General features: G+C 43.7%; 3 protein-coding genes across 13 annotated transcripts; 1 reads left to right on the top strand and 2 right to left on the bottom strand.

The window, feature by feature from the left end:
* Nucleotides 1–49334: 49334 nt before the first annotated feature.
* Nucleotides 49335–65037, bottom strand: LOC149859883 (lipase member M-like). Its single transcript, XM_090056682.1, has 10 exons — nt 64972–65037; nt 61920–62035; nt 61552–61669; nt 59709–59907; nt 58891–59000; nt 57754–57890; nt 54881–55027; nt 54663–54734; nt 51426–51494; nt 49335–49932 (listed from the first exon to the last, which is right to left on the bottom strand). Exons 1-10 carry the CDS (start codon nt 64979–64981, stop codon nt 49696–49698), a joined length of 1215 nt encoding a protein of 404 aa, XP_089912808.1. The 5' UTR covers nt 64982–65037; the 3' UTR covers nt 49335–49695.
* Nucleotides 65038–80613: 15576 nt separating this feature from the next.
* On the bottom strand, nt 80614–95940 carry LOC149859882 (lysosomal acid lipase/cholesteryl ester hydrolase-like). Its single transcript, XM_090056938.1, has 10 exons — nt 95859–95940; nt 93628–93743; nt 93261–93378; nt 88545–88743; nt 87581–87690; nt 86412–86548; nt 85766–85912; nt 85563–85634; nt 84375–84443; nt 80614–81718 (listed from the first exon to the last, which is right to left on the bottom strand). The coding sequence occupies exons 2-10, from the start codon at nt 93730–93732 to the stop codon at nt 81485–81487; spliced, it is 1191 nt and encodes a 396-aa protein (XP_089913064.1). The 5' UTR covers nt 93733–93743; nt 95859–95940; the 3' UTR covers nt 80614–81484.
* Nucleotides 95941–105694: 9754 nt separating this feature from the next.
* On the top strand, nt 105695–262874 carry RNLS (renalase, FAD dependent amine oxidase). Of its 11 annotated transcripts, XM_090057432.1 has the most exons (10): nt 105695–105852; nt 105946–106051; nt 107722–107864; nt 108777–108935; nt 216820–216993; nt 222713–222840; nt 222932–223001; nt 223260–223418; nt 243982–244157; nt 262594–262874. In XM_090057432.1, the coding sequence occupies exons 1-10, from the start codon at nt 105726–105728 to the stop codon at nt 262744–262746; spliced, it is 1395 nt and encodes a 464-aa protein (XP_089913558.1). In that variant the 5' UTR covers nt 105695–105725; the 3' UTR covers nt 262747–262874. The 11 variants fall into 11 exon arrangements, with proteins under 11 accessions (XP_089913558.1, XP_089913557.1, XP_089913559.1 ...); XM_090057431.1 differs by having other exon boundaries at nt 222932–223418; XM_090057433.1 differs by lacking the exons at nt 243982–244157; nt 262594–262874 and adding an exon at nt 225349–225475 and having other exon boundaries at nt 222932–223418.
* The last annotated feature ends 10789 nt before the right edge of the window (nt 262875–273663 follow it).

Raw genomic sequence — 273663 nt, 5'->3', positions numbered from 1 at the left:
CATTCATCCATCCTGGACTGCGAAAGCAAGCCAGAAGTCTTACAGTCACATATTTAGATATTCCAAGCTTAATAAAAATATAATTATTCATCAGAGCAACAAAACATAGAAGTATTTAAAAGCCTTTGTGGAAGAGGAGAGTGGTGTGGGAATTGTATCAATATGTTCTTTCATATGTAGATAGGAGCCAAGATAGCCAAGATTCTGATTAATTTGGCAACTATAGCCTAGATGAAATTGCTATAAAAGCTGAGAAAGCATAGATGATGATTATTTGGAGGGGGGGAAGGGGAAACATATACAAAGATATACACCCCTCCAAAAACATGTTATGAACCTGTGGATTATATGAAGCAGTGCTTTGTTAAGATAACTTAGTTAATAAATGTAACGTCACTAAATTAAATTTAACTTCTCTTGGTTAAATCAGTGCTCAGTCAAATGTCTGTGAAAGAAGCCATTAAGTCTTCTACAAAGTGCCAAAAAATCACCAGAGCCCTTCCAAGCAGCTTCCCTGCTGTTCAGTCTTGGAGGTCTTTGCTGACAGAGTATACTGAGCTGTTCCAGCTTGTGCAACACTTTCTTGGTACTGTTGAGAGACACCACTGACTAGAAACAGAATCAAACCCAGGTCTTTCAGAGAGAAGATTGTTATAGGATAACATATTTAACCTCACTCAGCTGATTTTTCTAGCCTCTCTCAATACTGTTCCAAACACTAATGTCACCAACCAAACATTCAAGTGCCAATAGAAGTAATTTCTGAAAAGTTTTCATGCGTGACTGACCTGGAAACACCAAAGAGATTATTGCTGCAGTGTGAGACATGCATACAGCCCTTGTAGCACCCCCTGGAAGGAGCACTCCAAAGTTACTGTGGCTTCATCCAGGTACTTGCTCTTTAGCCAGAGGGTGCTACAGTAGGTTGCAGAGACAAAGAGGTATGGTGACTGCAGGATGAAGACATGCAATCCAGGAGAAGGGCTCTGGAAACTGGGTGGCAGCAGGGACAAAAGTGCAGGAAAAAGGAAGCAAGGTAGGAGCCCGCGGCCTGGAGGACTGAGGTAAGCATCCTTCCCACCTCCCATTCTAGGCTTCTTTCCTGCCCACTGATCCCTGGGGCTCCCTCCTTTGCTCCCTTCCCCTGCCTTCCCCACCCCTGGAGAATTACTTTAGCCGCCCGAGCAGTCTGTCCTGGAGGAGCAGGCAGGGCCAAAAGACTCAGTAGCAGATTTGTATGGCACTGTAAATTGAATGTGTGGCATACCCCATCATCCTGATTTTGATAATTAAGTCTTGAACCTGGCTGGGGCTGCCCTGGCAGGGTGCAGACTCACCATTAGTCAGGTGATAATTCAGCCCCCACCACCAGCCCCAGGTCTGGAACTAGCCAAGGCAGGGCCAATCACCTGAGAGTTGACACCAGCCTTGGGTCAAGAACTGGATAACAATGGTTATCACCATTGGCACCGGACAACTCTGGGTTCTATGGCAACTCCATGCCTGATCCCAACACTCAGCTGAGCGGGACAGAACCACCTCGTTTCCAATCCATAGGAGCAGACAGGGGACAGCTTCACAGTGGTACAGTTTGGATCAAAGGAATTTTATGTCCCATTCCAAAAAATCACATATCCAGTCATGCATATCTGTCATGGCAGGATGTACAGTGTCTGAGACAGGGCACAACATTCCTCTGATCCCATTCACAACATTATTTGCCAGGGGCCTCATTGTTAGAAATACATGTTTATGTCAAACTGTAGCAAGTGCTCATCCCAGGGGTGGTTGCAATGCCCACTGAGCCCTTGCCAACTTGCAACTCTCCTTGGGCAATCTCCTCTTCACTTACCTGCCATGCCTTGGCATTATTATTTTTGAAGAAAAGGGAAGCTGCCCCAGGACTTCAAAAGCATGGTCCCACTCCTAACCACAGGTGTTCATAGTCATTGCCTTAAGGGCTAATTGTATGGGCTCCATCTTCCTCAATACAGACTCCCACGCTTCACAGATGCTATACCAACACATGCACTTCCTGGGCTACAGGCTCCCAACCTTAGTCCTCACCCCTCCTGGGCTATGGACCCCTTGAACCCCCGGTGACTGGCTTTGTCCCCTTATCTTCAATGCCTCTCCTGACCTTTAGGAAAGGAACCACAATGAGAGACAAATGAGAGAAATAGAAGATAGAAAAGCAACAGGAGAAACAGCTAAATCAAGGAGCCAACTTGTTAGGCCAACCTAAAAAAATTTATGATCTGAAATTAAGTGTTAGTACAGTGTGACCACCGGACTGGAGGGGGAGGAGGGGATCCTCCCCATGGGTAGTCGCCTGTGGAAGAAGGACCATCACTGGTGCTACTGGTTGGGAGTAGATGTTATGATGTTCATTCCCCGCCCTAGATCTCGCCCGCCACGACTTTGATGTTTATGTACAGTTAGGGCGGTTCCTGGTCACCCTGCAGCCCGGGGTCCTCTCGGCGGTCACATTGCGGGGCTCCACCACCCCTTGCACCCTGGCCTTATGCCTCCTCTGATGCTCCCTCCTAATGTGTGACCTGGCTTCCTATGGACAGGCTGATCGCCTCATTGGTCTGACTGACCCTGATCCTAGAGTTCCTTGTACCCTGGGTGACCCGGGGCTGGGTCACGGTCAAAGCGGGGGTTTCACTACGGGGTCCTTAGCCCAAGCTCCCTGGCTATACCCCTCAGCTGGGGTATCCCTTTTAACCAGAAAACAAACCTGAAAACTGAAACTAGGTCCTCACAGCCCTACTGGCCGGGCCCCTAACCCGGACCTTCCCGGGCCCCTTTTTGGGCAATTCCTATCCTAGCCTGTGGTCGGAGCTGGCTGGTGTCACCCTCCGCCTGATAGCGCCTCCTTAGCGCTCTTCCGGGTCCCGGCCCTGCCTGGTGATGTCGCGTTCCCGCACTTGCGCCCCAACCCAGGACCTGCAAGTCCTGCTTGTCTCAGGTTCACAGTCCCAAAATTCCCCATCGCTTGATTCCCCGTCCTCGACGCTCGTCGGCCACTCCTTGCTTGTCGTCCTGCGGCTGGCCGTGGCTGGTATCCTTCCCTCTGCCTGGGTATGCTGCTGCTCCCTGCTAGGGTTCCTGGTCCTTCCTTCTGGGGACCTTGCCGCTTGTTCCTCCCTGGAGTCCTTGACTCCTCATGGTGAGGGGTTGGCATCCCATCCAGCCCGGGAGCTTCCTATCCCCCCTGCCAGGGGGTCCGTGGCTCGTTCCCCTTTCGGGTCTTCTGCCTCGGCTGATGCGAGGCTCCCGGCTTGTTCTTCCCTCCATCCCAGCTCAGTGGCCGCTTTTATCGCTGGCATCCATTTGCCGGCACCGGCACTGGCTTCCGGTCGCATCGGCGTAAACAAGTGGCGGATGTCCCGGTCGGGCTCCGCCTCTGCCATGGGTAAGTCCCGTTCTGGTTCCCCGGGACATACAGTAATCAGAACTGACCCTAAGGGTGTGCATATCAGCCTGTGCGTTGAGTGGTGGCACCCTCAGTTCATGCCAATGGTGCTCTCTATGGGGCCTGTCTGACACTGTCGCCCCAATTCACTCCCCACCCCCCCAATCAAGGGACAGCTCTGACAGTAAACTCAGTACCATAGATCAAAGAAACCTGTTTTTACAAAGTTAAGGAATGCTATGCAAAGCAGGTGTAAGTTTTGAGAGGGTTACCGAGCCAAGAGAAAGTGGCCAGATTTCTTCCAATGTAAGCTGAAGCTGAGTGAAAAGTCTATTTATTAGGCATTGAATGTAGCATACAAGTGTGTACTCACTAGCCTAGCTTTTTATTTTTTCCTCTTGCATTAGTAAAACCATTCAAAATTAACCATAGAAGTTAATAATTAAAGGAAAAGAGGTTTCGCTGTCAGTTTAACAATTCCATCTGAGACTCATTTGCCAAGGTAAATAACACTTGTTTAAAAAGGATGAATGCTTGAGCAACAGAATGGGGGTTGTTGGTTGCAGCCATGTTGGTCTGAGGACATAAGCAGTCAAGGTTCTTTGGGTAGATGTGATATCTTTTATTAGACCAACTAATAAAAGGGGAAAACCAGAAACAACAGTCAAACTCCTAGAAGAAAGTTTCAGACAGGATATAAGGAAAAACTTCTTCACAGTTTGTATGACCAGGCTCTGGAATACACTCCCCAAGTCAGGATGGTGCAGACAACTACCTTGGAGATCTTTAAAAGGAGACTGGATTCACACCTTGCTGGCATTATTTGATCCCGGCAGGCACCCAGAAAGGTGTCTATCTAGTCTCCTTTTAAAGACCTCCAAAGTAGAAGCAAACACCACTTTCCTTGGAATTTGGTTCCAGATCCTAGCCACCCTGTCTGTGAAGTAGTATCTCCTGATATCTAGCATGAATCTATTCTCCATCAACTTATGGCTGTTATTCCTTGTTACTCCCAGTAGTGCTCGGGGGAATAGGGACTCTCCCATTGCCTGCTGGTCTCCCTTGGCCAGTTTATAGATTGCCACCAGATCCCCCCATAACCTTCTCCTGTGGAGGCTGAACAGGTTCAAGTCTTGTAGCCTCTCCTTGTAGGGCCAGCCTTGCTGCCCTTTGATCATGCAAGTGGCCCTCCTCTGGACCCTCTTGATGTTGCCCACATCCCTTCTGAAGTGCAGCGCCCAGAACTGGATGTAATGTCATATAGAGGGAGAGGATCACCTCCTTGGACCTGCTCGTGATGCATCTCTGGATGCATGACAAGGTAAGGGTTAGCCTTCCTGACTGCATCCCCACATTGGCAGCCCATGTTCATCTTGGAGTCTATAATGACTCCAAGATCCTTTTCTTCCTCTGTGCTGATGAGAGGGGAGTTCCCCAGCCTGTAGGTATGCTGCTGGTTCTTTCTCCCTAGGTGCAGTACCTTGCACTTGTCAGTATTGAATCCCATCTTCTTCTCATCCGCCCACCCCTGTAACCTGTCCAGATCCAATTGCAGCCTGTCCCTCCCTTCTAGCATGTCCACTTCTCCCCACATCTTAGTGTCATCTATGAATTTGAACAAGGTGCTTTTCACCCCCTTATCCAAGTCACTGATGAAGATGTTGAACAGTGTGGGCCCAAGGACCAAGCCCTGGGGGACCCCACTGCCCACATACCTCCAGGTCGAAAATGACCCATCCACCACCACTCTCTGGGTGCAGCCCTCCAGTCATTGGCCACCTATCTGACTGTGTAGGCATCAACACCACAATCTCCTAATTTTTTAATGAGAATGGGGTGAAAGACAGTGTTGAAGGCCTTCCTAAAGTCCAGAAAGACTACATCCACCGCAACACCTGCATCCAAGGACCTTGTGACCTCATCATAGAAAGCCACCAGGTTGGTCTGACAGGACCTGCCTCTAATGAACCCAAGTTGGTTGCCCCTAAGCATACACTCCCCTGCTTGCCCCTTGCAGAAGTGCACCTGGATAATTTTCTCAAAGAGTTTCCCCAGGATTGAGGTAAAACTAACAGGCCTATAATTTCCTGGGTCCTCCTTCCTCCCTTTTTTGAAAATGGGGACCACATTACTCCTTTTCCAGTCCTCTGGCACCTCGCCAGAGCACCACGAGTGCTCACAAAGCTTTGCCAGGGGTCCTGCAATGACCTCTGCTAATTCCCGCAGCACTCTGGGATAGAGATTGTCAGGACCTGATGATATGAACACATCCAATCCCACCAGAAGTTCCCTGACTAGGTCCTCTCTGACCCTGGACCTAGTTGTGCCTCCCCTGTCTATATTTAGTCCATGATTTTTTGTATCCAGTAGATTTATGAAGTGAATTGTGTAGGCTCTTCTATAAAAGGTATTTTGTAAGTTCCCTTTGAGAAGTAGAACCGAGAGATTGGAGAGAGGGTAGTTGTCTTATGAGAAGTGTGCACCCCCAGCTAATTGAGTATTTTTTGTCTTTGATGGATTCTCAGTGTGCATTCATTATGGTGCGCAGTTGTTTCTTGGTTTCTCCTACATATTTTCCGCATCAGAGCATTTAGTGCACTGGATTGGATGCGTTACATTTCTGGAGGTGCAAGTGTGAGATCCAGGAATGGTGATGGTTATGTTGTGGAGTGTAGTTATTGTGGGGTGGTGGAGATGTGCTGGCAGGTTTTACATTTCTTGTCCCAACATGGTCTGGATCCATTCCGTGTGCTTTGAGTCATAGGAAGCTTGTTCTGGTGATGTGTCTGGCAAGGTTCGGTGCTTGTTTAAAGGCTAGGATGGGTGGTTCTGGAAAGATCTTTAAGAATTGGGTCTTTTTCAAGTACAGGTTGCAATTGTTTGAGAATTTTCCGTATAAGTTCCAAGACAGTTGGTATGTCATAACCAATGGTGTGAGATTCATAGGGATTTTCTTTTTGTACTGCAACAATTCTTCACATGGTATCCAGGTGGCTCTTTCAAAAGTAAAATCTCTCTCTCAAGGGAGGATGTCCTTGCTGGGTGAAAGACCTTTGAGATTTGAAAGGGAAAGATCATGGGTATTCTCCTCAGTGCAAATTCACTGGTACTGATGGGCTTGGCTGTATATTACAGCTTTCTTGATTTGTTTAGGATGATTGCTGGTTCTGTGTAGATATGTATGATGGTCCGTGGGTTTCTTGTATATGAAAGCTTGTATTTTACCATTCTGCATATTGATCATAGTATCTAAAAAGGAAATGTTGGTGCTGGAGTATTCAAGAGAATCTGATAGGGGATTTATAGTAATTCAATTTGTGATGAAAATCAATCAAACAATCAATCAGACTGCTGGTTTTCTGTCCAAATGATGATGTCATCTATGTATCTTAGGTATAACATGGGTTTGATGATGCAGTTCATGATAAATTCTTCTCCCAGGTGGGCCATAAAAAGGGTGGCATATTGTGGGGCCATTTTGGTGCCCATAACTGTGCCCATAGTCTGGAGGAAGTGTTGTTTATTGAAACCGAAGTTGTCGTGTGTGAGGATGAAATGTAGAAGTTCAGTAATTTCTTTCAGTCTGTACTCTGAGTTCTAATCTTGCTCTTGTAGATATGGCATCCTCATGTGGGCTTTTGGTATAATAAGCTGGTAACATCCATGGTGGCTAGGAAGGCATTTCTGGGAAGGTGATCTATGTTTTTGAAGTTTTTGTAGCAACAGTGTGAGGGAGCGGGGCCTAGGGGCGGCCGTGAACTCCCTAGCGCCCCCTACCATCACGTTAGGGTAAACGTAGCACCCTCAGAATCTCGCCCGCCATGACTTTGATGAATAATAAATAGTATGGGAGGCTGCCTGTTTCCCTAGTGGACGGTACTGGTGTTCCTGTCCCTATTCCAGAATGGGGTATCTATATGCGTCACGCCTTAAGGGCTATGCGTGCCTCCAAACCTCCCCTTCAGCACGCCCCAAGCCTCGCAGCTGTTCTGGGGGACGTTTGTATGGTCCCTCACCCCTCGGGTGCCCTCGTTCTCTCTCTCGGGCCCCTGGGCTCCTCGCCCACCTGGCACCCCCTTGGGCCGGGCTCCTGTCTCCAGCCCTCTCCCTGCGCCCTGGGCCTGTCTTACTGGCATCCAGCTAATCGCTGGCACCCCCTGGGTCTAGAGCGTTATCGCTGCCCTAGTCTCGGCGCCCTGGGGCCGGCTCGCGCTCGCCGCCCTAGTCTCGGCGCCCTGGGGCCGGCTCGCGCTCGCCGCCCTCTCTACTGGCGCCCTGGGGCCGGCTCACTCTAGCCGCCCTAATGCCGGCACTATCGCCGCCCTAGTCTCGGCTCCATTGGGCCGGCGCTATCGCCGCCCTAGTCTCGGCGCCATTGGGTGGCTCGCTACCACGAATTATTCTGCCCCGCTCTGGGTCCTCGCCCCCTTTGGGGCCTGTACCGCGCTCTCTGCGCTTCATCCCCTCTGGGGCCTCGCCCCTTTGGGGCCGACACGCCGCGTGCCTCGCGCTCTGTCTTTGCCCCGGCCTGGGGCCTTGCCTTCTCTAGGGCTGACACCGCGCGCCTCGCGCACCGTCCCTGCCCCGCTCATGGGCCTTGCCCTCTCTAGGGCTGACACCTAGTGCCTCACGCTTTGTCTCTGCCCCGCTCTGGGGCCTTGCCCTTTCTAGGGCTGACACCGCGTGCCTCGCGCTCTGTCTCTGCCCCGCTCTGGGGCCTTGCCCTCTCTAGGGCCGACCCCGCGCGCCTTGCGCTAGGGGCACAGGCACTCGCCGCTGTGCCTATCTCCTTGACCCTTCTCTGGGTCTAGTTGCCCCACTGGGCAACACCGCCCTTATGGGCTGGGGTCTGCAACCCTGCACACTGCACCTCCCTGGCGCAATACGGTGCCTCTTCGGCATCGACAGTAGTGCCCTGCTGGCAACTGTGCCCCTACTGGGCACTGGGAACCCCCAAGCTGTTGGGGAGCCCCCATGAGGCCTCCTCGCTCCCCTACAGCCTCACCCGGTCCTCCGGTGCAAACTGTAACTTAAACTCAAGCCATCTGGCTGCAACATAAACACAGAGGCGCCGTACGCCTAACCATAACTCCAAGCCCTGCCAGGGCTCTCAGTCCTACCTCCCGTCAGGGTGATCTTGTTCCCCGCATCATCGCAGCCGGTTAGTGTGGTAAGGCTGCGACCACTCACTCAGGCCACTCAGCTCAGCCACAGAGCTCCTGCCCCTGCGGCAGCCAGAAGGGAACTGCAAGTCAGGCTCCGGCCTAAGCTGTTTATAAAGGCCTGGCCCTGCCCCCTTCTGGCCATGTGACCACCTGGTTGCCCTGGTAACCAGCACCTGAGCTGCCCAGGTGATTGGCAGCTCTGCCAATCACCCTCACAGTCACGGGGCACTTCCGTGACTCCGTGACAAACAGACTATTATTTTCTGCGTCTTGACATTATTTTATCACTAAAATAAGCTTCAAAGCAACTTTTGAAGGCCATGTTAAAGACCTAATACGACCAACCCAGATGCTATAATCCAACTATTTTTTCAGAAGGTTTATCCTTCTGCTGTGATTGATAAGTTGCCTCATCCTCTCCCCACCTCCTTGGTTTTTAACATTCACCTGACTCCCTCCCGTTCAACACAACTGAAAAAATTTAAATAGGGGAGGAAAAACAAGTCATGGAATGAACCTGACTATGAAGTGCTTGCTCAACTTCCTTTATAGCCTTTGCTTCTAGCTTTCATCTGTCTCATCTGTTCTGACTGTAATTTTTTTAAGGTACATTCAGTTTGTTAATCTAGGTGTGTACAGCAATAGCACAAAAAGGGGACTCGCCTTGCCTTTCAATTGTTTGCTCAGACTGAGGTCAAAATAATGGCAAGTATCAATGTGTCCCCATCTCAATATGCACCAGAACAGAAATCAATAGGTAAACTTGGGTTCTAGCACAAACATCACTAAATAGACCATAATTTCAGTAGCATCAAGCTTTGCAGCATTGTAAGCATGGGCTAAAACAGCCTTATGAAGTCCACTCTTGGCATTAATTGTTCCAAAGTACTCAGAGAGTATGCTTCACGCTTTCAGAATGAGGATCACATTCTGAGTGACAGCCAGAAACAAGAAGCCGTCCTGGCCCTGACAGGCACTGTTTGCCCCATAGATCTGGCCAGCAAGGAACCTGGGGATTTAACACCTGTAATTAAGTAAATTCAACCCACACCTGAACCTCAGGTGTCTGTTGTTTCACTCTTTGATACATTTCAAATCAAAGAACCCTACCATATGGTTCATGGAAGGAACCAAGTCTAGAAGTCTGGACATCCAAGTGTATGAATAAAATCTTCCAATCAAAGTTTAGATAATGAAAAAAACTAGCCTTTTTATTTCTTCTACTGTAAGCAAACGAAATTGCTCCCTTCTTATCACTTTATTCATATCTCTCGGTGACAAGCATATTCTTATTTCATCTTTCCCCAGCCCACAATGGCTACACAATTTACCCAATCTGCAGGCTATTGCGCATTTGGTAAGCTTAACCTTTCCAGGTGGTGTTTTTCCCCTAAACTTTATCCCTGAACAGCACAGGAATTTTACCAGGTACATGTAATTACAGGATTCACTTGCAAATTGATCTTTGACCTTGCAAGCACTTGGAGGCAGGGTCAAGCATACCTAGACTATCCCAAGCACACAGTCCCCCAGTAAAGAAAAATTCACAACTTGCTTAGAGAGCTTGTTGTAGTGTGTCCTACCCTTATAGCAGGAAAATTTGCCCTCATAGGTAATCTACATTTTGCTGCAAACTAAGCACGCATTTTATTTTTTCCCTATCTGACAATGGAAACAATTTGGCACCATTCTTTCTAGAAATGCTTTTCCACATCGAAAATGATGAGGTTCCTTCTTCCCATTTTTCTGTGAGCTAAAAATCACTTATTTTAGTCTGTTTTCATTAGTGTAAAAAGAACAACAAAAAAAAAATAAGTGCCCCCACTGAGGTTGGAATGAAGCAGAACACACTTAACCCCTTGTCAGGGTGATGGGGTGGGACTCAGAACTAATCAGTCAAGTTGATAAATACAGAAAAAAATGGGAAAGGAAAAGAGAAAGATACTTGTGACAATTCCTCTCTACAGAAGCAAACCGAGGTAACTTAATACCATGATCCTACTGTTAGTATGATAAGTGAACACCAACCTATTTCCCAGAAAGCATCAGAAATATTATGATAGCCTATTTAGCTTCTTCCTAATGAAACAAGTATTATATTGTTCCAATGTCAAATGTATGTGTAGGAATAGAGGGCTCCTTGCCTCCGCACCCAAGTTTTCATAGTTTCATAGTTTCTAGGGTCAGAAGGGACCTGAGCAGATCATCTAGTCCGACCCCCTGCCATGGGCAGGAAAGAATACTGGGGTCAAACAACCCCAGCAAGGGGTCTAACCTCCTCTTAAAGACCCCCAGCGTAGGAGCCAGCACCACTTCTCTTGGAAGTTGGTTCCAGATCCTAGCCGCCCTGACTGTGAAGTAGCGCCTCCTGATATCTAACCTAAACCTACCCTCTGCCAGCTTGTGACCGTTATTCATGGTCACTCCTGGTGGTGCTCGAGGGAACAGTGACTCCCCCAATGCCTGCTGATCCCCCCTGACTAGTTTGTAACAGGCCACAAGATCCCCCCTCAGCCTTCTCTTTTATGTTTGTCCTCTCTTGGGTATTTTTGTTTCACAATTAGTGGAAAAAAATACAGTTCCAAAAAAATCCTATACTCTTTCATTGTAGACTGGCTTTAAAAGATAAACAAGATTTGTAGGATTCAGAGTTCAAAATGTTGATGACTTAAGGAGTTATGATACAGCAACTGCTTTAGCATAAAATCCTGCTTTACAATACAGGCAGTCCTCAAATTACATTTCATACTTACAACATTTATAAATTGACTCCAGTTTCAACTTTCTGACATCAGTTTCAACTTTACAATGTTTGATCCAATGCCACACCATGTCACACTGTGAACAAGTTCGTGGCTTTGCCCATCTCCCTGGAAAACATCTGCTCAACTTCCTTGAACATGGTTTTTAAGAAAGCAGACGCGACTCCAGAAAAAACCTGCAGCCAAGACTCCTGAGAAGACTGCAGCTAGGAACTCCTCAAAAAGTCAAATGAAGAGCCCCTCAAAAAGTCCAGCAAAGTTACCTCAAATGTCCCTCCAAATCAATATGATTGCTATTTACAATATAAATACATTAATTTAGCTATATTACTCATCTATAAATTGACTAAGTATAAAATCCTGAGTTATTTTTGGTGAAAATAGGGTATCAGGCCTTGGTTCAAGAATCAATCCCCCATTTATAACATTGTTTCCTATGGGAAAAATGGGTTCCGAGTTACAACATTTTTACTTAAGATGCAGTTTTGAGGAACCAACTGTGTGCCATAAGTCCAAGGAGGGCAGAAAGATATTCTCTCAAGTGCTTGCTAACTACTATTTTCCTTAGACAGCTAAATAAAAGACGACAAACACCAATGAAAGGAAAAACCATTAAGGTTGCTAAGTGAAACAGCACTTAAAAGATAAGAATACTAGCATTAGGGCCTTGTTACATGTTACCCTGTGAAATGCACAAATGTTGATAGGTGTTAGTGGTAGCTTGAATTTGGAGCAGTCACCCTTTGGGCCAGCAGGGCTTTGGAGACCTTAAAGTTAAGAATACCTCCCCTCACCTCACCCCAAATTCTCAACTTCCCCCTTGCTCCGTATCCCCAGGGCTTCCCCTGTTCTCCCCCTCCTCCCTTCTCCTGGCCCCTTAGACTTCCCCCCTACATCCTCCAACTTGTAGCTTCCAAGCTGTCTGTCTATGGGAGTAGGAAGTGAAAGGTTAATCTGCCTGCCTAGTTCACTACCGGGCTGCTGCTACATGTCAGCAAGGGAGTGGGACAGGTGAGGTATTTACACTTGGGTGTCTCCTAGAATGGTTACACCTTATTGCAATACAAGTTGGGTAACATCCTCTGGAAGGACTTAGGCTGGAGAAGAGCCTGGAAGAGTCTTCAGGCAGCTCACAGTTTTCTCCTTTTTTCCTCTCTCAAGTGTTTCTCCAGTGTCCCTTCCTCCATTCTTAGTTTCTAAAGTGCTTCCCCAGTCTCTCTTCCTTCCTTCTTGTTCTGAAGTGCTTCTATAGTGCCTGTGGGTTTCCTCCAACCCCTCTTTTCACCCCTTGCTCCCCTTCCTTCTGTAGCCTTCTCTCATCCCACACTTCCTTCTGTAGCCTTTCATTCTTATCCCTTCCTTAATGGTGCTCCTCCAGTCACTGTTCTTTCCTTCATCTTCCAACTCTACCTTGGCTTCCCAGGTGCCCCTGCAGCTTCTGGATCCAACTAAACATTGGGGGGAGAGGCAGGATGAGGGACACGAAACCTCTCAGCTCTGCCTTAGGCTCTCAGATGTGGCTCTGCCCTTTTTTAGCACCTCCTTGGGTGGTCACCTACCCCTCTGTCTCCACCTTGCTTTCTCAGCTGCACTTCCTCCAACCTCTCCTGGTGCCACCTATAGCTCTCAGGTGCACCTGTGGCTTTTCTTGGCTCCATCTTGGGCTCTTGGGTCCTTCTCCAGTCTCCAACTTCTTCCTGTTATGTGTCAGGGTTTTTTGCAGTCTCTCTTCTGTTCTCCTCATGGCATCAGGTGCTTTCCAGCCTTTCTGTCCTTCCCATTACTCTTAAGGTGCTTCTCCAGCAACACTTCACTCCCCTTGGTTTTTTCAGATGTTTTTCCAACATGTTCTCTGTCTCAGCTTTGTCAGGCACTCCTCTAGCCTCTCTTCTCTCCTATTTCTTACCTGAGGGGCTGGCCCACCCTTCTTCTCCCCAACATTTCTGCTCTGTTTACACTGTTTGCAACCTCTAAGGAAGTGATGCTTCATTATTTATTTTCAGAAGGTCCAGCCACGAAACTTGCATCCTCTTGCAGGCCTTCTATGTTTCCAAGAAACCAAGTACCTCAGAACCAAAGTTGTAAACACTGAAACCTCCCCATAGCACATGCCCCAAGCCAACCCCAGGAAGGAGACACCTCTAACATGAACCAAAACCTTCTTGGAAACACCCCAAAACATACCTGCACATCTAACGAGGGTCTAAGGCAGTCCAATCCCAGGCATCTCCCCCAAGCCCAAAGCCTTCTAGACTTTGAAGGGACATAAGCATCCACCTGGCCATTGAATGACCAGGGCCCACCCAACCCCAAAATCCATCCATGATGAAAAAGGTACACAAGCATCCACCAGGCCTCAGAGCTATCAGGACCACATAGCCCTTCAGTGTGGTGGACAGACCTTGTCTGTCCCTAAGAAACCAAGTCCCTCACAGCCAAAGTTGTAAATACTGAAACCTTCCCATGACACACATCTCAAAGCAGCTCCAGGCAGGAGACAATGCCAACCCAAACCAAAACCCTTCTTTGAAGCACCCCTAAAATGTATCTGCACAGCTAGCCAGGGAATAACAAGCCTAACTATAAGCACCCCCAGAACCCAAAGCCTTCAAGACCTTGAAGGGACATAAGCATCCACCTGGCCATGGAAACACCATCCCACCCCACAACCCCAAACCCATCCACCATAAAGAAGTGGCATGAGCAGCCCTCATGAAGCTTCAGCTCTCACGCCTTGATCTACTCAGGGCTGCCACAGCCCCGATAACAGAACTGCCCCCAAACAAGCTTGGTTCCTCCATGAGGTTCCAAATTTCATCCCCTGAAGTCACCCCCCCCCCCCCCAGCCTATTGACTAACTCTTCCACTGGAATATGAAACTATTCACCCAACCTGATCAGCTTCCTCCCCATGTCCCAAACTTACCCCTGCTAGGTTGTGGCCTTTCCAGGCAAATGCCACCTAACCCTCAAGTCTTCAGCCAGCCCAACAAAGACCCCTCTCCCCAACCATGGCACTAGAGGCCACAGGCTTACTCCCATCCAAGGCTACATCCAATCAGGGAACCAAGCCAAATGCTCACTTGTTTAGTCTGTGGTCACTGTGTGCCATCACATCCTCCCTACTCCTTCCTCACATAGCCAGGCAATCTACCTCCTCCCCATGCCTGTGCCATCCAATAAGCTTCTAGAGCCTCATCTTCCCCACACATCAACACAGCCAAATAATTTCCCCATTCTTCAATAACAACACATACACTAGGCTCAGCCAACTCCAGCAGCCTCAGGCACAGTCAAAGGCTGGCAACCTCTAGCAGCCCACCCACATTTGTCTGTTTGACAGACCCAAACTAGAAGACAGGGAGGATGCAAGCACCACCCAGGACATAAAGACATGCAGAAGAAGTGACAAAAAAAAACCAAAAACAAAAAACCAGAACAGACTAGGCAGGAAGGCACAGCAGAAGGAAGGAACAGGAAGGAAGGGAAAGGAAGGGAAGGGCACAAATTTGTCAAAATCACCAGAGGAGGAAAAAGACAGGACCTGAGAGCAAGCAGCAAAAGAGGAAGGCAAAAAAGAAGCAAGTGATAGACCAAGCAGGAGATTAAGTTGTTTTCTAGTTAATAAGCCTGCCATGTACTAAGGTATTGAAGGTAGAGAGAAGTGAAGCAGGAACAGAAACAAATGGACACAGAAGGAAAGTGATATAACAGGGCAGAACAGAGATACCATAGCCAAGGAGAGCTATGAGGAAGGATCAGGTAGGATGGACTTGAGGGGACCAGGTAGAAAAAGGGGGCAAAAGGGAAGGAGGAGACCCACCCAAAAGGGAAGGGAATAGGCAGAGAACAAACAGGCAGATTCCAAACCAAGGCACTACAGAGAAAATGTGTAACTGGACTAAGTCCAGCAGGTGACAGAACCATCAAAAAGAGGCTGAAGAAAAGCTTGACAGACCAAAGGAACAAGATACCAGAGAAAGTCAGAAGGCAGGGCCAGGGGTAGAAAAAAAAAGAAAGAAATGGGTACAACTGACCAATGGGGGAGAATGTGAAGGAAGGCAAAAGGGGACAACAGACCCCAAAGTAGGCTGTACTTGTATCAGGTATTGACACTGTTGTCCTCAAGAGCCTGCCTAGCTGTGTAGCACTTAGCTCCTGAACCCCTGCCCTCACCAGCCATCAGCTCAGCCCAGAACTTTCCCCACTCTCCATTGCTAACATCACAGCTAGCACAGGATGATCCAGTAGCCTTAGGCACAGCCAACAAGGCTCCTATCAGGTGATGAGAGACCAAGGCAGGGAGAAAGGCATGACACAGGAACAGCCAAGTTAGAAAAGAGATGTAGAGATAGTGACACCAAGCAATATGACTGACCAGGAGGGGAAGTGCAAAAGGAGAAGGGGATGAGAGGGGGTTGGGATATGAGGCACAGCATTACAAAAGAGGCTGGAAAAAGGTAAGACAGGCTAAGGGGGAAGACGTCAGGAAGGGAAGCAAGGCAGGAATGGGGAGGAAGATAAGGGAGATCAGTGAAGGGGACAACACAGCAAGGAAGGTATAACAGAACATGGAGGAATAACAGGTAGTATCCTCTACCTGTTCCAAGCCCACCCAAACCCAAACCCAAATTAATCTGGATCACTTATCCCTCCTGAACATCTGTCCAACCCTGAACCAGAGCGATCACTCTCTCAGCTAAGAGAAGGGTCCTCCCTCCCATCCAAATTCCCAGGAAACAGCCACAAATACCTTCTCAAGTCACCAGACTCCAAGCAGGTATAGAACAGCACAAACCACCCACCACACTGTACCCCACCCCTGGATGCACCCAACCTATCAAAGGCACCCAATAAAGCAAAGGTTATAGCCATTAAAGACCATCCCCCAAACCGCAGGCATGCTGCCAAACAGCCCCAACAGAACATCCCAGCACTAGAGATCCCTACAGCATTTAATGAAGAAGCTGAGCTTGCAAAACCTTATGAATCTCCAATGCAGCCTATTATGTGCAAGTGTCCCCTGCCTTCTTCCTGACTTCAAGCTACCACAGCTACCTGCCCCACTATCAGAGATTCCAGACACCCCTTAATTTGAGCTACACCCTCCATCAAGAATTTATAGTTTCATAGTTTCTAAGGTCGGATGGGACCTGAGTAGGTCATCTAGTCTGACCCCCCGCCATGGCAGGAAATAATACTGGGGTCAAATGACCCCAGCAAGATGTTCATCCAACCTCCTCTTAAAGACCCCCAGGGTAGGAGCCAGCACCACTTCTCTTGGAAGTTGGTTCCAGATACTAGCCACCCTGACCGTGAAGTAGCGCTTCCTGATATCTAGCCTAAACCTACCCTCTGCCAGCTTGTGACCGTTATTCCTGGTCACTCCTGGCAGTGCACGGGGGAATAGTGACTCCCCCAATGCCTGCTTATCCCCCCTGACTAGTTTATAACAGGCCACTAGATCCCCCCCTCACCCTTCTCTTTTGGAGACTGAACAGGTTCAGGTCCCGTAGCCTCTCCTCGTAGGACCTGCCCTGCTGTCCCCGATCATGCGAGTGGCCCTCCTCTGGACCCTCTCCATGCTGTCCACATCCCTCTTGAAGTGCGGCACCCAGAACTGGACGCAGTATTCCAGCTGCAGCCTGACCAGTGCGGCATAGAGCCGGAGGATCATCTCCTTGGACCTGTTTGAGATGCATCTGTGGATGCATGACAAGGTACGGTTGGCCTGCCTCCCCACACTGCCGGCCCATGTTCATCTTGGAGTCAATTATGACTCTAAGATCCTTTTCCGCCTCCATGCTGACAAGAGGGGAGTTCCCCAACCTGTAGGTATGGTACCGGTTGTTCCTCCTGAGGTGCATCACCTTGCACTTGTCTGTGTTGAAACCCAGCCTATTCACATCTGCCCACCCTTGTAGACTGTCTAGGTCTGATTGTAGCCTGATGCTTCCTTCCAGTGTGCCCACATCCCCCCACATCTTAGTGTCATCAGCAAATTTGAACAGGGTGCTTTTTACCCCCTCATCTAAATCACTGATGAAGATGTTGAACAGTGCGGGCCTGAGGACGGAGCCCTTCAGAACCCCACTGCCCACGTCCTTCCAGGTTGAGAAGGACCCATCCACTACCTCTGGGTGCAGCCCTCCAGCCACTTGGCAACCCAATTGACTGTGTGGGCATCGACACCACAGTCCCCCAGTTTCTTAATGAGAACAGGGTGAGAGACAGTGTCAAAAGCCTTCCGAAAGTCCAGGAAGACTATGTCCACTGCTACCCCTGCATCTAATGATCTGGTAATCTGACCGTAGAAGGCCACCAGGTTGGTCTGACAGGACCTGCCACTGATGAACCCATGTTGGTTGCCCCAAAGCATGCAGTCCCCTGCTGGCCTCTCATGGATGTGTGCCAGCATAATTTTCTCAAAAAGCTTGCCCAGGATCAAGGTAAGACTAACTGGCCTATAGTTTCCTGGGTCCTCCTTCCTCCCCTTTTTGAAGATGGGAACCACGTTGGCCCTCTTCCAGTCCTCTGGGACCACACCAGAGCACCACAAATGCTCATAAAGCCATGCCAGGGTCCTGCAATGACCTCAGCCAATTCCTTTAGGACTCTAGGGTGGAGATCATCCGGGCCGGCTGACTTGAATATGTCCAGCCCCTCCAGAATCTCCCTAACTGGCTCCTCGCTAACCTTTGGCCCAGGTGTACCTCCGCTGTTCTGGTCCCTACTTAGGAAGACAGAGGCAAAGAAATCATTAAACATGTTAGCTTTGTCGTCTGGTGTGACGACCAAATTTCCCAACGTGTCCTGCAAGGGCCCCACATTACCCGGGACCTTCTTTTTGCCCCCTATGTATTTAAAAAAGGACTTCTTATTGTCCTTAATCTGAGAAGCTAGTCCTAATTCCATCTTTGCCTTGGCCTTCCTAACTGCCCCTCTACATCCCCGAGCGACTGCAGAATAGTCAACCGTGGTGATTCATTCATGGACCCTTCAGCCTGAACCCATGAAACACATCAATGTCATGTCCCACCTTCAACCACTCATGTTGCACTGAGCGCATTAGAAATTTACCCCTCTTCTAAGCTAACAGCTGAAGCCAACCCATCCTTCCTCTCCCACTTGCACCCATCCAAGAAGGACCCCACAAGAAGCAGCCAAACAAGTTAGGCTTGAACCATGCTCATTCTAACCCAACACGCCAGACTCACCTACCTTCCTGAGCATCATCCAAAATAATACTTAGGGTATTGCTGATGCTCCCATTACATAGCCCAACAAACCAGATGTACAACCCCACACTTGATACCCCAAACTACATCCCACACAAACCAAACCTCTATCCTGCCACCATCACCCAATCAAACCAGGCCTTACCTCTCACTGCTCTCACAGAACCTAGCTCAAATTAGAGATGTCCCCGCCCCTGCCCATTCCAAATACTGAAACCAACCAAGGTAGGTCTCCACACCATATTTTCCCCCAACCCATTGAGGCATTGCATCAATTGGTTCAACCCATCCACAACCTAGCCCCAGGGCCCCTTTCCCATTTGAACATCTTGCAGGACCAAAGAAAAAGTAGGTTCCTCCTTGAAAATCAAGTTTGACCTGAACCAACTGACAGCCCCCGCTGCAACCCAAACCCCAGACCAGAGCCAAATTAACTGGCCTCCCACTCCCACCCCCCTTTTCAAAATGGGGAAAGGAAATTAAATGAAATGAAGAAAAATAGGTCTCATTCCCCAACTCTGGACAAAATTTAAGGCATTACCCAACTGATGAAGCCTCCTCCACAGCTTGAATTCCCCAAATCCAACCAACTAAGCCAGAAGGCTCCAAGGTTCCTGTTACAGTTGTGCCTCTTCGGGGCTGTCTATTAGTGGCCCCGCAACACAGATCAAGGGCCAACCACCTGCCTTCTCTCCTGCCACGCCTCGTTGTTCTTTGTTTGATTGGAAGATCTTAATCAAACGGGAGGCTGCCTATTCTCTTTCTCGGTGCCTGCGGCACTATTTGTGGTTCCTTTCCTCCCCTTGCACTGCAGCCCAAGCCTCGCAGATGTATCTGGTGTTGTTCAGGTCTGTCCTACTCTCTGTGCCATGCAGATGCTCCCGGGCTTGTCCCTCAGCCTGTATCCTCACCGGCACCCTCTAGCTCGTCTCCCACTGCCCGTCCTGGGGCTTCTCGACCATGTCAGCTCTGGGGCTCCTCGCTGCCCCCTAACTCCCGGCTTCGCACTGCCCCCTAACTCTGGGGCTTTGCACTGGCCCTTAACTCCGGGGCTGGGGCCAACGCACACCAAATAATGCTGCTCCTTCTCCGGTGTCAGGGACCCCCCCCATGCTATTGTGAAGTCCCTATGAGGCCTCCTCCAACCCCTGATAGCCTCACCCGGTCCTCTGGTGAAACGGTAAACACCAAAACACAAAAACATAAAGCCCCTGGGCTATAACATAAAAAGCTAGACCTTCCAGCCAACAATCTAAGAATCCATCCCTACCAGAGACAGTGAGCACACCAAAACCCCCGCAGGAATCAGGGGATGTTCCCACCATCAGAGTTCTCCCCTTGTGCTGGCCAAGTTCCTCCTTCCTCGACCGTCGGAGGGGAACTGCCCTCCTGGCCTCCTGCCTGGGCTTAAGAAGGGCTAAGCTCTGCCCCTTCCTGTCTCTAAGTTTCCCTGGTTGCCCTAGCAACCAGCACCTGCACAGTCCTGGTGACTGGCAGCTGAGCTTCCCCCTTCCTGCCACTAGGGGTCTCTCCCAAGCCATTTCTGCTCTCAGTTGCAGGGCACCTGAGAGCTCTGCAACAGTTCCCCAAGAGGCCCCACCCCCACAAACAAAAATAGCTAGGCCTCTTCTCTCAAGCTTCAAAGCTCATGCTGCTATATACACTGAAATAAAGCCTCAGCACAATCCTTTCTGCATGAGTAACCAAGACACCCCCACATCTAGTCCAACATCTCCCCCCTGCCTACCTCCCTCCCAACTACATCCAAAGCAAAACACAATGCCCCACAATACTATGGAGGCTCCAGCCATTCCAACTAGTCACCATTCAAACTTCAAAGCTGGTACCAGCCCAACCAAATTGGCCAACTGTGGTCTTGGCTACATCACAGTCCAGTGGCTGGAGAATTGGCTCTGAAGCTGGATGCAGGTAGTAGTGGTTGATGGAAGTGAATCATCATGGTGCTCCATGACCAGTGGTGTCCTCCAAGGCTCCATCCTTGAACCTGTTCTCATCAACTTCTTTATCAACGACGTGGATACAGGTATCAGAAGTGGACTGGCCAAATTTACTTATGACACCAAACTTTGGGGTACAGTGTCCTCTCCAAAGGATAGGTTGTTGATCCAGGCTGACTTGGATAGGCTGAAAAAGCGGGCAGATACAAACCTGATGATTTTCAATACTGAAATGTAAGTTACTGCACCTTGGAGAACAAAAATCACAGCATGCTTATAAGCTTGGCAGTGCTATGCTCACTAGCACCAAGGCCAAAAGGGATTTAGGGGTCATGACTGACCACAAGGTGAACCTGAGCCAACAATGCGATGTCAAAGATGGTAAAGCAAACCAAACTCTGGCTTGCATCCATAGATGCTTCTCAAGTAAATCTGAGGATGTCAACCTCCCACTGTACTCAGCCTTGGTGAGGCCGCAGCTGGAGTATCGCACCCAATTCTGGGCTCCACAATTCAGGAAGGATGTGGAAAAGCTTGAGAGAGTCCAGAGGAGAGCAAAGTGCATGATCAGAGGGCAAGAGAATAGGCCTTATGAAGAGAGGTTTTTTCAGCCTGGAAAAGTGCAGGTTCAGGGCAGCATATGGTGGCAGCATATAAGTACATCGGGGTGTGCATCAGGATCTGGGGAAACGTCTGTTCACCAGAGCACCCCAAGGGATGACAAAAACCAATAGTCACAAACTCCTCCAAGACTATTTTAGGCTGAACATAAGGAAAAATGTCTATATTGTCCGAGCCCCCAAGGTCTGGAATAGACTCCCTCCAGAGGTGGTGCAGGCACCTACTCTGGACTTCTTCAAGAAATGCTTGGATGCTTATCTTGCTGGAGTCCTTCGACCCTAGCTGACTTCCTGCCCCTGGGGCAGAGGGCTGGACTCGATGATCTTCAAGGTCCCTTCCAGCCCTAACGTCTATGAAATCTATCAAATGTTCATTAGTTATTTTCCCTATGAAATGTGTGGTGAAGCTGAGTATGCAGAATTTCAACTATTAGTGCAATGGAATTTACACAGTTTAAAAGACCATGTACTGCAGGGACCTGTGCTCAGCCCATGGCAACTGCATGGGGAAAAACAAGTTGACAAGGAAATATAATGGTTACTGACTATAACCATTTAGGAGGCTGTAACACAGCAGAGGCTCCTGTACCTTTAAGGGGATGTTATAGCCAGCTAAGTCTGCTGGGCAGGACCTGCAGGGCTATAAATGACCTATAAACTAACCTGGGTCTCTTAGACGTCCTGAACACCAGGCCAAGCCGTAGTTAGAGCACACTTAGGATCTGGACTACGCATACAAGTCTGAGCCTCCTCCACTCATCCCAAGCCCCTAGATTTCTGCCAACAGAAATAGCTCCCACCCCAATTCCACTCCCTAAATCCCCAGGCTGAAAGCAACTCACCTCACACCCAAACTAGGCTACCGCACCTGAGGTCCCAAGGGGCTCCCAACTAAGCCATGACTGCCCACAGGTCCCCTGCCTGCTGCACACCTAGACTAGTCCCCTCTACCTACCAAAAGCCCGAACTCAAGATGGTACTCAACTAAGTCAGGACTCCTCTCCAAAGCCCTACAGTTAGCCAAACCAACTAGTCAAGCTATCTTTACCTAAACAACAAAGATGCACCCAGATCTTGCTCCACCACATACCTCTATCATTCCAACCACACCAGGCCTCCTGCCCCATCCCTCTAGCTCTAATCTCTTGGGTTACAACAAACCAAGACTACATCTCTCCACACTCCAAGCCTCCAGGCTACATTAGAAAAGCTATTGCCACTGAAACTTCCCATCCTATAGGCAATGCAACAACATTTTCCCAAGATTTTACAATATTAAGCTTCTGCCAATTAGCATACTACACACAAGGGACAAAAAGAAAGAAAGGAAAAGAAGAGACTAACACTAGCATCAACACAGGACTAGCATACAACACACCAACGCAGGAAAATAGAGCAGGATTACAGTATGACAGTCAAGGACTAACTGAGGTCAGATGAGGGAACCACAGCCACCAGGAAACAGAGTAAGAAGAAATATGGGGCAGGACTAGGTTGCAACAGACCTGGAAGAGAGCATGACTACAAATGTAAGGGGTCAACAATTATCAGATTAGATGACTATATGATGACTGCTAGACTAGATGACTACAGAGGTAAGGGACAACAATTATCAAAATAACATAAAGAATGCCTGGAAGCTCAGAGACAACGTAGGAAATAAGGGAGAAGGAAGGGAAAAGAGACCAGGAGCCTCCAAGGTTAGGGTTAACACAAAGGGCAGCAGGAAGCAAGATCGGTCAACGGAAAACAGTACTGACAGAGCAGCAGATGTGCCCAAATACTCTGTAACAGAGACATTACAGACTATGTGGTCAGTTGGGCCTGGGAAGTCTCCCCAAACAATTAGGCAACAGGTAGGTCAACCATCCAAGAGCAGGGTTAGGCCAATTGGATACTTAGGTCCCACAGCTACAGAGAAGGTGCCAGGGCTGTATGCACTGTTCTCAAGAGCCCTGCCCACCTTTGCCCTCAACTGATATCAGGTAACCAAAGCCAGGTTCCCCCATGAAAAAGTTTAAAATTATACCCTAACACACACCCTGCACCAGATTTCAACCACCCCCAACAAGATGGAACCCTTTACCTAAATCAAACACCACAAAAGGGAGGAAGAGGGAGAAGGGGAGGCCAGGACTAGAAGCGAGACAGGACCAGTGGCTGACACAAAGACAGGATATGAAGCAAGACTAGAGGCAAGAAAGCAAAGTGAGGGGACCAGGAAACAGGGAAAGAGGTCTCATTAAGCAGCAATGGAAGATAATGCACCAAGATTAGACAGAAACAGGGCTAGGGGACAGCTAACTTGAGGCAGAGACTGGGAAACAGCAGAGTGGAACAGGGTGGAAGAGGAGTGACATGACAAGTGTAGCAGGCTCACCTTTCAGTGCTTGTGTTCAGTCCCAGGCTTGAGATCCTGCTGTTTTGATTGGTGGAGCCCATCCACCAATCAGGAGGCAGCAGAAGAAATAAAGTCATGCCCCTTTCCTGAGGGGAGGGGGAGAAAATCTCCCTAGGACCTAACTGAAGACTGTAAACTGTCAGGTCCAGAAGGCTTCAGAGGCAGAGCCCTGGAGCATATAAAAGGAGCTGCGTGCCCAGCACAAGGGGAAGATGTAGTGAGGGACTGAAGAAGAGTGGAGCCAAGAAAAACTGGGGAGCTCTCTCCCAGCGGGCAATAGGCCCAAGACTCCTGAAGCTGCCACTGGAGGAGCAGCCTTGGCAGTGGTGAGAGACCACTTGGGCTGTTGATGGTACGTGGTGACCTGGCCCTGAGAGCGGTGTGAGACTGCTCAGGCCCATCATGGTGCACAGTTCAGTGTACAGAGCCCAGGCTTTGGGAGCTGCAAGCAGCAACTTGAGACTGCAACCCCAGCAGGGCCTTGGGTGCCACAGTGAGGTGGCTCAGGTCCCATCTCCCAGCAAGTGGCCAGGTCCCACGGTTCACAGGGTGCTACACAGGCCCAAGCCTTGCGAGCCAGGGAGTAGCAGGGACTGCTTGGGTTAGCCACCCAGCGTGAGGACAGCTGGCCAGAGCCTGAAGGGCCTGGCCTGCACTAAGAGAGCCCTCAGTGCTGAGCCAGGGCATGGGGAAATGGTAGTGCTGCAGCATGAGGCCCAGCACCCAAGAGCCAGCAGCAGTGGTGCAGCAGCTGAGAGGAGCTGAGCCCTCAGTGCCCAGAGTGGTGCACAGATTGGAGAGGAGCCCTGCAGTGCAGGAGAGGCCTGGAAAGGCGCTGCATTAGAGGAGACCTCATTGAGCTGCACCCTCACTGATCTCCGCCACCTGAGGAAGCGTGTCATTGGGCCCTTGGGTCCCATAGGGGAAAGGTGTTTGGGGCGGGCAAACCCAGAGAAGGGGCTGGGTGAGCATCCCCCCCGCCTAGCCAGGGCCCTAAGGGGAGGGGCCCCTGGTACTTCCTGGAGACCCCTCAAGGGTCCCCATTTGAAGGAGGACTATCTCTTGCCATGGGTCAGGGACTATATTAAGGAATAGATGTTATTAAGATTGTTCATGTTTGCACCTTATCTTTTGTAATTGAAATGTTGTATTGTGATGTTGTAAATAGTGTTATTTAAGGTTTGACCTTGATTATTGGTTAGTGTTCTCTGTGTGTGTATATGTATATGTATGTGTGTATATGTATGCGTGTGTGTGTATATGTGCGTGTGTGTGTGTGCATGTGTGTATGTGTGTGTATATATATATATGAGATATTTAGTTTTATGTTTATATATATTATAACTTAATAAATTGTATATAGTTAAGACCTTTGGGCTTGGGCTAAGTCTATAGAGGAAAGAGGGATCTGCTTGAATTTCTGGCATCCCTCTCACAGCACCCCCTCCTGCCTACCCATCCTATTCAACTAAGAATAGGGCACACACTTGGGTGTACCCAGGTTACACAAAGGTCAGGGTAAGTTGCCAGAGAACAACCAGGCCAAAAGGGAAACAGGGAGAAAAGGAAACAGCAGTGATGACAGAGGGAAAGGAAATGGGGACACAAATACCAAGGTGATAGTGAGAAATGAGGCCCCCTTAAGGCTTTTTTCCCTGGATCCTGCCTGGCAGAGCTGCATGGGGGCCCGGTGCTTCTCTCTGTGGCAGTGATGCCCCCCAGGACCACCCGAACGAGGTGCCTGTGGGCAGATGCTACCTTTGCAGGGGACTGCCGTTGCCACAGAGGGAAGCACCAGCCTCCCCACCACCCCAATCCAGGGACCACTTCGTCCACTGGCAGCTCATCCTCCGCTCCTTCCTGCCAGAAGGGCAGGTAAGTTCAGGTGTGTGCATGACACAGGGTTTTAAAGGGTCCTAAATTGGTGTGGTGTTTTTAAAAACCCGCTGCTTCAATTTAGGGCCCCCGTTTCATCTATAGATGCCCTAGGTCAACTGGTATGTTTTGGCATAGTGTCTTCTGCTGTAATTTCCCTGATGGTGGGCCAGAGGAGCAGGATGACTGTTCTTTTGAAAGACAGTATGCTTGTGCATGTATTATCACTTCACTTTAGTTTTCTTTTATATCCAGACAATAGTTGCTGGTTATACCCATGCTTCCAAAGCCATGTGCCTCATAGTGAGTATGTCACATTTTGCTAAGAAGTAATCGGTTTCTAACTGGACATAGAAGACTTTCTTGTATGCATTGGGTACCTAGCCTTTCCTTCACTGAAGGCCATAAACATCTACCTTGGGGTTCAAAATATTTATGAAATATATACCTTAAATGTAATGAGGTGCCTGAGACGCTCTGCAGTTAGAGCAGTAAACATATTAAGTTTTGTCTCCTTCAGTTTTGGTCTGCTTCTTTGTCAAATCATTCCTTTGTTGGGGATAAGCCTGCCTACATAACATGGTTCAAAACCTGTCACTGCCCTAGAAAATAAACTATTAGCATGCTATTGTATGATTTCTTACTCTTGTTGGCCTTATATGGCATAACTGATTTTTGGCATGTGTTTGTATTTCAACAATTTATATACAGCATCCATAGGTGCTTCACAAACAGATCCAAGGAGGTGATTCTCCCTCTCTACACGACACAGGTCAGGCCGCAGCTGGAGAACTGTGTCCAGTTCAGGACTCTGCAGTTCAAGCAGGATGTGGACAACCTGGAGAGGGTCCAAAGAAGAGCCACTTGTCTGATTAGAGGCCTGAAGGGAAGGCCCTACAAGGAAAGGCTAAGGGACCTGAATATTTTCAGCCTCTCCAAGAGAAGGTTGAAAGGGGACCTTGTGGCGGCATACAAATTCATAAGGGGAGAGCAACATGAAGTGGGCAATGATCAGTTTACCAGGGCACCCCCTGGAACAACAAGGAACAATGGCCATAAGCTACTGGAGGGTAGGCTTAAGCTGTTCTTCATGGTCAGGGTTGCCAGGATCTGGAATGGACTTCCAAGGGAGGTGGTGCTCACCCCATTCTTGGGGGTCCTCAAAAGACACTGGACGGGCACCTGGCTGAGATCACATGATCCAAGGTTGGGTGACCTTTTTCTTGCCTGCCAGGTGCAGGGGGTTGGACTAGATGGCCCACTGAGGTCCCTCCCGACTCTAGAATCTATAAATCCATGACAGGCTGTGGTAAGGTGCTATCTATCCATGTAACTTCTGCTTTTTAACTTGTCTCAGCTGTTTTCTCCCTTTCCTTCATTTGTCTTTGAAGAGGCTGAGTTTAGCATTGATAGGATTCTTGAGTATCAGTCACTTGGTAGCAAGCGCCTGCAAAAAGCCTTTTTTTTTGCCTGTAGGCCTCCTAAAAGGTAAATCAGTAACCATATAAGTTCTTTGTAAACTTCTTTCCTCCGAATGTAACAGCCATGAGCTTAGCACAAGTCCTCGTAGGACTTAATCTCTCTTTTAACCGTATAATTGACATTGCACTCTTAGTTGAAATTCTGCATACTCAGCTGCATGCATCTTCTAGAGAAAATGCCTAATCAGCATTTATTATGCTGTTACCTGTTACTGTTTTGACCCCAGGTGGCAGCTTTGGTCCTTTTTTAATTTGGTGCAATCACGCAGGCTGTGGTGGTGAGCAGCTGGCTTGGTGTGGGCAAGGCCAGAACTGTTGGAATATGGCCAGAGTGTTAAAAGGGGTAGAGATCTGGCATGCCTTGGTGCAGTTTTGGTCACTTTGCTTGCTGGTGATCATTCTAATTCTTGTTTCCATTAAACTTAGTAAGAATCCAAACTATTCTTTCTACAGAGGCTTATCATATCAGTAGGTGTCTCATTGCTGCTTATGGATAGTCTTTCAGAGATAGCAGTGTTCAACTGAATTACATGTTTTGCTTGAGCTTTTCCCATCCTTGAGGTCTCCCTTCAATCCAAATTCCAAAATGCTGATGGAGTTGTGTTTAGGAGCTTTAAAGTGGCATCTCATTCTGGATTTATAATCAAGCAAACAAATGAAAACTTTCCTCTTTTTATAATAATAAATGAATAGTTCTTCCTCTCTACTTTCTGGTCATCTAATTTTTTTCTCTTCTTTGCTTTACCTCTTCCCCAGGGCCTTGAAACATGTCTCTGAAATCATCTAAATGCATGAGGGCACTGCCAGACCACAGCTTTGGTCTTGTCAGTGTCCCCAGCCATTCTCAGATGTATTTGGCTAGAGGTACAAATTTCCTACTAGCTTTTGTCCAAGCAATAGGGTTTTCAAACAATAAATGCACTTCTGAAAGTGCCTTCAGTTGTATAATCAGGATCTTTTCTTCCTTTTCTATGAACAAACTCTATATTGTGAATCAGGATGAAGGCTGAGCTGAACCAAACAACGTTTGAAGGAAGTCTGATGACAAATCTGGCTTTATGTTCCTCCTCTCCAGGTTTCATTCCACTGTCATCAATGCCACAACTACCTCAAAAAATCAAAATTTTTTTTACTTTGGGTCCTATGTACACACTTCAAAACACCAGAAGTCCTCTGCTAAAGTTGGTATTTCTTCCAAAAGCATTGCTGAAGGTAATGATTAATCAAGATTTCATTTTGCAAGTGGTTATACTCATGTTATAATTATGGGTATAATTATATGTGTTCTCTTACTTTCTGCTATTTATTTTAAAGAGTAGTGGGAATAACAAGATTCAGTGAGGCTCATTCACCCATTTATCGGTTTATAGATTACAGTGTCCTTTAGGCAGAATTTTTACAAATATTAGTTTTAAAACATTTAAAGTTCTAATTCTTTTTCTAATATGGGCACCTGCATTTGTGATGTATAGCTATATCAAAACTCTAAAGAAAAACCAGTGTTTCCTAAGAACCCCAAAGCTGGCTGACCATGTCTGGCCCCACATTTATTAGTTTTACATAATCTATATTCAAGAGCTGGTCATTGCGAATATGTTTACCCCTGAAGGCCTTTGCTATCTTCTGCTTTTTAACTTGTCTCAGCTGTTTTATCCCTTTCCTTTATTTGTCTTTGAAGAGGCTGAGTTTAGCATTGATAGGATTCTTGAGTATCATTCACTTGATAGCTAGCGCCTGCAAAAAGCCTTTTTTTTTTTGCCTGTAGGCCTCCTAAAAGGTAAATCAGTAACCATATAAGTTCTTTGTAAACTTCTTTCCTCCGAATGTAACAGCCATGAGCTTAGCACAAGTCCTCGTAGGACTTAATCTCTCTTTTAACCGTATAATTGACATTGCACTCTTAGTTGAAATTCTGCATACTCAGCTGCATGCATCTTCTAGAGAAAATGCCTAATCAGCATTGATTATGCTGTTACCTATTACTGTTTTGACCCCAGGTGGCAGCTTTGGTCCTTTTTTAATTTGGTGCAATCACGCAGGCTGTGGTGGTGAGCAGCTGGCTTGGTGTGGGCAAGGCCAGAACTGTTGGAATATGGCCAGAGTGTTAAAAGGGGTAGAGATCTGGCATGCCTTGGTGCAGTTTTGGTCATGGGCAGGTCTTGGGGTTACCCCATTTCAGGTCTGGTTTTCTGTTGGGGCAAGGCTTGTTTGGTTGCATCCTGGAAGTTTTGCACAGGAGGGTTTTGTTGGTGCAGCCTGGGGTCTGAGTGTACAGGTGGTGGACCCCTGGCTTCGCTGAATGCTCTTTGGGAGTTTGGGAAGTGCTTTAAACCTTGGTTTGATTGGGGGCTCAGGTAGAGGGCCTGCCTTGGCAGAGTTGGTCGTAATTGAAAAATGGTGGTGTGGTTTGGGGAGCATAAATGCAGCCCTGGCTTGGTTGCCTGTAGGCTGTGGCTTGAAACTGGGTGTTTGGTTGAATTGATGGTGGGTGATGGGTTGGATTGCCACCAAAGAAAAGGCTGGAAAAGCACTTTGCAGACTATGGGGGATGAATGAGAGCCCACAGAAGACCTTGACAGCATGATGGAGAGTCAAGAGAGCCAGGAGAAGCTGCTCAGAGACTGAGGTGGGGATGAGAAAGCAAGGGAGAAGCCTTTGCGACACACAGGTGGTGTGACAAGACAAGAAGGTCAGGAGGGAAAACGGCTTCGGCCTCGTATTCCTCGTATCACAGGGTGTGTGTAGACTAACTCAGGATTTCCCACCGCTTTAAAGTCCACTTAGCAGTGTAGGCTGACACTGCTCAGAGATGTTGTAGTCTACATAGCTGTCATGCTATAATACTGGATGTGTCAATTTTATTTGTGCAAAAAGGCAGAGACTCCAAAGACTTGTACTTAATCCACTTCACTACAAGGGGCCAATATGTTCTGGCTTTTAGCCAGTAGATGGCACTGTGCATTCTTTTTTTTTTACCCTCTTTCACTCCTCACCCTTTTACAGAGTAAAGTAACCCCTTTCTTTGTTCCTTTTAAAAACCTCTTTCCCCCTCTATCTATTCATCATGGCTGGCTGAAGTTTTCTGGTCAATTTGCTTGCTGGTGATCATTCTAATTCTTGTTTCCATTAAACTTAGTAGGAATCCAAGCCTTTAGCAGGTAGATGGCACTGTGCATTCTTTTTTTTTTACCCTCTTTCACTCCTCACCCTTCCCTCCTCCCTCACTCCTTCGTCCTCCGCAGTCTGGTCGTGTTTGGACATGTGTGCTTTCTTGCTTATTTGCCTATCCTTAACCTTTAACACTTTTATTACTCTCAATCAAAAGTAAAAGGATGGGGCAGGGAAATTTCGTTTTCTACCCCCTCTTAATTGTTCCCGCACCTGTTGTCTACATCTTACCACCACCACCACTCATGTACCCTCCTGTCCTCCAGCCTCGCCTCTCTTGGTACCCTCCACCTTCTGTGACCCCTTCGCACCCCATTGACTGCCAGTTTAGTGGCAATGGCTCCCAACGGCTACGACAGTGCCAGGGGAACGGTAATTTTTCTGCAACTATATATTTTGAAACTTTCTTGGAGGGAGGGAGTGGTCACATGACTTCCTTCAATACTGCAACCTGAACTTGCATCACACTGCAGTCCATAGCTGCAAGTCCAAGATGCTGCCTGCCAGACTCAGCAGCTGCAGTATGCAGCATCCCATATTATATTTAAGTAATATGTCCAACCAACCCTGTGTGTGTGAGAGTATGGTTTGTTTGGTTGTTTTTTTGGGTTTTTTGGGGGGGAGGAGGAGTGGGAGGGGTTGGCAAAGTCTGTATTTTCAACTGTGCACCAAGCTCCCCTCCTCTTCCTCTTCTTTTTTCCTTTCTCCTCCAGAAAAAGCAAGACAGGCTGGTGGGGGATGACAGAGGAGGCAACCTTTGTCTGTGCAGGCCAGGCAGCAGCCCCCATGTTTACCTCTGCAAGCCTTGGGTTTGGCCTATCAAGCTGAAACTCCTGGGTTTGTTGGGAAAGGCAGCATTCCCAAGCCCCTTATAGGTGATAGCTGGACAGAAGAAGCACCTGGAAGGAATAATGGGGAGAAGACAAAGTCTGAAAAATGCATCTAACAGACCCAGGCATACACCGGGAAGCTGGAAAAGTACCCAAGAGTCCAAGGAGAAGAGGTGAAAAGAGCATCCAACAGCAGGTTGTGGGGGGAAAGGGAAGAAGAGTTGGGAGCTACTCCAAATGTATAAAGGGGCAGGGGAAGATGAAGGAGGAGAAAACAGTGGCAGCAGGAGTCCCTGAGACAGGACACAGGACAACACAGGGGCTGCAGAAGCCCCTGAAACAGCAAGCAGGAGAGAAGCATCTGAGACGATGGGGGAGAAGAGTGAGGCTATAGTGGCAGGAGATAGACCAAGAGCAAAAAAGAGGGCCCAGAAAGTTACGTCATTATAAAACACCAGCAGAAAGCAGCTGGGGAAGCCTTTGAAATGGCAAGCAAGGAAAAAAGGCTGGAGAAGCAGCTGAGAGACCTGGGCTGGGCGAGGGAGCTACATGAAGCAGCACCCACTTGGGTGCAAGAAGTGCTGCATGCTAAATGGAAGCAAGAAGCCCGTGCGGAATATAGACTAGTGGTTCTCAACCTATTTGCCACAGGAAAGCCACACTTGCAGCTTCCCATATAGATTCACAGATTCTAGGGTCGGAAGGGACCTCAGTGGGCCATCTAGTCCGACCCCCTGCCCCTGGCAGGCAAGAAAAGGGTCTCCAAACCTGGGATCATGTGATCCCAGCCAGGTGCCTGTCCAGTCTCCTCTTGAAGACCCCCAAGGATGGGGTGAGCACCACCTCCCTTGGGAGCCCATTCCAGATCCTGGCAACCCTGACTGTGAAGAACTTTTTTCTAATGTCCAGTCTAAATCTTCTCTCCAGTAGCTTATGGCCATGGTTCCTTGTTGTTCCAGGGGGTGCCCTGGTAAACAGAACATCGCCCACTTCATGCTGCTCTCCCCTTATGAATTTGTACGCCGCCACAAGGTCCCCTCTCAGCCTTCTCTTGGAGAGGCTGAAGAGGTTAAGGTCCCTTAGCCTTTCCTCACAGGGCCTTCCCTGCTGGCCTCCAGTCAAATGAGTGGCTCTTCTTTAGGCCCTCTCCAGGTTGTCTGCATCCCGCTTGAACTGTGGCGTCCAGAACTGGACACAGTACTCCAGCTGTCACCTGACCAGTGCTCTATAGAGAGGGAGAATCACTTCCCTGGACCTGTTTGTGAAGCACCTATGGATGCACGACAAGGTGCGATTGGCTCTGCTGACTGCTTCATCACATTGACGACTCGTGTTCGTCCTGGAGTCAACAGTGACTCCAAGATCTCTTTCTGCCTCAGTGGAGCTGAGAAGGTGGCCCCCCAGCCTACAGGTATGATGGCACACAGCCACCAGTGCTGGTACTGCTCCACCCTGCTAGGCGTCTTGACCTTCCAGAAGCCCCTGCCTCATGTTGCGCTTCCTGGTCTCTTATTGAAGGTGCTGGAAGCAGAGCTGGGAACCTCGCAGGTCACTGCTCAGATCCTTGCTGGAGCTGGGGAGCCTCTCCTGCAGGCTGCATGCCGCGCTGCTGAGGGTCCAACTGCTGTCTGCAGGTCCCATTCCTTCAGGTTCTTCTGGGACAACTGCTCCTGCCCTGCTGGCCCAGCTCTTTGCCAGCTCTTTGAATCTCCTTCCTTGTAGTCCCTCATTGGTCGCCCCTGAGTCAGCTGCGCTGCCCCTTTTATCCCCCTACAGGTGACCCAAGGGGCCAATCAGGGGACATGGAGGGTGATTCCCTGAGGCCTGATTGGTGAGGAAAGGGAATCCCAAGTCCTCCAATTATCTTTTACCCTTACGAAACCCCTGGGCCAAATCATTACCAGCTAGCACATCACAGATGTAAGGAAAAACTTCTTCACAAGTCAAGTGTTGAGGGTTTGCAACAGGCTCCCCCCAGAAGTAGTAGTCCCGCACCCTGGCGATCTTCAAAAAGGGTCTTGACACCCATCTTGCTGGGGTCATCTGATCCCAGCAGTCTTTCCTGCCCAAGTGCAGGGGGACTGGACCCAGTGATCTGTAAGTTCCCTTACAGCTCCTAACTACTATGAAACTATGAAATTAGAATATTACCTTTGGTTCTAGTCTAAGTAGAGGCATTACAATGAGCACATGCTAATTATGGAATGCTATATGATTTTAAAATTAGAACATGCCGTTAGAAACTGCATATTAAGGATCAGTACTCTGATATGCACAGATCTAGGCCCCAGCCCTGTGTCATGCAGCCCAGGGGGCTGTTCAGGGGTCCATGGGGTATTCTGTGGGCTGTGGCAAGGTGGCATGAAGCCCAGTCTAGACACATGGGACTGGATAGAGGAAGCAAGGGTCCTGGCATGTGGGGGCAGCATGTGGCCCCAAGACTTGATCATGGCACACAGGGCCTAAGCAAGATGACACAAGGCCATGGATCACAGCATGTGGGGACAGGTAGGGACAGCGTGGATTCCCATCCTGGTGCCTGATAGGCATGGTGGTATTGGGCCCCAGGGAACAATCTTGGCATGCAGGTCCAGGCAAGGGTGGTGAAGGGCTTGATCCAGGCATGCAGGCACAATCCTGGTGTATGGGGCCCAATCCAGCCACTGAACCAGCTCTGAGCCACTCATTTGAACCACAGGGCCAAAAGGTTGACCATTTCTAGGGATCTGGTAAGCAGGAGCATGTGTAGCGGTGGCGGATGGGTCGTTCTCGGCCTGGATGGAGGTGGGCAGTTGAATTCCGCAGGGTTCGGCCCTTGGACTGGTGTTTTTTAATATCTTCCTCAGCAACTTGGATGAGGGTGTGGAGAGTACCCTCTCCAAGTTCGCAGATGATACCATGTTATGGGAAAAAGTTAACACACCAGAGGGCAGGGAGCAGATACAGGCCTTTTTTATGTCATGACATTGCTGTCCACACAGTGGAGAAAGGAGTAGAACCTGTTCCCAAACTTGTCAGATGTTAAAGGTGCACGACAGTCCAGAGCTATTTAGAGAGAGGCTATTTCTATGTATATACAGACTGATCCTTGAAGATCAAGGACAAATAATCTGGATCACTCTTCTTCGACTGTAAAGGTATTACAACCAAACTATTGTTGCAACATATCAAACTAGACACTCTCTCACACTACAAAGTGTTTAAAAAATTGTAGCATTCTGGAGAATGTTTTTGAATGCTTTAAAATTATTTGTAAAAGGATCCTTTATGTATGATAGAATCCACTTATTGAAATGAGAAATCATATACAGTGTCACCATGTGGCAGTTAGGAGGGAGTTGACCAATCTGCGGTTAGGCTGGAGTTAGAACTGTAAGAGGAAGTGCACGGTCCCAGGCAGGATGACTATGAGGAACCACTGAGGCCAACAAGGGACTAAATTAGTTAAGACATGTGGAGAAAAACTTGCTCTGAGTACATTAAAAGTCTTCTAATATTTCTTTTTACAAATGTTTGTGGGGGAAAAAAGTTTGGTGCAGTTTTATTTCATTGTGAATATGCAGTCTCTTACTGATGTTCTTTAAGCTGAAAAAAAACTGTTTTATTCTCTTGGTAGAAAAACTTACCCACACAGCTTGTTAAGACATTTACTCTCCCATAAGAAACTGTCCCGTGAGTAATTTAACTCATTTTTCCCAGGGTGGGTGTTTCCTAGAGTGGCCATTATTACTCGGGGCAAAAAAGCTTGAACGTCTTGAACACTCATGCTTTCTCCAGGGAGACCAAAGACACTGTCCCAGGAGAAACTAAAGTTCTGTACAAGGCCTTAGGATGCTATGGCAGAAACTGGGGTCAATGCATTGTTGTATAACATCTTTTATTACTTATGGACGAAAGGTAAATACTGTAGAGTTACTGTATTCAAATTACCCTCCTAAATCAGTGTTTAGTCACATAAACCTTGGTCTGCAACTCTGACAATCCAACCACAGTTTTTGAGACCTGTAACAGTTTTAGTTAGATAAATCAAGATTTAAGCATCTCTCATATTTGCCCACCTAGGCTATTGTCTCTGTTGCTATTTTTTAAAACTGCAAAATAGAAATATTATTTTTCTAACTACTTCTTCATTTCTGTTGCAACTAGAAATTTGGGGGTCTTTTATGAAAAATGTATGTCCTTTTTCAGGATTAGATTTAGCAAACGAAGTATTGTTACCAAGTAGAAATATAAATATTTTCAGGTTCTGGGGCACTTAGTCTTTTTTGTTTTTTACTTGGCCTTTTCTCCTGCTAGTAATGAAGACCTGTGCAATTGACTTAGAACTCAAGAGAGGTGATACATGACAATTATCCTGGAATTGACTGATCCTGGTTCTGATGCTCCTAGTGTTGAAATTAATGCATAATATGCTCGTTTGCAAATCTAAAAAAGACAAGCATATTTATTATTTTCCCCAACATTCATGTAACAAGAGGAGTTAGATAATATTAGAAAATATTCAGCACAACAGATTCAGAGGCAGAGATTAATAGGCAGTGTCAATTTCAGAAACAGTGAATTATGTTTTTTACAGAAGTGTAATTGGGGAAGTATGATAAGTACACATCTACTTGACTCTGTAAAAAAACAGAAAAACAGCTTTAGACATGTCTTTCATTTAAGAAATTAAAATAACAGAAAACACTGTACCCAAACAAACTTTCATCAGCTCAATAAACAGGAAAAATAACCATGAAAAATATGAACTGCTTTCATTTATATGAAATAAAACCCTCAAGTGTTTTCTGCAGTATTATTTGACTATTTGTGTTCCTTTCAATCTTTGCCCCCATCATCTCTTCTTTATTTAGATAAAAGCTATTTTTTAAATGGATACACAGGAAATAAGTTGTATGGGTGCAGCCCACAACATCTTCATCGGTAATCTAGATGAGTGGGTGGAAAGCACCTTGTCCAAATTTGCGGATGACACAAAAATATGGGGTGAAGCTAACACTCTGGAGAGGAGGAACCAGATCCAGGCCGACCAAGGCACGTTGGAGAAGTGGGCAGAGAGCAACAGGATGCAATTCAGTAAGGGCACGTGCAAGGTGCTGCATCTAGGGAGAAAGAACTGCCATTGTACCTGTAGGCTGAGGGGCCACCTTCTCAGCTCCACTGAGGCAGAAAGAGATCTTGGAGTCACTGTTGACTCCAGGACGAACACGAGTCGTCAATGTGATGAAGCAGTCAGCAGAGCCAATCGCACCTTGTCGTGCATCCATAGGTGCTTCACAAACAGGTCCAGGGAAGTGATTCTCCCTCTCTATAGAGCACTGGTCAGGTGACAGCTGGAGTACTGTGTCCAGTTCTGGACGCCACAGTTCAAGCGGGATGCAGACAACCTGGAGAGGGCCTAAAGAAGAGCCACTCATTTGACTGGAGGCCAGCAGGGAAGGCCCTGTGAGGAAAGGCTAAGGGACCTTAACCTCTTCAGCCTCTCCAAGAGAAGGCTGAGAGGGGACCTTGTGGCGGCGTACAAATTCATAAGGGGAGAGCAGCATGAAGTGGGCGATGTTCTGTTTACCAGGGCACCCCCTGGAACAACAAGGAACCATGGCCATAAGCTACTGGAGAGAAGATTTAGACTGGACATTAGAAAAAAGTTCTTCACAGTCAGGGTTGCCAGGATCTGGAATGGGCTCCCAAGGGAGGTGGTGCTCACCCCATCCTTGGGGGTCTTCAAGAGGAGACTGGACAGGCACCTGGCTGGGATCACATGATCCCAGGTTTGGAGACCCTTTTCTTGCCTGCCAGGGGCAGGGGGTCGGACTAGATGGCCCACTGAGGTCCCTTCCGACCCTAGAATCTGTGAATCTATATGGGAAGCTGCAAGTGTGGCTTTCCTGTGGCAAATAGGTTGAGAACCACTAGTCTATATTCCGCACGGGCTTCTTGCTTCCATTTAGCATGCAGCACTTCTTGCACCCAAGTGGGTGCTGCTTCATGTAGCTCCCTCGCCCAGCCCAGGTCTCTCAGCTGCTTCTCCAGCCTTTTTTCCTTGCTTGCCATTTCAAAGGCTTCCCCAGCTGCTTTCTGCTGGTGTTTTATAATGACGTAACTTTCTGGGCCCTCTTTTTTGCTCTTGGTCTATCTCCTGCCACTATAGCCTCACTCTTCTCCCCCATCGTCTCAGATGCTTCTCTCCTGCTTGCTGTTTCAGGGGCTTCTGCAGCCCCTGTGTTGTCCTGTGTCCTGTCTCAGGGACTCCTGCTGCCACTGTTTTCTCCTCCTTCATCTTCCCCTGCCCCTTTATACATTTGGAGTAGCTCCCAACTCTTCTTCCCTTTCCCCCCACAACCTGCTGTTGGATGCTCTTTTCACCTCTTCTCCTTGGACTCTTGGGTACTTTTCCAGCTTCCCGGTGTATGCCTGGGTCTGTTAGATGCATTTTTCAGACTTTGTCTTCTCCCCATTATTCCTTCCAGGTGCTTCTTCTGTCCAGCTATCACCTATAAGGGGCTTGGGAATGCTGCCTTTCCCAACAAACCCAGGAGTTTCAGCTTGATAGGCCAAACCCAAGGCTTGCAGAGGTAAACATGGGGGCTGCTGCCTGGCCTGCACAGACAAAGGTTGCCTCCTCTGTCATCCCCCACCAGCCTGTCTTGCTTTTTCTGGAGGAGAAAGGAAAAAAGAAGAGGAAGAGGAGGGGAGCTTGGTGCACAGTTGAAAATACAGACTTTGCCAACCCCTCCCACTCCTCCTCCCCCCCAAAAAACCCAAAAAAACAACCAAACAAACCATACTCTCACACACACAGGGTTGGTTGGACATATTACTTAAATATAATATGGGATGCTGCATACTGCAGCTGCTGAGTCTGGCAGGCAGCATCTTGGACTTGCAGCTATGGACTGCAGTGTGATGCAAGTTCAGGTTGCAGTATTGAAGGAAGTCATGTGACCACTCCCTCCCTCCAAGAAAGTTTCAAAATATATAGTTGCAGAAAAATTACCGTTCCCCTGGCACTGTCGTAGCCGTTGGGAGCCATTGCCACTAAACTGGCAGTCAATGGGGTGCGAAGGGGTCACAGAAGGTGGAGGGTACCAAGAGAGGCGAGGCTGGAGGACAGGAGGGTACATGAGTGGTGGTGGTGGTAAGATGTAGACAACAGGTGCGGGAACAATTAAGAGGGGGTAGAAAACGAAATTTCCCTGCCCCATCCTTTTACTTTTGATTGAGAGTAATAAAAGTGTTAAAGGTTAAGGATAGGCAAATAAGCAAGAAAGCACACATGTCCAAACACGACCAGACTGCGGAGGACGAAGGAGTGAGGGAGGAGGGAAGGGTGAGGAGTGAAAGAGGGTAAAAAAAAAAGAATGCACAGTGCCATCTACCTGCTAAAGGCTTGGATTCCTACTAAGTTTAATGGAAACAAGAATTAGAATGATCACCAGCAAGCAAAGTGACCAGAAAATTTCAGCCAGCCATGATGAATAGATAGAGGGGGAAAGAGGTTTTTAAAAGGAACAAAGAAAGGGGTTACTTTACTCTGTTAATTCATGCAACCACAAAAAAGTGCACAGTAGTAAACGTAATGTGTTTTTAACTGTTTCCTGATGTTTTTACTTCTCCCTTAGGTATTAATTTTCCTGGCAAAAGGAAACGCATTCACCTTTGCAAAGTTTGAGAAACAGTAAGAAAATATAATTTATATCAATTTGAATAGGGCCAGTGAAAGTATGCAAATAGACTTACTAGATATCCAGAGAAGTCACTGAAGAAGTAAGTTTCTGCCTTGAAAATTAAAAAAGGATTTTTCTCTGTCTGCTATTCATTACATCCCAAACAAGCAAGTCTTCTCTTATGGACTAGTAAGATATTGGCTATGCTCTCCTGAGACCTCTTTCACTATTTTCCCTGCAAGCAGTTATATTTGCTCTTGTAATATTTGCAAATCAATTTTCCTCCTCTATGCTAAATTCTATATATTGCATTTCTCTATATATGTTGAGTGCTCATTCAGCGCAATACAATGTAAACTGCAGTGAACACTAGTACATCAAAAGTCATGGAAGTGGTGACATCCACTAGATAACAATTCGGAACTGTCTGAATTTAGTTTACTTATCTTAGCAGAAAGGATGTATACAACTGATTGAAAGCCACAGGAAAGAGTGGCACATGGACACTCAGGCCATGACCTGGTTATTTTACATCATGTTTAAAATGTCTGCACACAGCTGGTGTCACATGATTAATGGCACATGCATTAACCATAGACAAACTGCATAGACTAATTAATGCAGTTATTTCAGCCTTAGCCAAAAAAACTAAGGAGAATGGACCCAAGTAAACCACAGTCACTTTGGAGACATCCATAATGAATACATTCAAAGCAAATCACTGTGCAATAGAAATTAGGGCTATGCGAAGCTTCAGGTGCTGATATGATTTGGAGAAGATTCGGCCCAATTCGCTGGCCAGATCTCTGAATCCAAATCAAATCAGGGGACCAATTAAAAGGCACAAATCAATTCAAAGCTCTCTGAATCAATTCAGAAAAGATTTGGAGAGCTTCGGTGATTCGGGCAGTCTCTGCCCACTGCAGCAGGGAGCTGGACCTGGACTCAGAGCTGGAGTTGGAGATAGGGGAGGTGGGGCTGGAAGAGGGGGGAGGGGACCATACAGGGACCCCTGCCAGGCCCCAACCCCTGCCCACTCCCCCAGCCCCACCCATGGCTGCCCCACGCAGCCCCAGGTCCCAGTGCTTTAAAAACAGCCCCTACTCACTGGCTGCTGCCCAGCAAGGGTATGATTTCTGCTGCCTCCCACTGTCCCATGCTGCATGGGGGGCTCTGCCATGAGCCCCTGACCCCCCACCCCACTGTCCCAGCCCCCTCCCACCCATGGCTTTCCCACCTGCCCCAGCTCTGGCCCTTTAAGAAAAGAAAAAAAAAGATCCTAAACTCTCCAGATCCTGCTCCTCCCCTTCCCCAGCCCCTGCCGCATTGAGCTGGGCCTGCTGCTCCCCCCACCGCCACCACCACAGCAGGTTGGCATCTCCCCCCGGCTTGGGCTTGGGCCTTCCCTACTCAGGCCCACTCCTCCCATTCCCCAACCACCGTGGGGTCACCCTGGACCTGCTGCTTGCCCTGCTGTGGTGGGCCAGCTTCTCCCCACCCCTGCATCAGTCCTCCCCTGCATCAGGCCTGGGTCCATTCCTCCCCTCCTCATGCTTCTGTGGCAGGGAGGGGGGAGCAGGGCCAGACCCCAAGCAGCAGGAGGTAAAGGGGGAGCAGGCGCAGATGCAGGGGGGCACTGGGCTCCATCCCCATCCACTGTCATTCCTGATGGGCAATTGGCTAGTTATTTTATACAATCTTAGTCTCAAGAAAATTACAGTCCAATGACACAACATAGTTTCTCTCCCTGAATGTTTTTTGGTTCTCAGCGCTGATTTAACAGATTTCATAGATATTAGGGCTGGAAGAGATGTCAGAAGATCATCGATTCCAACCCCCTGAGCCAGGGGTAAGAAATCAGCTAGGGTCAAAGGATCCCAGTAAGATAGGCCTCCAAATGTTTCTTAAAAGAGTCCAGAGTAGGTGCTTGCACCACCTCTGGAGGCAGTCTATTCCAGGCCTCAGGGGCTCGGATAGTAAAGAAGTTTTTCCTTATGTCCAGCCTGAAACGGTCTTGGAGGAGTTTGTGATGTTTTAAACTTGTCTTCCCTTGGGGCACTCTGGTGAACAGGTGTTCCCCCAGATCCTGATAGTCACACCTTATATACTTATAAGCAGCCACCAGGTCCCCCCTGAGCCTGTACTTTTCCAAACTGAAGAGTCCCATGGCTCTCAGCCTTTCATCATAGGTCCTGTTCTCCTGCCCTCTGATCATGTGCATGGCACTCCTCTGGACTCTCTCAAGCTTTTCCACATCCTTTTTGAATTGTGGAGCCCAAAACTGGATGCACTACTCCAGCTGCAGCCTCACCAAGGCCAAGTACAACAGGAGAATGATGTCCTGGGATTTGCTTGAGAAGTATCTATGGATGCAAGCTAGCGTTCTGCTCACTTTACTAGCTGCAGCATCGCATTGCAGGCTCACGTTCATCTTGTGGTAAATGATGACCCCTAAGTCTGTTTCTTCCATAGTGCTAGCCAGTGTAGCACTGCCAAGCCTATAAGGATGCTGCAGGTTTTTCCTCCCAAGGTGGAGAACCTTGCATTTTTCGGTGTTAAACACCATCAAGTTCTTGTCCACCCACTTCCTGAGCCTGTCAAGGTCAGCCTGGATCATCTTCCTGTCCTCGGGTGTGGATGCTTTACCTCAAAGTTTCTGACTCCAATGTCCACATCATTAATGAAGACATTAAATAGCATAGCCCCAAGGACAGAGTCTTGGGGGATCCCACTGGTCACAGGGCACCATGACGATTGACTTCCATCAACCACCACCCTCTGGGTCCAACCACAGAGCCAATTCCCCAGCTAGCAGATCGTGGTGGACCCGAGGCCGCAGTTGGCCAGTTTTGCCATGAGGTGATGATGGGATACCAGACCGAAGGCTTTTTTGAAGGCAAGATGTACAACATCAATCTCCTCTCCCTTGTCCAGGTGATAGGTCACCTGGTCATAAAAGGAAATAAGATTGGTCAAGCAAGACCTGGGACAGGTCTTATGCAATGGTTTGGGACAGACATTGCATAAACCAGTTTGACCCAAATCAGTTAAAGCTGATACTACATTCAACCAGATTGATCTCAAACTGGTTTCAGCCATTTTCAAACTGATTTATGTGCACTGAACATTTGTTCTGTTACAGCTTTAAACCAGTTTCTGATCACTTAAACTGGTTTATGTGTAATGTCTGTCTATAGCCTAGCTGAATAGGAGATGTTTCAGCCTTTGCAAGGAACATTATATGTAGTAAGAAATTACTTTAGCAGTCCTCTATTCCCCACCCCCACCCCCACCCCCCCCCCAAAAAAAAAGATTAGGCAAGAGTTTTACTGCTCATCTAATTTTGTTTCATGTTAAGTGAAAGCCATATCTGTGTCTCCTGGATTTTCTCTGCCACAAGGAATTCTGTTCAGTGCAAGGTAATAACCATCATGCATTAAGACTTCATGATCCTCACAAGTGTATCCTTTGTACCAGACCATCTCACACTGCCAAATGAAGACCAAAGGCTTTGAACTAGCATTGCTTGTACATATCTCTGTACTTTCTTATCTAGTACAAGCAAGGGAGATAGGCCAAGAAAATGGATTTGTTTAATTATCATGTGCCCCTGCACTTCCAAGTTCCAAATAAGTCAATGGAAATATGTTTGATCAGTGTAGGTACCAGCCTATCCTCATATAGTATCTATTTTTGTCTGTTTTTAGAGGATGGGAGTTTTCCTCATGAATTTTCTATTTTAATTTGTCCCAAACTAGGAACCTGAAAGCCCAGAAACCTACCAGAAGTGAGTTTGGTAAACTTTCCCTTCTCTTCTATCACTAAACCAAATGAAGGATGCTGCTGAGAAAATGTCTGAGGTAGAGATGGCTGAAAAGAAGGCAATTATTTATTGTCATTAATTTATTTTTCCTATTTTGGAAATGTGAAAAGCTTCAGCAGCTACACAGGATTTAAGTGAATTATGATTCAAGAGGATTGTCACAAAGAAGATAGTTGTCATTTTAGGAGGAAAACAATTCTCTGTGATCAATCCATGAAATAGGACGAACCTAAAACAGGCACAAACTGAGGGAAAGGGGAAGGCTGCTATTTGACTGCAAAATGTTTGATGCCAGCACAATAAATGTAGACACAACTCTAACATCTCCTGTCCCACTGTAGATAGTCTGAACAGCCCAAAAATAACACAGTAATAAGTGGCAGAAACTCCTTCATTTGCAAATTGTATGGAAGCCTTGCTCTGACGTGCAAACAGCAGGAAAAGATGATAAAAGTCTTTGTTTTGTATCTGAATATAACTTAGGACAGGATGAAATTACTAATAACAAATTCAATGATTTGTATGTGTGATTGTGTGGAAGTCAAACAGGCTGGTGACTATCTAGATTGCCTTCCTGAGGATCCCTCAAGAAATGTAAAGAGTGCAAATAGTAACATAACTAGGGATAAGCGAGGGCACCAGCCTTGGATGTCAACTTAGGATGACCACTGGAATTGTCCTCCACCCCCTGCAGAGTGCATACCCTAGTAGCTCTTGCAGCAGCAGCTGGGTGCATGGCCTTTGCACTGATGCTGTAAGAGCAGCAGCTTGGGCAGGCAGACCATGCTAGGGACACTTGTTTCTGGCATAGGTGAGACTGCTGCACTCCTCCTCCTTCCTGCTCTTGCAACCCAGGCCCCTCCAGTGCCCTCCCTGCCTGCACCCCATTCTCTGGGAAGCCGTGTCCCTCCAGCGTTCTGTCCTTTTCCTTCCCCTTCCCCCACACTCACTTGCAAAGTTCACCCAAGGTGCAGCCCTGCTTGTTACTCTTCAGAGGTTCTCTAATGGATTCTGTGGTCATCTTGCTTCCCTGCCTTGCACTTACTAGCCAATTATCTTGGGATATTTATTAGGTTAATTCCATGTGAAAACAAAGCAAGGATTATTGTGCTATATGGAAAAAACTTACAATATTCATGAACTGCTCAGGATTAAGATCAACATCTCTCCTTCCTCTGGCTTCTTTCAAGTTAATGGTTCTTTGCATAATGTACACCACTGTAATGAACAGCCACATCTTGGATCTCTGTAAGGCATCCTAGGGACAGACAATCCATCTTGCTTTTGTTAAGATACATTAACCCTTTGGTTTTGTCCAAAATGTATAATACATTCTGCAACAAAAAAAGTTATGGCCAACATTTTGCTGCCTGCCCTTGCCCTTGTAACCTCTACATGTTTTGAGTCGAAGAAAACCTATTTATAATATTGACCGAAAAATTAATGTCCATGTTTTTCTTAGATGTAAACTGCCAGGTATAACCTGTGAAACTTCTAACATATTTCAGTATGTAGCCATGCTGCAAAGTGATGCCTTATCACCACAGTCTGATTCCCAGTTGTCATGAGGAATAATCAACCATATGCTGTTATTTCAAAAGAAGGAAATAGCATAGGAGGATGTATGAGCAGGTGTATTCATGGGAAGTCGAAAATCGTGGGAAGTGATTTTTTCCAGTCTGTTCTGCACTAAAAAGGTGCAAGACAAGAAGTAACGGTCTCTAAAATTGGAACAAGGAGAATTTAGGTTGAAGATGAAGAAGGTTTTTATAATTATAGTCAGGATTAAACCCTGAAATAAATTACTCCCCACTTGTATCTTTTTTCCTATTTGTTGTATTGTGTCTGTTTTTATTAACTGTGGGGAAGAGAAGAGAAGTTGGAATGGGAGGGTTATCTCACCTATTTATTAGCACATTTGAGTGTTCAAGGGCAAACATGTATTTGCACCTGTAAGTTTTAAAAGGTTTGGCTTTTTTAATTCTTTTAATTCTGTTCTAAAGCTCACTTGTGTACATGCACTCTCTCTCTCTCTCTCTCTCTCTCTCTCTCTCTCTCTCTCTCTCTCTCTCTCTCTCTCTCTGTGTGTGTTGGTGAAAGTATCCACAAAAGCCACAACTTCCCAACTGGTAATTTGCTTACTACAACTTGCTAAGTACTGCATACCAGAAGAAAAAAAGTGTCATGTTGGGTAAAGGGAAAAGAAGAAATAGTACCCAAAAATGAAAGTTAAGAAGCGTTAATTGATGCTGAGATTTTGGTAAAGACATAAGACTGGGTCAGTGGAATACAGACTTGAGCTACTTTTTTTATAACAGCTTAGTGGTTAGGGCATTCCCCCAGAAAGCAGCATGCTTTGGTTTAATGTTCTCCTTATAATGGTAGGGTTCATACTCAAAGTTTTCACTTCTTAACAATGAAGTTATAGAACAGTGTAGACATAAGCTTCCTGTTAAAGTTGTGCCACTGTTTTGCCAAGAATAGAAGATTAATGGAACCGGGAGAAGAGAAGAGGTACTATAACTGTGACTACCTTATTTCAAATTGTGGATTTAGGCACCTAACTTCAAACAAGGGTTCTGGATCAAACTTTAGAGTGGGGATGGTGCCCAAATGCTTACTGGGTATAGTCTTACCAACCATAGTCTGGTCCCAGTGCTAACATGTTCATCTGGTTGTAAGAGTGATTCCACTGCAGTGAGTAAAAGTTTTCAAATTGTACTATGCACTGTAGCAAAAGGCTACCTCATTCAAACCTTATCAGCTCAAAAAGAAGAAACTATATAGCAATATTAAGTTGTTTTTCTGACTAATATGATTATTTAGTGCCAGTATTTTCACTAACTTATTTGTCTGATCTTACTTTGACCACAATGAAATGATAGTCTTGCTTAACTTTTGTTAAAGACTACTTTGTAGTAATATAGTTTCAAAATATTTTCTAGTTTTTTCTTAATTTTTTTTCAGTAAACTGTATAAAAACTACTCTGCAAAAAGTCTCTTTTTCCCCTCAGTTGGTGAATTTCAATTGAACTACAATGATTCTTTGAACTGCAAAGAATCATTGTACTATATTCTTTGAACTATATTTTAGTTGACCTCTGCTACTTAGACTTCTAATAATATACCTTTACATTAATCCTTGGTTTCTATTCTATCTTACATAAACATGTATGTAGTATACAGCATTTGCTTTGACATCACTGGTTGGACATAGCCCAGCCCAAAGGGGTCCTTGGCCTTTACTAAAGTTCCTAAGTATTCTTAAGAAATGCTGAAGTTTACTTAAAGCTGGTTTCACACAACTGTGCATAGTGACAAAACACTTAAAGCTGTGGATCCCAAAAGCATTTCCATTCTCTTCTGGTATTTTTAATATATTTTTCAATTGTATATTGCTGTGACATGTAAACAGTACCTTGAAGCTATATTCTACAATAGAACTTAACAAATATTGTACGGATTAAAAGCCAAATCTTTATTACTTCATTTCCAAATTGTACCATGCTAGGTCCACGCCTTCAGCTAGTTCTTCCCTTTCCCAGTTGCAGAAAGCAGCAGGAAAAAAGACCTCAGCCAGAGGAGCCTTACAGTATAGAGAAATGTCTGAGGGCTTTAGGCCAGTCTCAATGACTCATAGGATTCATTTCTAGCACTTTGCATAAATAAACAGGCAGGGGAAGGAAGTGGGGAGAAGACAGGGTTACGGTGATCCTGAGATAAGCAGATTTCCAGCCTGGGGACAGCCTCTTCACGCTGTGCACAGCAAGTGTCAGTACTGGGGGAAGGGTAAAAACTAATTAGACAAGGCCTGGACAGAAGCCAGGTATTCTGATTTGCAAAAACATTCATTTATTTACCCCATGTCTATTATGTTCCCACATACTCTTGAAAACTAAAGGAATGTGAAGGGAGACAGGGGAGAGCCACTGCCCTGGTAGTTTCATAGCTGGTAGGGTTGGAAGGGACCTGAGCAGATCAGACCCCCTGCCATGGGTAGGAAAGAATGCTGGGATCAAATGACCCCGGCTATGTGATTATCTAGCCTCCTTTTGAAGACCTCCAAGGTAAAAGCGAGCACAACTTCCCTTGGAAGTTGGTTCCAGATCCTAGCCACCCTGACTGTCGAGTAGTGCCTACTGATGTCTAGCCTGAACCTGCTCTCAATCAACTTGTGGGCATTATTCCTAGTTACTCCGGGTAGTGCTTGGGGGAACAGGGCCTCTCCCATTCCCCGGTGGTCCCCCCGGTAAGCTTACAGACTGCCACTAGATCCCCCCTCAGCCTTCTCTTGTGGAGGCAGATAGGTCCCGTAGCCTATCCTCATAGGGCCTGCCCTGCTGCCCCCTGATCATGTGAGTGGCCCTCCTCTGGACCCTCCCCATGCTGTCCACATCCCTCCTGAAGTGCGGCGCCCAGAACTAGACGCAGTACTCCAACTGTGGCCTGACCAATGTCATATAGAGGGGGAGGATCACCTCTTTGGACCTGCTCGTGATGCATCTGTGGATGCATGATAAGGTGCGGTTCAGCCTTAATGACCGCATCCTCACAGTGATGGCCCATGGTCATCTTGGAATCAATAACGACTGCAAGATCTCTTTCTGCCTCTGTGCTGATGAGCAGGGAGGTCCCCAGCCTATAGGTATGCCGCTGGTTCTTCCTCCCCAGGTGCAGTACCCTGCACTTGTCAGTACTGAATCCCATCCTATTCTCATCTGCCCACCCCTGTAACCTGTCCAGATCTAGTTGTAGCCTGTCCCTCCCTTCTAGCATGCCCACCTCTTCCCTCATCTTCGTGTGGTCCGCAAATTTAAACAAGATGCTTTTCACCCCCTCTTCCAAGTTGCTGATGAAGATGTTGAACAGTGCAGGCCTGAGGACAGAGCCCTGGGGAACCCCACCGCCCACATCCCTCCAGGTCGAAAATGACCCGTCCACCACCACTCTCTGGGTGTGGCCCTCTAGCCAATTTGCAACCCATCTGACTTAGATAGGATATGGGATGTTCATGTTAAAAAACAAAACAAAACAAAAACAATAAGATCACTTAGCAGGACCCCAAACTCCCACTAACAATCTGTCTTGAAACAGATTCATTTAGCCAATCACTAGAGGCCCATTTGTGCAATCTAGAAGGAGGCTCACATAGGTGGCAAGCAGTCGCTGAGTCCTAGCTGTGACTAAAGCTTCTGTCACACAGTAGTTCATCTTTCTATAGTCCTCTCCTTTTGTTCCTCTGTTCTATGCTAGAAACCACCTGCTATGGAGTGGGGTTAAGTGGGTCTTCAGGCCCTTGTTAACTTCTTCTCTATGATTTTATGATAATAGAAGATGCTTTGTAAGCCACGTTTATTACAGGAAAATCTAACATAATAGTTTCTGAATGCCATGGTTCCTTGCCTCTATTACGCTATGTACATAAATGAAACAGAGGCAAGGAAAGCAGCGGACAGGCACCCTGCCTAACACTCCTTGCTTCCCCACACCCCCAAGTGCCCTCAGGCTACTTTTGTGACAGGGCATCTGCTCCATTGCCCTGTTTGGGAGATGAGCCTAATGACTTAATATGACCAAAAGCAAATAGTCCCTGGTATTCAAGATCTAAAAGATGCTGTAGCCTTTGCTGTTCATTTGCAGGCTTGCTTATGATTTGCAATGGCACAGAGGTAGAGACACTTGGGCAGAAAAAAAAATGTCAGACTAGGGACCTTAAATTGTGATTTCACAGTTTTCAAAGAAACCACAAAGAAGGCTGTTTCCATGATTGCTACAAAAAATGGCATTTCCTTTAATTTTGCCTGGTATTCCCCCCCCCCCCGAAAAAATAAAAGGTTACTAGAAAACAAAGAAAGCACAGTAATCCATGTAGCCATAGAGCACATGGTTTGAGAGGAGGCTACTGCAATAGTATGAGCTTTACTAAGAGCAAGAGTCTTGCATGCAAATTCTATAGCAGGTTGGTGAAGCGGCACATAGCCTTTTGCTTTGTGAGCGTGACTGAGCCATGAACCTAGATAGTAGAATATTGTAAGACAGTGGAATGTGGTAAACACCAGGTGCGTTAGATCATGACTCATCCCCAAATTCCTAGCTTGAAATAACCAAATCCTTAGCCTGAAATAATGTTGTTTACTTCAGACTATATAAGCTGTACATTCTTAAGTTACAAGAGACTCCTCAGCTCTAGCAAGAGTTCCAACCTGCAAGGAGCCCCAGCGCAGGCTATCGCATCCCCAGGATCAGAACACCCCGGGGCCAGGGGAATCATGCGGGGTAGTGGCTGCTGCCTAAAGCCGATGTGAAGTGACCGTCCTCTCTGATCCATTCTATTGCCTACCTCTGTGAGTATGCTTAAATTCAAACTTTGCAAAAGTGAAAACAATCATGAGTACATCCTTTGTTCAAGCGCAGAGAATCTTCTGAACCCAGTAGTTCATTCTAAGACAGCTACTAAGAGGCTGAGCTAGTGACATTGACTCAGTGAAGGCGCCAGTTAGGAAAGCAAAGGGGTTTTGGTGCCATCTTTTAAGAAGCCAGATTCAATGCTGCAGTCTGAAAATGAGTAATTGGCCTCTTGGCCAATCAGCAGTGAGGGGCAGGGCCACTGGGGTCCATTAACCAATCAGCTGAAAGGCTCGCTACAGAAAGACAGTGAAATTGGCTCCACACACTATGAGCAACCAGTGAAAATCCCTTCATCTTGCTGCAATTTGGGTAGGTCCCTACCTGTGACACAAGACAGACATATAAAGACGGGTTTCGCTCATCTTCAGAAATTTTATTAGATTTTTTAAAAAAAAAATTAAGAATGAAAGCAGATTAAATGTTGAAATCCTCAATATTCAGAAAGGGCTTGCCAGATGCCAATTGCATGGAATGATCTTGGAAATACATGATAAATTTGAGCTGTAAAGTATAGCACATGCTTCTGAAACCAAAGGATTTCCTTTTTTGAATACTGCATATGTTGTTTATATTTAGGATGAGAGATTTTTCATAGCCATAATGGTCAAAGAAATGTATGAGAGGTGAGGAAGACCTGAGAAAGGCCCCAAAGCTCATCTTGTCTCCCTCTCAATCATTCAGTTCATCCAATAAAAGATATCACAAAACATCCTGTCTTCAAGACACATTTGTGCTGCTGTTTCAATATCACATTTTGTTAAAGGTAATTATAATTCAGCAGAACCAAAGAACGTAAACAGTTGCACCTAAAACATTTTGTAATTCATTTTTAAAAAATTGACAGAAATTAATCAAATGCTTGATACCACATTAATATTGTCATAATGGATTCTTCTTCATCAAGTTGATAATCTCCTTATACACGAGCTCAGGAGCATCAAGACCCCAGAGAAAATCCAGATGGTTCCAGTTAGGAATAAACTTGTCATAAATTAGATTCTTGATTTCTGGGCGTAAACGGGCAACTTCTATAGGAGTGGAAAGCCAGTCATTTCCACCGCTCCATATTGCAGTTGGTACTTTCATATCTGCTACTTTGTAGATGAATGGAGTTGTCTTTCAAAAAGATTGCATAAAAAGAAAACAAATTTGAAAGGGAGAACAATATATATGTTGAAACGCCAAAAATATATTTTAAGTGCAGAACATCCTTTCAATTTTCTGTATTTGTTGTATTTGCTGGTTGCATATACTCATTCAAATGAAATGTGTGTGTGTCCTTATATACAACATATTAATTGTTTTATAGAGAGGGTTTACAATGAATCCTATGAATGTGTGAAGCAAACATCAATTATACATTTGGTTCAGTGCATTACTGTATTTTAATGAAAAATGAGCTCTCTCACCTATTCATTCAACAGGTAAAAAGCAGACAAGAAATACTCAAGCTCTCTTTTGTTTCTGTTTCAATTGTATCTAGAGTTTTCCCTTTAATCTCTGAACCACATCCATCTTCCCTGAGCACCTACCCTTTCTCTCTGGTTAACTGCAAATAGTTTGAAAAGAAGGATGAGCTATTAACAATAACTATATTTAAAATATGTGGAGGGCTGCTTTATCTCAGTATTGCAATATTTTTACATCAGCTTGCTCTATAGTGCTCAGTTTCCAGGAAAGATCTGAACTGTCATTTCTTCAGTTAAAAAGGTCAAGGAAAGAAGGATTCAAAATGATACGTTAAGCACCTCAATGGGACTTAAGCAGAGTTGAAGTGTCTAAGCACCACAAAACAATTTAAACCAGCTCTGTGGCAGCCGCTACAAAGCTGACTAGATACCTCCATTAGACTCCACTGTAGACGTTAGGGCTTCTGTACATGCTCAGAAAAGACTCAGGTGGAGTATTAGGGTGCCTTGAGGAACTTAACTTCCTCCTAAGCCCTACTACAAGTCTAATTGCTGCTGAGAGGTACCTGAGCTCTGCTTAAGCCCTCAGGTCCCCACAAGTTCCACCATTAAGTTCAGTTCCAAGATTGGGGTGATGTTCATCTTTTACCCAGTGACTTAGGGATTGGAGTACTCATGCAGGAAGTGGGAACCATGGATTCCAAGCTCTCCTTGTCTCAAAAGATTTTTAATCCACATCTTCCACTTCCAAAGAAAACACCCTAACCACCAGGCTAGGAGAATATACTCCTCACTTCTTCTGCTGAATGTTATCCAGCAAGAAGCCAAGAGTAGAAGATTGATGTGGCCAAAAAAAGAACAAGTAAGAGGGAGCCTAGTAGCCGTGGACTCCAAGCTGAAGAGAAGTCCTTATTTCATTTCAGCCACCACAGTTAATTCTCTTTCTTTCACCAATGATAAAAGGCAGAAATAGTGCTGGTAGCAAGTAAAAGCGAGCCTGCCCCTTGACCTTGTGTTACTAGGGGTTGGCAGATGTGGCTTTCAATTGCTGCTACCAGGACTACATTTGTTTCGTGACTATCTAATGTTGAATGCATTGAGAGCTGTGGGTTCAAGTCTCTTAAAAACTTATATGATTTTAAAGAGAGATAGAAATGTTTTTCAGGTAGAATTAGTTCACCACCATTAGAAGTAGCTCACCTGCTTATAGTGCACCAAGTTATACAGTTTTCCCCCATCATAAGCTCTCAGTACCCCACTTTGAATACTCTGCAGAAAACATTAAAAAAATCAAATGCATGATGTTGTGTTGAACAAATAGAATCCCAGAGAGCAAAGCTAGCTCATGAATAAACTCTAGAACATTAACATATTTTCTCCCTGATTCAGAGGCAAATCATACTTCCTGCCTTAAATGAATGAGGAACAAAATAAAGACATCAGAGGAAAAGAATGTTATCATATGCACTTTGAAATAAAATAGATGTGGTAGTAGCTTTGTGGTCTCTATAATTGGATAGGCTGGATCCAAGGCAGAGCATATAAACAAAAGGATTATATCCTACTTATTCTATACCACTTTGTTACAGCAATATGATAGAGACAAGATTTCTGTTGTTTTCACACAATTGCACAAGGTCTTCTGTTGTAAAGACCCCTTATCCCTGCTATTTGAGAAACAGGAAAAGTAGAAATAGGAAACCAGTATTTTATCACTGGGCTGGAGACAGTTGCAGAGCAAAATGCAGCAAGGAAAATGCATGAGCGGTTATTAGAGCAGTATGTGATGAGGCAGTGGCTGCATCTCAGGTCTGAACTGCAGAACCTGAGAGCAGGCTCAGGGCTCAGCTGTGTGACCTGGAAGGACGGAGCCCTAGAGTACTAAAACCATCATTTTTGAGCCAGAGAAGTCATTCTGGTTCTGACTTCTCTTGTAGACAGAACTCTTGCTAGCCTGGATGGGAACAGAGAGAAGCCCAGACAGCACTGATATGTGGGAAAGCTGCAAGAGGTAACAGCTACAGCACAGGACTGGTTGCAATCCTAGTAAGCCCTGAAGGGGAATTAACAGGGTGCCATAGTTACACAGAGTAACACCAGAGGATGGCATATGGCAAAAAGGTGTGGATAGGAGGCCATGGGTTGCCAGAGTGGCATCTGTTTAAAGGCTGGGGATAGAAACCCTTACAAAGTCAGGGACTGGCAGAGCTAAGCACAGCTAGACGGCCAGGGGCTGACATACTGAGAGGGACATATTGAGAGGGAAGCCTTGCTCTTAGTCATTGACACCACGGTGGTGTTGGGCTACACTAAAAACTGCCTTGCCCTGGGTCAAGGACACCCTTGGAGCTGGGCTGAACTGAAGGTGGCCTCACTTGGGCCAGGCACACCATTGCGATGGAGAGGGACAGTGAGCGCCCTTGCTTGGGCCAGGGGGTTGGGAGGGACTGAGACCAGACTTGTGTATGCCAGGGGGATAGGAGGAACTGTGAGCAGTATTGCCTGTGCTGCAGGGCTGGAAGGGACCATAAGTCATCTTGCCTGCTCTGGGGGGCTGGAAGAACTGAGGCAGGGCCAAGGGGCATAAAGACACAGAGAAGACTGAGGCCTCTAGAGGAAGACTGAAACAGCAGACAGAATAACATCCATGATGCACAGGCATGGTTGTAGTGGAGGATGGAGGCCACAAATTTAGGACTTAAGCTGGTTAGGGCCAGCAAGATCAGAGTCCCAGTGCTGCAAGAATGTGAAGAGCAGGGTCAGAAACTGAATTAGATGGGCCAAGGTGACCCTGAGAAAAGAAACAAGTATAGATAGAAAGCACCCCAATCTCCCCAGCCTCTGAGGGCAGCCTCCATTCATTTTCTTTAAAATCAAGTTATGGTAGGCAAGGTAGGAGGTTGAGACCCTGAGGGGCTGCAGCATGAGCAGGACAGGACTAGGGCGGCCATCCTAGGGGGGTGTCCTGTTACACTTTGCCACAAGCAAACTATGAAATATGGTCTAGTAAAATTATTATAACTTGGGTGAACATGTGGTTGAATAACCACCTTCAAAGAATAGATAGCAATGGTCCATTGTCAAAGTGGCAGGATGGATCAAATGGAGTCCCATAGGAATCTCTCTTGGACCTGCAAAGTAATATACAGCATTCCATACTTTCATTAATGGATTAGGTAAATGAATAGAGATCACATTTATAAAATGTGTGGACAAGGTGTGGACCTAGCTAGGGCAGAGTTAGAATTCAAGCTTTTCTTGATAAATCAATAAGATGATTCAATAAAGCAAATACAACCCTCTGCACGTGGAAGTAAAATCAAACACACAAAAACATAATAGGGAATAACTGGGTAGGCAAGTGTCCTATAGGAAAAGACCTGCAGTTTACAGTGGCTGGCAAATTAAATGAACCAACAATGTAATCCTGCAAAAACAGGCAAATGTCATTATGTGGTGTACTAAGAACTGTGTTGCATATAGTTACTGCACACTATTTAACTGCAGGACTATGTTCTATTTGCAGAACCATGGTTTAGTATAGGCTCCAGTTGAAGAGAGTAGGGAGGTAGGAGGTAAATAATCAGTGCAAGATTATGCTAGTGTTTAGGTCTTGTCCTATTGTTTGCTTGTTCTATCTAAAAACTCTAAAGGAAAGGAGTTCTCAAGTTCCCTTTGTGCCTTTAGAGAAGTCTACAGAACATCCAGGATGATAAATGTTTATGGAACATCCTGTATGCTGCAGTGAAAAAGAAAATGGAATCATTTATCCTGGAAGAGAGAAGATTGAAGGGGACAAGTTAACAGACTTCCAGTATGTTTAATGATATTATAAAAACAGACAGTAATCAAATTTTCTCCATTCCTTTTAAGGTTTGGGCAGAATGTAATTGGAATAATTACACATTAGAAGAAGCTTTTTCATTATAAAGAGTAGAGAAACACAGGCTGGTTGTGGTATTGCTAGAATTGTAGGTTTTAAAGAACAGGTTATATATCTGTCAGGGCTAATCTATGTACACTTAAACTTGACCCAAAGCAGGGGTATGATCTTTTGAGGTCTTTTCCAGCCATTTGTTATTTCTACATTACACTATATCCTGAAAATGGGTTGCAGTTGGATACCAACTTGCAAGACGATTAGCAAAAAATGGTAAACATAATGTCCTTTGATATTGTTGGATGCTTCAAATAGATACTAAGGCACCTGCTTTGCAAAAGATGCTAAATAAGCTGTGTTAAAGGATGTGGAAATGTAGCTTGGGAAATGCTATCAGGATTGCTCTAAACTGCTCTAAGCATTAACATTTGCTTTAATCTGCTCTAAACATTAACATTTATTCCTGACTAATGCTCAGAGCTGACCAAAATTAGTTTTTAATCCTGTGTACAAATGTTATGTTATAAATGCAAGGCAACTTGTGTCAGAAGAATTACCTGTTTCCAGTGGATCATATTTTGCACTGACGTTCCAGCTGGGGCATGTGATGTATATACATTCACTCGACTCTGAGAAAAAATATTTACATTTCAAACTAAGTAATATATGAGGAAGTGATTCCATCTGCTTACTTTATAGACAATTTTATGCAGACAATTTCATAAATATTACATATAATAAGATACTCAAGGATCCTTTGTAGTTTTATACTTACCAAATTTAAATTGTCTGGATTAAACCCAGCCAGTACAAACATGAGATTGCTGCACAACCTGAGAAAACAGGGCTGGCTGCAAAATGTAACAGAAATCACTTTTCCAAAAAAAGTGCTTGGTAAGAATTCCCTCATGCCAAAAAGCTTCTGTACAAGTAAACAAAATAATATCATTAGAGATAAAAAAATGTTTTTTTTCTTTCTATCTACCACTACAAAACTTCTTACTAAAATGTATTTCACTTTTGTGCTTAATGCATATTTAGATACATTAACTGAAGGAAATTCTACCTCTTGGGAAAAATATTCTCTATGTTGATGCTCCTAACTATTAAGAACTAAAATTCTCAGTTCATTCTTTCTGGTTTCATCCATTATATAGACTAAATAATTTTTCTTCTTCTTGGCTTTGACACTCTTCAGATATAATTGAAAAATTATCCTTTGCCTCGCCTATCATTTGGCCAAGTTTTAGGAAACTACATATTGACATACCAGATCATACCAGTGGTCTAGCCTGCTTAGTGTCCTGTCTATGTTGTACTATATGCTGCTCAGGTAAGTACAAAATGTCCAGTAATGAAGAAGTGTGGAAAAAAATTCCAATTAGGGTATGGAATGGAGGTTAGCTTCTAGCCTAGGCATTCAAGGGATATGTCTGCACATGCACATAATTTGAAATAGGTCTACTGCACAGTAAAAATACAGTGCACTAAACCTACTGGGAAGCACGTCTCTGGGAGCTCTTGGGAGCCCAGAGTGGGCTACTCCCACCCTGCTTTGCCCATCTGAAGCAGCCAGGGGGAGTTCTAAGCTCCTTGTGGGTGCTAGCCCAAGAGTTGGCAAGGAGCACAGGGCCAGAAGACAGCTGTCTCCTGATCCCATACACTTTGGGAGGGGTCCTGATGTGCACAAGGCAGGAGAGCTGCTGCTACAGAGTTCTCCCACCCCATGCACATGGGAACAAGCTCTATGCCTAGTGGAGCTTCCCTCTGACTCACTGAGACCTATCCCCATCTCAGGTAAGTCCCAGCCAGCTCTGAGCTCCACCCCTCCTCCAGCTGTTTCCCAGCCCCTTGTCCCAGTCACTCAATCAAGTCACGGGGCTGGGAAAGAGCTGCAGGGGAGGGGACTCTTCCCAGCTCCTTGTCCCAAGCTGCCAGTGGGACAACTAGCAGGGATTATCTGCCAAGCCAGGGACTGTCAGGGAAGCCAGCTGGGGGTTTACTGTTAGCTATTAGGGTTGTGCAAAATTTCTCCGGTGGTTTCATTTTGACACTATTTTGAGGTCAAAACAGCAAAATTGAAACAAAACAAAAGCTCTCAAAATAACCTTGAAATAAAACAAGGCTGGCTGAAACGTTTTGAAAATCAAAACATTTCAACCATATGCTGAGGATGGCAAGTCAGTCCAGTGGGATGACTTCCCATCCCCAGCTCAAGATCTGGTAGGGGGCAGTGCGGCAACCCAGCTGGGCTGCTTTCCTAACCCCTGCTCTAGATTGTTCCAGGGGCAGGAGGAAACCCAGCTGGGCTGCATCTGCAACCCCCCGTGCTAGATAGCTCAAGACAAGAAATGAAATTTGAGATGAAACACTGTTCTATCGAACCAGCAAAACTCAAGGCGAATTGGAATGGTGCCATTTTGCACAGCCCTATTAGCTATCCCCACAAATGGGACAGCTCCTGGCTGCCAGGCTTGGCAGAGATTCCCCATCCAGATGGGAACTTGCTGCTAACTGTACGACTCTTAGTACCCTCGTCCTGCCATTGCTGAGCTCCCTGCTCCAGTGGGGAGCCAGGAGCCCTACAGCAACAGGATGGGGGTGGGAAGGCAGAGATGGATCCACTCCCCATGCTGATCAGCTCCCTGCTCCGACTCTGGAGCTGGGGCCAAGAGCTGACTGCTGCCAGGGCAGGGGGACATTCTTCTGGCCAGGCTCTGCACTCAAAGCCCACCTTGGCAGCAGGCATCTCCCAGGGGCAGGGAGCAATCTACCAGCCCCCACTCTGATTGTAGAGCCAGGAGCAGGACCTGCCTGCTGCCAGGGGAGGAAGACATAGTCCCAGCCTGGACTCTGACCTTGGTGCCCACCCTAGCACCAGACAGCTCCTGGGGGATGGAATTGTTCTCCCACCACGTGCTGCCTGAGCTGACCACAAGCAAGTTTGCTCCTAGTCAGCTGTCTACATGTGGGCTATGGCACAGTTATTGTTATAGTCAATGCAGTTGACTAATGGACTGTGAAGTGTCAACACATGTAGACAGTAATGATTTACTGCACACTCAGTCAACTGCACCATAAAGAGTCTTGTGTAGATATGCCCAAAGTGTATTTATGTCCCAAAGTACTAAGGTGTATAGTCTTTCTTTTGTATGCATTCTAGTGTAATGGGATTTGTTCTTTATCCATGTCACTGTCTAATTCTTTTTCTGAATCCCACTAAGTTTACCTCATTTTTAGTTCTTTCAGTTTAACTGAATATTCCATTTTTTGTTTTATGAGACAATATAAACAGAAACTCTTTATTTACTTTTCCTTAACTATTGATTATCTGATGTACATGTGATGCTTCTTTATGCATATTCTTTCTGAATAGTGCCATAACATGAAAGTTTGTCCATGCCTCTATAATGTTTGTTTTCCTGCTTTGGCTAAAATATTTTAAAGGATAAATTGCAGAACATTATGCAAAGGTTAGAGACTCATCTAATTCCTTTTAACAGTATTACAAATAACACACAAAATCTTCAGGCATTCCAAAAAATAGCTTTGTGACCTAGTTTCAGCAGTTCTAAACTAACTGTTTTTAGAGTCCATATCATAAGAATTTGTTAGTCAGTGCTTAATTCGTCTGAAGGACTGACATACCTTGATAGCTGTATCAGAGAGTAATGCAAGCTTTACTAGTGGAGTTTTAATATATTTGACTCTGGCTACTGGAGCTAAGGCAAAGAACACTTTGATTCTTCTGGCCAGCTGTGGCATAGTTGAAAAGGCTATAAAAGCTAAAGAAAGAAGAGACAATGCACTATTTCAAAAATATAAGGCACAACATTTAGTTTTTATAAGAACTATTTTTAAAATCTTAAGGAAAAGAGAAATGAACAAAATTACTGGTCATCTGGGGGAATTATAGTAAACTGAGGGGAAAAATGAAAAAACCAGAAAACAGGGCATTCACAATTTAAACATTGCCTAGTTGCATTAGCAGTTTCCCACTGGAATGCCTGGTTTTGTGACAGGTAGAAGTGCCAAGACTGAGATGACACTGTCAGTCTGAAGCTTTCTTGAAGTGGAACTTATCTGGAACAAAGTTTAGGGCTTCTGCTTTACATACTGAATGATGGTTTGAGACTTTTTGTTGTTAGTTTGAAAGTAGCACTCTTTATCTGTTCATTGGTCACAGGTACTAAACTGAGACTTTCCCATTTAGATGTTCTTCTTTCTTATTTCCAAAATTTCTTATTTGGGCACTAACAATGAATTATTGCTTCTTCTAATACCATTGCAAAATCCATGCAACATTACAGGGATGAGTATGCCATCCTGCATGAACTGATTAATTCACTCAGTTTCTAGGGAACTCTCCCTGATAAGGGAAATACAAGCCTTTCTAAAACCATGGACTCTAGAATGTAACTCTAATCCCTAAAGTAGATGGCAATAATTTGTATGACCTACATGTTACTTGGCCAAGATGAACCTAGCATATTCAGATATAATTTGCCTACCCTAACCTAGAGTTTTAAAGTATAAGTGAGTTTGCTCCGCTTACGGTTTAAAGATACGATCTTTTTCTACTGTAACTGGGCCCAGTAACAGAATCTAAATGCCATGGTGTGCTTTAAGTATGTATGGGCTGGTTTTCAAATGGCACAGTCACTAGGACATGACACTGCTGTGAATATTTCTCCTATGGTCATACATAATTCCTGAAAAAAGGGGTCTGGAGGTCAGAGGAAGAATCTAACTTAACATTGATACATTCTTTTCCCTTCAACTTGCCTATAGTGGTGCCTTGGGAATGGCCAACATAATGCAGTTTCTCTTGTCCAGTTTTCTGCACAATGAAATTTATCACTGCTGGAAGGTCATACTTAGCCATTTCATCATAGCTACAAAAGAAAAAAAAAAGTCTTCATATTACAAAACAAATAGCCTGTGTCATATCACTCCAAGGCTCTTTATTTTTTCCCCTCAAATTGGCACAAAATGTGGCTCTGAGCCCCATTCACATTGGGCTGCAAACTGAGATAAGACATCTTGTTTAAGCTATACTTTAGCTATCTTAGTCAATAAGAATGATAGCCTGAATTAAAAAAAAAAAAAAATTCCTTGTTTTAGATCATATCTCAGTAAGCTGAATCTAGGTATAACCAGTCATAGTCTTTATGATAATGCTAATGTTCATGAATAGGTGCTGGATATTTTGGCATGGCTATATTTAAACCTTTATGTCCATTGATAGGTGCACCTCAATCTGTTAATAATTATTTTGAGCTCAAGATAAAACTTTTGAAATCTACAGAGCAAGAAGTATGATACCTGTATAAATAAAGAAGGTCTCTGTAAATTGCTGGGACCCAATTTACCACAGTGAGGATCTAATTTCCTGAGTTGCTAGCACATTGATGTCAGTAAAGCATGGAGATAGTCTGCTGAAAACCTAGTTAAACAACTGTACACTCAAAATGAATGGAGATATTTTAGTATTTTTGATTTAATTCATATTTATTTCTTTATAATGTTACAAACTTACGGTTAAAAATGGTGCTGTGAAAACACTAGACAAGTTCACTGTTTTTTCAAATGTTACAATTCACCTGAAAGCCCAGAATTTCTTGTGCTTCACGGAAAGAGTTTTATGTTGTCTAGACCAGGTATTTCCTCTGCTATTTCCCATCCAAACATCATAGCCAGCATCTGCTAGAAGGAAGCCTAGGCTATTGTCAGGCATATTAGTAATCCAGTTACTGGCATCTGTAAGCAAACCATGTTGCAGAAACACAACAGGCTTTGGACCTGAAAGAGAGATACATTGACTATTCCACCAAACCAGTGACCTAAATAACTGACAGTCAACATTTCTGCCGAAAGTCGTGCACTTTAGAGCAGCAGTTTCCAACACTTTTCATAATGCAGCCCTCCTCCCAAAGTGATGTGCATGGATGTTGAAAATGAAGTAATCCAGCCAGAACCAGAAGTAGCATGCAGCAGCCATTTCTGAATTGTAGAATGTGAAGTTGGAAGGGATCTCAAGGGCTATCTGGTCTAAATCCCCAGTAGAAATGCAGGAAAGCTACTCTCAGTCCCTCCTGACCAATGCTTACCACCTTCTTCCTGAAAACTTCCAGTGAAGAAGGTTCCACAACTTTCCTGGGGCGACTGTTTGACTACTGCATTGTTCAAAGAGTAAGGAAGTTTTTCTTAAAATAAAATATATATCTACATTACTGAAATTAGAAGCCATAGGATCATCCCTATCCAGACTGTTGCAGACAGGTATTTGTTAGGCCTGTGTGAATAGGGAGGTATTCAATTTGTATATGGTTGATTCGGAGGACAGTGATTTGATTCAGATCTAATATTATAAAAGCCTAAATCTGTCCGGCTGTCTGTCTGGCTTTCTATAACACCTTATTCCCGCTCTGTTTGGCTGACAAACCAATCAGAGTGCAACCAAGCGTTTGAACAGGAGCTGGCAGCACTGTGGAGCACCACCATGACGGTGGGGACACAGGGCACAGAGGGGAGGGGCAAGGCCAGCACCCCCCCACCCTGCTCCCTGGAGGTGGGGGCAACAGAGTGGATGGAACAGAGGGGGGGCGAGGTCAGCAGTGCTGACTTCGCCCCCCCATCCCTGCTCCCTGCAGGTGGCAATGATGGAGCAGAAGCAGGGGCGGAGCCACCGGAGCTGGCTTCGTTCCCCCCCACCCTTACTCCTTGTAGATGACGGCAGTGGTGGCATGCGGGGGAGTGGGGTTGAGACACCACAGCGGGGCAAGGCCACAGCTCTGTCCTCACCCTGTCCCTCCCACTGTGGTGGCCCAGCTTTTCCCCATCCTCAGGCCCTGTCCTCCCCCACATGGGGCAAGGGCTGCTCCTCCCCTACCCCCACCACTGTGGCAGAGAGGGAGGGAGTCTGCCATAACCCCAAACAGCAGGAGGTAAAGGGTGAGCAGGCCCAGACAAGGTGGGGGGAGGGGGCACAGGGCTCTATTCCTGCATGCTCTACCCCCATCATTCCTGACAGGAAATTGGCTAGTATTTTCAGATTAGTGACACTATACAATGTTGATTAGAATTAATGTCAATTGGAATACTACATCAAAATCTATAGAAGGCCTGAATACAGTCAGTCTCATCTAGTTTCCCGACACCGGTCCAGATCGACCTATAGACTTTCTTCTCCCTCCTCCCCACAGTCCCGAGAAGAGATGCAGGCTGCCCAAAATGTAACACCTATTCATGGCCTTAGGCAGCTGTGGAAAGAAAACCTAACACCGTGAATCCCCATCAACTGGGAACCACCTCCGTGAAACCAGTCATGGATTTCCTAGGTCCTTTATAAGGCTCTTTCCCATATTTATGTAATCTAAGTGTAAATGATTTTTGGAAATAATTCAGGGATATACATCTCTTGTTTAATAAAGACACATGATTTACCTATATCGTTAGCATTTTTTCTCCCACGTGGAATTCTTTGAATGGTAAGGATATAGCCATCTTCTGTCTCAACATTATATTCCTCAGCTGGGTATCCTCTGTAGGAGACAATTTCAGTCTGGCAGAAGAAAAATGAAAGGATTTGCTCTCTAGCTGTCAAAACTTTCAGTTTTGAAGGCTTTTCTAGGCTACTTGGGGACATATGGTTTAAACTGTAAATAATATCTAGTAAAGTCATATTTTCAAGCTTTAACAATCTGTTATGTTCACACAGCTTATATCCATTTAATGAAATAATTATATAACAACTAGCAAGAACATGTAATTGTTTTCCAAAGATTTCCCCTTCTCTTTAACACCATACTTACAATATTCATGTCTACTTCAGGATTAATATAATGATTCTCTTTACATGTTTCTTGCACTGATTGAGTTGCATGGATCAAAAATGTCACTGCTACTGCCAGCCATATCTTGGGTCTCCCTGAAACAACATGTGTAACATGGCATAGTATATTTCAAAGACAAATCTGGTTTTATAAATCTGGACTTAATATAAGTTACTACCATTAATATTATTACTAATAGATAATATTTTATATTCAATATAACACTGCAAAATGAGTTCCCTCCTTCTACTTTATTATTGTACCAGTTTATAATTGCCAAGTCACTTGTCTCATAAACAAGTAGCAATACCATTCACATGATCTGAGATTCAGTTGCTGCAGAAGGAAAGCATAAAGAACAATGTTTCAATATATGGCACTACTAATTTTTTATAACATCTATATAATACCATTTTATAGCACGTGGAAAAAAATGGAAATTTATTCAGGTTGGTCCCATTCAATTACCCAGGTTTTGGCTCGCTTTATTCCTTATAGCAGTAACAATTATATAGATTTGTATATATTCCAGCAGCAAGTAAAGGCATATATTTTATACAACTAAAGTATTGGTGAAATATATTTCCTTTGTACCTATCAAATGACAATATGTTCTCTCTTCACAGAGGATTCAGGTGTTTTTTTCCATTAAGTAACAGAATTATACCCTTACTTGCCTCTCCCTCTTGCAACAACACTAATAAGACAGCACTAATGGCAAAGAGGAGATGGTCTGGATCTTTGCCTATTAAAGAAGAAACTTTTTAATTTAATATATTGAGTACACCAACATTTCTATTATGCATCTACACAAGGCTTTACAGCAGTTAGAAATGAACGGATGATAATTTGATTCAGAGTAATTCAAGATACAGTGTAAGAATTTATATACAAGAATTGCTGCCAGAATAAATATCTCACCAAATTTTTATAGTCCCCCTGATTGGGGGCATATAAAAGGGATTTTAAAAAATTATACATAGTTCCTAAGAAATTAGATATAAATACAGATATTAATCATATCCTAAGTCACCTGATTAAGAAAGGCAAACTTGTCAAAATTAATTTTAATTAAGATAATAAATATAAAGCATACTGCCATACCACTTTTTTGTGAACACTTGAATTCTGCATCTACTGCTTACCAGCCTAATGGAGATCAATATACTTACCAGCCAATACAGAGCTTTAGGGGGATTCAGCCAGAGGAATGACAGCATCCGAGATGGACACAATGCTAAAGTAGTATCAGATATTGTACTTGAACCTTGCTAGGCATGCAGTTTCACTACAGGATGTTAAACATACTGGTCATCAGCAGATCAGGTCAAGTTTTAAAAAGTCTTGTTACAACCAGGATTATCAATGGCAACAATTTTACTACATTTGATTTTATCCAGCAACAAATATGGTACTTAATTTCATACCAAACACGCCTTTCTCATAAAAATTAGCCTTCCAGAACTGGGTTACACATGGTAAGGAGGAAAACTGATTTTTCTGCCTAAAATAGCAGCAGTGGCATTTCTACTGAGGCAGAGAGTCAATTGACTTCATGGCTCATTAGAATCTACTTGAATCCTGCTAATAGCTTTTAACTCACCAGGTGTAATCTAATTTCCCTCCTTCTCAATTGTCTTGATGTTCCACTAATCAAGCTGTCCTTTCTTTAGCAGTTTTGCTGCAGACATTCAAATATAGCTACTCCTGGTCTTTCTACTCCTACTTCAGAGACTTGCAGACTATTTTAGCTCTTTTGAAAATTCTGTATCTGCCCACAGAGGTCAGTCTTCAATGGCAACTGCAGTTTCAGCTTTTGCAAAGTAATCAAGAGCCACTGGCAGTTCATCAGTGAAACTGTACCTTTTGCTTGAACAGGAAAGGGAAAGTAAGTAATCTGAAGATTAAGCTCTGTTCTAGCTGTAATAACTCTAAAGAACTATTTCTAATCTTCTACCTTTCCAAAAACAAAGTGCTTGCCTTATTTGGAAGAGTGTGGTGTACATGAAAATACAGTGTTTATACATGTATAATGAGATTTTCCTTAATAAATCATTTAATTTTTAAAGGACCCTGAATTGAGAAAGTGATTACAATTAGCTTATTTGTCAATCACCATAAACCCATCCTTTTTCCTGAAAGCTTCATTTGTTACTATAGTGCTAAAAAATTCACTGGACATAAAATTGGGATCAAGGGGTGAAGAAAAGAAAAGAATTCTGGAGAAAGAATGGGAATCCTTAATAGAATGCAAAAAGCTGCAATAGACTACTCTAGAAAACATCTAAATACAACCCTTTCTTTCTACAGTTTAGGGACCAGGAAACAGGAGACTCGGGTCCCAGACCACAGTTCCCACTTCCAGCAAAATACACTAAGACTTCAGCTTGGCAAGGCTGACAGTACCTTCCCACCAAATCTGCTGAAGCTGGGACACTGGGCAACTGGGAGCAAAAGAATCATGAGAAGTTATGTTATTCTGTGTTCCAATGAGGAAGTGAGGGAGAGAGTTTTGGTTCTCCCCCTAGCCCCAGCCTGTGGTCTCAGTGCTGTTTTTACATTTTGCATTGAATAGTCATTGAATAAAAGCATAAACAACACTGCAACCAGGAATAAAGAGGGCATGAGTTATTATAGACAGGTAAACCTGACCTCAGTATGCTGTTTTAAGCATTCCTAATGAAACCATGTAGAGGAAACAAGCCATATAGTTTCTATATGTGTATTATCAGAACATCTACAAACACAATTCCTTATACATGTTTTCTAACTTTTTTTTCAAAACATTCAAAACCTCTTTAGGTAGCATGTTCCAGGCTTTCTTACCTTTAAAGGTAGAAAGATTTTACATATAACTAATGAAATTTTCTTAGCTACAAATTAAGCTGATTTTACCCAGGCAGCAATGAGAACAACTCACTGCCATACTTTTTATAACAATGTTACATTATGTAAAACATATACCTCCCTCAGTCTTTTGGAAAGAAACCCAGCTACTTCTTTCGTTTCTCATAAATCAGGCTTTCCATACCTCTTAGCATTCTTGTTTCTCTCCCAATTTGGCTCTCTGCATCTCAGCTTGACACTTGAACTATTTATACCAAACCCTGAAAACTACACAGGAGCCAAACGGAGAGTTTTCACATTTATATGGGTGGTTAAACCAACGGCATAAGGAAATTGGGAAAACCATGGATGAGCAAGCATTAAGCTACATATGCTTAAAATATACATAACAGACAGTAACTATGACTCAGTAGTAAAATCCTTCAGGGACAGATAGCAAGATAACAAATAGGGAACGTTAACATGATGAAATACACTGAAGAAATCTTAAGCCTTTCCTTCACTGCAATGAGGCACTCAAACCAGTCTTCAGTGTCATGGTAGACACAATACTGTGGTTACTTGTTCATGGGGAGGCAGATCTCCCATCCAAACAGCACCATTTATGATGTCTACCCCATAGAAGACTGCACACTGCTCTGGTAGGCTATCATAACATAACACAGTACTTCATCCCATGTTGTCTGAAGGTCCTTGACTACAAGCCCACAATACTGGAGGTTCCTCTCTATGTTGTAGCTTACTCCCATACCCAGCTATGGACAACACCTGAGCCCCTGAATAAGAGAAATTGGCATGAAACCTCTCTTAGCCTCCCTTCCAGGTAGTACCCTAACACTACAGCACCAACAGTTACCACTTTGTCCTGAGGGCCTCCAGAATTACCAGCAGTGGATGGTCCTCTCTCCACTGGCTTGGATGACATCTTCTCTCCAGGCATTTCCTATGGAAGTGACCATGACTGCCCCAGTACCAGCATTCAGAATCAGTGGCCTGATGTGGACATGGTTTGACGTGGCACAGTGGGGCCTCCACTGGCATGTCTATGTTGAAACCGGTGTTCCATGTGCTGTTTGGGTTGGTTCCTATTACCTTCCACTTTTCCGCCTTGTCTCCATTGTCATTTGCAGGACCAACAGGTTTGTCTTTGCAACACATACTGCCGATGCCTCTTCCATGACATGTATACGCATCCTTGCCTCAGTGTCCTGGGTACTTAATGTCCACAGCTGGTTACTAATTCTATCTCCAAGGCTTGTTTTATGGCCTCATGCAGAGTCTGGGGCTTTCCCAGCCAAAGTTGAACTTATTCTGTTGAGAAAATGATCATAGGCCAGCATGTCCTGTACCTCAGGGCTGCCTTGAAGGAAGGCTTTTATGGATCATTGTCTTACAGCCAGGTGAAATTGTTGTTCTGACTCAGCTGATGTTGTCCTATGACGAATAAGAGCAGCACTGGCCCAGCCAGGACCTGCCTCTGGTTCCAAAGTCTCCCAGAGGGCCACAAATCAGGCATTTATAATTAGTGGTGCACTGATACATTGGTCCATATTGTATCAGCGCCAATAAAAGGAACATTGACATCACTGGCAATTGGCTTTCTTTGGCTGATGTGGCCGATAACATCACCAATAAATACCATGTGCCTGCAGACAGCCAACCCGGCAGCTTGGAGAGGAGCATCAGACTGGTAAGTCTGTTCAGGGTAAGGAAGGGGCATGGGGGGGGCAGATTGAGGCCCCTGTGGTGAGGGAGGGAGTGGGGCTGGGGCAGGGGTAGGAGCAGGGGCAGGCACAGCCACAATGGGGTGGGGTGCCATGGGAGGGGGTGGCTCCCACCACTGTGTACACCCCCGGCAGGGGCACAGAGGGTACATGCCACCAGGATCTGTGTGCAAGGCAAGGACAGGCTGCTGCTCTGGGCTGGGGTTGTGCTCCTCCACCCCCCAATGCCCTAAGATGAACTGCTTGCAGCTCTGTCCCGCACCCTGGCATGGCCGGGCCAGTGCCTGCCCCCACCCCAGAACCATCCCCACTCCCTCCCTCACTGTGAGGGCTTTGATCTGCCTCCCCCACACCCCTTCATTTCCCCCAACAGACTTAACAGCCCAACACTGCTCTCCAAGTTGCCACACTGCATATCAGCAATAGGATCGGTATCGGCTGATATGGCTCATTAATAATTGTCCATCAGTTTGTAATCCTGCTTAACTTTGCTGCCAAGCCCATGGTAGGCTGCCTTGCCTTTCCTGTGAGTAAGAGGCACAGAAATATTAGTTCAGTGACCTCATCCTGTCCATTTAACTCAGCCACCATTCCAACTTGGTCATGCTTGTCATCCCAGTCTTGGCATTCCCCACTAAATGGTGCTGGGGTAGATATCAGTCTTGAGGCATTAGAAGGCATGTTTTCTTGCTCTGGGATGCTCATCTTCCCTACACCAATATCTGTACAATAAAATGCCTTCCAACTCTACAGCAGTTTGTTCCATGCCTATTCCTACCAATTCAGTGGTAAAACCATTCAGGGACAGATAGCAAAATAACAAACAGAAAATATTAACAATGTGTTGAAATACACTGAAGAAACCGTAAGCCCTCGCTTAACTTGAGAGAGATCTCAAACTAGTCTTCAGTTTCACAGAATGCTCAATTACTGTGGTTACTTGTTAATAGGGAGGCGGACCGCCCATCCAAACAGCACCATATATGGTGTCTACACCATAGAGGATGACACACTGTTCCAGCAGGCCATCACAAAACAAGGCAGTACTTTATCCCATGGTATAGGGTTGTTCTTGATTAGAGTGAACCATAGTCAATCATAGTGTGGTTGAGAGGGGCTTGAGGGAACTTGATGTTTGCTTTTGAACCAGTCTTTGTTTTCCCAGATCCCTCAATTACTGTTTACCTGGGATCCCTGCCTGAGCTCTGCTTTGGCTTGCAGTCAGTCCCACTACAGCTCCTGGGCTTCAGCATGCATCTCATTGACTGCTGTGCTCTCTCTCCCTAACAAGCTGTTTCTTCACATGCAAGCCTGACTCCCTCCCTGCGTCCTTTCTTTTTTTCCCCTGCAGCCTTCTGGGAAAGGTAGTTCCTGCCATGATGTTACAGTCCATTGTATCCTTTCTCCCCTTCTAACAGGATGCACCCCTACATCTAACTGTATTCACACCACATAGTCATTAGGCCAACTGGGAGGTTTCCACTCCCTCTGTGGCCTACCTGTGGACTCAAGATTGGGAACCTCTCTCATGTCACATAGGTGTTGAGTACCCTCAGGTATACTCCTCTCGGGTCTTAGAATCATAGAATCATAAAAAGTTAGGGTTGGAAGGGACCTTAAGAGGTCATCTAGTCCAACTCCCAGCTGAGAGCAGGACCATCCCAACCAGAGCTTTGTCTAATCAGGTTTTAAAACCTCCAAGGATGGAGTTTCCACCACCTCTCTGAGCAACCTGTTCCAGTGTTTTACTACCATCCTAATGAGAAAATTATTCATAATATCTAACATAAACTTCTCTCACTGCAACTTGAGACTGTTGCTCCTTGTTTTGTTTTCTGCCACCACTAAGAACAGTCTAGCTCCACCCTCTTTCAAACCCCACTTCAGGTAGTTGAAGGCTGTTATTAAATCCCCGCTCAGTCTTCTCTTCTCTAGACTAAATGAGCCCAGTTCCCTCAGTCTTTCCTCATAAGTCATGTCCCCCAGCCACCTCACAATTTTTGTTGCCCTCCACTGGCTTCTGTCTAATTTGTCCACATCCTTTCTATAGTGGGGGGCCGAAAACTGAACAAAGTATTCCATATGTGGCCTCACCAGTGCTGAATAGAGGGGAATAATCACTTCCCTTGATCTGCTAGCAATACACCTGTCAATGCAGCCCAGTATGCCGTTAGCTTTCTTGGCAACAAGGGCACACTGCTGGTTCATATTCAGCTTATTGTCCACTGTAATCCCCAGGCTTCTGCCCAGTCACTCACCCCCCAGCCTGTACTGGTGCATAGGTTTGTTCCATCCTAAGTACAGGACTTTTCACTTGTCCTTGTTGAAACCCACAAGATTTCTTTCACTTCAATCCTCCAACTTGTCTAAGTCACTCCTAGCCCTCCCCTCTGGTGTATCTACTACTCCCCACAACTTGGTGTCATCTACAAAATTGATTAGAGTGCACTCTATGCCATCTTCCTAGTCATTGATGAAGACATTGAGCAAAACCGGCTAAAAATTAAAGTACACCACATCCACCAGTCTCCCCTCATCCACAGAGCCAGTCACCTCATCATAGAAGGCAGTCAAGTTGGTCAGGCATGACTTACCCCTGGGGAACCCATGCTGACTGTTTCTAATCACCTTTTTCTCCTCTAAGTGCCCAAGTGCTCCAAGTGAAGCTTGAGAGAGTCCAGAGGAGATCCACACTCATGATCAAAGGGCAGAAAATCAGGCCTTACAACAAGAGGCTGAGAGCTATGGGACTCTTCAGCCTAGAAAAGTGCAGGCTCGGGGGGACCTGATGGCTACCTGTAAGTAAGGGGTGTACATTAGGATCTGGGGGAACACCTGTTCACCAGAGTGCCCCAAGGGATGACAAGGTCAAATGGTCACAAACTCCTCTCAGACCATTTCAGGCTGGACATAAGGTAGAACTTCTTTACTGTCTGAGCCCCCAAGGCCTGGTACAGACTGCCACCAGAGGTGGTGCAAGCACCTACTCTGGACTCCTTTAAGAAGGATTTAGACATTTATCTTGCTGGGATCCTTTGAACCCGGCTGACTTCCTGCCCCTCAGGCAGGGGGCTGGACTCGATCTTCCAAGGTCCCTTCCAGCCCTAATGTCTATGAAATTTATTCAATCTATGAAACTGCTTAAACATGGATTCCTTAAGGATCTTATCCATGATTTCTTCAGAGACTGAGGTGAAGCTGTCTGGTCTGTAGTTCCCTGGACCCTCCTTCTGAACGTTCTTAAATATAGGCACCATGTTTGCCAATTTCCAGTCATCCGGGACCTCTCCTGATTACCATGAGTTTTCAAAGATAATGGCAAATGGCTCTGCAATCACATCAGCCAACTCCTTCAGCACCCTCGGGTACATCCCATCTAGCCCCATGGACTTCTACATGTCCAGTTTTTCTCCCCAACCTATTCTTTCACCACTGAGGGCTCCTTCCATCTCCCCAAACTTTGCTGCCTGGTGCAGTAGTTCTCACATCCCTTGCTAGCCACAACTTCATCCCTGCATGCCCAAACAATGCTCTTATATTCTTATATTCTTCTCTAGTTATTTGTCCAAGTTTCCACTTCTTCCATTACAGTGGATAAAGATTAAGGAGTACAATAAAGACTTCAGAAATGCAAGCACTTTAGACATATAGAACCCACTGCAGAATCCTTCTTCTATTTAAATATTTTAATTGCCATTTCCCAGCCCACCATATATTCAGCAGCAGCAGCTAGGGACTGGTTTTGAGCTCCTGGCATAGATAAGACTGCTGCACTTTTCCTTCTCTCTGTTCTTGCAACCCAGGCCCCTTCAGTGCCTTCCCTGCCTGCACCCCATTCTCTGCATCTGCACCATGTCCCGCCAGCATTCTGTCCCTGTCCCTGTCCTCCCCTTTTCCCCCCAATTCACTTCCAGAGTTCACCCAAGGTACCAGCCCTGCTTGTTATTCATAGATTTCATAGACATTAGGGCCCTCGGAAGGGACCTCAGAAGGGGACCTCGGAAGATCATCAAGTCCAGCCCCCTGCCCCAGGGCAGGAAGTCAGCTGGGGTCATAGGATCCCAGCAAGAAAAGCATCCAAATTTCTCTTGAAGGCATTCAATATTAGTGCTTGAACCACCTCTGGTGGCAGGCTATTCCAGAACTTGTGGGCTTGAACAGTGAAGAAATTCTTCCTTGTGTCCAGCCTGAAACGGTCTTGCAGGAGTTTATAACTGTTCGATCTTGTCATTCCTTAAGGGGCTCTGGTGAACAAACATTTCACCAGATCCTGGTGGTCACCCCGATAAACATATAGGTGGCCATCAGATCTCTCCTGAGCCTGTGCTTTTCCAGGCTGAAAAGTCCGATAGCTCTCAGCCTGTCATCATAAGGTCTTTTTTCCTGACCTCTGATCATGTGTGTGGCTCTTCTCTGGACTCTCTCAAGGTTCTCCACATCCTTTTTGAATTGAGGAACCCAAAACTGGAAGCAGTACTCCATCTGTGTCCTCACCAAGACCAAGTACAATGGCAGAACGACGTCCTGGGATTTGCCTGAGAAGCACCTATGGATGCAAGCCAGCGTTTGCTTGCTTTACTAGCCACAGCATCACATTGAAGGCTCATATTCATCTTGTGGTCAATCATGACCCTCAAGTCCCTCTCATCTGTAGTGCTAACCAGCATAGCACTGCCGACCCTATAAGGATGCTCCAAGGTGGAGAGCCTTGCATTTTTCAGTATTAAACACCATCAGGTTCTCATCCACCCATTTGCTGAGCCTGTCAAGGTCAGCCTGGATCATCCTCCAGTCCTCAGGTATGGATACTTTACCCCAGAGTTTGGTATCATCGGCGAACTCGGCCAGTCTGCTTCTGACTTCAATGTCCACATCATTAATGAAGAAGTCAAATAAGGCCCAAGGACAGAGCCTTGGGGGATCCAACTGGTCACAGGGCACCATGATGATTGACTTCCATCAATTACTACCCTCTGGGTCCGACCATGGAGCCAGTTCCCCAGCCAGCAGATCGTGGTGGACCCAAGGCTGCAGTTGGCCAGTTTTGCCAAGAGGTGGTCATGGGATACAGATCAAAGGCTTTTTTGAAGTTAAGAAATATGATGTCAATCTCCTCTCCCTTGTCCAGGTGATAAGTTACCTGGTCATAAAAGGAAATAAGACTGGTCAAACCCATGCTGGCTATCCCTCAGGATGTTGCCGTCGGCCAATCTGTTAAGAATGGCCTCTTTAATAATCTTTTCCAAGACCTTCCCCAAGATAGAGGTCAGGCTGATGGGCCTGTAGTTTGCTGGATCCACTTTCCTCCCTTTCTTGAAGATAGGAACCACACTGGCCTTCTTCTAATATTCAGGCACTTCGCCAGAGCAACAGGAGTTCTTAAAGATTCAAGCCAGGGGCTGAGCTATAATGCTAGCCAGCTCCTTGAGTACCCTGGGGTGTAGATTGTCAGGGCCAGCTGACTTGAAAGTGTCCAGCCTCTTAGGGCATTCCTTCATGAGGTCAGCACTGATGGAGGGCAGGGAATCTCCCTCACCCAGGCCTCCCTGTGCTGTAGTAGACATGGGCATCCCATGGGACTGATGGAAGTACAGGGTATAGCCGTTTATACCCATGGTCTTGTCATGGGTGGAGTCCCACCTGGTCTCCGTTATCCATATGACATTGTAATTATTTGCATTAAGCAGGAGAACAAGTTCCTCCTGTTTATTCCCCAAGCTCCTGCCATTTGTGTACAGGCAGGCCAGTGCCCCCTTGGGGGCTGTTGCCTTGCCTACCAGCTGTTCCGGGGCTAGGGCAGGGGTGGGCTCCCTTAAGCACCTTGGCCTGCTGGCTTTGCAAGGGTTGCTCAGCAGGTCAGCAGTGGCAGTAGTCCCCCCGTCCTCCAGCAGGCTTAGTTTAAAGCCCAGTGGAGCAGGTCAGTGGAGGGTCTGACCCTCTGCAGAAGGAAAGACCCTCTCATTGGAAACATCTGGCATTTGGCACAACAGGAGCATTGGCAGACTGCAGTTGAAGGCCCCAGTTGAAAGTAGTAGCCAACACCCAGTGCCTCTGGAAAAGCTTAAAAACACCCTGACATATGACACGCCATGAATCAAGAATGCTGCTGTTCCAAATACACTGAAGTTTTATGATTCTGGGCAAAGTTTTATGATGATGACATATTATCTATATCAGGAGTCAGCAACATTTTGAATTAAACGTTAAAGAATCTTAGGTCTGAGCATGGACTGTTTCAACTAGAGCTGTGCTACTGCTGGAGAAGCAACTGGAGCCATGCAGCCACTTCTTCTTCCTTCTGCCCAGGCAATACAAAGCTGCCACATAAATGCTACAGAAGCCTCTGGTTTCATGGTCCAGATCCAACCCACAGGCCATAGCCTGCTGATTTCTGATCTATTGTATGAATGTATCTGTTATTTCTTACGCACAGCAGAACCACTAGTCTGGAAGGCCTTTTGAGTCAACTCTACCAGACTTACAGGTGACTGGTATGTGCAATAACATCAAACCACTCTCTACCTCAAGTCAGTTGCCTCAGTCATTGCGGTAGCAACTTACTACACAGCTCTGCTGTTGGCTATTTGTGGAAGCCAAGGACTTGTGCAGCATTTTTCCCTGTCTCCCCATGAAGATGGTGGGTTCTAATTGTCAGAACAGGAGAAACGGAGAGATCTGGGGAGAACTATGTTAAACTGAAAAAAAAGGGACTATTCTTCATTACAACTGGGCATTAGACTGTGGTGATCAGGCATCACTCTGCAACATAGCCACTTACTTAAACACGTTAGAGGTTTTACGGATTATACCTGGCAGTTTACATCTAGGAAAAATAGGAACATTAATTTTTCAGTCAATATTGTAAATTGTTTTTCTTCTACTTGAAACATCAAGAGGTTACAAGGGCAAAGTCAGGCAGCAAAATGCTGGCCATAACTTTTTTTTGTTGCAGAATATATTATACATTTTGGACAAAGCCTAGGGGTTAATGTATCTTAACAAAACCAAGATGGACTGTTTGCTCCTAGGTTGCTATAAATCCATTCAGTGCCTGACAGAGCCCCGAGATGTGGCTGTACATTACGGTGGTGTATATTATACAAAGAACCGTAAACTTGGAAGAAGCCAGAGGAAAGAGAGATGTTCATCTTAATCTTAAGCAATTCATGAATATTGTAAGTTTTCTCCATGTAGCACAATAATCCTTGCTTTGTTTTCACATGGAATGAACCTAGTAAACACCCCAACATAATTGGCTAGGAAATGTGAGTCAGGGAACCAAGAGGATTACACAACCACTGGGCTAGGGACAGACATTATACATAAACTGGTTTAAGTGATCATAAACTGGTTTAAACCTTTAACAGAACAGATGTTCAGTGCACATAAACCAGTTTGAAAATAGCTGAAACTGGTTTGAGATAAACCTGGTTGAATGTAGTATCAGAATTAACTGATTTGGCTCAAACTGGTTTATGCAATGTCTGTCCCAGACCCCTTGCTGGTTTAAGAGTCTCCCAGAATCCCACTATGCTCTCTGGGTAGGGCTGTCTGTTCCACAGCAGAGTTGGCCCCTCCCCTCTGCTCCCTGGCTGCAGCTCCAGCAGAGACTGGCTTCTGCTCCCCCCATCCACCCCCACCCCTTTAAGCAGGGATTCTGCCATCCCCTGTGCTTCACACAGACACACAGGATTAGCTAGCAGACCATATGCTGGCTACAGTCTGTGCTGTGGTAGACAAGACAAAGGCAGAATCAACAGGTAGCTGGTAATGTCCCTCTGCTGTTTTCTTAATGGGGTGACAAATACTGAGTTAGGGGTGATAAACACTGTGTCATCAGTTTCCTGCTGGGCTGCTCAGGAGTGAGGGAACAGCTCCCTAATCAGAGCATTCTGGTGGGGCCTGGCCATGCTCCACTCAGCTCAGCACTAAGAAAAGGAAGGGAGGGCTTCTCTAGTGACCTATGGCTTCTAGCCTGAGCCACTGTAGGCATGCGAATAGGTCTATATGGTTATAAACTGTCCAGGTTAGACTAACCTGCAAAAATTGAATCAATTCAGGCTCAGTCTTTTCAAATGTCTCTCCCTAGCCCTGCAGGAGCCATCTCCATGTGGGCACCAATGACACAGCTCGGAGCACTCCCAGCCGGGTCATGAGGTGCTACAGGGATTGGGAGTGGGGCTAAAGAGTCTGGGGACACAGGTGGTGTTCTCTTTGATCCTCCCAGTCTTGGGCTTTGGGCTGAGGAGGGAGAGGAGGATCCAGGTAGTGAACCAAAGACTGCAGCGCTGGTGTCATCAGGGAGGCTTTGGCTTCCATGACCACAGTCCACTCTTTGGTGAGAGAGGCAGCGAGCTGCTGGAAAGGGATGGCCTCCACCTCTCTCCATGTTTGGAATCAGGAAGGAATTTTACCCCCATGGTTAGATTCAAACTAACTGTAGTGGTTTTTGCCTTCTTCTATAGCAGGGGCTGTGGCTCTATACTTGTGATCTCTTGAGCCTATATTGACAACATTTCAGCTTTCATAGACATTAGGGGCTGACAGGGACCTCATGAGATCATCATGTCCAGCCGCCCTGCCATAGGCAGGAAGTCAGCTGGGATCAAGTGACCCCAGCAAGAAATATATTCACCTGATGGATGCGCGAGAGAAGGCAGAACTCTTCAACAAGTTCTTTGCCTCCGTGTTCCTGTCTGCTGACAATAGGGTGCTCTCGGGTGACAGCATAGAGAGGCCCAGGAAGGATGCGAGTCCCCCAGCTGTTAGTTCCAATGTAGTTAAGGGTTACCTGGAAGGCTTAGATGTGTCCAAGTCAGCGGGCCTGGGTGACCTTCATTAACGGGTGCTGAGGGAATTGGCTGGTGTCACTGCGGAGCCATTGGCACAGCTGTTCGAGGACTCCTGGTGCTTGGGCCAAGTCCCTGAGGACTGGAAAAGGGCCAATGTGGTCCCTATTTTCAAGAAGGGGAGGAAGGAAGAGCCTGGCAACTACTGGCCAGTCAGCCTCACTTCTATCCTGGGGAAGGTCTTTGAAAAAATTATCAATTATTTCTGAGAGCCCTGCAGGGGAAGTGATGTTGAGGGGTAACCAGCATGGGTTCATACAAGGCCAATCCTGCCTGACTAACCTGGTCTCTTTCTATGACCAGGTAACAAAGAGCTTAGATGGGAAGGAGGAAGTCGATGTCATCTTCTTGGACTTCCAGAAAGCCTTCGACACAGTGTCTCATCCAATTCTGGTGGGCAAGCTGAGGGACCACGGCATTGACGAATGCACAGTCACATGGGTAGCAAACTGGCTTCAGGGGCGCACCCAGAGTGTGGTGGTGGATGGGTTGATGTCAACCTGGGAGGGTGCGGGCAGCGGAGTCTCCCAGGGCTCGGTCCTTGGACTGGTGTTGTTCAACATCTTCATTAGCGACCTGGACAAGGGTGTGGAGAGCTCCCTGTTCAAGTTCGCTTATGACAGAAAGCTGTGGGGTAAAGTGAATACACTGGCAGGCAGGGACTCTTCAAGAGGAGACTGGATAGGCACCTGCCTGGGCTCTTATGACCTCTGCCACCCCCAGTGCTCCTTCCTGCCCATGGCAGGGGGTCAGACTAGGTGATCTGTCTAGGTCCCTTCTGACTCAGTGATTCTATCATTCTTTGATTCCCTTTCATTTTGAAGGAGTCCAGAGTAGGTGCTTGAACCACCTCCGGGGGGAGTTTGTTTCAGACCCTGGACACTTGCATTGTAAAGAACTTTTTTCTTATGTCAAGTTCTTTCTTATGTCAAGTTCTTATATCAAGTTTAATTGTTCTTTAGTGCTTAGGTACTTCAACTCTGCTTAAGTCCCTTTGAGGTGCCTAAGGAATCAGTTTGAATCCCTCTTTCTTTGACCTTTTTAACTGAAAGAATTACAGTGGATTTCCTTTCCTGGAAATCAAGAGATTGAGCACTATAGAGCTAGCTGATGTAAAAATATTGCATCACTGATTTAAAGCAGACTTCCAGATATTTAAATATAGCTATTATTAATAGCTCCTTTTTATTTTCAAACTGTTTACAGTTAACCAAAGACAAAAAATAGGCAGGTGTTCAGAGACAACGTAAGTGGTTCAGAGATCAGGGGAAAACTCTAGATACAATTAGAAATAAAAACAAAAGAACTTGAGTTTTTCTTTTCTGCTTTTTCCCTGTTAAATGTACATTTCCAAGATGTATTAAAATTCATAGATTTCATAGACATTAGGGGCTGGAAGAGACCTCATGAGATCATGGAGTCCACCCCCCGCCATAGGCAGGGAGTCTGCAGGGATCAAATAATCAGTGCCTTTTGAATGATTCCAGGGTAGGTGCTTGCACCACCTCCACATGGGAGTCTGTTCCAGACCCTGGGCACTCGGACTTCGAACAAGATTTCCTTATGTTTATTCTAAATCGGCCTCCTAGGAGTTTGTGGTTGTTGGACATTGCTATTCCTTGGGGAGCGCCAGTGAACAACTGTTCTCCCAAATCCTGATGTACCCATTATGTACTTGTGGGCTGCCACCAAGTTCCCCCTGGGCCTTCTCTTCTCCAGACTGAAGAGTCCCAAGTCCCTCAGCCTCTCCTTGTATGGCCTTACCTCAAGGCCTTGGATCATATTGTAGCAAAACCCCCAGTTTTTCTTTTGTACATTTATTTTAAAGTGTATTCCCTCCCCTTCCCCAACCATTTCTGACTTTTTCTCTCTCTCTCTATTCCCTATAGATAAATGTAAGTGAGCTCAGACTGAGGATAAGCTTTAACATTTTTATTTTGGTAGCAAGTTTTTGGTTTTGGATACCCACTGTTTTATATTGTATTATTATTAGGTTTGTACTGATTTTTACTGTTGTATATTGTATTATTATCATTTTCATACTGATTGTCATTGTTTCATATGGATATTGTATGGTGTAGGCCTGTGTTTGTAAATGAACCAAAGTCATGTCAAGTTTCCATTTTGTATGTCAAGTCTCCATCTTGTGTCCTCTGCCCAGGCATTCCCTGGGTTGCAACTGTATGAGTCACGTACCCCTCCCATGTAAATTGGTTCCCGGATGAATAAGAGTGATTGGGAATGATTGAAATACAATGGTAGCAGGCCTCTACTGAATGGCCTGTAATAACTGAGCCATCACCTCGCATTGATTCATCCAGGAACCACTGACCTCACCCAGGAACAGAGACAAGAACCCAGCATTTGAAAGACAAAAGACCCTGCAGAACCAGCAACTCTACCATTGTACCCCACCATTACAGACACCCAAAACTGCACATGTTTGCATGGAGCACACACGCTCAGTATGCCAGGGGCTGATCCTTGCCTGGGCATGCCTCCTGTTACTAGGGTCACACAAGATCTGCCCCTATTAAAAAAGGGGCAGTCAAGACAGACCCAGTGGGACGCCCTCTCCATCTGGACCAGCACCATGACACACAACCTATCCACCCAGAGGCCCTGTCGGTGACCCCCCTCTGGACAACCACTACTGGACAAGGACCCCTTTCCAGCCTGGATAGGTAGCTATCATGCCCCCACCCTATCTTCAACCAAGGACTTGAACTCTGCTTCTCTTCCCTACCTGGAGTCCAGCCCTTCCACTTAGTCTCTTTCTCCTGCTGCCATTGTGAGTGTGTGTGAGAGCGAGAGAGAGAGAGAGAGAGAGTGTGTGTGTGTGTGTGTGTGTGTGTGTGTGTGTGAACCAATAACTTCATGGGACTGTGTAGTGTGTTGTCTGTGTAATAAAACCGTTATTTGGAACCCTAAGTTGGGTTTTGCTTTACTGTGGCTTGGCCCTGCTCCAATCTCTGCTCTTTACCCCTCTAACTTCTGTCTCATTTCTCCCTCTCCTGCTTCTGGCTCAGTGCCACCTCCAACACCTGTTCTGAGCTCCTCTCTGTCTCCAACCCCCATTTCTTTGCCACTGTCTTATCCCCTCTGCCTTTCCCCTGAGCAACCAGGTTTCTGCCCCAGTTTCTTTCCTGGCTGTCGCCTCCTTGCCACCACTTATCTGCCCCCCTCCCCAAATATGTCAGCTGTCTACCTCAGTTTCCAGCTCCAGTTTACCTTAAGTACACCCAAGCCTGAGTTCTTCAGCCCAGGCCCCTCTAGTCTACTGGTTCTAATCCCGGTCCCAGTAACTTTCACTCCCTACACTTCTACTTTCCCCAAGTATCTCAAGCACATACATACATACGCATCACAACACCCAAATTAGGAACTATCCTGTGGTATGTGTGTGAATTAGCAAATACACATGTATATACATATATAGATATCATTGTGTGTGCGTGATATATGAATTAGTAATCCATGTATATGTATTGGATGTGCAGGTGTTGATAACTGATTCTGTCTAAATTTGGTGTGTATAGCGTGTATGGGCTTAAACTGGTGATAAGTGTGCATGAACCTAGACTAGTTATTTTGAACATGTGGGTATCTGAGTTGTTAGTGTGAGTGTGTATGCCTAGTGGGGATGTATGCACCTAGTGAGTGTATGTGTGCTTAACTGATTTTTTTTATGCGTGTATGTGCAATTGTACACCACGCCCTCCTGTCTAACAGTGCAATATTGAGATCCTGAGCATTGGCCTGACCCCTTAGGGCAACAATATGAGTGTCTCTCCTCTGGACTCTCTCAAGCTTCTCCACATCCTTCCTGAAGGGGGAGGGGGGAGGGCAATACTGGATGCAGTACTCCAGCTGCAGTCTCACCAGGGCCGAGTAAAGCGGGAGGGATTCATAGAAACAGGACATTGACTGCAGTGGTTACCCTGCTTTACCTGTAGCAAATTAGTGTTAGGTCTGTGTTGTTTCAGGGTTGATGGTAGTCTTATGTGGAGTTTAGAGTATAATTTGTATGGGATGGTTTGGATTCGGATGCTTCTGGAGAGCCATGCTAGCCCTACACTTCAATGCTTTTATGTTAAAAGAAAATGCTTTTTAAGCCACGTTTATTACAGGAAAATCCTATGTAAGAAGCAATAGTTTCTGAATGCCACTTTTCCTTGCCTCTATTAGGGCATGTGCATAAATTAAGCTTACTTAAGTAAATAATGCTTTACAATGCTGAAATACTACATACAGCTCTTATATGGGAATAAGCAAAATATCATCTTCCTATGAGAAAATGCACGTTAATTGCAGTCAAACACACCTTTTGAGACTGGGTGATATTTTTATAAAATTCAAGATATAAGGTTCTGTTTCCCTTCTATCCACCCTTCCCATCAATTTACACTTCAAATGAATCTGTTCTCAGCAGATTAATATACTCATCTAGGAAGTATGTACACAAGAGACTACCAGCAAAAGAAAGCGCTTAGTGTTATAGATTGTAGGATATTAACAAGACAAAGTACAGAGTAGTAAGTAGTCATCTCAGGCAAGGAAATTCAAAACCTTACATCTTCAGCTGGTCAAACAAACAAAAATAATCTGTAATACTGGGGAAAATAAGTTAAAAAAATGTAGTCATTCAAAACTTCTCATTTCCTCCTCACCATATTTCTGCACCTTTTGTCAAAGAATTTCCTCCACATTCATTCTTTATGTTTCAAAGTCTATTTTCATACCCCCACAGACACCCACAACAATGTGACATCACATGGTGCTAGGGAAAATCATAAAACCCAACCCACCAACTCCCTTAACATGGTTCAAAGCCAAAAATAATCCTGCAGCCACTTTTAGGGCAAGCCTAATGACCCTCTTAGGTTTGCTTTAATGGTAGTTGTATGGCATTTTTGGCCTACAGCATTCAAGGAAGTATGCAGAGTAAATTTGTATCAGAGCCGCTATACCTATGCTTTTTTTCTCCAAGAGGTTTGCAGCTGACAGATTTTGTAGCCCAGTTGAGAAGAGATAGAATATACTACAGACTTGTGTTAGAATCCATATTTGTCCCAAGTAAAAAATGTGCTCAAGAATTTGACAAAAAGACAAAAGTCATCACAATAGTGCTCATTAGCATGCTACTTCAAATTAATTTTACTAGATTATCTATTTTTATTTTGTATTCAAAATATCTCTTATTGAAAAACAAACCTAAGCAACTATTTCTGAAACTATTTAACAAAGGTGAAGGTGGTAAGGTGTCAATTAGTTAAGTTTCCAGTAATCAACTGAGAGCTCTCTTAAGCAGCATACGCATATACCTGATGAGATGGTTTTTAAGTACATAATGACATACACATTGTTTGTATAATTAATACTTATTCTATTTTATTCTCTCATTGTTTAATGTATGATTATGTGTCATATTCACTGAACAAAGCTCTTTTGAAGGCAGAAGGCACCCATTACTATTAAATAAGTGTTACTAATTAATCCACTCATTCTTCTTCTCAGTACCTCTAAGGCTCCAGGAAGACATTTAAAGATGGATTTTACTCATCTTCAAAAATTTTATTAAATTTCAAAACAAAACAAAAAAAGTCCCAGTTTAAAAGCAGATCAAATGTTGAAATCTTCAGTTTTCAGAAAAGGTTCCCCAGAGGCCAATGCTATAATTTTGTCTTGGAAATAAATGATGGACATTAGATATAAAGCCTAGCAGGTGCTTCAGAAACCATGGGACTTACATGTTTTGTGTACCACATGCATTGTATATCTTTAAGATGAGAGTCATAATGGTCCAAGAAATGCATGAGAAGTGAGGAAGACCTGAGAAAGGCCCCAGTGCTTGTCTAACCTCTCCCCCAACAACACAATTTGTCCAATAAAAGAATCACAAAAAACTCTCTGCTCTAGTATATAGCTACTCATTTTCTCTCTCAAAACACATTTGCACTGCTGGTTTATTACCACATTTTTAAAGATGATTATAATTAAGCAGAACCAAAGAGCATAAACAGCTACATGTAAGAAGTCATATATTCACACATAAGAATTCATTAAAAAAAAAACCAGATTGACAGAAATTAATCAAATCCTTGATACCACAGTAACATTGCTATTATGGATACTTCTTCATCAAGTTAATTATCTCCTTATACATGAGCTCAGGGGCATCAAGACCCCAAAGAAAATCCAAATGGTTCCAGTTATGAATCCTCTTGTTGTAAATGAGATTCCTGATTTCTGGGAGCAGAAAGTCAACATCCGTAGGAGTGGCAAGCCAGTCATTTTCACCACTCCACACTGCAGTTGGTACTTTCATGTCTGCTACATTGTAGATTAATGGAATTGTCTTTCAAAAGATTGCATAAAAAGAAAAGTTTGAAAGGAAGAACATTATATAATGTAATACATGTTGAAAGGCTAGAAGTATATTGTAATAAAGGACATCCTTTCAATTTCCTACCTTTGTTACATTTGTTGTTTGTACAGACTCATTCAAATAAAAATGTGTTTCAGTTATTCCCTGTATACCACATATTAATTGCCTTAGAGAGGGTTTACAATTAATCCCATGACATGTAAGGAATAAACATCAACTATAGTTGGGTTCAACGCATTACAGGGCTCTGGGGGCTGGGCTTAGGGGGCTGGGGGCTCTGGTTGTTTTTTCCTCTATGCTCCTGGCCATGTGTCACGGGCCCTGGAGGAAAAGGTGCATTGGTAAGGTGAACAGAAGACTCTGGTGATGGTGCCATTGCGAGGAGTTTAGCTTCTTTGACCACATTCTGCACTTCAGTGAGAGTGGTAGTGGACTTTTGGAAAGGGATGGCCTCCACCTCACTTGAAAGGGGAAGAAGCTCTTCTTGGCCAGAATTGCTGACCTGCTCAACACAGCTTTAAACTAAGATCACTAGGCGGTCACTAAACAGTTCTAGTTCAGGTCATGTCAATCACAGTAGCAACAGCTTGGGTAGCCCAAGGGAACCCACTCTGATAACAGCCCAAGGAAAGGTCACATCCCATAACACAAGAAAACCTAGGGCTTCCCATGGAAGTCTCAACTGCCTGTACACAAATGCCAGTATCTTGGAAAAGAAGCAAGAGGAAATGGCTCTTCTCTTGTGAAATGAAGATTATGACCTCATAGGCATACCAGAGATCTGGTGGGAGTCCACCTACAACTAGTCTGTGGGTATAGAAGGCTATACCCTATATAGGAGAGACTGTGTTGGGAAGAGGGGTAGGGGCGTAGCTCTCTACATCAAGGAGCAGTACACTTCCCTACAAACTGGGTTTACTAACCAAGAAGGCTGCTAGGTAGAGGTCATCAACACAGGTGAGAAAGTTATATGACTGGTCAGATTTGACCATATGCTCTTCCCACGAGATGTTGGGGAAGTTGAAGTCCCCCATGACAATCATGTACTGGGAGTGTGTGGCCTCAGCCAGTTCACTATTAAATTCTTGATCCAGTTTTTCTTCTTGGTTGGGAGGCTTTGTGGCCTGAACAGGGGCTACCATCCCTGCAAGTTTCACCCTGCTGTGCCTTAACACACACAGTGTCACCCATGTCACGAGTTTTCCTTATCCACAGCTTGAGGTGCAGTTCCCCCCAATTCCCTGCACCGATCATCTTGAAACATGGCAGGCTTTGTGGCCTTAGCAGAAGCTATCACCCCTGCAGTTTTCTACCCCTTCCTCCGTGTTGTAACACATAGACATGACATGAGTTATGCTTTCAAGAATTTGGGGTGCAGTTACTCCCAAACCGCTGCACCTATCTCCTTGAAACTTGGCAGGCTTTGTGGCCTCACCAGGGGCTACCAACCCTGCAGCTGTCACCCCCCTGTGGTGTAATACATGCACGTAACATGAGTTTTGATTTCAGAAATTTGGGGTACACTTCCCCCCAAACCCCTGCACAGATCTTCTTGAAACTTGGCAGGCTTCATGCTCTCAGCAGAGGCTATTCTCTCCCCCACACCCTTCCCACACAAGTTTCATCCAAATTAGACAAAAAAACCCAAAGTTAGAGATATTTCACTGATTCCCCATTATACCCTATGGCCAGATCTCCAAGGCGACTCCAAAGCTTTGGAGCTGCTTCAACCAAATCCAAGCGCGATCCCCATCTGAAGCTCTGGATCAGATCCCTGGTATCTGATGCGGCCGGATCCGAAGCTGGATTGAATAACTGCCTACTCGCACAGGCCTACTAGATATCTCTATTAGACTCCATTGTAGATATTAGGGCTTCTGTACATACTCAGAAAAGATTCAGGTGAAGTATTAGGGTGCCTTTAGGAACTAACTTTCTCCTAAGTCCTAGTACAAGTCTAATTGCTGCTGAGAGTTACCTGAACTCTGCATAAGCCCTCAGACAGGTTCCCGCAAGCTCCACCATTAAATTCAGTTCAAAGATTGGGGTGATGTTCCTCTTTTATCCTGTGGCTTAGGGATTAGAGTAATAATGCAGGAAGTGGGAAACATGGATTCCTATCTCTCCTTGTCTCAGAAGATTTTTACTCCACTTCTCCCACTTCCAAAGAAAACACCCTAACCATCAGGCTAGGTGAGTGCACTCTTCACTTCTCCTTCTGAAGCTTATCCAGAGAGAACTTTAATGTGGCCAGAAAAACAAGTGAGAGGGAGCCTAGTAGTTGTGGACTCCAAGCTGAAGAGATGTCCTTATCTCATTCCAACTACCACAGTTGGTTCTGTTTTATTAACCCACTAGTATCTAATACAAAAGGCAGAAACAATGCTGGTAGCAAGCAAAAGGGAGCCCATCATTTTGCCTAATTCTCCTGAGGACTGGCAGATGTAGGTTTCAGTCCCTGCTGCCAGAACTTTTGTGACATTTACATTTACATTTCTTTTGTGACTATTTAATATAAAATGCTTCAAGAGCTGTGGGATCAATTCTTTCTCAAATATGCATACAATTATAAGGAACAGTGGAAATAGGAGGTAGAAGTAGTTCACCACCATTAGAAGTAGCTCACCTGGTTATAGTGGGCCATGTTATACTTTCTTCCTCCATCATAAGCTTTCAGTACCCCACTTTGAATACTCTGCAGAAAATAAACACAATAAAAGAGTAGATAACAATGGTTCATTGTCAAAGTGGCAGGCTTCACACTGTCAAAGTAGCAGGGCCACTGTCTCGGGCCTGCAGAGCAATATGCAGCATTCCATACTTTCATTAAAGGATGAGATAAATGAATAGAGCTAACATTTATAAAATTTGTGGATGATACCTAGCTAGGACAGAGTTAGAATTCAGGCTCATCTTGAAAAATCAATAAGATGATTCGAAAAACCAAATACAACCCTCTGCACATAGGAATAAAATCAAATACACAAAAGCATAATGGGGAATAACTGGGTAAATGGTGTACTATAGAAACAGACCTGCATTTTACAGTGGCTGGCAAATTACATAGGAACCAACAATGTAATGCTGGAAAAAAGGAACATGTCTTTATGCAATGTACTCAGAAGAGTGTTGTGTGTAAATACTTCATGCTATTTAACTGTAGTGCTGTGTCTATTTCCGGAACGACAGTTTAGAGAAGTCTACGGGGGAACATCCAAGATGATAAATGTTTAGGGAACATCCTGCATGCTACAATGATGAAGGAAATGGACTTATTTATCCTGGAAAAGAGAAGATTGAGGGAGACATGTTAACAGAGTTCCAGCATGTTTAATGATATCATAAAGTAGATGTGATGAATCTCTCCATTCCTACTAAGGGCTAATCAAGGTACAGTTGACCTTGACTCAAAGCAGGGGTATGAACAAGGTGATCTTTTGAGGTCCTTTCTAGTCATTTGTCATTACTATATTATTCATTATCCTGGGAATGGGTGGCAGTTGGATACCAACTTGCAAGCTGATTTGCATCTGATGAAATAAAAAAAAAAATTAACGATGACCTTTGAGATTGTTGTATGCTTCTAATATTTTCATACTGAGGCATCTGTTTTGCAGAGGATGCTAAATAAGCTCTGTTAAAGGATGTGGAAAGGTAACTTGGAAAATGTTATCTGGAGTGCTTATTATCTTATTATCTCTAAATATTAACATTTATTGCTGACTAATACGGAGAGCTGACCAAAATTAGTTTTTAATCCTGTGTACAAATTCTTACATTATAAATGAAAAGAACTTAGTTTCAGAAAGTTTACCTGTTTCCAATGAATCATATTTTGCACTGATGTTCCAGCTGGGGCATGTGCTGCATATACATCCACTCGACTCTGAAAGAAAATACTTACGTTTCAAACTACGTAATATATGAGGAAGCAATTCCATTTACTTATTTACATACAATTTTATAAATATGCCATTCAAAAAGATACTCAAGGATCTGTTGTAAATTTATACTTACCATATTTAAATTGCTTGGATCAAACCCAGTCAATATAAACATGACATTGCTGCAGACATATTCAGATATGGGACAGCTGCAAATTTCAGCAGAAATCACTTCACCAAAATAAGTGTGTGGTAAGAATTCTTTATTTCCAAAAAGTATCTGTAAAATTAATAAAAATCAATAGCATTAGATATAAAAATGAAGTTTTGCCTTCTCTCAGTCTACCACTACAAAACTTCTTCCTAAAATATATTTGAATTCTTTGCTTAATGCATGTTTAGATACATTAACTGAACCCCTTCGACCTCTTGGAAAACTGTTCTCCATGTTGATACTCCTATTAAGAATTCAGAATCTTCGGTTCATTCCTTCCTGTTTCATTCATTTAAATAATTCTTCTCCATCTTGGCTTTGACAATCTTCAGATACATATGAAAAATTACCCTTTGTCTCAGCCATCTCTTGGCCGAGTTTTAGGCCAAAAGGCTAGGGAATAAGGCATCCAACTCCCTTTTAACAGTAGCACAAATGGCAAACTAAATCTTCTAAAAGTGTCTTTGTGAACTAGCTATAGTGGTTCCATACTAATGCATTTTAGAGTCTGCATTATAGAAATTTAAGTTACGCAGTTCTTAATTCGTCTGAAGGATTGACATACCTTGATAGTCGTATCAGAGAATAATCTAAGCTTTGCCAGTGGAGATTTAACATGTTTGGGACTGGCTACTGGAGCTAAAGCAAAGTACAGTTTGATTCTTCTTGCCAGCTGCGGCATAGTTGAAAAGGCTATAAAAGCTAGAGAAAGAAAAGACAACTCACTATTTCAAATATATCATTTAGTTGTTTTTATTAGAAGTATTTTTCAAATCCTGATGAAAAGAAAATATGCAGTTATTGGATAGTCAACTGAGGAAAAAAAATTAAAAAACAGAAAACAGGGCATTCTCAATTTAAACATTGCCTAGTTAAATTAGCCATTTCCTACTGGAGTGCCAAGTTTTGTGAAAGGAGAAGTGCCAAGGCTGAGATTACATTGACAGTTTGAAGCTTTTGCAGCGGGGAACTTACCTGGAACAAAGTTTAAGGCTTGTGCCTTACGTAATGAAGGATGGTCTTAGAATTTTTTTTTTAATTATTATTATTTTTGGTAATTTGAAAGTAGCACTCTTCATCTGTTCACTGGTCACAGGTGATAAAATGAGACTTTCCCATTTATATGTTCTTCTTTCTTATTTCCAAAATTAATTCTTTGGGTACTAACAATGAATTGTTGCTGCTTTTAATACCATTGCAGAATCCATGCAATATTGCATGCATGAGCATATGGTTCATGCATCAACAGATTCATTCACTCAGTTTCTAGGGGACTCTCCCTGTTAAGGGAAATACAAGTCTTTTTTAAACCATGGCCACCAGGATGAAACTTTAATCCCTAAAGTAGGTGGGAATAAGCTGTATGAATTTAGTGTTACTTGGCCAAGATGAATCTAGCATGTTCAAATACAATTTGCCTACCATAACCTCAAGTTTTAAACTATAGGTGAGCTTTGCTTCGCTTGTGGTTAATAAAAACCATCTTTTCCCAGTGTCAATGGGCTCAATAAACAGAATCTAAATGCCATGGTGTGCTTTACGTGCATACTTCAGTTAATGATTATGTGCCAGTCCTGGCACATGGGCTGGCTTTCAAATGACACAGTCACTGAGACATGACACCACCATGAATATTTCTCCTGTGGACATACACAATATTTTCTGCAAAAAGGGGTCTGGAGGTCAAAGGAAGAATCTAACTTAACATTGATACTGTTTTTTCCACAGCATTACCTATAGTGGTGCCTTGCGAATGGCCAACATAATACACTTGCTCTTGTCCAGTTTTCTGCACAATGAAATTTATCACTGCTGGAAGGTCATATTTAGCCATTTCATCATAGCTACAAAAGAAACAGTACACATATTTATATTAGATGTCTAAAGTAAGGAGTCTATATTTAAATACCCAAAGTCCTCAAATTACAAAACAAATAACATGTATCGCATTACTACAAGGTTCTTCATATTTTTCCCCTCAAATTGGCACAGAATGTGGCTTTTTGCCCCATCCAGTTGGGCTAAAAATTGGGATAAAAAATCTTGTTTAAGCTGTATTTTAGCTACCTCAAACAGTAGGAATCAAAGCCTGAATTGAAAAAAATAAGAAAACATTGTTTTAGATAAATGCCTTTTGTATTCCAGTAAGCTGAATGTAGGTATAATCAGAGTCTTTATTATAATACTACTAATGATATACTATAATAATAGTAACAATAATATACTATAAAACTAATGTCCATGGTGCTGGATATTTTAGCATGGCTATGTTTAAAACTTTATGTCCTTTGGTAAGTGCACCTCCTTCTGGTAAGAATTAATATGAACTCAAGATAAAACTTGTGAAATCTACAGAACAACAAGTATGATAGACACATAAATAAGGGAAGGAAAATTGCTGTGGCCTAGGTTGCTATGGTGAGGATCTAATTATCTGGGTTACTTAGCACATTATTTCAGTGAAGCTGGAGACTTTTAGTAATGCTGAAAACCTAATAAGACAAAGGTGCACTCAAAATTAGTGGATCTGTGTTAGTATTTTTGATCTAATTCATTTTATATATATATATATATATATATATACACACACACACACACACACATATATATATTAGTGTAGTTGCACACTGTTTTCATACTACCATGTTTTAACCATAACAGGTTGGTAAAGTTAGTTTTTCCAAATATTATAATTCACCTGAAAGCCCAGAATTCCTTTTGCTTCACGGAAAGGGTTTTATGTTGTTTAGACCAGGTATTCCCCCTGCTATTTCCCATCCAAACATCATAGCCAGCGTCTGCGAGAATAAAGCCTAGGCTATTGTTAGCCATATTAGTAATCCAGTTGCTGGCATCTGCAAGCAAACCATGCTGCAGAAACACAACAGGCTTTGGACCTGAAAGAGAGATACATTGACTATTCCACTGAACCAGTGATGGTAAATAACTAACAGTCAACATTTCTGACGTAAGTTGTACACTTTAGAGAAAAGTTCCAACACTTTAGACTTACTTTAGACATGGCCTTGTGGAGGGCTGCCCGGGCCACTGCCCAGACCAGTGGCCACCCGGTTCTGCTCGGAGTGGTCACTGGGCACCGACCCTGGGGCCCTGCATACCTGCCGGCACCCTTCAAGTTAGCCCCAGACTGCCTGGCCTTCAGGCAGGTCACTGGGGCAAAGCTGGATTTGTGCCCAGGCTCCTGGAACTGCTGCCTGGCCTAGCCCACCGGATCAGTCCCCTTCCAGACCTCTGGGTTGACATGGCCTCATGGAGGGCTGCCCAGGGCCCTGCCACCCCAGCCCGGGCTAGCCACTGCCCAGTTCTGCTCGGAGGGGTCACTGGGCACCCACCCCAGGGCCCTGCATACCTGCAAGGATCTTTCAAGATAGCCCCAGCCACTTTACACTTACACTTTAGATGTAAGTTCCAACACTTTTCATACTGCAGCCCCCCTTAATAACTCCAAAGTGATGTGCATGGATGTGGAAAATGAAGTGATATGGCCAGAACCAGAGGAAGCATGTGGTAGCCATTTTTTAATTGTAGAATGTGAAGTTGGAAGGGATCTCAAGGGCTATCTGATCTAAACCCCCAGTAGAAATACAGGAATGCTACTGTCAGTCCCTCCTGACCAATGCTTACCAGCTTCTTACTTAAAACTTCTAGTGAAGAAGGTTCCACTTCTTTCCTGGGAAGTCTATTTTACTGTCTCACTATTCAAAAAGTAAGTTTTTCTTAACATCTAATCTAAACCTACATTAGTGAAATTTGAAGGTACCATAGGCTATGTACAGACATTACACTTTTACTGGTATTTGTGATCAGAAAACGGTCTATACACTTAACAGAACAGAGTTTCAGCACACATAGACAACCTGTGACAACCTGGTCTAAGATTTACACCACCGCCCTTCCCCCCGCTTCCTACCATGGGTGAACATGTGTTCTGTTCACTACCACTTAAAACTATACTGCTTACAGAAAACCATGTAACCTACATCTATTCTGCTTCAGGTTTTTTTAATGTCTCTACCTAACCTTAGGATCATCCCTAGCCAAACTGTCCCAAACAAGTGTTGTCTAAATTATTCCTGAAATTAAGCAAACAACCATGTTGCAAAAGTACAAGACACACTGTCAAAAATAGTAGGAACACCCTAACTTGTCACAGATAAAGCTGGAGACAAGGGCATTTTTCAATGTCCCAGCACTGCAAGTTTATTAGTTAAAGACTGCTATCATGGCTCCCACTAATCACCTTTTCTGCAATCTAAACATGCTTAGTTCTCTCGAGCGCTACTTACACAGTGTGCCTTCCAACTTCTTTAGCCTCTTCATTGCCTCTTTTGGACCTTCTCCAACTTCTCTGCATGCTTTTTAAAATGCAGAACCCAGAACTCTGCACAATATTCTAAATGAGGTGAAACTAGCACTATCATTTTCTATGTCTTACCTAGTACTACCTACCTAGTACTCCTGCTAAAGCAGCACAAAACTGCATTTGCTTTTGTTACAGCTGCATCACATAGGTGACTCCTGTTGATCTTTCTCAGCAGTGCTGCCATCCAGCCAGATATCTCCTGTTCCATATTTGTGCTTTTTGATAATTCTCCCCAGTTATAGAAATTTACATTTCTCTGGGTTCCTTATCCTGTTGTCACTACTCCACCTTGCCAATCTCTCAAGATCCCTCTTAATTCTACTTGTGTCCTCCAGTGTGTTTGTATCATCTGCAGGTTTGCTCACCCAAATGCTTAATAAACACATTATATAGAGCCAGACCTCCTGTCATTCCAACACTGATATGTTTGTTTATCCTTTGTTGTTGTCACTGACTCAATATCTACCTCATAGTAATTTTATCAAGCCCATGTTTCTCCAGTTTGCTTATGAGAATCACTTTATCAACAACCTTCCTAAGTCTAAGTACAATATGTCCACTGTATTCCCTTGATCCTCCCAATTAGTGATGTTATCAAAGAAGTTGATCAAGTTTGTTTGACATGATTTGCTCCTAAGACAAAATGCTTATTGAGAGTAGATTTCAGAACACATCTGGATGGATAGATATCAGATTAACAAGAGCCCTCTTGCCTTTCTGAACCTCCTCTTGTCCTCCACATTTCCTGCAATATCAGTATCTTCCTGCATTACTTTCTATTAGGGGTGTCCAAAATGGGCTGCATTCAATTCAGATTTGGATTTGGCCCGAACTGGGGACAGTAATTCGATTCCTTGATTCAGATCACTGTCCCCAATTCAATTGGGCTGAATCTGAATCTGAAGATTTGATTAATTAAATCTGTTTCTGGTCAACTTCTGGGTCTACCGCCAAGTGTGCTGGTGAGCCCCCCATGATCCTATGGGACACTCCATCTGCTGCACCATCACAGTGTTCACAAGCCACCGGGTACCTTGACGTATGTAGAAAAAACATTTAAACCTGTGTCTATGTCCAAATCACCAAATCTTTCCAAATCTCTGTGAATTGATTCGGAGGGTTCTGATTTGATTCAGAGAGATTAAAGGGTCTCCTGATTCAGTCTGGATTCAGAGATTCAGCCACCGAACTGGGCCAAATCAAATCAGGGACCAGAGCTTCACACAGCCCTAACTTTCTATGGCTTCTTCCCAAGCTTGTGTGGCCATGTTCCTGAGCCTTGCATTCATAGCCTGTTCCCTGAATTCTTTATAATTATTAAGTACCTACTAGTAAACCCATTTTGACCTGATATGGACATTTTTACTGAGCAGGTAGACAGGAGTTGGAACCTTCCCAGACAACTTGGGTAAACCAGCTGCTAAAGCCCATCTGAAGAGCGGCTTGGCATTGACTGCACAGGAATGGGCCCGCTTAATTCCTGAATGGAAGTAATGCTAATAGTGAAGAGTTCCATGTCCTCTTTATGAGGATATGGACCAAACTGGTGGTAGCACACACTTTCCAGTTTCTGAACCAAATTTACCATCGTGCTGCCATCCTTAGAAGACCACATTTGCTCCCTTCCTCTCCATTCTGTGTTCCCTCCTAGTTCTAACTATAGAACAAGAAGCTGTGGAAATATTTAAAATTTAACATGGTACTAGTGTAAATAGACTACTTTAAATGACATGCATGCTGCTTGCCACACAAGATTAAATAGCTCTAAGTGCCAAAATGTTTATTTAAAATTAAAGTCAGCAATCTGGTGTTTTTCCACTGTATTATAAATGAATAAATTGTTAATAAATAATACTCAAAAGTACGCATACAACAAATGAATTAACAAAGATAAAGTTTTGTGCAAAATGAAATGAACCATCATATAATTCAAAATAAGAAAAATTAACTACCAATCAGAAAAGGTCAAAATAAGATTCAAGGATACATTCATCTTTTGAAATAGCAATAGGGCATTTAAAAACAAATTTGAGTCTTAAATTAATACTACCAAGTCTTACAATAAAATGATGAGTAGGATTTACACTTAATGTAGGAAAATAATACTGGAATTTTTGTAGAAGTGATAGATTATCCAATCCCCTGTGGACTACCTGCATTTTCCCTGGATCCCTTATTACCAATTAATTAGCAAATCCTTAATAAAATCATTTTTAGCTCAGCAGCTCCCCCTGCTGCATTCTTCCTGCTGTGCCACCATTCACTATGCTAAAAGGGCTTTGGGGAGTGATGTATTTTACTGGACTAACGGCATAGTTCAGATAAAGTTAGACAGGTTATTGAACACAAAGCATTTATCTTCATTGGTTACCTGTAGTCAGATAAAAAATACAAAATGTTTATCTAAGACTTGGCTCTCTAACAGCAGTACTAACACAAAAATTAAATCATTTCTATATTACAGGAAATAATTGCTGCCTAGGACCTCTGTCAGTGCACACCGTTTTTTATCATTTTAACTACATCCCAGGGTAGTTTAAAATTCTTTATCGATCAATAGAAATAATATTTCATTATTTATATATCAAAACACATACTAAATAAACAAATCTACTAGAGTTCCCTTAATTCTAACGATATTTTCAGAATAGTGACGCTATATGTTATTAATTTGAATTAATGTCAATTGGCATACTAGATCAAAATTTATAGAAGGCCTGAGTACAGACAGTCTCATCTGCCTTCCAGACACTGCTCCAAGTTGACCTGCCTCTGCCTCCTCCCCACAGTAGTGAGTGGAGAGGCAGGCTGCCCAAAATGTAACACGTATTCATGGCCTTAGGCAGCTGTGGAAAGAAAACCTAACACCATGAATCCCCATCAACTGGGAACCACCTCCATGAAACCGGTCATGGATTCCCTAGGCCCTTTATAAGGCTCTTTCTCATATTTATGTAATCTAAGTGTAAATGATTTATGGAAATGATTCAGGGATACAAGTTCCTTTTTTAATAAAGACACGTGATTTACCTGTATCATTCTCATTTTCTTTCCCATGCGGAATTCTTTGAATAGTAAGGATATAGCCATCTTCTGTCTCAACATTATACTCCTCAGCTGGGTATCCTCTGTAGGAGATAATTTCAGTCTGGCGGAAGAATATGAAAGGATTTTCTCTCTCACTGTCAAAGCTTTCAGTTTTGAAGGCTTTTCTATGCAATGTGGGCACATCCAGTTTAAACTGTAAATCATATCTAATAAGGTCAACAAGGTTCTCATCATATTTTCAAGGTTTTATGAGAGGTTCTGTCCATTTAATCAACTAATTATATAACAACTAGCATGAACACGTCATTGTTTTCCAAAGATTTTCCCTTCACTTTAATACCATACTTACAATATGCATGTGTACTTCAGGATTAATTTTATGGTTCTCTTTAAATGGTTCTTGCACTGATTGAGTTCCATGGATCAAAAACATCACTGCTACTGCCAGCCACATCTTGGGTCTCCCTGAAACAATGTGTGTAACATGGCAAAGTATACTTCACATACAATCTGGTCTTATCAATGTGTTCATAATTTAAGTTACTACCATTACCACTAATAGGTAATATTTACTACTAATTACTACTAATAGGTAATATTTTACATACAGTATAACACTGCAAAATAAGTTTCCGTCTTGTACTTGATTATTCTACCAGTTCATAATTGCCAGGACACTTGTCTCATAAACAATTAGCATTATTACTCACATGATTCAAGATTCATTTGATGCAGAAGCAAAGCATAAAGGACAATGTGTGCAATGTATAGTGCTACTTATTTTTTATAATATCAAGGTAATACCATTTTATAGTATCCAGAACAACTGAAGCAAAATGGAGATTTATTCAGGTTGCTCCCATTAGATACCCAGGTTTTGATTGACCTTGTTCCTTATAGCAGTAACAATTGTTGAGTCAATTGGTGTTAGCCAGGAGAAGACCTTCCCTGTCTATTGGTACTAGCTGTAGAAAAATGCCTAATTACTATATTCTCAATCCAGGGGTTTATCCAACTCGAGGGGGTGGCCAGCTGTTTTTGTGGGCAGAGGGCAGAGCTGTCCACAGTTTTCACAGGCTTATTGTGGTGGGAACCCTCATGCTTCTGGCCAAGGGTCTCCAGCGGCCCCACCCTCTGCTGCTGATTGGTGAAGAACTGTCCATCATATGGCCCCTCCTCTCATCACTGACTGGTGGAGAGGGGTGGGGCCACATAACAGGCCATGTTGCCTCCTCACATTCATGCGAGCAGCCCACTTCGTGCTGGGCTACATGGCCAGAAGGACTACTGGCTCCCACTGAAGTGCCAGCATTTTATTTTTAGTCCTTTTTTTCTCCACAGATTTCACGGCAACCACTCAATTTTGAGAAATCCACAAAATCATGATTTGAGTAGATCTCTACATATAATTATTTCTTCCTAGTCAGTACATTTAGAAAGTACTGTGCCTTTCCATTATTTCAGTAACACATACCTCACAGAGACTTCCTTGCACTAAGCATTGCTAGTATTCATCAGGAAAAAAATGAAGTCAGTTTCAGGGGAAAATCTGTTACTCTCAACACCACTTGTGTGAGAAATTGTCTATAAAGACACTTCCAAAAGAAAATTAGTAGGAGTCCCACTACATTTTTACCATTTAGCCATTACAATTTGTGGGGCACATATTTCCATTGAATACATCCAAGACTGGACTCCTAGTTTACTACATGGTTTTAACATTAAATACCCAATTCTGCAGTAACTTAACTTTCCAGTAGCCCCTCTGAAGTCAATAGAGCTGCTCATGTGAACAGCAGTAGTCAGATTTACCTCATGATATTGAATAGTTCTCAATATTACAGTGATTATTAACAACCTTGCAATGAAGCCTTAACAGAAATACTTTAACAATTATATATATTTGCGTATATTCCAGCAGCAAGGAAAGGCATATATTTCCTTTACACAACTAAAGTATTGGTGGATTACATTTTCCTTGCACTTATCAAATGATAATGTGTTCTTTCTTCCATCAATGCACAAAGGATTCAGATGTTTCTTCCCCATTAAGTAAGAGAATTATACCCTTACACCTCTCCCTCTTGCAACAACATTATTAAGATAGTACTAATGGCAAAGAGGAGGACTGGACCTTCACCTGGTAAAGAAGAAACTTTATGTGAGTGAATATTCTCAGTGTACGAACATTTCTATTATGCATCTACACAAGTCTTACAGCAGTTACAAAAGAACAAAACAAAATTTGACTCAGAGTAATTCAATAAACAGGGTAAGAATCTATATACAAGTGCTACCACAATAAAAATAAATTGAAAAAGTTGATCTTATCAAGCTTTTGATATTTCCCCTTACTGTAGTGGAAGGGATAAAAAAATTTCACACAATTCCTAACAAATTATGTATACATCTCAATATTAATTATATCCCAAGAGACCTGATTAAGGTAAACATGCCAAAAATAATTTTCATTTTGCTAATAAATGCCATGCATACTCTCATGCCACTTTTTTGTGAACAACTGTATTCTGTATCTACTTTTCCCATCAGAGAAGTACTGCTTAAAAAAAGAATAGTTACCCAGACTAATGCAGATCAGAAATTCTTAACAGCCAATATAGAGCTTTGCAGGGATTCAGTGACAGGAATGACTGCATCTGAGAGGGACACAGTACCAAGGTAGTGTCAGCGGTTGTATTTGAACCTTGCTGGAGGTGTGGCAACCAGGAACAAGAGAAAAGAGGTGTTACTCCACTACCAGGATGTTAAATACACAACTTATCAGCAGAGCAGGTCAAATCCTGTTACAGCCAGGATTATCAATGGCAACCAGTTGTTCTACATTTTATTTTATCCAACAGAAAATACAGTACTTACTTGCATACCACACACACCTTTCTCCTCAAAAATTAGCATTCTAGAATTGGGGTACATGACTTAAACAAGGAAGCTAATTTTTCTGCCAAAATTGCATCAGTGACATTTCTATTCAATTGACTTCATGGCTCATTAGAATCTACTTGAATCCTGCTAATAGCTCTTCACTCAGCAGGTATTATCAAACTGCCCTCCTTCTTAATGACTTTGACATTCCACTAACCAAGCTAGTCTTTCTTTAGCAGTTTTGCTGCAGATTTTGAAATATAGTTGCTCCTGGTCTTTCTTCTCCTATTCCAGAGCCTTGCACACTATTTTTAGCTCTTCTCAATACCATGTATCAGCCCATGGAGGCCAATCTTCATCAGCAACTACAGTTTCAATTTTTGCAAAGGAATCAAGAGATGCTGACAGTTCAGCTGTGAAAAGGTTAAAACTGTAGCTCCTGCTTGAGCAGGGAAGGCAAAGTAAATGACCTGAAGATTAGGCTCTGTCCCTGCTCTCTGCAGTAATAGTCTAAAGATATATTTTTTCTGTTTTCTTTCCAAAAACAAAGTGCTTGTGTTATTTGGAAGTGTGTAGTTTTCCTTAATAAATCATTTGAATTTATAATGGGCCTTGAATTGTGAAAGCGATTCCAATAAGCTCATTTGTCAATCACTAAAAGGCCATCCTTTTTACTGGAAACTCTTTATTTCTTATAATAGTGATACAAATTCACTGGAGAAAATTAGGATCAAGGGTGAAAAACAGGAGAAGAAAATTAATTCTGGAAAAAGTATTGGAATCCTTAATAGGATTAATGAGTTTTGCTTGTCAGCACCTTGAGGTGCAGTGTCCCAGAAATTCCTGCACCTATCTCCTTGAAGCTTGGCAGGCTTCATGCCCTCAGAAGGGGCTACCATCCCTGCAATCTTCATCTGAATTGGGCAAGAAATTACAAAGTTATAGGCATTTTCATAATTCCCCATTATAGCCTATAGGCGAAACATCGAAACAATGTCAAAACAGTGAAACAGTTTTGACAAAACAAAATGAAACACAAAAACAAAATCATGTCCCATCAAAACAGTGACATCAAAATCAAAACAACACAATGCTGTTTCTGTCGCACAAGCCTAGTGCCCAAGGAATGGAGGGAAAGAGTTTCGGTACTCATTTAATAAATAAGTTCACTAAGAAAAATCAAACAGACTCCAACTTATTTTTGAGATTTTACTGATTGTTATTACTTTCTAATTACTTAAAACACTTATAACTGAACACTTTAGTGTCATTGCCAAAGTGATGTCATTTTATTTGCTTTTCAGTGGAATAGTTTACATAAGAAAATCCAGCACTATGAGGAAAAAAAAAACAATGAAGTCTGTATATGTATTATCAGAAAGTCTACAAAGGCAAGTCCTTACACATGTTTGTCTAAACTGTTCTTGAAAACATTCAATAAAGAAAATTCCCAAACCTCCTTAAGTGGCCAATTCTAGGCCTTCTTGCCTTTGTAGGTAGAAAGATTTTACTAATAACTAATGACATTCTCTTAGCTATAAATTAAGCTCATTTCATCCAGGCAACAATGCAAAGAGTTCATTGTCATGCATTTTATAATAGCCTGTTGCATATTGTAATGATATATCCCCCTCAGTCTTTTGGGAAGAAATCTAGTTACTTCCTCCTTTTCATAGATCAGGCTTTCCAGCCCTCTTAGCATTCTTATTGCTCTTCCAGTTTGATTCTATGCTTCACGGCTTGACACTTGAACCATTAGCAACCACTCTGCGAGTACAGCTTTTCAGCCAGTTGTTCACCTACCTGGGTTGGTTTGGAACAACTTGCCTTTGATTATCCATATTGGCTCTATTTCTGTCATCTTATTACCATCTATTATTATTGTCTTATATTCTATTCTGGTGTTTTGTGGTACTGAATTCAGGTGGATTTGTTTATAATTCCCCAAGTCCTCATTTTTCCCCTTCCATTCCAACTCTTCTTGGATCTGCCCCATGTTTCATTCCTAGTCATCTGGGATGGGGACACTTGAGTTATAGGCATTCAATAGCACCTTGCAAAATAACAGAAGATTTGATTTTTTAATTTTCTTGGAGAGAAGCATAGCTTGCAGAAGGTTTATAAATACCACAAAAGAAACTAATATGGTGTATCACCATGAAAAAATTTCAGACATGCAATTGAATTTTGTACATTTCTACAGGCATGAAGAGTCAGATAAGAAAGTGTACTAGGTTAACTGACATCAGGTTCAACTTATTTTTTCTCTATTTCAATTCCATCACATTTTTTATCAAAGGTCTTATGGGAGGTTAGGCAAGCAATGGAAGAGTCTGAGGCAACGGGTTGTCTTTCCTTTGGCAGAAGGATGAACTAAAGGACAAAGAGTGGAAAAATGTAAACTTTTATTACAGGGATGTTCTGTAGCCAAGGTGGTCTGAGACAAGAGAAATACAAAACTCTAAAACTCTTGGTTCAGAGGTGATACCTTTAATTAGATCAACTAAAATAGCAACAAAAAAAAATTCTTTGCAAGCTTTCAGCAAACACAACCTTCTTCTGGCTGAGGAGAAATCAAAGATTGTAAACGTCTTCTTAGGTACAAAATAAACTTAATTTTGCACAAGGAAAACTGAAGCTGGAGTATATTTCCCAGGGGCTGTGAGAGTTCCTTTGTGTGAGTTGCTCTTTGATGTGCAGTTAAGGCTGGTCTCATCCCTGGAGCTGTCAGATGTCAGACAGGCAGGGAGGCACAGGATAACTTTTATTAAAAACGTTACTGAAACCTGATGTTTTCATAGTATTTATAGTCCTAGAATTAAATCCAGGGAGAGGTAAAAAGGCAAATAAATAACTATATCTCACAAGTAGCCCATTAAGGCCTTGGCAAATCTGAAAGTAAAGCATCAGGTCACGGGCGAGTGGTGCTGCCCTAGTTGGGGCGGGGCATGTGCCCCCGCTGTGACCAGTCCCGCCGACCGGTGGGGACAGTCCTCTGCAGCAGATCCTGCCGAGCTGGGGGGGCGCAGCCGATCTTGCTGCCCAAAGGGGGGTCCCCTGGCAGCCGATCACTGCACCTGATTGCTGCAGCCACTTCCAGGAGTGGCTGCGGACACTTCTGAGAGTGGTTGCAGTGATCGGCCAGCGCTTGCAGCGGGTGAACTCCCACCTGCCCTCCACATCCATTGCCTAAGCGGCAAGTGTGGCTGGTCAGGGGGTGCACTGACAGTCTCAGGGGGTGCGCACGCCCAACTCATTGCCATTGCATCAGGTGCTTCAGATGAAATACCCAACAACTCAGGCACTCAAAATTATTGATTAATTTGGAAATACAACATAGCGGTTGGAAGAAATCTAATGAACTATATAGAAAATACATAGAAAAAATATCCATTAAAAGACCTGGACTTTGTCTGCCACTTCTTTGAATATACCTTGGTGTAAAAAATCTCAGTCCAAAAAGCTTATCCTAGGTGGATAGATGTTTATAGAACATACTGACACTATCTTCAAGAAAACATCATCATTACATTACACATTGTGAATGGTGCAGTTATTATTAAAATGTTCTAATCTAAATGCTTACACAGGAAGAGAAGGTTTCCCCCTCTTTTCTTCCCTTTGTCACATTCTGTGTTTGTCCTCATTTTGTCATTCTATTTTGGTAACCATAAGAAAAAATGATCTGTTAAAAAATCCCCACCTCCAGTTTTTTACTCTGATTTTTAAAAGACTGACAAGATTTGTAGGGCTCAGAATTCAAAATACAAATGACCTTTTAGGAACTATGATGCAGAATCTCTTCTACCATAAAAACCATGGCTTTACAGACATCAAAGGTGGGGGAAAATACATTTTCTTTACTGTTTCATATATAATTATTTTTCTTAGACTGCTGCATAAAAGAACAGATGCACTGATAAAAGAATATTAGGTTGGTAAGTGAAGCACGTAAAGGTTAGGAAATGCTAGAAATAAAGATTTGGTAAACTTGAACTACCACTCTTTGGTATTAAGAGACCATCTTCAATTACATAGTTGTACACTTTTCTTCCCTACAAAATTCTTGCCTCTTCCATTGATGACACTCACTGAATAAACAATTATTTATATTTTGTTGTAGTTTCATTGTTCAGTGTGTGACAATATCCCTGTTCCTGCATCCAGAATACTTGTTATGCCTTCAGCCTGCCCACTGTGGCACTGAGAGGTTACCAAGAATAAGGACCATGGTCCTATTTCTTTGATGTGTCATGGGATGAGCTACATTGTTTACTCAAAGAGAAACAAGGCTCTGGACAAAGAAGCAGCTCACTTGTGATCAATGTGAGTACACAGATTTCATTCTCCAGTTCATGAGGGCTACTGGGAACAAAGAAATATTACATTATAACTCAAAAGCCTGTAGCTTCCATAACTCCTTATTTGGTTTTGAATAAGTTTTGAGTTCTGTAGCTGAGGCAGTTTCTCCTGGACTTTATTATCTTCACTCTTACTTATATCTTATCCAGCCCAACGTGGACCTACTATTACATCAGAAACTATAGCAGGGTTTCTTCTACCTTCAGGCAGGGCCCACTGTGTGATCTTCATGCTGGAGATTCACACCAATTTGCTGTGCAAGTTTATAAGTCACCAAGGTTATGCTAGATCACCTCCTTTACTTCTAGCCTATACGTGCTTCAATACAGAATGTGGAGTAAATACACTTTTATAAGTTTCTGCTCCTTGGTATGCTTTAAGTGTTTTCTGGACTTTAACAACCCTCACTTGAAGCACAGAACCACAACAAAGAAAAACTGCCCTGACTTCACATAGTTCCCCTGGGATCATCAAACATCAGTCCGTGGTAGATAGCTGACTCAATCTCCACCCAATCAATTTCCCCTTCTTCTTGTCTGAATTCATAGGCTTATTCATGCCAGTCCCAGCTGGTTCACAATGTCAGCTCAGGCCAACCCTTTTCACAGATGGCACCTCTGCTGCCTGCAGAAAAACCAACAGTTGAACCTGCTGTCAATTAACCTAGTACATGTTCAAGTCTCCATGCCTGCAGAAATGTAGAACATCCAATTGCATGTTTGCAAATGTATTAATTTTGATGCATCATATTAGTTTCTTTTATGGCGACTCCCTCTGCTCTTAGAGCTACTTCACTGGTATTTTAACAGCCTGTGACAGGATATATACCTTTTATAGCATCCTTGCAAATCTAGCTGTTAGGGAGGAGGCCAGGGGATATCTTTCTATTAATGTAGAGGCGGTGGGAAGTGGGGAAAGGATGTGTCTGGTTCCTCTGCCATAACTATACCAGGGAGTCCAGCTGACAGAAAGATGTGTTGATAGGGTGCTCACAGAAGGAGATTTTCAAGCTGAAGAAGCACCAGACCATCCATCCTGGATATCTATCTTTCTGTAGAGATGATCTGATGGCTAGAAAATGGTATTTTAAGGTTTGCTTTTGGGAATTGGCTGCTAGGTAAAGTAAATATGCACTAGAACAAAGGTCCACAGCAATGGCAAGGGTTAACTGATTTCTAAAAAGCCTGTTCTGTGACCGCTTCCTCAAAGCCGGCTGTGTCTGACAGGCAAGCAGCAGACACACAGGCTGGGAAATTGAAGATACATACCACACTGTTCCATAACATGAGGTAAGGTGACACCAGGTCACAGTGCCCAACTGCAGAGCCCTTGGGAATTCTGGTTTTGGGGTAACAGACCAAATTAGGAGAAGACTGGTACAGCCCAAATTAGGATGTGTGCATGTGATAGGTTCATGAAATAAAGGATTATGCTGACAAGACAGAACGTGGACAGTATGACAACTACAGAGGGACCAATGAATGATGCCCAAAGATGAAAAGTCAACAGGAGGAGAAAAGAACACAAAAGGAGGGATTTCAGAGTACTAAAGGGCCCCGAGAGGGGAACCTGAGGCCACCATGGACAGAGGGCACACCACCTGTCTCACCCACCACCCACCACCACAAGCTCCAATCTGTCTCACCTACCCCACTTGGTGAGGGTCTGGGGACATGGCTGGACCTCGGTCTCTGACCACCAGGCTGCTGACATCTGACATTCAAGAAAGAACCTCAGAGTGAGGCTCACCTACTGGCCAGATGTACCTTGACTCTGATGACAGTTCTAAAACTAGTAGATACAGAATTGTTTGCATTACTCTTCTCTGCTATCACTGTGTATCAATAAAATTTGCCTATTATCAAATGGAAAGGTTGTGGTCAGTCTGAGGGTTTGGGTCCACCCAGAACAAGGTATCTGGGTCATAAATCCAGTGCCAGCAATTAGGGTAAACAAGATGAGCTCCAGGACAATCACTGTGTTTGTAGTGCATTCATGTGGTGGCTTTGCAGACTTCTGCAAAAGACAGATCATGGCTCCTGCTTCTTCAATGCCTGGGAGAAAAATAGAAATGATCTCACTTGCCCTTTGACTCCAGACCAGATGGGAGCAAAATGAGGGCTTTTTATCCTCACATTGAGATCCAAATGATGCACAAATATGATGGAGTAAGTGTTCAGAAAACCAGTCTAAGATGGTCAAATAACACAAAAAGGAAAATGCCAGATAAGGACATGTCCTGAAGTTGTAAAGCTCATTTCTTGTCCTTTATCATCTCCTGTCTCTGGGCAGAGTTCCTCAGGATGGAATTCACCAGCTCCTTGGACTTCTTCATACAATAGTGAATCATTTTTGGGAATCTCTATGCATTAGACACTAAGGGGCTTATGTTTTGGATGGGTGTAGACCTATGCATCAAGAGATTCTCCCTAAGTAGCTGGAGCAGTCAAGAGCTACCTCATATTTCACTAACTTCTTTCAGAGGGCAATCATATTTCCTTCTTTCCAATGAACCTTAGTGACATACTCATCAGCTAATCATGAGAACGTGATATAATATAAACCTTTTGTTTGAAGGCTTTTACTGATGTTTATATTCATTTTATAAGCTTCTTCAATAAAAAAACATTCAAGTTGACACCATCTTATCTTTTGAAATTTCACTTAGCTTTATAACTTCCTGATGATTGTACATACTTATCCTGAAGGATCACTAGCCTGCTGTGCCATTCTGTTTGCTTTTAACTTGAATAGCTTAACTAGGAAAAGCCACCATTGTGATAAAAATAAACAGTGAGGGTTTTATGTGCATTATGTAATAGCTAGTAAGAGCAATATATTTTCTAATCATAAATATGATTAGTATATTTATTATTAGAAAATATACTAGCAATTACTCCTTTGATAAAATAAACCACTCCTGAACAAATGTAAATAATTACCATATTTCATGGTGTATAGGTCGACACGACATGATGTATAAGTCAACCCTATTGTTCTGATCCAAAAAGTTACTTTCGTAGATCTAGTGTATAAATCGACTTAAGTTTTTTGATCAGAAATATGGGGTCAACTTATACTGGCCCTGTGTGCCCTCATTGTGGGCTTGCACCTGGCAGGTGGACACATGCCACAGCACCAGGGGACAGGGCTGGGGTTGGCACTTGGCTGGTGCACCCCAGGCAGCACCGCTCAGGCACTGAGGCTGGCCCCATCCCCTGCGAGCTGCCTGGGCCATGGCACCCGAGCACTGAGCCCAGTGCCACTCGCAGGGGACAGGGTCAGGCTCAGTGCTTGGCTGGCACAGCACAGGCAGCACCACTGAAAAGGGATGGGGCTGGGTCAGTGCCCGGCTGAGTGGTGTCTCTATAGTGACAGCAGTGCCCACCGGCCATGCTGGAGCTGGGCCCAGGCCCCCTGGCCTCCATTGACAGAGACACTTTTGGTAGGAGAAAAAGGTCAAGTTGGTGCTGCATCAGGGTTCGGCCAGGGCCAGGGCCAGGGCCAGGGCCAGGGCCAGGGCCAGGTCAGGGCAGTGCTAGGATGGGCATCAAAAGTATTGATATACTGAATAAGTCAAGGTGAAAATTTAAAGGTAAGTATTTTGACTCCAAACTTTGACTTTTACATTGTAAAATACGGTACTTTGTTACTAATGAAATAGTGATAAGTACGGGCACTAAAGTTGCACAGAATAACAGGAATCTAGGTGCAAGGAGACTTCAAACTATCATCTTTTCTACTTCTTCCCCTTAGGATTAAGCCTCCATAGGCTATGCTGTATAGATAGGGACCTATGTAATTCACAGTTTCACAAATTTCACAAAATTGGGCATTGTCCATGAAATCAAGCAATGTTGGTGAAATTGGTGGGGAAAAAAATCCCGAAAAATAAAATGCTGACTCCCCAGACAGAGCCACTGCAGCCTAGCTGCGCAGCACACCTGATAGCAGGGCCCCAGCACCTGATCCTGGCTAAGCAGGGGCAACATGGGGGCTCAGAGCTGGATCCTGGCCCTGGGGTCCTGCACCACTTCTGTGTCTCCCGCACATGGGGATCATGCCCTTGAGCCTCCCAGTGCTTCTACCCAGCCCCCACGCACCAGGAGTAGGCTCTGGATGGGTGGAAGTGCTGCAGATCAACAGGCCCCATTTCTGTCGGGGTCGTGGGTGGCTGCCTGGTTCCCCCATGTCTGGCCCTGGCCCTGGTGCAGTGGTTCTCAACCTTTGGAGACTCTAGGCACTCCTCTTGAGACTCAAAATGCATCTTGAAAAATGCCAACCCTTAGATGACTTTTTTTTGTTTTGAGCATGGAGTTGCAAAGAACTCAAAAACGTCATGACCGGTCAGAGTGGTTTTGCCACCACCGATTCTTATTGATGAGGCTGAAGTTGGTTCCTTATTCCTGGCTCCTGGTGGGGCAACATGCACTGCACGCAGCCCTGGGGCTGTCAGCTGGTGGGCTGATGTGAGAAAACTGAGCTACGAATTGGGCAGTGCCCTGCTCAGACTTAATCACAAGTGTCCCCTGGCAGTGGAGGTGTGTGGTTTGGGGTGGCTCTATGCCCCATAATCCTGCCTAATCTCAGCTCCTTCTCAGGGCTGTATGTACTTGCTACATGATATTATTTGACATTTTTATTAGAAAATATACACTTGCGACGATTCTCGCTCTTTAGCACGTGCCAGTCATTGCTAATAACCTTTCACGGTGTAAAGCTTCGCTGTGAAAGACGAAGCAGGAACCGGGAATAAGGAAGGGGCCAGGGAGGCAGAAGGTAACGAGAGGCAGGCGGAGCTGTTGATGGGTCGGAATGAACTCGAGTCTGCAGGGCCGGTTGGGCCGCCTGGCTGGCAGAGATCTCTTGGCACTGACAAACATGAAGCCCTGGGAGCATCGCGCTCCTCGCTCAAACAGGCAGGGAGCCGGCCGGAGAAATACCCGACTCAGCGCCTGGCGAGTTACCGGGGGTCTCCCCAGGAGACTCAGGCAGGCGGACAGGGGTTTCACTACGAGCAGCTCGCGTCAAAACTGAGCTCCTGCTCTGGCAGGAGAGGCTGGGGCTGACGCGCCCGCAGGGCTCGGAGCGACTCGGCTGTGCCGGGCCTGCCGAGCAGCCTCCCCCGCGCTGGGCGGGACCAACCGCCGGCCGCGGCGCTGGGCGGCAGCTCCCTCTGGCGGGGCCGGGCCGGGAGGGAGCATGGCGCAGGCGCGGGCGCTGGTGGTGGGCGCGGGGCTGAGCGGCAGCCTGTGTGCCGCGCTGCTGCGGAGGGCGCTGCCGCCGGGTGCGCTGCGCGTGGAGCTGTGGGACAAGGCGCGGGGCGCGGGTGAGTCGGGGCCGGGGGCGGTGGGGTGGGATGGGAAGCGGGGCGGCCGCCCGCGGCTCGGAGTCCCCTGACCGCTCTGCCCCGTCTCCCCAGGGGGAAGGGCGGCCACCAGCCGGAGCCCCGCGGACCCGCGCTGCACGGCGGACCTGGGCGCGCAGTACATCACGCTCAGCCCCAGCTACGCCCAGCGGCACCGGAGGTAGGAAGGAGCGGGCGGGGCCCTGCCCTCTGACTGCTCTTGTATTAAATATGTCTAGATCTACCTTTCGTGGGAGAGCCATCTGATTTATTGTACTGAGGACCAGCTTGACCTGGCCCCTAGTCTAGGAAACGCACTAGTGTAAACATTGCCTTCCATCTTCAGTTTACTAGGAGACCTTGCCGTGTCCTGACAGGTGAGGCTCTAGCCACAGAAATCCATGCATTTGTTCCAGACTCATATTAATTCAACTCTTGATATGTTTGAAACAAAGTCACAACAGTGCAGGGGCCCAATCTCAATATCTGAAATGTGGGCTGACTGTCATGAGTATATTCCCTGTGTGCTGTCCTCCAATCCCTGGCTTCTAGTCTGCTGTTACCAATGCAAGGCCTTGGTTTTGAGGTTTCTTGCTATCAAGCAAAGAAGTTCCTGGTATGACTTCTCTGACCCTTTTAACAGCTGGGAAAATCAGCTCAGAAAGACTAGGACTGTGATTGGAACAGCAGAAGTAAATCCCTGTCAGTCAAACAGGTTCAGCGTGGAACAAGTTGCCAGTGCAGATTAAATTAATCCTCAGTCGGATTGCCTTCTGCACATACTGCAAAACATCTTCTTTCTGATCAGTTTTAGAAGATAAATATGGACCACACGCTCTTTCCTGAATAGAGCTGCCTATGAGAGAGGCATACGGCAGAACAGAAGCCACACAAAATCCACTCAGATCCTTGTTACAGAGCTCTAACATACATGGGAAGTACTTAACATTAACCATCCTTATACTCTGCTTCTGTTCAGTGTTTGATTTTCAGTTACACAAAGTTTTTGTTTCTGGCTGTGGAAGCTGTGAAATACTGGGCTTTCAGTTTTATGGTTGTTGGCTGTAGCCATGTTAGTTTAAGGACATAGGCAGACAAGGTTCTTTGGGTAGATGTGATAACTTTTATTACACCAACTAAATAGTTGGAAAAATTCTTCTTTGTGAGCTTTCGGGCACAAACCCGGCATAGGGTTTTAAGTTTGAAATTTCTGTATCTATAAAAGTTGTCACTTACTAGAACTTGAGAAAGTCCACATTTGAGGTATGAGAAGAAATGTTAATCTTTTAAAAACATTTGGGTGTTTTGAAGCTGCTTGTAGCTTTGAAATATTATAATTTATTATAATAGCAAAGTGGTTTAATTGAAAGAGAGCATAATGATAGTGATAAACCACATGGAGCATTTTTTGTAAGGGCAAAGTTGTATCTTTTAGAGAACATCTATACCCAAGCTCTGACATCATGCTTAGCTTTCAAAAGAAAAAAAAATATTTTTCAGTTTAAAAAACCGTAATTTATCCTCAAGTTGTAATACGACTCGACAGTTTACGTTTGCCTTTTCTTAAAAATAACCAGGCTTTGTAAAAGAGTGAATAAGTTACCGTAAGTTTTGCGGGGGTGGGTTATACTGGTTAGTAATATGTTAATATTACGGAGTCTGAAATACTACAGAGTGAAGTCAGGTTGTGTGAAACTCCTTTTGGATGGGGTGGGGTATAAATCAAATAAATAAATTTGAAAGTTATGGCAGTCTTCATAACGTTAATTCCTCCTATGAAAAATTAATGCTACTGGAAGTTCTTGGAGGTGATTCACATGCATTTTACTATGATTTTGTTTGATTTTTTAGCTTCTATGATGACCTGCTGGCCCATGGTGTTTTGAAACCATTGACTGCACCAATTAAAGGAATGGTGATGAAGGAGGGAGCTCTCAATTTTATGACGCCTCAGGGTACTTCGTCAATTGCCAAGCATTATTTGAGAGAGTCAGGTAGTTTTCTGATATCTTTGTATGAAATTAAAGGTTTTAATGGTGTACTTATCTTGAATGGATATGATTTGATACAAACTCTTCGAATTTGGAAAAGACTAACCATACTCCTCTTGGCTGCAGTGGGTCACTGTAAAGCAGTCTTTATTCATATGCTGTAAGAATTTTTAGGATTGGGGGTGAAGGTTGTATTTTATAATCTCTGCTTTATGTAGATTAGATACAGCACTAATTGGATGTTACCCCTGAATTCAGTGGAAGTAGTATCATACCCTGTGTGAACAGAGGATTAAGGGGAAATTAACTTGATTAACATAAATCTTGCATAACTGTGTGTGGCCAGAATTTGGGATTTTTAAAACTAATATTTTAAAACTAGCTGTTCAGCCTATGATCTCGACTGTATCAGCTGACTAGGGAGTATGTTGCTGACAGAAAAATTAATGTTGTAAAATTAAGCAATTTCACAATATGTGCCAGAGATATAAAACTACTGAACTAAGCATTTGGGAAAAGCTAGGGAGCAGATCCCTAGTCACTATAAATTTCATCAGCAGAATTTAACTGTTCTTTTAAAGCAGTTAGTGACTAATTTATTTTCATATTTTCCGGTATTGTTAACATGAGCTATTTAACTACTTTTTTCATTTTTCAGCAGCTGATTTTTTTCAAACCTTTGACAACTAATTATAGTCATTATGTTTCTATGATATGTGAGTGATCTCATGGAGGCAAGTACAACTGTGTTCAAGGAATGGATTATGCTTATGTGCTTATAACTAAGAACATGCATTTCTGTTTGTAGAATCAGGGCTTCGTGTCTGATTCATAATGGGAATTTCTCCTTTACTGTGCATGTTCTCTGTCTGATTCAATATTGCATGTATTTAATGTTTTTCTTGTTTGAAACAGGTGCAGATGTATTCTATGAGCGTCATGTAACACAGATCTACCTCAGAGATGGCAAATGGGAGGTCTGTGAGAAAGCAGGATCTTCAGAACTATTTGACATAGTTATTCTCACAATGCCTGTTCCACAAATTCTTCAACTTCAAGGCGACATTGTGAGCAGTAAGTGGTATTGCCATAAAATAGCAATAAATATTTAAATTAAAATAATGATTTATATTGTGATATAATATAGCAAGAAATGATCCCAGAGGCCACTGTCCTTTCCACTTCCAAAAAAAAGGGAAAGTGTTTGATGGATGTTAGAAATCAAGGAGTTTTGAGTACTTGGGCTAGGGGCATAGTTTACGCACAAACTGGTTTAAGTGATTAAACATTTGTAAATCTGTAACAGAACAAAAGTTAAACTGCTTTCAAAATGGCCAAAATCAGTTTAAGATAAACCTGGTTGGATGTGGCATCAGACTTAACTGATTGAGGTCAAACCGGTTTATGGAACTTCTGTCCCAGATCTCCTAGTGAAAGTTAACTCACAGCATCCCAGGATGTTTTGCATCCTGAGCTGTGCTGTCTGCTCCAGTGAGCAAGGTCTGCCTTGCCCCTCTGCTCCCTAGCCAGAACACTATTACTCAGGTGGCTGAGGAAGGGATGCCGAGGCAGGAGTGCAGCGAACCCATCCCTCTGGCCCAGCACCAGACCCCAGCTGGGTGCTGCCACTAGAGGGGAAGGAAACCAGACCCCCACTCAAGTGCTGCCAGCCTCAGTTCACTTGCTTTCTGGTTCAATCTATGCAGTTTAAAAAACCTACGAAGATTTAAGCGATTCAACCTCGGGCTTTTTGACTCTCTGTATTTAGCCATAATGTCCAATTAAAACCTCAAGTTATACTCTGTAGAAGAAGTATTATCATACAACAACAATCTATCTGCTATTCTAGGAAATGATGATTTTGATCTCCTCCAAAACTTCTGTTTGGATAGTGAAAATAATTGTTGGTGGTAGTAATTTGTTGGTTCAGACACAAAAATAAAAGTAGTTCCTCAACAGTTTTCTGAGATGCTTTTTATTAACTTGCTACATTTCTTAAGGCCTTTGTTTAGCAGTGGGATAAAACTTCAGTGATTATTTATATGAAGGAAGGACTGGGGGAAATCGGTGAATAAGTCTTCAGTAATAACTATGGTTTCAGGAAACCCTGAAGGATTTTCAGTAGTAGTAAAGCCTGTGCAATTCCACAAAAAATGTAACTTCCATGATAAATTAGGCCCTCGATGTGTTAAGCATCAAGGGTATTCAGAATCATCAACTCACATGAAGAAATAGGAGCCTGTTTATTTTCTGGGATTAGTCACTAAGAGGCATATTGTCTAAATATTCTAAGCCCTCAGTGACCACCTGTTCAGTGCTGTACTCTGATCTTTAATGCACTTACCTGACTCTGATTAGCCTCCTATGGATTCTGTCTCCTCATTAACAGCCCCCAGACCAGTTGGGAGAAAAGTTCAGAATGAGCTTTAGTCTGATTTTTTTTCCAGAGTCTTATATAAAGCTTATCACAATAACAGAAGACTAGGTAGTAAAGAAAAGGCAAAGTTGACAATAAGGAACTAGAAAGGAAGGACTGAGGGAAGTAAAACATTAAATTCAGTTGTTTTATCCTAGGAGAGCAAAAGCAGAGCCTATGTCTGATAGCAGTAAATAAAAGGAAATATTTTTATGATAAGTTTTTTAATTTTATTTCTTGTTCCTTCATTCTGGAATGAATAGAGCCTTAGTAACCTTTTCTAGTATTCATTATTTTGTGCTCTGTTGTATTCTCTTACTCTTCTGTGTAACACATTAAATAATTTTGCCACACCCGCTTTATATTTGTGTACCTTGTGTACACAAATGATACTCTTTTCCGTTATTAGAGGAAATTTATTTTTCTTCTCTTTGAATATGAGTGTTTTAATGATGATATGCTTTTATAAGGATGCACTAAAGATATTTAAAACATTGCCTAAGGTAAGTTGTTAAGCAAACTCAGAGTTTATGGTTGATTTTAAAAAATGAGAATACAGTGGTTGTTTAAAAATAATGCATGTGAGGTTAAAAACTGAATCCTCAGACTGTAGAGAAATAAAATAAGGGATTTACTAACTAGTGAGAGAGAAGTAATGGGATGGCAAAATGCCCAAGGTTCATACTAGTAGGCATGCTGAGGTTCATAAGAGAGTACTCAGGGAGTCGTGGTATTTTCTGCATAATTAAGAAAAAAGAGAATAGCTCAAGTGGAATAAACATTAAAAGGCACAGAGAAATGTAGTTAACCCTCTTAGTCTGAATTTGGGCAGGGTGGCACCTTAGAGATTAAGTCACTGAAAAGGCATAAACTTTCATAGGTGACAGCTTAGTTTGTCAGATGCTGGCTGATTAAATTGGCTGTAGCTTACAATAACTTATGTTTTCCTGCACAAATTAGTCTCGAAGTTGCCATCCTGCCCTGCTTTCTGTCTAAAAAGAATAACATAAACATCTCCAGTATCCATTCTAATATCCAAGCTAATGCTGATTTTTTTTTCTCCTTTTTTGTATACATTACATTGCAAAGCTTGCTGTAGGACTTCTATTATTTCTTTCTGTGCCATCGATGCCCTAACTGATATTTAGGTGAAGTGAGAAGTTAGATTTCTTTGGAAGAGATGATTCTTGCATGCGTTTTAGAATGCTTTTGATGAATTGGTTGTCAGCTCTCTATTTCAGGGTTGTTCCTTTTGGGATCTTGATCCAAAGGTTATCCCATCCAGTGGAATTTTTTTCTATCCTTTGGTTTAGCTACTTGTGATCTCTTCTTCTTTGACAAATTAGTAGGAAGGCAGGGCCATATGTGGCTAAAACTTTTTAAAACTGTTCTATGTGACTGACTTCCCACCTACTTATTAAAGTTTTGTCAGTTACATGTGGCATGGTGGATGATAAAATAAATCAACATTTATCGATCTTCTCAAGAGGCTGAACTAACAGTAACTAATGGGCAGACGTGAGAAATTGTCTTTACATAACTGACTTGAAACTGATTTCCCTTGATGTTTTTCTTCAATATCTTTGCTTTAGCTGGTTTTCACATATATATTCCATAATACTGCATTTTTTAGAGCTGTTATGAAATGAGTAAATAAAGCTAACAAAAATAGTCTATTTACCGGACTTTTGTTTTTTCTTTTTATGAATAGTATTTGGCACATTAAGAGTTAGTAGTTTTCTGAACTGGGAAGCATTTTAAATTCAGTACCGGAACTACCTTGAGACAGATGAGGAAATTGTTTTATTAGTTGCAACATCTCTAAAAGAACAGTGGATGGCAGTGTTCAGATAATCTTTAGAACAGCTAAGTCATGAACACTTGAAAAAACAAAAGCTTGCTCATAGATTTGTATTGGGCTTTTATCTTTCGGTAGTTATTACTGTGATTCAGCAGAAAAGTATATGGAAATTAAATAGCCATTTTTAATGATTTTATAATACATGCGAAGTGCAGATAAATTAAACATTTAAAAACAAATACTCTAAATACAGAGATTTGACTCCAAATCATACATTATGTAATGAATATGTCAGAGATACTGAGCAACTGCAACTGGTATAGAGGGTAGGAGTTTTAAAAGAATGACATGCAGTAGTGTACGATATATTTCTGTGTGGGATTAACAACTAATATAGTCTTTTTTGTGAATTTATAAATGTAGGGACAAGCTTTTATTTTTTTTTTCTAATCTCTTTCCAGAATGCACAGTTTTATACTGTAGCATTTATTAGGTGGTTGGTTTATGCAAAATTCAACAAGTTTCATTTACAAATTCAAAACATTTTTATGAATTCATTTTACTACAGGTCAGAAATTGCAGTTTTGAATGAATACTAAGGAATTTCTTCTTCTTGTTTAATTCTTGTGTGAATTTTCCCATGAATATAGATTTTCATACGCTCTCTGAATAGTGCAAACAGGTAAGATGCCATAAAAAGAAAAAACTATTTTATTAAGTGGGCTTTATAACATAAATGTGAAAGCAGAGCTCAAATAGCTTTTCACCAGTCTGCAACTACTTGTTTAGCATTACTACATCATTTATATTCCAATGGGTTTAACGTTAATTATTTTGTGTTGTCAAATAATATTTCTGAAGTCACTTTAGAGCTTATCAAAACTAGACTTTAGTCATGTCATAAAACTTCTCAGTAAATATGATAATGGTTTTCACATTTCTAAAAATTATAATATAGACAGGAATGCAACAATTGTTGCTGCTCATTCAACTCTTTAATGTTGATGTGTTACTCTGTGCAATTTATATTTGTTCACATGCTTTTTGAAAATGCAGACAGTAACAATAATTACTTGCATGATTAACTTTGTGATTAACTGTTGCTAGTAACATGGCATTTTTCAAAATATAAAATGTAAATGAACATTCCAAATAGCAACATCTTGAATGAGGTATTGAACCACTTGAATTCTGCTCTCTTTCTAATGTCATCAGAACCACAGAATGTCAGATACAGGTGTCAAACATTCCATTTTAATTATGGTTGACGTCACAGAATATATGTGTGTGTGTGTGTGTGTATATATGTATATATGTATGTGTGTGTGTATATATATATATATATATATATATATATATATATATAAAAAAGACATGCCTAAATCCTTAGTGAGTACCCTCACAGATGTGCAAGGAAGGTTTGCACAAAAATCTGTTGAGAATGTGGCCCAATACATAACTAAACAAACCATTTAGCTATCTATATATTCTAATTTGGTCAGTGTTGAATTGTGCATTCATTATCACCTAAGGAGTGACACCTTATGTATCATCTCCCTTTTGTATTTCCTTACCAAGCAGCAAGTCCCAGTTCCCTCTCCCTTTCTTGTTCTGTTTGCTGACTTGTAAGGAATGAAAACATTAATCATGACATTTCACATACAAATTAGGTTAATAGAAAGCTGTGGAGTTCACATGGATGAGTCACTGTTTTATGATGTCTGCAGGCTTGAAGTTGCAGTATTGCATCAGCTGAAGCTTGTTTTACAATCAAAGGGTATATTGACTCTGCCAAGAAGCAGGGTAAATTAGCACAACATGGAGTCTCTTGATTTTGTGACCAGGCTACTTCTGCTAGTGTGTGGGGGTTTTTTGAGGTTGGCTGCTTGGTTTGTTTTGGGTTTTTTTTAAAAGAGCTAACTTTGGTGTTACTGCACTGCAGACTTACCCAGAGTTTTCTTTGCAACTGTTAGGGTTATGAACTTTTTTTTACCCAATGAAAACTGAAGTTACATACATTCTGCATATGCAGTCATAGTAGACTGTAATTGGCTGCAGATGGTTTGATTCTTCTCCTACCTTTTTAAAATTATTTTTTTTTACTTACAGTACCTACCCTGGATTTAAACATGTGAGGAGTCCTGCCAAAGGTCAGATGACTGATCACAGTAATCTCATTGAGGTTCTTTAAGTGAGCAAGGGGCTGAGAAACAAGTTATCTATATGTGTGCATTCATGTGCAAAGTATGTGAAGGAAAATAAAATGCATTCAGTGTAAGAGATGGGAGTCAATTGATATTGTTATGTCAAAATGCTACCCAGCCTTTTCAGATGATAGAATTGAGAGTTCCTCAGTTCTCAGAATCTTTAACCAGAAAAGAATACTTAATAAAACTAAACTATAAACATGGAAGATACACTAGTATATCATGTGCACACATTTGGTCATAGAAATAAGGCTACAAAAATGTAGAACTGTAGTCAAAGTCTGTTCCACCCAGTGGAACTGGAATTAGTTCTTTAGTATTAGTGAACCTGATCTGATATCTGTTTGAGTGGATTTTTTGCAAAAGACCTGAATGGGACAAGTTAAAGGTGACTTGCGTGTGTTCCCTTAGTTCCTCAGTTCTGGGCTGTAACAGGAAGCAACTTGGCTTCTGCCGTATGATAGAGTATACCTGAAATAGCTGCGATTTAGGCTTGAGCTGTGTGAAGTTGTACAAATTTAAGCTGGCTCTAACTGGGTTTGATTCAGGTAAAAAAGTCCCTGTGGAAATTATCATTTTGGCTTACCAACATTGCTGTGCCCTTGGCCCAGCTGTACGAGTGATTGTGGTCCACGGGCCAGGTGCCTGGAGATTGGAAACTAGCTAACGTGGTTCCCATTTATAGGAAAGGGAGAAAGGAGGACCCAGGAAACTATAGGCTCATAAGCCTCACATCTGCCTTGGGGAAAATCCTTGAAAAAATTATCAAGGATCACATCTGTGAGGGGCGGGCAGGGCAGATCATGCCCAGGGGAAATCAACATGGGTTCATCAAAGGCAGGTCCTGCCAGACCAACCTGATGGCCTTTTGTGACCAGGTAACTAAATCCCTGGATGATGGTGTTGCTGTGGACATAGTCTTTCTGAACTTTAAGAAGGCCTTTGACACTCTCTCTCACCCTATTCGCATTAAAAAATTGAGCGACTGTGGCATTGATGCGTACACAGTTGGATGGGTCAAAAATTGGCTGATGAGGCACACCCAGAGAGTGGTGGTGGACAGGTTGTACTCGACCTGGTGGGATGTGCGTAGTGGGGTCCCCCAGGGCTCAGCCCTGGGGCCTACACTGTTCAGTATCTTCATCAGCGACTTGGACGTGGGGGTAGAAAACACGTTGTCCAAGTTTGCCGATGACGCCAAGATGTGGGGAGAGGTAGGCATGCTCGAAGAGAGAGACAGGCTGCAATTAGATTTAGACAGACTACAGAAGTGGGCGGATGGTAACAGGTTGGGGTTCAGTGTAGATAAATGCAGGGTGCTGCACCTGGGGAGAAAGAATTCACAGCAGACATACAAGCTGGGGAGCTCCCCCCTTGTGAGCACAGAGGCAGAAAGGGATCTTGGAGTCATTATTGACTCCAAGATGAACACGAGCTGCCAATGCCAGACCGCAGCCAGAAAAGCTAACCGCACCTTGTCATGCATCCAAAGATGCATCTCAAACCGGTCCAGAGAGATGATACCCCCTCTCTACACAATATTGGTCAGGCCACAATTGGAGTTCTTCATCCAGTTCTGGGCACCGCACTTTAAGAAGGATGTGACCTGCCTTGAGTGGGTTCAGAGGAGGGCCACCAGCTTGTTTGGAGGGCAGCAGGGCAGGCTGTATGAGGAAAGTCTGAGGGACCTTGTGACAGGAGTATCGCTACTGGAGCCCTTCTATTGGTGACTCCACCCTCCCGTTGTGGGCCAACCGCCTGCTTACTCGCCTGCCATGCTTTGGTCTTAATTGATTAAGTAATTGATGTAATTAGCGGGAGGCTGCCCACTTTATGCGCCCCGGTGCCAGGGGGCACTACCTGTGGCTCCTTTTCTTCCCCTACACCACAGCCAAGCCTCGCAGATGGTACTGATGTGGTTTTGTCTTGGGCCCTGCTGTGCTTTGGCCCTCTCCTTGACTTCCCAGAGGCTGCTCATCGCCCCCTTGCTCTGGGGCTTCTCACTCCTCACGGCCCTCTGTCTCTGGGGCTGGGGTCAGTACACCCCAAAATGCTGCACCCTTCCTGGCGCCTGGGTCCTTACGCTACCGTGGAGCCCCTATGAGGCCTCCTCCAACCCCTAATAGCCTCACCCAGTCCTCTGGTCAAAATGGTGAACACAAAAACACAAAGCCCCTGGGCTATAACATAAAAAGCTAAACCGTCCAGTCAAACAACATTCAATCCCTACCAGGAAATACTCCAACCCATAGCAGCAAACAGAGGCTGCTCATGCAGTCGGACTTCTCCCCTCTGTTCACACTGGCCGAGTTCTTCCTCCCTTGGCCACCAGAGGGGAACTGCCCTCCTGGCCTCACGGCTGGGGCTTAAGAAGGGCCAGGCCCTGCTCCTTCCTGTCAGCTGGCTCCCCAGCAGTTGTCCTAGCAACCAGCACTTGTGACTCTGGCTGCCCTGGTAACTGGCAGCTGGGCTTCCCCCTTCATGTCACTAGGGGTCTCTCCCGAGCTGTTTCTGCTCTCAGGTGCAGGTGATACTCCCCCTCTATGTGACTTTGGTCAGGCCGCAGTTGGAGTACTGCATCCAGTACTGGGTGCCGCACTTTAAAAGGGATGTGGCCAGCTTGGAGAGGGTTCAGAGGAGGGCCACCTGCCTGGTTGGAGGGCAACAGGGCAGGACCTATGAAAAGAGGCTGAGGGACCTGAACCTGTTCAGCCTCAGCAAGCGGAGGCTGAGGGGGGATTTGGTGGCTGCCTACAAACTCATTAGGGGAGATCAGCAGCAAATAGGAAGGACCCTATTCCCCCCAGCAGCACCTGGGGTGACGAGGAGCAATGGCCAGAAGCTGCTGGAGAATAGGTTCAGGTTAGAGATTAGGAGGCACTATTTCACTGTTAGGGTGGCTAGGATCTGGAACCAACTTCCCAGGGAAGTGGTCCTCGTTCCTACCTTGTGTAAATTCAGAAAGAGGTTGGATGAACACCTGTCTGGGGTCGTGTGATCCCAGCGTATGCTCCTGCCAGTGGCGGGGGGTCAGACTAGGTGACCCCCTGCCACTGGCAGGAGCACATGCTGGGATCACATAGAACTGTTCAGGTCCCTTCTGACCCCAAACTACTATGAAACTATAACACAAGCTTGATTTAAACTGAGTATACATACAGATGTTTGATCTATTAAAAGTTAAAATGGTGTAACTTCCTCATGTAGGTAAGCCTGGCCTGGGGCCATTCCGGCAACCTAGTATAGCAGAACATGCTCCTACCACCTTTGAAGGTGCTGGCAGGGATAGTTGTAATGTTTTCTCATCACCCTGGATACCACAAGTGCAGGATAATTCTAAACTGGCCAATTCCACTTATTTAAAGTCCATTTGTATTTTTGGAGTGACATGTAGGGACCATCTTAAAACAGGGAATATTGTCATATTAGTGTGTAGTTCCTCTGTTTTCCATATCACTGGGGAGATGATTATTGATAGATGATTTTTTTTATTAAATATAGTAATTAGTTTAGGAGTGTAAATGGAACAGAGTATTTACATTGAATTAATGTTCTCAAATGTGCTTATTGTACTACTAAATACAGATACTTCTCTGCTCTTCCTATTCCTTTCTCCCCCTCCCAGAAGGAGAGAATGGTTTTCTGTTCAGTGCAGGCACCAGGCTGAGATTGACAGAGAAGAGTCTTGGAAAGATTTCACATTGGTTTTTCAACATATGTTCCCTGCTGAAAAATGTGAATAAGCTGAATAATTCTGAAACTTATTTTTTGCTCCCTCTTGGGATGATTGTTAACTTCAACATGCTTTCCGCATAGCTTAGAAGGCTTGAAATTCTGGCTGAGTGCTGGTTCTCAATAATTTGCAGTTCATGTATAGGTGTAAAAAATGAACTTTCAGAGTCTGGATGTTGAAAATCTTAATGGTTAACCCCATAGGCAACTGCAGGCAATGCTTTTATTTTCCCTTCTCTGCTCCCCATTCCTCCCCATTGAAAGGTTCTATCTTGTATACATTCTTGCTGATGCTGATAATTTCCTTGAAAAACGCTTTTTTCTTGGGGAGAGGGCAGGGGTTGTTGGGTTTTTTCTTTCTTGTTCCCTCTGCACAAATCTGAAGATCACCATACAATGACTGACTACTAGATTTTATTTTTGGGTTTTTGCTTTTAACTAAAATTCTCACTTAACTGCACAGCTATGTAAAATTTAAAAAAAAAATTATTTTTTTTGAAGGGAAATAATTGAATACCTGCTTTAAAATACTGATCCAGATTCACAAAAACTATTAAAATAAATTTTTTACTTTATTTTTTATGATAATAGTACTATACATAGAAATTATAAAATACATTAATATCATTATACATTTTAAAGGCTACCCTTTTTAAAAACTTTATATCTTTTTGTATGTGCATGTTGAACTGGGTCTGTAGCTACATCTTAATTTCTGATCAAATTTTGATACATGCTTAGTATGCAAACTACTATAACTGAAGTGATTGATTACCTTGATTACCAAGGTTATTTTATACTGTTGTCCCTTTTTTTGAGATTACCTAAAAACTTAAGATGGACATTATTTTCTCCACTTTTGTGTTGAACTAGAGAAACAAGAAAAAGGTTGCTTTGATCTTAATGGAGCTAGTATTTCATGCTGAAGTTAAATGTAAAACTATAAGTTCAGTGTAACCAGTCTTTTAATAAGATTTAAGATTTTTCCCATAAAGAATATAGCTTACTGTATTGCTCAGTGATACCCCATTACCACTAGCTGGTGTGGTGGTAGACTTCCATTGTTTGGAAAGGTGCTACTGTAGCATTTTCTCTTTATATCACGTGTTTAAAATCGATAAAAGAGGCTAAGTAGTCATGATGGAAAGCAAAGTTGGCATAATTTTTGCAAAGATATGGAAACATAGGTGGTCACTGCCATATATGCATATAATTTTGCGGAGTAGGGAGATGAATTGGAGTACACCTAGAAAATTATATAGACACACTTGCTTCTTTTAATAGCGTGTTACAAATGAGTTGACTTCACTTTGTGAATTAAGCTGTTCATCATGGAAACCTGGAGCTCTTATAACCTAGGAGAAATATACAGTGCTATTGTAAATAGGGCTGATTGAGTTTTGGTTTGATGTACAAAAAGCTAAATAACTTGTAACATTTGTTTTATTCCTGCCTTGTAACACTCTGTTATACTGTGACTAGGTAATACAAACAGAATGGCAGAGCTTACCAAACAGAAGGGTAGAACATAGGGAAGGGTGGCATGTTTGAGCCTATCTGGTTTAGAGAAGCATGAACTTTTGTAGGTGGCAACCTACTTTGCAGTCAGCCATAATTTCAAGCCTTCTAAGCTACGCGGAAAGCATGTTGAAGTTAACAGGGAAAAGAAGCAGGAAGGAAGGAAGGAATAAACAGCCTTTTCTTAAATGAAGTTGCTGATATTTTCTTAATTTCATAGTTTTATAGTTTGTAGGGTTGAAAGGGACCTGAGCAGATCATCAAGTCCGACCCCCTGCCATGGCAGGGAAAGGTACTGGGGTCAAACGACCCTGGTAAGGTGTTTATCTAGCCTCCTCTTAAAGACCCCCAGGGTAGGAGCCAGCACCACTTCACTTGGAAGTTCGTTCCAGATCCTAGCCGCCGTGACAGTAAAGTCGCGCCTCCTGATGTCTAGTTTGAATCTACCGTCAGCCAGCTTGTGACCGTTATTTCTAGTCAGTCCTGGTAGTGCTCGGGGGAACAGGGACTCCCCCAGTGCTTGCTGGTCCCCTCTGACTAGTTTGTAACAGGCCTCTAGATCCCCCCTCAGCCTTCTCTTGTGGAGGCTGAACAGGTTCAGGTCCCTTAGCCTCTTCTCGTAGGGCCTGCCCTACTGCCCCCGATCATGCGAGTGGCCTGCCTCTGGACCCTCTCCATGTTGTCCACATCCCCCTTGAAGTGTGGCGCCCAGTACTAGACGCAGTACTCCAGCTGTGGCCTGACTAGTGTTGCATAGAGGAGAAGTATCGCCTCCTTGAACCTGCTTGAGATGCATCTGTGGATGCATGACAAGGTATGGTTGGCCTTCCTGACTGCATCCCCACACTGCTGGCCCATGTTCATCTTGGCATCAGTGATGACTCCAAGATCCTTTTTTGCCTCTGCACTGACAAGAAGGGAGTTGCCTAGCCTGTAGGTATGCTGCTGGTTCTTCCTCCCCAGGTGCATCACCCTTCACTTGTCAGTGTTGAAACCATCCTGTTCTCATCCACCCACCCCTGTAACCTGTCTAGGTCAGATTGCAGTCTATTCATCCCTTCTAGTGTACCCACATCCCCCCGCATCTTGGTGTCATCAGCAGATTTGAACAGGGTGCTTTTTACCCCCTCGTCCAAGTCACTGATGAAGATGTTGAACAGTGCGGGCATGAGGACCAAACCCTGTGGAACCCCACTGCCCACATCCCTCGTGGTCGAAAATGACCAATTCACCTCCACTGTCTGGGTGCGGCCCTCCAGCCAGTTAGCGACCCATTTGACTGTGTAGGTGTTGACACCACAGTCCCCCCATTTTTTAGTGAGAATGGGGTGAGAGACAGTGTTGAAGGCCTTCCTAAAGTCCAGAAAGACTACGTCCACTGCTACCCCTGCATCTAAGGATTTTGTGACCTGGTCATAGAAGGCCACCAGGTTGGTCTGACAGGACTTGCATCTAATGAACCCGTGTTGGTTGCCCCTAAGCATAACCTCCTCTGCTGGCCTCTCGTGGACATGTGCCAGGATAATTCTCTCAAAAAGCTTACCCTGGATCGAGGTAATACTAACTGGCCTATAGTTTCCTGGGTCCTCCTTCCTCCCTTCTTTGAAGATGGGAACCATGTTGGCCCTCTTCCAGTCCTCTGACACCACACCAGAGCATCACGAGTGCTCGTAAAGCCGTGCCAGGGGTCCCGCAATGACCTCAGCTAATTCCCTCAGCACTCTGGGGTGGAGATCATCAGGACCAGCTGATTTAAATATGTCCAGTCCCTCCAGAAGTTCCCTAACTAGTTCTTCACTGACCCTTGGCCTGGGTGTGCCTCCCCTGCAGCCTGAGGGGGGGCCAGTGTGGGGGCTGTTCCGGTCCCCGCTCAGGAAAATGGAGGCAAAGAAGTTGTTAAATAGGTTAGCTTTGTAATCTGGTGTGATGACCAGATTTCCTAGCGTGTCTTGCGGGGGCCCCACATTACCCGATACCTTCTTTTTGCCCCCTATGTATTTAAAAAGGACTTCTTGTTGTCCTTGATCTGAGTAGCTAGTCCCAGTTCCATCTCCGCCTTGGCCTTCCTGACTGCCCCCCTGAATCCCCGAGCACCCGCAGTATAGTCATCCCTGGTGATGGTCCCTCCCTTCCATTGGGTGTACACCTCCCTTTTAGTTAGGAGACGTTCCCGGATGCTTTTGGTGAGCCATGGAGGCTTTTGCGTCCTTCTGCTCCCTTTGATCTGTGTTGGGATTACCTTTGGGCTCCCTTTGGGCTTGGAGGATCGTCTCCTTAAGGAGGGACCACTTTTCTTAGACACCTGACTCCCCTCCCTTCTGGGACCTCAGTGCCTCCCTGACTATTCTCATTAGCTTATTGAAGTCCATCCTCCTGAAATCTAGGGCTTCTGCCTTGCTGCAGGCCTTTGCCACCTTGTGGTAGGTTGTGAGTTCCAGCAGGTGATGATTGCTGTCACCCAGGTGGTCGAGCACCTGCAGCCCCTCACCAGATCATCACCCGTGGCCAGCACCAGGTCCAACAAGGCGTCTCCCCTGGTGGGCTGTGCACCTCCTGGGTTAGATGGAGGTCCTGCATTTTGGCTTGGAACCTACATGAGCGGTCAGACCTGGCTGACTGCTCTTCCCAGCAGATGTCTGGAAAGTTCAGGTCACCCATGATGAACACATCTTTTGACCTAACTACCTCTTTGAGCTGACCTAAGAATTCCTGGTCTAGCTCTTTTCCTTGGTTGGGTGGTCTGTAGTAGACCCCCACTGTTAAGTCCCTTTCCCCTCGACTGCCTTGTATTCTAACCTAGAGCACTTCATTGTGCCCTTCCTCTGACTCTGTGCTGCTTGATGAGGATGTGTATTCCTCCTTAAGGTAGAGCGCCACACCCCCACCTTTCCTCCCTGTCCTATTCCTCCTGTACAGCCTATAGGCCTTAATATTTACTGCCCAGTTGATTAGAATATCTAATCTATGTGACTAGGTTCATCTAAACGTTTTGTATGACTCTGTACCTTATTATAGAAATACGAACAAATGCATGCCACCCTCTTTGCCTGAGGCGGTGAAATCTTACTTCATATAATTAGATCCATTCCTTTAAATTAGGCTATTGAATAAGAAAAATGTCAATAAGGATTTACAGAATTTGTGCCTTAATTTCTCTTGTGTCTGCGGCATTCTCAAAAGTAATAGTTGGAAAAGTGTATCAAGGTTCATGCACTCCTGATTGATTTGTGACAGCTAAAGGTATGCCTGATATGGGAGTTTATTTATGGGTACAGAGAGAAGTGCAGCTCCCAGCTGTAACTCAAAACAATTTTTGCAAAGTGTTCTGACTTATAACATTACCCCAGACCAAACAGAAGTTCACTGTTGGTTCCAGGAGAGAAGGGAGCCTGCACTCAGGTCCTTATAGCAATGGCCAGGGTGCTCTACCAGGGTTTGCTGGGAGGAGGGAAAGGCAGCAGGGGAAGCTCATTCTTGGAACTCGCCAGCTGTTGCTGAAGGGTACAGTGAGTGAATTGGAGCCCCTGCCCCCACTGTGGGGAGGGTGCTGCAATACACCCATCCCACTCTCTGAGGGGGGGGAGGAGTGCTGAACCCTCTCTGCTCCCTTTTGCCCTCCCATTCTGAAAACAGCGACAGGGTGGGAGTTTCTCAGACACACGTTACAAAAGACGCTACATTTTGTAATATCTTTAACTGATACCTCATGCAACAAGGAGTCAGATTTTCACCCAATCGGCTATTTTTAAGCTGTTTGCAGCCATGCACTTGTGTTTGGTCACCGGTACAAACTGCTTTCTGTGGCCAGATCAGGTGAAAACTGTCACTTCTGTATGCATAGTATATGGCATAAGACATATATCAGCCTCCTATCTGTCTGTAGCCATCTGTTATCTCTTGTTTTAACTTAGATTGTAAAGTTTTTGTTGCAGACACCGTGTCATTGTTCTGTGTTCATAGAGTACCCAGTATAATAGGATTCTGGCTCATGAGGAGGCTCCTGAGTGCTTCAATAAAATGAGTAATAAATACAAGTTTTCATGGAGAAAAGCCAAAATCAGAGTAACACAAATAACTGACAATGTTGAGAGAAATGCTGGGATGTGTACAGGCACTGTTACTCCTTTTCTTTGTTAAATATAGTTTAGAAAAACAAAGTTTTGCCGTATCTTTTTAATGAAAGAGAGAAATGTAAAGAAATCATGAGAATTTTTTCACATATGCTTGACATAGAATATGAAATGAGATTTACATGAAAACTTAAGCATCTAGTAACATTTTGTATGAATAAATGCGGTAATTACGCATGAGTTCATGTTTCAAAATTAGAATTGTATTTTACACAAAATAAACACAGGACTTTTTCCAGACAAGTGTATAGCAGACTACATTGAAGTATAATTTTTATGTAATAGAAAAATATAAAGAAGAGAACAAAATAACTTAATAGTGGTAAAGGAAAATGTAAGATCAAGCACAGACTGTACATTTGTATTAGTGACTTCCCCACCTTCCCAAAATCACCTTCTTTCTGGTAGCAGCTGATTAAACATTTTGCTCATCAGCCAGGTAATTATCCAAATAAAAGACTATTCTCTCAGCAGTTGTCATGGTTAGTTACAGTTTTATTTGTCATCTTTTTCCTTAAGGATCTGGATGTGACTTTTACGCTTGTATTTAATCAAGCCTTATTGCACAGTATAGCATGCCTTCCTTTTCAAATAAAGTGTCCCAGGGGCACAACCACAGGGGAGCGAGGGACCTTCCCCACAAAGGACCCTAGGACAGGGGATACACACCCCAGGAGAGAACCCCGAAAACAAAAACCACTTACCTGCTACAGGGCACCAGACATAGGACGAACAAAAAAATGAAGCCCACACGGTTCATTAGCCATGCTTATATACAGCTGATGCTGGTGGGTGACATCAGGCATGATCACTGGCTGGTGAACATAAAAAGGAACGCCGGCGAAGAAACGGAGAGAGCAGCCGAGGCTGTGGAGGCTCTCCATGCCAGTGGCGAGCAGCGCCATCAACAGAACAGGGATCTCGATTGGGGAGAGGCTACGGAGACTCCCTGCACCGGCAGCAGACAGCCCCAGTGCAAGGAGGCGGATGCTGCTTGGGGAAAGGCATCCCAAGCAGCAGTGATTGAAATTCAACCTCACGCCGGTCATGGGAAACACCAGCATCCAGGGGAAGACCTCACTCTAAAAGGAGTTACTGGAGTCTTGGAGACAGCGGAGACTCCTTACTCTGACTTCCCACAGGTACAAAGCCAAAAAGAAAGGCTAACCTGGAGGAGAATGGAAGATACCCTCGGCGAGGAAAAAGAGCTGAGCCATGCCGGGGGGGGGGGGCGCCACCTGGCTCAGGTTATAGGGCTGAGAGAGGGCAGCTGAGTCTGATCTATCCTCCTCTGTTTGCCCTCCTCCTTTTTCTTTAAGTCTGTTTCCTCTTTAGTTGCTGTTCGTCAGGATATAGTCTCTTTTTTGGCTTTTTATGGCTTGTCGTCTTTATTTGTTCAGTGGTTAGGTCCACCTCGAGGGGATCTGACCGCCACCCCAACACCAGGGGTGCTCACAAGGCTCAGCAGGCAGCTGGCGATAGCAGGAGAAATAGACAAGAGAGGCGAATCCAGCAGACCTGTAGCCTGCTAACAGAAACAAAGATAACAACCAGTCCTGGAGAAGGTGTGAAGACCTAAGATCATCTAGACCGGAAGGACGGCTGCAATAAGATCAAGTGGCCCCACCATAGGTTGGCGTAAGGAAGGGGTGTGGGGGAGGTGGAGCCCCATGAATACCCATCAGGAGGAGTGACCAACCCTGAGGGACCTTCAACAGAAGACCCCTCTACTGAAAATACATTCAAAGTCATGGCAGGCAAGTTCAGGAGTCTTCTTTGGGGTGATTGAGGTCCCTCTCAGTGGTTGCACGAACCCTCACCATGCTCACCACGAGGCACTCGAACTAAGGCAGCTCCTGAGTGGGTATTCGAAACAAGGCGGTCACATAAGGGAAGACTTGTTTAATGCAGTGAAGAATGTGGAGATACTCTGTTGTGTAAAAATATCTGGTTATTTCATCATGGAATAAGTACATGATGAACGGTTCCTCAAAGAAACTGGCTTCGTAAACATGTCAACTTTTGTCCTTAATTTCAGTTTTACTTCAGTATTAGCACAGTTTGAAACTGATTAAGTTTAATTCAGCAGTTTTGAATTAAAATGGCAGTACTGATTTTTGATTCTTTTTAAGTTATATTTAAATGAGAACCACCTTATAAAGTGGCTGAACTCTTTCATTTCAAATGTTTGATGAAATAAAACATTAAAAAATTCAGGTAGAAGCATTTAATAATTTATAATTTGCTCAAAAAAAATTGGATATGTACATAGGACAGATTTTTCCAGAATAAAATTAGGAGCCATATTCTCTGGATTTTAATTCCTTTTTTCTTTGTTGAAAAGGGCAGTGAAATCTTTACTGACAAGAAGGAAAAAATAAAGTTAAAGGTTTGAGTAATTCTCTTATAGATACAGAGAATAATTTTTTTATGAGAGAACTATTGATTGAATTTTGGTCCAGTATTTGGTTTTTTTAACCTTTCTTGTTTTTCCTTAGCAGAAAAATATGTAAATAAATTCAGGAAAAGAACCCCCTCCCTTTCATCCACCCCTCTCTCCCATTCACTTGAATATATTAAATGTTGATGTTCCTTGGCATTTACAGATGGGCATGAATATTCACTATTGCTAATGATACATAAGTTGAAATATTGAGGATGTTCATATATTCAAGACAAACAGTAGGAGTCATTTTTGCATTACATATTTCCTAGAAATTTGACAACTGCTTTACCTTGCTTGAGTTCCTGCTTAGTATTTTACTGTTGTTTGTTTTTTCTTTTTTCTTTCTGTTTTTTGGCATTCTTCCCAAAGGCTTTTCCCATGAATCGTGATAGCAGATTCTGTATTGGCAGATGTGAACCTAAGTTTGTTGATCATGCTTACCAAGAAATTTGTTTCTGGGGTTCTATAGTATAGATTGGGAAATGCTTTTATATAACTGAGATCAGTACTTTGCTGGCAAGAGTGCATTGTAACCTGTACAAACTGGCCAAAGACTAAAATTTTGTGAAAGTTAATATTTTTAGCCAATGATAGAGACAGCATGTTCAAGTTCTCATTCTCAAGGCTTTTATCCCTTCACTCTATTGAACTGCAGTTATGTTTTCTTGGCTCTTCCCTTTGTTACAGCTGTGGTCCAGGTACCCTTCCTTTGGACCATATGTTCCTTTTTCAAAAAAGGTAGGTTGGAAGGTGGAGAAATATGCTGTAAGATCCATGAGCAAACAGGGCACATTAATATATAGTCTATCATCTGTTGTATGAAATGGCCCTATTATAACAAACCACAGGGACCATGTCTAAGAACTCATTGTAAAGAACCACCATTTACAGATTTCTTATTGGGGACGGTGTAAAGCACTCAAGCTAGGTACAGACATTCAAAAAGCTGGAACCTGAATTGGTTCAACCTTTGCAAGTTAGTATAATCTGCATAAATTGAACTGGCAAGCAAGTGAATAGACATTCTCTTTTGACTCTGGAAATGCAGGCACATGCCTACAGGCCAGAAGCTGGTGGGCGCTAGAGTGAGCCCTCAGCTGGAGGGAAACTAAGCTGAGGGAAGGGGCATGGCCAGGCCCAAGCAGGCCTGAGTATGATTAAGTTTAAACTCCCACCCTGGCATTCAGGGACCCTACCCACCCAGGGTGCACCTGGGGGGGAGAGGTAAAGCAGCCCCTGCCAGAAGTGTATTTCCCACTCCCTCGCTGGCTGGCAGCAAGAGTGGGGGCATGGCCAGACCCTGGTAGCCTGAGAAGAAGCAGGGGTTTAATTGCCCCATTGTGGGTGGGGGAGGGGTGCAAGCACCGATAGGTTCTGCTTGTGCACCCAGGGCCATGCACCTAGGGCCGTGGTGGCCAGATGCAAGTGACCTGGGGGAAAGGGTGTGTTTAACCCTTCCATTGAAGGCAGCAGCACCAGGGGCACCAACATGGTGCCCTGGGCCAAGTCCCTCCAAGGAGTGGCCAGCCAACCACAGGGAGGGGACAGGGGGTGTGACCTGGCTGCATGGGGAGCTGGGGAGCCAGGGCTAATTATAGAGTCCGACTCACCACTGCCTTTTGCTATGCTCACTGCCTCCTGCTTTCAGCTGTGGGCCAGTCACTGCTTGCGTTCCTAGGCTGTGGGGCTGGGCTGGACCGGGCTGCATTCCTAGGCTCCAGGGCTGGGCTAAACCAGGATTCTGCAGTCCATTGTCTGCCCCCACCACTACCCATGCCCCTGGCCTGCAGCAACTCACCCTGAGTGTTTGCTGCCAAAGTGAGCAGGCAGTGGGTGACAGGTGCTTCGCCTCTGCCCATCGTGATGGTTCACTCTGCTGCTTCTAGGAATGGGAGGGGGTGGGGAGCTTCAACTACAGCCCATCTACAAAGTGCGTACCCCGTGTAGGGCTGGAGTTGGGAGGCGACAGGCTTTGCCCCCTACCCCCTGGGTCCACCCCAGCCTGGGCCACACTGCCGCAGCAGGAGTCAACAGTGAGTTGGGCTCCATAACTAGCCCTGGCTCCTGCCCTCCCTTCTGAAGCCAGGTCACATTCTCCCTCCCCACGCCTGGCTGGCCACTCCTCTGAGGGACCTGGCCTAGGCGCTGTGCTGCGGGGCGTGCCTGAGGGGATCTGCAGCATGGGATGGAGCTGATGCCGTGCTGGTGCCCCCGCTGCTGCTGCTGCCTGCAGTGGAAGGATTAAACTCACCCCCCACTTCCCCTCAGGCTACTGGGGTCTGGCCACATCCTCATTCCTGCTGCTGGAGCAGCAATGGGGGTGGGCGGCTAGGGATTCATAGATTCATAGATTCATAGATGCTAGGGTCGGAAGGGACCTCAATAGATCATTGAGTCCGACCCCCTGCATAAGCAGGAAAGAGTGCTGGGCCTACATTACCCCAGCTAGATACACATCTAGCCTTCGCTTGAAGACCCCCAGGGTAGGGGAGAGCACCACCTCCCTTGGGAGCCCGATGTCTGGCAAAGGCTGCTGTTCCCTTGCCAGGAAGACCCAGCAGCACTCCAGTGTGGGGTTTCACACCCCCACCCCTTTCTCAGCCATCCAGAGCAATCATAGTGCCCGAGCACTAGGGAGCAGAGGGGTGGGACCATCCCTGCTTGGGTGGAACAGACAGCACAGCCCGTGCATGCTGGGGGACTCTGATTTAATTTAAATCAAGAAGGGGTCTGGGACACAAGTTCCATAAACTCGTTTGTCCTCAATCAGTTAAGTCTGATACTACGTTCAGCCAGGTTCATCTCAAACCAGTTTTGGCCATTTTGAAACTGGTTTATGTGCACTGAACTTCTGATCTGTTACAGGTTTAAACTAGTTTCTGATCACTTAAACCAATTTATGTGTAACTTCTGTCCCTGGCCTCGGTGTCTGTATGTGCGCCAGCAGATGTAGTGGGCTGGGTCTTTGGAAACTATGTAACAAGTATTTTCAAGCACTTTACCCACCTGAGTTGAGGTCCATCTGGCCATTTGATTTTGAAATTCCTTCTAAATCACTGGCTATCCAGTCACAATTTAAACACTGTTTCTTGAGGTGCATATGATGCAAGATACGTACTTATTAACTTTTACTTATTTTTACCATGCTTCCACAGACCATATATGCTGTCACTATATTTTTGAGAATCTTATGGTTATACAAATATTTTGTTATAGTTTGGCCTGGCATCCAGCCAGGTATTGGATATTGTTATATGTGAACTAATGTGGTAGTTTGAGGCTGAATTTGCAACAAATGCTCTTTTTCTTTACCTTTTTAATGTAGTATTTGTTGCTCACAAGATTACAAGAGTAGAGAGCTTGGGGAGCATTTTCAGTTCAGATATCTACTTGCGTGGACAAAATTCTATGCTTAATGTGAACTGCAGTTATCTATGTAAATTTGGTAACTTTATACACAGATGGTCATTGGGGTGTGATGACCTGATTTATATGCACCATCACAATAACAGTGAATATATTGTACACATGCAATTACATAATTAAACTCTGTAAAGTCTGTGATTTGGAGACAGGATGCTGAATGAGGCTCGATACAATACAGAATAAAAATAATATATATAAGAGACAGCCAGAATACAGAAGCAGCAGAAGAAATTTGTAATAGTTCACTAATCATGAGTGAAGGTTTTTTTTCCCTTGTAATAAAGACCTCAGACCATTCTTCCTGTTAGTAATTATTTTTTTCTAAGGGGAGTGTGTGGGGGTGGTTGTGTGGGTGTATATGTATGTGTGTATATATGTATATATCTAAGATTAATGACAAACATACTCTGGCAATAAACTCTCTTCATATTGCTATACATCTCTGGCTTAGCTGTTAGCGTTTATGCTGTGAGACTACATTTATAGAATATAGTGCTTGCTCTGTAATGGTTCTTGAGTTAATAATTTGATAGCAACATATAACTTTTTTAATGGCATCAATTAAAATAGAGACAGTCTGGGGGAAGTTACGTTTACAGTAAGTGGTGTAGTTGGGGACTAGGAACTCCTAGATTGAAATCATGATGCCATTTAACTTTTCTGACTCAGTGTCTCAGTCTGTAGCTAGAGGATAATATCTAGCACATAGATATACTACCAGAATAAATAAGTTAGGACTAATTCTGATAAACCTCAAGATTTAATTTTGGTCTTCTCTCACTTCCTCCATATGTTTCTACAATGCAGGAGTGCTAAAAAGTGTTATGTGTTATAAGTGTCTTAATATTTTACAACTATTAACAATAAATAGTTTGGTTTATAGATTTAAAAGACTATGCTTGAACTGAAATACTACAATAAAGATAAACCCTCTTCTGTAATGTTGCAACTATATGTGATCAACCAGTGTCCTTTTCCAGCAATGATTAGTTCCATCCTTATGCATTTTACTGATTACTTAACTTCTCTAGCCTACTAATTTAGTTCCTTAGTAAAACTTTTCAACTGCTGTAAAAGCTGCACTGTTGCCAAAAAACTTTAAAATGAGATTGTATTAATGACTGATTTAGGAAGAGAATGATTGTGGTCTTCAGACTTGTCAGCTGAGAGAGGGTTTTCAGAGCCAAATCTAATAGATGATTGTAAACTAGAAGAAACTGTTCGGGATGTTATGTAGTTGAGTTAGTGCCTGCCCCAAAGATATCCAGCACGCATCAGGGAAACTACCAGTTATTCATTCCAGTTATAATCCATACTGTGTAATTTCCAGACCTGTATGAGGGAAGTACCAACACTTTCTTTGTGGTGCATTCCAGACCACCACAAAAGTCATATAAGAGAGAACTGAGATGCCTTAGCTTTCTTTATTGTGCTCTGTTAGTCTCTTTCTTTTATTACTAGAGCCCATTTTAATGTAAAAAATAAGGAAGGAAAAAGGACAATGCAGTTTCATTTTAAACAAAGCCTGTTTATTACAAAGTTGCTGCTGAAATGGATGCTGTTGTCATGTGTCAGAAGCCTGTTTTGTAAAATATTCAAAGCTATTTATGAAAATATTGTATTAAAAAGTACATTAGCAACTTGGGGAAAGATTAAGCCGTACATTAGTTAAATGTGTACTTGAATGTCAGGCTATAGAGCTCTTCTAACCAAGTTGGATAAAATTAGGTATTGTCTGACATGGATTGTTTTTATTATACAATAGGGTCAACATCTATTCTACAGTGTCAGAAAATAGGTTCCATGCACACTCTTAAAAAGGTCAGGCAACTTTAAAGCATCAGAAGGATCTTCCCAAATGAACCAGCTATACTAACTCAATTGCTGAATTAAGAAAATTGATTGTATAAATAATGTTAGTATGATGTGCAGTGCACTTATACATTGCTGAGTAAATTACTTCACTCATTAGTAACATAAACCTGTTCAGCCTCACATCTGCTCATACATGCAGACTGTCATTTCCAGAGCTTCATCCCTCTTAACGGATCCTCTCTCAAAATATATAGAGAAAGGAGGGACAAGCACTTCTAAAAACAAAGTTTTATTTACATTTTTTTCCCTCATAGAAGTCCTGATATATGTAGACAGGGACTGACTCATATGCTTGCATGCATACACGTTGGGTCTCCAATTTGTATGTACATGTCATTGCTTAGGGTTTGTCCAGGCACATGCAAGGGAGGCGGTGGGGGTGGTACCTGATCTGCACGTGTGCTTTTTTAAGGGCAAAAATGCATAGGCCTTAGGCTTTGCCTCATAAACATGAGGATAAGCATGTTCAGAATTTCACTAAAATAACCTAATCTTATTTTTAGATAATTATTTAATCCCCCACCTCCTCTCTCCTTTCTCCTAAGAAGTAATTACTAATGCATGCACTATGCAGATGAATGCTGCACTCCATCACTTGCCTCATTGACTTCATTGAGACGGCTTGGGCAATAAGATGTTATGAAGCATAAGGAAGGATATCAGAATTGGACTTGGAGCGAAATATTGCTCTGCGTGAATGAGGGTGGCAAAATATATCCCTAAATTAATGTGGAGTTTCGTACTCTATAAACTCAAATTTAACTACATATTGTTAGCCTGATAGCATTCCCTATGGTATCTTGGACAAATTGCATCCAAACAATGAATACATTTCTGTAACATTTTTAAGATATTTGACAAACTTCTTTAAGCCTCAGGCTTTGTCTCTAGGCCTACCTCAGAATATACATGTCTGAAAAGTACAGCAGAAATACTGCCTGTGCCTGTATTTGAAAAGTCTGTATTTAAAGTCAGCTATGAGATCAGTACTGCACTTTGACTACTGGCATTTGTCTTTGTTGAGTGTTGTGCAAATAAGTGTCATGTTTATTGAAAATCAGTAGAAAAAACATTTTGTCTGTATCATTTCATTTGTAAACTGTTTTTTGGGAACATTGTACAATAATCCATGTCTGCCATTGGCCACTTACATCTTTTTATTCTTTTGTAAATAGATATAATGCTTAGTCTCGTGCCAGGCTTTATGAAAGAGTTGGAGTCCAGTCCTGTTTGCACTGAGTTCAGTACAGCAGAATCAGGCGTTAATATCTGCAAATTATTTTGATATCCGGAGTATCATGTACTAAGAGTTTTCGTAAATTCCCAAAAGAAGGAAGTCATTATTTAGTCTTTTTCAGTCAAACCAGTTACAGCTAGCTCCCAAATGTGAGCACAACGACATGCATTGTTGAATATCATGTAAAATTATTAGATGATAACTGCACAGCATATGCATGCAGAATAGCTCATTTTACTAGTTAAGTATTAACACATACAACTTATTAGGCAATGAAATTTTCTCCCCACTAAAAAGCTCTTATGAAAACAAATCTCACCACAAAATGTTTCTGTTTAAACAAGTTTTTTACTATCAGATATTTTAATGGAAACAGACTCTGATGTATCATCAGGTTCTTCTACCTTTTGCTATTGTTTTTGTTGTTGAATGGAAGGATATGACCTGCAAAGGAATTTAAACCTTAAATTATACTTTTATAGCAGTTGTGGATGTATGCTGTGCTCTTTGTTTTTTAAAATATTTAGTTTGTTAACATTCTTATTACCAATTCAGTTTTGCTCCAAATGGTTCCTAACCCTTATAGGGTCTTAAAAAATTAGGGCTTGAAGAGACCTCACAAGGTCATGTAGTCCAGCCCCCTGCTCAAGGAAGGACCATCCAAACATCATACCGGTATCCAGTTTTGGGCACCGCACTTCAGGAGGAATGTAGATAACCTGGAAAGGGTTCAGAGGAGGGCCACCGGTCTGGTTAAAGGCCTACAGAAAAAACCCTACAAAGGACCAACTGAGGGGGGCTTGAATCTCTTCCGCCTCTGCAAAAGAAGGCTGAGAGGTGAACTTGTGGCCATTATAAATTCACTGGGGGAGTGGCGGGAGAGGAAATAAGGGATACAGTGTGTAGCAGAGCACTAGGGTGCTCGCTACTGGTAATGGTAATAAGGGTCCAGCTGCCAATCTTCAGGGCAGTGCAGGTGAGGGTTGCCGGGGCAATTAATTTGGTCAGATGACCAGAAGGGGGCAGGGCCTGGCCCTTATAAGCAGTCAGACTGAGGCCAGAAGTCAGTTCCCCTTTGGCAGCCTGAGCAGCGGGAGCTCTGCTGCAGAGCAGAGCGGGGCAGAGCAGCCTGATCACCTGCGTGATGGCATGAGGAGTGAGAGCTCTGCTCCAGAGCAGAACAGGGCAGAGCAGAGCAGCTTGACCGCCTGAGCATCGGCATCATGGTACAGTGTGGAGAGAACCCTGACAGGGAGGTTTTGGAGGCGAGCCGAGGTGGCAAAGAGTTGACATTGTAGCCAGGAGGCTTCTTTTGGGTTACGGCCAGTTGGCTCATGGCTTTGTTTCGGTTTGGTCGTTTGTGTAATACCAGAGGACCAGGCGAGGCTGTAGGGGTTGGAAGAGGCCTCAGGAGAGCTCCCCAGTAGCGTGGGGGGGAGTTCCTGGTGCCCTGGGAGGGCACAGCAATCGTGCCACAGAAGGCACAGCAGTTTGGCACCGGGGTGGCGCTGCGTTTGGGGTGTCTTGACCCCAGCCCCATGTGGGTGGTATTCGGAGAAGCCCAGCGGGGCGTGTGACCCTGAGAAGGAGGGTCTGGGGGCCAGGCACGGCTACGGCCACCTGAGCCCTGACCGTGGGGAGCTCGGGCAGGGGAGCGCGAGAAGCGCGAGCATGGGCCCGAGTGCGGGCAGGGGAGCGCGAGAAGCGCGAGCATGGGCCCGAGTGCGGGCAGGGGAGCGCGAGAAGCGCGAGCATGGGCCCGAGTGCGGGCAGGGGAGCGCGAGAAGCGCGAGCATGGGCCCGAGTGCGGGCAGGGGAGCGCGAGAAACGCGAGCATGGGCCCGAGTGCGGGCAGGGGAGCGCGAGAAGCGCGAGCATGGGCCCGAGTGCGGGCAGGGGAGCGCGAGAAGCGCGAGCATGGGCCCGAGTGCGGGCAGGGGAGCGCGAGTGAGAGCCCGGAGAAGGGCGAGCGCGCGAGTGAGAGCCCGGAGAAGGGCGAGCGCGCGAGTGAGAGCCCGGAGAGGGAGTGTGTATTGACAGATATATTGAGAGGCCCCGGGGGAGGGTGCATGCATTACGTATACAGAGAAGCCCCAGGAGAGGGCGCGTATATTGATAGACGCCCAGTGAGGGCGAGCTAACGAGCAAGATACGAGCGAGAGCCCGGTGAGGGCGAGCACCAGAGTAGGGGCCGTAGACAGGGCCGCTAAGGGAGGAACATAGGACCAGATAACATCCGGAACAGCTGAGAGCCTTGGGGTGTGGTATTGGGGTGGAAGGAGCCATGCAACGCCCACAGGGTTGAGTGCATCAGAATCTATTTGTATGGAGTAGGGACCAGAAGGGTATGAGCACCGGGCCCAAGAGGCCGAGTAAAGGCAGCCTTCCTTTTACATTATAGAGACATCAAAGTCGTGGCGGGCAAGATTGAGGGTGCTGAACAGGCAACTTGGCACGGTAGGGGCACCGGGAGAGATCACGGCTGCTCCTGGGACCCCATCCAGTGACACAGTGTTTATCAGGGCATTGCTTGAAGGCATTGCTTCTAGTCCTGTCTCTGAAAGCCACAGAGAAACATCCATATTCATCCACTCTTATAATTGCCCTGCAGGTACTTTTATCAAATTCCCCCTCAGTCTTCTCTTCTTCAGATTAAATGACCCATTGTTCTTTCAGCCTTTCTTCATAAGCCTTGCTTCTGAGGCTTCTAATCATTTTTGTCACTCTGCACTGGACTTTTTCCAAACTGTCCACATCCTTCTTGAAATATGGGACCCAAAACTGGACACAGTACTGCAGGTGAGGCCTTACCACTGTTGCTTAGAGCAGGAGAGTCACTTCCCTTGATTTGCAAGTGACACTCCTATTAATACAACCAAGTATGCTGTTGGCCTTTTGTGCAGCAAGAGCACACTGCTGGCTCATATTTAGCATACTGTAAACTCCAGTTCCTTCTTTGCAGTACTGTGTCCAAGCCAGTCATTCCCCTGTCTGTATTTGTGGAGGCAGCTCTTTTACCGCAAGTGCAGGGCTTAGCATGTGTCCTTGTTGATTCTCATCTAATTGATTGTGGACCATTTCTCCGGTCTGTCTAGGTCAGGGGTGGGCAACATGGTAGATCTAGCTGGCAGTCGGACTGCATTTCCCAGCAGCCCCTGCTCATGTCACTATTGCCGAATTCTATGGAGACCCCAGTAGCGGTAGCACTATGACAGTGCAGGGCCAGGGTTTCCATGGAGACCTACTCCAGCAGTGCTGGCTGGTCAGGGAGCTGCTCCAGGCCAGAGCTGGGATCTTGTAGTGATAATGTGGTCCAGAACTGGGGCAGAGCCACAATCCGCTGCCTGTACACCCCTGGCATGTGGGCAGTGAAACACAGCTTTGCCCCAGCACCAGACCGTACTGTCACCCCCACAAGATCCCAGCCCCAAAACAGCTCGCCACTCTGCCTTGCACCCTGTCAGCATTGCTGGAGCCAGTCTCCATGGAAACCCTTGTCCTATGCTGGCACAGCTCTGCCACTCCTGGGGTCTCCATGGAAACCAGCCACAGCAACGCAGACAGGAGCTTCTGGGAAATTCAGTCTGCCATGGGCCCAATCCAGCCCATGGGCCAGACTTTGCCCATCCCTTATCTAAGTCTTTCTGGATCCTATTTCTATCCTTCAGTGTTTGCAACTCCATCCAACTTTGTATCATTAGCATATTTGCTAAGCATTCACTCAGTGCCATTGTCCAAATCTTTAATGAATATTTTGAAGAGTACAGGACCCAGGACAGACCCCTGGAAAATCCCATTTGGTACTTCCTCCCAGCTAGACTTTGAGCCATTGATAACTACTAATGAGCATGATGATCCAACCAGTTATATCCATGTTATTGTACTTTTCAGCTAGTCTGTATTTTCTTAGCTTGTTAACGAGGGTGTTGTAGGGCACAGTGTCACAAGCTTTGCTTTCCATGCCTCCCCCATCCATGGAGTCTATCACCTTTTTAAAAGGAAATTAGGTTGATCAGGCATGACTTTCTCTTGGTGAATCCATGCTGGCTGTTTCTGATCACCTTGTTCTCTAGGGTCTTCACAGGAGCTTCCTTAAGGAGCTGCTCCATGATCTTTCCAGGTATAGAGGTCAGGCTGACTAGGCTGCAGTTCCCCAGATCCTCTTCTTCCCATTCTTAAAGATGGGCACTAAATTTGTTCTTTTCCAACTGACCTCCACAAATTCTCAAAGAGGATAGCCAAAGGCTCTGCAGTTGCCTTAACCAATTCTTTCAATACCCTAGGGTGCATTCCATCCAACTTGAAAGCATCTACCTTCTTTAAATAATCATTAGCTTGTTATTATACTACTTGTTAAAAGAAGGCTTTGACTACCTTCTCCTGGATTTGATTGACCTGTAGCAAATGCCTACCATGACATCTGCTCTACTGCTTCCCCTTTGTCCTTTACCAAGAGGCTTTCAGTTGGCTTTCCTTCCACTTCATACTGCCACTCAGAGCAGTTGTACATCACCTCATATGCAGGACAATATCAGCACCTCCTCCTTTTTCCTCTGACTGTCCTTCCTGAGTAAGTTATACCCATCCGTGACCATACTCCTCTCACGTGAACTATGCTACGACATCTCTGTAATCCCAATTGCATCCAAATTCTGTGCTTGTGCTGGGATCCACTTCTTCCTGTTTTTTCTCTTTACTTCTCACATTAGTATACAAATATTTCGGGTAACTGATCCTATCTTCTCCCTGAGAAATTGCTGGTCCTTCTGCTATTGCTTCCCCTTACTATTTTTTTCCAGGCCCCCAGACTTTGTACTCCTGTCCCTGGCTCCTTCTCATCTGATGCCATGGCTTCATACATCTTCTCTAGCTGGACAGAAGAGTGGTTCAGAAGTGCAGGTTTGGAAGAATGTTGTCTGTTGCCAGAGGTTACAGGCTGCCAGCTTCTACCTTCTGGAGTACCTTTGTCTTCAGTGTCTTCCAGTGCTTTCTCTGCCTATCCCCCTACCATGATGCAGGAAGCATCTTTGGGCTAATGGTTGCTGATTCTTCTGAGCCTGTATGTCTGCAGCTCCCTTACCCGATTCCTGAGAGAAGGCACCTCTCACACCACAAGCACTGCCCCTTCTGGCTGTACCTAGCAAGGATGTGCAGGCTGCACTCTCTGCCAAGCCAAACCTGGGTAGAAGCCTTGGGTGGTCAGTGACCCTGCTTGGACAGAGCCCACACGAGTACAAGCAGAGGAAGAGCTGGTAGAAAAATAGTACCTAAGCCTGTTTTTAAAATGCTTTGCTTAAAACTATTCCATTGTTAGCGAGATGAAGTGTTGCCTTTTAAATCTCATTTCTTGATCCTAGAGCAAGAAAGGAGTATTTACACATTGAAGATGCTTCTTTGTTATACAAATGCTTTTTACCCCATCTCTGTTGTTCAGAATGCAGCTTTCATGATCTCCAGAGTTCCTACTGTAGAGGAATATACAGAAGTATGGTTGACATACTGTGGCATTGTCTGAGAGCAAGGGATTAGGGTTGAAGAAAAGAATATATTGGTTGGGAGAACACAGGATTCTTCCAGACTTTCACAAGCACACAGGCAGTTGTTATGGAAAAGCAGTTAATTCCATTTATTCAAACTAATCTGTAAATACATACTGTATGCATAATTTTAAAATGCATGTAATTTACTCATTTCTGCAGGCTTTATGATTTATTATGCCAGGCCATGCTTGTGTTTCCTGACAAATAATTAGTCAAAGCCAAATTTTACATTGTTTCTGTCAAAAATACATGGAATTGTGGGCTCATTCTTGAGAGCAAAATTTACCATCTTCTTTCTATATGGACTGCGTATAATAATTATTCTTTAGAATTTCTAAGGGAAGAAAAAAGCCTTTGTTTTGCTGAGTCTCACCCTTGAAAAGGAGATAAGCGTAGGAAAGTTTATATATCTTTTCCATTTCCAGTTTAGATTTTGAATTGAAGTTCCTCCCTATATTTGCTTCTCTTTTTTTGTTTGTTTTCAAGGTTGCTGTGTGGTCTAATGTGCACTCCTGCACACCCTTTTTTTTTTTTTTTTTTTTTGAGACCCATTTCCTCAGTTCTTCCTTTTTCTGTTGCAATGATATCAGCTATCTGCAGTTTACAAGTTTTCTCTATTTTCTTTAGAGTATTTCAGGGAAGAAGGGTCAGTAATCAAAATGCTACTTATATCAGTTTTCTTAGGTTTGAAATGGAACATCCCATGGGAGTGGGAACTGTAGTATGTATTTTTGAGGTCCTTATTTTGTAAAATAATGTCTGATGCCTCATGGAAATATCTTTGAAAGACTTGGAGTTTTGTTCCTCTAGTCAACGGTAGAATATTTATCAAGGGAAACAGTTATTCCCTGTATGTTACGGATTTTTGTAATGTGCTTAGAAAAAGCTTAGGAGAAATGAGGAACTTATAATGAAGTGAAAATATAGATCATTTTTTACATGGATAGGACTTTTTCTCTCAACTACTTTGAGAGAAATGGGATAAGCCACAAGTTATTCTTACAGCCTTATTCCCATATGAAATCTCATGTTTGGAATGTTTGACATTGTGTTTTTGCTATCATTAAGGTTGTCAATCACTGGTGACCACTGTGTATTTGCCTAGATCTAAGAAAATACTGTTGTCCCAGGAAGAGTTGTTTCAGGTTAAATATAAACTGTTTTTAATAAGAGAGATCTCTGCTTTTAGAGTGATGATAATATTTCCATATTTGAAATTTGCTGTCCTCTTCTAATCAAAGGAGAAAGTATTTTTTATAAAAATAGAGAAATAAGGTATATATGCATTTAAGAAGGGACTTTGAGTTTCTGCTTCCAGTTGGCCACTTCCATATCCTTTATTTCACAAAACTTACTGGGCAAAAGCACTATGAGATTGAAACAAGTGCCTTACCAAATCTTGGTAAGTGTCACTGGGTTAACCAGAAGACCTTTGCAAGAAGCAGGGTGACCATATGCATTGCATCACTAGTGGGGGAAGCAAACTGGCAAAAAAAAATCACTGTTTACATGATTGCACATTTGTGGTTTTAGACTGTAGTACTGGGAAAACTTAAAGATTAAAAATAAGTGAAAAGATTCAGGAACTGTCAGCAGAGAAACTTGAAGTATAGCATGGAACTTGGAACACAAGAATGGAAGGAAGAAATGAGAAGAAATTCCTGCTATAAAACTTAGTAAAAGAAGATATGAAAAGGAAGGGGCTTGTCCAACAATATAAGATGTCTGGTCATACTCTTTTTTCCCAGAAATTTAATATTTGGTAAAATGCAATAGAAAATTTTGAATTTACACTTAAAATACATCTGCCACAAATGAACTACCAGTGAAAGTAGTAGTACTGGGCTGCATAATACCAATATTCCCACTGATAGTTAGGTCAGAAAGTCACCCTAATAACCTAACTATAAAGTTAGACCTCAAAAATGTCTACTAACTTTATAGTTTGTTGCTATTGAACTTTAATTTGCATATGTAACGGGGTCTCCCCTGTGGCCGGGAGCTCCGTCAGCTGATGGGGCTCCCAGCACCACGGGTATACAATGCCCAGACAGGGCTGAAAATCCCAGGGCTGAGGTCCCCTCAGTTCCCTAGCAGCTACCGACCTGACCCAGAGCCCCACAGCTGTGGATGATGCTGGGTGTCAGGACCCAACTGGGTACCAGTTGAGAGGGAGCTGCCCTGAGGGTGTGTGAAACTGCTGGGGCTGGAGCGTTGCGACAGCTGTGATTCCTCCAAGCTCAGGGGTGCATGAAACCCATATGACTAGTGGGGTTTATGCATAAACTTTTCTGTTTTGGTAGGGTTTTATATATTTTAATTTTTTAAAAATAAAATGTATAATATATGGCCCCAAGCCTGAAGGAAAGCAGCCATGATCCCCCAGCCCCAAGGGTGTAATGCACCCCCAAGCCTAGGAGATTGTGGCAGCAGCAGGTCCCCAGCCCCAACAGTTTCACACACACCTGAGCCTGGGAGATTTCAGCAGCCGCAATCTCTCACCCCAGGGTGCACAGGGTACCTCTGCAGCTGGTAGCTCCTCAACTGAGAGTGTCCCCAACCACAGGAGCTTGCTGCTTCTTGCCAATGCAGGGGGAGCCAGCGATAAGATGCAATGGGATCTAATGTGCAATTTCACAGCCGTGCCTCCTGCCATGCATGTGTGGCATGGCAGGAGATGCGATTGCTTGGATTGCACGTTAGCTCCCATGACATCTTTACCTGTATGTGTGTAGAAGGGGCTTCAGTGATCTATGGAAATGGAATTATTATAAAACATTTAAAATAAGGAACAGGTAGCAACTCTTCTCAGGGGTAAATGTCTTGTTTCCATTGCCAAGTACTTATGTGTAAGGTTCCCTCTAAGGTGCGTGGCCGCGCACACAAAAAAAATCTTGCCACACATTAGCTTTGTAATCCTGCGCAATCGCCTGGAGAGAAGCTGGGCTGCGACTTCCTAGAAACTTGGAGTGCGGTAGAGGTACTGCTGGGCTACGCTCCACTCCTCACCACTCCGGCATCCCACGGGGAGAGAGAGCAGCGTGGTGCAGGCAGCAGCTCCTCCCTGAGGCATGGTGGGGGTGGGGACAGAGGCTGGGGCTGAGCCGGGCACCGCGCAGGCTCCACTGGCTCCAGGGAACTGCTCTGCTCCCCAGCCCCTTTGGACGAGCTTTGCCCTGAGCCCCGATGCCATGTGCCTCCTGGTCTGCCCAGTGACAGGATGCGCAAGGCTCCATGCTGCTTTTAAAGGCATGGAGGCAGTGTTGATCATTTTTGAAAGTGATGAAATCTGCCAGATAGAGCAGACCAAGCATACCTTTGGTGTTTCACAGTACCTGAGAGCTTTACAGAGTATATTAAATGATGTGATTTATGTCTGTCACATGAAATCCGTTCTCTTTTGCATGCTGTCCTTAGGTGGAGAATTATACATAAACTCTTCTGTTTTGGTAGGGTTTTATATATTTTAATTTTTTAAAAATAAAATGTGTAATATATGTAGTTTACTATTTCAAGAATCTTTTCTCCCAGATAATGTTATGAGAATAATTTGTTCAGCGTGCTGAAAGGGGGAGGTGAGACCAATTCGGGAATGGATCAAAGTGGCGTGTTCACAGACTGAAGCAGCACACTCACGGATTGCTAAGCCTTAGAGGGAACATTGCTTATGTGAAGTTTCAGATTCTTAGAGGAAAGAATTGCTGAATTCAATACATTTGTGTAAATGATCCTTAGATGAACTAATCTGATGATTTATTTAGGTTCTGATAATATATGATTTTTCCAGTTCCTGACCTGAGCAGGGGGCTGAACTAGATGACCCAGTGAGGTCTCTTCCAGCGCTACTTTCCTATGATCCTGTGGTATTAATACTCATTTTAAAACAACAGACCAGTGACAGCTGATAACAAGTTAGGTTACGTGTAAATCTTCCAAAATGAGAAACCTAAAATTAGTTTTCTTTTAGAATTTTTCCTAGATCAGTGAAATTCCTGCATCAGGTTGTGACCAAATTCAAGGATATACTAAAACTGAGCATTTCCTATCTTGCATCAACCAAAATCAGAAGGATGTGGACCTGAAACCTAAGCGATAGCTAATAAAGTTACATTCTTATCCACAAATGCTCTTCTTCCCTTCCATGTTTGTAATACCTGTTCTTGAGATTTCCATACAACACAAATTTGTTTTTTTTCCTTTACTTCAGTTCACTTGCAAAGTTGAGAAGAATGTTACTTGTATCTCTGTTTGAAAATATAAAAACTCATGAATTCCGAGTTTTTTTTTTTATTTATTTAATCTCTGGGAAGTGTAAATACTATGTCGTTTGGCATAAAGAAAGGATCCTAAGAATTTTATTTTTGGTCAGTCTATTTTGTCATAATTGGTATCTTTATCAGTGAGAGAGAGACAGATTTTCTTAGAGACCATTGGTGCACCATCAGCTACTATTACAGATACTGAAGACTTGCTGAATTTTGTAATGCTGGTCGTTGCAAGCAAGAATGCTCTTAATAAATAAAAGGTTTTGTTCTTTCCTTATGATGTGTAGTCTGCTTGTAATAAGATGGAGCTCTATGTTCAGGTCAACAGGTTTATGCACAATGAATTCTTAATGGTTTCCCAGATGTTCGTATTTAACTAGCAACCCTATTCCTGAAAGGAGAAATGCTTTCAAAGGTTATCTCTCTGATTAACGGCTTTCACTGTTCTCAGCTTGGTGATTTTATAGTCTGTTGGGGAAATTAACCATAAAGCCTCCAAATCATTTCCTTTAGATTCCATAGTACTTGAAAGATATATTAGCAAAGAAGATACATTTTCCATCAGCATTTGAAATTAGATACAGGCATTATTTGACATAATGATAGATGTAATACTCATGTTAGTTGTCACCAAAATCTAGAAAAATGGAAGGAAAAATTGGAAACTGTTTGTATTTTGTGTCCTGCTGTATTTCATCAGGTGCCCTCAGACCAACAGAGTTTCAAAATGCATGGATATAGAATTACAGTCTAGCACACTTAAATCCTTTCACATTTAGCCTGTTGTGGATATGACTTTAAAATTTTAAAGGAGAAAAATAACTTCAATCCAAAATACTCTATTAATAATGTAGTCCAGCCAATTCTAGTAATCTTTGTGGAGATCAGGAAAAGTCACCAAATTCATAGCAGTGCAGACACAACTTATGTAATATAAATCAGGGTCCAGCAGTGCTTCATGAGGAAAAAAAGTAGCGAATGAAGCAATATTGAAGTTGCATAACCATTTACTGATATTAAAGCACATAATACCCATCAGATAATGCCATATTTAGAGTAGCCATTTTGTATGAGTTGCATATGACAGATCTTCTATTTGTGGAAGACTGAGGATCAACAGCCTTTGAAAAAAGGAGCGCAACATACAGAAATCAGTGTTCCTCTTACACACACTCTTCTGTGTTGTTTAATTATCAAGTCTTTTGTTATATTTTCACTGCTCTGTTAATGGCTAGTTTCCTCATGGTGCTTATGATATAGACCAGTCTAATAGTAGCCTCCAAACAATTGTCAAATCTTTAATATATCTCTTCTCACAACACCCCCACTATTAGCTTCATTTATTATAGATGGAGAGAAGGACCACTGAGATTAGTGCAAATAGAATGAAACTGAAATTCTGTCATGGAACAAGAACATGAACCCAGTTCTTCTAAGTCACAGGTCCTAAGCACTAAATTATTTTTCCTGTCATGGCCCCTCATGTTAGTCCCCTCTTTCCTTCAAAAAAGTCCCTACTGATTTCATGCCAATGCCTGTACTGTTCCTACATCCTGTCTTCAGCTCCTTAGCTTGTCAGTCACATGCTAATGACTGCCTCTACAAAGAAAACAGCTGGCAAAGCAGAACCAAGCTGTATTGGACAGACAGGAGACAAGAAGATCGTAAGAAGGCATTCAAGGAACTTATTTGCTACCTAAGATAACCATTGCCCAAGGGCGAGAGACAGTAGAAGGGGAGAAGTGGGGTGCAATAAATGGAGACCTGGGAGATTTTTATTCCGAGTTTGCTTTGCTTTTAAGGAAAGTGAAATGTTCAGACTTTGTTAAGGTTGAACTCTCCAGAATATGGGCAGTGATTTAATTTAACCTTTGCAAATCAAGAAATACAAAGTTAAGATACATATCCCACCTGCATTAGTTAAGAGAGGAAAACTGACTAAACTGGAGTTCAGGGTACTGATTGGAGGACTTGCAGCAGGGGCCTGTAGTACTCTCTAAGTAAGGGGGGGGGGTCTGTAGTACTCTCTTGCATTTTTAGATTTTACAAATGCTTGAGAACAAAGCAACTCATTTCTGAACAAAACAGGAGGGAAACCATATTTTATATATATAGTAAAGCATTTTAATCTCAAGTGCCTACTCTAACCAGTCTTTAATGTTGAACTTTGTTAGTTACACAGTAATTAAATCGTTGTTATCTTTTGAAGTTTGTATTGGACTATACTTCAAAAACTATCAGAGCATCAAATTATTTATATATGTAACTGCTCTTAAAAAAGTCTGAAAGTTATTATCCTTTGTAAGATTCATTTTTATACTTCTTTCATCGATGCAGATGTTAGCAATTCACATGGGGCACCTAAAAATGTATTTTCATAAAAGCTGTAGAAGAAAGTCAACTGTAAATCATGTTCTAAATAAAGGAGAATGTATCTTCCTACAGAGCAGGATTTTCTCTGGGCCAAGCATTATAAAATTAAAGTTTTAATACTCACTTTATTACAATGACATTTATTTTATTGATTCTTCTTGAAGAATAATGGACGCATCCCCTTGAATTCTCATTAATAATCTATTTAATATGTATAATTCAACAAACTATTGACAGGAAAGTACAATTAGTTGTAGAAAATTATCCAAACCCATATTTGTAATTTTAGACATCGAAAAACTGGTAATCCCAATATTTTAATTAGATTTCATATAATAGATTTCATATCTCAGCTCATACCTGACTGATAGCTAATAGTAAACATGCATAATTACTCTTTCATGCAAGTTCACTATTGGCAGTGATTTTTATTACCTGTAATTTTACCTGCTGAGACTGCAGGTCATGATTAATCAGTTTTATTGGGATTATCAACCTTACCCAAGATTTTAAAAGCTTGTAGATGATTGTGTTAATTCTGAAAATACTTAAAGAGTTAAGAAAAATATCCTGCATGGTCTTCAAATACATAAATGTATCAGAAGGCAGAAAGTGATGGAAACAATGTTTATTAGATGGGTCATTTATACTTGTTGTACACTTGCTTGCATCTAGACACTGCATCAGTTTTTAATCTCTCTGAATCAGATGGCTGAGATGAGCAGCCACTCTGTAAAGCAGGAACAGAGCCTTTGTGATACCTAACACAAAAGTATAGGCTTCCCTAACAGTCACCCAGCCTCTTGAGCCTCCTTAATAAGAATTATAAACTTCTCCAGTCTGTAAGTGGAATGATCCAGGAAGCTTCTTCCTTCTGTGGTTTGCTGTTTATGTTGTTGGTAGCCAGTTAAACAGTGTGTTAGTAAGGATTGCTGCAGGATTGAATATAATGGTCATTTAAGAGGGAACCCTGTACTTTTCTTACAGCTCTACCTTATGCAACATGAACCAATAGATCAGACTCCTTTGATATGCTGTTTCTCTATTGAGTATAGTGCCTGAACCCCAAAGATTGCATGATGAGAGACTTGTAAGACTGCAGTTGAACATCATCATTTTGTGTTTGCTTCAGGAGACTCTGCAGTGCAAATTATCTGCAACTGAAGCTATCCTTTAAAATATATATACATCCATAGAAATCCATGTAATGGTGAATGTTTGAGTGATATCTAGAATTTATCTTCTAGTTGCACACTGAGAATTTTGGACCAATAATTAAATTTTTTTTGGAACTTTTTTTTACCTGTGGCAAGTTAGTGTTCTTGGTGTTTTTGGTTGTTGTGTTTTGTTCCTGCAGTTTTAAGAATAGACAAACACTTGCATGGTATGGCTTGGATAGGGATAAACTTGCTTGGAGCAGTGGACTAGATAAGCTTTTCTCAACCTGTGGGTTGTGACCCAAAAGTAGGTCACAAGAATATATGAAAGGGTTGTGAACATGCTTTTAAAAATGGGTCAACAAACTTTTAAAATGGATTCTCCTTTAAAGGCAAAAAAAAGTGTGAAACCATGGCTTTTCCCTTGCAGGCTGTCAGAGTTCCAGCCTGCAAGGAGCTGCTTGCCCTCCCCCCCAATGCTTCACACACACCCTTGCTCCATGTAACCACCCCTCACATCGGGGAGCAGGGGCCTGAGGGCAGGGGGCAGTGTGTCGGGAGTGAAAGGAAGTGGGTCAGGACTGGCTATCGATGTTTACAAATGGATCCTGGTACAAAAAAAGTTAAGAACCACCGAACTAGGTGCTACCTGCTGAGGTTTCTTTCAGCCCATCTTTTCTGTGATTCTGATCTCAGAACTCATAATACAGCATTCTCTGATCTACTTTTCTAACTAGCTATGGGCCTTGTTGCATGTAATTTTTGGCAGCTCCTGGAGCTCTTAATGCCCTGATTGTCCTTACAGTAAAGTGGCTTTAATCACTTATTACGTAGCTCAGTGTTACACCACTTCAGAGCAGGATTATCTCTGATCTGCACTACCCAACTCCTGTTCCATTTTGTGGCCACTCCCCACAGATGGGCTGCCTAAGTTGAAGTCCTCCAGGATCTCTCACACCCTTGCTGGTAGAGCAGAGATTGAAACTTGTCCTGGCTCACTAGCCCTCTAGTGGCAAGTCACAGCTGTGCTGGTTGGGGACAGTCAAAGAAGGTTTCTAGACTAAGCATGTAACTGCTTCAAACTCCAAGCTAGCCCTAACACTGACCAATATTTGTGTGGCTCACAGTGTAAGGTATAATATGGCCCTCAGTAACACAGCCCTCACTCCTCCTTTCTTTTCCTTTTCTATGGAATAGTTAGCAGTGGTATCTCTGGTATGTTTCAGTAATTCTGTTGGGAGGAAAATTAGGTGAATTCTAGAATAAGTATATGGACACCCCTCAGGGCAAGGCATAATGGGAAGTTTTTATTGTTTTCATTGAGTAGGTAAGCAGGAGTCCATAGTTGGAATATATATTAGATCTGATTCCAGCATGCTTTAACAGCTAATTTTCTATAGATAATTTGGCACTTTTGAATGAATCCATTAGGGCTAGGTGAACTATTCAGTGATAGGATGTCAGCAGGACAGGGAAGATAATTTCAATACAGAAAGAGCAAACTGTAGCATTGCAGATCAAGATCAGATCTGTACATGTTCCTTTAAGATACTTGTTTGGACAAGTTAAAAGCCTTTGACTGGCTTCCTGTCCCCTACTTTGTGTGTGCAACTGCTTACTAACTTGAAAGCTGTCTGAAATGGGCATGGTCTTTCAAATGAAGCACAACTAATTTCATGAGATTCAAGTGAATCTCTTGTTTAAATGACACCAGAAACTGAGGTACAACCATGGCATGCGGGAGCCCTAAAATTTCATTTTCCGTTAATTATAACAGGGGTCAACTATATACAAAGCACTGTTGGGAAAAGTCTGTGATATTTCAAGTAACCTGAAACAGCTTTCCTGTTCATAATCAGTGTTGGTAACTTGTACAGTCTTGTCTTCTTTTTTGTGGAAACCGCAAAAGACATGTCTTCAGTTGAGCCATTACAAAACTCTGGTTTCAGAAATCAAAACACATTTGTCTGCTTTAAGAGCTAACTGCCTGGATTTTTATTTTCCAAAACTCAGCCTTTTTTGGTCTGTGCATACATAACATGAGAATTCTTTTTTAACCTCTTGCATGTCAGATTGATGACAACATTTTACAGCTGTTATATCCAAACTGTCAACCATTCTGTCAAATTTAAGCTCAGGATAAAACCAGAATTCTAATAAAATTTAGTGTTATTGGGGTCTGGAATATTTCTCATTGACTAATCAAAATGTTCTGGTTAGTTTAGAGAAAAGCTAGCAAGAGTAGATTCAGTTTAGAGCAGTGGTTCTCAACCTTTTTTGCACCAGGACTCATTTGTAAACATCGATGGCCACTCCCAACCCAGTGCCCCTCACTCCTGATCCACTGACCCCCACCCCAGGCCCTAGCCCCACAGTATGCGGGGCAGGGGGTGGGTGCATGGGGTGGGGTGCTTTGTGTGGGGCGGGGAGTGGGGAGGGCTCAAGTAGCCTCTTGCAGGATGGATCTGTGACAGCCTGCAAGGGAAAAGCCAGTTTCCCATATTTTTTTCCTTTTAAAAATTTGATCTATTTTTAAAGTTTGTTCATGACCCTTTCATATATTCTTGTGACCCACTTTTGGGTTGTGCCCCATGGGTTGAGAAACACTGGTGTAGAGAATGTCAGTTAGGTACTTCTAAAATATAAAAAATTGATACAAGAAAATAAATACTTTTTACACAGTACTTAAGCAAGCTGTAGATCTCATTCCTTAAGATGACACTGAGGCTAGAACCTAACTACATAAACAGCATCTCCATCTGCCAAACATCCTGTTACTTATCAAAGGGTAAGACTTGTTTTGATAAATCTTAGTAAGCCTGTTGGACTACAGTGCCTATTGCAGATGAATGATGCATTAGAGAGTAGTATAAAGAGTGGGTAGTACTGATACAGTTACTTACCAGAATAAAAGAAGCACAGTAGCTTCACAACTGACTCTCTAGTGTTTCAAGGGAAGTCACTAATTTCACACTTAAAAGGTAAAACCAGATGTTGATCTCTGGCAAGGAAATTTAAGTTTGTATTCAGATTGGTAGGAAGCCATTACTGCTTGGCATAATCCTTATTTCTAGGGGTTCACAGATAGAGATTTTGGGGGCTGATACCGATAGCTGATTTTTAAGGAGGCATATCAGCCAATACCAATCTAATTTCCAATATAGCTGAGTGCAGCTGTTTAGTTTGTTGTGATGAAGAGGAGGGGAGAGGGAAGGAGCATGGGGGGCAGATTAATGCCCTCGTGGTGAGAGGGAGTGGGGCAGGGACAAGCGCTGCCTGGGCAGGACACGGGACGGAGCTCATCAGGAGGGGGGAACTGCCCACCCAGGTGGGCTTGGGTGGGGACGTGTGCCCCCTAGATCTGTGCAGGGCAGGCTACAGCTGCGGGCTGGAGCCGGGGCTGCACCAGGCTCTTCTCAGTGGGGGCTGGGCTCAGGATGGGTGGCGGTGGCACTTGAGATGGAGATACAGGCGGGGGGGCTGCAGCCACCCCAAATTTCACCATAGCCCCTGCTAACCCCCCTCCCAGCACTACCGCCATCTGCCCAGCACAGCCCTGGCTCAAGCCCTGCCTCCACCCAAGTGCTGGGAAGAGGTGAGGTTGCGTCTACTTATTTCTTATTTCTGCTCTCCCTTTGTGAAACAGGATATGACCAGAACATGTGTCTTTATAATGGCATAACATTGACTCTTCTCTGGTGTATTGGCTGCATAGAAACAGGATTTTATACACTTCTAAACTTGGATATTACAAAGATTATTACACTTTATTGGGGGATTTATTCATTTCAGCTTAGAATTGGCAACTAATTTTGATGCTTAAGAGTTTACTTATAAAGGCTTAGCTACATGCTTTATAGCCTTGGTTTATTAAGAGTGTACTCCTCAAGTATTTTCCCAATGGTACTGAATTTTAGAAAGGATTTTCAATCATTGTAATTCTAGTACCTCAGGAAAGAGATTAGAAATCAGCAGTTTACTTGGCCATTGACCCAGTAATACAGCTCTTATATGAGTCACCTTGTGGAGAGCAAAAATAAGAGTTCTGGGTTTGGGTCAATATTAGCCTTTGCTTTGCCTCTGTGCCTCCTGTCATCCTACCAGCCAGGTTGAAGCTCCCATGGCATCTTTGCATTTTCTGCAGAGAAGGAGGGGGTGTCTACATGTGCATTAATGCCCAGTAAGGTTATCGCACAGTAAAATAAGGTGCCGTTAACTACGCTTGGGAATGTGTATGCATGTGTACTTTGTCAGGTGCAGATTTGTGCCCAACAGGAGCAGCCTGGTCCAGGACTGCTCCTGCCCTGCTCCGCTCCCCAGAACCAGCCAAGAGAAGCTCCAGGCTCCCCTGGGTGCCAGCCCAGGGGCTGGCAAGGGCCACAGGGACTGATCCTGATGTGTATGGGGCCAGGAGACCCATGCCGGTTGGAGTGGCAGCTGGCTCCCACCTTTAGCATGGAGCCAGGAGAGCTGTGCCTGTGGTAATGGAAGAGCTGTGCTGGCCACAGGGACAGCTGGCTGTTGCTCCATGCACATTGAGACTGGTCCCAGTGGCCAAGGAGACAGTGGCCCCTGCAACCAGCACAACTCCCAACACATAGAGCTTAGCCAGGCAGCAGTTACCCCCTGCTTTCTGGGGTGACCGGGAGCAAAATTGCTCCCAGTCAGCATCTACACATATGCAACTGGGTGTGTCTGCATGAGACACGTTACTGCACAGTTGTCTAGTTTACTGCACAGTAAGTGTGTGTATCTACATGTGTGCACACTTACTTTGCAGTAAAAACCCTTAATTGCAATTAAATTTTCTACTTGCAAATGCAGTTATCAAATTTTAATTATGATTAGTAACTGCGCAGTAACACATTTGTGGACACAACCCAAGAGCAGGTTTGCTCTCGGGTTTGCCCGGCCACTATGGGGCCGACCTGAAGCCAGCCCCAGGGCTACAGCCCAGGAGCCTCTCCTGTTCCAGGACTGGGCTGTCTGTCTGCAGGCTATAAAAACCTCCAGACATTTGGTGCTCTGGGGCATACCACAGGCACTGCAGGCCCTGTGTGTCCCCCTCAGCAGTCCACTGCCCTGCTGTGCCTATCTCCCAGCACCACAGCAGTGGTTCCTGGTATTAAACTTCCATACAGCTGTTAGGGCACTACCATATGCTGAACAGCGATGCATATTGCTGCAGCCCTGTCGGCTCCCCAGGGCTGCCTGCAAGCTGCTTCTGGCAGCAGGGCCAGCACCAACTGCCTGCTGCACACCCCTAGCAGCCTGCCCTGTGCCTGCAGATGCTGCGGGGCATAGCCTCTGCCGTGCAGCTGCTAGTCCTTTGCCATGCCCCTCCACTGGGTGCTGCTGGCAGCTGCCCAGGGCCAGCAACACTGGGACAGTTGCACCAGGGCCCAGAGAGCTGGTGCAGGACCCAGCATGGCCTCATCCTCACTATCCAGGCCTGGCACCACCCATGTGTGCATGCCCGTACCCTCTACCTGGGGCCCCAGCTGGAGTCAGGAGGAGACTGGTGACCCTGTGGCACTCTGGGGTGATGTGGAAGTGCTGCTCCAATTTGAGTGGGGCAGGCGCTCCATTTCCCATATTATGAAGCCCTGTTGGGCAGAATGCAGGAGCAAGATCATGACTGGTCAGCGCAGCAGTGCTACATAAAGGTCAAGGCCTTGTGGGCACAGTGGGTCTCTGTGACTGACCACAATCGCTGGTCTAGCTCTGCCCACAAAATCATGCTTTATATGTGGCAACTGATCAGTATTTTGGTGCCCTGGGACCTAGTCTGCAACCGTGTGGCATATACCAGCAGAGGCAGCCTGCCTGAGCCTCCACACCACCTTAGTTCCTCCAGTGACATGTCACTGGAGGAAGGACCCTCAGGCATGCAGCATCCCATCCCGCCCCACCCAGCTTCTCAGCTGCAGCCTCCACCAGCAGCTCGGGGGGCCGCTGGCCAGTGCCTGCATTGGCAGCTATGCGGCTCCAGGCCCTGCCACAAGGAATGGCCAGCCATGTCACCGCTGGCATTCAGCAGCACTGGCTCCTCCCTGAGGGGGCCCTGACTGGGCACCTGCATGCCACACACTGTGGGCCAAGGACACCGCCCACATGCCTTTGCCTCAAGCCTCAAGTTTTGCCTCAAGCTTTGAGCCACATGCCTTTGCCTCAAGCTGCCAGCCACACCAGCCCTGGACACTAGGGAGGGCCCTCCCAACTCCACCTCTGCCCCTCCTCCATCAGGTCCTGGACACCATCCTGGGCCTGGCACTCTGGTTTATGCCCACCACTGCCTGGCCTCTGTCCCTAGCCTCACAGGCCCCCTGGCAGCCACCCACCACCCTGCAGCAGGCCCCTGCCTGGGCCTGGGCGGTGGTCCTCTGCTGCCTCCAGCTGACAGGAGCCTCTAACTTAGCCCCCATACTGGGTCCACCACCAGCCAGGCCCAGTGCTCAGCATGGATCCATGCTGGCACAGACCTGGAGCACCGAGTGGCAGGGACAGGACCACACCCTGTCCCTGCTGGCCATGGACAGCCTCTAGCAAAGAGAGAGCTGCTTGTGCCAGAGAACCAGCAGCCGTCATTGCCTCTGGGCAAGTCTGCGACATGTGCCATGGCATGCATACCCGTGAGGAAACAACCTAAGGCTGGGATGCTGGCTGCCTGACCCCCACTCTGGAACACCAAAAAACCACTTGGTATATAATTTTCACTGGGAAGTGGGTTTTTATTGGTGGGTGGTGGAAGGGCTCTCATTGTAGAGGAGGGAGGGATGAGGGTTGTTTGATGTGTGGGGAATGAAGATTTCTTTTTTGGACACATGTATGCCGTGAGAGTGTGCTGGGGGTGGGCAGGGGGTCTATAGGTGGCAGGGCAGGTGGACTAGGTTGGGAGTGCTGGAGGAGGTAGTTAGAGCCTTCCACACCCAGTGCCCTGATTTCCACTGGCAGGTATATGGCTCTCCTGGTAACTCGATGGGGAGGACCTGCTGCTGCCATTGTAAGTGGTGCTCCCACTGCCAGGCAACCCCTTCCTGCCACACCTCTTCCACCCAGGCCTCATGGAACAGGTTCCCCCAGGCCTCTCAGATATTTTACAGCACACAGACTGCAACAGTGACCCGGGGGAGGCTGTTCTAGGCGACCTTGAGGTGGATAATGAAAGAGTTCCAGCAGCCCTTGAGGCAGCCAAAGGCACATTCGACCAGTGTATGGGTCCAGCTCAGGGAGCTGTTAAAGTTGGCCCGGTGTGGGTCCAGGTGGCCAGTGTAGGGCTGCATCATCCAGGGTAGGCAGAGTCCCTGGTGAGTAGGGTCAGGACCGTGAGAACATCTAAGTGAAGGTCTGGGACTCCCACCATGAAGCGCCCACTCTTCATCAGTCCTACCAGGTCAAGGTTCTGAAACAAGGATGTCAGGCACACCTTCCGCCTGGCCAGCACTCGTGGGTGAATGTGGTCTGCTGGTCCATGACAGCCTCTAGGACCATGGAGTGAAATCCCCAGCAACTGTAATAGGGGTGGTCTCCATGGGGCAGGCAAGTGACCTGGATGTGGGTCCCATCCAGGGCCCCAGTACACTGGGGGAATCCCATTGCATAGAATCCCGCCACCACTTCTAGGAGGTCATGGATACAGAGATTGGTGTCCACCAGTATGTCCTGGAGAGGGCCCTACACACTGCCAGGATGGCTTCCCTGGCAGTGGCCTTGCCCACACTGAACAGGTGCTTGACATACCAAAGGTTGGTGTGCATGGCCAGCTGGGTGTTGGCAGGGTGGGCTACACACATGTCAGTGGGACCAGAGCTGATGAAGCAAGTCCCAGGAGGTGGCCTGGATCAGCCAGAATGTGTCATCCATTGTTTATCTTCCCAGGTGTGCTGGACGAGGTGCAGCCACCAGTGCTGGATGGCACAGCAGGCCCAGTGGTGGCAGGGCTGGAGGTGGATATTGAAAGAGTTCCAGCAACCCCTGAGGCAGCCAAAGGCACATTCAACCAGGGTGTGGGGCCAGGACAACAGCAGCTCCCACAGTGGTGTCAAGAAGCCCTGCGTTGGCATCCCTGGCAGCAGCAGCCCTGGGACAGTGCGCTGTGGGGGGGGCAGGTGGTTGCTGGTTATGCGGGGATCCAGGTGGGGTGAGATGTCTGGCATCCAGGCAAGAGTCAGTGCAGTGGACCAGCAACGTAACCGTAGCAGCCAACAGGAGCCCAGGGTGCTGGTCATCACTGCCAGGGCTAGGGGTTGGAGAAGTCATAGTGCAGGAATGCAGAGTGGCCATGGAAAAAGCTGCCGTGTGCTGCCTATGTGGTTGCCTCTGTTGGTCCTGAGCAGGAAAGAGGCTGACTAGAGGGTAGAGAGTGGGGCTGGCTTTTAGAGATGGCTGCCAGGTGCTGGTAGCTGCAGCTGGAGTTTGGAGTTGTGCTTGGTGACTGCAGGGGCACGTTTCAGGGCTGTAGGGACCTGGGAGCAAATCTGCTCCCTAATCCCTGCATCCCTGCCTACCCAAAAACCCTTACTGTGCAGTAGCTTTCTGCACAGCAAATCTAGGCTGGAGTTAATGCATTTATAGATGGTCCCACTGTTCATTACCTAATACCCCACTTATCTAGTACCCATATGAGTTGGTACTAGGAAAATGTACATTAGACTAGTTTAATGTGGAGAAAGTCCAGTGCACAAGCAGATGGTGACTCTTTACCACCCTGGGGGGGGGTCTTCAGAAGGAGGCTAGATAATCACCTAGCCAGGGTCATTTAACCCCAGCATTCTTTCCTGCCCACGGCAGGGGATCAGACTTGATGATCTGCTCAGGTCCCTTCTGACTCTACCAACTATGAAACTACACATTAGATTAGTTAAATGCGCAGTAACGTGTCTCATGTAGACATGCCCAGAATGTTGTATCTTTTCTTCCTTGAAAACTATGAATTGGCCTGTTTACCATTCTAAATGTAGCTTCATGTCTAAAAAAGAGTTGCAGTGGTTACCAAATGAGGTGAGCTTCCAGCACTAGGTACACTGTTGTCAAATACAAAGAATATGGGTATAATGAAAATCCCAAATTAGAGAAACCTAATCCCAAGAACCACATTTCAGGTTAACCCTGCCTTTGCTGTGGAATCCTCTTCTGAGGAGATATTCCCAGAACATATGACCCTGGCACCAAAGTTCTTACAACCAATCATGAGGAAACCAAAGACAGTAGACTGTCCCAGAGCTGGTGTTTAGCTCAAGTCTCTCTTGCACATCATTAGGTGACTGCCTTGTTTTTCTTGTACATCTACAGTGACTCTGCCTCACCTCTATACCCTACCTAGAGTGGTCAGTCCAGAGGCAACTTCTTAAGAAGGACTTTAATGTTTTCTCTTCCCCATTCGTGCCCTTAGGATTGTTCTGTGAGGGCATCACCTGGACCTAAGATACTAAATACAAGTCCTCTATAGGAGAATTATTTGAGTTGAGGTCCTTAATCTCCTAAAAGCTAAATTGAAATTTGATGTGAACAGAACCCTTAAACTATATGTTTGAGTGTATTTAATGACCCTTGTAGCAGTGAGACATTGACGTTGCCCTCATATCTGTTACCTGTGTTCTTGTGCAACATTCCTTTGTTGTAGTCATGCAACAGAATTGTCAATAGTTTTAGGAATAAATTAGGCACTTTTGTGGGATGGTTGAAGCTAATCTTGCCTTGAGCAGGGGGGCTAGACTAGAGCTGCTGAGGTCCCTTCCAGTGCCACTTCCTGTGATTCTGTGATGTATATTGCAAGAACTGTGTGCTTACTAAATACAGTATGAGAACTCTTGACTTTTTTCAGTTCTTATTGTGTTGACCAACGGAGGGAAAATGTGTAAAGCCTGATATGGCTCTGATGATGATTTTGGTTTTATTCTGAAGTCAAAGATTTAAATCAGAGATTCAAGTAAGTCTTGTTGGAGGGGTGATTTAAATGTTTGCTTTTAGTTTAGCTCTTTAGCCTTACCAACTTCTATAGTAAAGGAATTATGTCACTTATGAGAATCCCAGACTGAGTAAGCAAAGAGTGGATCTGAGAGCTGTATACGTTTTAAAGCCCCAATTCAGAAAAATGCAAAAGATTACTTAAATGTAGACTTCTACTATTGCTGCAGTCTCTTAAAATATTCCCCTGAAGCCTTAATGGTAAGATTAGCATAGTATGTGTGTGTTCAGTTTTTAAAGAATAAATGGGACCTTTGAACTTAAAAAAAAAATATTAGGCAAGTTGCTGTATTATCAATCTGATCACTTTCTGTTTGTTTGGCTGCTAATGTGCTCTTTGCCTGTGGGCATTAGTTCTTTCATGTTCATTTTACAGGAGCTCCTACTCATAAACTTACAAAGTCCAGACATCACCAGATTAAAAGAATGACTTTCTGTCCAAAATTTTGCAATATAAACTTTCAAAAAAATGTAAAGTAATTATATATGCATCCTTTGTAGGATGAGAAATGGGGTTTTGATGTTTAATAAACAGATTTGCTTATTGTATAAAAATAAATGGGAGAATGCTGATTTCAAGTGTTTCAAAGCATTTTCACTTGCATTCAGAAACTGAAATGTAAAGGTTTTTTCTATGTAACATGTCTCACAAAATTGAAGAATACTGTTGAATATGCATTTAAAAACAATTTTTCCTAGCAATTCAAAAAAAAAAGTAAACACAGTCAAATATTCATTTCTCTGAGCTTTCATCCTAAGCATACCACAGGACCCATCTTTCACAGCCAAGGTCTGTGTTACAACTGTTTCTGCTCTGATTCCACAGACTGGGTTGTACACCTCAGGGATCTAGAACAGTGTTTCCTATACTTACAATACAACTCTCAAAGCCATAGCCATTCAAATCAACAGAACCAGTCTTGGGCCTACTCCAGTCGTTACAATACCAATCCTGTGATAATTACAGCAGAATCCCTTTGCAAATCACTTGTAGTCCCCTAGCGTGAAGTTCTTAGACATATCATTAAGAATGTCCAAACCCTCTTGCAAAATGATGACTGTCTGGAGGTAGCCTTGGAGGGCAAGTCTATCATGGCAATTCGCCAGACTTGAGCAGCATTTCTGCAGCAGCAGCCTATGTATGTATGGGCAAACAACACTAATTATAACATCTGGGGTTCATTTACCTGTTCCATCACTAACATCAAATATGACATCACCTGCCCATAGTGCCCTTTTGCTGTTTACATTGGGCAGATCAAACAATCCCCTACATAAAAGAAGGAAGGGACACCAATTCAGTGTCAGTTTACAGAAACAAAAGCTTGTGGCAGAACACTTTAACTTCCTCAGACATTCTAGGCCCTTGCACACATGCGGAGAGCCTGCTCTGAGCACATAAATTGAGACTTTCTGGCAACCTCATATGTCATGTGTATCAGCAATGCAGCGAGCCTCCATGTTGAGAAAATGGTGGCAGTGCGCTTTGAGCTAAAATACATAGGGTGTGCCTTAGTTCACAGTGCACTGCCACTGTTTTCTCAGTGCAGGGATACACTGTGCTGCTGATATACGTGATGTGCGGGCACTTTTAATTAGCACAGCTTGCTAATTAAAAGCACCTGGTGCTGCTTCAAGAACACATGTAAAAATGCCTGCTGTTACTGACCACAAAAGTAACTCTCCTTAAACAAAATAGGTTTAAAAACCAACTTGAATGTAAGATAGGGCTGCACTCAACCATGGTCTCAACAGGGACTGTGGATTCTTATCCAATTGCCTAGCCTAGCTGTTAACTCAACTAGACCTGAAGTTGTTAACTGTCTTGTTCTCAGTTGATCTAATCAACTCAATTTTTATCTCTTCTTTTCTCAGTGCTTCCCTCCCCTTGTCCCTTCCCCTTCTATATAAAACCTTTTCTTTTAATCATTCCATTTGTGATATCTGGAAATATATATATCATCAGTTGTTGCTTACACAAGCTCATCCCTTCCGGGCCAGTTCATCTCTGAGGTTCCACCCTTCCCTACATCCTGCCTGCCTCCAGACTAACATAGCTAACCACCTCTCTACTCATCTATTAGTTATTCTAAAATTTTAGTTTTCCTAAAAGATTTTCTATTGAACTGAAAAAAATTCAGTTCACCTAAACTTTTGCCCCATTATAGACATGACTTTTAAATGATTCTATATGAGGCAGGTGAGGCTCAATTATTAGGAAATCTTAGAAGATTTTATATCTGTTAATAAACTCAGGACAATATTTTTGCTTCCCTACAAAATGGCAATTTCTGTATCAGACGGATTCTTTGTGAAATCCACCAGGAGAAGGGTCTGCAGTTGTCCAAAATCTCCCTTGTTAAGCCAGGCAGTACCACTAAGCTCAGAAGTTCAAGGTCATATTGTCAAGCTGGAGAAACAGAAACATTCCATACCCGTTTTCATTCAGGTAAAACTGCTAAGAATTAAGTGACCAGCAACAAGTACTTTTATTTTAAGTTAGAGACTGTGAAGCCTGCACTTATGTCATATATGTTTTCATCTATGACATCAGTAAACAGAGTACTATAGATTGGCATTTTTATCTCAGACCATCAAATGCGCTCTTAGGGAATTTGTGCCCTTATAGTGAAAAGTACTAATTTTTTTTTTAAATAATGAAGGACTTACAAAAAAGAAACATCATTTGTATGAGAGGGATAGAAGAGTGGCAATCTTTGGAAGTGTCAAGCTTGATAGCAGCATTTACTTTAAATTTATTAGAATAGCATGTGATAAATCTTCCAAAATCTGCTTTGATTTCTGTGGGCCTGTTTCCATAACATCGGAGTTAATAGTTGATATTAATATGGCACATTGCCCTCTGTGTACCCTTCTAGCCAGACTTGAAAAAAAAAAAGAACACAATAATAACAAAACAAAACAGCCACAGTCATTTCACCTTCAGGCAGAGTCCTTCAGCTCCAAAACCTTTGCTGCTTGACCGCTGAAAACAAGCTGAGTTTTGCCAGAGTTCCAACTTCTTAGTCTACTGCACTTCATCTTCACTTGTCTCATCCAGTCTTTGCCAACTCTGAGAGATGTCATTTCGCCAACTTAAAGAATTGTGCCTTTGTCCAGCTCGTGCAAAATAGTATAGATCCTCATCCGCTGGGAGGGACTAGCCTGGAATTGCCAGCTGCTCCAAAGTCACCCTTAACCACAGGCAGTCATTAAATTATAAAGAAATAGCAGAAAGATTTATTACATAAACAAAATAAATCATAAAGTAAAATAGAAATACGAGAACAATCAAAAAAATTGGAAGAAGAAGATATGATTTAGTTGGCTGTTGGCGCTCTGAACCTGTTAATACTTTCTGCCAAAAACTTGTCAGCTTGCACTACCCAGCTTCCAGCAGCCGAGGGACTAAATCACACCGTGCCCAGGGATCTTTAGGTAGAAGCTTACTCCCATGGCAACTTTTAAGGAGAAGGTAGGACATATTTACACCTTATAAATCAACTAAATTCAAGAGATACAGTATACGTTTTCACAAGCCCAGGCTCGTTTCATCAAGTACTCTGTTATCTTCCCTACATCAGTATACTAGTCATACACATCTTAAAGATGAAAAGTTGTATCTGTTTATCAGGTCAGGTGTCTTTCCTGATCCAGTTACATTTAGGAATATATATTTTGTGGACCCAAGACCACTTTGCTCTTCCCTCTGGTTTGCTCCTTGACTCTGCTTGCTGCTTGATCTCCCAGCTTCTTGACCTGGCTTGCTCCTAGACCCCACCCTTAGCTTGACTTCCTGGTTTCCTGACCCAGTTTGTCCTTGCATTCTGCTCACCCATCCTGACCCTGGTCAGTACGTTGATTCCCTGAGTGCCCCCAGACCTGGCTATGTCTCAGAGTGACAATCTTTTATAAAAATACAAAAATACATTCATATCAAATATTGTGGTTCATGAAAACTTAAAAATGATAAAATTTAATATGGATTAACATTATGTATAAATAGAAACTAAAAACTATATTGGTAAATCTGATTTAGGGAAATATTTATGCATAACATTCCATAAATAGCCCAAAATATTCCTACTTTTAGGGTGAGTCCATGACACCAACCAAAATAGAAAGTGATGAAAAGTTAGAGTCCAGGTATAAATTTTGCCACAGACTGCACAGAAGGACATTTCTAAGGGTAGAGCCAAGGATACGTTGTGGCAGTTTGGCAATAAAAATTAGATAACTGCAATAATGCCTTCAGGTCTTATCCTGTAATCTAGTTTGACATGCGTAGGATAGGTTAAATGGCCTTCCAGGACTTGCTTCCTGTTCTAGAAAAATACCCAGTCCTGATTTTAAAGCTTCATACGATAAATAATACAGTAGATCACAAAACTTGGTGAGCTTCTTCCCGAGTGAACCATTTCTGTTTTCAGTAAAAACTACATTAAGTCTGAATATACCTAGTTTATAAGATCTGTCACTGGATGATCTTTACCCACTTGACTGAAGAGCCGTAATCAGATTTCTTTTTCCAGTACAGATAAAGAGACTATGGACAAACAGTGTACTCTAGAGCAGAAGTTGGGTTAGGACTTTACTGCATCTCAGCTGCTTTGCTGTAACTGCCTATGTGCATGATCTTACCTCATGCTAACTAGAAGTTATCACAGTATAACTCACCAGATTAGCATTGAGGGCTAAGCTACTGAAGTTTTATTTTGTCCCCATAATTTTTCAACATTCTCAAGAATTATGGATTCTAAACTTAAATACATTATTCCAGTATTGGTTATGTTGTCCCAGGGTGGGGAACCAAACCCCAGAGTCACGGTGGGCCGGGGTGGCAATTAGACACGGTAACAGGCCGGGTTCTATTGGCTATGGAGAACTGAGGCATGGGAAGCGTAGCGGTTTCTTAAACAAATTGGAAATTTATTTGACTTACGCTTAGGTGCGTAGGAAAACGATGTCTTCAGTTACAGTTTACAAACTTACGAATAACAAGAACAACAAAGGGGTCTGTTGGCCCATGAGGTTCAGTCCGTAGACCTAGTCCCAGGGCTGGTCAACAGCTCATTGAGTGGATAATACGAACAACAAACTAACTGTAACGCGGTGAATGATGAAAACGAGATGTGACGCCAGTCCAATATTGGTGGACGATCGAGTAGTCGTAGAGTAATGCTGAGGTCGGGATGCCAGAATGTTGAGGTGAAGTCGTAGTGGGATGGTCCAAAATCGTAGTCAGCAATCGGTCAAATTGAATCGGGAACCAGGAGATCAAAACCGCAATCGCTCTAACCAGCACAGAGTGCCAATCTGGGGAAGGAGACCAGTAGGCCCAAGAGCCTGACTGCCAGACAGTCCCTGGAAACACCAGCCTCTGTCTGCAGTGACGCGATCTTCTCCCCCCAGAGGGAGGGGCCCTCAGACCTTTTATAGCAGCCCTATAGCCAATCAGGCTGCTTGGCTAAGAGAAATTTCTAGAGGTATTACCTCATTCCAGTCGTACACTGGGCATGCTCTGCACTAAGATCTGCATAGCAACTGAGTCTGCTCAGAGCTGAAAGTGGGTCAGGGCTGATTGACAGCTCCTGAGGTCATAGAAAGGGTAGTCCAGGCCCTGTATGGAATTTTCCGCTCTCAGTCAAACTGAGTTCATGCATTGGCAGCACCTATACTTAAAATTTTGCTTCAACAATGTAACAGGGTGGGGTCCCTAGGGATGGCTGTGTTACCCCTAGGGCGCCTTTACTGTGCTAGTTTCGCCCAACAGGCACCCTCTATTTCACCCACCATGTCTTGCTGGTACTATTAATATAGAGGGGCTGCCCTCCATCTTTTATGTTTGGACACAGTCTTGCTGGATCCTACTGAACCCTGAGGTTTGTAGACCCCTTGACGTCCTGCTTCACAGTGGATGTTTCCTGAGACACTCTCAGCCATCTGGGCTATATGCGTGGCTCCAAACCACCCATTTACCATGCCCCAGGCCTTGTAGATGGTACTGATGTTGTCTTGCCTAGGCCGTGCTATAATTAGGCCTCCTGGGTAAACTCCTGGATGAAGAAGGTATTCCAGACCTGCCAGTTGAAAAATGTCTGCCTTTACTAACAGCTCTTTAATGTTCTCCTGAGAAGGGATGGAAAGAATAATTTCATCTGTCAGTTGGTGACTACATCATGGCTTTTTTCCAAATATAGTGTGGAAAATTTAATGAACATTTCTGCCTTTTTTGCTTTATTAATTATAATTTTACCATTTCCATAAAGAAGTAGACTATATTTAGGATTCTTTTTATTCCTAATATGCATAAAACTGTCCCATGAGAGTCAAAGTGAATGAAGGTTTCTAAAATGTATTTCAATATTGTAAACCATTTTGACAAGAGATGTACTCCCACCAATACAGTACTTAAAAACCTTCTCAGAACATCCCATTCTATCTTTCTGCTAAACACCATCTTCACCAGAATAGGGCTATTGCCTCTTATTTTAATCTAGATTTCAGTCTTGCCAAGGACTGGGAAGGCACAGAAACTTCACCAGCTAGATGTGATGAAAAAAGAAGCATAGGGCTGGGTATCATCAGCATACTGATGGTAGGGCAATCCCAGAGGCCTTTAGTAGTCTATCTTAAACTGTTAACAAAAGGACCAAGAGAATTAGAATGTATAGTGCATCATCCTGTGAGGACTTCAGATGGATGATTAAATCATAATTGCTGTAGGCACTATATATAATACAAAGGGTTACATTTCCGCCGGAATTAAATACTTTGTTTTTTCTATACAGCAACTAATATACACCGAATTTGATAAGTCATACTAACAATCTAGCAGATGGGAGGTGCATTGTTCTTCCCCATGTTTTTAGAAACCTAGTTTAATTACTATATATGTGAGTACCATTTATCATTATTGTTATTATTGCTGTTAAATATTTTTAGCAAAATGTTCTCAGACAATTTTCAGCTTAAACCATACATAGGTTTTTTTAGGGTGAAAACTCTAAAATGCCACAAGATCCAGAAAAATCCAGTCTTTCTTCCATAACCAATCTAATGCAAAAAGAAATACTAGTCATTCTGTTTATAAATAACACAAAGGGTATCTAAGTATATAGGCATTCACTTTTTTTAATTGTCTTTATGTAAAGGTCTTGGTGTGATTCTGACATAAAGTACAACTTGTATAATTAAAACTAGTAATTAGCAAATACGTTAATAGATTTCATAGATGTTAGGGCTGGAAGGGACCTCGAAGATCATCAAGTCCAGCCCCCTGCCCCAGGGACAGGAAGTTAGCTAGGGTCAAAGGACCCCAGCAAGATATGTATCCAAATGTTTCTTGAATGAGTCCAGAGTAGGTGCCTGCATCACTTCTGGATGGAGTGTATTCCAGGTCTTGGGGGCTTGGACAGTAAAAACATTTTTTTTTATGTCCAGCCTAAAACAGTCTTGGAGGAGTTTATGACCATTGGTCCTTGATTTTTCTTGGGGCGCTCTGGTGAACATACATTCTCCCAGATCCTGATGTACACCCCTTATGTACTTATAAGCAGCCACCAGGTTCCCCCTGAGCCTGTGCTTTTCCAGGCTGAAGAGTCCCATGGCTCTCAGCCTCTCTTCATAAGGCCTATTCTCTTGCCCTCTGATTATGCATGTGGCTGTCCTCTGGATTCTCTCAAGCTTCTTGACATTCTCCTTGAATTGTGGAGCCCTGAATTGGATGCAGTACTCCAGCTGCGGCCTCACCAAGGCCGAGTATAGTGGGAGGATGACATCCTGAGGTTTACTTGAGGAGCATCTATGGATGCAAGCCAAAGTTTTGTTTGCTTTACCAGCTATGACATCACATTGGTGGCTCGTGTTCATCTTGTGGTCAATCATAACCCCCAAGTCCCTTTCAGGCATGGTGCTAGCAAGTGTAGCACTGCTGAGCCTATAAGTATGCTGCGTTTTTTTCCCCCCCAAGGTGGGAGTACCTTACATGGATTGGTATTGAACGTCATCAGGTTTGTAGCTGCCCACTTACTACGTTTATCCAAGTCAGCCTGGATCACTAGCCTGTCCTCAGGTGTGGATGCTATGCCCCAAAGTTTAGTGTCATCGGCCAATTTAGCCAGTGTGCTTCTGACACCCATGTCCACATCGTTGTTAAAGATGTTAAAGAGAACGGTCCAAGGACAGAGCCTTGGGGGACGCTACTGGTCACGCAGTGCCATAATGATTTGCTACCATTGACCACTACTCTCTGGGTCCAACCTTGGAGCCAATTTCCCAGCCATCGGACTGTGGTATAGCCAAAGCCACAGTTGGCCATGCAAATGGAATCCAACCCCATGGAAGTCAGTTGACATTTGACATTATCTTCAGCTGAGTCAAGATTTCACTTATAGAACCTAACAGTATTTCAAGAAACCAGAAAAATTAAATTTCTACGGAGTGATTCAGGAAGCTTTCAATAGGCAAGGAAATTAGATAAACTAGGCCATCACCATCTGCGTTTTCAAAGTATTTAGGTTCTCCATCAAGGCTCTAATCTATGTAATAGTATTTACCTAGGTAATAGTCTTTTCAGTTCTTTACCTGCAATAGACTCCTGAATCTTTGGGTTGTTACTTGCAGCATCTGAATTTTTGCACCTTTATCACTAGAAATGCTGCATGTGTAAATGTAGGTATATATTTAATGAATGAAAAGAGCTACTGCCAGATGGTGATAAACTTGAAATATCAAACACTTAAATTAGGAAATTTCAGATTGTTCCCATAAGAGTAACTAAGGTTCATTGCAGGTATTGCTTCTCTTCCCTTTTTCTGGATAAATGTAAACTTTTCAGACTCATTTATAATGGTTTTTATTTCTAAAAATACAAGATATTAACTTAGATATTAATCGTGTTGGGAAAAAAAAGATTATTTTTAATTTCTGAAAAGAGAAAATGCAGAAGAGATAGAGTAGCTTCAGTACTTGCCTGAAGCCTTAATATAAACAGAGGAGGTGAGAGGTTAGCAAATGTTAGTCTAAGCCCATACTTCCACACATGTTCCTAAGAGACATACTCCCAGCAACTCTGATCTCTGAAGATCAGGTAAAGTTTTCCCAGATAAATGATGCCATAATGTACTTTGGGTGAAATCCATGGTGCTAGTTAAGTCATTGGCAAAATTCTAGCCTATATATTGTTTCAAAGAAGCCCTAAAATATGAACCCTGAATTCTCAGAAACAGAAAATAAATAAAAAGAGCCCTACCATTGTTTATTAATCTCATAAACTTTGAAGATCTGGCTCATGACTTAGTTTGACAGCACCACTAACATTCTAAACACCCGACAAAAGTTGTTTCTTTCTCATTATTCATGCTTTAGTATTCTTTGAGAGCGAGCATTTAGTTTTTCTCTTCACTCATATTCTGTTCTTTGGCAGCAGGTGGCAGTGCTGTCACCATTTGGCTCATGCGCAAAGTCCTGGGTATGTACAAATGTGGACATCCTGTTTTTTTCAAATGCAGATGTCGCTATCTGTCTTCTCTTGTATTCCCTTGAGCCAGCTATCCAAGCTTGGCTGGACAGAAAATAATTTAGGAGAGAACAGTACCCACGGGTTTACTTGGTCATGGCAAATCCAGAAATGGCTGTGTTTACAAAACTTAGGAAGTCACTGTAGACAGAAGCCATTTTATAAAGTTTGCCTTGTCCATTACCTCCAAAGAGTTGACATCAAGGGAGTAAATTCTTCATATCTGTCTTTTTCAGCTAGAAGTCAATTTGGGCTACTTCTAAAATTCTTACATCATTAATATACTTTTTCCTGTCTTTTTTCCTTTTTCAGGATAGTATCCAGCTAAGTTTCCATTACTAAAATGATCTGTGTTGGAACAGCTACCTACACCTGGGATGCTAAACCCCCAGCCCATGAGCCAAATCCGGCCTATAGAGTCATCACATCTGACCCAAGGGACTCTCCACAGGTCCAGAAATTTGGTGGTGGGGAAGCAGTGGCAGCATTAATTGCTGCTCCCCTGCCACCATGGGCCAGATAATGTGGGCTTTTCTGCCAAATCACACCAGTATGTGGCTGGATCCAGGTTCATGTGGTCAAGCCAGCATGAGTTTGGATCTGGATTCATGGGGTCAGGATGTCATGTGGCTACATCCAGGCACTCAGGGCTGCACTCATGCACTGATCCTGCATGTGACTGAGCCTGTGAATCAACCTCATGCCACCTGTTGAACCTGTGGGGGTGGAAGATTGTGCACTGATCCAAACCAGTGTATCTAGCTCACAGGGCTCCCCACAGGTCAGAAAATGTGGTGGGGGAGCGTTGACTATTAATGCGACCACCCTTCCCCCTGCCAAATTCCCAAACTCCAAACCTTGCATGCCTGGTCAGAGCCAGGCCATGCTGCGTCTCCCCCTAAGGCTGGGCCACTCCCTTTTTTCCCCTGTGGGGCCAGGTTGGGGCTGGGTCATGCCCCCTTTCCCTCTGTGTCAGCCCATGCCCCTTTCCCAGCTACAGGGCTGGGTCATGTCCCTCCCTCCCCCACCCTTTGCAGAGCCAGGTGAAACCCCCTTCCCCTGCCCAAGGGGCACAGCTCAGGCTAGGCTGCCTCCTGCCCAACACCACATGACCAGATGATGGCTGCTGCACTGGCCCCAAACACTTGATCGGAACATCATCCAGACCATTTGGACCAGGCACTGTCGATCTAGCCCACTGGGAAAAGGGTTGAGCACCACTGATTTAGATTCTTTCTGTCCTCCAACTGGAAGCCTGCTTTGATAGCTGCTAAGTAGGAACTTTATTTATGGGACTTTGCCTCCAGTTTTTGACGCAGCATGGCATTTATGTCAAATTATATACATAGACCAAAGCAAACAAAAGAGATTTCTCCTTCTGCCACAATCATAAGAGAAGGTTGCTTTGTCGGGTATACGTACATCTTGCCTATCAAACAAAGATACTAAGCTATATCATCCTATATGCGAGACAAGCATGGCGTAGTCTTGTTCTGGATCAACCTCACTGGACCAGGACAGTTATTAGAGAGGCCAAACTGCTGAGCTACTGCTTGTTTCTATGTTGCACTTATAAAACAGTTTTATTGCACTCAAGGGAAGAGTGTCAGTGTCACAATGCAATTATATATCTAATGAGCCTGGGCTGGAGGAGATCCCTCTTCCTCAAGAGATCTCCTCTGCGTATAAAATCACCAGGACTGTTCTACCAGTATGCCTCAACATGTAGCGTCAACCTAATAAAATAGTGCATCTGGAAGAAAAGCAAAAGTGTGAATATTCATTGTTTCACCAGCTTTTCTCCTTAGTAGAGTAGCAGGAGATGACCATATAAGCTGGAGGGAGAGGGGGGTTGGAATAGATGACTTCCTAAGGAGGTTCCTTCCTGACGTATTTATCTGTAATTCTAACAATGGATGAAATTGTTGGATTGCCTTGGTGTCATACTATTGTTGGTGTCATACTATTGCATTTATTCTAGTTTAGTTCCTTAGCTTTGAATAGCACTTGTAGAGTTTAGAGCTGGAAGAGGCCAGCTTGTTTGACCTACTGTATATCACCTTTACACAGCCCTTTCTTTACGTGGTACTGAGCATGTAATTTGGATGTCACTCGGCACATCTACATGTTCATTAATGCAACTTACTTACTCGCATTTAAGTTTAGTACTTGGTTAACCAAGTACTAAATCAATGTGCAGTAATTTACACTACTGTGCAGTAGCACTGGTGCATGGGTTTTTAATATCGATTACTGTGCAGTAGCCTAATATTACTGCTCAGTAGTGTATTAGCATGGTTTTTGCCCAGAATGCTACTGTGCAGTGTTATTAGGCTACTGTGCAGTTAGTGTCTCGTGTAGATTGTGCCCACTGAAGTGCAACTTATTTGGCTAAAGCAGTTTTTCCAGAAAGTCATTCTGTGTTAAGAATCAAACACTTGTCTTGGTAAGTTTGTTTCTGTGGTTAATTGCCCGCATTGTTTAAAATGTAGTGCTTTATTTAATTGTTCTGAATTTTTTTTTAATTTTTTTTTGGATAAGCAAAATAGACTAAAATCTCTAGGACTTTCACTGTAAAGCATTTCCTCTGGCACTCAGATCATTGTTGTGACCCTTTTGTGCCCCTTTTCCACCTTTCCAACCTGCTTTATTTAAACAGCAGTCCTATAAGTCTGAATGCAAAGTTAAATTCTCTACTCTTGCTTAATGTTTCCCTTATTCCTACATCCAATGATTGCATTAATTATTTGTGCCCCTGCAAGGAATGCACTAGGAGCTGTTTGTCCACTCTGGCTCCTGGGGGCTGTTCATAGTCATAGAAAATAAAGGCTGGAAGGGATCTTAAAGTCATCTTGTCCAGTCCCCTACTCAAGGTAGGATCACCCCTCTCTAAGCCATCCTAGACAAATGTTTGTTGAAGTTTCTCTTAAGGTTCCAAGAAGAGAAATTCCGCGTCCTCTCTAGGTAATCTGTTCTAATGCATAACCACCCTCATAATGTAAAACTTATTCCTAATATTGACCTAAATGTGCTTGTACAATTTAAGACTGTTATTCTTTGTTCTGTCCTCTGCAGCCACAGGGGAGTCTATCACCATCCTGTTTGTAACCAGAGATAATGTGGTATTTGAAGACTGTTATCAAATACCTGCTTTGTTCTTTCTTTTTCTGGACTAAATAATCTTTTCCTCATTACATTTCCCAGACTTCTAGTAATTTTTGTTGCTCTTGATGGACTCCTGCTAATATTTCCACATCTTTCTTGAAGTGGAGGGCCTAAAACTGGACACAGTACTCTAAATGAAGCCTTTCCAGTGTAGAATACAGTGGAAACATCCCTTCACTTGCAGGTGACACTTATTAATACAGCCCAGTGTGATATTGGCCTTTTTTACAAGAATATTCAGGTCTATTATAACTGCCAAGTCCTTTTGTGCAATCTAGCTAGTTAATTCCTGCCCCTCTATTTGTACATGCAATTGTTCCATCCTAAGTGCAAGAGTTTGGACTTGACCTTGTTCCATTTCATTTGATTACTTTCATACCATTTCTCCTGTTTATCAAGATCTTTCTGAATCCTAATCCTACGCTCTAAAGCATCTGCAACTACCTACAAATTTGCTAACTGTGCACTCATTCCCATCCTCCCATTAATGAAGAGTCACTACTTTACAATATATGTTCCTTCATTCTGTAAGCACAACCCTTATTGCTTGATGTATAAGTTTGCATTATATCTGAATTAGTCTAGTCAACTAAAATGGTACAGGTGATTGTATAACTGCCCTATCTTTGTTATTTACCACTCTGCCTGTCTTTCTCCTCAGCTCCAAATTTTATCACCGGTGACTTTCTACTTATTTCCACTTCATTGACAAGTATGTTGAAAATGTTTGTTTGATCTCAGGGAATGAAATCAGGTCTGTTTTGACCAAATCAGATTTCCAATCAGGTTGACAGGTATTAATTATAGTCCTGTTTTTTATTAATTGAATCCCATTTAATTTACTCAGGATTAATGTCAGGCTAAGTTTCCTATGGCTATCCAGCTCATCTTGATTGTCTTCTGCATATTGATAAAAATACAACATACTTCCAGTCTTCCGAAGTTTCCCAATTAGTCCAAGATTTATTAAAAGCTAACATCAACAGGCCAGAAAGATCACCTTGAACAACTCATAGTAGTTTAGGTGCAATATCTGTTTTTTAAAGGTTTATAAATATTGTCATTTGCTTTGGTTACTGGTGGACTGGAAAGTATTTCTTCTTCCGTTGTCAAGGAACACAAGTGCTTGATCCTTCTTCCATGCTCTATTTAGAAAGACATATATTTATTGAATGCTTCTGACTTTTGTGCTCCAAAATTAACAATTTTACTATTGTCATCAGATAACGAGCCTATATCATTGCTGGTTTGTCCTTCATTCCTAGTATACTTTTTTTAAAACTCCTTCTGTATTATCTAGGGTTTTTTTAAAATGGGATGGTAATGGTGCTTCTGAGGCTATTTGATCTATCCAATAAGAAATTGGTCTATTTAGTTAAGAATTCCATTTCTGTGCCTTAGTTTTTCAATTTTTAACAAAAGGTATTAAATTTATGACTAGTTCATGAGGCATCAATTAATTCTCTAGATTTTTCAAGACCAGTTATAATGTGGAATCTTCAGGGAGTTTTGATAAATATTGTTAGGGAGTTTCCTAAACCCTGTGGTATTTTTGCAGGAGTTCCATTCCCACTTTTCATTCTGTTCAGTTTTGCTTGTATATTTTAATACTAGCTGTAAGGATACAATGAAAGTTATTTATAAAATCTTTTTTTCAACACTGCTATAAAACATCTTTTCTCACCAGTTTATTTTTTAGAAAACCCACAAACCCACCACAGAAAACCAGCAGAAGCTGAGAAATGAATTGCACTTAATTCTAAACTTAAAGGCTAAGGACAGGCATTCAGAAAGCCTGAGCCTGAATTGATTCAATCTTTGCAAGTTAGTCTAACCTGCCTAGGTTGAACTGGTTTGCAACTGCACTAATGTTCGCTCTGGACTGACAAAATGCAGGCACATGCCTGCAGTGGCTCAAGCTAGAAGCATAGAGCAGCCCTCCCATTCCTTCCAGTGCTGAGCTGAGGTGGGGCATGGCAAGGCCCCAGCAGGACATTCAGATTAGGGAGGGGTGTAAACCTCCACCTTGCCTGTACCATCCCAGGCTTCTCCCTACTTGCTGCTCAAGGGGCAGGAGTGTTGCCAGACCCTAGCCCCTGGCAAGGACTCTGAGGCAGAGGGACAGGTGTGGAGTATATGCATCTATTGATGATACTGATCTTTTTAATCTCACTCACCATGCTTCTGAAAATGTGACAGGCAAGGGAGCCAGCAGGGGACTGATAAAGACTGTGTTAACCCATCGACAAAACAAAAGCTTCTCTCATTAGTTCAAGCTCTTCTTAAACAGTTTTTTCCAAGGAAGGAATGGAGGGGCATTACCAGCTGACCTGTTGATTTAGCTCCAGAAAAGACCTAAGCAGACACTGTTTACCTGTCCCAGTGAAACTGGAGACAAACACATACACCTCTAAGCATTAGCTAGCATACCACATGCCTAGGGTCAGTGGGCCTGGGGTCCATGCTGTAGGAAATGGGGGGCGGGGATCCGTGCTTTTGCAGCGAGGGTGGGGGCAGAGGTAAGCCAGGCAGACTCTGCTGTGCGTGTAGTCTCCACCAGAGCTCTGGCTAGAGAGCAGAAGGGTGGGGCCAGCTCTGCTTTCTGGAGCAGACAGCCCTGCCGAGGGCTGCAAAGCATCTGGGATGCTGGGGGACTCTGGTTTAACTTAAACCAGCAAGGAGTCTGGGACAGACATTGCATAAACCAGTTAAGTCTGATACTACATTCAACTAGGTTTATCTTAAACCAGTTTCGGCCATTTTGAAACCGGTTTATGTGTAATGTCTGTCCCTGGCCAAAGGGCCTTAGAAAATATCTCAGTTATTATGTAACTGACTGATTTAGTGACCCTTGGTTAGCACATTGTAAATAAAATCCTCTACTATATTTTTGGGGGGGCAGTATAAGGACTAGCAATCATACAGTTCATGGAGTTTAAGCTGAAGATAAATAATACATAAACTTTGTTCTGGCCTTTTACATAGGGGTGATTTTAACCATATGACAGATGAGCTTGTTTCCCAACCCAAACTCTGCTCAATTTAGAGGAGTCTGAATCCTCACCATGTGAAGAAAATTAGTAGTACAGAAAAATGAGAATCAAATCTCTTCTCAAAGATGAGTCACAGCAAGGAATATATAAAAATATAGAAAACTGCTATTTGACTCCTTAAATCCCAGTCAGGTCTTTCTTTAAGCATTTTGAGTATTTCAGGAGTAATTGCATTTCATAATAAATTTCTTAATATTAAGATACAAATGGGCATATTTGCAAAGATGCAATGTATTTGTTTTCTGTATAAGTAAACACTCCTGCTACTCAGACATAAGAAAGAAGGGTAAAATTCTTTGCTGATCAAGATTACATTATATGTATTTGCAGGGGGGTTTCATGCATTTTTTCCTTACAGTATGAGTATACAGAAAAGTTACTGTCAAGTAAGAGCTTGTGTTCAGAGCATGAGTTACTCAGAAATAACTGACTGTGTGCACATTTTTATTCCACAGTAAATGTAAGGTTAGCTTTCCCCTCAATGAAAATGGGGGAAGCAATGTTACATTTCAAAGATTTCATAGACATTAGGGCTGGAAGGGACCTCGGAAGATCATCGAGTCCAGCCCCCCGCCCAAAGGGCAGGAAGCCAGCTGGGGTCATAGGATCCCAGCAAGATAAACATCCAATTTGCTCTTGAAGGTGTTCAATGTAGGTGCTTGAACTACCTCCGCTGGCAGGCTGTTCCAGACCTTGGGGGCTTCGACAGTGAAGAAGTTCTTCCTTATGTCCAGCCTGAAATGGTCTTGTAGTAGTTTATAACTGTTTGACCTCGTCATCCCTTGGGGCGCTCTGGTGAACAAACGTTCCCCCAGATCCTGGTGGTCACCCCTGATAAACTTATAGGTGGCCATCAGATCACCCCTGAGCCTGCGCTTTTCCAGGCTAAAGAGCCCCATACCTCTCAGCCTGTCATCGTAAGGTCTGTTTTCCTGACTTCTGATCATGCGCGTGGCTCTTCTCTGGACTCTCTCAAGCTTCTCCACATCCTTTTTGAATTGTGGAGCCCAAAACTGGATGCAGTACTCCAGCTGCGGCCTCACCAAGGCTGAGTGCAAAGGGAGAATGACGTCCCGGGATCTGCTTGAGATGCATCTATGGATGCAAGCCAGCATTTTGGACACTTTACTAGCCGCAGCATTGCACTGCAGGCTCATGTTCATCTTGTGGTCAATGATGACCCCCAAGTCTCTTTCTTCCATAGTGCTAACCAGCGTAGCACTGCCGAGCTTATAAGAATGCTGCAGGTTTTTCTTCCCAAGGTAGAGAACCTTGCATTTTTCGGTGTTAAACACCATCAGGTTCTCATCTGCCCATTTGCTGAGCTTGTCTAGGTCAGCCTGGATCACCTGCCTGTCTTCTGGTGTGGATGCTTTGCCCCAAAGTTTGGTGTCATCGGTGAACATGGCCAGTCCGCTTCTGACTCCAATGTCCACATCATTAATGAAGATGTTGAACAATATGGGTGTCCAAGGACAGAGCCTTGGGGGACCCCACTGGTCACAGGACACCGTGATGAGTGGCTTCCATCAGTTATTACCCTCTGGGTCTGACCACGGAGCCAGTTTCCCAGCCAGCGGATCGTGGTGGACCCAAGGCCACAATTGGCCAGTTTTGCCAAGAGGTGATCATGGGATACCAAATCGAAGGCTTTTTTGAAGTCAAGATATATGACATCCATCTCTTCTCCCTTGTCCAGGTGATAGGTCACCTGGTTGTAGAAGGAAATGAGATTGGTCAAGCAAGACCTACCCGCAACAAACCCGTTCTGGCTATCCCGTAGGATGTTGGCGTCGGCCAGTCCATTAGGGATGGCCTCCTTAATAAACTTTTCTAAGATCTTCTTCCCCAGGATAGAAGTCAGGCTGATGGGCCTATAGTTAGCTGGATCCACTTTCCTCCCTTTCTTGAAGATAAGCACCACATTGGCCTTCTTCTAGTCTTCAGGCACTACACCAGACTGCCAGGAGTTTTCAAAGATGCATGCCAGAGGCTGGGCTATGATGCTCGCCAGCTCCTTGAGTACCCTGGGGTGTAGATTGTCAGGGCTGGCTGACTTGAAGGTATCCAGCTTCTTATGGTGTTCTTTCATGAGGTCAGCATTAATGGAGGGCAGGGGATCTCCCTCACCCGGACCTCCCTGTCCCGTAGTGGGCATGGGCGTCCCATGGAACTGATGAAAGACCGATGCAAACTACCCATTTAATAGATTGGCTTTTTCCTGGGCATCAGTTGTCATTTGCCCCATCTGGTTTAGCAGGGGTCCAATGTTGCCCTTGCTTTTCCTCCGACTCCCCACATATCTGAAAAAGGACTTATTATTGTCCTTGATGCTTGAAGCTAGTTGGATTTCAGTTGCAGCCTTGGCTTTCCTGGTTTGCTCCCTGCAGGACCAGACCAGTGCAGAATAATCCTCCTTGGAGGTGAATCCCATCCTTTGTAAGCCTTTATCACAGATCTTATATCAAAGTTAGGGGTAAGCAGAGGAAGTCACAACAGATAGTTGAAGTGCTGTAAATTCAGATTCTAGCTTGGAGTAACTTGTTTGTGTGCCCATTCTTCGAAGTTACGCAAAGTATATTAAATACCAAGTATAGTGCATAGACTGAATCATTTGCAGAAGCTGGGAGGAAGTTACGCCTCCAGTTATGCCACAATACAAGGGTCTTTGCTATCTAAGAACAGTTTCTTAAATATCTGTTGTGTGGTGCAATTGGATGTATTCCCAACACAAAGCAATTGCTCTTCAGGAAGTTCTGTATAGGCTGGAGTTGAATTAAAAACATCTGGAGTATTTCACAAGAGTCAAGAAAACCCCACCTCTCATTTCAACTTCTTACAATATGCTAGGAAAGAACTACTAGACAAGAAGCTTGTTAATTTAGTCTAACAAATTGGTATCTGTCCCAAAAATGTATGGAAGAGGAGGGAACATATGATGCCTCTGAGGAGTAAAGAATCCATTAGAAGTAGTACCACAGTGGCCAGTCTGGAGATATCAAAATATGATCTAAGTTTTTTAATGTTTAGCCAACAGACAGAACTACTCCAATTATAGAACCATAACAAACACAATCAAAGCAGTAACCCCACTGTCTCCCTTGGACTGACAGAGAGACAAGATATCTGTTATGGAAGTGCATGGAGGTATAGGAAGATAAATCCATGAACCTAAATTGTGAGTTTCTTCTTTAAATCATTGCTCAGCAACATTTTCAGGCTGGAATGACCCAGCTTGAGTCAGAGGTGAGTACGCAGATGCTAGGATTCAGCTGGTGCTACTGCCACTTCTTTCCACTGTGGCATGAGGAAAGTGTCATCACCGTTGTTTTATCAGGCCATGTCCTTGTACCCAAGACCTGGTCTGTCAAGCACAGTGGTTCACCCACATCTACCCACCTCTCCAGCAGAACACTAAGGCAGGCACATATGTCCAGAACACTCCATCTGGGCCTAGGCAGATGCCCACTTCCTGCTACTGGACTGGCTAGCCAAGGTCGGCTGACGTCTTACCTCTTCCTATATAAGCCCCTCACACAGAAGGCGAAGGGTCTAGGTCAGGAGTTCCCAAACTGTGAGTTGCGACTCCAAATGGGGTTGCAACATCAGCGGATGGGGCCATGAGGGTGGAAAGCTATGGGATGGGAATCAGGGGCCATGCTGAGGAAGTGGGACCATAAATGGAGTCACGCTGAGGAAAGGTTTGGGAACCACCAATCTAGGCAGCATGGTAGAACCCTGTGCCAAGGATGCTACACCTGTGGATTGTGCTACTGCTGGCTCTTATGGAGTCTCTGGATACCTGACCTTGAGTTCTGCCTGACTTGACTCTAGCTTGACCTCCTGGATACATAACCAAGCTAGCCTTATAACCTTGTGCTCTGCCTAAACCTCTGGATCTCTGACTTGGTTCCCTGGACAGATCTCCTGACTTCTAACTCCCTGACTTTTCCTGACCCTGACGTAACCCTCAGACCTGGCTGTCCATGGCCTGACATAATGGCTAGGGACAGACATTACACATAAACTGATTTAAGTGATCAGAAACTGGTCTAAACCTGTAACAGAACAGATGTTCAGTGCACATAGACCAGTTTGAAAGTGGCAGAAACCAGTTTGAGATCAACCTGGTTGAATGTAGTATCAGACTTAACTGATTTGGCTCAAACAGGTTTATGCAATGTCTGTCCCAGACCCCTTGCCGGTTTCAGGTAAACCAGACATGCCAGCAACCCTGCATGTTCTCTGGGCTGGGCAGGGCTCTCTGTTCCATAACAGAGCTGGCCCCTCCCCTCTGCTCCCTGGCTGGAGCTCTGGTAGAGCCTGCTTCCCCCTGCCCTACCCCACCTCACTGCTCAAGCAGAGATACCCCCTCCCCCCATCTCCTACAGCACAGACTCCAGCCCCACAGACCCTAGGCATGTGGTATGCTAGCTAATGCTGAGCGGTGTCTCTGTGTGTGTCTCTTCAGTTTCACTGGGACAGGCAGACAGCACAGTGACCACTTAGGGCTATTTGGAGCTAATCAACAGGTCAGCTGGTAAGCTGCTTAAGAAGAGTTTGACGAGTTTGTTTGCCTTCTTTTTGGTATTCTACTCAGTACCTGATATTTGTGCTAATGCAAATCTGGAGTAAAGTAACTGACATTGGTGGATGGCAAAAAGAAGTTTTTTTGAGTGGCTCCAACAAATATACAAGAATGATAATATATTAAAAAAGATAATAAAAATTCTGAAAGTAGGCATTTCAATAGTTTTAGCATATTGTATAGGCTATTAGTTATAGTTTTGTGCTGCATGAAGCATTTCTGGGGAAATGTGAAGTAGAGACTATATGTAATTCAGCCACTTCAAGAAAGAAATTTGGCATGTCCTAATTGATCTGCCCATTTTTCTCATTTGTGTTTTGGCCATTGAAAATTAGGGCTGTGTGAAGTTTCAGTCCCTGATTCGATTTGGCAGAGATTCGGCCTGATTCAGTGGCAGAATCTCCCAATCCGAATTGAATCAGAGGACCTTTTTTCTCTCTCCAAATCAAATCAGAATCCTCTGAATTGATTCAGAGAGATTTGGAAATATTCAGAGATTTGGACATAGAGACAAATTTAAATGTTTTTCCTGCATGCCTCTAAGTAGCAGGGGCTTGTGAATGCTGCAGTGCTAAAGAGAATGGAGTGTCCCACAGAAGCTCAGGGGACTCCCCAACACACTCAGCAGCAGACCCAGAAGTGGGCCAGAAGCACTTCCGGGTCTTCCAGGAAGCATGCCGGGGGGCCCCCTGCACCCCACCAGTTCAATGACTGGTGCCTCCTGGGTCTGGGTGGAGCACCCAGGGTCCCCCTGCAGCCAATCACCAATCCAGGGAGGCACAGAGGTGCCACCCAGCACGCTCCCCAACAGACCCAGAAGAGGACTGGACATACTTCTGGTCCACTTCCGGGGTTCACCATGGAGCATGTAGAGAGCTCCCCCCCACACTCCTGTGGGACACTCCATCCACCCAAGCTTTGCAGTGATCACAAGTTGCTCTTGTACCTCTGAATCTGACTCAACTAATCTGAATCAACTAATCAAATCACTGCCCCAATTCAGGCTGAATCCAAATAGCATAGGGCCCGCTTCGCACACCCCTATTCAAAATGTAGCATAGAAAAACTTGTGTAGATATGCATGTGAACAATGGGGCTTGCCAACTGATGTTATTGTAGTCTTGCTCTCCTTACTTTTGTGAGATGATTATTATGAATTATTTCAATTCTGTCTGGCTAGTATTAAAAACTAACATAAATGATGATGGGCTGAAAGAGTGATTTATCTGGAGTATTTTTATAAGACCCATTTAATGTAAATGACAATTTATGTAGGATGTTGTAGATGGGTTACTTTGCCATGAAGGATTTTTTGTTTCTGTCCTGGTGAAGGACCACCCATGGGGATGCCAATTAGCTAATTAATCCAGAGGGTCATTAGTCCTCTATGACCCACAGGTTGCTAGCTTTGGGGCATTTAAAGTTAGTTAATTTCCCTGAGCATTGATCTACTGCCCGACCCCACTCAGAGTTAGAAAGGGTAGCTACACAGTGCAACACACATAGATTGAGCAATATAAGCTGTATTACATAATAAAACCTGATCAACAACTACCCAATGCAATATTCCCATAACACCTGAGCTGCAACACAATAAAGTACACCCAACAGAACAATAACCCAACGCACATCCCAAACCCAACGTCCCTGGTCACACAACCAGTCAACAACACATTACAATGAGCTTCGATAACTACACAGTTAACTGCTATGCTACTTCATAGACAACCCAGAAACCAAAGATGGCAGGCAAGAACGCCCTGGGCCCAGTCAGCAGGAGAAACCCTCTGACAGTCCTGGAGGATTTCTAGCTTTTCCCTGCTTAGGTACTTAGCACCTCAAAAAGGAAAAGGATGATACTTTACCCAAATGTAGAAGAATATCTGCCTTTTGGCTATATTTTGTGTAGTGCTACATGTAATGCTGGTACAGTTAAATGTAGCACTACAGTGGGCTCCTCTACAGTCCTCAGCATCCTGCAACCCTGTGGTCTTCCTTCTCTCCTACTCACCAAGTGGCATGGGGGTGGAGAGGGGCAGGCGGCGTCAGCCAGCCTTCTGTCAAACTCACGCTGCTGCTCATTAAGGTTTTAATGAGCCCTGGTAGATACCTGTTGCCTCCACTTTAAGGGGCACGGGAAAGATTCACTTTTCTTGCAGAGGTAGCACTGCAACAGGAACACCAGGAAAAGCCCTAGTAGCAGGGAACAGAAGAGCATTCCCTAAATCCAGCTGATGCCCATGTCTGCTATGAGCGTGTGGGGAGCAAAGGAGCAGTCCCCTATCTCTCTGTTTGGAGAGCATGTCATTGAGGTAAATCTCTAGCCATGGGTTTGGAAGGCCCTCACACCCCCATAGTGAATAAATATTTGTAGTGATACAAAGTGCAGAGACACTCTGTAACACTAGAAATGAATGCTGTCCATACCCTGTTTGACCCTCGCTGGCACATAATTAAGCATATTTCCAAGGCTTTAAAAGCTTTGCAAATGAAAATAAAACTATTAGCTTTTTTCATTGTATAAGTAGGACCTAAACTGCTATTTCAACCCATGTTTTGCCTTGTATATTATATACAAGTTTAACTGCTGAGAGCATCACCTCTATTATTTAATAGTGTTTCTCATCAATAAATTATGACATTTTGATATTATGTAAATTTGTAGCAGTATTTGGCCTCTTGAAACCACAGACCCCATACGCTCTTAAATTATACATTATAATGTGGAGAGACTCTGCACAAACTTTATTGTTGGTTGCTACTGTTAATAATAATAGAATCTGATCTAAATTAAGTTGTATTTTTCATGCTGAAAGGATGAATAGAATTTTATGGTTCTGTTTCCTTTTCAGTAGCAAAACCAATCCCAAAGAAAGTGTGCAAGTGTGCAGTATGTGTTTAAAAATAAAAAAAGGGAATGAGGAATTCTGGAGATGACATGTTTGGAAAAAAAAATACTTCAGAAATATAGTTAGCTATAGGGATTTATGTAAATGTTTGTATATATTTAAAGGATATAATATATCCTACCAAAGAGAAGGTTTCTTCGCTCAAATTCTGGATCAAGTATCATTTTTCTAATCATTGCAATAGTCATTTTTAAAAAAAATTAATCACGTATGTAGAAAGAAGAATCTAGTAAAAGGAGTAATATAACAATAAGAAGAAAGTGTCTGATGTGAAAAACAAAAACATCAAAGCCTTTTGGTATAAAGTAGACTTTACATACACAGTCTAATATATATATTATGTATATATACTGTAATAGCTATAATGTGTAGCTTTTCTCTATACAGTATATTTATAATCTCTATTTTTTATATATGTGTGTGTGTATATATATATATATATATATATATAAAAATAAAATAATGCTTTTAAACGTTGATATATAGCAATTCTAGACAGAAGAACAGATATATAGCACATAATTTTTTTTTTTACTAAAATTTAAAAACTTAAGGAAAAACACTGCCCCGTTGCTGGCCAGAGCTGTTGTTCTTGCCCATGTTATTTTAATATTGAAAACTGCCCACAAGGGAATAGTGATGAGCTAGACAGCTCAGTTTCAAGTACCTGACTGACCATCTCTCAGCTGCCAGATAGGAAGGCCTTGGTTTCCACAGAAGCCAAAAAATTATGTATTTTTCATGTCTTTATTAGCAAGAAGTCTGTGTAGAAATAAAACAAGGGTCTGGAACTACAAGTAAAAGTCATTAACATTGCTCTAATGGCATAATATTTTGATTAATCAAAGAATATACAAACATTTTAATTTACAGTAAAATCTCTGCTATCTGGTATTTAACCAACTGGAATACTCCATTAACCAGAGTTTCCAGTCCGCCAGATGGATGTGACGGAGGGTGGGGGAAAGCACACATGCGGCGGCTGCTGCCACCCAGCACCCTGCTCTATCACCGCTCCGCGTGCAGTTGCCGCCACCACCCTCCCTTCCCCACCCCGCAGCCAGACAGAGGGGGGGAGAGGAGAGGAGAGGGTAGGGGGCAGGGGAAAGTTTGCACCCACCACCCTGTGCTGCTGCCATTCCATATGCAGCTGCCGCCACAATCTCACTACCCCAACTCCACACTATCTGAAAACCCTGCCAGGCTATTTTAGATAACCAGAGTTTTTATATGATCGGCAATCCCCTTACCCCAGGGATGCCAGATAACAGAGATTTTACTGTATATAAAATATCACTTATTTATATTTTTATTTACATAAAATATAATTTCTTCCATATCCCCTCCTGATATGAGAGGGGGATATGGAAGGAGATGGCCAGTGACTTGAGATAGATGCAAAAAACCCAAAATGGTAAGTTTTACCCACTTAGAGTTGGTTTATACTTCAGCCACAAAGACCAGTATTTTACTGTTCCCTTCACTTCCTCTCTACCATTGTTATACAAGTAGGTTTCACTGGGTTTTTTTTTAATTGATTTTCTGTGCATGAAGGTTAACATGATTAAAGAGTTCCCCTTTTACTCAGATGACGCTTGCTTTCCGTATGCCAAGGAGTAGATGAAGAATGGCGGAAGCTGCATCATCCCTAAGTAAAAGCAAAAGAGGTATGACTTGCAGTAAACTCAGGCCTAGAGTAAGCAAGCATGATTGGTGACGTGAGTGTAATTGCATCTGCTTATACCAGGTCTGCATTTAATCTGATTATCCTAATATACTGTTACGGTGACCCATACCAGGTGTTGTTTAAGCAGTAGTCCAAAAGGTCTTGGGGGGAAAAAACTATGTTCTCAAATATTAGAACAGCAGCACTTTTGCCTTATTTTTGGTATTTACAAATAATTCCAGATTTAATATATGGGGCATTTTATGCATTTAGATGTAAAGCTGCTTCTCCGCATCAGCAAATTAACTGATTAGCTATCCCATGCATTATAAAAGTGGGATTGTAATTATGTACAGGTGTACTATCCTCGACTCCTGGAGCTGAAGTCCTAAATTACTAACTGTGAAGACTGAGACATGAGATGAGAAAAAATTGGGTTCTGGATATGGCTGTATTTAAAAAAAAGAAAAGGACTGGAGGGCAGGCTGGAATAATTTGAGCTAAGGGGAGGGGGCATGTTTGGAGTCTGAAAAGTCAGGCGGGAAGGAGAAGAGCTGCAGTGAAGTGAAGAGGGATTGTGGTTTTTGCAGGGTGAAATGTTAATGGAAACAGACATGGATGGGGGAGACAGAAAAAGAAGGTATGTGAAACTGAAGACACTGAGGCTGAGGGATAGAAGCTTGAGTCACAGATTAATAAACACAATTTTCTCTCTTCAGCTGCAGACATAAAAAAAATAGTGCTTTAGACTCCGTGCACTACTGTGCCAAGACCATCGCATGCCCAGAAGAGGCATCACATTACTTGGAGCTGGCTCACCCAATGTCTAGGGCACTTGAGTGGGGGGTTTTTGGTGCTTTATCTAATACCTGACTGACTCACTATTAGGTAAAAGCACCAAAATGGCCCGCTGAAGCGCCTGGTCTATACAGACACCTTAAGAGCCAAGTTGAACAAATGTGCTGCCTCTTCCGGTAAAGTGTGTTTTGTTTTTTTCCCCCTACACTTGTCAGTGCCCGTTCTGCCTAGTCAAGTGGGCATCCTTTTCAAAACCTCTCTCATTTCTTACAAAGACATAACAAAATGACATGACCATCTCAGGCTTAGACTGTAAATATCTGGACAGCCTGCAGAGGGAAACTAGAAAACAAGATGGGCTTTGGTAGTGCACTTCCCATATAATTTCTACTTTGTATAAATTTAATGAAAGTGGCATTTCATTATATAATGTATGTTGAACATTTTGGATGTTTAGTATTTTTGTTGTTATACAGGTATTTTAAAAATCATTCCTTTAACAAGTTTAAGAGTAAATTAATAAAAAAAATACGTTACAGTATTTAATTGTAGCGCAAGAGAGAAATCAAATTGCATGATGTTGCAGGCTTGTACAGAACAATGAAATCAGTATCAAGTCAGTTCGGTGAAAGTTACAGCTTCTAAGAAACAAGCAACAACTTCAATAAACAATCTGCTTTCTTCTTAGTTAAGATGCTTAACATTACTTGCACACTGGACCCATTTGCATGTTAAATGTAAGACATGATTAATCATGCCTTAAATTGTGACCCAGCTACACATTCAACCAATTAATGGCGTGATAAAACAAACAATAAGCTATAAAGTTATTTCAGAAAAAATGTGTCATAACTTTGTAGCTTGTTTTGATCATGCTATTTATTGAACATGTGGACAGGTGCTCCTATGTGAATGTTACTGCATATCTCTCCCATTGCAGAAAGTTGCAGAGGCAAGCTCAGGTTCTAGCTTTTGTACCAGGGTAGCATGAGGGCTTCAGCTAACCTGATACAGTCAAAATACTTCAAACTGAGGACTAACTGTTAGAGTTTCAGGTGCATCTCTAGTGTCTTGTCACTGTGGCACAGGTCAGTAGAGCCCAACAGCTGAGATTGTGCAACTTGTTTCAACTCTGAAGGAATTGTCACCACTCTTATACTTTTCTTCTCTCTCAGTTCTGATTTGTTCTCGTACAGTGAGGAAGCGTATCTCCCTGTCTGTCTTGCCCACTATAGAGAGCTTATATTCCTAGTTGTTTATCCATATGATTAACCATGCAAATAACCCTGTAAGTATCTGACGTAAATCTTTTCTACTAACAAGATTTTTCAAAACCGATAAGCTCAATATAGTTCAGATTGCTCAATAGAGCAGTTTGCATAATCCATATAGCTTCAAGTGTGGCTTGTAATTAGCTGTAGAAGTGTCAGTACTCTCCTTCAGTCCGATTCAGCAAAATTAGTATCCAAACATGTATTTGAGTTCTTTTCTCACCGGGAAATGTATTGACACTTTCTTGGATGCTGATAAATAGAACTGGGTTTATTGTAATATAAAAGATTTTTAAAAGTCAATCTGTTAAATAAAATAACATGAAGGAGAAGATATTGAATCTCAGAGTCCGGCAAAACTAAACTAAAGAGCAACACTTGAACGTAAACCTTTTAGAAACGTCACTGTGGCATACAGTTAACTTTAGCTATAAAACTAAAGAAAAAAAGATGTAATTAATTCTGAATATTGTCCATAGAATGTAGAGCGTTCCAACAATTCCCTACAGGACTAAAGGGTCATTTGGTTCCCAAGCAACCATCTACATCAGATTACTAAAGCAAAATAGTAATGTTCCTGTCATTAAGCAGAGAACCCACTTTCATTTAACATGATTTCTCCTCATCAGTAAAGCATAGATATAATTTATAGTAATTGCACTGTAGGAACAAAGAGAGCTGCTTTCTGACTGGATCTTCTGTTTTAATGTTCTTTGAGTTGTTTACTGTACTTGAGATAGCTTTAATAATAATGCTTTTATGGTACTTTAGAGTGCTGTTGATTGATTAATTTTCACAGTAATGCTGTAAGCAAGGTAATACTTTGTAAAACAAGGTAATGGCCTATGTTTTATCCGTGAGAAATCTTTGACATAAGAAGGTTAAATGATTTGTCCAAAGCATCTTGCAAATTGATTAGAAAGCTGAGCAAAAACTCAAGAATTGTTCACTTTCAGTCCCATTCTTATTCCACATAGTCTGGCTGCCTCTGAAGCATAATATTCATTTTTCTTTGTGCAGTTCATATATGAACATGGAAAACATCATTACCAGGGATACGGGTTTTCCATTTCCCATGGAAAAATGTGCCTTTTAAAGGAAAAAAACCTGGGAAACTACGGGTTTTCCCTTGCAGGCTGGCAGAATTCCAGCCTGCAAGCGGTTGTTTGGGGGTGAGGGGAGCGGGAGGAGGGAAATTAGGCAGGGAGTGACATACATGTGTTCACATACACGTACACATGGCTGACAAGACAACCAGGTAGCAACCAGGCAGCTCCCTGCAGGTAAGTATATGGGAGGGGCATGGTGATGTGTGGGGGGCTGGAGGGTAAAATGGGGCATGGAGGGGCATAGGCCATGTGGGGGGGCATAGGTGGAGTGTGGGAAGGGAATGGGGTACATAGGCAGTAACTGGGGGCCGGGAATGGGGAGGACACATGCCCTCCCATATTTCTGCACCTACAGCAGGGTGCAGGGCTGCAGCCTGGCTGGACTGGCACCTGCAGAAGCCACCTCTGCAGCCCAGCATGCAGGACCCATTGTGGAAGAGCATAGTGGGTTGGGCAGGCTCGGTGCTGCTGCCACCTTGAGCACCACACCACCATGGCCTCCAAGATGAAGTGCCCCCACCCTCCCAGCAACAGCAGGGGGGCACAACTCCATAGTGCCTCCAGGGGAGCTCACCTTGACAGCCAGGACAGTACAGCTGGCATGTGGCTTGCAGTGGCGATGCCAAGTTGTGCCCTGCCACTGCTGCCGGGTGGCCATGGTGGCACAGCGCTTCCTCCCAGACTTGGTTCCACCTGCTGTGGCATGGGGCGTCAGCCTGCCCAGTGCCAGTCCAGCCAAGCTGCAGCCCCATGCCCCACTGTGGGTACAGAAATCTGGGGAGGCACATGCCTCTTCATGCCCCCCCGACATGTTGCCTATGGCATCGCCTATGCCCCCACACCCTCTGCCCCACTCACATGCACACCTTTCCCCACATACTAGGGGACTGAGACCTGGGGACAGGGGGCAGCAGGTCAGGAGTGAGAGGCACCAGCAGGGCTGGGGGGATAGGGGACTGTGGTTTGGGAGTGAGGGCCACTAGCATGGTGGGGGTGTAGGGGGTTGTGGGTTGGAAGTAAGGAGCAATGGCATGGGTAAGGGCAGGGCACTGGTATATCAGGGCTGCTCAATGCCACAAAGAATGGAGCGGGGGGAACAGCCACAGTTGGACACACATTCTGGTGAGCAAAGGAGGCAAAGGAGGTTCTGATTTTCCATGATAAGAAAACAAAATCAAGTGCCAAAATATATAGGTATTTAGAATTTATTTTTTTGTAATGATTTAGGCACTAGTAGGCTTCCAAATTGCTTTAAAATTGTAAATATATCAATAGAACATTGTATTCAGTTGATACTTCTATATATAGTGACATTTCATTTTAATCACAGAAAAATGTGGAACTTGGGGGTTTTAACCAAAGAATTTTGGAGTTTTTATCAGAGAATTTTAGATTTTTTTAACAGAGAAAACCAGTATCACTGGTGATTACACTGATAATGTAAGAGCACTGACAACAAAAAGTATATATCACCTGGTATTTTGTTATAATTATTTAAAGTTGCTGTTGGTCAAAAAGCTTTGTGTGCATCTGTATACTTTCACCCCTTTGTGCATTATATCAAAGGTATATTGGACAGAAAATGCATTGCATACCCAGTAGTTATAGAATAAATATGTCTTGTTGATATGAGATATGATGTAATTGGCAGCAACTGGGAGGTGCTGAGCAGATCTGCACTGGGGCCTCAGATGAGCAGAAGGCCAGATGCCTAATGCTAAGGAATGTATTAAATTGCAAATAACTTTTAAAAAACAGAAAATCAGATTAAATATATTAACAAATCTTGATACGTCAAAGTATTAACAAATGCCCAAAATACATATAGTAAGAATGTGTCTAACATTTATAGAAATTATGGCATGAGAGGGAAAGCTAGGCTGCATAAGTTACAAACATATTAAAAATGATAGTTTAGGCAATAATTATTTATGCAGCTCTCAATCCAGAGAATATAGTACTTCCATCTGACCTCAGATGATATTTTTCTTAACTAATACCAGTTGTTACTAGATGTGTAGTGTATTACTCATTTAAATCATCAAGTGCATATGTGTCTGTGAACATGCACTTGTATGAGACAGAGAAATTTCATTTTTTATAGAATCATTCTGTTGGCAACTGAGTTAACTAGCAAGAGCTGCTTTCTGTTGCTAACAGGGTCAGTTATTCAGTTAATGTAACTAGCCCACCATAAGTGGGATTTATATTGGTTGAAATTACTTTTGTATGTACTACTCAGGTGATTTCCTAATTCATTAGAGTGAAAGGTGTGGCTGATTAGCCCGCTAGTACCAATGCTTCCAACTTTTGCAGTGAATTCTGTGCCCTCAGACTGAAGAGTTGTTCAGTGGTCCAGTAGAACACACTGAAGATGATGTTTTAAAGGACATAGAGTCAAAAGAGGTGTCCTTCATGTTCTTCCACAACACACATTCTGTTTTTCTTTGTAGTACCTGATTTTTCTTTGTTTTTCCTTTTGTTTTCTTTTGAATGAGCTTTAGTTCAAGTGTCCCTGCCACCATTTTGAAGCACAGAGACTCTGATACACAAGACCTGGGAAGCTGCTGGAGTGCGGTAATTGCCAGCACATCGAAGCAACCTACATGCTTGTGTACATGCACCCAATGAGAGTAATTCTCTTTATGGTAGTCGAAAGAAGAAAATGTCTAAGGAGAGAAGAGATCAGCTCCAGGTTGGGAGTGTAATTGATCAGCCGTTAGGAGTGGAAACTCACCAGGGAAGCTGTGACACTGCACTTCTATCATATGAGGGGGAATCCCTGGGTGGACCTGGTCCTTAGAGTGTCAGCCAATTGGTACTTTCTTATGTACTCTTCAGTCCTTAGGAATGTACAGAGATGGGAGCCATTGCAAATCATACTGAGATGTCAGCAGACCAGCCCCCCTGACTGTAGACAGCTAGGAATACATGCTCTTGCCATGATTTGCAGTGCTCTGGATGACCAGGCACTATATACACTTCCCACCATGTCTTCATGACACTGAAAATTTTGCATAAATTCTTAGTGCTTCAAATGAGCACCTTGCCATCCCCTTAGAAAGGCAGATGCTCTGAAGAGATGATAAATGTGCTCCTTGTGCCTTTCAGGTATTCATATCTCCTGTCCTGTCATCTTCCCTGTGTGTCCGCTAGATGTACTTCTGTTTCTAAAGAGAGAGAAAATAGGTTTATTTCTCTTGTTTCAAAGGGCATTTCCAATGATCAGTCTGTTCCCCTGATTTTCAGAGATGTCCACATTAACTCTGTAGAGTACTTTATTTATTCAATCTTATATTTTTACATTACCAGTTATGGCTCAAGCTGAAATTTATGATTCCATGGGCAAAAATGCTAGCATGGAGTGTTACTTGTAATATTTCCAGTTGTGGTTAACAATAGAAAAGCTTTGGAGGGACTCATTATAAAAAAAAACCCCATAGGCAAGCCTCCAAGTTTTTCTTTGTGTGTCCGTTACAACCAGTGCGAAGATGTATCCTCTGAGTCAGAATCCAGGGACACAATTTTTACTGGAAACAGAAATGACTGGCAATCCAACTTTTTAATTGCTTTAAAAGGCTTTTAGTGCTATTTCTGCAATTGGTGTCATGCCTAAAGAAAATAAATACTCTCATTTTATTGTTCAGCCTGAGACATAGTGCCATATGTGTAGAAGTTACTTGTTAGATGTTTTATGGTTAAGATACTTTCATTGATTAATTTGATTTGTCTTATATGCCACCCTCCCCAAATAAAGGCCCAGGACATCTTACAATAATAACATAAAATATTAAAATAAAATGGCAAATAATAAGATAATCCCCCCCCCAAATACCGTGAACTTTAACCTTACCTGCAAAAATTCTGTCTGAGTAAAAAAGGCTTAGAGTGCATCCAGAAGATTTCCGGTCTTGGGCTCTTATTACCTTAAGGCAAAGAGAGTTCCAAATCTAAGGAAAATGTCCTCCTGCATATAGGATCATAGGAAAGTAGGGCTTAAAGGGACCTCACAAGGTCATCTAATCCAGCTCTCTGCTTGAAAGCAAGATCATCCCTAATTAAGCCATCCCAGCCAAATGGCTGTCTTGCTTTTGAAAACTTCCAAGGATGGTAACTGCACAATTTCTCTAGCTTGTTCCAGTGCCTGACCATTGCCATAGTCAAAAAGTTCCTTCTGGTCTCCAACCTAAATTTCCCCTGCTGCAACTTGAGGCCATTGCTTCCAGTCCTATCCCCCATGGCCACAGAGAAAAGTCCATCTCCATCCTCTTTTATAATTGCTTTCAGGTATTTGAAGACTCCTTAAATCCCCCTTCAGTGTTCTCTTCTCTGTACTAAATAGCCTTAGTTCTTTCAGCTTTTACCATATGTTATGCTTCCCAGGCCCCTAGTTATTTTTGTGTTTTGTGCTGGACTCTTTCCAATTTATCCACATCCTTCATGAAATGTGGAGCCCAAAACTGGACACAGTGTTCAATGTGGGAGGCCTCACCAATGTTGAATAGAGTGGAAGAATCACTTCCCTTGATTTGCAAGCTACACTGCTTTAACATAACCCAGTATACTGTTGTCTTTCTTTTTGCAACAAGAGCACATACTGGCTTATATTCAGCTTATGGTCTACTGTAACTCCCAGGTCCTTCTCTGCAGTCATTCCCTAGTCTGTATTTGTACAGGCAGCTATTGCATCCCAAGTGCAAGACTTTTTACTTGTCCTTGTTGAATCTCATCTGATTGAGGGCCATTTATCCAGTCTATCTCCAGTCTTCAGTATACCATTAATATGGTCACCTTCTACCCTGCCAAGTCCGCAAGCCCCAGTCCCTACATGGTCAGTCTCAGCAAAGCTATGCCCCCTCCTCCTGTGGGGCCAGGCCATGCAACCCCCTGCTTCTGGATCAGGACCTGGCCATGCCCCTTCCCCTGCATGGCCAGCACATGCCCTCTTTCCTCCTACTGGGGCTGGGCCCAGTACCAATACCTTCTTTCCCCCATGGGTTCTGGCCTAGTCATGCCCCATTCCTCCCCACCCCGCACAGAGCCCGGCCATGCCTCCTTCTCTCTGTGGGGCTGTGTTGTCTCCTGGCCAAGCCTCCTTCCATCTCCATGGTGCCAGGTCAAACTCTTTTCTCCTGTGGGGCTGCATTAGAACAGGCCTGCCCCCTACCTCCATCCACGTGGCCAGATGATGCCCACCATACCCACCCAGGCACTGGCTCAGAAAAATTGGCTGGATCCAGCCTGCAGACAGACTGGGCACTGCCACTGTGGCCCGACAGGCGAAAAGGTTGGGCACCACTGATCTAGGCCATTCTGGATCCTACTCTTTAAAGTATCTACAACTCCATTTAACTTGGTGTCATCTGCAAATCTGATCCCATATCTATCCAAATAATTAATAAAGTTATTAAGCAATACCCCACCCAGGACAGACCTCTGGGGAACCCTACTTGATACTGCCTCCCAAGCAGATATTGAGTCCTTGATTATTACTCATTATGATCATCTAGCTAGTCATGTGTCTACCTTAAGATACTTTTGTCTAGGCTGTAATTGCTTAGCTTGTTAATGACAAAGTAAAGAAAGATGCTGTCAAAAGCTTTGCCAAAGTCAAGGTATATCACATCCATTTATTTTTCCCTCTTTACAGAGCCTGTCACTATCATAGAAAGAGAACAGGTTGATTGAACATGACTTGCTCTTAGTGAATCCATGCTAGCTGTTTCTGATCATCTTGTTCTCCTCAAAGTTCTTCAAAATACTTCCTTGAGGACCTGCTCCATGACTTTGCCAGGTATCCAGGCCAGGCTGCCTAGTCTGTAATACCCTGGATCCTCCTTCTTCCCTTTCTCAAAGGTGGGCACCACGTTTGTCCTTTTCCAGTTATCTGGGACTTTACTGCCCTCCATGAGTTCTCAACAGGGATATCTAATGGCTCCAAGATTACCTCGGCCAGTTCCCTGGTTCCCCAGGGTGTATTCCATCATGCCCTAACCACTTGAAAGTATTCAATACCACTGCATAATCCCTTACCTGTTCTACTACTGTAGGCTGTTTGTCTCCTTTCCTTTCTTTACTGCCAACTTCACTTATCATCTTGTAGCTATCCCTGTTTGTAAAATTGAAGTAAAAAAGGCATTAAATACATGACCCTTCTCTGAATCATCTGTAACTAGATAGATTCCTTACAGAATGAGAAAAACTATGGCTTCTGGTTTCTCTGTAAGGGACCTATGGTTTCTCTAGCCTTTTACTTTGACCATACTTGTTATATCCTTTTTTATTATCTTTCATGTCCATTGCCAGCTGCATTTCAAAATATGCCTTGGCTTTCCTAATTTTCTCCCTGCATGCCCAAGTGATACTCTTATATGCATATTTAGTACTGTGGCCAATATTCCATGTCTAATAGGATTCCTTTTTTGAGCTTCAACTCATTGAAACTCATATGTAGGTAATACACTTTTGCATTTTGGCACAAATAGTGAAAAAAGTGCAGTTTAAGGTAGCAAAGGTGTTCCAGCCTGTTACAAAAAGTACACCCACTATATAATGGGATTGAGCTGGAGGATATAGTTTACAAATCTTTCAGACTTCATTTTAAGATTTTATGTGATGGAGAATGCTATTATGTCCTATCATCAAGTTACTTTACTTGTTTTAAAATACATGCCTAAATTTATATAGTTTCAGGGTCTTGTCACTGTATCTTTTATGCCATTAAAGTAGGTTAAAATGTCCTCGTCCAGGGCACTTGCCCTGGTTACTTAGAGAAAATGATCTAGTCACCTAATAACCTTCTCCATGGAAAATTAAATAAATTTTCCTAAGTCTTCCGCTGAAAGCCAGGCTTCTGCTCAAACCTAATTCCATATTAATCAAACAACAAGGACAAGACAAAGATTCTTCCCCTCATTTAATATGGGGAAAAAAGACCCTCATCTGGGATTTGAGTAGAATCTGGGATTTGACTGGGACAGAGGAAGGTCACAGGTGGCTTGGCTGCTCTAGCTCCAGCTCTGTCTTCTGCTGGTTCCAACCAAGGGTTGGGGTCAGAGATGCAGCTGTTTCCTACCATCACTGCTCCCCTGCCTTGTTGGTCAGCTGATGCTGCAGCCACAGCTTCAGCTGGACCCTGGAGTCCAAGTCAGAGCTGATGCCATCCGTGCTGCTTCTGGGCCAGGCTGGGAAACCACATGCTGTGTGCTCCAAGCTACCACCACCTGCCTCACACTGCCTGTCTCTTACTGCCTGTCCCACAACCTGGTCCCCTTCCACTGCTTTTCCTCCTATAGCTATGCAGGTCATGGAGGAGTAGAGGGACACGATGAATTTAACATGAATTTAACACCTGCCCTTGACCCTCCAATAATTAGATTCCAAATGGAAAAATTTAACAAATTTGTAACTTTTCCAAGCTTAGAATTGAATTATTGTCTTAAATTCAGAGTCATCTTGGATTTAAGTAAATATGGTAGCTTTATATGGAGAACAAATTGGGATTAATTATCAAATAAATGCATAAGGAAAATGTTATTTATTTACTGAAAATGTTAAGTTCTAAACCTTGGTTTCTAAAATTAAGCTCCTGAATCAACATATCATCATCTAAGTAGAAGTGGTCTGATTTTTTCACAGCTTCTAAACATCTTCAACTAGATTTTAGATTTATGAATAACTGAAAGTAGGGATCTTTTCATAAAAAATGTAAGGTAACCTTAATTACTGAGTGAACCTACCATCTCTGCCCAAGAGAAGACAAGCATTGATGCATATAAGCAAAATAATAAGAATTCTGATGGGCACATCTTTGAATATGAGAATGAGTCTCTTCTGCCTGCTCCATGAGGGTACACGTCTGTCACTGCACAGAGAAGGAAGGCAAAAAAAAACCCTCCCAAGAAAAAATAGACATTTCTCACACCATAAGTTTGGGGGGGGTTTCCTGCCTTTGTGGTTATGTAACCATAAAAATATGTTTTCAGTGGCTCTTGCCAAATAAGCATATAGGCTCCTCCTGTATATATATAAACTTCAGTTCCCACTGACCCTCTGCTCCTATTCTACAGAATCCATTTTAAATAAAGAGCTAGTTAATTTTAAACAATAATATGTTTCCAAATCTAAATCCAGAGGCATGATAAGCTATAGGAAAGTTTCCATTCAAAAGTGAATAAGTTATTTACACATACACAGCCATTAGGCTTAGGGCATTAAAATGGTGTACAAGGCTTTTCCATAGAGCTTCAGCAATTATTAGTCTTCATTCCAGTGACTTCACTGAACCAAAGAACAGTTAAACCAGCTGAGGATCTGCCCTTGTACTGAGACTTTTGCCCAGGAGTGAATGTCATTTATGGTGCAATAAACCACAGTAATTTTGTTAATTAATGTACATTAGTGAAATTCTATTTCTTTAACATTTTCATACTTATAAAATAGAAATAGTCTGAAATCTGGAACCTGTTTAGGCTTCATTTAAAATATGCAGCCACTAATTGGTCCAGCTAAATGTTAGAAAATTAATAAAAATATGGCCAGACGATTGTTTTGAATTACGGTTTATCAAAAAAGGAATAAGCTTTTACTTTTAAACACTACTCTTTAAAAATAAAATCTAATACCGCAGGCCCTTGTTCCACTTCCTCAATAACATGCCAAGAATAAAATAATTTCCACTGAAAAGTAAGCAAGCCATATGTTGACTTTTGCAGCATATATTAAAGTCAAATACTGCACAGTATGTTCAGATTTTATTAATGGAAAATTTGCTTTAGGATATTTTTAACATTATGGAATGTATTAAATGGATTACGAGGAAGAAAAGAGTAAAATCATGAGAATTAGCAGACATTTTATGAAGACTTTTAAAAGTTCTTTTCTAAGACACAACTCATATTTGATATTAATGTCAAGAGGCCTCCTTGTTCCACATGGTTTCTAAAGCATACTTATGCTCTTCACCTAAACAAGGCTGCAAGAACTGTGTATCAAACATCAGCATGAGCCTATGCAAAACTGAAGTGTCTGTGTACCAAGGTCAAGGAGACAGGAATGGAACTTTTGCAAATATTTTTAAAAATTCAAACTGACATTCTTAAATGTGGCTGAAATTCAGACAAAAATATATTTAAAAAATGCATGTTGCTTATTAAAGAAGTATAGAAAAACAGCAAATATATATATATTAATTTCATTTTATTGAAAAAGTAAAGGTTATATGTTCTATTGTGTGAGTATTATTAGGTGGTCATTCAGTATTTGTGGGTTGGAGGGGAGAATGGGAGTAAAGGCAGGTGTGCAGTATGCTTTCCCAGGCTGCCAACAACCTGTCAGCAGCAAAATTAAGTGAGCAGAGCTCCACGGGCGGTAACAGGCACATAGTCTGGCCTAGGTAGTGACATCAAGGGACTCTGACTACATTTTCCAATGAAAAACTGGGCAATAGCTCCAGAAGTTACTATCAAATACCACTAAAAGGGTTATTAACAGCATGGGAACTGAGCACACCACATTGCCACTTCAGTGGTGAGGGAAGGCATGAGCAGGACTATTTCACATATTTAGCAAAGATCCTATGTGTTCAGGCCAGAGTTCTCCATGGATCTCTAGCCCACCATTGTCTTATTATTTCCACACTGTCATCTGCTCTTCCTCCATGGGGAGGTGTTCTCAGTATATTACAGTTTATGATATTTTGAGTGTGTGCATTTTCATTCTACAGGTTTTGCCACAGAAGCTGAGTGGTTCTAGAAATATAAGTTTCATCTTACTCACCTATAGCAAAGGCTAACTATTACACATCATTTAATGTTACAGGAGAATTTGCATTATTCTTCTATAAAAAATTCTGGGATTTCTTTGAAACAAAATGAGTAAGTTTAGGAAATTTGTCAACAGAATGCATTGTATGTGTATTTGAGTCCAGTATTTGTTAAAATCTGATTTGATATTTCATATAACTCCCTAATGTCTTTCTTTTTAGTATCTTTTCCCCCATATGATAATATAACTCCATATATGTGCCCTTTTTGTATCTTTCACAGATCACAAACTATAAGTAATAAAGTTTATAGCAAACCATTTTGGATTACAGTGATTTAGAAATGTCACTCACTAACAGTAAATTGTTGTCCTCTAGCTAAACAATATGTTCGTAACAGGGTAAGTCTTGTACCGTGTTCAGAACTATACTTCTCAAATAGTTACATAACATATTAGAAATTTTTTTGCATCAGATTTTTTTCAAATTGCTGTTTCTGTGCGTTTAGCACTGATGTGGCTGCATTTACTGTTCTGCCTTTAAAGTCTGAAGTCATTTGATAAGGAAGCATAACTAGCAAATGATGTCTTTCTCATAACCTTTGCTACCACCTACGCAAACATAGAAACAGTAACAGTCTGCCTCTTGAAATGACCAGTGTAATGGCAGAAGGCCAGCAATTGTAGCGCAGAGTCAGCTTTAAAAAATCTTAATGTTTAACAAATGGGCTGTTGCCTGAAGAGTCCATCCTTTGTGACCAGCTTACTGGTGGTCTCTTAATAAGTATCTCCTAACAGCTCTGAAAAGAAATTCACATTGTCCCTAAAAACTCACAAAGGAAGAAATTATTATCCAAAAAATTTTTGCTGCGTAAAAATTGCAGTGATAATATGCCATTTTGAATTAGTCATGTCCCAAACAGAGTTACAGTAGCACTTGATGGTGAAATGTAATAGTACATGTCAGTTGTCACGATAAGGGGTATGTCTAGGTACCAGCTGACCTACATATTCTGCTGGTTGAGTGTTTTATTAAAATCTGCTAACTTACTGATGCTAAAAATACCTATGTTACCGTTTAACCACAGAGTTTCCTTTAAACTTAAAATAGTGATGAGCACCAATTTAAAAATACTGTGGGTAGGACAGGCATTCTCTGCCTAATTGATGAGTTTAGATTCACTGCCGACATATGGGTAGACACTACAAATAAAATCTTCTTAAACAAAACTGTCTGAAGAAATAAGGAAAAAATAGTATGCTTGGTCTTTGAAGAATGATAGATAATCACAGAAATAAAATATTAAGTATGGGATTCTATTTTTTCCAAGTATGCACTACTTAATGTGATGTCCCAATCCAGTATTTGAGAATTTTGAAGACCATCAGGATGTTTTTGGTGACCTGTTGGCATTTGCGATTCATTTATTCAAATGGAGGTTTTGGGACATCATATTAAAATCTGTTAAAAGCCAAACACTTTTTCCCCCCCTAAACAAGCATTGAAGACAATGATTCCCAACCAAGGGTGCCACGGGGAGCAGTGCAGTGTTAGCACAGCTAGGCGTGCGGACATGCTTCACAAGATAAAACCAGAAATTTCAAATAGGAATCCATAGTGTTAGAACTTTGTTACACATTGCGCTTTAAGCTTCTCAAATGTTGTTCAGTGTTAGTGCTAGCTCGAGTTTAAAGTAGTTATATGTTCAAGCTAAAAAAAACCTTCTCTGACTGTCCCTGACCTGCCCAGCCTAGTGACTTATCACTAGGGATTTGGGAATCAGGGGCCCTAGAGCTATAGCTTCGAGTTTCTATTAGAGGGCCAAAGAACCAAGTCAGCTTCTATCCCTGCTCTTTGTGGGGGTAAGTTGGATAGGGGGGTTGGTGGAGGCAGGAGCATGGGACTGGAAGGGGAAAGAGTTTAATGATGAGGCCTGGGTAGTTAAATGGGAGGTGGAGTGGCAGCTGAGGGCTGAGTGTTGAAATGAAGGAAATTGGCCACTGAAACCACTACAGGATAAAAAAAGTTTTTAAAATGTTGAAAAAGAAATAAAGAGTGAGTAAATAAATTGAGTTTGGGTATCCCCAGCTCACAGGGACACTACCGCTGCCTCAGGAGGGGAAACGCAGCTCACAGAGACCCCAGTCTGGCCCCCTAGCTTGCTCCCCCATCCACCCCACCTAGCCCTCCTTCCCTGACCAGTCTATCTCCCTGCAAGCTTCCCAGCCAGATCACACCCCTGGGGGTAGGGGTGGGAGTTGGCTTGGTGCCAGTACTACCTCCTGGGCAGTAGAATTGAGGGGGTGGAAAGTTTGTCCACACAGAACAGGAAAGTGAGAGGAGGGGTGCTGCATCCGGGGATGCTGAAGTACTGAAACTCAGGCAGCTTATCTCTGGGGAGTGGCCACACTTTCCTAGAACACAAACTGGGTAGCGAAGAGGTAAGTCCGCCCTGGAGTGGTGTAACTTTGGCCACCTAAAGGGTGCTTAAAATGAGTTTACATGTCTGCTGTGTGTGGCCAACCCAGGAGTTAAGAACTTCCTGAGCCACCTAAAATCAATGTGTAACAAAGCCCTTAAAATCATTCTGACCTGCTGTGGACTTTATGAGTTCTTTGCAATATAAAAAGTGCTCTACTATTTTTTCAGTCAAGAAACGAGTGAAAACTAAGAGCTGGCATTTTCTGAGGGGTGCTTTGAGTCTAACGAGGGGTGTCTCAAGTCTAAAAAGTTTGAGAACCACTGATCTATGAAGTGTGAGGAAGGGTAGCATAGAACAGTGGCAATGCAGATTTTTCCATACTGTCCTTGTTAACCTGGTGGGATTGAAAGTGTACAAGATTAGTTTCATTTTCCTGAAGTGGGAGCTAATGTTTCAGAGGTTTGGGACTTGATAGTCATTGACAAAGGGCATCCAGTTTTTCTTTGGGACAAGGGCGGCCCGTGCTATCACAGTTCTGCCTTCAGAATAAATTGTTCTTTCCACAGCATTGTTTGGTTTCCAGCTGAGCTTTCCAAGAGATGATGAATGCATTTTCTTTTGTGAATGGTTAGAAGTGGGAATTACCCAGGGGGACTGTATAAGCCATAGTAAATATCACAGCAGATCTTAGCTGTGCTAAAATTTTACTTAATGCAGCTCAGAAAAGAGGTATAATGAATGGTTATATAACCAGTTTTTCCCTCTTCAGAACCAGCTGTCAGGACTGATTTATACATTGGTTTAAATTAAATAAGCTTTTCAGGTGTTTTAACTTCCATTGACCTATAACAGCTCCACTGTGCTGATAGACATCACTGGAGCATACACCAGCCAAGTCATTGATCTATATGTTGGCTGTGTCAGCATACCTGTGCCAGGACACTTAGGAGTGACTAAGAAATGCCAGAGACCCCTATTGTAATGAGCCACTCACATGTACTAGAGGGATCTTCAGCTTCTCCACTCAGGCAGTTTTGGCCCTTTATACTTCTAAAATCTAGTATCCCAAAAGAAGGCCCAGTATCGGATGGCATTCATACCAGGGTCAAATTGGTCAGAGGGTCATGAAGCACAAAGTTTCAAGTGGAATGCATAATTAACTGAGAAGAATGATGTGGTCATAACAGCGATCATAGTTATGACATGTTCATAACACCGATCCTAGTTATAAAAAATCCCCATTAACCAAGCAGGATATCACTACAGTTCTTTGTTCTTTTAGTGAGTAAGTGGTTTGTGATGTCTAGATGTCTTTAAATTTTGAATTGTATTGAAATTATATTTATAATTTTATAGAAAATTATTTCAAGTTTATAAAGCAATGGTCATGGTGACTATAACATACCATATTTTCACGTCTGCTGTTTCTCCTTGGGGATGTTATCTGACAAGTGGTTATATTCTCAGTGTCACTGAAGTCATCTCTAGAGATAGTGCTGTGCTAAGCAATTTGGAAAACACTTGACTCTCTGCCAAATAAAACTGGAATTCTTCCCTGCACTTCCCTGGGAAAGAATAAATTTATCAACTGGCTTCAAGACAGCAGCTGGATGTATATATACACATCTGCCCATATATCTTTATGTTCATTTAAGAGCTGCACAAATAGGTCACATGATCATTCCAGCTTTGTCACAGAATCCATCCTAAGTCTTATAAGTACTAAATTCAGCCACAAAACTTGACTCAATAATTGGGCTGTATTTAATTTTTATGTATGAGTTCTATGCCCCCCTTTTTTTCCCTGCCATTGTGAAAAGGGTCTTCCCTTTTCCTTGGACACATAGGATGTGTCCAGATGAGTACACAAATGTGGTATGCAGTGCCACAGACTCATCTGTGGTGCTGCACACTGCACAGGCAGGCATTCCCCATGCTGCTAATTTGCATCATGGAGTGGAGGATGGTTTTGACGCAGGGAGATCCTGGTGTCAAAAAAACGCAACATCAAAAAGTAGGGCAGCGCAAGTGACAGCAGTGTGTGTTGCCCGAAACCAGAGCTAAGCCAGCCAGAGCCACACTCCAGCTGCCAGCCAGACTCCCTGCTGCTGGACCATGGTTGCTGGAGCCCTGGGAGGCCCCCAAGACACCATGTAAGGTTGCTGGGCCCAGCCCAGGTGTCCCCTACCCCACCCAGAACAATTTGCCACACGCCACAGTGCATGTGCATGGGTGTTCCCCGGGGACAGGTAGCAGTTGCACATATTATTTTGCTGCTGCTATTTATCCCTGGGAAAATGCACATGCACACTCATCTGGACATGTCCATATGGTGCATACTGACATTTGCTACATCTGGTCTACGTTCATGCAGCTTGCTTTGAGCCACGTGAATGTAGACTGGGACAGGGTGTACACGTACAGCTTATTGCTAGTGCCAGGATCTATACATGGAAACGAAAATAAATAGCTTGGCAAGGGATAGAGTGAGCAGGATTAGGGAGGGGCTAGCAGTTCTGTGGGGAGTATTGGAGGGTATGCAGGGAAGTTGGTGTGTCTGCAAGGGAATTGTCCATCTGGGGATAGGGGCATCAGGGGGCTAAAAATAGCCTGGTTAGGGCTGGGAGTGTGGGGGTAGAAGCAGCACAGCCCCAGAGCTGGGGTGAGTGGCTAGATTTTCCCAGCATTACGGCTGTGCTCCAAGTGCATGCATATGTTCAGTAGATTAAGTTAACTCATTCCCCATCAAAGTTAATTCACCTCACCTAACTCTAGTTAGGTTGATCTAAAAGTTTTGGCTAGGGACAGACGTTCAAAAAGCCCAAGGCTAAATTGATTCCATCTTTGCAGATTAGTCTACCCAGCAGAGATTGAACTGATTTGAAAATGGATAGATATTCATTTTTGATTCAGGAAATGCAGGCACATGCATGCAGTGGTTCAGGCCAGAAACCGGCGAGCTCTAGAAAGAGCCTTCCCTTCCCTTCCACAGTACAGAGCTGAGGAGGGGGGAGGCCAGGCCCCAGCAGGACACTCTGATTAAGGAGAGGTTTAAACCCCCACCCTGCCTACACAGTCCCCAACTGTAGCGTGCCTGGAGTGGGAGGGGAAAGCTCTCCACACCAGGCTTCCCCCCTCCTCCTCTGCGATCGCTGCTCAAGGGGTGGGGAGGGTTACTAGACCCCAGCCACTGGCTAGCACTCTCAGGCACAGGCTGGCAGGGCTGGGAGTGGAAAAGGACTGCTTGCATGGACTGCATGCATCTGTTGATGATATTTAGATTTTCAGTCTCCCTCTCCCTGCTGCCTTATACAGTAAATGCTGTTATCCAGCATCCATGGGGAACGGGGAGTGCCAGTTAATCAAATATGCCGGTTATCTGAAAGGCGTCTTGGCCTGTTCAGGCCACTGCCCCTCCCACCACATCTGATACACCAGGGCTTTCACTTCCTGGTGTCAGTGTGCTGGGGGACAGGGCGGGGGGCCCCATGCAGGCTGCTTTGCCCCAGGCCATGGTCCAAAGTTAGCGAAGTGGGACTCAGTGAAACCAGAAGTGTCACGTTGGGACTTCCAGTTTCGCTTTTGCCGCATCAGTTGGCATGCTGGCTAATAGAGCATGCAGGTTACTGAAGTGCTGGATAACACCGCTTTTACTGTACTGTCTGCAGCAAGCTGATAAGCCGTGCATTCATTGCAAACCAAGTCATTTCTTACACCTCTTTCTGACCCTTGTTCAACACTGACAGGAAGCCAGCAGAGAGCTTATCAGAACACAAATCTTTTCAGCCCATCAAGGAAACAAAGCCTTTCTCTCAGTAGTTCAAGCTCTTCTTAAACAGCTTTTTGCAAAGCATTTTTAAAAAAGAACAGAGGGATATTACCAACTGACCTGTTGATTAGCTCTAAAAAGCCTTAAGTGGACACTGTTTTGTCTGCCTTTGTTCTATGAAAATTGGAGACGCACACACATAGATACCTCTCAGCATTAGTTAGCATGGTGGTGGTGTGACCAGATGCATGCTGGTGTCTGTGCCGCTGGGGTCTGTGCTGTGGGAGAAGGGAAGGAGTTGGGGGATTCCTGCTTGAACATTGAGCTGCAAGGGGAAGGGTGGGGCAGGGGGAGCCAGGCAGACACTGCTGTCTCCTGGTTGCAGTCTCCATCCCATTCTCAGCCAGCCAGAACTCTGGCTTAGGGACGAGAGGGGTGAGGCCAGCCCTGTTCTCTGGAGCAGACAGCCCAGCCTAGCCCAAGGGCTGAAAAGCATGCTGGGATGTGGGGGGACTCTGATTTAACTTATACCAGGAAGGGGTCTGGGCCATAAGTTCCATAAACTGGTTTGACTCAAATATTTAAGTCAAGTCTGATACTACATTCAAACAGGTTTATCATAAACCATTTTTGGCCATTTTGAAACTGGTTGATGTGCACTGAACTTATGTTTTGTTACAGCTTTAAACCAGTTTCTGATCAGTTAAACTGGTTTATGTGTAACTTCTGTCCCTAGCCTTTGTGACAATGTACCAGAAACTTAAGATACCAAATAGGTCTGAATGGCATGGCAGTTCTGACCACAGTTATGTCATTGGATAGCTGCAGTTTACCCAAGTAACATGAAGTAGGATTCTGCCCTGTGTGTCACTTCCATATGTGAAAGAGTAAAAATGGACAGAAGGGCCCTAAACAGAAATTTGGAAAGATATCTGCTCACTCTCTCTGCTTTTCAAAAAACCTAGGCCATGTACCAGAGCCTCTGAGCTCTGTGCTGGGGAGTTCCAGAGCTTCCTAGCTTCTGCTCAAGACAGGTGAGGTTCCAGATAACACATATTTTTCTTATTTTGATGTAATAAAATCTCTAGAGTATGTTATACTGGTGTCCTTGTAAGGCATACAGTGGAAAATACTTAGAAGACCTTGGTTTCCAGAACTTCATAAATTGCTTTTGAAAAATCCCTATATATTGAAGATTGTCCCCTGTACAAGTACGTGGTCTGAAAACAATTTGTTTCAAAATGTTATTAAAATCATCATAACCACTTCTGTTAAAATGAGAAAATGATTAGTTATTTTGTGGTTTCAAGGAGCATATTAAAACAACAATCCGTTTTTCATTTAAAATAATACAAGTGAAGAAATTCAAAGCTCAGGCTCTCGCCATGTCCTTATTTCAACTCCTTGTCCTCAGTATATGAGAAAATCTTGTATAAGACATAAAATCACATGGTGTTATGAGATCCTTGCAGTACTAAGTTAAATTGGACAAGTTAAGCGGAGTAAAAACCTTAACTCTAAATGTACTTTTTCTATTTAATCTAAAGACCATACTGTTATTTCAACATACAATACAGTGCTTGTTTCTTTGTGTTCAAATTCAAGACAAGAAAGTGTCACCTAACCTAACACTGGCATATGTTCATAAGCTAAGAAAAACTGTGTTCATAATGTTAACTTTGTTGTAATATAGATTCCTCCCAGTTGCACAAAGTATTTTTTTAAACCTATCAATAATAATTAAGCAAAAGGCTACCAGACATGTACCAATACCAGCATCAGCATATTTCATTTATACTTTATCATAATGCAGGGGGCACTCAATATCACTGAAAGGCCATAAAACCTCCCAGATTAAAAAATATACTTTTGGTTTTAACAGTGTATAGCTAGCCTTCAGAATACATCACGAGATTGGTAGGTTCCAAGACAAGAAAGAAGATTTAAAAACAAAATGATTTTGTCTGTTCAACCTCATGCTTCAGGATAAGAAGAGCCCCTGGCGCGGCTCTATGAGCACTCGTGGTGCTTTGGTGAGGTGCCGGAGGACTGGAAGAGGGCCGATGTGGTCCCTATCTTCAAAAAGGGAAAAAAAGAGGACCCGGGAAATTACAGGCCAGTTAGTCTTACCTCAATCCCGGGTAAGCTCTTTGAAAAAATTCTCCTGGCACACATCCAGGAGGGCCTTGCGGGGGAATGCATGCTCAGGGGCAACCAACATGGGTTCATCAGTGGCAGGTCTTGTCAGACCAACCTGGTGGCCTTTTACGATCAGGTCACCAAATCATTAGACGCAGGGGTTGCTGTGGATGTAGTCTTTCTGGACTTCCGGAAGGCTTTCGACACTGTCTCTCACCCTGTCCTCATCAAAAAGCTGGGAGACTGTGGTGTCGATGCCCACACGGTCAAATGGGTCGCCAACTGGTTGGAGGGCTGCACCCAGAGGGTGGTAGTGGATGGGTTCTTCTCGACCTGGAAGGACGTGGGCAGTGGGGTTCCGCAGGGCTCGGTCCTCGGGCCCGCACTGTTGAACATCTTCATCAGTGACTTGGATGAGGGGGTAGAAAGCACCCTGTTCAAGTTTGCTGATGACACTAAGATGTGGGGGGATGTGGGTGCACTAGAAGGGTGCAATAGGCTACAAGCTGACCTTGACAGGTTGCAACGGTGGGCGGATGAGAATAGGATGGGGTTTAACACTGATAAGTGCAAGGTGTTGCACATGGGGAGGAAGAACCGGCACCACACTTACAGGTTGGGGAACTCCCCTCTTGCCAGCACGGAGACGGAAAAGGATCTTGGAGTCGTCATTGACTCCACGATGAACATGGGCCGGCAGTGTGGGGAGGCAGTCAAGAAGGCCAACCGTACCCTGTCATGCATCCACAGATGCATCTCGAGCAGGTCCAGGGAGGTGATCCTCCCCCTCTATGCAGTTCTGGGCGCCACACTTCAAGAGGGACGTGGACGATATGGAAAGAGTCCAGAGGAGGGCCACTCGTATGATCAGGGGTCAGCAGGGCAGGCCTTATGAGGAGAGGCTACGGGACCTGAACCTGTTTAGCCTCCACAAGAGAAGGTTAAGGGGGGACCTTGTGGCCTGCTACAAACTGGTCAGGGGGGATCAGCAGGTATTGGGGGAGTCCCTGTTCCCCCGTGCGCTGCCAGGAGTGACCAGGAATAACGGTCACAAGCTGGCGGAGGGTAGGTTTAGATTAGATATTAGGAGGCGCTACTTCACAGTCAGGGCAGCTAGGGCCTGGAACCGGCTTCCAGGGGAAGTGGTGCAGGCTCCTAGCCTAGGGATTTTTAAAAGGAAGTTAGATGAGCACCATGCCGGGGTCATCTGACCCCGGTGCTCTTTCCTGCCAAGGCAGGGGGTCGGACTAGATGATCTTCCTAGGTCCCTTCCGACTCTAGCTACTATGAAACTATGAAACTATATATGCCAACCTCTAACCATTGAGGCTGGGAGGAAACTTCTCAGACCCCAGGCTGTCATCTCAAATCTCCCTGTGCCTCTGTTGTCCTTCTGGAATCCGGATAATGATACTGACCTCCTTTGTAAAGCAATTGGAGATTTACTGGTGAAACATCCTGTCCAAGGACCTAATATACCTGTTAGATGGAATCTCAGCTTGGGCCCTGGGCTGAAGCCCCCAGGCACTAATCATGATTCGCTTGTGTTCAGTATCTCTACTTCTCTTTCCTTCAGGAACAGTGACTAATGGTTAAAAGTGACCAAACAGCCTTCAAAAAGGAACAAACATTTAAGAGAAAATGGGTGTTAAAGCAGTAAATAAACCAACGTGTGCCGAATTTACTAGGAGTCTTTCTGTCATTGACATACACATTCTAGTAGGTCTGAGTTTCCCATATGCTCCTTGAATGTCTGAGTAGCATCATTTATTCCTCTTAACTCTCAAATTGTTTCTCACCTCTATACTGGGGAGTAGGTCTTTAAAAGTTGCATCATCTCCCTTCTTGCTTTAATTGTTCTGTACCCCTTTACTCTGTTAACTCACGGCTCTGTAACTTCAGGTCAGAGCCTGAAAGTAGGATGTAGTCATGTAATTACTCCTTCCCCTTCCCCCAAAATGTGTATGCTGGGGAGCTGCTTATTTATCAGCATTATATTTTTTTTCCTGCTTGTTCTTCCAACAGCTGCTAGATGAACACATTCTTATAAGTTTGCCTATCTGGCCAGATTACTTACAATATTCATAAAATGATTATGTATCAAAACAAACTACTTCAAGCAGCTCCACATCCACTATTAGCAGATTATTTCCTAATTGTGCTTCAAAAGGAATTTCACTACAGCCAGAAATATTATTGTCAAGATGCTTAGCTGGACCACCAGTTTATTCCAGTGTAGAAATTCCTGTGCTTTAAGGGTATGGCAACACTGATCACTACAGTGACCGCAACTTATGTAGGCATTACCAGAAGCTGTCCATAGATATGTTTGTCCTGGGCCCCTATAGATGTACAAATCCACTGCCCTTCTTTAAGTCCTTCTTCAGTATGTAAGATAAAATGTGCTATCACTTTTTCCCACGGCATCCTGGTATTGTATCTGTAAGGTTATCATGAGCCATTCCCTAACAAGGTTGTCAAACTACGTGCTCTGGCAGAGGAGCAGCAATGCAACTTGGAAAGACTGTGTGTATAAATGCCTGTACTACTCCTGTTTTGATCTGAAAACCCAGGATAATCAGGACTGGGAAAAATGTCATGTTATAGACAGAGAAATCTTTAATCTAACTAACCCAGGTACTGCTGGTAGTATAGCCATGACACCAGAAAGTTCAAAATCTGCCCAAGAATTTGGCATATGCTGAGCTTCATGCTGCAATGATTATGGTACTAGCAGTACCTGAGTTAGCTGGTTTTAAAGCTAATTCACCTATGTCTACACCAGCTGCAGTGACTACAGATGGAGGCTTTGCTGTTCTGTTGCTGAACTTTGCAGATATTCCCCATTTGTGCTGGGACAATTGTTACATTGAGTAATCATTCTACCAGGAAAATTAAATGAGAATCTTTTCCGAAGAGAAAATGGACTTCTGGCCATCTGTTAAAATAGCTTGGATATTTGATGGTGTGTGGTGGTGATATGTAGATAAGATTCTGTTATTTTAGATTCAGCTACCTGCTTAGTTTCATAGTTTCTAGGGTCGGAAGGGACCTGAGTAGATCATCTAGTCCAACCCCCTGCCATGGCAGGAATGAGTACTGGGGTCAAACGACCCCAGCAAGGTGTTCATCTAACCTCCTCTTAAAAGCCCCCAGGGTAGGAGCCTGCACCACTTCTCTTGGAGGTTGGTTCCAGATCCTAGCCGCCCTGACCATGAAGTAGCGCCTCCTGATATCTAGCCTAAATCTACCCTCTGCCAGCTTGTGACCGTTATTCCTGGTCACTCCCGGCTGTGCTCGGGGGAACAGTGACTCCCCCAACGCCTGGTGATCCCCGCTGACTAGTTTATAACAGGCCACTAGATCCCCCCTCAGCTTTCTCTTGTGGAGGCTGAACAGGTTCAGGTCCCGTAGCCTCTCCTCGTAGGGCCTGCCCTGCTGCTCCCTGAACATGCGAGTGGCCCTCCTTTGGACCCTCTCCATGCTGTCCACATCCCTCTTGAAGTGCGGCACCCAGAACTGGACACAGTACTCCAACTGCGGCCTGACCAGTGCCGCATAGAGGGGGAGGATCACCTCTTTGGACCTGCTCGAGATGCATCTGTGGATGCATGCCAAGGTACGGTTGGCCTTCCTGACTGCCTCCCCACACTGCCGGCCCATGTTCATCTTGGAGTCAGTGATGATGCCAAGATCCCTTTCCGCCTCTGTGCTGACAAGAGGGGAGTTCCCCAACCTGTAGGTATGGTGCCGGTTGTTCCTCCCCAGGTGCATCACTTTGCACTTGTCTGTGTTGAAACCCATCCTATTCTCGTCCGCCCACCCTTGTCTAGGTCCGATTGTAGTCTGTTGCTTCCTTCTAGCGTGCCCACATCACCCCACATCTTGGTGTCATCAGCAAATTTGAACAGGGTGCTTTTTAGCCCCTCGTCCAAGTCACTGATGAAGATGTTGAACAGTGCGGGCCTGAGGACCGAGCCCTGCAGAACCCCACTGCCCACGTCCTTCCATGTTGAGAAGGACCCGTCCACTACCACCCTCTGGGTGTGGCCCTCCAACCAGTTGGTGACCCATTTGACTGTGTGGGCGTCGACACCACAGGCCCCCAGTTTCTTAATGAGAACCGGGTGAGAAACAGTGTCAAAAACCTTCCAGAAGTCCAGAAAGACTATGTCCACTGCTACCCCTGCATCTAATGATTTGGTGATCTGATCATAAAGGGCCACCAGGTTGGTCTGACAGGACCTGCCACTGATGAACCTGTGTTGGTTGCCCCTAAGCATGCAGTCCCCTGCTGGCCCCTCGTGGATGTGTGCCAGCATAATTTTCTCAAACAGCTTGCCTAGGATCGAGGTAAGACTAATTGGCCTATAGTTTCCCAGGTCCTCCTTCCACTTTTTGAAGATGGGAACCACACTGGCCCTCTTCCAGTCCTCCAGCACCACACCAGGGCACCACGAGTGCTCATAAAGCCATGCCAGGGGTCCTGCAATGACCTCGGCCAATTCCTTCAGAACTCTAGGGTGAAGATTGTCCAGACCGGCTGACTTGAGTACGTACAGTCCCTCCAGAAGTTCCCTAACTAGTTCCTCACCAAACCGTGGCCTAGGTGTGCCTCCCCTGGGGCCTGAGAGGGGCCCAGCAGGGAGGTGGCTGTTCTGGTCCCTACTTAGGAAGACAGAGGCAAAGAAATCGTTAAACATGTTAGCTTTGTCGTCTGGTGTGAAGACCACATTTCCCAACGCGTCCTGCAGGGGCCCACATTACCCGGAACCTTCTTTTTGCCCCCTATGTATTTAAAGAAGGACTTCCTATTGTCCTTAATCTGGGAAGCTAGCCCTAATTCCATCTCTGCCTTGGCCTTCCTGACATCTCTGAGTGACTGCAGTATAGTCGTCCCTGGTGATATCCCTTTCTTTCCATTGGGTGTACACCTTCCTTTTAGCAAGGAGACATTCCTGGATGCTTTTGGTGAGCCACGGAGGCTTGTGTGCCCTCCTGCTCCCTTTGATCCTCATTGGGATTACCTTCCTTTGGGCTTGGAGGATTGTCTCCTTAAGGAGCGACCATTCTCCTTGGACACCTGGCTCCCCTCCCGTCTGGGACCTCAGTGCTTCCCCAGCTATCCTCCTTAGCTTGTTGAAGTTTGTCCTCCTGAAATCTAGGGCTGCTGCCTTACTGCAGGCCTTTGCCACCTTGCGCTGGATGGTGAATTCCAGCAGGCGATGATCGCTGTCGCCTAGGTGGTCGAGCACCCACAGCCCCCTCACCAGGTCATCACCCGTGGCCAGCACCAGGTCCAACAAGGCGTCTCCCCTGGTGGGGCTGTGCACCTCCTGGGTTAGATGGAGGTCCTGCACTCTGTCTAAGAACCTTAGTTTACATTTTTTTCTCGGATCACAACTAGAATGTATATTAATCTTCATGTTTATTGTTGTAATACCTATAGACCAACAGAATACCTTGTATAAATATAAGCAATAAGGGAATCCTGCCCTGAACAGTTTATAATCTAAATAGGCCAGGGTCAGGGAAAATTCTGTAACATGTGACAGAATAAACTGTATGTCAGCAATAATACTCATGTATACCCTTCAGTTTTTCATGAATAGAAGGATGCACCACAGGATGTGCCTGCTCCTTTAAGAAGACAAGCAGCCTAAGAGGCTGCTGGCAGGTGTCAGGGGGAAGCTAATGAGGGCCTCACCTGACTGGAAGAGGGCTCAGGCTTGAGCTATATAAGCCCAGATCCAGCGTGTCAGGTAGTCTCTCCCCCAGCAGCTACAAGGCAAGGAGCTCTTGGCTGCAGGACTCCCAAAGGGGCCTGGATTGAGCTAAACAACTCTGGGAACAGGGGCAGGTTCCCTGAGCAGAGAAAGATTGATTTGCAGGCAAGTGGCTTTTGTTTTGTTAGCCCCTAGAGCAGAAGTGGGCAAAATGCAGCCCACCAGCCCATTCTATCCAGCTCATGGGGCCCCTAAAAAATTTAGAAAATGAATATTTATCTGCCCCGGCTGCCTGTCATGCAGCCCTTGATGGCTTGTCAAAAAGTAAGTGACCCTCTGCCCAAAATAATTGCCCTCCCTTGCCCTAGAGGGTTTGAGGGGCCTACCAGTGGTGCATATGCCCAAGGAAGGGCTAAGCTGGGACCAGAGGGTCTGAGAGTTGAGGTGGGATGAGTATATAGGCTATGGGTATAGCCTGGGCTGGAAGGTATACCTGCTGGAGGAAAGGAAGGTTTTCTCTCTTAAAGGGATAAAGGACTGTTTCTACTATATGTGTATTTTTGTTATAGCCCAGGGGCTTAGGGCTTATGTTAATGTTTAATTCAGTGGTTTGGGTTGAGACTGCAAGGGGTGGTTACAGAGGTCCTATTACTGCCCAAAAGGGCACACAATTGCCTTGAGCCCTGTTAGGGGCAGGTTCAAGGCCTGAGCTTCTGTTAAGCCCAAAGAGGGGCATAGTGCAAGGCTGCAGAGCCACACAGGGGCCTGGGGCCCGACGCCCAAGCAAGGCATAGCCACACAGGAACCAAGAGCTTGGCACCCAAGAGAAGCACAGTCATGAGAGATTGTTAAGCTAAGAGGGGGCACGGGGCTACATTAGGTCCACCAGGCCATACAGGAGCCAGGGGTCCATTAACCAAAGGGACAAACAAGAGCTAAAGCCTCAGAGCCAGGTCTGACATAGTGGGCCTAGGCTAAAGAGCATAGTGAGATAAAAGGGGAGGAAGCCAAGGCCCTGACAGAGCGAACAATGTTATTGTAACATCCACAGGGCATGGGGTGTGGTATGGGAGGGGATTTGGAGCCACACAATTAGCCCACAAGGCTTGAGGTACCCTTGGTGGCACAGTTACAGAGTGAGGCCCAGTGAGGACTTGCTGGGGGCTCAGCAAAACCAGAGTCACACAAAAACCCATTGGCAACCTCCCTATTCATTATTTTACCATCAAGCATGGCAGGCAAGATAGGAAAGCACTCTAGGGGCAGAGTGGGTACAGTCACAGAGCCACCAGGGGGCATCACAGCCACCCCTAGGACTCTGACTCATGACAGAGGGGTAAAGCTGGAAGAAACTTCAAGAGATCATTTAGTTCAGCCAGGGATTAAACCTATAATCTTGGTGTTATTAGTAGCACGTTCTAACCAAGCTAAATGGCCACGTATTTGGAAGGGTTTTTCTAAGCAAGAAAATGAAAGGGAAGTGAAATGGATATAAAAACTGGGTGAAAGGAGGGGAGAGAAAGAAGGAAAGAAAGATCAGGTTGAGAACAGAAGTAACTGAGATGAAGACACTGAGAAGAAAAGAACAAGTTGGACTGAACAACTAATCAATTCAAGACACAGAAGTCTAGGTAAAAATTTAGAAAATAATCTGTTACTTTCTTGCTTATCATTTATGATGTTCCTGCTGGGTCCAGTCTCATTTTAGGAGCTTAATACTGGATAGGACTTCCTGAGTGACTGGACACATCTACATGTTCATTAATATGCTTTTGCTAATGTGCATAAAATTTAGTACCTCTGGGCACTTTTACACATGCTCCGAGTGGGGGAGGTGGGATGCACTTTAATTAGAGCGGCTCTGAAAGCCAGCCACTCTAATTAAAGCACCACAGCGTATCGCTTATCAGCGTCCCTGCACTTCAAAATGGTGGTGGGGGCACTTGAACTAAAGTTCAATCGACGAGCTATAGTTCAAATGCCCCCGCTGCTGTTTTGAAGTAGGGAGACACTGATACACAAGACGTGGAGGCTGTCTGGAGAATGGCGTTTAGCATATTTCAGCAGACTTGATTAATCAGGTCTGTTCCAACTTGCTGTAACTACACCGTGTCAGAGCATCCTCCCAGCATGTCTACAGGCACCCTGTAATGTCAGGTATTAAATAAATGCACAGTAGGCTGCCCTAATGCGCAGTAGCAAATGCACGTGCTTTTTTAGTGATGTTTAATGCACAGTAGCCTATTTTTACTGTGCATTAGTGGATTAGCATGTTTTTTTACACCACACTAAAATAGGCTACACCCACCCTGCTACTAGAAGCGACTGTGTTACGCAGCTACATGGTGATCACAGGATTTGGGATGTTTTCCCTGCATCATTTGGAGCACCAAATGAACAGTATATGAGTCCTTTTTTATTTTGAATTGTAAGAACTAATGTAATACTGGATCCTTTCTGTTCTGGAATGAGTATTTAGGAGCAGAGGCTCTATGGTCTTTGTCTGACCAGATGCAGCATGAATAGCAGCTAGAAATTGGAACAGTGATTTCCACTGCTGACAGTTTTTGTGTTTTTTAAAGGCAGGTAGGTTTGGACAAGCTGCTCACAATACAGAAACCACATAAATCGTCTTAGTGCAGTGACTTGCCAGAATAGCCTCTAACTCTCCTGTTAGAGAAAAGACTACATTCTATGGGATGTCATCATCTTTTTAAGCCTAAAAAGGCAAAGTGCTAGACTTAGCCTATCTTTAAACTTCCTAGACCTGTTATACCTAAAATGGTAGTGCTTGAAGACTTACTCAGGGCCAGAGTCTTGTTGGTTTAGGTCCTATATAAAATACATAAATGCTATTAAAATGTAGTCCGTGGCCCAAAAGTGTTAGAAAACACACACAGGACATGTGGGTAAAGGTAGACTACTAGTATACATAATTTTCAGGTTTCACAGTTTACAGTTTGTTGCTTATTGCTCTTCACTTGGAACTAAGATTTGCTTCATGTAGAGGGAAGGAAAAGTCAACATAAGTTTTAGAATATGTATCAAGTTCTAAAATTCTCTCCTGACACTGTGCTTCCATACCTTAATCTGATGTTGCCTAATTCAGGATTTCCCAAGTTACATCACCAGCCTCAGGAGTCCTGATTCACAACTTAATGGCATCTATCCATGTGCTGGAGGGGGGGCACTGATGCATGTGATGCTGGATTCTGCTGGAGCACAATAATTACTACACTCCAGCAGACTCGATTAATCGTGTCTGCTCTGACACACTGTAATTACAATGCATTGGAGCAGCCTCCCTGCACGTGTATAGGAGCCCTTTCTTTCTAAAGTTGCTGCTGTAACACAAGAGACAATGTCAGTTCATAGAAAGAATATGTGATGGGATGATCAGTTACAAAGTTATTATTGATATGAGTTTGTGACAGCAGCATTATTAACAATGGCATGACCAGATAACATCATCATTTTTGCATTTGATGTGTCTTAAGTACTTTAGAAAGAAGATTGTTTTAGTTATGGGCATGACAGTAACAAGCGTGGAATAAATCACTTTTTCCCTTTTGAAGAATGATGTCATTATTTACCAGATGGATCTGCTGCCTGCACATGCACGGCAAATGTAGGAATTACTGTTGCTGGATAGAGTCACTCCATATGCTAAATAATTCCTTGATTCATTTCTTACTTGCTAACTGATTTTTTTTCTTAATTAATTAAGTCGATATAATTCAGTGTGAAACTATGTATTTTGGTAGTTGATCTTTTGCCTCTTGAATCTGTAATAGGAGATGAACCTTTACATAGACTAGGAGATCTCTTATATGCTAATTTCATATCCCGAAGTGTTGACTCTGTATTTTAGTGGCACAAAAATAGCTAGAGGTAGTTTACCTGTGTTACTCTGGAGTCAGGCAGAAAGCAAGGTAGATTAGACTAAATCAGAGAGGTATGGCATAAGGTTTTAAAAGCAGAGAGCTTACTTCATCATAAATACCAAACCTTTGTCCCATGCTTTAGGGTTGTTGGTTGTAGCCATCTTGGTCTATGGATATGGGCAGGCAAGGTTCTTTGGGTAGATATGATATCTTTTATTAGACCAACTAAATAGCTGGAAGAATTGTTCTTTGCAAACTTTCAGGAACAAACACCCTTCTTCAGGCAATAGGGAGAATCTGTTGGTGTTTGTGTGCTCTCCTGGGTAGAACAGAAGCCAATATATTCAATGCAGGTCTGTGAAAATGGAAATGCATGGCAATGAGGATCTGAGGGAATGGGAGACAATAGGTGAGAGACAGTTGGGGGTGTGGAAAAGGAGTGTAGAATTGGTGATAGAATGTAGCTGGTAAAATGCAGATGGATTACCTGGGGTTATCAGATGGCAGGCAGGTTATAATGTGCCATAAATCCACATAGTCACTGTCTATATTTAGTCCATGATTTTTTGTATGCAGTAGATTTATGAAGTGAGTGTGTAGGCTCATCTGTGAAAGGTATATTGTAAATTCCCTTTAAGGATTAGAACTGAGAGACTGGAGAGAGAAAGTGTTTGTTTTGTGAGAAATGTCCCCCCACAGGTAATTGGGTACTTTTGTCTTTGATAGCTTTTTGGTGTGCGTTCATTTTGGTACACTGTTGTTGTTTGGTTTCTCCTACAACTGCTGTGCCCTGTGCCAGGAGCTCATCTCCAGGGCAACAGGAATGGGGGTCTCACAGAAGGGACCTCTGGATGCCAGCTGGGAGCTAGTGAAGTGGGAGTGGGATCCAGGACAAGGGGAGTGCCATGACAGAGCCAGTGACCCACGGTCCAGGGAAGCAGAAAGACCGCCGGTGGGGTCTGCGTTGGTCGGCAGTGGTGGGTGAGGGTAGTAGGACTGGGATGCCTGGGCCCCGATGCCAGGGCTGTCAGGGGCACTGCCATCTTTCCAGAGCTGATCTGCTCTCCCCCAGCCCTGATGGTTACTCCATGCATGCAAGCCCTCCAAGCAGTTCCAGGACAGTCCTGAAGGGCTGCAGGAAGAACCAGGGGGAGAGTTCAGCCTGTCAGCCTACCTGGCCAGGCTGTTACTGGGACTATGACAACAGAGCCTACTGGCCTGAGCTCATCTACCCATCCTGTGAGGGTCCTGGGGGTGAACTTTTCCACTCAACATAGTCCCCATCCTGACTCGGGTCCTGCTGCAAGAGAATGGCACAGCCTTGGTTGGGATAAACAGACTTGGGCTTGGTTCTGCCATGTGACGTGAGCCCCAGGCATGGCCAAGGGTAATAGGGCCAAAGTCGCTAAAGGGGGAGACTGAGTCATGGGGTGTGAGGTCCTAGGAGATGGGGTTATGTGAGGGAGAGCCAGGAGTCCTCAGCCCCAACTATGGTGTTGCCTCCCACCCTGCTGCCTCCTCCCACCTCAACCCCACAGCCACTTCCTGCCCCCGCCCTGCAGCTATCTCAGATTGACAGGGGGTCCAAGATCACATACCTGTCTAGCTCCTACACAGAGAAGTCCCTGGTCTTCACTCTGGAATTCAAAAATGAGTGTGGTAGGTCTATAGCCCCCTATCCTGTACCTCCCCTCCAAGGTTTTGTTTGTTGAGTTCAGCCCATGCAGCATTCTTCTGGACCCCAAGTCCCTCCCCCTTCTCCTTCCCCTTCCTAACCATTCCTTCCAGGTTATTTTGTCCCTTTCACAAACTTTCCCTGCCACCACCTGGCACGACCTCACCCCTTCCAAAGGTTTCCTGGTTTGTGTCAGTAGGAAGAGGGACCAAGTTGTCATGGGCAACATTCAACAGATTTTCTTTATTGAAAATGAGGAAAGTGTGGCTGTGGCAACCTTATAAACTGAGACACAACTTCCTTGCAGTCTCCTGGATTCTGGTGTGTGCCCTAGGGGAAGTGGACGGGGAACAGTTTCTAGGCAGCTTGGGTTGTGGGAAGCACTGCCCAGAACACATGGCCAGAGGAGTTGTCTGACAAGATGCCAGGGGAGGAGATCCATGGCCCTGTGCCAGGGCATGGGCACTCAAAGCCTCCAGCCCAGCTCATCCAGGGAAGGCTCCCAGTCCTCAAGGCTAGGGACAGAAGTTTCACATAAACCTGTATCAGAAACCGGTTCAAATCTGTAATGCAACAGAAGTTCAGTGCACATAAATCCCTTTCAAAATGGCCAAAACTAGTTCAAGATAAACTTGTATGGATGTAGTATCAGACTTAACTGATTTAAATTAAATCTGTTTATTAAATTAGTATCTCAAATCCCCTCCAGATTCAAGTTAACATGTGGTCCTCCAGCATCCCAGGATGCATTGCATCTCCCCCACCCTCACAGGGTGGGTAAACAAGCTTTGCCTCTAGCCCAGCAAGGAGGCATGCTCTAGTGCCCTCCCCCCTGCCCCCTGACATCTGACCTGAGCCACTGCAGGTATGCAGCTACATTTCTGAAATCAAAAGTAAACGTCTTTGCACTTGCTTATCGGTTCAATCTATGCCTGCGAAGATTGAATCGATTCATTCTCAGGCTTTTTGACTGTCTGTACTTAGCCCAAGAGTGAGGAGGTAGTCAGTCAGGACTTTGCAGATCCAAACAGCCCATTGCTGTGTGGGGCTGGCATCCCAATGTCGGGGGGCTCACTCCCTGATCCCTGTGCCAAATCTGCATGACCTGCTATGCCCAGTCTGCATGCTGTGCTGCTTCTGCCCAGGCTTTGCAGAAGACCTCTCCCCTGGTCTCTCAGTTTTTTTGTGGAAGACATGCACACTGATGATAAGGCGCAACAGGTTCTTCTCTTCCACCTTGAGCCATGTACCGAGAGTCTGTCAGTGCCCCTTGAGGTGACTGAAGGCACACTCCATTGTCATGCGATACCTGCTTAGGCAGTAATTCTCCTTCCAGCAGTCCAGCTGCCCCATAGGGCTCCACCAGCCAGGGCAGGACTAGGTAAATCAATTCCCTAACGATATGGGGGGGACAGTGACATCAATAATGAAATTGGGGACCCCAGGAACATAGCACCCACTTTCTATCATCTTGGGGAATGGGAAGTTATGGAAGATACGGGCATTGTGAGCACTGCCTGCCTAGCTGGTGAAGATGTGTGTGAAGCGGCTCTGGTGGTCCTGTAAGAGGAGGAGTAGCCTTTGTGGCTGACAAATGCCTGGACACCCTGGGGTAGGCAAAGGATGGGCACCCATGAGGCAGCAGCTGGTGACCACCTCCTGTCGGTTAACAAGTTGTAGATGAAGCAGTTGGCCAGAACATCTGGATGACCAGATGCGCCTCTCCAGTCGTATTCTTGCCCACATGGAACTGGTTAGCATATAGTGGTAACTACTGGAGGTGGCCAGCTTCATGACAATAATGACCACCCATTTCTCTGGAGTGAGGGGTGGCCGCATGCTGACATCCTGCCATGTGATGTGGGGATGGGGGTCATATGGGCAACTATGTCAATGAAAGTGACCCGGCACATGCAGAAGGTCTGGACCTACTGTTCATCGTTCCAGATGCTCAAAACAATTGGCTTCCACCAGTCAGTGCTGGTGGTGTGTGGTGGCCCACAGCATCCAGCAAGAGACTCGCAAGGTGACAAACAAGACGGGACGCAGGTCCTGGGTGTCCCTGCTTGGGCACAGGTGGCAGGACATCATGGCAGGGTGCAGGAAGACCCTGGACACAAAGGCACATGTAATTCAGGATGAAGGGGTGCTCACTCTGGGTCCTTTTTGGAAGCCTAGGGATGGGTGCAGGAGAATCCATGGTGATGTGGCAGAGGGTTGAGGGCATGCTTGCCCATGCCTAGAAGCTAGTCAGGGTGGCCTGGGTGCTTAGCTTAGTTGTCAGTGTCTGGCAGCCCAGAGAGCTCTCGGGACATGCAGGGAGGCATGCAGGAGCACCCTCAACCTAAAGGCCTCAGCCAGTGTAGGCAGCCTGCAGTCCCCCTCCCTGCCCCCCCACCTCCTCTGCCAAGGGTGAACATGTACACTGTTTGCTACGGATCTAACCTAGGCTCCTTACAGAAAACTACTTAACTTAGACCAATTCTTTCCCAGGCTTTCTGAACTTCTGTACCTGACCTTGGTGTCTAATTCAGGCACATGGCAATTCCCATGCTTTGGGATTTGAAATTCTTATTGGCCACGTAGTCATGTTAGACTATGCTTCAGAGCTATAAGTGGCAGTCATAAGCATCAGTTGATAATAATGCTTCCAATAAAATCTCATTTACCCCAGTTAGTAGAGGCCATTGCTGCTTGCTACCTGCTGGACATCCAGATCTATAAAGTTTTATAGGTACCAAGCTCTTACTGAAGCAAATGAAAGTTTGAGAACTAAATCTCTTTGAGGATCTGGGCCAATGTTCTTGTTGGCCTGCCACCTTGCAATATTTATTCTTCTCAGGTAGCTTCGCTAATAGATCAAAAATAAAATAGTATCCTGTTCAGTTTTAAACTGTGCTCAGTGCAGTTTTCCTCTGCCTTCATACGGGACTGAACCTTTCAGTCCAATGCTGCATAACATTTAACTCAAATTTTCAGCAAAATATTTTAAGTTTGTGTTTAACTTTACATTAAGTTACATATTCCGCTGAAATCAATAGTACTTAATAGTCAGTAGGATTTAAGCATGTGCCTAAAGTTAAGCATGTTTTTAATTGTTTTGCTGAATAGAATCAGTATCTGTGTCACTATGTAGAAGTCAGTGGCTGCCAGAGAAAAATAAAATGTATATACAGTACTATTAACTTTTTTTTTACATCAGAGACTCATTTTATGTACTGTACCACTAAAATTATTTAATATATATCCCAGAAAGGCAGTACAATCAGTTAGATTTAAATATTAAAATGTTAAATGGAATATGGACTTTGGGCACTCTAGTACTGTTTTAAGGGAAAATTAATCGGCTTAACTACAGTATTCACAAGTTTAATGCTCTGAGAAAAAAGTGATTGTCTATTTTTTTTCACAGTAATTAATGGAAGTCAAAGGCAGCAACTGGAATCTGTAAGCTACTCATCTCGCTACGCTCTGGGACTCTTTTATGAAGCTGGTACACAGATTGATGTCCCCTGGGCTGCACAATACATCACCAATAATCCCTGCATACGCTTCATATCCATCGATAATAAGAAACGCAATATAGGTCAGTGCTCCCATTATTTCCCTTAAACACAGTAACAATAGAGGGTGTAGATCATGAAAAATGCTGTTTAATTGAGTGTTGCTATTCTGAACAGAGCAAGTATTTAACTACAAGCCACAGGGGATAAAATTTATTGTCACATTTGGCCTGCAATAAAATACACAATGAATCTGGGAAAGTTTTCAGAAAATCATCACCCAGCACATGGTTTATATTCTGCGTTTATGAAAACAGTGTCAGAGTATTTAAGACATCAAAATGTTACTATTCCAAGAAACAGCTTGAGCTCTATTTTTTAAAGACTGATTCATGCACATGCCAATCTATGTACCATCATCCAATTTACAAGTCTTGATCTTTCCATTGAGCATGCTTGGAACATGTTATAACGTATACAAGGCTTCTCAGTCTAATTCAGTGGTAAGTAATATATTTTTTCCATCAGGGAAAATCCTTGAGATTACTCTATGTATATCATTATTGCAAAAGACTTCTTTTTAGAGTACTTCTTAAGAGTTCTGCAGAAATTTTGTCATCTCTCTGGTAAAGGTGATCATGAAAAGAGACATACTGTACTTTTATTAACCACATGTAGCAATAAGCCCATGGGAAAATACGCTGGACCAGGACATTTAAAAAGTAATCATGAGCAAGATTTGTCAACCTTAAAACTTTTGAGATATGGAAAGAGGAGCAGGCTCTGATTTTTATATTACTGATACTTTTTAAGAATAAAAAATCAGCCAGTTTTTTTTCATGGATTGCAATGAAGTGAGCTACTAACTTAAATTGATTAAATTCTTACAAAAATGAAATTCCCTTAAAACATCTAAAACTTTCATATGTTTTTAAAAAAAAATAGTGGGAACAACTATCATCTAGTGTAGCTAGAGCAAGGACATATAAAGCACTGACAGACATGTGGGGGAAACATGCTTGATCAGAAGCAGCAGCGCATTACTTCGACCTGGCTTCACTGAGGCTGTATAGATCAGGCACTTCAATGGGACTTTTTGGTGCTTTTGTCTAAAACAGATTCAATCATTAGATAAAAGTGCCAGAAAAGTCACACTGAAGCACCCAGTCGATACAGATGTTGGGAAGTCAGGTCCAACTAACAGGATGCCTCTTCTTGGGTGTGTGCTGGGCTTGCCTCAGGAGCACACCAATTTTAAAGTAAAGCATCAGGTTTTTCTTTCCACATCTGCAAGCAGCCAGTAATTCTATTCTCAGTTGTTCCAGTGACTTTAAGTGACCTTGATCTAGTCAGTTAGCCTTAGTTAATTCAGCTGTGAAACGGGACTCAAATCTGTATTTTCAAACTACTTGGTTATGTGTTATCTGTTGAACTTAAGTGAAGATTTTCAGAAATGGCCCCTATGTAATACAAATTATCACTATTATAAAATATTGTTAAGTGAAATAAATCTTGGTTTTCTGTTCAAAGTTATGAATCCAAAAATATTCCTCTCTCTCCTATCTTTATTGTTCAGTTTGGACTAAGAGTTATCATTCTGTAACAAACTTAAACTCTGTCAGCATCTGTCCACCAAACATGTTTCAGATGTGTACATCACTTGTAGTACCCAAACACTAACAAAATTTTATAAAGCAGTCATAAGACTGAATATATATATGTTCCTTCTGTTGTTGTATTATGCCAGGCAATTTTATATATTACTTACTATCATAGTATCTTCAGGAAGTCAGGTTAGTCATTCATTAAATTATTGTTGTGAGAGAGGTAATATAAGAGCGATGTTGTAGCTTTGTGGGAGAAGTAATTCAGTGATGCTGAAAAGCCATTCTACTTTCTAATGTAAAGGTTCAGCTATGGGCCAGCTGCCGGGAACTGTCTGCCTTTGCTCATACATTTTTTTACCCAAGGCATGATAACTCCGGTATCCCTAATGGAATGCCGAGACCACACTAAAATAATCCAGGTAAGACCCATGTGAGGACATTAAAAAACATAATTGGACTTTGATCTGAATCCAGTATTGAACAAGGAACCAGTGTAAAGTGAGTAGAACCTGACTGATGTGCTTATGCCTTGCTGTGCTGCTTAGGTGAGCTGCTGCATGCTTCAGCTTCATTTGCCAGGCCAAGGTTTATAGTACATGAGATTGTAGTGACAAAAAACTCATGCAGTGGCATAGCCTGATCCCCAGTGGAGAAGGGTAGGGGGGGATGATACAAGACAATTCATTTTACTGTTTTTGCATCAGATGCCAAGTCCACAATAGTAGTGGCACTAATTTGTTCTGCTACGGTGTGCCACGGTGCACACCCCTGTCTGTGTTCTTTGCTGACCTGTGGCTGCAGTGGCTGGCTGGCTGGTGCATAGGTGTCTTGGCAGGGGCTAGCCACCCCCTGCACTGAGGCACCCTGTGCGCTGAGCAGCTGGGGAGCAGCACATGGAAATTTGGGTTGGGGAGGTAGACAACAAATGTGGGACAAATGTAGAGGTGGGGGAGCAGGCATTCTTGGGCTGGCTGCTCCCCTGTCTCCATGTGCCTCAGTGCAGGGGCCTCGCTGTGGAACCCCCATACTGACGCATGTAGAGTCTCTGTGCTGAAGCACACTGCGCCCCAGCCAGCCTCAGATCAGCTGGCTGTTCTGCAGTTTGCCTTGAGATGGGGGGCATGGATCCTGCTCCCCATCTCAAGGCACACTGCAGAACAGCTGGCTGGCTGGAAGGTAGCAGCACTGTGCACTGATTAATGTGCAACTTTTGCAGTTTGTGGCACTGCAAAGGGGTTTGCATCGCCACAAACCTCGTGCCTGCATGTCTGCATTCAGGCAGAGAGTCCCAAAAGAAAGCATATGTGTGTGCTGCTGTGATTGGATACTATGCGTCCCCAGTCGTGGGTGATGGTTGAATTTGGTACGACCCTTCCAAATAGTTTGCTCCCTTTTCCCACCAAAATTGCCTGCTCGGGTTTTGTTTTAGCTAGTTGAAATTGATGTTTATGCAAGAAGCAAAGGAAATACAGATTTTTATTACATCTAGTATTGTGATGCAAAACTGCCTGCTATCCTATGAGTTCTCTGGTACACTTAGCCTAAATATTGACAAAGATTTGAGACAAGACTGAGTGCTTTACACAAGGGCTCTTAAAAGTGTACTTGTTCAAAATCCCACCTTAGATGGGCCTAGAAATTAGAAGTGAGGGGCTGTTAAAAATGGCCTTTAACCAGTTTCTCAATCATCTTGCCAGGCATTTCACTCTAAAATCCAACCCGGAGTAAATGTAAAGAATTCCTATATTCACCTAACTTGTACTTTGTAACAAAATGAAATGCTATTAAGTGCTTAAAACATAGTATCTTTTCATTATTTAAGGTCTTTACATAGCTGATTTAACCAATTGTGTTGCATTAGTTGGGGGTAAGACTAGATAACCTTAAAGATCCATTCCTTCCAACTCTGTGATTCTATATATACTCAGTAAATTATTAAAAGGTTACTAAACAATATCAAAATGTGTATGTTTAAGGTAGCACACACACTTTTAACCTTGGATGGAAATGTCTAATACAGTATGATAGTAATTTCTTAAGGAAGGTTCATTTTCTCAGGTGAAATATTTTCTTTAGGGTTTTGGGGGGGGGGGTTTAAGTTTTTGAACAAAATGAGGGCTAGCCGTCGCAGATGAAATGCCTCCCACAAGCCCTCATTGCAACATATAAACAGCCAGCCAGTCCTCTTTTGTACTCTACTGTTCCTTGTTAACTTACTTGAATTTTGTACATTTCAACTTTGTTCCAAGAAAAGTAGTAGTGGAGTGGGAGAATAATGCATGTTAACAAGAAATAAGGAGAGACAGTTCTGATTGCGGGTGTTCCTGTATAGTATAGAAAGTTTGAAAGACAGTCCCTTGCTCTTTTTCTTGAGGATATATTAAATACAATAATATAAACCACAAGTAAACTGTCACCAAGAGATTTTCTATTCTTCAAGTACATGTACAACTCCTACTAAATAGATAACTAACATTAAAGGGAATTCATGAACAAGGATGCACACATGCTCATGCATAAGAGTATAGGGATAGCTAGGACTCAACATGTAGTTTACTTATAAGTTAGTAATATCATAATAGAAATACAGTAAAAGAGGTGTTAACTGGCATTCTACTATCCAGAATACTCTATTAACTAGAATTTCTAGCCAAGTGGCTTGACGTGGCAGTGGGGGAAAAGGGAGTTGCTGATGCCACCCACCACCCTGTGCTGCCTCTGCTCCAAATGCAGCTATTGCCAGCTCCCCTGCCCCTTCCCCTGCCCCACAGGGGTTTTCAAAAAGGTTGAAAACCCCTGCCTCAGATAACCAGAATTTGTAGGTACCCGGCACCCCCCCGACCCCACTCATGCCACTTAACACAGCTTTTACTGTACATTTTTACATAGATTTCTTCAATTTCTTTTCATTCATACACACATTTTATAATAACATTTCTGAATGAACTTTAGATTGATTTACATATTTTAAATAAAAAGTGACTATATATGTGCAAGAAAAAGGGCACTCATAAAATACAAGCAGAAAACTTAATTTTTCTTTTATTTTCCCACTTTCTCTCATGCATCCACAATAAGTAGATGGGGCAGCTGATGTCTGATGCCCAAGAAAAGGCCAATCTCCTAAACAAATACTTTGTGTCAGTTTTCCACCCATCCAAAGCGGGTGCTAGACAGAACACACAACTTCCAGGGAGTGGAAGATGGTCCCATAACTGACGTCCATCAGGTGAGGGAACACCTCGAAAGGCCAGATGTCCGTAAGTCCTCAGGCCTGGACGGAATGCACCCAAGAGTCTTGAAGGAGCTGGCAGACATCACAGCACTCCCTATGGCAAAGATATTTCAGAACTCATGGCACTTGGGTGAAGTGCCTGAAGACTGGAAAAGAGCTGATGTGGTCCCAATCTTCAAAAAAGGAAGGAAGGAAGGAAGGTCCAGGGAACTACAGGCCAATCAGTCTGACATCCATCCCTGGGAAGATCTTGGAGAAAATCATCAAGGAAACCATCAGCAACAAGCTAATGGAAGGCATCCTTCTGAATGCCAGCCAACATGGCTTTCTCACTGGAAGGTCTTGCCTGACCAACCTTGTCACCTTCTATGACCAGGTGACTCATTGCCTCGATAAGGGAGACGAGGTTAATGTTGTATACCTGGATTTCAAGAAAGCCTTTGGCTTGGTCTCGCATGATGTCATCATGGTTAAGCTGGGGAACTGCAGCCTCAGCCCTCTCATGGTCCAGTGGCTGGGGAACTGGCTCTGGGGTCAGACCCAACGAGTACTAGTCAATGTGGTGCAGAGTGACCAGTGGGGTCCCTCAAGGCTCAGTTCTTGGGTCAGTACTCTTCTACATGTTCATTAATGATCTGTATTCGGGTGTCAGATGCAGGCTGGTAAAGTTTGCAGATGACAGTAAACTATGCCCAGGGGGACAAGGCTAACCGGGGCTGGTCTGAGGCCTCCACCCAGACCGAGCCCATGGGGAAGCTGATGTCCCCCTACCTCCCGGCCTGCGGGGGATCCCCAGCAGGGCCGGGGGGGGCAGAGATTGGGAGCCCCCACACCTGTCCGGCAGGTGCCTGGCTTAGGGCTCTGGAGGCACAGGTGAGGGAGCTCCGGGAGGAGGTTAGCAGGCTGAGGGGGATCAGGGAGGTGGAGGAGGAAATTGACAGCTATTTCCTTTCCCTGCAGGACCAGGCACCCAAGGAAGAAGCAGCCCAGGGAAGGACCTCCACGGCAGAGTGGCAGACGGTCACAGCCAGGACCGGAGCGGCTCGCAGCGAGCAGGTACAAGCTTCTCCAGTCCGACTGGAGAACAGGTACGAGGCCTTGGCGACTCTGCAGGAGATGGAAAGGGAGGAGGAAACCCTTGGGCAGGAGGAAATGCCACATTCTTCACATTCCAAACAGATCAAGAGATCCGAGAGGACCCAGAAGAGGAGGAGACGCGTGCTCGTTATAGGCGATTCCATCCTGAGAGGTATGGAAGGGCCCATTTGTCGCCAGGACCCTTCAGCACGAGAGGTCTACTGCCTGCCTGGAGCTAAGATTCAGGATGTGACGGAGGTAATCCAGGCCAGGATCAAGCCCACCGATTACTACCCCATGGTCCTTGTCCATGTGGGTACTAATGATGTGGCCAGGAGAACCCCCGATCACCTGATGGCGGACTACCAGGCTCTCGGCAGCGTGCTGAGGGAATTTGGTGCACAGGTGGTATTCTCTTCCATCCTACCAGTGAACGGACGTGGAAGACGGCATGAGAACTGCATCCGAGAGACCAACTGGCGGCTTCGGCAGTGGTGTCTCGAGGCAGGCTTCGGCTTCCTGGACAATGACCCACACATTACAACGAGGGACATGCTCAGCTGGGATGGGCTTCACCTGTCCCCCAAAGGTAAGCGTGTGTTTTCTTCCAGGTTGGCGGATCTCCTCTGGCGGGCTTTAAACTAGGCTCGTCGGGGGGAGGGGAAGATGAGGGTGGGGGAGGCTGTGGACCACCAAACCAGGTGGCACCCACAAGGACAGCCCAGCCTGAAGAAAGAGAGCTTCGGGAACGTGAAAGGCAGGGGGTGGACAGCAATACGGCACAGGTAAGGAACGGGAAGGTTAGAGACAAAAAGCCCTTTAGGACTTGGAGCGAGGGGGTAGCAAAAGCACCAGTCACAGGGCTCAAGTGCCTATATACTAATGCTAGGAGCATGGGGAACAAGCAGGATGAACTAGCGCTCCTGGTTGCACTAAACGACTACGACTTAGTGGGGCTGACGGAAACCTGGTGGGATCCATCCCACGACTGGGCGGTACATATTGAGGGCTATAGATTGTACAGAAAGGACAGAGTGGGGAAAAGGGGGGGAGGGGTTGTGCTCTATGTTAAGGAGCAATATACATCAACCCTCATCAAGACAGAATCAAAGGATGAGGAAGTAGAAGGACTGTGGGTTAGGCTACATGGGGGGCAAGGAGAAAAGGATTTGGTGGTAGGGGTCTGCTACAGACCCCCACATCAAGGGGAAGAAATAGATTTGGGGCTCCTGAGGCAACTCTCAGAGACCATAAAAGCTAAAGAGGCGGTGGTCATGGGGGACCTAAACTACCCGGACATCTGCTGGGAGACACAGACAGCAAAGTCCCACCGCTCACGCAGGTTTCTAACCTGTGTACAGGACCTCCACCTGACGCAGGAGGTACATGGTCCCACTAGGGGGAATGCCTTACTGGATCTGGTATTGGCAACGGGGGATGACATAGTAGGGGACCTACAGATCGGTAGCCATCTGGGGGACAGTGATCACCTAAAAGTACAATTCAACATAAGGCGTCGAGTGGGTAAGGTAACCAGTAGGGTGAACGTGCTGGACTTTAGGAAAGCTGATTTCAGCAAACTCAGGCGATTAGTGAAGGATGCACTGCAGAGTAGTAGTTTTGAAACGATGGGAGCCCAAGAAGGGTGGCTGTGCCTTAAGGAAGCTATCCTTCTCGCACAAAGCGAGACGATCCCCGTGCGAGGTAAAAGAGGGAAAGGGGCCAGGAGGCTTCCCTGGCTGACCAGAGAAATCCTGGGCAGACTAAGGGCCAAAAGGGGAGCACATAAAAAGTGGAAACAGGGAGAGATCACCAAAGAGGAATATACCTCTTCTGCTCGTGCTTGTAGGGAGGCAGTTAGACAGGCCAAAGCTACCATGGAGCTGAGGATGGCAACCCAAGTAAAAGACAATAAGAAATTGTTTTTTAGATATATAGGGAGTAAAAGGAAGGCCCAGGGAGGAATAGGACCCCTGCTAAATGGGCAGAAACAATTGGTGACGGACAGAGGGGACAAGGCTGAACTCCTCAACGAGTTCTTCGCCTCAGTGTTCCTAAGCGAGAGGCATGACAAGTCTCTCACTGGGAGTGTAGGGAGGCAGCAGCAAGGCACCAGACTTCCATGCGTGGACCCTGAGGTGGTGCAGGGTCACTTGGAAGAACTGGATGCCTTTAAGTTGGCAGGCCCGGATGAGCTCCATCCGAGGGTACTGAAGGCACTGGCCGACATCATTGCAGAGCCACTGGCGGGAATATTTGAATGCTCGTGGCGCACGGGTCAAGTCCCGGAGGACTGGAAAAGGGCCAATGTGGTTCCCATTTTCAAGAAGGGGAGGAAGGAGGACCCGGGTAACTATAGGCCAGTCAGTCTCACCTCCATCCTTGGCAAAATCTTTGAGAAAATTATCAAGGCTCACATTTGTGAGAGCCCGGCAGGACAAATTATGCTGAGGGGAAACCAGCACGGGTTCGTGGCAGGTAGATCGTGCCTGACCAGTCTAGTCTCTTTTTATGACCAGGTCACAAAACACCTCGACGCAGGAGGAGGGGTGGATGTCGTATACTTGGACTTCAGGAAGGCCTTTGACACGGTATCCCACCCCATACTGGTGAACAAGTTAAGGGTCTGTGACTTGGATGACTGCACAGTCCGGTGGGTGGAGAATTGGCTGGAGGGTCGCACCCAGAGAGTTGTGGTGGATGGGTCGGTTTCGACCTGGAAGAGTGTGGGCAGTGGGGTCCCGCAGGGCTCGGTGCTTGGACCGATACTCTTTAATGTCTTCATCAGCGACTTGGACGAGGGGGTGAAATGTACTCTGTCCAAGTTTGCAGATGACACTAAGCTATGGGGCGAAGTGGACACGCCGGAGGGCAGGGAACAGCTGCAAGCAGACCTGGACAGGTTAGACAAGTGGGCAGAAAACAACAGAATGCAGTTCAACAAGGAGAAATGCAAAGTGCTGCATCTAGGGAGGAAAAATGTCCAGCACACCTACAGCCTAGGAAATGACCTGCTGGGTGGCACGGAAGTGGAAAGGGATCTTGGAGTCCTAGTAGACTCCAAGATGAACATGAGTCGGCAGTGTGACGAAACCATCAGAAAAGCCAATGGCACTTTATCGTGCATCAGCAGATGCATGACAAATAGGTCCAAGGAGGTGATACTTCCCCTCTATCGGGCGCTGGTCAGACCACAGCTGGAGTACTGCGTGCAATTCTGGGCGCCGCACTTCAAGAAAGATGCGGATAACCTGGAGAGGGTCCAGAGAAGGGCCACTCGTATGGTTAAGGGCCTGCAGGCCAAGCCCTATGAGGAGAGATTAGAGAAACTGGACCTTTTCAGCCTCCGCAAGAGAAGGTTGAGAGGCGACCTGGTGGCTGCCTATAAGTTCGTCAGGGGGGCACAGAAGGGAATTGGTGAGTATTTATTCACCAAGGCGCCCCCGGGGGTTACAAGAAATAATGGCCACAAGCTGGAGGAGAGCAGATTTAGATTAGATATTAGGAGGAACTTCTTCACAGTTCGAGTGGCCAAGGTCTGGAACGGGCTCCCAAGGGAGGTGGTGCTCTCCCCTACCCTGGGGGTATTCAAGAGAAGGTTGGATGTGTATCTAGCTGGGGTAATGTAGGCCCAGCACTCTTTCCTGCTTATGCAGGGGGTCGGACTCGATGATCTATTGAGGTCCCTTCCGACCCTAGCATCTATGAATCTATGAATCTATGGGGGAAGGCAGCCACACTAGAAGACAGGCTGGGATATAGGCTGACCTAGACACGCTCACAAGGTGGGCAGACCAAAACCTGATGGCATAGAGAAGTGCAGGGTGCTACACCTCAGGAGGAGCAACCAGCATCATACTTATAGGCTTTGCAGTGCTAGGCTCGCTAGCACCACGACCAAATAGACTTGGAGGTCTTGATTGATCACAAGATGAACATGAGCCACCAAAGCAATAGTGTAGCCTGCAAAGCTAGCCAAACTCTGGCATGCATCCATCGATGCATCTCTAACAAAACCAAGGACATCATCCTCCCACTTTACTTGGTGAAGCTGCAACTGGAGTACTGCATCCAGTTTTGGGTCCCCCAGTTCAGGAGGGATGTGGATAAGCTTGAGAGAGAGTCCAGAGGAGAGCCACCCATATGATCAAAGGCCAAGAGAGCAAACCTTACAAGGAGAGGCTGAAGGACATGGGACTCTTCAGCCTGGAGAAGAGAAGGCTCAGAGGGGACTTGGTGGCAACCTATAAGTACATAAGGGGTGTGCATCAGGGTCTGGGAGAACAGTTGTCCACCAGAGTTCCCAAGAAGTAACAAGGTCCAACAGCCACAAACTCCTAGAACGCCAGTTGAGATTGAAAGGAAACACTTCTTCACAGTCCCAGTGTCCAAGGTCTGGAACAGACTCCCCCCAGAGGTGGTACAAGCACCTACTCTGGACTCATTCAGAAGGCATTTGGATGTTTATCTTGCTGAGATCATTTGATCCCCGCAGACTTTCTGCCAATGTCAGGAGGGCTGGACTCGATGATCTTGCGAGGTCCCTTCCAGCCCCCAATGTCTATAAAATCTATAAGTACAGCCATAAGATTTTGTTACCCAAGTTATATGCTGCAAATGGGGACTTACTGACAAGCAATCTAAAACTCCAGTAATACTTCTGGCTTTAGCTATATGACACCAAGTTGTCTTCCCCAGTACAGAATGCAGCTAACAGAAATAGCCATATGTTTATAGTGCCTATGCAAAGGCAGATATACCATATTTTTTCATATATAACACATACCTTTTCCCCCAAAGTCAGCACCCCAATACTTAAGCAGGGGAGCTCAAGTATGTCCGTGGTAAGAAATCCAGTGTCTGTATAAGAAGACTGATTTCCTTAGGTAGTATTACTCAAATGTCCCTGCTTTTCTTTATGTTATAAGAGCTTATTCTTTAAGGGATCAGCATAGGCCAGGGGTGTCAAACTCACCTGGGGCCTTGGGCTGGATCTGGACTATGGGGTTCCATGTAGGCCAGATCCATCCCAGGGCACAAGGGTGGCTACCAAGGTGGTGGTGGGTCCAGAGGTGGCAAGAGATCTTGCAGTAGTGGCAAGTCTGGAGGTGACACAAGGCTCCAGCAGTGCTGGGAGGGATCTGGCAGAGGTGGGAGTCCAGAGGTAGCAGTGGGTCTGCAGATGGGGTCTGGCAGCGACAAGGGTCTGAAGCACAGTGAGGTTTAGGGGTGGTTGTGGCAGTGAGCCAAACTTACTGTCAAAGGTCCCCCATTCTATGGCAGGCCATGCCACCCAATATCCAGTAGCCCAGCACACTGGGCAGAAATTCTCCATGAGCCATATATTTTACACGTCTGGTGCAGGCAAACCCTTCATTTCATGTGTGTCTGGAATGTTCAAAGGGAATGGACAGAGAAGGAATTATCCAGGGAAAACATTCTGAAGCTGCTCTTGTGCCATAGAGGCTACAGGAAACTCCATGGATCCCTCCCTCTCTAAATGGAGAACTTCCACTGCTTGGTTTTCCACAATCCTACTCTCTCCCTTTCTGGAGTTAGGTTCATAAAGAACAGGGGACAGTCGGCTGTTCATAAAGAATGGGACAATTGTTTAAACAACTTTGTTTAAGTCAGTTGGGTTGCATATGGATGTAAGCAATATGAAAACAGAGACAAATGGTTATGGTTTGAATACTGTGAACCAGGAACAGAATAAAAAGCTCTCCTTTTTTTGTTTTGTTTTGTTTTGTTTTGGATAAATTACCCCGTGCACCTATTCTGTGCTTCCCCAAGGCAACTTATACCAGCAAGGCTTCTACCTGGCCTTGGGCCTCAGAAGACACAGATTGCACATTACAGGACCAACTTCCCACATTTGTAAAATGTATCAAAATGCAGCCATTATACATACTCTCATCTGTCACTTCAACCACAGTATCAGTTACTGAATCTGGCATCTGGTGTCATCTGACTGATTTATAGTTAGAACAAAAATCACTGGTAAAACTACTGTTAATATTACCAATCTTTGCTTGTTAACATGGACTATGCAGGACTAGTAGGGCTTTTTACCCCAGTTGATAATCTGACCCACTTTTTTAATGTTGCTTGCACCTGCAGATGTAATGTGCTTGAACATCATAGAATGAAAAGAACCTATATGTAGGGTATATTGAATTCCCTGCATGGTATGTATGAATATTAAATAGTTTTATGATAGCCTGCTTTAAAAATTCCATCAATATTTATAACTAGTCTGTGGAACAGTGGGAATTCTTTCGAATAAATTATTCCAAAAAATGATTTTTGTAACGCTGCAGAATCTTTGCACTTCTTTCGATTCTATAGGACTAAAGATAGATGATACACAAAAATCTAACAAGTTCTCACCTCTTTTTTAAGCATTATGTGGTTATATAGCTTAAAAGAGAAAAACACTTTTTTAATGTTTGCAGTCTCACCATAATTCCTAAAATAGACTCCTTTATCCTTCAGTACCAAGAAAAGCAGTTTTAGGAATAGGTAACATTAAAGGGTTATCTCACCAAAGACTCTGTACACATTATGATATATGAATTTCCTTTATAATTCCATCCCAAGTCTGCTTGCTTATTATGAACACAGTCAGAAACTATTCATGAGGACAGTGAAATCTAATATTGCAAATAGTCTCCTTACATAGGTTCTTCTGTGCCTTTCAAGTTACAGTGATTCCTTTGAGGAATCAGAGTCTATGCCAGCCGTGAGATTTTTTTTTTTTGAGTCATCTCAAACTTTCTGCTCATTTACCAAATACCATAATATGCCAATTTGGAGGAAATTGTTTATATTTGCCTGTTTTACTTTGAAAAAATAGAAAGTGTTTTTTATTTCTCTCTCTCACTCACACACACACACTTTTATAGTTTGTTTTGGGGAAACAACAAGTAAAATCCTTATCCTTTTTTCCAGAATTAGAATGGATTTTGGCTTCTTATTCCTTAGATTTTAGCAATCCAACTGTACAAAGGAGGAAGGGAAAAAATCTTATTCCTTATGTATGTATATCTCTTCTAACGCTAGATTTATAAACAACTCTTTTAACGCTAGGTTTTGTGAAGCTAGGATTTGGCAGATTTCCTCTGTGAAAGACAACAAAATTCTTATGGTAGCCTTATAAATAAGATGTTGTATTTGTAGATAAAGTTTAATCTGAGGTTTATAAATCCATTTTTAATACCAAAAAGAGAGACATTTTGGCAATGTTGCATTCTGGAGAGAATTCCCAGCAGTTCAGCTGAACCAGTGCTAAAAATAGTAGAAGCCACAGTGTAGAAAATGCTCTGATGATTAGAATAGATTTTGACCTCCGTATTAAACCAGTTGGAAGGAAAATCTAACCAACCCAATGGTAAAAATGGGTCTTACTCCCAACCCCTGTCTATAATGAGGTTCCTACCAATTTTAATACTGGTTCAACTAACCCAGTTGGAATGTTTCTGAACTTTCTTAAAGTGGACACTGATGGCTATTAAATGGGAGTAATTATTCCCATTTACTAACCCTATAAACTAGTATTTCACTGTTGACCTTTTCAAAGTTCAAAGTAACTTTGTTCTCTTGAAAGTTACTGGATCCCCAGACTTTGCAAAGTCTGTAAACCACAAAGCAGATATAGCAAACACAGGCTGTAGCACAAGTTTCCTCACAAGCTACCCCACAAATGTACTTCAGTCATAAACAAGAACAACCACTTCTAAGACTGAAGATGTTCAGTCATCTCTGTGGAGACTACGAACAATGGTATCAATTGTAGCACTAGTTTTTTTGCTGTAAATTCCTTTAGATTAAGAACTGAATGGTGATTACTATTTAGTGTAAGTGCTTGACATGCTCTTATGGAGCATAATCATTTGGAAAAATCCAGTTGGTTTCTAACTTTACTTTCTCCAGGGCTGTTACTGGATGTCATAGCCTCTCCTCTGCAAAAACTATCCAATGCTTACCTGAACAGCAGTTTCACTATTAATTCCTTTACACCAAGCCAAATCCTTATCTTGCCACAGACAGTTCCTTGCTCCTATCCATGAGCGTTCTGCACCAACCTGATCAGTATTGAGAAGAGAGAGTAAATGGGGTCAGTATCCACAAAAACAACCTCTTCTATGATTAAAACAATCCCAGGCATATAAAGCACAGCATCTGAACCTGACACTCCTGTCTTTAATGTGACATTTCAGCTTCTCCCTTCTCTTCCTCCTAAGGCTGCAGGGATGCAAGATACCCCAACATTTTATGGAAGTTTTAAAGTCTCTGAGTAGATAGTCAAACAAAACCTGAAATGTTTTGGTTAAATGTACCATACACTCAAGAAGCATTAAACGTTGAACATTCCTGAATTTTGCTTTGAACCAATGCAGAAAGAAGCAAGTTTGCTGGAAGTATTCCATGGCTTCAGTCCATTGCACCAAAGCTTTGAGATGCATCTGATAACATCTCCAGTTGTTAACATATTTAAAGCTCCATTTTTTTTCTAAATTCAGTAGCTATACAGCCTGTCTGATCAAATTTCTGAAGAAGGTGTATTTGTTTTATATAGTATTTACCTCTTATATGTAAGAGAAAACACACTAATAAATGATATACCTTATGCTTTACATGAGAAATTGTGGTTCTTTTTATCCATCCAAAGTCTCTGCTTTCCCAGAAACTGGTGGTGTTAACTCTTTCCTCCATATCTAATGGAACCTTAAACATTTCAAATAATTTCATTATTTTATATAGTTAGCCTTGCCTATAGTTCTTACTAATAAGAACTTAAGAATAATGAAATTGTATGATACAATATAATCAGTTTCTTTAAAACCTGATGAACCATTTGAAATCAGAAGCATTACTTAAGCAGAAAATTATTGCAGTTGAATATGATCTTAATACAGGTCTGAATATGATCTTAAAATACAGCTGAAAATCCAAAGGATTTTATTCTCCCTTGTTGAGGAGTGACAAGCCTGTGGCTTTCTAACGTTGTTCCGGTTAGTCCTTGTATAAATTAGAATATCTGAGAGCCTTCTCTAACTTAGGTTTCTGAAAAATAACAGTAGTAGCTTTACTGTACTTCCTCGTCCAGCGATCAGGGAAAGAGGGAGGATGCCACAACACCTGGCTTTTCTTACCTCGTCCCTAAAGAAAATTCCCTTGTGCCCTAAGAATTCTCTGCTGGACAGCTACAACTAGAATCTGTTCAAACCGTGTCTGGTCAGGAATTCAGAGCTCACCAAAGGAACAGGAGCATGTAGCCTAAGACAGAATCATAGGGTGATTCTGAGAGTTGCTCTTATTTAAGGTGCCTGCAGCATCACGTATATTCAGCATCCTGTGATTCAGAATGGTGGCTGGGGCACTTTAAAGCTCATTCAATTATTTAAAGCTCATTTGATGAGCTTTAAAGTGCCCCCACTGCCATTTTGAAATGCGGGGACACTGAATACATGTGACCTGGAGGTTGCTGGAGTGAACTTATTACCATGCTCCAGCAGACTTGCAGCAGACTCGTTTAATCAAGTCTGCTCCAACACGTGCTAATTAGCACGCATCGGGGCAGAGCTCCATCATGTGTCTAGATGCCCACAGTGCTGGAAGGTACATGAGGAGATCATCTAATCCAGACTGCTGGTTGAGGCAGGATCATCCCTGTCTAACCCTCATTCAGGATTTCTCTAAAACTGCTTTCAAAACTTCCAGTAATGGAGATTCTGCAGCTACTCTAGGTAATTGATTCTGTGCTCAACTGCTTTTTTCAAAATTGTTTTATTATTTTATACTCAATGTTAATCTGTCAGCTAAACCTGTGGCCCTGGAGAGTTGGTGAACTGCTTTACTTGGGATACTGTGTAGTGTGTTTGAGATTATTTTGACTTGAAAGCTTTACTCAAAATATAGTTATCAAACTCAGATGAGTTTCCCAGAGCAAAGGATGGAAAGTCAGGAATTTTTGAAAGGCACATGGAAGAAGTATTATCATTCAGTCCTTTTAATTCTTTCAACCAGAGATGTCCAAAGGGCTGGGTCAGACCCGCAGAATGGCTTCACACAATGGTTCCAGCTCACAGGACCCATCACACAGGCTTCTCCTTCAGTGCACACCCTGAACTAGCCCTATGCACTGCATGAAGCACGTGCTAGCCCTGATCCCGAGCTTGCATGCTGAACTAGCACGGGGCACATGCTGCATGAGGTACTTCTGCCAGTATGGCTCCCTGCATGCTAGCTTTGGCACACGTGGATGGTCTGTGGGCCGAATCTGGACTCGACCTGGAGCCCGCGTACAGGGTGGATCTGGCACAGGGATAACATGCAGCATGACCCCAGGACCAGTGCACTGTGCAGTATCCACATTGCTGGGTCTGATGCACTGCATGCAGTGCATAAAATCAGCTGAGATCTATGAGCTGGATTGTAGCACTCTACAGTAGGGATCTGGTCCATGGGCCTTACCTTTGACACTATGCTTTAAACCATGTAAACAATGAAAATGATGTTATCCAAGTCAAATAAAAACAAGCATATAAACTGTCCCATACAATATGTTATAATATTCTTTGCTAAATCTCATCCTACCAAATGCATTTTACGATCACTTTCATTTTCTGTTCCTTTCGAGGTTCTGAAAAAGAACCCATTGAGGTAATACTCCAACCACTAACATAGTTCCTTTCTACGTAAACTTAACTAAAATGAATTCTCCAAGGAATTTTTTTAGTAGTTTTCATACTTAATCAAGTATGCCTTCATATCAGTATTAAATGACCAGCAAAACCCAAAAAAATCAGTTTTTATCACGGTGTTCATATTTTACAAGATCATTGGTGTATGAACTTAATACAAGGTTTTGTTTCAACAGTTGCATACACTGTTGAAGTTGCAGATGATAACATTTCCAGTGAACTGAAGAAAAATGCCAGTTTTAGATATGACTTTTAGTAAACTCTTGTTAATGTTGATGTCTGTTAGGAAGTCACTGTTTTATCTCAACATTTCTGGCATCCCTGCTGAGAAAATAAATTACGAATGTACTGCCATTATGTTTGAGCAGAGTTCTTAGATTCAGAAGCTTTGCAAAAGACACACAAGCTAAAGGGCGGAATCTGTCTTTAGGAAAATGTATTTTCTGGAGATCTTGTAGTCCAAGAAAGCAAATGATACTACTGGAATGTCAACAGAGGGGAAGAAAATAGTAAAGGAGCTGTTGCACTGTGTGCTAAAGTCAGTGGTAAGACATGGCTTCTTAAATCCACTCAAAATATTACTTCTCAATATCTTAAAAACAGTGAAGCATGTTTTATCCTTCTGTTACTAATCATGTTGACAAATAGGATTTCCTTGTCCATTGGGAGCCTGAAATAGAAATATGTGCAAATAAGTCTGTCTTGGGTTTGTTTAGAGCACCTATCATAAGTGCTGAATGCTGGGAGCCATGGCAACATGAGCTAACAGTCTAACTCAGGGGTGGACAACCCATGGCTCAGGGGTGTGATACATCAGGCAGGGGGCAGAGAGCAGAGCAGTAGGTGGGAGAGGGGGAAAAGTGGCAGACTGGGGAGAAGGTGGAGATCAGAGTGGCACTGAAGCAGGGAACAGGGCTAAATGCATGGTACACTTGCCAAAAAAGGTTTACAACTACTGGTCTAGGTATTTAGCTGTATAGTTAAGTAGTCATTATTCAAACTGGGTATTAGGCCTGTGCGAAATGGCTTCTATTTGCTTTGGATTCGGATTTGGCCAATTTGGGGGGGACAGTGATTCAATTCAGTGATTTGAATCACTGTCCTGAATCAATTCAGCCAAATCTCATTCAGAGATTCAGCCACCACCAAATCAGCCGAATCTTCAAATCAGCCCCATCGCCCACCTGCTGTCAATGGCTGCCCTGCCAGCTCTCCCAGCTTTTAAGAAAGAAAAAAAGCCCCCACTGCTGCTGAGTGGGGGGGCGATCCCCACTGCCCCCCACTCCCCCACACCACATGGGAGGCTCATGGCAGAGCCCCTGCCCACTGTCCCAGCCCCCCCATGGCTGCCCTGCCTGCCCCAGCTCCCGGCCCTTTAAAAAAAAAAAAGCCTCTACTCACTGGCTCTTGCCACACGGGGGGGCAATCCCCACTGCCCCATGCTGTGGAGGGGGCTCTGCCACAAGCCCCCAGAAGCCCCGAGGCTGCTACAGCAGCTGGTGAGTGGGGGCTCTTTTTTAAGGGCCAGGAGCTGGGGTGGGCAGGGCAGCCATGGGGGAGGCTGGGGGAGTGGGAGGGAATTAGGGAGGCTGGGGAAGCAGGCAGGGGATGGGGCCTGGCAGGGGTCCCCCCATGGTCCCTTCCCCACTCCTCCAGCCCCCCCTCCCCTGCCCCCTACTTACCAGCTCTGAGTCCAGCTCCAGCTCCCTGCTGCAGCGAGTGGGGACTGCCCAAATCTCCGAAGCTCTCTGAATCTTTGCCGAATCGATTCGGAGTGCTTCAAATCAATTTGGCCTTTTAAGTGGTCTCCTGATTCTATTCAGATTTGGAGATTTGGCTACCAAATCGAGCCGAATCTCCTCCAAATTGAATCAGCGCTCAAAGCTTCACACAGCCCTACATGTTAACTGGGGAGCTGCCCAACTAACTTTGCAGTAAAGCCTCTGCATCTGCATGTTTAGGTCTTAAAAAACTAATTCAGTCCGCTACAGGTTCATACTTACAAATACAAGTACTATCCTGTGACAGTTCTTTAGTGCACAACAGTGCATGTGTAGGCACTGTTGAGATGGATGGGGCACAAGGATGCTTCAGTGCAGGGCTGCCTGCTGGCTAGCCTTGCACTGGAGCACCCTCATGCCACAGCCAGCCCCTCCACAGCATATTGAACCATGTTGGAACAGCTCCAGGCTGGCTGACTGACACCCCAGGACCCCCTGCCAGTCAGGGCTGCTCTAACCCCACTCAACATGCTGCAGTACCAGGCGCACATGTAAGCATGGCACCTGGGAGCAATAAACCTCAGCACAATATGCACCAGAGTTTATTGCTTCACATCAATAGCGCTTGTAGATGCACCCAGTGACTCTCCAATGCCTTGATAATTCTAATCTACCAGGTAACCTATGACTTTCACTGCTAATGTGTCCATTGCTTAATCAGCCATACAAGTGGAGGATGAAGTGGGGAATTGTGTGCAGAGTCAGGTTTTCATTCTCTATTTCTGATAAGCTGTTCCTTAGATTGCAGACATTTCTAAGTTCTTCAGCTGCATCCTCTGTTCTGTCTTTTGATATTAGTCTGATTGCAGGATTTTTGTTTGTATTGTCCCACCAAAAAAACACTTGTGAAAGACCCATGAGAAACTAGTCCAAAGCATGGATTTCTAGACTAGCTTTTGCAGTTTGTTCTAAATAAATTAGGCGAGGTAATGAGGTAACTTCAAGAATTACTTCCTTGACAACTAAGCAGTCACTCAGACCAGCTTTAAGGTAGTTAGGTATGGAAACTGAATGCAATCCTTGGAACTTTTAGCAAAAATCTTTTAAATTGTTGTGTTGGCCAGTGCTTCTGCAGAAAATGCCTTGAGGGTAAACTTGATCCTTACAGTTTGCATATTTCAAAACTGGGAGGCTGTGACTCAGTGGCCTCTGGAAAATCTCCAAACTGAGTAGTTTGCAGGAGGAATTAAAAACTCAACTGACTTTTCTGAAACTAGTTATATGCATGCTGTAGAGATGAGAAATGTGAAGGAACAAGTCCTGATCTAAGAATCTCTGGTTACTTAACACAAGTCTCAGCAAGTGATGAGCATTTGTTTTATTAAGATATTTAGAGAGCTTCCAGCCCTCTCCCTGACTGCATCTGCAAGAGTTTATGAACATTCCATATACGTAAAAGTAGAACCCAAACCAACTAAAAGATTCATCTTCTCAAAAAATTCCTTCTGATAGCCTTCCCACATGGGCAAGGGTCCTATTGTGAAAGCCTACTACCCTGAATGACAGAGCAAATGAAGGCTTTCCCTTTGTGATTTTTCCAGAGGGATAGCTCACTCCTGGCATACCAACATGCATAAATCGTCCCAAAATAGGAAGGGGACTGCTACTTCGGGCACTCATGGGGGGTATGATGAACAGAATTTTTAGGTGGGCTGGAATTGCATAGTTTAGATTTAAGTCCCTTCATTGTTTCTCAGACTCATTTTGTTTCTAACAAGTATATTTTGTTCCACTTTCAATAGCATATATTTTGATCCAGGGAAAAAAGTGTTAAAATGAGGCATCCTCAAAGCAGAGGGTTTAGGCAATTGTGTGTTGATGTTTCTCAAGGTTGCTATAGCTAGCTACAGAAACTTTTTTAAAAATTCCTTTGTATTAGCATAGACAGGTTTGTTGTTTTTCTTTTGTTTTGCTTTTTTATTTAATTAGAATTAAATATTTGCTTTACTTAAGCACTCCAAGAAAAGGAGTACATTTTGAATGACAAATATGTAGACAATCAAAAGTGTGAGAACAGGAAGATTTATTTTAATGTTAATTTAAGTTAAAGTTCCTTCTTGCTTGATATTTACATATATATGCCTTAAAATAAATGTTCTGATGCTCACTGACTTGTTGTAATAAGTTTGTATTCATGTCTCTTTTATTACTATATTATAGAAATTGTCCCCTTAGGGAAGCCTAAAATAATATAATTGCTCTGTTCCGTGAACAATTTTCTGTTTATGAAGAGTTGTTTCCTGCATGTACTTAAATCTGCATGTGTCTATGATGAATTTTTATAAAAGCCCTCCACCAGACCTTGGAACTTTTATTTTGGTTCCTAGGTCTCCTGCATTTACAATTTGTGTGCATTTGTTTTCTCAGCATGTCCAAGATTTGCTGAGCCTCTGAAGGTAATATATTAGTTTGTATTTCTTGATGTATAAAAAGAAAGAAATGTTACAATAAACACTTCTCATCTGGCCCATTCTAATGGTGAGACAAGATCTTTCATTTTTGGCTAGGATTTGATAGCAGAAGGAATTATTGCTGAAACAACAAACCAGCTGACAGAAAGGTGCAGTGTAGTTCATTGGATGCAACCACATATTCAGCCTAAGTGGGTTTTGTTTGCAGCTGGTATATCCATCCAGTCTCTGGACACTGAATAGCAGGTTCAGCCTCTATGCTTCATAGTAAAACCTCCATGGATGGCTGTAGCACCCAGCCACTGCCTTCCACTTAAACATAGCTCCCAACCTGTACATCTTTACCAGACAGTAGCAACTACTTCCTCTTTCTGTGACCATAGAAGTGCCCACCCTGGGCATGGGGAGAAAGGGCAGTTGTAGAATTGAAAGAAAGGAAGGAGAAAGAACAGGGAAGAAAATGATGTATTGTAGAAACTGGAAGAGGAAAGAGAAAATAATGAAAGGAAGAGTGTGTGGTTGCATATAAAAGAAGCAAAGTGGGAGAAAGTGAAAGACATAGTAAGAAAAATCAGTGTTAACACTTAAAATGTTTTGTGTGTGTTTTGCATGTGAGTATAAAATGACAGAATTAATGTAGAATTATTAGGGCTGTCAAACTATTAAAAAAATTTGATCATGATTAGTTGTGCAATTTAAAAATTTGTTGCAATTGTGATTTTATTTGCACAGCTAAAAACTCAAAATCATGCACAGAAAAACTCAAAAGTTATGCAAAATTATGTAGGTACTTTGTATGATTAGGGTGTAGGGGCAGGATTTGTGAAGGTGTGGAGAGTTGTGGGTGTGTGAAGGAGGGTTTGGAGCCCAGGGAGCGGTGTTCCCACATATTCTGGCAGGATGTGGCGTACTGTGGGTCAGGAGTGAGGGGCAGCAGCAGGGCTGGGGGAGCTGTGGCTTGGGAGTGAGGGGCAAATCTACACACACAGACACCACACAGAAGGTAAGTGTTTTGGGGGAAGGAGTGTGGGGGAGGGTGGGATGGGGGGCAGATCAGGGCCCCCATGTTGAGGAAGGGAGTGGGGCACGGGCCAGGGTGAATGGGGCCCTGGGGCCGGATTGGTCATGGGATGGACCCGCAGGGTTGTGGGGGGGACTCTCCTACTGCTGCGCAGCAACCCCAGGGGAAGCATGGGGGGCACATGTCCCTTGGATTTGTGCATGGGCCAGAGGCAGGCTGCCACTGCACGTGGGGCTCTCTGTGCCTCACTGCTCTTGCCCTGGCAGCCACACGATGCCATGCTGTGCCTCCTGCCACGAGGCAGGCAGGGGACACGGCATCGCCAGCATCTGGCTCCCAGGGCAAAGGCAGCAGAGAGCAGAGCCCAGCATGCAGCGGCAGCCCATCTCCACCCAGCGCACAAATCTAAGGGGTGTATGACTCCCATTCCTCCCCCAGGGGTGCACACAGCAGTGAGAGCCCCCCGCCATGACCCAGACAGCCACCCGCGGCTCCATCCCACAACCTGCCCCAGCCCCGGGGCCCTATTACCACCAGCTCCTGCACCTACATCTGCCCCACTTCCTCCCTCATCATGGGGGCCTCAATCTGCCTCCCTGCTGCTTCCCTCCCCCATACCTCTTTCCTGTCACAGACATGCCTGCTGGGCACTACTCCACACACCACTGGGCTGCATTCCTGGCCGCTTGCAGGCTGCAGCTGCGTGACTGTGTCTGTGTGCGCCCCGCCCCCCTGCTGCAGCCACCAGGAGCCCACACCTTGGCTGCCCTGCAGTCCTCTGCACTGCCACCACTCCCTGCAGGGCAGCCCAGAGGTGGAGGTCACAGTAGCAGAGTGGAGCTGGGGTGCAGGCTCCAAAACCACATGGATAATTAACATGTTAAAAAAACGAACACAAACAACTACTATTACATTAATCACACACGTTACCTGCAATTAATTGACAACCCTAACAATTATATCAATATTTAAGCAAATTGCCGCAGTCTTTGGGCTTCTAGAACAAGAGGTTCCCAGCTACTGGACTGTGCCCTGGCTGCATGAGGTCCCTGCTCAGAACCCCTTCTGTCCGCCCAGGCAAGTGGCTTCCGTAGTCACAGCTGAGTTTCCGGGGTTAAAACTGGGCAATAAGAGAGCCCCGGGAGGAAGGCTCATCCTGCTCCTGCTGGGTCATGGTAAAAAAAAAAGGTTGGGAACCACTGTTATAGAACATTGTCAGTAAATTATCTGTATTCATGTACTACTGATGTATATGGTTGTTCTCAAGTTAAAGCAAAGTCAGAAGGTAGTTCCCTTCTTTATTCACACTTCCACAGTTTAACTATCTTTGGTGTGTTTGCTTGTCTGTATCAGATTTGTGGTCTTTGTGGATGCTATTTGTTTATTTTGTACTTGGCATTTTCTACTGTGCTTCAGAGTGTTTAAAAAAAGATTTGGGCTGTAACAAGATCTTCTAGTTCTTGATAATCAGTCTCCTTGAGCTGCAGTAAGGCTGTTAGTTTTACATTTTGCAATGACCTGTTCTCCAGAATATTAAAGGGGTCACCCACAAGATGTGGGGTTGTACCAACTGATTTGAAATTATTTGTATTTTGGCTATAAAGTGGGTTAAAACATAGGCAAATTTAAAATCTCATAGTGAAAAATAAGTTGTGTAAATGTAGTCAGTTGAAACTAAAGAGAGCTATTAAGGAGCATCAGACCCACAGCGTTCTGCAAGAGCTATAGCAAACAAGACTGGTTCTATTGTACCATCCTACTTCAGTGACTTAACACACTGCAAAGCCATTGTGTTTACAGAATTTAACAGTGCTACTTTTCCAAGAACGTGGCCATTTTTTAAAACTCTGATTTGTTCTGTTTGTGTTCTTGAACTTTAGCTTCCAAGAATAACCCTTCATTTTTAAAACTGCTCTTCATCCAATAACCTCAGTCTTAAGTTCATAGCTGTTTAGATTTCAGACCAAATTACAAAAAGTTCTCTTCTGCTATTCCCAACAATAACAAGCTTCCTCATTGCTATTCCTCATTGCTCTGTCGTCCTGTGACACTCTAAGTCTCTTCAGTTTAGTTAATAGGGGACCTTTCTCTTTTTTATTGTTCTGCTTTTTCTGCCTGGGAAGCTTCATTTTTTAAAATTTATTTATTTATTTAGGGGGTGGGGGTTGGGATTGTATTTAACAGCCAATGTAAACTCATAGGTAGCTGGCAGTAGACTGCCTCCAAGCTAATGCAGCTTAATGCTGTATTTACTGTACTATATTAATAACTGCATGCCTGTCTGGATGAGCTTGCCTTTCGTGTCCCTGTTTTCCACTGTGAGTGATACACAGGGTGTGTCTACATGAGAAACTTAATGCACAGTAGCCTAATAACATTGTGCATGCTGGGCCAAAACCATACTAATACACTGCTGTGCAGTAGTATTAGGCTACTGCGCAGTAAGCATCATAAAACAGTATGAGCCAGCACTACTGCTCAGTAACTGTTACTGTGTATTTAGTTAGTATTTCATTAAGCAGGTAGTAAACTAAAGCGCAGTAACTACTGTGCATTGATGAACTTGTATATATGCCCACACTGTACTACAGCAAGGAAGTGTGGTGGAGTTGTGTTAGTCTGAAGTTAGGCAGATGAGAGTGGCACTTTGGAGTCTTTTAAAAAGGGTCATCTTCCCACAGATGTGCTGCATACAAGAAGTCCTGGTGACAATTTGGGTAATAATTCTGAATTCCACTTGCGTTTATGCGCACTGTCTGCAATTGTAACTAGAGCTGATTGGAACCATTCCAGTGAATGGCTTTTGTCTGAATGTGCCAAAATTGAAATGTTCTGCAGAGATGACTGAATTTCAACAACCTTCTGGTGCGACCCAGGCAGGATCCCATGGAACCTTGTCTGCCAGGGGGGTTCTGTCAGTAACTGGCCAGCTTTCTGATCAGCTCACCCTTCTGAATCATTAGCAGCTTGTCTGGAGGTCCGTCTTGGAATCCAGAACCCCAGGGCTTTCTGGGTCTGTAGCCCCAGATAGACTGACCCATAGAAGTCTATTCTCTATCATGGAAAATTTCAGCACATTTTGTTTTCATCACAAATCAGAACAAAACCAAATTCTGGAATATTAAGATGGAATTGCCTTTCTTCACTCAGCTCTAATTGTAATCAGTGGGCCCATCTACACATGTGCCCGACTACACTTTCTGCTCAGTCATTTAGTACTTGCTTTAGTACTAAATGACTGTGCAGTAACCACTGTTACTGCGCAGTCCCAGCAGCACATGGGTCATTTCCAGACCTACTACGAAGTAGCAACAAGCACAGTAGCAACGAGATACTGTGCAGTAGCACTGGCATCATGGTTCATGCCTGCCATTGCTACGTTGCCATAGCAACAAGCTACATCACCATAGTTCGTCATTACAGTAACACAGCATCTCATGTAGACATGCCCAGCATGAATTAAATAATCTATTTTGTAATAAGAAGTTGACATATTAGAATATGTGTTTTATGTTCTTTCTAAGTAACCCTTTGTATCTGGTGGCCAGTTTAAACACACAGGTAGCTGGTAGGGCTGTGCAAAGCTTCAGTCCCTGATTCGATTCGGTGGAGATTCGGCCTGATTTGGTGGCCAAATCCCTGAATCTAAATCAAATCAGAAGAACCTTTAACAGGGACCTCCCCCCGTTCCTCCCGCACCCTCCTGGCTTGTTGACTGGTGCCTTCTGGGTCTGGGGGTGGTCCCCAGGGTCCCCCTGTGGCCGATTGCTGAGCCAGGGGGGTGCATGAGAGCCCCTTAGCACACTCCCCAGCAGACCCAGAAGTGGACCAGAAGTACTTCCGGGTTCACCACCAAGCACATGGAGTGCCCTCCCCACCCCCCCGCACTCCTGTGGGATGCTCCATGCGCCCCAGCATCACAGGGATCACAAGCTACACCTGCTACTTCAAGGTACGTAGAAAAAGCTGTGTCTGTGTCTGAATCACTGGTTCTCCGAATCAGCATCGAATCTTCAGATTCGGACTTGGCCAAATTGAATCAGGGACAGTGATCCAGACCAATGAATTGAATCACTGTCCCCGATTTGGGCCGAATCTGAATCGAATAGGTCCCACTTCTCATACCCCTAGTAGCTAGTAGTAGACTGCCTCAAGGATTATGCAAGTTAACTCTTGGGATCCTGGACAGGTTTGACTAAGAAATTCAACAGTTTCCACTAAGAGAACAGAACCAAGCTGGCTTGACCTATAACTGCTACAACCACCATTGTAGGTGCATGCCCTTTTCTTCCAGTTGATTCTTTGCCTGTAATAGAACAAGGCTGAGCATCAGGGGAAATCAGGCTTAGCTAGCTTCCTAAGGAGGGGGAGTGTTTACCAGCAGGGGGAGCAGGAGTCATTCAGGATTCACTGTCAGTAGGGTTTCTAACTGTCCTTCCCGGTAGCCAAAGGTCCTTCTTTCTTCCTCCAACAGCATGTCTTATGAGAACTTACTAGATATCTGGAAATTAGCTAGTCCCAAGTTACATCTACTAAAGAATACAAATGCCTTCAAAAGCGCTGCACATGCTTCCCCAGAGCAAAACATCCAGTTCTTACTGCTGCTTATCCATGCTTCATTTTCATTTTCTGATACATACATATTTGCACTACATTATACATGTTTCATTCAGATCAAGTTAAAAATAAGATAATATCTCTGGGCAAGAGGAGAATCCAGGAACAAAATGTGTTCTCTTCCAAGCCAAGGCATTAAACCCTAATAAAGAATGTATTCTCTATAAATCACTGAAGTTTGTTAGTATTGCTGTCTGTGTTTAATTTAAGCTGTGATCCATTTTAAGTTGAGTAAAATCCTCTGTTCCTCTGTTGAACTGGTAACTACATACACCTATTCAGTACAGACACACAAATCATTGTTTGAGGTCATGCACTAATGTGACTGAACAAATTTATCTATTTAATCCTTTGAAGCCAACAGTTGAAACCTCTTTGAAAATATAGCCTTAAGTATATAAGCCACTCCTAAAGATACATTAGATATTAAGCATTGTGACTGACATGATATGCTAATATCTTCCTGAAGAGGGTGACATCCATGGATACATCTACTATCAATTTCCACAACTGCATTTTTAAACTCAGAAAAACAACCTAAATCTTAGTTCAGTGGATGTGTGCAACCTTAGGGACTATTTATGCACTTGTCTTTCTTTCTGTGTCACCCATACAGAACCTTCTGAAGTTGGGCCATCTGTTGTTGTTCATACCAGTGTGCCATTTGGAATTGAATACCTCGAGTGGGACCGTGAGAAAGTGCAGCAGTTAATCCTGGAGCAACTGGAAATTGTAATGCCAGATTTGCCTAAACCAATTAACATCAAGTGCCAAAAATGGAGATACTCCCAGGTAATTAATTATCATTGAGAATGATTTCTGAAGTCCCCTCTACCTGTTACAGGTATTGTACAAGGAACTGGTTAAAGGTAATTTGCACCTTGAGACCAACTACAGGTGCAAAGTACCTATCACGCCATAAAACTCCAATTACTTATAAAGAGAGACCACAAAAATGGGAACTAACTTTATAGCTGGTTGCTATCAAGCTTTAATTTGCACATGTAGTAGGATCTCCCCTGTGGCTGGGAACCTCATCAGCCTCAATTCAGCTGGGTCCCAGCAGCCATGTTGTGTGGGAGTGATCTCCTAGCCCTGGAGGGGTGTGGAGTCCCCAGGGCTGGGAGATGCTGCTGCTATCTCCCAGCCCCAGGAGTGAATGAAACCCCCCAAGGCTGGGAGATCTCAGCAGCTGCAGTCTCCTAGCCTCTGAGGTTTCACACATGCCTGGGGCTGGGAGATAGCAGCAGCTGTGATCACCCGGCCTCAAAGGTTTCATGCACCCCCAAGGTAGAAGGATCATTGGCAGCTGCCTTTCCCATCCATGTGGTGTATGGGGTCGCCCATAGCTCAGAACCCATTGGCTGTGGAGGGGTTCCCAGCTACAGGAGCTTGCTTCTGACCAGTGCAGAGTAGACCGGGATTGGATTTCCCTTGCACCAGCAGTAAGATGCAATGTGATCTAATGCAGCTTTTCTCAACCCGTGGGTCGCAACCTAAAAGTGGGTCACAAAACATTGTAAAGGGTTGCAGCAAGGTCCCAGGGAATTGCGCAGTTTCCCCATGCAGGCTGCAACGGAGGGTGTGGCAAGCATGCAGCATTGTGAAAGCATGCCCCAGGAACCGGAGATGGAGGGAGGGGGCTGGGTGCAGCAGCCAGAGGAGGGGACAGAGGGAGAGAGAGAGGAAGCGAGACTGTGTGGGTCAGGGTCGCGAGTCATGGCAAGCTGATAATGATGCTAACAAGTCCTGATGTGAAAAAGGTTGAGAACCACAGATGTAATGTATGATCCCATTATTACACCACCTGCCATGGCAGGAGGTGTGATTGTGTGGATCACACATTGGATCCCACTGTGCCATTACCAGAATATGTAGAGGCATCCTGAGTGAAAGAACCAACATTAACTTACAGCTTGCTCAGAGTGCAATGATATATGTACTTATAAAAATAACTAGCTTTTTAGATATTTGTTTGATCAAATGGAAATTTGGAAAAAGCTTTTCAATCTATCGGGATGCAAAGTACCCTGGGCATTGTCATTATTCTGGTAGAACTATACCTCATTCTGTGCAAAATCGGGAACGATTATGTGATATCTGTAATACATTCACCTATCATTGCACTAATACATACAGAATCTAGCAAGTTCATTTTCTCTAAGTTTTCTGGAAGTATTGAGGATTTTTGCATAAAAGATTGTACAAGACACCATGTTATCTAGTGCTCACCATGAGTGGAAGCTGGATTTACAGACTATGTAGTAAAGAAATAAATCAGTAGCCTTGTTCCCCCAGACCCAAATGTTTACGTGGGATTTTTCATAGTATTTAAAATGATAACTTAGTCTTTCTTAGTGAATAGGTGACAGTATTAACAAAATTCCTATCCTACAGCAGAGAAGAAAATACTCCCACGTTCAGCAATACACACTTGTTACCAGTTAGTTTGTCCCCATTCTATTTATCAGTGCGTTTATATGAAACATATTTAAAGTAAACTGTCTTCGGGGAAATAACAGCAAAATTTGTATATTTTAAATGTCTCTTAAAAATTGAAGGAAATGGTTAGTTATTTCCTAAAATACCCAAATATATCTAGATGTTTACCCAAACTTCTTAAGTTAAATTACATTGGTGAAACTGAACATGGGCATTTATACAAAATATTTACATAAAGAAGTTAGGAGCTTCAAAGGATTTTATTTTTTATGAAGTGTGGAAGAGTTACTGTAAATGACAAATTGAAAGTTCAGTCCATATCACATTGGCCTGTAACCAAGGTAAAAGTCTGGCCTACTTGGTATTATCTTCATTTTGGTACAAATCAGGTATAAATATTTTTCAAGTCACTTCCCAATTCATAATATTTTTAAATCAGTCACTCATATAAATCATAGAATCATAGAAAATTAGGGTTGGAAGAGACCTCAACCAGTCATCTAGTCCAACCCCCTGCTCAAAGCAGGACCATCCCCAACAAAATCATTCCAGCCAAGGTTTTGTCAAGCCAGACCTTAAAAACCGCCAAAGATAGAGCTTTCACCACCTCTGGGTAACCTGTTCCAGTGGTTCACCACCCTCCTAGTGAAAACGTTTTTCCTAATATCCAACCTAAACTTCCCTTGCTGAAACTTGAGACCATTGCTCCTTGTTCTGTCATCTGTCACCAGTGAGAGCACTTTAGCTTCATCCTCTTTCAAAACAACCTTCAGGTAATTAAAAGCTGCTATCAGATCCTTCCTCAGTCTTCTCTTCTGCAGACTAAGTAAGCCCAGTTCCCTCAGCTGTTCCTCAGAAGTCATGTGCCCCAGTCCTTGAACCATTTTTGTTGATTTCCACTGGACTTTTTCCAACTTGTCCACATTCTTTCGGGGGGGGGGGAGGGGGGGGATGTGGCCTCACCAGTGCAGACTAGAGCAAAATAATTACTTCCCCTGATCTGCTGGCAAGGCTCCTGATCATGCAGCCCACTACACTGTTAACCTTGGCAACAAGGGCACACTGCTGACTTATATCCATCTTGTTGTCCACTGTAACCCTGAAGTCCTTTTCTGCAGAGTTGCTGCTTAACCAGTCAGTTCCCAGGCTGTAGCCGTGCATGGGATTCTTCCTTCCTAAGTGCAGGACTTTAGACTTATCCTTCTTGAACCTCATTAAATTTCTTTTGGTCCAATCCTCCAATTTGTTTAAGTTGCTCTGAATCCTAACTGTACTGTCCAGCATACTACACCCTCCTAAATTATCTTAACCAAGTTTTCCATATTTTACTTGTGAACCATTCACTACTTCTAACTGGAAATAAATTGTATCTTTTATTTCTCTTTGTCCTTTGTGTTAATCAAAATCTCCCTCTTTTAAACATAAACATTCAGGCTATTTAAATTTACCACAAATTTGTGCTGTGTGGGCTCAAATTATTTAAAAAAACATTTATCTTTAAAATTACGTTGTTGATCTTTGCATTATTTATAATTCAATGATTTATTGGTTATGAATTTATTATAAATTCCTATCTTGTATATCACTGTGGCAGTTAGGTGATTAATTACAAAAATTGTAATATCAACACGGTATTTTGCTTTATCATAATTAATCATTCATATAACAGTAGCACCCAAATAGCAATACTTATAAACTAAACATACTACAAATTTTGATTGGTCAGTAGGATCTGCACAGGATTGTGGATCCAGATGGAATGTCAGGACTGGAAGAGAGAACACGTAATCGAGGGAAATAAAAAGCAGGGTCCAAACAAGTGCTTCATTTATTTATTGCTGTTAATAGATTCATATTTGTTAAGGCTATAATGGGACATTAGGCCATATGTCTTATGTTAAGCAGGCCATAGAACTTCACTATATTATCACTGCATCAAGCCAAATCACTTGTGTTTGGCTAAACCTTATAGTCCTGAAAACATTAAGAAATAGAATATCTAAAACTGGATGTGTTTGTTCAGTGAGCTATCCCCCTCCCTGTTAAAAATCTCTGCCATATTTGTAGTTTAATTTGGGTGACACTCTGAACCAGGGGCAGGAAATTATTTTGGCTGGAGGGCTGCTTAACAAGTTTTGGTGAGCTATCAAGGGCCACATGGGTAGCCCGGCCCCTTTACCATTGCCCCACCCCCTGGTCACCATATTGGGATCAGAAGTCCTGCCCCCTGACCTTTGCCACTGGAAGTCTCTTCCCTTGCACCTCAGAAATACTCCTTTTGGGAGGGGGTTGCCATCTTAGAACCAGAAAAAAATAAATCATACACTAGAATTCAAACACCTGCTAAAACATATTTTAATTTAATTACAAAAAATGTATTTCATGATTTGTGTTTGTGTGCTGTATATAGAAGGAATTGCATAATAACTCAAAAATAAAGTCTCACTTTTTTATATTGTGGTGGGGGGTTGTGAAGGACTGTGGTTGTGTAGGAAGGCATAGGCTATACTGGGAGGGGTGTATATGTCAGTGGCAGTTGTGGGGGCCCAGTATATGAGTGTGTGTGGTTTGTGGGGTGTGAGGGAACACATGGTGCTCAACCCCTGCTACTGGCAGCAGCAGCAGGCAGGGGTCTCAGGGCACTTGTGCCAGATGTTGGCACCCGGCAGGGCGTGGCTCTGGCCTGTGCTGCATGTGGGTGTGCTAGAAATGCAGCCTGCCTGGCTGCCTCTATTATGGGGGCTCCATGTTGTGTGCCTGAAGCTCCCACACTCGCACCAGGGGAAGACCTGCGCTGAACTCTGCAGGGGGCAGGGCTTTCTCCACTTCTGGCAGAGTCCACAGACAGGCAGCTGGCTTCAGCATAGGAGCTGCAGATGCATGGCCCCCACTATAGAGGCAGCAGTGGGAGCCAGCCAGGAACCACAGGCGCCAAGCTGCCTCCTGCTGTGTTCTGTGGTGTGGCATGGAACCAGCCAGCCCGGCCAGGCACCTTCTGGCAGGGCACGTTTCCCGGCTGCAAGGCCAGGACCACATGATGCAGCAGGTGCTGGCTGGGCTAACCTAGCTCCTGCTGTGCTGGCAATCCTTCCTCTTCCCCCCCCCACCCATTTTTATCTGATTCTCCACTCTTGGGTAGAGGTTGGAGGGTAACAGCCCCAAGGTTGCCAGGCCAGAAGCGGGGGGCTCAGGTTGAGACAGGGCCCGCGGGCCTTGCTGATTCTGCCGCCAGCTCCCCCTGGGTCCTGCTGCTGCTCATGCCTTGCTATCTTTGACAGGCAGCCAAGGGCAGATAACTATTAATTTTCTAAATTTTTAGGGGCCCCACGGGCTGGATAGCATGGCCTGATGGGCTGGAACTGGCCCATTGGCCATATTTTCCCTGCCCCTGCTCTGAATTCTGAGGTGGCACCATTGGGAAAGACGGGGTGGGAAAAGTGAATTCCAGTAGTATCCTCCTCAACAAATGTTCAGAGCATGACTTGCTCATCACGACTGCTATCTTCAGACAGAGTAACATATATAAGACCACTTAGAAACACCTGCACTCCAATCACTGGCACCCCACCCCCCCGGCACTACTTGTCATATCTGTGGGAAAATTTGCAGAGCACAGATTGAACTTTTCAGCCATCTTAAAACTCACCAATAATCCCCTCCCATCCACCACCCGCTGGCAGACTCCATCCTCATACTGAGAGACAGCCAAAGATTTCAAGGCTGAGTTGGTCTGGTCCTAAATGCCAGATTTGGCCTTGTGTCATTGTTTTTTCACTAAATTAGATATCGCTTCATCAGCTGGTATTTATTTCTAATGAAAGAGTTGCCATATTTTTCATGCATACAGCATGTACCACAGCAGTACCTTGGAAGTTTATGTTGATTTACTTTTCCAGCATGACTCCCAAATTAGTTTCCTTCATAGTTTTAATAAGATTATTTTCTTTTGGATTATCTGTTGTTTGTCTATTTCATTCTTTGTTTCGGGAAGTGTAGGGTCACTGGGAATAGGTGTGCTTTAAAGCAAAGCAAGTAGGGGCATAGTGGACCTGAGTAGGTACAGAACAAAACCAAAAATATTAAATAAAATTAATGCAACCTGAATTATGTTGTTCTCACAGCAGAATTCTACTGGGGCATAGTTTGCATATGCTAGCTAATTGTGCTAATATTTCATGGTGCTCTAAATAATATTCCCTTTAGTTATCATAGATGAGTCCAGGATGTGAGCATATGTGGTATATACAGTATGAATTCTTATTTATTTTACCATGAGGCTTTAGATCAAGGAGAGAACTAGAGCCACTAAGCAGTTTACAACTTTTTCCAAGGCTGTCCCTTCAACTTCCAGTTGTAGCTTATTTCACTCACTTTCCTGCAAAAGCTCTCTGAACCATTTCTTCTCTGCCTTCTGTCTGACTTCAGACTAACACAGCTAATCACTTCTGTACTCACTAGTTATAGCCCTCTCTATAATCATTTGCTATCAGCCATGCCACTGAAACACTCAAGGTAAGATTCAAAGACAATATGTGGGGTATGGGGCTGAAAAAAGTAGCCTATGCAGTATGGGTATAAGGGTAGAAACAGACATCACCCTTTTGCTGCCATAAAAATGTTTGTGGACACATGAAGTGAAAGCAGATAGACATCCATAGCTTTGGTCACACTACAGATGCTCAAATTTGTGGCCGTTACACAAGATAGTAATAAATTTGGCTGCTTTATTGTGGCGCATGTCTGCTCGCTTATGGCAAAAGAGGTCAGGCAGCATAAAGCTACCCTGGCACTCCAGCATCCATGGGGTTGGGGCTGCACAGGCTTGAGGGGCCTGGTCCTGCACAGCCCAGGGATTCACAGCCTGGATGAGCCCTCTCAAGCTGTGGGAGTGCCTGACTGCTTTCCTCACTTACCTCAAGGAAGCATCTGGGTAAACCAGGAAACTCAGTGCTTTAGGATGCATGGGGATTCCCCTACTCCCCAACATGGAAGGGCACTTCTGCAAGCAGGGGTTTTCCTCGGCTTGCAAATGAGTCCCAAGTTAGGGTGCAGCAACCAGGGAAGTCTGTAGACCCCCTAGGGTGTGATCAGCTGCTTCACAGCTAATCATGTTCCCTTGAGATACCTGTTTCCAGCCTAAGAAAATTTGGACTGCATATGCACAACAGCTTTGCAAAAAAAAGGGAAATGTAAGGCATGCTCCCATTCTTGATTATTATCTTTTATGGGCTGGTTTACAAAAATGACTAGCTCATAACTGGCCTGTGGATTAAAATATAGAGATTCAAACATGATAACCCCATCTCATTTAATGAATATATAGTAATATGAAGGGCTGAAAACTCACCAGCCTTTCATTTCCAATTAGAAACATTTTTATATGACTAATCTAGAAAAGGAATTTAAATGTATTCGAATGCAGAACATTGAAAGACCCTTTCTCTAGTTTACCTCTCCATTGTTTATGCTCAGTGACCTTGGCCTATTACAAAAACAAAAATGAAATGTCTACTGACCTAAATTTGGAACATAAACAAGAACTTTGGCAAGATATACAGCTTGCAGTCAGATATTTAATTATGTTAAATATTAGATAATGTATTAAATCCAAATGCGTTAATGTATTAAATCAAAATCCCTTCCTTTAAAGAAAGTGCATCTTCAACTTGCTAATAAAGTAAAATACACAAGATAATGCTAATATGCACTTTTGTTGTTGATCTATGCTGGAAAATATTAGAAGATATTTAGGAGCCAGTCTGATGGCTAGAATATGATCATTACAGCCTACGCCTACCATTGTTACTGTTTTCAGTGTCTAGGTTTAGTCTTTCTGTTCACAGCAGACAAAAGGTAAAAACAATGGCAGCATCACATTGTCTTCTAATTTACTGAAGTTTGAGAGTTGTTCACGGGGCACTTGGAACATTTTACTGTGAAACATCATCCCATTCATGTTCACATAAAAATACTGCTAAAAAGGAAAGGAATGACAGAGGAGGAAATTGCATCTTTCCCTTCCTTCCCCCCTCTTTATCTCCTGCATTAATTTCCCGATTTTTGCCTTTTCTCTTCCAAATCTCTGATCTTCATTTAGTTTTCTCTTCACTCTTGAATTTGGAAATACAGATAAAGATACACTAAAGAAAAAGATGTAACAAGTCAAAATAGTTTGAGATTGAAAATGAGTGGTTCTGCAGAATCAGTTTACCAAGAATATCAGTTACAATCTCTTAGGGTGTGGACAAATAATTAACCTGTGTTAAAGGTGGAAAAGCAGTCATATTACATAGCCTCTGATCTGAATTAAAACTGTTTCTGTTTGCATACCTCACATTAAGTAGAAGCTAAACTGAAGTACTTTTGGTTGCTTATGGATATGAAAGAAAAAAACATTCTTAGTGACACCTCCCTTCATGTATCACACTTCTTAAGAAGACTTATTTGCTTCATTGAGCCACGTGGCGGTAGCATTCACTGAGCACCTGCAAAACAGCAAACAAACAAAAACACCAAATGAATACTATGTGGACAACATCGTTTTTAATTCCACTTATTTATTATAGGTGTTAATGTAGTATGCCACCTACTTAGTCTGCTTTCGTAAAATAATCCTGCAGTCTTCCAATGACAAAGTATATTTTCTTTATGAAGATTGTGACTAGAGTATGGAAAGCTCTAAAAACAACACAGACCACTGCATATAGAAAAGCTGCCATAAAAAGGTACACAGGAAGCTTAGTGAAGTCAGGTGTTACAATGAGCTTTAATTTGTGAAATCTCAGTTCAAGCACGTGTGTGAATTCCTGGACTGCAGGCATCAGAAATGACAGTTTAAAGAAGTACCTTGTTTACTTTGTAGTGTATGGCTCTGGAATAAGAAGGACAATTCATACATATTCCCAAGTAGCTAACAGATATTTCTCAGGAACAATGTTAAGGATCTGCCCTTAAAGTCTAAGCAATAAAGAGTTATGACTGCCCAGCCCACCTATAACCTGTTATACTGAGTTATATGCATAAGAAATTGCAAGTGAGGCATTTTGCTGGAATGCTGTCTATCAGGCATCCAGCTGTGCACATGTGACCCTTGTGGCTAATGGCAAGGAACCATGTCTATTCATCTTCCTCTAAATGATTGTTTCTTGGCTTGCTTACTGTTTGAGAAAGTGTTTAACAAAGAGGAAGCAGGAGAAAAATTTGAGGAGGGAAATAAGGGGCTCTTAGCTTCCAACTGGCTTTTCAGGGAAGAGAATGGGGACACATATCACCACAGGGACAGCTGGTTAGTTGTTATCTTTTAGCAATGACTATAGGTACAATTTTGTAATACCTGTGAGGTAGATCACCAGGCCACACTTCTTAGACATAGAAGGTATTTTAGATACAAGCTTAAAATGATGATTTTGTTTCATAAGCCTGCAATGGACTCTCATCCTGAATAGACACACGAGGGACTGTGACCAGAAGTCCTTACTCTAATCCCACATTTCCCATCCTGAATTTGGGGATTGAGGGAAGAAGTATTGATGCAAACAAATGTTAAGCGTGTAAGTGGACAGACCTGCATTGTGAAGTGCTCTGGAGTAGCCTATTTATTTCATTTCCATGTAAAGCTTGTCCTGCACAAGGCAAATGGTAGTTACTCGCCTGAAGAGCTTTACCTCCGAAAGGCAAATACAAAGAATAAATGATACACTAGCAAACCAAGGGGGAATAACTTAGTTTACTGGAGTTATTATTTATGATTACAGGGAAACCGTATAGCTGCACCTTTTCTCCAGGATACTGTGTAATAGTACTCCTGCATGCAGTCCCAGGTATTCCTGAAGACATTCTGCCTGCCTCTGTCTTCAGGAACTTCCACTGATGCAGTACTTCCCTGCCTACCCCTGTAAAAGCTACAGTCTGGTCATACATTAAGGTCCAGAATAGAGCAGGATTTCTTTTCAAGCAAGTTAACCCCTTAAGTAGGCTGATTAAATGGAAGACTTTATAGATCGTAACTACAGGGGCAGTAGCAGATATTGCAATAATACAATGCAGGATTCATTATCTACTGTATTTTCTACTATTCAAAGAGGCTGCTTTTACACAAGCTTGTTTTGCTATTTTTTAATGAAATGAGGTAAATTCAGCTCACTCTTGTATTCAACCCACTCTTGTAGCTTAAAATAGTTTTTATGAAAAGAAATTCCTACTATGATTGCAAGGTTAAAGCTGCTTCATGGGCCATATACTACAGGTATATGATCTAGTACCCCATGATATCCTTGTGGAAAAATTGGAATATTGTGGGCTTAACTGCTCAACAGTTCAGTAGGTGAAAAACTGGCTGCATGGTAGGACCCAGAGAGTTCTCATGAATGGATCTGTGTCATCCTGGCGATAAGTGGCCAGTCGTGTCCCTCAGGGGTCCATGCTTGGACCAGTGCTTTTCAACACCTTTATCAGTGATTTGGATGTGAGGGTGAAAAGCTCGCTGGCCAAGTTTGCAGACAACACCAAGTTATGGGGGAGCATGGCCATGCCAGAAGACAGGTTGCAGACACAGGCGGACCTGGACAGGCTGGAGAGTTGGGCAGACCGGAACCAGGTGAAGTTCTACACTCAGAAGTGTAAGGTGCTCCATCTGGGGGCAAAAATCCCCAACATATCTACAGGCTCGGTGGCGACAATTCGACTTGCACCTCAGCCAAAAGGGACCGAGGGCTACTGATTGACCATTGCATGAGCCGGCAGTGCAATGCTCAGCAGTTGTTGGGCAACTGTTGTAGGGCAAACAACATGCCAGCATGCATTAACCATTGCATCTCATGCAAAATGAAGGAAGTGATACTCCCACTGTACTCCACACTGAAGACTGTAGACTACAGTGGAGTACTGGGTCCAGTTCTGGGTGCCACACTTCAACAAGGATGTGGAAGAACTTGAGAGAGTCCAGAGAAGAGCCACCCATATGATCAGGGACTTGCAAGACAAGCCACATGAGGAGAGGCTGAGGCACTTGGCCCTCCTCAGCATACAGAAGAAAAGGCTGAGAGGGGACTTGGTCGCAGGTTACCACTGCATCAGGGGAGTACATCAAGAACTCAGTAAACAGCTGTTCACCAGGGTACCCTTGGGGAAGACCAGGAGCAATGGATACAAACTCCTGGAAGGCCGCTTCAGGCTCAATTCCAGGAAAAACTCCTTCACAGTCAGGGTGCTCAGACTGTGGAATAAACTCCCTTCAATGGTGGTATAGTCACCTACCCTGGAAATCTTCAAAAGGACACTGGACAGTCACCTCATTGGGGTCACTTGACCCCAAATGTCTTTTCCTGCCTAGTGCAGGGGGACTGGACCTGATGATCTACAAGCAGAGCTGACCCAAGCAGGGTGCGGGGCCTGGGGTAAACCAGCCCATGCCCCGCCCCTGTTCCAATCCACGCACCCCCAACCCAGTGAAGCTGCCACCACCACTGGCAGCAGTGACATTGGTGGTGGGGGGGTGGTAGCAAGCAGCTGGATGCAAAGCTGGTGGCTTCAGCACGGAGTCACCGCAGCTGCTCCCCCCAGCTTCGCAGGGCCCAGGGCAGTTGCCCCAATTCACACCCCCACGCCCAGGATGGCCCTGTCTACAAGTCCCCTTCCAGCCCCTAACAATTTATGAATCTTTCTAAGTGATTTGTATTGTACTGTACAAAATGGTTGTCTTGAATAATGCTTCAGAGAAGGAAAATAAAACATTATCACACGGAGGAAACCCCTACTGAGAATTCAGCAATTTACTACATCACCAGTTCATAGTCTTCAGTAACCACCACATGGTGAATTACTGAGGGAGTTGATGACGAGTTGCAGTCAAAATTCTTACATTTGTGTATATTGTGGCATGGCGGTAGAGAAGATCACTTTAGAGTAGGCACCTAGAAGGACTGAGGCTGAGACAAAGAATGAGAAAATCACCCTCTTCCACCTGCTGTCTCCATAAGTTCTGAACCCCTCTATACTGAGCTCTTAGCAATCAGCTGGCTCCACAGCCTTCTCAAAGTACTTTCTAACCAGACAGAAGATAGAGAGAGAAGGAATGCAGTGAGGTTACTACTCTTCAGTCCAGCACCAGATAGCATCCCAATACTGTTGTCCCTGCAGCAACCATACACTACCTGCAGTGCGCCTGTCAGTCATTCCTCAGGAAGTACACCTCCATCTTACCTATGTAAGGGGCACAAAGCCTGCTCCAAAGTTCAGGGAAAGACTCTTTTGACTCTTGGGTACTTTGGATCTGGTTCATGGACTTCACAGTAACTTTCAGTGAAGACTAAAAATACTAAGCATCCATACAGCAAATGATCTTCCCTTTGAAATCCCTACAAAAATATGTGTTTTGTTAAAAGTAATTAAACCCTGGAGCGAGCTGTATAGAGAAAAATAATTCAGCCTGTTGCAACCCATTAAAGATTTGTAATATGTGAAGGCTGTCTCTCAGATGGTAATGCAAGAATTTTACAAATAATTCTAAAGAAAAGAAACTAAAGAGAAATGAGTGTGGGTGAAAACAGTAGGGGGAAAATCTATAAAAGAGGTAAAGTGGTGCTGTGTATTTATTTTTATATATAATAGTACAGAATATTTACCATGATAATATGGTTGTAGAGATATATAATGGAAGTCAAAACAACTGCTTGTTCATTTTGGCCACTAATCTATTCTATTGCGCTGTAATTTTTCAAGAAAATGTTGGTATAAAGTCTTTCTTAAATTAGAATTACATTGATGTATTTTAGCAGTGAAAGTATGAGATGGATAAATATGAAGAAATGTGCCATCTCTCTTATGAACTGAGTGGTCACAATGTCACTAGAATAAATTAATTTAAATAAAAAGCAAAAAAAGTTCCAATTCCATTTTTCCTCCCATTTTTCACTTGCATATTATTTTTGTTTTCATGAAACAAATGCTGGCATTCAGCCTTAATCTGTCATATTATATATTTTTGTAAAACTAAAAAATGTGATACGTTTGGCATGTCTTGGTGATAAAAGCATCGAGATTCATAAGCAGTATCTTCAACTGTAGGAGCTTACCTACAGTAGGTTATATAGTTCATGCTAACTTTAGTTTATGCATATTGAAATGGCCTCCATCTAAATAATACAAGTATTTGAGTATATTAACTAATGATATAATGAGTATTCTATATTCCTGTTTTGATTTATGTTCATATGGTCCAAGCTGTCTGGTATTTTACTGGCCTTCCAACAGGCATCCCACATTGCTTTACATCCTGCCATGAACAACTAGGCAGTATGCATCCTACCAGGACTGAAGCCCTTGAAAAGTATTATCACAAAAATAATGCATACAAAGCTGGGACAGCCAATTAGAATCATGTGTGGAACATTAGGCAAGGACAGATCAAGAGGAAGGAATGGTAATCAGCTTCTAAAAAAAACCAAGGATGAAAACCAGTTTTCCAGCCATGCTTGTCCATGTTGTGATAAGCTGGACAGGATGTGTCATGGTATCACCAGCAATCTACATTTCATTGAGGAGAGTGTTGAGTCGATCCAGGCCACTAAAGACTCTGGGATCAACAGAGACTCTAAGGAAGTTGCTTACCTGCAAGCCAGGATCTCTTCATAATGGAAGAGCTGAAAGGCTGAGAAGGTATCAGTGAACACCCAGTATGAGAGCCCAGAAGAGGAAACACTAGCCAGTTTGTATGTAACACATTGTATTGAAATTTATAATAAGTGGAATTAAATGCTACAGTATACACACATTGCTTGTGGGGGGGTTGTGTGTTTAGTTGGATTTCTTACAGATGTCCAGTGAATGATACAACCATTTGCACACCTACAGCCACACCCACCAGTAGGTTGTGTTTGTCTCACCTTGCTGTCTGCTGTTATGTTTGTAGAGCATTCAGTCAAGCCTTTGGTCTTGTACAGTAAAGACCAGTAGACAGTAAAGCCCTTTTGCTCCCTGTCTGATCTCACTACGATGAACAAACTCCTACAATACACAAAACTGATGGGATCCCAGTGAGCAGGATCCTACTAGTGCTTCATTGTGAACTGTAAATGCCAAGTGCTACAAGGGAAGAGAAAGGGCACTATACTGCCAGGGCTTTCCTCCCATAGTGTGTTCAGCAGTTGGCGTCTAACGTGTCAATGTTGGACTACAAGAATTTTACATATCCAGGACATTGTGCAGGGACTCCTGCACTAACTGTGATTGGTTCTATGATGAAATCCTTACACTAATGAAAAAATCACTTTGCACTGACTCCATCTGAAATAGATGGTTTCATTTCATCCAGTGCCATCAACTGTCTGATAAAAGGCTTCCAGCTTATGTAACTGAGTTGCGTTGGTGGTCCAAAAACTATAATTTTAGCACCAATCTTGAGTCTCTCCTGAGGACTCAGTTCATGTATGGGGTTCAAGATGAAGCCGTGCAATGCAGACTGATGTCAACTGATCATTCCAAAGGAGATTCTCCAAAGAAGTCACCACCAGCATACAATAAATTCTTCATCCCTGAGAAGCTGCCACAGGTGAAATACGTGCCATTAACATGTATGCCATCATTGCAAGCACAAGAATCACATCAAATATGTGTGTTGTGTAAAGTTTAAGCCACACAGAAAGAAGTCAAACAAGCAGGGTAAGATTTCTGCTGCCACAAATATTGTTGCTGATCCAAATGGAAATTCAGCCAGTGGAACACTCACAGACATCTACACTACAGAGTTTGTCAATAGCATGAACATACCTCCTCCATAGAAGAAGAGACCTACACTACAGTGAAGTTGCAGTATGTTCTGTGTAATACAGACAGACTCAGGCTCTGAGTTTGCCTTAATTTTGGAAGAGGCATATAAATTGCTATGGTCTTGTAATCACCCCTCTGCTGTTCCACACAAAGCAGGACTTGCCAATTTTGCAGACTTGTCAGCAAAAAGTTGATTTGAAAGGAGAATGTTACATCAGCCTCCACTGTGGGAAGAATTGAGGGGTCCTCTTTCTCATAGTTGCTGAAGGACTGTGAGCAAACTTGCTAGCTGGAAAACAGTTTGAGCCACTGGACAGCAAGTTAACAGGAGTGTACAGTGCTGTAATGGACACCATTCAAGATATCCTAAAGAAATTCAGCAATGTTTTAAAGAGGAGCTAGATACATACCAACACCCATGATTTATTGCTTCGACTGTGGCACCAATTTGAAAGAAGCTTTGTCAAGTTGCACTTGCCCTCTGTCCAACGACTTTGCACACTGACACTCACAGTAAGACACTTTGTAGATATGTCAATCAGATGAAAGGTTGAGTTCCAGGTAATATGATGTCTACTTATCAAGAAAACATTATACTGCCAATGGGACTGCTTTTTATGAGTCCATCAGCTGGTGTTGTAGACCTGTTATATCCTCCAGCTGCCAAAGTGATTTGAGAAAGCCAAAAGAACCTGCTGCCATCTTCAGTGAGATACCTCCAGCCCCTGGACTGAGTCATCCAAGATGAGTCATTCTCTAACCCAAGTACTTAAACTGTTATCAGGGCAAGAGATGTTATGTTCTGAAGGGGGGGGGGGGGTGTTGCTCCCTACCAAAAAGAGCCCCTCTACACTGAAAGTGGCAGGATAACACTGAAAATGTTCTGAGGATGTGATAGGGGGAAATGATAAAACATTATTTTAGTAAGAGTTTAAATCACAGATCATCTCTTTCTTTCAGTTTCATGGTCTGCTAGACACCTAACTTCACAAACTCCCTTTTCTTTCCACATGCTCAAAATGGCCTTCTACTCACGGTCATGTTGGCCTTCCACTGCCTGACTAGGCAGAATTAAGTAATAAAACTTGATAGTGAAAGTATGTTCAGTAAATACTATTACAGTACTGAGTACTGAGGCCCTACTGAAATTAAATTCATCCCATGCTTTGACAGTGCCATTTTGAGGTTGCAACTCTCATAGTGTAAATAATATAACATTTCATATATCAACAAGTTTTTATTCTACTCATGTTTTTAGCAACCCATATTAAGAAAGCTTAGAGCATTCCGCCTGGGCTTTTATAATGGTACAAAATATAGCACCTAAGCAATAAGTACATTTTGATTAAAGTATGTATGAAATGCATAGTAAGATACTGATGAGAGTAACAGCACACTGCTAAATTCAGGTTCCAAATAAGCATGGCAAAACTTGTTCTATTTTATGATTGACTTTGTGTGTTTAAAAAAAAATTAGAAATAAAAAGAGACTACCAGGCATCTCCTCAAAAGAAACTACCAGGCATCCCTGATCCTGTGCACCTGATATCATCATTTTGGAGGCAGTAGGTTCCTGGCATGTCATAATATTTGACCATCTCTAAGCCTACACATCCTACTTTTCGGTGGGGCTCTCACCCTTGTTCTCACAGATACTATGCAGTACATGGCATGCAGTCATAACACAAGGCAGGGATTGTCTACAGCCTCTAGCCTTGTCAGGAGCCAGTTTTCTTAATATGCGCTCCATTGTCATCTTGCAGCTGCTAAGGCAATAGTTAAACAATTCCTTTCTATGAGTCTGTTGTCCAGTAAAAAGCTTCATCAGCCAGAGTAGTAGAGGATAAGCTAGTCTCCTGAATGACAGTGGGATTATTAATACCAGTAATGTCATATAATGGCTATAGGAGCAAAACTGCATTTTTCAATGTGCATATGAGAGTTAATTTTCCTAAGTATCTGTCATGGCGATCAAACAGTTCTTGGAGCACAACATGTACTCAGAGATGGGAGGGGCAAAAAATAGGAACATGGTTCCATTTATTGAAAAGCAAGTCAGGAGCCCCATGCATGCAAGCTATCAAGAACTACCTAGCAAGTCTTGGAACATGTACCAGTATTGCCTCCTTAGCACCAGTGCCCTCCTAATCAGTAGCACCGTGTCTTGGCGCACTGGTCTGAATTGCTGCTTCTGCAACTTTAGAGTTAGCTCTGCTAAATAGTGCCCTAAATTGTGCAGCACCTGCTGATCATCACAGGAATATAGCACAGTCCCCACTCACCAATTATCATTTGTATCCTGAGTCCCAAAATGGCACGGCATAGAGAAAAACAAATCCAAGAAAAGTTGTCCATAAGACACTAATCATATCCTCCCAACTCTCATTTTTGTCCTCAGTGTCTCATCTGCAAATCTGAAGCTCACCTGCAAAGAGTGGCATGCAAAGGCATTTTGCTTGGCACGCACACTTTAGCACAGAAATGTGCTGGAAATCAGCACAACTAAGTTCAAGGTATTGAGTGTTGGGAATTAAAGTTTGTTTTTTACAGGAAAAGAAATTAGAGGTGGTATCTTCATTTTAATACCTTGGAATCTATTTTAATAAAAATCTGAGCCAGAATAAGCACATGTAAAATGGATACACTGGGGTCTTGGGTGGAGTTCTGTCCTTGTACAATAACAAAGGTAGAAGAGAAGTTCTGGCAGCACTAAAGATCTATAAATCTAAGGTATAAAAAAGTATTTTTAGAGTGTACATTTCCTCAGAGCATCTTTATTTTTTCCCATTTTCACCTGTTGCTAGAATATGCTTTTGTTTGAGTTCTTGTGTGAAACAGTAACAATGAGGTAGTAGAGTTAATGGTAGCACAGCTGCATTGTTATTTGTATTGCCTTCAGTGACACCTTGAGAATGGCACAGTGTACTCTACAGGAATTTGAGGTTTTCAGTTAGAAAACCTAAAGAATAAGCTGAGTAATGCAGGTGGTGGGAAAAGGAAAGATTGCAAGTGTCCTGGAGTTCCTACCATTTCTAATTGTTTATAAGCAATAGAATAACAGTAATAACAGACAACAGTTCCGTGCCATAATTCGTAGTACTTTTTGATGGAAGTGAACAAAGATTGTACATAAGCATGTTTAAGGTTTCCAAGTCAGAAAAAGTTAATTAGTTGGACATGGGAAAACTAGATAAAGAGATTTGTCTAATAATTCATTGTTCATTCTTTTATCTGTGCTGGAAGTTTGCGAAATCCTGAACGGTATTTTATGCTGATGACATAAATTATTAGGTCCATCTTCTAAAGAGACTGGACCAATTCCATATCTTTGTAAACATGTAAACAGTTACTGCCATTTGCATCAGCATTTGTGACTCTCTCTGCTCCATTTGTTTACATTACATTTTGCTTCTGTAAACAGCCCTGTAGATACTAAAGTAAGTGCCTTGGGAATTCCATTGAACAGCCTCATATGGAAAAGTACATACAGTTCTCAACTTAGAAAAATACGGGAAGGAAACATCTTCTGCCCAGGGTTACATGCACATAGCTTTTTCACCATTTGCAAGATTCGGCAGCTCACTTGCCCGACTGGATGAGTGAACCTTGAACTAGTTTGGCCCAGTGCAAGCACTGCTGTCGCATCAGATTTGTACTTCATACACATTGCAATCTGCTTATTTATCTCTGAGAAGATGATTTCTATCAAATGAATAGGTTCTTTCTATTGGTTTGAGCAATAGATATATAAGATTATATCCTGAAATTACTCACAATACGGATGTTCATCCCTGAAAGGACTTTAGGCCAACGTACCCTTTATGTAAGTTGATTACAATTTGACCATATATTAATAAGTAAAACCAATGTAAACATTTTATTGTGTCATTTTAGCCATAAATACTAGACTCTGAGACCTAGTTTTCTGACAAATCAGATCAATGATCTATATCTTGCTTGTACAGCATTCAGGGTAATAAAGAGTTATTCATCCTCAGTCTTTTATGTTTCCCTTTTGCAGGTTACGACACCTGTCCCCAGTTGTCCAGGACAAATGACTCTTCATATCAGTCCTTCCCTTATATGTGGGGGTGATGCATTTACACATTCTAACTTTGATGGCTGTATAGAGTCTGCCATGTGCATTGTAGAGGCTATAAAATGTAATTTATAATGTTTTTATGATAGTTTTTTTGCATATAATTTTAAGTTTGTGCTGAATCCTATCATGATGCATTAAATGTTGGTATGCTGTTAGCAAAATTTGACTCTACAGAAATAAAAAAATTTGAAGACACTGGATTTTACTTACGTTTATTTGAATGTATTTGAGTTTTGAGGATTCATTTGATGTTTGTGTTTGGATGTTCTGCAATGAACAAAACTCTTCTGCGGCCTGATTCTATTGGGTTATTTTGCACACACTGACTTCATTGAATGTTACAAGCTTAAAGAGTAAAAGGCAGTTTTGAAAATATTACTTGCTGCCTACCTGAATCTTTACATTTATACATCTAGCTCCAAAATACTTTGAAAGGTTCACTCAGGCACTATACTGCCACGCATCCTTGACCTTTGCCCAGAACTGTCATTGACATCAGTATTGGGAACCAGCATAATTTGTGGCTAAAATAGTGACAACAAAGATTTCCAAACACAGGGCCTAAAGTTATGATGTTTTAAGCTCAAGGTTGTATACCTGTGACCTGGCAGATTAGTGCCTGCCTGAGATACTGAGCACTTGACAGTTTCATTGACTTCATGAAGAGGTGCTGGTTTCTCTAAAAACTAAGTCACTAGTTGAGGAACCAGGAGTAATATTGCTGCCTCTTGTCCCCCAATCCCATCCTAAATTAATGTAATAAGTGAAAATGTTCATTGCAGCTTTGGGGCAGGCTTTTGTTCAAGGCAACAGAAACTCCATTATGACTAGCAATATTATTATTTAATTAATCCAGTCAAATCGGTGCTCTGAGGTGTAATTTATTTTTAATATTATTTAACAAGTACAGTTATTTTTAATTTGTCAAGACTGTCTTTGAATGCAAAATATGTCACTAAGAGCTGTATTTTTGCAAGATCCATCTCTTTACTACAAGAAATGCCATACCAATAAAAATTGTTACCCATCCTTGGTAAAGTCCAATCATAAGTGTACAAACTGCACACATCAAGGAAAGAATGAAGAGGGAGTAAAAAAAATGCATTTACTTGTATCGCTGCCTCCCTTGTTTTACTAGGTCTGTTACCTTGAAGTGTTCTCTAGAATATACTTTTGCATCTCAGCTGTAACAGTAAGTTAACTTTAATGTATTTAATACAACGAAAAAACTACTGGACCAGAAAATAGATGCACTTAAAATAGTTCAATAATTTGCCAGTTTAGTGGTTCAGCCTATAGTGCATCAAGTCTCAGGACTTTGATTCTTTGCTGCCTAGAGAGAAACTGATCCTGTCTCCAAAATAAGTAGTAGTCTGATGACCAAAGAAAAGGGACAGTAACAGCAAATATGGAAGTACACACCATTATTTTAGTGGACAGGAAATGCAATGATGAGGTGTAGAAAAAATGTATAGTATATTAATATAGTTACAAAACAAGGTAATAAAAATAATCATAAACGTGGCTTTCTAAGTTTAGAGTTACATTGGCAACACAATGAAATTAACCCATTTAAATCATAGTACTTATGCACTATAATAAATTCCAGACCTTAGATACTTTATTGATAGAACATTTATAGATGCAGATTTGTTGTGATATCTCTGTGAAAATATATAATGAGAAGGAATGAACAATGACAATACCCAATAAGTGTATTCGAGTGATAAATGGGTTTGGTAGCTGCTTGATTTCATATGTGCTCACTAATGAGTACAGCTTTAGCTGAAATAAAACTTTATGATGCATTAGTAAAAAAGCTTAACTAATAACTTGCCTTGCTGCATGTCCATTTTAGATGCTGAAGATGACAGGTTATAACAAGCAGGTAGATTTTTTCTCCTTTGTTTCTGGGCAGGAAAAATGGATTTGGGGGAAAAGAGTTTTACTGGTGTGTTTCTTTTTGTTTAAAAAAAAGCAAAACTATCACTGAGGTACTTTACCAGATCCTGGTGTCAGATACAACATGCTGTATAACTCAGTTAAATCAACAGTAAATATGAAAGACAATGAATTTATTTGATTTACACTGATGTACCTGAGATCAAATCTGTCCAGCTCTCTCATACAACAGAACCACTCTCCATATTCTGTCTGTTGGAGTTGGTGCAGGACTTTTCACTTAAAAATGCTACCTATTGTCAAAATGAGAATGAGAGTTATGAATTACAACGTTCAGTAAATCAGAAACTATAGAAAATCAACATTGTATTGTTATTTTATTCATCCATGTCTCCCTTTGGCTTCTGAGAATTAAAAAATTCCATGGTGAGGCTTTCTGCAGACTTGCCTGGAGCAAAATCTCACTTAAGTCTGTTTTGGTAATCCTGATTTCTGTCATTTACATCGTTCCAGCTTCTTTCCATCTTATGAAGCAACTACTGTGACAAGCAATTGTGCCCTAAAGGGCAACAAAACCAGGCTGGAAATACTGTTGTATCATTCAGTCAGGTTACATTTTCTCTCTCCAGTACAGGAATTTCCAATTATTTATTTTCCCTAATAGACAAATACAGCTGGTAATCAAGAGCAATATATTCATTTGTTAAACAAATTTTATTGAAATAAACATGTGATATATGAAGGGCTGGTTTGCACTCCAGTTTTTTATAGCTGACATTTTCAACTACATAGTTTTAACTTGTGAAGGAAATCATTATTTCACGGGCCAGGTGCCCAGACGTTGGAAACTAGCTAATGTGGTCCCCATTTATAAGAAAGGGAGAAAGGAGGACCCAGGAAACTATAGGCCCATAAGCCTCACATCCATCTTGGGGAAAATCCTTGAAAAAATTATCAAGGATCACATCTGTGAGGGGCCAACAGGGAACACCATGCCCAGGGGAAATCAACATGGGTCCATCAAAGGCAGGTCCTGCCAGACCAACCTGAAGGCCTTTTATGACCAGGTAACTAAATCCCTAGATGACGGTGTCACCATGGACATAGTCTTTCTGGACTTCAGGGCCTTTGACACTGTCTCTCACCCCATTCTCATTAATAAATTGAGCGACTGTGGCATTGATGCCTACACAGTTGGATGAGTCAAAAATTGGCTGATGAGGCGCACCCAGAGAGTGGTGGTGGACGGGTCATACTTGACCTGGCAGGATGTGAATATTGCAGTCCCCCAGGGCTCAGTCCTGGGGCCTACACTGTTCAACATCTTCATCAGTGACTTGGATGAGGGGGTGGAAAACACATTGTCCAAGTTTGCCGATGACACCAAGATGTGGGGAGAGGTAGGCATGCTCAAAGAGAGAGAGAGGCTGCAATTACATTAGACAGACTACAGAAGTGGGCGGATGGTAACAGGATGGGGTTCAATGTAGATAAATGCAGGGTGCTGCACCTGGGAAGAAGGAATCCACAGCATACATACAAGCTGAGGCGCTCCCCCTTGTGAGCACAGAGGTGGAAAGGGATCTTGGAGTCATTATGACTCCAAGATGAACATGAGCCGCCAATGCCAGACTACAGCCAGCAAAGCCAACTGCACCTTGTCGTGCATCCAAAGATGCATCTCAAGCTAGTCCAGAGAGGTGATACTCACCCTCTACATGACATTGGTCAGGCCATAATTGGAGTACTGTGCCCAGTTCTGAGCACCGCACTTTAAGAAGGATGTGGCCTGCCTTGAGAGGGTTCAAAGGAGGGCTTCCCACTTGGTTGTAGGGCAGGCCCTATGAGGAGAGATGGAGGAACCTGAACCTGTTCATCCTCAGCAAGCAGAGGCTGAGGGGGGGATTTGGTGGCTGCCTACAAACTCGTTAGGGGAGATCAGCAGCAAATAGGAAGGGCCCTATTCCCCCCAGCAGCACCTGGGCTGACAAGGAATAATGGCCAGAAGCTGCTAGAGAATAGGTTCAGGTTATAGATTAGGAGACACTATTTCACTGTTAGGGTAGCTAGGATCTGGAACCAACTTCCCAGGGAAGTGGTCCTCGTTCCTACCTTGGGTAAATTCAAAAAGAGGTTGGACGAACACAGTCTGGGGTCGTGTGATCCCAGCATGTGCCCTGGCCACTGGCGGGGGGTTAGACTAGATGATCTGTTCAGGTCCCTTCTAACCCCTAACTACTATGACACTGTGACACATTATTTTAAAGAGGGATATAAAAATCCCTTTACCTTTCACATTTTACATAGTTTGTCTTACCACCTTTGATTAACCAAGCCATTTGTTTTAACAAGTTTTTTTTTCTCTCCTAGCTTTTTTCCTTCCCAGCCTATTTCCTTTTTTCTCTGTTGAAACCGTGTAATGCTAAATTTGTGACATCCCAATAGTTTCTTTCGCAACAGACCATGGTGTCATAAATACAAGATGATAACTTGACTGTAGTTTTAAGCAATATGAGAAATTGGAGCTATTCAGCAAAATGCCCTTATTAAAGAAAATTTCTTCTTTAATATGAAAGAGATGGTAAGAGTCTAAATCTATTTATTAAGCTTCTATATCCCCCATTGTGTGTATAAAGAGCTAAGCAGGCAAAGAAGGCACAGTCTCACACCTCTTGTGTTTCTATAACTACCAATATTTTGTCCTTTTAACTTTTGCTTTATGAAAGTCCCCATCTAAAGGAGGTTTCATTAAGAATGGTTTTGAATGAACTCTAGTTATGCAATTCCATTACTTAGAGCCTTGTTACTTAGTAATTTTGGGCAGCTCCTGGAACACCTGGATTGTATGCACGTTAACACATTACACTAGTTTTATGCACTTGTTATGCAGCTCAAAGTTAAGCCACTCCAGGGGAGGATTATCTCTGATCCGTGTTACCCAATTCATGTTACACTAAGGTTTAGCCACTCTAGGCTGTGCCATCAAATTTGAGGAGGAATCTTAAGAAAACTCCAGCTTTGGCAATCTACAGGGATGAGAGAGAGAGAGAAAAGTATTTTAGATGGCCACTGTTATTTTCAGAGGTGTTTTGATATCCCAGTGATGGGCAGTGGGCACATATATAAATCTTTCCCCTTCATGAAGTTATTTGCTTTAGAATCCCTGTGAGCATCTTCTGTCATTTCTGACTGGGTTTGGCTGCAATTTTTACCTGTTATGTGGAGTTAGCAGTCACTGACGTAGGACATGAAAGGCCTCATCTTTGCATGGCATCCTTGCAGCATGTGATGAAGTCATTTACCATATTTCACAGTGTATAAGTCAAGGTTTGAAGTCCAATTTTTAACTCTTAAAATTCACCCTCAACTTATACACTGTGTCACTATCTCCTACAAGCAGCGCCAGTCTCAGCACTTAGCTGGTGTGGCCCCTTCCCCTGTGAGCAGCACTGTCTGGGCCACACCAGTGCTACTCGCAGGGGATGGGGCTGCACCAGCCAAGCACCGAGCCTAACACAGCTTGTAGGGGATACGGCTGCACCAGCCAAGTACCAGGCCCACCCCCAGCCCTGTCCCCTGAGAGTGGCACATCCTCAGCCGAGCCCGTCCCTGTCCCCTCCAAGCAGCACCAGGATCAAAGGAGATGGGGCCACAGCAGCTGAGCACTGAGCCTGGCCCTGTCTTCTGCAAGCAGTGCTGCCAAGCACCACGCCCGGCACCACTCACAGGGGATGAGGCTGGGCTCAGCGCTTGGCTGGCAGGCCCCATCCCCTGCAAACAGCACTGCCTGGGCCACACCAGTGCTGCTCACAAGGAATGGAGCTGCATCAGCCAAGCACCAAGCCTGGCACCACTCATGGGATGGGGCCATGCCAGCTGAGTGCCGTCCCCAGCAAGCCCAGCTCAGTCCCCTGCAAGCAGTGCTTGGTTTGGCAACACCACTCACAGACAGGGCCAGGCCAGGTTCCAAAGGAAGAAAGAAGGAAGCAGCAGAAGAAAACAAAACCACCAGCCAACTCTAAACAAAATACCAAGCCCTTTTCTTCCTGTAGCCTTGGACAAGCTGCAGGGCATCTCAATAGCTTCTGATGAAATACCAGAACTAACTTTAGGCAATAGTCTAGCTCAGTGGTTTGCAATCTTTTTCCATTTGTGGATCCCTAAAAAAAACTGAATGGAGCTACAGACCCCTTTGAATTGTAAGTGTGGTATATTCACATATATTTAATTGATCAGTCATCTATTGCAGACCCCCTAGACAGAGGTCTGCAGACCACAGGTTGAAAACCACTAGTCTGGCTCATCTTTCTCTCACAAGACTTAGATAGCCTTTTCCAAGAGGGACAGGCTTTGGCATCCATCAGGCATCTCCCAGGCCAAAGAATTGGGGTCTGCCCTCCGATATAAGCTTGTTGTTAGGCTGGGTTTTCCTTTTTCTTCTCCCAGTATGACATGATCCCAACTAATCTCTTCTCCCAGTTAACACACCATACAAAGTGTAATGGCATGGGCCTCCAGCAACTCAATTCCTGTTTGAGGAGCCATATTTATGCACTCTATCACATGTCCCCTTCAAAACAGGAACCAAACACTGAACTGTCATATTCATGAGCTAGAGAAAGATAAAACTCAATGTTTTTTCATGTCTTGTTAGCCAATGAAGCACCTGGAAGGCATGGAAGATTGTAGAGAGACCTACCAACCCATTATGCAAAGATTGCTGTTTTTTACAGATTTCTACCCACAGAGGCATTGTAGACTGTATCTTGAGTAAAAGGGTTCCCTATGTAAGTGATATCTAAGGAAGTTCATCTTCATCACCAAGATCTCCTTTTTAATAAGCAGATAAACTTCTTGCACAGGAGAACAGATGAGGCTGTATCTGGCTGTATTCAGATAGGCTTCAAAAGATTGGCTCTGTCTGAAGAACCCTGTCCATCAGTTACTGGGAAGCCGCAGCTTGGTGACAAAGTTCAATGTGGAAAAAACAGTCTTTTCTCTGGACCTGTGACAAGGGCATTTCCCAATGGCTCTGTGTGATCAAGGCTGGTGATATTCTGGCAGCCTCCGGCTGCAGTAACTCATTTGCCCTGTATATTGGATACATTTTGAGATAGCATTGATCTCAGAAATTGGTGCAACAGTATGATATGCCATCAAGTTTAGTTATGGGCACAGCTTCATCAAGAATTTCTCCACTCACTTCTGCCACTTCCAAGTAGAATGTGGTTGCCAGAATATTTGCACTACTTCTCTCAGCTGCTTTCTTGGAAATGTTGGATATCTCCCAGATGCATTGTTCCAGTGCTGTGTTGATTTGGTGATAAGTCAGCTGGGTTTAAACTGGTATGGATGAAAATACAGGTGGGAAAAGAACCACTGATACATTGCACCTGGGCTTTCTTTTTGTCTTCAGCGGTGCTTATTTAGATATACAAATTACAAGAGGTCCTGAGATGGCTTCCACACTCTAGAATACTAGGTTTTGGCTTGGTATGGCCCCTCAGGAAAGAGCAACTAGCTCCAAGTATGCAGCATCCTCATTAGAGAGAACCCAATTGGACCATGGGGCAATCCTCTTTAATCCAGCTTCATTGCTTTTTGTACAGAAATCTAGAATATTGCTTAATGTTTCCAGCAATTGTCTAGGGCCTACAACTGCAATACCCTCCCTTAGAAGTGACACATTCCTATGCTCACTCAGGGCTCCATTGCCCCAGTGAAGGGAGAGGGTGATTGATTTTACCAGTCCCAAGGATAGGAATTCAGCCTCCTGGGTCTGAAATTCCCCTGGAATGTATTTCTTCAGGTTGCAAGCAAATGAAGAAGGAAAGGAAAAATTGAAACAATCAGTGAGCCCAAATGCAAAAGAGAGCCTTTTTGAGGGGCCTTGAGCAACCTGTAGTCCAGTCACCAGAAACCACCATTAAACAATAGGGAAGCATGTTTTCCTTTCAGGAAGCCAGAAGAAACCAACCACTCTTATCCTCCATCAACCCTCCTCCAGAGCCCTGAGGATTAACGCTCTGTCCTCCTTCCACAGCTGCCTGCTACTGAGCTGAGTTTCTCCCCTTCTGAATTCTTGGACTAGTCCTGACATACTTTGCAGGTGTGGTAGCTTGTAGCTCATAGCAACTCCTTAATCTCTTCCTGTCTGGTGCAGGGTATGTGCACTTTGTCACAAAGGAGGATAATTTAGAAATAAAAGTAATAGAACTAATGAACACAGTACATATATCCTAAGATACGAATGTTCTGGGAGACTGCCTAAGTAAATGATGCAGTGCAATTGGACTGAAATCTGATAACTGCATATCTCTGGTGTGCTTTAAGGCATGGTAACATAGTTGCAAGACTCAAAAATCAATAGTGTTGGAATTGTGTTATAGCCATGATAGTGCAGGAAATATGCAAGAAACAAGGATTTTTGTGGGTGATATCTTTTATTGGACTAAGTGCCTGGTTAGGTAAACCTGGACAAGCTTTCAAATTGCATTCCAAAGTTGGACTAAGTCTATCCCTGCACTCCACTTCATGTGTAAAAGTGTGAAGAAGCACTTGAACAGCAAAATTGCTTACCTCCTTTGGAGCCATAGAACTGATCTCTGTGGGAAGTGAAGTTGTGCCAGACCAGAACATCCATGGATCATGAATGATACCTCTAACAAAAGCCTGAGGTCAGCTGGAATATCATGTGCAACTCAGACACCTGGAACCATCTGCACTGGCCTTCTCCCAAATCCTACAATGCACTTCACTGGCTGCTCAGTTCTTGTCTCTGCTGTAAACACATTGGTTCACCATGACTTGTTACGCGTTAATTTTCATGTTCTATGATGGGAAAATGCTAGGGAAAACTCTGTTCTCTAGAAATCTCCACACTAGTGTCTTGCCGTGTACCTATAACCATGCAATTGTTGTATAGAAACCACAAAGTAAATAAGATTGCATTTTAGGGCAGGGATTCTGCTGCATATTTATGTTTCTTCTCTTTGTGACCTGTAGCCCTTTTTTGTTGATGTCTGCTTTTCTTCTCCATATGCAGTGGAGAGGAGCATATGTTTACTATTTAGTATGTACACTCCAAAAGAAACTAAAAGCTAAATTCTACTGTCATATAATCATTCACAGTTCCAGTTGACTTCAGGGACATACAAATTGAGGTTTACAAATTTTGCAGTGCAATTGAAAACTATTTGCTTTTCGACCTTTTTGCATTTTATGAACTATAAAACAGGTTTATTTCTAGAACTGCTATTGTACACAGTTATTTTTAGTAAAATATAACTTTCTTGCTACAAATGGGACCATTTGCTCAAGCAAAGATGGATTTTTATCAGAAGTAACATAATGTTTCCATTGATTGGAAAAGAGGCATATCACTGAAATTGCAACTAAAGCCATTTTTAAAACCATTTCAAATGTAGAATATTCTGTATAAAACTCTGGAAAAAGGAAATTGAGAATACCATACCACTCTGGCTGTAACCACTGTTACTTTTTCCTTTTGAAAGTGTGAGTCTTCATAGTTGAGATTTCAAAATACTAAGAACAAGCTGAAGAGTTTTCTCTCAAATCAAAGCATTATGATTCTTAAATTTACAGTGATTGTGGTAGCTATTTCTTCTCTCAAAGACAGATTTGCATACCACAAGAGAAAAATAAATAAGTGGAAATGATTATGAATTCTACGTTCCAGTGAGCCCGCAACTTTGGTCATTATTAGACCTCAAAAGATCTGATAATAAACAAGTTGCAGATTCATAGCTTTTTAAGGCCGGAAGGGAACATTATGATCATTTAGTGTGACATGTCCTTCAGTCGTGATGGTTCCCATGCTCTGACCTCCAGTCTCATGACTGTTCACCAGAAAAACTGCTTTCTGTGGATTGATTGCAGACAGATACAGGCTCTAGAACTAAAATTAGTCCATTGTTTTAAAAAAATCATAGGAACAGTAATAAGAAGCATATTATAAATATTTTGTCCTTAATATTTCTACTATATTGTACATCCTAAGAAAAAGGTTTCTTGTAACTAACTAATCAAGAAAGTTATAGGCCAAAATACTTTAATCCAGGTTGGTTAAGAATTCTGTATTAAACTCCAAGGATTAAATGTTATTCTAATTGACGTTTTCATTCTCATCCTTGTATTAATTTAACCATTGATTAAAAGGGGAATAGCAAACTTTTTTGAAAAACTTCTTTTTTCTTTGATATTTACCATCTTGTCTTGAATGGAGGGAACCTGACTAAATGCTAGAGGATTTGAATCCTTTTTTTAATGTTTTGCAATTAAATGCTACCTTCTGCCGAATTATTACAACATCATTTATAAATATCAGGCAGATTAGCTGCACAATATTGCTACCTGTTATCCTGATTTTATAGATACAAAAATGAAGCACAAGTAGATTGACTTCTCCACAGGAAGGCCAGTAATTGGTGCTGATACTTCAAAGAGACTGTCCTTTGAGAGGAGACTGCCTAACTGAAAGGAGGCAGGGGGAGGGGCAGCATTTTCAATGGAGCAGAAGAGCCAAGTCTAGTAAATTTCCTGGGGTTTAGCTTATTTGAATATAATTTTTAATTAATTGATAGATGTAGTCCAACCTGTGTCTCTTGGCTCTCAGGTTGTACCATGAACAATGTCATACTTCTTGAACTAATTGCTAAAGTTTCAGAGACTTTCATAGTTTAGGCCCACAAAGTACCATTAGATCAAATGGTCTGACCTATACATCACAGTCCAGATATCCCTCTATCAAGGTCAGTTACTTCAGTCAAACTAGAACATTTCAGGAGATGAAAATACGGTATATCTTAGGCAGAGAACAGGGGATCAGGTCTCTGCCAGTCTAACCTGGTAGAAAATTCCTTCTCAACTGCAAATCTAGGAAGTGTGTGGGCAAGACACACCAGACCGATATAAGAGAGAAGATTCTCTGAGCCACCTCATCTTGTCCATCTCATTTGAGATCCCACCTCCAGCTGTGGCTGGCCTTTGATATTTCAGAGGAAAGTGAAGAAAAAAAAATTCAGAATACATCTGACCAACTTTGCATCAAGAAATTCATTCCTGACC

The sequence above is a fragment of the Crocodylus siamensis genome, chromosome 7 (genome assembly GCF_052110815.1).
Source record: "Crocodylus siamensis isolate JL-2025a chromosome 7, ASM5211081v1, whole genome shotgun sequence".
Lineage (NCBI taxonomy): Eukaryota > Metazoa > Chordata > Crocodylia > Crocodylidae > Crocodylus > Crocodylus siamensis.
Note: the sequence above shows the minus strand (reverse complement) of the source record. Positions and strands in the feature narration are given on the sequence as shown.

Bases quoted from the DNA above. Each gene is read 5' to 3' on its own strand.
- RNLS (XM_090057431.1), top strand. From the start codon at position 105,726: ATGGCGCAGGCGCGGGCGCTGGTGGTGGGCGCGGGGCTGAGCGGCAGC. The intron at 216,994-222,712 runs GTCAGTGCTCCC...CTTTCCCTGCAG, and splicing joins TAATAAGAAACGCAATATAG to GACCAGGCACCCAAGGAAGA. The intron at 223,419-243,981 runs GTAAGCGTGTGT...TCACCCATACAG, and splicing joins GCTTCACCTGTCCCCCAAAG to AACCTTCTGAAGTTGGGCCA.
- LOC149859883 (XM_090056682.1), bottom strand. The intron at 59,001-59,708 runs GTGAATTGTAAC...TTTCTTTTGTAG, and splicing joins AAGAAATTCTGGGCTTTCAG to CTATGATGAAATGGCTAAGT. The intron at 49,933-51,425 runs GTGAGCTACTTC...TCTTTTTGAAAG, and splicing joins ACTTGGTGCACTATAAGCAG to ACAACTCCATTCATCTACAA.
- LOC149859882 (XM_090056938.1), bottom strand. From the start codon at position 93,732: ATGTGGCTGGCAGTAGCAGTGATGTTTTTGATCCATGGAACTCAATCA. The intron at 86,549-87,580 runs GTAATGCTGTGG...TTCTTTCTCTAG, and splicing joins TTCGCAAGGCACCACTATAG to CTTTTATAGCCTTTTCAACT. The intron at 85,913-86,411 runs GTATGTCAATCC...TTAATTTTACAG, and splicing joins TCTCTGATACGACTATCAAG to ATACTTTTTGGAAATAAAGA.